At 43.4% G+C, this 257,753-nt stretch overlaps 1 protein-coding gene across 1 annotated transcript; it reads left to right on the forward strand.

Moving 5' to 3' along the window:
- Positions 1 to 41,752: 41,752 nt before the first annotated feature.
- Positions 41,753 to 167,563, forward strand: PLA2G4A (phospholipase A2 group IVA). Its single transcript, XM_006258681.4, has 18 exons — positions 41,753 to 41,857; positions 61,042 to 61,193; positions 71,940 to 72,021; positions 95,613 to 95,761; positions 98,592 to 98,705; positions 101,877 to 101,914; positions 106,392 to 106,533; positions 115,587 to 115,723; positions 121,397 to 121,619; positions 123,072 to 123,186; positions 131,308 to 131,445; positions 131,804 to 131,896; positions 135,967 to 136,038; positions 138,197 to 138,439; positions 150,581 to 150,765; positions 156,118 to 156,313; positions 157,309 to 157,466; positions 163,558 to 167,563. The coding sequence occupies exons 2-18, from the start codon at positions 61,161 to 61,163 to the stop codon at positions 163,687 to 163,689; spliced, it is 2,250 nt and encodes a 749-aa protein (XP_006258743.1). The 5' UTR covers positions 41,753 to 41,857; positions 61,042 to 61,160; the 3' UTR covers positions 163,690 to 167,563.
- The last annotated feature ends 90,190 nt before the right edge of the window (positions 167,564 to 257,753 follow it).

The raw sequence follows: 257,753 nt of genomic DNA on the forward strand, positions 1-257,753 counted from the left end.
GAAGCATCTATGGATGCAAGCCAGTGTTTTGATCACTTTACTAGCTGCAGCATCTCATTGAAGGGTCATGTTCGTTTTGTGGTCAATAATGACCCCCAAGTCTCTTTCTTCCATAGTGCTAGCCAGTGTAGCACTGCCAAGCTTATAAGGATACTACAGGTTCTCCTCCATGGAGAACCTTGCATTTTTCAGTGTTAAACACCATCAGGTTCTCGTCTGCCCATTTTCTGAGCCTGTCCAGGTCAGCCTGGATCACCCTCCTGTCTTTGGGTGTGGATGCTTTGCCCCAAAGTTTGGTGTCATCGGCGAGCTTGTCCAGTTCACTTCTGACTCCAGTATCCACATCATTAATGAAGATGTTGAACAATATGGGTCCAAGGACAGAGCCTTGGGGGAGCCCACTGGTCACAGGGCACCATGACGATTGACTTCCATCAATTACCACCATCTGGGTCCTACCATGGAGCCAATTTCCCAGCCAGAGGATCATGGTGGACCCAAGGCTACAATTGGCCAGTTTCACCAAGAGGTGATTGTGGGATACCAGATCAAAGGCTTTTTTGAAGTCAAGATACATGACATAAATCTCTTCTCCCTTCCCCAGGTGATAGGTCACCTGGTTGTAAAAGGAAATGAGATTGGTCAAGCAAGACCTACTCACAACAAACCCATGCTGGCTATCCCTCAGGATGTTGGCATTGGCCAGTCCATTAAGGATGGCCTCTTTAATAAACTTTTCTAAGACCTTCCCCGGGATAGAGGTCAGGCTGATGGGCCTATAGTTTGCTGGATCCACTTTCCTCCCTTTCTTGAAGATAGGCACCACATTGGCCTTCTTCCAGTCTTTGGGCACTACACCAGAGCACCAGGAGTTCTCAAAGATCTGTGCCAGAGGCTGGGCTATGATGCTCACCAGCTCCTTGAGTACCCTGGGGTGTAGATTGTCAGGGCCAGCTGACTTGAAGGTATCCAGACTCTTAAGTTGTTCCTTCATGAGGTCAGCATTGATGGAGAGCAGGGGATCTCCCTCACCCAGATCTCCCTGTCCCGTAGTGGGCATGGGTGTCCCATGGGACTGGTGAAAGACTGTCGCAAAATACCCATTTAATAGGTGGGTGGGCCAAAGGCAAATTGGCCCTGAGAAGGCTCACCTGTTGCAGGCATCTTCAACAATGTGAGTGCCAGCTGGGATGGTAGTGCTGATGATGCCCATCTGTTCCAGAACTCTGGTCTGCAGCCCTGGTAGAAAGTGGGCACTTTGTACTGGGGTGCTAGACATCCAGCTGGGTGACATGGTGGTCCCAACCCTCCCCATTGGGGATCCTGCCTCCCCACTCCTCCTCTGGCTCATGTGACCCTACACTGGATCCCCACCAGGCACATTTCAAGTGGTGCCTGGGTCAGAGCTGTATGCTTGTGGAGTGCACCTTTGGCTTCCTGAAGGGATGCTGGCACAGCCTCACCACCCACCTTGAGGTCACAGAGGCCAACATTCTCTGGGTCATTGACAAAGCTTGTATGCTTTATAACATTTGTGAGGCCTGAAGGAAGCTCTTTTGTTAGGTATGGGTGGAGGAGGCACAGTGGGTGGAGGATGTTGTGGGGGCCCATCACTGTCACTGCCATCACAGGAGCAGCAGCTGTGAGGAGGCCTCAGGTGAGCTGCACACCCAGTAGTGGGGGCCAGGGCACTGGGTGAGAGAGGCAGTGGTGGACCACCTGCTGCTGCACTCCCTACTGTAGGCCACCTGGCTGGCCAGTCATGGACCCCAGCCCCACTGTGCACTCTCAGCACCATGCTCACTGTAGAAAGTATTCTGGAAAACACTTTATTCCCCTTCACAAAAACAGACACTGTCCTCCCTTCCTCCCAAACAACAGTCTCCATCCCCCTGCCCAAACCACAGAGTCCCGCCCCCTTGAACTACAGAGCCCCACCACCAACCACTCTACCTACCAACAATAAAGTACCCTCTGCTCCATGCAGATTATGTATTTTGGTTTGTGTGCCCTCTTGGGATGGGGGGTGGGGTGGGCTGTAGGGTGGAGGTGCCTGTGGGGTGAAACCTGGGGTCATGCACCCAGCGCCCCAGCCTCTGGCTGCACCACCACAGGTGTGCATGGCATGGCAAGGCTGGCATGCGGGGAGCTTGCTTAGGGGTGAGAGCAGCCACACCTCAGCTGTTGTGGGTGGCTCCCCCTTCTGCAGCCTGAGGCCAGGGCCAGCAGGGCCTATGCATGGTGCTGGCTCAACTATGGGCTGCTTCTGCTCTGGGGCTGCATGGAGCCAGGGTGAGCAGTAGGAGGGAGACCCAGACAGGGGGGCTGGCTGGTGGGTGACCCTCAATAGGTACTGAGGCAGGAAGACCTGGACACTGGAGGCATGGCTGAATCTCAGGCCAAGCCCACTGGGGAGCTTTCAGCTGGGTGGCGGATGACTGCCAAGAGGAAGATGAGGCTAGGGTGATGGGCAGAGCAGTGGGTGGGACAAAAGTGACCCCCAGGGCCAAGATGGTGTCCAGCACCTGGTGGTCCTCCTACATGGCCTGCACTGCCCTGGCCACCATGGCAACCTGATGCTCCTGGGCCTCCAGCTCCTCTCGAGGAGGGTGATGTACTTCTCCTTGAGGTCCAGGAGGCTGTCCTGGAATGCCCAGTTCTTCTGGGCCCTTACTTGGTCCCTCTTCAGCTCACATGTGACCCTATCCCTCTTGCAAACAATGTCTTTTGCACACCAGGCCCATGAATTTCCCACCTACTCCTCTGTTATAGTGACCAACTGGTCCAGCAGCCAGGTCAGGTCCTGGGTCTGTCACTGCTGGAGCTGGCACATATGGAGGGCCAAGCCAAGACTGGTGGTGACTCTGAAGGTGCGTCCCTGGTGACAGCTGGTGCCTCTCCCTCATGTGCCATTGCTAGACCTGCAGAGCTAGGAGAAAGAGGCTGTTTGTAAGAAATAACATGCTAGGGAGAGGTGCACTTCCTGGCTTCAGATCAGGGGTTGTGCACATTGGTAAATCAGCTGGGCAGGTCCTGGCATAGGCAGCTGCTGGCTGAGCCCCACATTGTCTCTTGCTCTTCAGGGGCAGGTGGACTGCTGGGTGCTTGCTTCAGACAGCCTGCCTTCCCTGCCCCCTTTGCAGGCCAGGACACGCCTGGCTCCTGGGACCACCTGCTGTGGGTGCTTCAGACCAACTCCCCTTTTCTCTTCCTGTAGGTCTCACCATCTGCTCTGTTGCTGTCAGGCCCCAGTGCCCAGGCTTGGGTGGCAAGAAACTACCAGCCGGCCTACTGGGATGTGGAATGGAGAATCTTCTGAGCCTAGTCATTTCTGGCTTGCAAAGTACATGGATTAAAAAAGTATATCCAGTCAATTAATCATTGGGTACAAATATTTTGGAACATTTAAAGTCATGATTTAGTCCACAAACATTATCTCAACCTACAAGAATTCTGACTTAAAAATAATTGAAAAAAATGCAAAGAAAGAAAAAGCTGGAACTGTAATAGTAGCAAAACACTGAGTACATATCCATTTTTCTATACACATAAAAAAACTTAAAAAAATTAAGATAGACACTGTTTTCCCTGTAATACCCATTGAGATCTAGGCTTACAATATTGTGTACCCTTCACACTTGATACTTGCTTAAACTTTCTGATACCTATTATGTTTTAGAATAATAGAAAATGAGGGTTGGAAGAGACCTCAGGATGTCATCTAGTCCAGAGCAAGACCATCCCCAACTAGATCATCACAGCCAAGGCTTTGTCTAGTTGGGTCTTAAAAATCCCCAAGGATGAAGATTCTGAGTGATGTTCTGTAATTTGCTAATTGAATGTTTGATGCACAATATCTTTGACCAGCACTTAGAAATGAGTATTTTTAACTTCTATGTAGGATGTTCAGATGTGTAATTAGTGTACTGCTTGCTTTTCAACTGCACAGACACTAGGAATGTGGCTGACTTTATGATGTCACTTATTTCCGACTCATATGGGATATCTATTTTTTTTCTAATAGCATCACTAAATGTCAGGTCACTAGCTTCCCACATTTAAAAATGATGCTTAAATCTTGACTTCAGATCATAAATGAAAACTGAGTGTTGGTCCAACTTGCCTTTCATATCTGCTTACTATGAAACCACCTTATAGTTTGGAACAATTATTCTTTCTACACTCAAGAAAGGTTGAATCTGTTTTAGGTCAGGAGTGCAATATAATAGTAGACTTGCGGTTGATCCCTGTCTGAATTTCCATTCCTTTCACCTGCATAGTTAATTTCTTAATTCTTAAAATACTAAATTTATTCATGCAATGTAAAAGGAAAATAGCCTGCTTTAATTGGTCTATCTCCTGTTCAGAAAAAGCATCTCTTGAAGCAGAGGTTTAGGAAAAGATTAGAGGGCCTATCATATGGATTTAGAATTTTTTCTTTATAGTCCTATATCCTGGGAGGAGAGAGTTGTCCACATGAGTTCATTAAACTCTCCTTTGTAGCACTGGTGTGACCCAGGTGGAACCCTGCCTACACTGCTGGCCCAAGTAGCACTTCTGTTTTTACAGCTTATTTTCAGGTTCTCCTTATGTTCAGAACTGCATAGGTCCCTTCTCACACCCAACTATATTCCCACTTATAGCCCATTTGTGTGTGCAGAGAACCTGAGTTTGTAAGCTTCACTAATGATCTGGGTATGTATGAACTTGAGCTAAACCTTAACTTACCTCAGTACTTACCCACTTTCCAGTGAGACTATAGCAGGGTTGGGCAAAATCCAGCCTGCAGGCCAGATCCGGCCCACAAGGCTATTCTATCCAGCCCACGGGGCCCCTAATTTTTTTTTGAAAATTAAAATTTATTTGTCCTTGGTTCTTGTAAAAAATGACAGGAACTGGGGGGCAGTAGGACCCAGGGGAATCCTCAGTGGGCTCCTGCAACAGCATGGCCCTCCCAGCCCCACCCCCCCCAGCTGGAAGCCCCAGCAGGGGCTTTTGGCCTGGGACCACATAGCTGCCTTGGCACCGGAACCTCAGGTAGGGGGGGGGGAAGGGGATGAGCTGGTGCAGAGCATGGGAAAAAGTGGCCCTTTGCTTGCCCTGTGGCTGGCACTCCCTGCTGCAGCCACTTGCAGCCCATGCAGAGCTGTTCTGAGCAGGCACAGGCAGCCCCACATGGGCTATGAGCAGCTGCAGGATGAGACACCAGACATAGGGTGGGGGCGGGGGCACTTTTCCCCCCTGCACTCAGAACCAGCTTGTAACCCACCCCTGCTGCCAGCCTGGGCCCAGCACTGGCTCCGGGCTCACCTTGCTTGCTGCACCGGGCAGTGTTTGCTGCTGCTGCACACCTGAAGCTTGTGCCGTGGTAGGCTGCAGTGAGGCTGCTACTGCTGCTTCTGGGTTGCCCAGCTCATGTGCTCCAGGCAGGCAGGAGCAGCAGCAAACGCTGCCCAGCATGGCAAGTGTGGGGGCTGCAGCTGCTGCCGCTGTGCACAGCCCCGATGGCTGATCCCAGAGCTGGCGCGGGGCCCAGGCTGGCAGTGGGGGTGGGTTACAAGCTGGTACTAAGTGCAGGGGAGAAAAGCAGCCCATCCCCCACCCCGTGCCTGACGCCCCATGCTGCAGCCACTAGCAGCCCGTGTGGGGCTGCCAGTGCCTGCTCAGGACAGCCCCACATGGCCTGCAAATGAATGCAGCAGGAAGCACAGGCCATGGGGTTTGGGAGGGGCCACGTTCCCCTGTGCTCAGCACCAGCTCCTTCCCTACGGGTGAGCAGAGCATCAGGGCTGTGTGCTGCCTCCACCTGTACCATGGGGTGGGGGGAGCACTGGGAGTGAGCAGACGTGTGAGCACAGGGCTTGCACTGGAGTCCCAATGTGGTAAAAATATAGCATAATCTATACATCCTGCTTTTTGTAATTGTTTCTGCACTCAGCAGACATCCTGCTTTCGTAATCGCTTCCACACTTAACACTAAGGCACATAGGCTACTAATTGATTTACGAGCTGCACTAAATTCTGAAGACAGAACAAAGAACGGTTGCAATAAATAACTCCTTATGAGAGATAAGCGGAAGATGGACAGAGAAAAATGTTGATGTAAAGAAATTACACCCTGACCGAAGGATGACCGAGAGGGCCTTAGGGACTGCCCCAGGGAGGGGATCTAAGATGTAAATAAGACATGTATGTAAACCGTCATAGAACATGTAACTGCTAGATATACGATGCAAGACGTAATGCTTAGGCTGCCAATAATCAGGCGACACGTAGAAATCTATTGTTTATGTTAGCTATAAAAAGAAACCTCCAGACACTGTTCAAGGTTGACTCTGATTTGAGTGACTCAGCTCCCTTGTCAATCTGTTTGCAAACAATAAACTTGACATGGACCCAGCCTGAGTGTGTGTGACTCTCTCCTAGAGGTAAAATTGGACAAGCCTCCAGGGGCATGAAACTAGCAGTTTGTGCAACACCAAGGCCAGAGCCAGCAGGGCCCAGAGCAGGATGGCAGGGGTACAGGGTCCCAGCCAGCAGGGCCTCTGTGGAGCTGGGCCAGCTCCCCCCTCTACCTGCTGGTGCAGCCCAACCCAGCTCCACAGACTCCTTCCAGCCTGCACCCCATTCTGGGCCCCCCTGGTGTTGGCCCTGGGACATTGGTCCCCAGACATTGGGAAATTGGTCTCACGGTGGTGACCTGGGGGTGGAGTACCTGTCAAGGGGTGGTGCTAAAACTCAACAGCTTGCTAAAACTGGTTAAGCGGTCTTCCACCCAATATAATTGCCCGCCCCTGGGCTGTAGTATAGCCAAGAGAAACAGAGCTCTAGTACAGTTCATCACTGCCACTCCTACAATTCCTATCAGTATCTTCCAGCCCTTATACATGATACCCATACTACTCTTTTCCTTTAACCTTTGCTCCGTGGAACCTATATTGTACTTTTTTGCTCTGCTGGAAGTTTAATTCTGTATATTTTTTGAGGATTGCCCCATACTACCTATCAACCAGCATCCCCTGCTCTGTCAAACCAAAGATGATCTTGCAACATATACCTAACTAGCTAAAGAAGCACTATCAATATACAGAGAAGATATTATTAAGAACATGATTTTAATGTAAGTTCCAAGAATATACACCATTTCCAGCATATCTTGAGGCAGCTGCACATCAACTGAAGTGGTTTAAATTGCAAGGAGTCGATCAAGGAATTCAGCAGCAGACAGCAAAGCTAACTGAAAATCTAACTGAAATTCCAGGAGTGCATCTGCTATATGCCCCTGCTACACAGATCCCAAAAGGGTATCTAGCAATGTCCTGAGCCTAGGGCTCACTGCCTTCCATGACACGAATCATGGTTTATTTGTGGCTGGTGTTCTTGTTTCCCTCAGTTCTCCCTTCATCACCTGCGGCAAAAAGGGAGCAAAAAAACTTGAAAACAAAAATTGAGAAATTGGAGTATACTGCTTCCTTGTCTTCTCTCCCACTCTCAGCTGAAACACTTTAATTCATTTTTGAGGAAAACAAATGGAAATCCCTATGACAGAAGAATATGAGGTGTGTTTGATTAATTTTTTAAAGGAATTTTTGCTCCTAAATATATAGAAATGAGCCTAGTTGAATTTTGCAATGCAATATGTTTTTTGAAAATCCTACAAGGCACCTGTTTGTATTTTGAGATATTTAAATACTGTTAAAATGTGGCCTGTTCCTTTTAATATTGTGATAATATAACTTACCTAAGTAGCCATATGCTATGAAAGCTGGCATCAAAGAAAAAGCATGAAGCTTTGAATAGGACAAGAAGTTCTATACTAAGTGACAATGTAAACATGGGGATTTATTTCTAATGACTGTTTTCATTCCAGAATGCTTTCACCATGTTGTTAAATTTAAATAGCAAGCATCAATGTTATTTAATTGTGAGAGAAAAGGACTTCTGGATTTTAATGCCTGTTGAGTTAGTTAACAACTATGTTGTTTCAGGGATGCCTCTGAACATGCCCAAACATGGAAATATACTGATGAGGCCACATTAGGGACAGCCTGTGGTCCCTGTCCTTGGTCTCTTGTGTGGTTCACAGTGGCTATTGGAGATGACTTCAGAGGATCATTTGTAGGTTTGGAGTCTATGATCAAGAGGGAAGAGAAACAGGAAAATTCTTGCTGGGGCATGTGTCACTATAGTGTAGACATAACCAGTTGGTTAGAGATTTACTGAGACAACTGATGACATGTCTTTGACTCATTAAGTCTATTTTTACAGATGGATAAGCTACTTCTTAATGCATGTGCTTGCACACCATTGTATAATTTTCTGATACAGTGCATTCCAAGTTTGAAAGGAGAGCAGTATTTGCATTTCAAATACAAAATTCTCATAGGTTTCTGTATGTACTTGAATACAGGATGAGTAATATGGAAGAGATAAATCCCTCCATCTTTAATTTGAGTAGAAGGTACTTGGGGGACTGGAAGATGCTATGGCTCTGGCTCCAGATCCAGGTCCAACCCAGGGTTGGGGCCAGAGCCACAGCTGTGACCTTCCCCCCATCTATGCCCACTTTCCTTCTCCCCCCTTGCTGCTTGGTCTGGCTCTGACCCTGCTCCTGCCCATGGCACAGAGCAGCAGCAGCAGCAGCAGCATGGCAGCTCTGGCCTCAGCTCAGGGGCCTCGCTGGAGCTGCTTCCATTGCTGTTGCTACCAGGCCAAGCTGGAGGAAGCAAAAATGTGTTCCATGCTCTTGGCTGGAATGGGGCAAAATCCAGAGCAAAATAAGCAGTGGGGTGAAGGTGTAGGGAATGGGACAGGCAGAGGGAACAGAGGCTGTGGGGAGGGGGATTAAGGGGGAAGGAGAGAGAAAGGGGTTGGAGGAGTCATAGATTCATAGATGCTAGGGTCGGAAGGAACCTCAATAGATCATCGAGTCCGACCCCCTGCATAGGCAGGAAAGAGTGCTGGGTTCAGATGACCCCAGCTAGATGCTTATCTAACCTCCTCTTGAAGACCCCCAGGGTAGGGGAGAGCACCACCTCCCTTGGGAGCCCATTCCAGACCTTGGCCACTCTAACTGTGAAGAAGTTCTTCCTAATGTCTAGTCTAAATCTGCTCTCTGCTAGCTTGTGGCCATTATTTCTTGTAACCCCTGGGGGTGCCTTGGTGAATAAAACCTCACCAATTCCCTTCTGTGCCCCCATGATGAACTTATAGGCAGCCACAAGGTCGCCTCTCAACCTTCTCTTGAGGAGGCTGAAGAGGTCCAGGTGCCCCAGTCTCTCCTCACAGGGCTTGGCGTGTAAGCCCTTGACCATACGAGTGGCCCTTCTCTGTACCCTCTTCAGGTTATCCACATCCCTCTTGAAGTGTGGCACCCAAAACTGCACGCAGTATTCCAACTGCGGTCTGACCAGCACCCGATAGAGGGGAAGTATCACCTCCTTGGATCTGTTCGTCATGCATCTGCTGATGCACGATAAAGTGTCATTAGCTTTTCTGATGGCTTCATCACAGTGCTGACTCATGTTCATCTTGGAGTCCAGTAGGACTCCAAGATCCCTTTCCGCTTCCGTTCCACCAAGCAGGTCATTCCCTAGGCAGTAGGTATGCTGGACATTTTTCCTCCCCTAGGTGCAGCACTTTGCATTTCTCTTTGTTGAACTGCATTCTGTTGTTTTCCGCCCATATGTCCAACCTGTCCAGGTCTGCTTGTAGTTGTTCCCTGCCCTCTGGCGTGTCCACTTCTCCCCACAGTTTTGTGTTATCCGCAAACTTGGACAGAGTTCACTTCACTCCCTCATCCAAGTCGCTGATGAAGACATTGGAGAGTATCGGTCCAAGGACCGAGCTGTGTGGGACCCCACTGCCCACACCCTTCCAGGTCGAGACCGACCCATCCACTACGACTCTCTGGGTGTGACCCTCTAGCCAATTTGCCACCCACCGGACTGTGTAAGTCATCCAAATCACAGCCTCTTAACTTGTTTACCAAGGCTGTAGGGTTACAAACAGCAGGGGGGCAAGTGATCATGGGGACAGGAGACAAGGAAAAAGGTGTGGGGGGACAAGTAAGCAGAGGGAAGACTGTGGTGAGGAAAGGGGCACAGGTTAAGTTACTTGCTCCCCCAATGTCTGCCCCTCACCCCCTGCCCCTACTGTCTGCCTCCTTACTGCCTTCCTCACTGCCTGACTCCACACCTCCTCACTGACACTTTTACCACCCACCCTCTTACAGACTCCCCTTCTACCTGCCCTCAGGCAACTGCTTTCCTATCTGCAGCTGTAGGAGGGATGAATTTAAGATGACAATAATCAGGTTCTATACATGGAAAATTATAATCAACTTATACATTTTCCATGCCTAGAATCTAATTATTGGGGGATCATTTTACATGAATCTGGATTCAGATAAATATGGTAACTCTTCCCCATGATTTTTCCAGGTTTTAGCGGTCTCAGTAGGAAGAGTGAATTCACTTGTGTCAATCAGTATCATAATGACTATTTTAAATTTGAGAAGGTAAATGATGGGTAGAAAATGATAGTTAGAAATTTGCTTTTAGGAATTGGTTTGTATGTGGAGTAAATATTGCATTAAAACAATGGTCCAAGGAAACAGCAAAGATTAATTGATTTCTAAAAGTCTATTTTAGACAAAGTTTCATGTTCTCAGCTTTGGCAGGCAGTGTGTCACATACATTCTGGGAAATTGAAAACATGCAGACAATAGCCGTAACAAAGATAGGGACCTGCAGAATTGTCTTCAGGACACAGTGCCCAACTGTAAAGCCCCTGAGATTTCCAGTTTTTGGGAGGATGTCCAAATTAATACAACAGTAAATGAGCAAATTAAGATGTATGCATGAGATATACTTGAGAAACAAAGGGATATCCTTTGGGTGGAACTGGACAGTATGATGCCCACAGGGAAACCAATAAATGGTTTCAGGAAATGAAGAGTCATGAGGAGAAAAAGAATACAAAAGGAGGGATTTCAGAGCAGCAGGGGGATTCCAAGGCCATCATAGGTAGAGGGTGTACCACTGGCCCATCTCACTGACCCTGCTAGAGGGGTGGGCACCAGCCTTTGACTTCCAAGACTGCTGACATCCTTCAAGGAAAGAACCACAATGTGGCACTCAGGTACTGGCTAGAAACACTGTTCTTCTTGTGAATCCCTGGAACTGGTAGATAAGTAGGATCAGGGGGGTTATTTTACTTGCTTTGCCTGCATTACTCTTATCTGTTATCACAGTGTATCAATAAAATGTACTTATTGTCAAATGGAGATTTCATGGTCAGTCCAAAGCTTGGGTCTGCCTGGAACAAGGTATCAGAACTGGGTCATAAATCCATTGCCAACAGTAAACAGGACCATTAGCATCGATTTATAATTTTTGGTGTATATTATATTTAGTGATTGGAGATTTTCAGAAGTATTAGAGATTTCATTCAGTTCCAAGAAATTGCATATCTTAATTTGAAGTATGAATATTGCAAATCCTTTGTGGATTACAGGAATTCAGACTAGAAAACTATGCGGAAAACACCTTTTCATAGCTTGTTTGTGCATCTGTTAAAGCATTGAGAAAACTGAACTTTCAAAAAGGGTTCACATTAATTTGATCCAAGACTTGAGAAATTTTTGTTATGTGTTGTTTTAGAACCATGAATAATAATAATCAGCATGTGACTGTGAAAAAAGTTGTTCAAAATAATGAATTTGTCCAGGCAGTTTTATAAAATTAGTAGAGGAAAAATAGTCTACATGTTATAAGGATACATTTTTGGTAAAGCATTTCCAAAGGATGAGCAATGTCTTGTAAAATCTTAATTGCAAAGCTAATTGAAATTTCCCAGTGGATTGAAATGGCTGGAAGATAGTAGATCAGAAGTGATGATTAATGGACTCATTCACTGGAGTGCTTATGGTATTGTAAATGAAAACTAAACTGTGGTCACCGGCACTTCAATGAAAGAAGGCTAAGCTGCTGTGATTTAGCTTTCTCTTACTGTGGGGTAAGAGAATACTCATGGATAATTATCAGTCTAGCTTATTCCTTTTACATTTAGGGCAATACAATATAATGATATAAATACTAGCAGATTATTCCACTTAGTGTTGCAAAAAAAAAAATGTGTGGAGAGGCTCCAGATTTCACAGGGAGTTGTGAGAAATGTAATATGTACATGACCCTCCTGTAAAAAACATTAGAAATGTGGGCAGAAGTTTACTGAATGACATAGAAAGAGTTATTAAATACTAGAACAGTGAGAAGAGAGAGAAGGACAATATATTTCTGGCACAACTGCATCTGGACTCGGGTATTCTGTTCTGAACATTTACAAAGCAGAAGAAAATTGGAAGGAGTTGAGAAAAGAGCAACAAAAACTTAGTTCCTGGAGGTTTTGCTTTAAGAGAGAAGATCACAAGAGCTGAATGCACTGCAGAACGTGGAGAGATGACAGGGTTAACTATCTACAATTTTTTGAAGCGTGTAAATATCAGGGATGGCTGCTCAGTAGCTCGTTGCTATTGTGCAGTAGCCTTGACGTCATGGTTTGTGCCCACCGACGCTTGTCACTACCGTGACCTAGAGTCTCATGTAGATGTACCCATTGTGTCATATTAAGACTCATTTTTTCTTCTATTAGTTTTAGTCCTTTATTCTTAAATGACACCTAATGCAGTCATCCCTGCTGTTTAAACACTTCAAACATTTGTAGATGGTTAACACTTCAGCTGTCATCCAGGCAAGTTCTGCAGCACATTTATCCCTTTTGATCCCCTCTCTTAAATCATATCCTCCAGAAGCTAAGTTTTTGTTGCTCTTCTATCAACTCCTTCCAATTTTCTTCTGCTTTGTAGGTGTTCAGAACAGAATACCAATAATAATGGCAGTTACTGAGTGGTCATTAATGCTTGCTTAAGCAAGTATGAAATGATTGCACAGTAACAACTGTGCAGTCTGGTGCACGTGCAGATGTACTCAATGGGAAAGTGATGAGTGCGCATGTGCCTCTTGCCCCATCTCAAAACCCTCTGAGGTGGGACAAGAGGCACATGTGGGAACAAAGAAAGGTTCCCTGCACTTCAAACTTGCAGCGCAGGGAGAAAATTAGACCCCTGGATATCCAGGGGTCTAAACAAACCGCTCTGCAGAAGAGCAGAGCAAGGCACAGTCCCAGACCACGCCAGGGGGTCAGTCCTCCAAAAGAGATGCTTTGGTGTCAGCCAGAGTATCTCTTTCAATCTCCTGCTGCCTCAGCCCCTGGTGCTGTCCAAGGTAAGTGGGGGTGGGGGTTCATGAGTGTGGGTGGGTGAGGGGTGGCAGGGGGTTATGGGGAGGGTTGGGGAGTGGCAGGGGGGGATGTCCCCAGGGCTGCAGGGAGTATGGACCTAGCCCAGCCCTGTGCGGCTCACTAGTCTGGCTTTGCACCAGAGCAGGTTGCAGGGTTTGAGGTGGGGGGGGGGCACACACAGGACCTGTGGCTCCCAGAGCCAGGTGACCTGCTCTGGTGCAAAGCCAGATAGTGAGCCACATGGGGCTGGCCCAGGTCCTGCCACATACCACCCCCCCCCACAGGCACAGTGGGACAGAGGCAGGACCCAGAGCAGCATGCAGGGACCACATGCTGCACCCAGCCAGGTTGTGCCAGCCTTGGGGCCCCTCTGCCACCCGGCTGAGCTGGGCCCTTGGTGGCAGGACACGGCGTGGTATGTGGGGACCATATGCTGGGCCCAGCTGGGTCCTCCCACCCTTGGGGCCCCGCTGCCACCTGGCTGGGCCATTCCCAGCACATGGGCCCAACACGCAGTCCCTGCGTCTTGCTCCAGGTCCCCTGCATAGAGAAGCTTCCTCTTGTGCGTGGATGACCTCTATCTGACACAAGAAGTCTATGGGCCAATGAGAGGTAAAGCGCTGTTTGACCTGGTACTAGCAACCGGGGATGACCTAATCAGCAACCTAATGATCAAAGGGAAGCTGGGTGACAGCGACCATGAGCTGATCACCTTCACCATCCACTGTAAAGCTGGCAAGTCAGTCAGCAATACAGAAGTCCTCAGGAAAGCTGACTTTGATAAGCTCAGGATGCTTGTTGGTGAGGCCCTAAGGCCCTAAGACAGTGACCCCAAGGGGAGGGGAGTTCAGGAAGAGTGGTTGCTCCTCAAGGGAGCGATCCTAGATGCACAAGCTCAGGCTATTCTATCTCAGAGGAAAGGCAGCAAAAGGGCACAGCAGCCCCCTTGGCTCAGTGGAACTAGCGGACCTCCTGCATCTAAAAAGAAAGACCTACAAAGGACAGAGGATGGGATCCACCTCCAAGGAGGAATATTCCGCACTGGCCTGGACCTGCAGGGAGTGAACCAGGAAAGCCAAAGCTGCAACAGAACTTAAACTGGCTATTAGTATCAAGGATAATAAGAAGTCCTTTTTTAGATATGTGGGGAGCCAGAGGAAAAGCAAGGGCAACATTGGACCCCTGCTAAACCAGATGGAACAACTGACAACCGATGCCCAGGAAAAAGCCAACCTACTAAATGAGTACTTTGTGTTGGTCTTTCACCAGTCCCATGGGACGCCTCTTCCCATCATGGAGCAGGGAGGCCTGAGTGAGGGAGATTCCTTGCCTGCCATCAATGCTGACCTCGTGAAGGAACACCTTGAGAGACTGGAAACTGGTGAGGGGTCTGTGGGTGCTCGACCACCAGAGCAAGAGCAATCATCGCCTGCTGGAATTCACCATCCAGCGCAAGGTGTCAAAGGCCTGCAGCAAGACAGCAGCCCTGGACTTCAGGAGGGTGGATTTCAATGATGTAAGAGAGAAGAGTCGGGTGTCCAGGAAGAGTGGTTGTTCCTTAAGGAGATGATCCTCCAAGCCCAAAGGGAGGTAATCCCAATGTGGATCAAAGGGGGCAAGAGGGCGCAAAAGCCTCCATGGCTCAACAAAAGCATATGGGAACGTCTCCTAGCTAAAAAGAAGGTGTACACCCAATGGAAGGGAGGGGCCATCATCAGGGAGGACTATACCTTGGTTGCTCGGGGCTGTAGGGGGGTGGTCAGGAAGGCCATGGCGGAGATAGAACTGGGACTAGCTATCCAGATCAAGTACAGATCAATAGGGGGTAAAAAGAAGGTACCAGGTAATGTGGGGCCTCTGCAGGACATGCTAGGAAATCTGGTTGTCACAACAGACAGCAAAGCTAACCTATTTAACAATTCCTTTGCCTCCATTTTTCTGAGCAGGGACTGGGTCATGCCCCCCAACAGGACCCCTGTAGGTGCCAGGGGAGGTGCACCCAGGCCTAGGGTCAGTGAGGACCTAGTCAGGGAACTTTTGGAAGGACTGGACATATTTAAATCAGCAGGTCCTGATGATCTCCACCCCAGAGTGCTGAGGGAATTAGCAGAGGTCATTGTGGGACCCCTGGCATGGCTTTATGAGCGCTCATGGTGCTCTGGCAAGGTGCCAGAGGATTCAAAAAGGGCCAATGTGGTTCCAATTTTCCAAAAAGGGAGGAAGGAGGACCCAGGAAACGATAGGCCAGTTAGTCTTACCTCGGTCTGGGGTAAACTTTTTAAGAGATTTATCCTGGCGCATGTCCACGAGGGGCCAGCAGGGGAGATTATGCTTAGAGGCACCCAACATGGGTTCATTAGAGGCAGGTCCTGTCAGACCAACCTGGTGGCCTTCTATGACCAGGTCACAAAATCCTTAGATGCTGGTGTCGTGGAGGACGTAGTCTTTCTGGACTTTAGGAAAGCCTTCGACACTGTCTCTCACCCCATTCTCAATAAAAACCAGGGGACTGTGGCGTCAACACCTACACAGTCACATGGGTCATTAGTTGGCTGGAGGGCCACACCCAGAGAGTGTTGGTGGACAGGTCATTTTCGACCTGGAGGGATGTGGGCAGTGGGGTTCCGCAGGGCTCAGTCCTCGGGCCCGCACTGTTCAACATCTTTATCAGCTACTTGGACGGGGGTGCAAACAGCACCCTGTTCAAATTCACAGATGACACTAAAATGTGGGGAGAAATGAGCATGCTAGAAGGGAGGAATAGGCTGCAATCAGACCTAGACAGGTTACAGGGGTGGGGGGATGAGAATAGGATGGGTTTCAACACTGACAAGTGCAAGGTGCTGCACCTGGGGAGGAAGAACCAGCAGCATACCTACAGGCTGGGGAACTCCCTTCTCATCAGTGCAGAGGCAGAAAAGGATCTTGGAGTCATTATTGATGCCAAAATGAACATGGGCCAACAGTGTGGGGACGTGGTCAGGAAGGCCAACTGTACCTTGTCATGCATCCACAGATGCACCTCAAGCAGGTCCAAGGAGGTGATCCTCCCCCTCTATGCGACACTGATAAGGCTACAGTTGGAGTATTGCATCCAGTTCTGGGTGCCGCACTTCAGGAGGGATGTGGACAACATGGAGCGGGTCCAGAGGAGGGCCACCTGCATGATCAGGAGTCAGGAGGGCAGGCCCTATGAGGAGAGGTTAAGGGACCTGACCCTGTTCAGCCTCAACAAGAGAAGGCTGAGGGGGAACCTAGTGGCCATTTACAAACTAGTCAGGGGGGAAACAATAGGCATTGGGAGAGTCCCAGTTCAACCGAGCGCTACCAGGAGTGACAAGAAATAATGGTCACAAGCTGGCAGAGGGTAGATTCAGACTAGATATCAGGAGGCGCTACTTCACTGTCAGGGCAGCTAGGATCTGGAACCAGCATCCAGCATCCAAGAGAAGTGGCGCTGGCTTCTACCCTGGGGGGTCTTTAAGAGGAAGCTCGATGAACACCTTGCCAGGGTCATTTGACCCCAGTACTCTTTCCTGCCATGGCAGGGGGTAGGACTTGATGATCTGCTCAAGTCCCCTCTGTCCCTACCAACCATGAAGCTATGAAACTAAGTCAGCTGGCCCTGACAATCTGCACCCCAGGGTTCTAAAGGAGCTGGCTAGCATCATAGTTCAGCCCCTGGCATGGATCTTCAAAAATTCCTGGTGCTCTGGTGAAGTGTCCAAAGATTGGAAGAAGGCCAATGTGGTGCCTATCTTCAAGAAAGGTAGGAAAGTGAATCCAGCAAATTATAGGCCCATCAGCCTGCCCTCTATCCCAGAGAAGGTCTTAGAAAAGTTTATCAAAAAGGCCATTCTTAATAGACTGGCCAATGGCAACATCCTGAGGGATAGCCAGCATGGGTTTGTTGCAGGTAGGTCTTGCTTGACCAATCTTATGTCCTTTTACGACCAGGTGATCTATCACCTGGACAAGAGAGAGGAGATTGATGTTGTATATCTTTACTTTAAAAAAGCCTTAGATCTGGTATTCCATGATCACTTCTTGACAAAACTGCCCAACTGCTGCCTCAGGTCCACCACAATCCACTGGCTGGGGATTTGGCTCCATGGTTGGACCCAGAGGGTGGTGGTTGATGGAAGTCAATCATCATAGTGCCCTGTGACCAGTGGGGTCCCCCAAGGCTCTATCCTTGGACCTGTATTGTTTGACATCTTCATTAATGTTGTGGACATTGGAGTCAGAAATGGACTGGTGAAGTTTGCCAATGACACCAAACTTTGGGGTAAAGCATCCACACCTGAGGACAGGAGGGCAATCCAGGCTGATCTGGACAGGCTCAGGAAATGGGCAGACGAGAACTTGAAAAATGCAAGGTTCTCCACCTTGGGAGGAAAAACCTGCAGCATCCTTATAGGCTGGGCAGTGCTACGCCAGCTAGCACTATGGATGAAAGGGACTTGGGGATCATGATTGACCACAAGATGAACACGAGCCTTCAGTGTGATGCTGCAGCTAGTAAAGTGAGCAAAACACTGGATTGCATCCATAGATGCTTCTCAAGAAAATCCCAGGATGTCATTCTCCCATTGTACTCAGCCTTGGTGAGGCCACAGCTGGAGTTCTGCATCCAGTTTTGGGCTCCACAATTCAAAAAGGATGTGGAGAAGCTTGAGAGAGTCCAGAGAAGAGCCATGTGCATGATCAGAGATCAGGAAAACAGACCTTACGATGAGAAGCTGAGAGCTATGGGAGTCTTCAGCCTAGAAAAGCACAGGTTCAGGGGCAATCTGATGGCCACCTATAAGTTTATAAGGGGTGTTCACCAGGATCTGGGGGAACGCTTGTTCACTAGAGCGCCCCAAGGGACAACAAGGTCTAACAGTTATAAATTCCTGCAAGACCGTTTCAGGCTGGACATAAGGAAGAATTTATTTAGTGTCCAAGCCCCCAAGGTCTGGAATAGCCTGCCATCGGAGGTGGTTCAAGCGCCTACTTTGAACACCTTCAAGAGAAAATTGGATGCTTATCTTGTTGGGATCCTATGACCCCAGATGACTTCCTGCCCTTGGGGCAGGGGCCTGGACTTGATGATCTTCTGAGGTCCCTTCCAGCCCTAATGTCTATGAAATCTATGAAATTCTGTCACCATGGCCTGGCCCTGCTGGGCGGCAGACACCCCAGATCTGGCAGGACCCAGTTGGGCCTGTTGCGCAGTCCCTATGTGCTGCGCTGGGTCCTGCCACCATGGCTCAAGGTGCCTTACTCCCACTGCTGCTACTAAAGGTAAGTTATGGGCCCTGGGCAGGGGGGCTGTGGCCCTCCAGGGGGATCTGGGACCCTGGGCAGGGGAGCTGTGGCCCTGTGGGGGATGGCTTTCCATGTACGGTGGGGGGGGCTGCGCCCTGTGGGGGCCAGGATACCCACCCCTCCTGAGCAGGACCACAAGGTCCCCCACACCCACAGTCCCTCCAGCAATCACCCCACACCTACCCACACACCAGCCCACATCCCTCCACGCACACCCACACACCTTCCCCCACACCCTTTCCCACCCCTTTTCTGCAAACACCACATCCGCCCATCACACACCCATCATGCACGAAGAAAGCCACAAGTACACATCCACACATATAGGTTTTTAGAATTGATTTTATCATGGTGATAGAGACACTGGTAGGCTTCCACATTGCTTTAACATTGTAGATATACCAATAAAACATTGCCAAACTGATAGCTCTCTCTTTCTCTCTCTCTAGATATATGTGTGTGTGTGCGTGCATGGTCTTTTGTTTTAATTGTGGAAAAACATGGATTTTGGGGTATTTTTAAAAATGGATTTGGAATGCTGCTGCAGGAGTCCAGCTGGCACAAGGGGTAGTGTCACCAGGTACCAAGTGGCCGGGCCCCAGAAGCTCCTGAGAACAAGTAGCCTTGAGCTGCTTGCCAGCGCAGGTTTTGGTATGGATGGGGCCAGGACAGGGCAGCTTTTTATACTTCTGGGGACAGCACAGGTGCTGGTCCCAGGCTCTAGCTCCTCTTGGCTGCAGATCTGGGAGGAGCCAGGCAGGGTTATTTTGCCTCAAGTGGCTCAATTTGCTCCACAACAAAGTGCATGTCCAAGCACATGCACTGAGGCAAAAAGCCCTGGCTCAAATTTGCACCACTTCTATTTGAGCTGCTGCAAGTGCATGTGCTTGCATCTGTGGACACACCCAATGGGCGTGTCCAGATGAGCATGCACATGCCTCTTGTCCCATCTCAAACCCCTTTGAGGTAGGGCAAGAGGCACATGTGGGAATGAACAAAGGTTCCCCATGCTTCTAACTTGCAACTCGGGGATAAAATTAGACCCCTGGATATCCAGGGGTCTAAACAAACCGCTCCACAGAAGATGGGAACAAGGCATAGTCCCAGACCATGCCAGGAGCTCAGTCCTCCAAAAGAGATGCTCTAGTGTCAGCCGGAGTGTCTCTTTCAATCTCATGCTGCCTTGGCCCCTGGCGCTGTCCAAGGTAAGTGGGGATGGAGTTCATGAGTTTGGGTGGGTGAGGGGCAGCAGGGGGATGTGGAGAGGTTGAGGAGTTGCAGGGGGATATGTGCCCAGGGCTGTGGGGGGTATGGACCCAACCCAGCCCCGTGTGGCTTGCTAGTCTGGCTTTTCACCGGAGTGGGTTGCAGGGCTCTGGGAAGAATGCACAGAACACATGCCTCCCGGAGCCATGTGACATGCTTTGGTACAAAGCCAGACTAGTAAGCCAGATGGGGCTGGCCCAGGTCCCACTGTGTGCCACCCCACTGCAGGCACAGTGGGGCAGAGGCACATCTCAGCCAGGCACCAGGAGCAGCCCCAGGGCTGGCAGGACCCATCTGGGCATGACGCGTGGTCCCTGCACACCGTGCTGGGTCCTGTCGCCATGGGCCCAGCCCTGCTGGGTGGCAGAGGGACCCCAAGGGTGGCAGGACCTGGCTGGGCCTGGCATGCAGTCCCCATGTGCTGCACCAGGTCCTGCCACCAAGGGCCCTGCTTGGCCGGGCAGCAGAGGGGACTCAAGGATTTCAGGACCCAGCTGGGGGCGGTGCACAGCCCCCACAAACCACACCAGGTCCTGCTGCCATGGGCCCCACCTGGCCGGGCAGTAGACAATCCTCAGGGCCAGCAGGACCTGGATGGTTCTGGCACATGGTCCCTGCATGCCACGCCGGATCCGGCCACCATGACTCGGCCCGGCAGGGCAGCAGAGAGTCCCCAGGGCTGATAGGACCTATGGATTGACTTGGCCTCATGGAGGGATTCCTGGCCCCAGCAAATGCCCCACACCTATGGACACACCAACCCACAATTCTCCACACACACCCACCTGCCTTCCCCCACAGCCCTTCCCACCCGCTTCCTGCAAGCACCACATCCCCCCATCACACACCCAACATGTGCAAAGAAAACCCATATAGATACATTGAATCTATTGTATCATGATGATAGACACTGGTAGGCTTCCACCTTGCTTTAACATTGTAAATATACCAATAAAGCATTGCCAAACTGATTGCTATCTCTCTCCAATATAGATTTTGTGTGTGTGTGTGTGGTATTTTGTTTTAATTGTGGAAAAACATGGATTTGGGATGCTGCTGCAGCAGTGCAGCTGGCACAATGGGTAGTGTCCCCAGGTACGAATTGGCTGGGCCCGAGAAACTCCTGTCTATTTGTATCCTTCAAGTATTGTGATCACTAAAGCCCACATGGGTAACTAATAGCCCCTTCTGTGTGGGGCCAATGGGTGAAAGATGCAACAGATATCTTGGGACAAAAAAAGGCAAAAAACAGGATAGGAGTGTTGTGTGGGTCAAAGGGTCAAAATGTGAAAATAAGTGTACCTGAGGAGGACACTGAGCAGAGCCCCCTGGGCCATACCACTGGTCCTCAAAGGCATCCAAGGAGGCAGTGGATGCCGCCCACTGGTGCTCCACCCAGGGGTGTGCATGGACAAGTGAGAGGAAGTGACCCCACAGTCTCTAGGCACCTTCCCAGCCAGAGCCCCCTTCCTGGTCAAATACAGGGCCCACTTGGCCAGGGCCAGGAGGAAGATGACTAGAAGGTCCTGGGACTTGTTGGGGATGCAGATGTGGTGACCAAAAACAAAAAGGTGGGGGTCAAAATTCAACCAGAACCTCAAGAGGAGACTCTGGAGGTGGAGGGGCTGCAGCCTGGCACACTCAAAGTTCATGTGTGCCAGGGTCTGTCTCTGCCCGCAGAAGGGGCAGGAGACCGGGGTGTCTGTGAAGCTCACTACATACACACTTATGGCAATGGCTCCATGGGGGAGCCACCAGCTTAGGTCCCCAGTGGTTCATGGGATGAGGGTGGAGTACAGATTCAGCCACTGGGATGCCCCAGCCATGCCATCGCTGATCAGGTCCCACCACTTGTTGTCTGGGTAGGACGCAAGGTTGGCATGATGGACAGTGCAGCGCATGAGCTTGTAGAGGTGATAGCAATGGTTGGTGGAAAAGCGGACTGGTCTGTTGTCCACCAGCTAGCTCAGGTGGTGGAGCAGGGAGTGCCATGGAGCTGGGTGAGGCACCAACCCCACGACTAATTTTGGTGGGCTGGAGGACATGGGGGAGTAGGAAGCAGGGACTGCCATCACACAGGACCTGGTCAACAAAGGCAAGGGCATCAGGAGGTAGGGCAGATTTCACCTCCTGGACCAGACAGCAGGTTGCACGTGTTGTGGGTAGACCCATGTTCTGGGCCAGCCCAGAGAGGTCCACCCACTCCTGCCTATTGTAGTCCAGGAGGTATCCAAAATGGGTGACACCAGCCAGGATCAACCTCTGTTGCAACCGGGGTGCCTCTGCTGTCAGCACCTCCAGGTGGGGTTTCCAGAGGAGGGGCTCGACTAGCAGGTTGGCACCCTGGGTGATCATTGCAGGGGATCTGGAGGCAGAGACCAGCCTCTGGGCCCAGAGAAGGTCATGATAGAAATCGGGCAGTCCTCACAGGTTCTACAGGGAGAAGCCCCACAGACTGAGGAGCTGTCAGTCGTATTGGAGCCCTAGGAAGAGGAGGAAGAAAGCGCACCCCAGGTGGCCCCACGTTGCGTGGCTGCCAATGTCATACAGTAGTCACTACAGGGCCTGAAGGTGGAATGCCAAGACCTGGCTGTGCAGGCAAACCAGGCCCTGGCCACCCTCCCGCAAGGGGAGGCTCAGGACCTCTGCAGTGATCCAGTGCCATCTCAGCCAGAAAAACTCCAGCGCCCATCTCTGGAGTCCTGCCAGGGCTTCAGGGGGCACAGGCAGTGTGTGGCACCAGAGCATGGACAGGATCTGCTGGTTCAGCACTAGCACTCTCCCATGCAGGGAGAGACATCACAGGAGCCCTGCCCATGCCCAGAGCTGCTCCACCACCTTTGCCTCCAGCTGGTGCCAATTCTCTGCTGGGGAGGGGTCTGTGGGGGACAGGTAGACCTCCAAGTAGAGCAGTGAGTCCACATCCCAGCAGGTCCCACAGAGCATGGGTGGGAGTCAGCCCACTTGCCACCCGTCACCCACCACCAGGCCAAAGCTCTTGATTCAGTTGACCCAGGCAGAGGAGGCCACAGAGTACAATGCCTGGCAGGCCTCCACCCATACCAGGTTGCCGGAGTCCTGGACCATGAGGAGTACATCATCAGCATATGCTGACAGGACCAGCTGCACTGCCATCTCCCAGAGCATCAACCCTGCCACCCTCTTCCACAGGAAAACAAGGAAGGGCTCCATTACCAAGGCATACAGCTGGCCTGACAGTGGGCAGCCTCGATGCACCCCTCTCCTGAATAGGATGGGCTGTCAGGGTCCAATTGAGCTTGACCAAACATTCTGTAGAGGTGTACAGCACCTGGAGAGCTCACACGAAGTGGGGACCAAAGCCAAAGGCCAGCAGTATGCCTGTGAGGTACCCGTGACCCACTCTGTCAAATGCCTTCTCCTGATCCAGGGATAGGAGAGCAAAAGACAGGCCCTCCATGCTAGCTCCAGGAGGTCCCAAACCAGGTACAGGTCAACGAAGATGGAACATCCAGGCACCGCGTACATCTGGTCAGGATGGATCATGTCCATCAGCATGGACTGCAGGTGCAGTGAGATGGCCTTCGCTACCACCTTGTAGTCTGTGCAGAGGAGGGACACAGGACACCAATTCCTTAGGTTGCAGGGATCTCCCTTCTTTGGCAGGAGGGTCATCATGGCCCTCTAGCATGGCAGGGGGAGCTCCCCACTTCCCTTGGATTCAGCCTAGACTGCAGCAAGGTCTGGGCTGAGGATGTCCCAGAAACCCCACTAGAATTCTGAGGTCACCCCTTCGATGGCTGGAGCCTTGTTGCCAGGCATCAGGCTGAGGGTGGCTGAAAACTCAGCCAGAGAGAGAGGAGCTTCCAGCTGGTCCTCGTCGCCCATGCTGACCTGCAGGAGTCCCTCCCACAGGGTCTGACAGGCCTTAGCATTGGTCAGATCCAGGGAGAAGAGCTCTTCATAGAAGACCCGTGCACACTGGCAAATCTTGCCTGGATCCATGAGAGAGGTGCCATCAACCACCACAAGGCAGGTGATGCACTTCTTGACCCCCTGCCTCCTCTCCAGGGTTTAGAAGAAGAGGGAGCTGTGGCCTGTCTCCTGAAGGAGCTGGACACGCAAGCAGACAAATGCACTGTGCCCGTGGTGCTCATCCAGAGCACAAAGCTCTTCCTGACTCTCCCGACAATCTCTGCAGAAGGATGGGTTGATTGGGTCAGTGGCCAGGCACCTCTCCAGCTCTAGCACTTCCCTCTCAAGCTGCTCCCAGATTGCCTCCCTCTGCCATGTGTGCTCCCCGAGTGTAGCTGTGGCAAAAGCCAGATGCACACCTTCCCCACATCCCACCATCTCTGAATCAAGGGGAAAGTTGCCCATTGCTCCTGCCAGGCCAGCCAGAAATCCCAGAAAGCCTCCCTGAAGCCCACATCTTCCAGGAGGCTGGCATTGAAATGCCAGTAGGCCGACCCTGGACGCCCAGGCCCCAGCATGGCCTGGGCCCAGACAAAGTGGTGATCACTGAAAGGGGTCAGCTGGATGCCAGAGGAGCAGGCCCGGGCAAAATGCAGCAAAGAGATAAACATGTTCTAACTGGGAGTGGTATGCCTGTTCCTCCCCCACCCTCACATAAGTGAAGGCAGGGGGTTCAGTGGGGTGACAGGCATGCCAGATGTCCACTAGGGAGTAGTACATCAGGATCTCCCCAAGGATGTTCACAGCCTGACTGGTCTCATGCATCTAGGGTGATGTTGAAGTCCCTACCAAGGACCAGGCACTCACGCGGGTTGAGGGTGCTGATGTATGTGGCTGCCTGGCAGAAGAAATCCACTAACTCCAGGTCCTTTCCAGGGGCATACATGTAAAGAAGGTTCAGGACCAGCCCCAGCACCTGGACCTGGAGGTGCAGCAGGTGGCCTGGCACCACCTCAATGTCCTGGAGAAGTTCCAGCTGCAGGCCTGGGGAGAACAGGGTGGCCACCCCAGATAAGGTGGCTGAGAGGTGACTAAAAAAAGACCCTGCCTCCCCACTCCAGTTACCAATTTGGTTCCTCAGCTGGAGTCGTTAGGGTCTCCTGCAAGCATACCATGGGGTACCCCCCCTCCTGAAGGAAGGAGAGCACCCAGCACCTCCAGAGACCCTTCCTGCAGCTGTGGACACTCAGGGTCACGATTTTAAATGACCTCATGGCCAGGGGGGTGGGGTAGATGGTTTAGCAGGGGCCTCACACATCTCATCGTCTGGTGTGGGGCCCACTGGTTCATGTAGCGCCCTCCCATATGCTTAGAGGGCATCTATGAAACTACAGGCCTGCCTATTGATCTGGGCATTGCAGCTTTTGGACCCCAGAGGTTGCAGGCTTCACCACTGGAGGAGGCTGGTTGGACTCTGCCTCTGGGGTGGAGGCTGCAGGGGCATGCATCCCCTTGGGGGCTTGGCTGTGCTCCACCCCCATAGTGGGGACTGCAGGAAGCTCCGTGGGGGGCATCTGCCCTGCCCTGGCCTGCCATTGTTTCTTATGAGGGCAGGGAAGACAATCAAGAAAAACAAAATATCCCACAGGGCTGGTGAGTCTAGTAGGGGCAGGCTGGGGTTGTGGGGCAGAAGCAGGATAGGGAAGAAGGGGGCTGAAGTTCACTGAGCCACAGCCCCACAGGAAAAAAGTGGAGGCCTATGCTTTGCGAATGTGGGTGGGAGGGGGAAACGCACACAAGGGCTGGGGAAACTTGAGCTGGGTTACTCAGCCACACAAACACCAGTTCAGGGGGAGTGGACCTCAGGACTTACCACATAAGGGCAAAAAACAGACAGGGAAGGCCGCTGAGGCAGGTGTAAAAGATGGCTAGAGCAGTGGAGGGGCTTTGTTTGTGGAAGATCTGTCCAGAAGCCCCTCAGGCCTCCAGCCAGTCACTCAGCAAGTAGGCAGGAAGACAAATTAGGATCAGATGCAGTAAGGTAGCTGTGGGGGAGGATAGGAGCAGTCAGTCAATTAGGAAGTGATCCAGTGCAGGTGCGGTGCCAGGTGGTGCAGCAGGGAATATCCCTCTCTCCTGAGAGGGGGCAGCAGCAGCAATAATAATAATGGTAGTAGCCATCAAGTTTAGTCACTCAGGATGAGCTTCTGGTGAAAGTGGAGATGAAGGTGGGGGTGGCCTGTCAAGGTAGCTGTGGCAGGCAAGGTTCCTTTAGGCTCCAGCAGTGATAGTGGGGGAGGGGCCTACAGGCAGCACAGGCGCCCTCCCCAGGCTGTCCCCCAATTGTGGCTTGGCAGCAGGCCACAACAGGGGTGCAGAAGCTGGGGTGCAGTGCTGGGGTATAGTGTAGTGCAGTGGGCCCCTTGCTGAGGGGGGCAGCAGCATGCAGCAGAGGAGCCCTCCCCAGGGCAGGGCAGCAAATAGCAGCAGCAGCTGCCCAAGGTAGGAAGGGGTGCAGCCAACTTACTCCAAAAGCTCTGAGTCCATGCCAGCAGCTAATAGTACCCAGAGGCAGGAAAGGGCTGGCCATCTTCTCCCCAGAAGCTCCTGAGACCAAGCTTGCAGCAACCAGCCGCAGCCGCAGCCGCAGCCGCCGCAGCAGCAGCAGCAGCAGCAGCAGCAGCCTGGGGCAGGAAGGGGCATGGCCAACTTCCTCCCAGAAGCTCCTGAGAGCAAGTAGCCCTGAGCTGCTTGCCAGGGTAGCTTTTTGTATTTATGGGGCCAGGACAGGGCAGCTTTTTATACTGCTGGGGACAGCACAGGTGCTGTCCTCAGGCTCTAGCTCCCCATGGCTGCAGATATGGGAGGAGCCAGGCAGGGTTACTTTGCCCCAACTGGCACAATTTGCTCCACAACAAAGTGCATGTCCAAGCATGTGTGCCGGGGCAAAAAGCCCCGGCTCAGATTTGCATCACTTCTATTTGAGCTGCTGCAAGCGCACTTACTTGCATGTGTGGATGCACCCAATGAGTTCTTAGACAAAGAGAACTTTCAGCCACTGAGAAAGTTCCCCAGGGAACTGGTGAATGCTATCACATAGGAGATTTGAATTGGATTACAGAATGTTTTAGAATTTATAGGGAACATCTGCTATAAGAAGGGGTGCTGAATGGTTGGTGCAAGACAGAGGCAGAACCAGAAGCTGAAGGAAGGGTGATTTGATATTTTCTTTCTTTGCCTGATTTCAATTTAGGTCCTAGGAAGCCAAAAATGTTGTTCTTCCAACTGGTGTGGCATGACCTCATTTGGGTTGTACCCAACCACCTGAGCAGCTGTAGGTTTGATAATCTAAATAGGTCTTTTCCATCTCTAATTTGTTGTATTATCTTACCTTAGCAATTATTCACTCCTCTTTAAAACACAGAGTCCTTGGGAATGACAATGGATTTATAGTTAGTGGCACTGTGTAAGTGGGTAGGTAACAAACTATGTGTATGATACAATAGTGTTGAAGAGGACTTGAATTAAGATTAGAGCAGAGATTTGAGACTAAGTGCTAAATCCTATTTCTTCACCACCTTCTATATTTTACTTCTCACAGGTATGCACTAAGGACAAATCTAATGCATCACAGAGTTCAACAGAATCCAAACAGCATGCAAATTGCTGTTTCATGGCTATATAAGGGCCACTTAAACATGTTAGGATGAAATAGGATAATAGGAAAGTATGACTGGCAGGGACCTCATGAGGTCATGAGCTTCCTGTTCAATGCAGGATCGCCCCATACTAGAAACATCCCAGCCATGTGCCTGTCTAATTTGCTCCTGAAAACTTCCAAAGATGGAGATTTCACAGCTTCTCTGGGTAACCTGTTCTCTGGGTCAGAAGATCAGCAGCCTGGCAGCAGTGGCAGCTGGACAGGCAAGTTAACCCCTCCCTTCCTCCTCCCCTAAAGAGACAGTATGTGCATCCACATGTAAATAATTCCCCAGGGGCAGAGAGGCAGGAGGCATGGGGGGACCCCAAGGGGAAGCACGGGACAAAGGCAGGGTGGGGAGAACTGAGGAAGCCCTGAAGGTAGGGGCCAGGGGGGAAGCTGAGAATGGGAGGTGGGAAGGATTCTTGCCTTTCAGTCCTCTAGGTCCCTGCTGGCCTGAATGTGTGACTGATCCAAATGCAAGTGAGCGCTGATACCGATCAACATTAGTGTGGCTCACAGTGTAAGGTGCAACAAGGCTCTGAGTGTGATATACCCACCCAAATTTAGCCCTAAAAGTCTGAACATGATATACCCAACAAATTTGAGGGAGAAGTACTCAGCCAGCCTGTTGGCCCAACAAAGCTGAAAGGCCATGCTGGGTTGATGCTGCTAAAGTGTGTCCTTTGGCACTGCTCTTTGGCAGTGAATAAGTTGAGGACAAAGGGTCTTTCAGTTCCTTTTTTGTTAAGGATCTTTTTAATTTAATGTGCTTGTTGTGGAGGGGGGAGGAGTTAGGTGTGTTTTTGATAGGGAGATAAGGGTATGGGCTTGGAAGGTACATTGTGGGAAGGATGGAGGGATCTCCCCTAGGGGTTAGGTAGGGCAATGGAAGTGGATAGGAAGGGAGGGAAATAGGAAAACTTTTCTTTATATCTAGATGTGAATGGTGCCCTGGGAAGCATGGTTAGGATTGACTGGAGGGGTTGCTTGTATGGGGTTTAGATGGGGAAGCAGTAGTTATGGGGGAAGGAGCATGAGTTCTCACATCTTGGAGTGTTGTATGATGAATCCTATGTGTGGATTGTTTGTCTGTTTATTGTGAGCATTTGGAGCCTTTTGCATAGAATGGGATATCCATCAAATAAATAAATCTGCCAGAGCAAACTCTTCAGCACTGTTATTAGCCAATCAAGAAATGGTGATTTCAGAAGTGATATTTGTGGAGGCTGGGAGTGATCCGGGCCCTTTTGTGCACGCGGGCCGTGGCCAGCAGCCCGGGCACGCAGGGTCGGAGAAGACCGGAGGCGAGCTAGAATTAGTCACGGACGCGTAGTGGTTGATTTAAAGATTGTTTACTTACACCAAAGATGGTAGTGGTGTAGGCTGGACAGTTTTCTAGGCACAGCTCCGCTTAAATCCTCGTTAGAGGACTACGACAAATTTGTTCTTTCCCATGGAGTTGTTGAAGCTCCGTGGGTTCGGTAGTTTCTCGTGCAGGAAGGGATATGTCTAGGAATCTATCAGCGACGGGGAGAGGCCAGAGGCTGTTCAGGCCTCTGTTGCCTTTTAAGAAATGCGTTGGGTCCATAAGGATCCGCAGCGCTTAGAGATCTTCACACAAGGCAAAGGTTTTTCTCTCACTCCGATTTCTCTCCAACTTGGGTGGAAACCACCCAAGCTCTTTATACGGCTAGCAAGCCAATCACTAGCCGCCACGTGTGCATATGTTAGAACTAGCCAATAATGTGGCTCGAATTCTCATACAAATTGGCAGGAAATTCTCCATTGCACCGGGGTTCTTTTCTGCAGCAGAAAACTCCACTGTGCAAAGAAGCTGCAATTTAGCGGGAAAATAATTTAGCAGTGCTGAAGCACACACAAACAAAAAATCACAACTTTGGGTTGTGACAATATTATTTGTAGTGGCTTTTTATTCAGGGGGATGAGTAGCTAATAGATCAAGAGAAAGAAAAATCAGAAGCTGGGTGGGAAAGTACTAGAAGGTACAATATGTGTGAAAACTCATTGCTTAGTAAAGGCTATTACTGATGACTTTGCTTCTGCTGGGGGTGTTATAATAGAGTCAAAGGAAATATAGCTAGGAAATTGGTTGTTTGAAACAGTTAATGGCCTGAATGAACAGTTTATAGCCTGAGGCAAAGTTTAGGAAGCTTAGGAAGAAAGGCATACCAAACTAATCATTAACTGTAATAATAACTGGTTTTCAGAAGCTTTCTATGAGAAAAGCAAAGCTTTAATGCATGTTTGCAACCTAGTGCTCAAGCTTCCAAGTATTTCTTCCGGTTAGGCTTAATATATTTCTACAGACAGGATAGAGAAACTGCTTATTTAAAACCCTAATAGTAATCATTAGTGCAATAATTAATTTTCATGCAGTCAGTTCAGATGTAAAACCCACTATGATTTCTTTAAGATTGTAAAAGGAGCTTACTTATGCTCCTTTATAAAGACAGGTTTACAATTAAGCATGTGCTGAAACCCCATTAATGTCAATGGGACTTTAGAAACAACTTAAAATCTTGTGTTTGGGGCACATACTATGGCTAATTCTTTTGTGGGGATAGGGAGAAGCTTTTGCAATTCTCTCATAAGTACCATATCCTGCTTCAAGATGAGAGAAAAGGCAGCCAACACGGAAACAGAATTTAATTTTGATAAGGAGAACTGTGGAATAGGTTCTGTGTTCTTGGCATCAAATAAGAGAAAATACTGATAAAAATTTGCTGAGGCTGCTGTTGAGCCCTGCTTGCTATCTAAAACAAATGTTCTGCACAGTGTTTATGTATTGATGAAGCTTGCTGAAGAACTTAATGATTTATTACTTTATAATTGTTTAAATTTTTTTTGGCTAAGATGTGTTCTTTGTCTACAGAAAATGAAGCATACTTAATTCAGCCAGGGTCTTACGGATATGTATTCTAGAGATTTTCCTTAATAAAATAAAAACTATTACATGGGTGCTGTCAGTTGAAAGGTGAAACAAAGAAAGAAGTTTCACATGGGAAACTTCACTATCTTTACATTATAAAGATTGATCACTTATTCCTACCTAATGGGTTCTCCCACTTTACTTCTCACCTATCGCTTCCTTATTTCCTTAATAATCTTCAGCTGGGGAATTTATTAAAATATATTTGAAAGCCAAAATACATAGTATCTACCAGATTTCTTTCATGGGCTATTCTGTTGACTCTAACTAAGCATTCTAATAGGGTAGAAAGATACACTGTTCTTCTACAGATGTCATACTCTTCCATCCTCAACAAAGTGTTTTAAAACTTTCTCCTATTTTAAAAAAATTATTGGAATAAGTAAGGCCTATTTCACTTATGGTAAATATGGAGTTATGCTTTTCATGAAATATAGTGATACGTAGAATTGTAAAGGAGGTGCAATAATCTATAATTTTTAGCTGTTTTTATACCCATCTAGTATTAAGTATTTTCATCCTCACACTAGTTTGTCTGAAGGAACTCGCACCTTATTGGGCAATTTTTTATTTTTTTTTTGCCAAGTCTCTTCTCAAATGAGTGGGATACTATAATAGATGATTAGGGGGCTGCATTCGGGTTAAAGAATATTGAACACTATTGCTCTTCTGAAAATTCTTCTTGCATATGAGAAGTGGTAATCAGACTTAAAATGTATTTACTGGAACATAAGTTTACAACAAATTCTGGCAGGCAGGAAACTTCTGGTTTTTGTTTTTTCCCCTGAAGATTTGAAAGAGAACATAAATTGTTCCCTTAAATTGAAGTCTTACTAGCAGGCCCACCCATAAGACCAAGAAATTCCACTTGTCGGAGACAGAACAATCTCCAGGAGGAATTCCAGGGGAAGAATCTGTAAGTCATACAAATGTCTGATGAGTGAAAAAAACAATAAACTAGTGAGGTTGCTAGGCTCGTTGCTGTCATGATTTCCAGCACTTGAATGTACTTAATTATAAGCATTAAAAAAAAAGTTTAAATGTTATTAAAGTGATTAGAATTATTAATTAAAATGTATAGGCCTGAGTTGTATGTTTTGTTACTCCTCTGCTTCTCGTATTGTACAGTATCTGTAGGAGCACATAGCATATATTGAACAAGGATTCAAAATTAACCCAGCAAGAAGAGAGGTGAATGCAAATGACAATATATAGATCTGTATTTAAACAAAGCAAAACAGAACACCTAAACCTCGGGTCCTTTTCAAAACAGATGATTTTATGGTCTCAACACAGATGAGTATAAGACAATGTATCAGTGTGAGGAAATGAAGGAAAAGCAGAAGGCTTAAGTAGTCTTACATTTTTTTCCCCCATTTGTAATCATATGCAATGGCCAAAATATTTTCTTGTGATTCACTGTGTTCCATACTCTTTTGAAACATCAGCATTTGGAAAATGAAGCAACTATCATTTTCCTGGCTATTTCAGTTTTGTGACTAGTGGTTTGGGCATCAGACTGTGGGAGTCAGAGGACCTGGCTTTTATCCTTAGGTCTGCCACTAAACAGCTATGACATTAATAAAGACATGAAAAATGTATCTTAACCCTCCTATCCTTTGCTTGTTTTATTTATTGACATTATAAATTATTGCGGGGGGGAGGGCTGCCGCTCATTCTGTGTTTCTTAAAGCACCAATCACAACACCTCTGGGTGTTACTGTAATTTGAACGACAGCAACAGAAATGATTCTCTGTTAATTGAAACAATACAAAATGCAACTCCAAGGAAAATATGTTGCACTACTATGAATAATAAGAATGATATTACTAAGTCTAGTATTTTATTTTATTATTGACTTTAAATATTATTACATTCTTAAACTATCTTGACATTAAACTAGTAATATTGAAATATTATTATCAACATTATTAATATTATTAAATATAAGAGGTTTTGCAAAAAGGACAAAATCCATCACCATAGAATCACAGAATTTTCAGGACATTGATTTACTCTGCTTCAAAAATGAATAGCATGGGGTCAGAAGGTAACCTTTTGAATCAATTGTGGGAGTAATTTAGTAGTAGCAGATCAATGGTTTGCTTTGCAAATACTGAGAAGTCTGAATATTCAAGTTCATATCTTGAGTGGCCTTAGCTATTAAGATAGATGACATATATTATTAAAACATTTAGAAGTGAGGTAACAAGAACATTTTTTAAAATTCATATATTTTTTTGTTGGGCATCCTCTCACTATATGAGAGAGAGACTTCAGAACTGCTAGGTCACCTTTCCTTCTGAGTCTTGTGAACCTGAAGGAAATAAAGTTAATGTCAGTAGCTTTCAGTGGCAGATTTTTATCCTTCATAAAACAGCATCCACATTTAATTTGATTTACTGGAGTGTTTATTGGCCCATAAAAAACATGTATGTGGCCTGCAAAACTATTTCATAATAGGATCATACTAAAGTAGGGCTGGAAGGGATTGCATAAGGTCCTCTAGTCCAGCCTTGGCTCATGGCAGGATCATCCCTGAATAAATCACCCTGGTCAAATGTCTGTCTGTCTGTCTGTCTGTCTGTCTGTCCTGAAAAATTCCAGGGATGGAGATTTCACAGTTTCTCAGGGTAGCCTGTTCTAATGCTTGGCTATTAGTCAGAAAGTTTTTAACTCCTAACCTTAGAGCACTTATATATGAGCGTGGAATTCCAGCATGTTGGACCAGACTTGATTAATTGATTCTGCTGAAGCATGGCATCTTGTGTATCAGCATCCCAATGCTTAAAAATGGCAGCGAGGGGCACTTAAAACTAAAGCTCATCAAACAAGCTTTAGTTCAAGTGTCCCTGCTGCCATTTTTAAGTATGGGGATGCTGGTACATGAGATGTGGTGGCACTTTAATTAGAGTGACTCTCAGAGCCATTTTAATTAAAGTGCCAGCACCCCCCTTCCACCCCAGAGCATGTGTAAAAGTGCCCTAAATTTCCTCTGCTGAAGTTTTAGGCCATTGCTCCTCAGTTTTGTCCCCTACAGCTACAGAGAACAGTCTATCTCCATTGTCTTTATAATTGTCCTGCAAGTTTGATCTTTGATCTGCCTCTTACTTATGATATATTTGTAGAATCCCTTTTTATTGATTTATATATCCCTTGCCAGTTGCATCTCAAATCATGTCTTGAGCATCCTGATTTTTCTTGCTACATGTTTATGCGATACTCTCATACTCCTACCTAATAATATGAACATGTTTCCACTTTTTGTAGGGTTAGTAAGGATAATTTGTTTCTGTGCTAGCTTTTTCCCTGAGGTTTTTTTTTTTTTTTGAAGTCCAATGCTGCTTTCCTTCCTTCCTCCCTCCATCCCTTCCTCCAGATCTTGAACTCTATCATTTCATGATCATTGTTGGCCAAGTTACATTCCACCCTCACATTCTCAACCAATTCCTTCTGTTTGTGAGCAGCGAGTCAAGAAGATCTTCTACCATTCATACCAAAAAGTGGTCCCTGACACATTCCAAGAATTTGCTCAGCTGCCTGTGCACAGCTGGTGCTTCCTTTCCAGTAGATGATATGATCATCAAAATCCCCCACGAGAACCAGGTCTTTTAATTTAGAAACTTTTGCTAGCTGTTTAAATAAGGTCTCATCCACCTTTTTCCTCATGTTTCGTGGCTTATAACAGATGTACAGTGGGACATCTCCCCTGCTGTTCCCCCTATGATCTTTAAGCAGAAACTTTCAACTGGCCTATCTCTCACGTAGTACTACACCCCAAAACATGCATACATCTTCTTCAACATCTCCTCTTCTTTTTCTCCATCTGTCCTTTCTGGACAAGTTATACCCATCCAGTCCAGTATTGTCCAGTTTGTCCATTATTGGAAAAACACCTGGCTGGGGTCATCTGACCCCAGTACTCTTTCCTGCCCAGGGCAGGGGGTCGGACTCAATGATCTAATAGGTCCCTTCCGACCCTAAAATCTATTAAATCTATGAAATTCATGACATCGCTCCAGTCATTTAAATTATCCCACCAAGTCTCTGTAATCCCAATCCCAGTGAATAAGGTATACTTTAGATCAGGACACCATTTTCAGTGTCAAACTATAGCCTGTGGGTCAGATCCAATGACCCACAAGCAGCATGTGGGGAGTGCTGGATGATCACACATGCTGCATATGTTGCCGCTCTGCTGGCTCGGTATTGCAGTACTTCCAGGCTCAGTGCTTGTTCCCTCCTGGGAGAACAGCTGTTTGTCTTGTTAAAAGGTCCCAAAAACCAGAAAAGGTTTCTATCACCATGTTTGCTCAATGTGGACTATGTGTTTTATAGTCATTCTCAGTATTGGCTGCATTTAATCAATTTCATAGTTGGTTTTTATTACTAAGTAAGTATTGATTTTGGCAGCACTTTAATGATGGATAGTGTAAACAATGAGGTTTCTTTGCATGTGAATGTAAGATGAGGGACTTTTTTTTCTTCCAGGATGATGGGAAAATTATCTCATTTTGTATTTGAGTAAATATAGAAGATATAGCTTTTCTTCCAACAGAAACCTTTTGTTCTGGGATCTTAGTGCACTGTTCCACTTCAGGAACCTAGGATGTATACAACATAAAATGAGTTAAAACTTTTTCCAGGGACAATGCTGTGTACCTCTGTAAATTAATAGTGGCTAATTCAACTTAACTGGCAGCCATTCCAGGGAGAAACCTGTCTGCTGTATACTCTCCTTGGCCACTGAGCAGCAATACAGCTTGAAAGATCTTCTTATAAAGCATTTCCATTTTTAATATGTATGTGCCTATGCAAAAACTCACAATTTTTTAACAATCTAAAAACCAGAGAATTCTTTTAAAGTGAGTATTTAAATGCTGTCTTGAAACATAATTCATATCCATTAAGAGGTGATGCTTTAAAAAGCAATTTAAAACCAAGCTATGGGCATTTATACACATACTTTTTTCCCCTGTGATACGCCAAAGATCCACCACTTCAGAGCAGACTGATTAACTGAGTCTGCTCTGCATGGGAGCTTAGGTGAACTGCACTGTGCCGTGTTTATGTACAGTTGTATAAGTGATGAAATGCATGTTAGTGCACAGAAAATGGCGGCAGTGCGCTTTTGAAATGAAGGACCTTGAGGTGTTTTAGTTCAAAAACGCACCGCCACCATGACATGACTTTGCTACTTATATAACTACAAGCACCTCAGTGTTGGGCCCTTTACAAAGGGCCCAGTGCTGTGGCACTTACATGTGTAAAAATGCCCTGAATGCCAAAGAGTGTGTGGGCACTGCTTTGAAAAAGAGAATGAAATTCACTGCATTGAGTCGATCAATGCAGTGAAAAGACTTCATCCACTAAAAACTCATTCTAACTGAAATGCATCCAAGCAGGGGGAAAAATATGCAAATTTGTTACTCTTTAACTCTAGTAGCAGTTTTGAAGGAGTTAAGTGGAGTATGCAGAAAACCAGTGACCTGTGATGTAAATAAAAAGATGTCAAGAGAATATTTATTGTTCAATACTTTTCCAAAGGGCAAACAAAGTTGTTTACATATAGATTGTGTACCATATCTAACAGAAAAATCTTCAGAAAATTTTTTATCAAACTGAGCTCTTTCAGTCAAAATATCATAGGCACAGATTCTTTAAAATTTGCCAAATAATATTGTAAGATCCTTGAAAAGAAAGCATACTTTATCTTCTTCACTGTAATCTTCTGTAGCATTAGTACTCATCCTTTTTGGCCAGTGAGCTGGATGGCCAGTGCCCAGTCCCTCTGTGGGCTGGATCTGGATGGTGGACTTAATCCAGTTCTTGGGGTGGGTGCTACGGCCCCATTCTTACAGCATGGAGGAGAGTGGGGCACAGCTTGATCCTGATTCAACCATATGGAGGAAAGGGACTTGTCCTGGCCTCATGGTGGGGAAAAGGGAGAATGACCCTGCTCCAAACCAGCCTGGCAGGGGAGAGGGCATGGCTGGGCCGCAATGGGCAGAAGGGAGGGGGCGTAGCTGTGCAGGGGGAGGGGCATGGCCCCGCTCCAACCTGGCCAGGCAGAGGGAAGAAGACATGGCCTGTGGTGGTGGGAAGAAGGGTGTATGGCCCACACCCTAACTAGCTGCACAGAGGTAGAGGGCATGGGGTAGAGGTTCAGCTCTTCAGGGAGAAGGAGGCACAGCCTGGCCTCAAATCAACCTCATGGAGGGAAGTGGGCTTAGCTTGGACCAGATATGGCCTTGCAAGGGGAGGGGGTATGGCGCACTCTGACCTGCGACTTGAGGTTTTGGTAGCAGGGAATGGTGTCAGTATTAACTGCCACTGCTCCCTGCCACCATATTTACCGATGCATGGGGAGTCTCATGGGTCAGATTCCAAGGCTCCATACGCTGTATTTGGCTCATGGACTGGAGGTTGAGCACCCTAGTTATATTATGTGAGCTGAACCCTAAATATTTTGCACATGCCCCCCTCCCTGCTCCCCTGCTCAACTGAGGTGGCACCAGTTGCCTGTGGCAGGGAGCTTCAAGCCCCCTGCTTCAAGATGGTGATCAGGGAGCAGGGGCTGGGAGATCCTTATCCTTCCCAGCTTGTTCCCTGATAAGGATCTCCACTGTCATGACTGGGGAGCGGAGAGCTGGGAGACCCTTATCTCCCAGTGCCAGCTCCATGACTCTGGAGCCAATGCTGAGAGACCCTTATCTCCCAGCACCAGCCCCACAGTTGTGAAGCTGGTGCAGGTTGATAAGGGTCTCCCAGTACCAACCCTGTGGTCATGGAGCTGGTGCTGGGAGCTTCTTGCTGGCAGGGTCTGGGGACCCTGTTTCCCATCCAGCTTGGTGAGTGCAGAGCTGGGTGGGGAACAAACTGGGTAGGGCCTATTCATGGTCCTGGCCCCATTGCAGGCAATGGTCACATGGAGCCAAGGCAAGTAGCAGGTCAGGGGGATGGCTGGCAGGAGCTTTGGGGCAGGAGCCCCTGGCTGATGGAGCCACCACTGCACTTCAGCCCAGGCACCACTGTCCCTGCTGCTGGGTGGTGGGTGGCTGCCAGAGGGCAGGTGAGGCTAGGGCCAGAGGCAGGGCAGTGGGTCACATTAAGGTGGGTGGCACTGCTTGCCCTGGTGTCAGTGGGTGGCACAAAGGTGACAGCCAGGGCCAGAACAGTGTCCAGTACCCAGCAGAAGTGCTGCCAGTGCTTCTCCTGGTGCCTCCACATTCTTGGGGTGGGGAACGGGACCAGCCAATGCCCCCACTCCCCAGCTGGTGAGGGCCAGTCTCGGGGGGGGGGGGGAGACATGCCCCATGCCCCCCTATGCATCACCTATAACGTTCTCCATGTGCCAGGCTGCATGCACAGGTGCACAGACCTAGTAAGTCGGCTTCACAGGCCCTGGCACAGGTGGCCATCAGCCAAGCTCCCTGCCCCTACTGCTCTGCAGGGACAGGTGGGCCTTTGGGTGCTGGCTGTAGGCAGGCTGTCTTCCCTGCCCAATTTCCAAGCCAGAACAGGCCAAGCTTCTGGCAGCACCTGCTACCATGGTTCCACAGCCACTCTCCCACCCTTCTCCTGCAGGCCAGCCTCTCTCTGGTGCTGCAGCTCTTGTGTTTGGAGGGTGAGGGCTCCTGATTGACTGGGCCATGGAGTTGCTGGAACCCTCACCCTCCCCTCTCTGGAGAGGCCTCCTGGGGCCAGACCCCCCTGTACTGGCTCTGTGCCCTGAGTGTACCTCTGCTGAGAGTGTCCCAAGCATGTCACAAGGAGCTGTTTGCACTGACCAAGGGGTGCCTGACCCACGATACCCTGGTGCTGCTGATTGCCATGGTGTTCCAGGTATACCTGAGAACCTGGCATAGGACCCTGAGCTCTTATGGTACAGAAGGCAAGCCTGTGCTGCCCCACAACCTCTGCTGCCAATTGGAGGGATATCTGTGGCTGCACTACATGCCCTTGCTCCCCACAGCTGAGGATGAAATTGCTGCTGGTCTTGACTCATTCCTCCACATGAGAGGCCCATGCCTGCCTAGCTGAGGGGGCACAGGCTGCTCAATAAAGTTTTGCACTGTCTCCCACCTCCCTGTGTGCCGTGGGGAGGGACACACAGGGCCAGAGGAGTGTGTCTAGGCTGGGCAGGAAGGGGGCCCAGGGGCAGAGACAAGGGTGAGGGCAGGGTTGGGGAGGGTGGGGCTTACTAGGTGGGTGTGGCAGGCATGCCTGGCAGCCCAACTTGGTGTCTGCTAGCAGCAAGGATGTGCAGCTCCTGGCAGTGTCCTGGGGTGCAGGGGCACAGTGCCTAGCTGCCTAGGCAGAGGCCTCCTCCAGGGAGGAGCTGGAGCTGCTGAGGGCCAGCAGTGCCATGGCCAGCCTGGCCTCCTTGGTGGAGCTGCACACCCAGGACTGGCGGGGCAGGCACTGGCCTGCGCTCCCAGAGCTGCTGGATGAGGCATGGGATTGGGGAGCATGGAGGGACCAGCTCCTGGTGGCTTGAGGGGCCATACCCCAGTGATGCATAGCAAATTTGTTCCCGGTCAGGATCTGCATGTTTGTTACTGAGCAGTTACTACTTGGGAGTTCATTTGCTATTTGTCCCCTCTGTGTGGCATTGGTCAGGCTGTAGCTGGAGTACTGCATCCAGTTTTGGGTGCTGCACTTCAGGAGGGATGTAGATAACTTGGAAAGGGTTCAGAGGAGGGCCACCCGCTTGGTCAAAGGCCTACAGGAAAAACTCTACAAGGACCAATTAAGGGACCTGAATCTCTTCAGCCTCCACAAGAGACAGCTGAGAGGTGATCTTGTGGCCATCTACAAACTCAACCGGAGGGGACACCAGGAAATAGGGGATACGATGTTTACCAGTGCACCCATCAAAGTAACTAGAAACAATGGTCACAAACTGAAGAAAAGCAAATTTAGATTGAACATCAGGAAAAAATTCTTTATAGTGAGGTTTGCCAAAATATGGAATATGCTTCCAAGGGAGGTGGTGCTGTATCCTTCCTTGGAGGTATTTAAGAGGAGATTGGACAAACACCTGGCTGGGGTCATCTGACCCCAGCACTCTTTCCTGCCCCTGGCAGGAGGGGTCAGACTCGATGATCTAATAGGTCCCTTCCAACCCTAAAATCTATTAAATCTCTGAAACTCCTAAGTAGAGCAATTTACTGAGCAGTAAGCATCTGCAGATGTGGATGGTGGTGCTTACTGCTCAGTAATTTGCTGTACTGTGCAGCAAAGGATCTTGTGTAGGTGCACCTGAGGAATTTTTCAACGCATGAAAAATGCTTTTCATTGTCCTTATACAAGAGCTTCCCCCCATTATAAAGAAAAACTTTAAAAATGCCACAGTAGAAAGGAATCTTAAGACCATCTTTATATTTTCATAGATGAACAATAGAGGGCGCAATAGAAAGCAAACAAAACAAATAAATAAATAAAATAAACCCTAATGTTTTCCTATGCAGATTTCATTTAAAAATAGAACTGCCTTCTCTTCCCCCCCAAAGGCACAACTTTGAATGGAACTGTAAGTTATATAATTTAGACAGTAGGAGCTAGTGCAGTTGAATGATGATTGGGTATGTAACAACCTGCTAATTTTCCATAGGTTGGGACAAGGGTTGTTAAGGGGATGATTTGGAGGGTGACACTAGGAAGCTTACAGAAAGCTCCATTTGCTTGGGCAATTTTGCAGTACCTCTGAGGCCATGACATACCTTCTGGTTGCAAGCAGGTACGGTGCACTTAAAAATAGAAGGTCCTGCCCAAATGGAGTCCCTTTATTATTGCACAGAGCTCTGTGCACGCAACAACGCGTGGGTGCTGTGGTTTATATAATAAGATCTTACTGTAAACTATATATGCAAATCCTAAGCACGTACCTAACAATGGGAGGTTGAATGGGTTCAGAAGTCATGATATTCATATGTAAATTAGGGTAGGTGCTTTGTATTTGCTTGAAAACTTGAGCTTTAATAAGCAGAACTGCATTTTTAAAGTAATATTTCATGAAATATTTCAAAATATTTTAATGTAATATTTTAAAAACAGGCTTTGCTCTCTGCAGACTAAGTCTCCCAGGGCGGGTCTACACATTTATTAATGCACTTTAGGTAATGCATGTTAAATCTAATACCTCCATTGTGAGGTACTAGAAAAAATGTGCATTAGTCTATTTTAATGCTTAGCTAAAGAGTATGGTTTTTTGTCCTGTTTTAATGTGCATTAAAATAGGCTAATGTGCATTAAAATACACATGTAGATGTGCTCCCAAAGTCTCACATTTATTTCTCTCTCTAATTTGGCCACATGGAAAAGATATGCATACATTTCATTTTATAGTAAATGGAATAATAACATATGTCTGTCAAGTGAATGCGGATGATGAATCCAAGAGTTGTCTTTTTAATTGCAGTCATATTACAATAGCTTTTATATCCCGCTACAGAATTACATAGGTCAGAGGAGGGATTTTTTAAAATTTCATTAATCTTAGCAAAAGTATTTTTCTCTGACAAACTCCTAGGGGCAACAGGGTTGACTAAAAATATTATTTATATGGAGTTTTTGTTTTAGTCCTTAAGGTCTGTAGAGGACTTATTTTAATGGGGATGGGCCATGAACAGTAACCGTATTGTGATTAGGAATGTTCAGACATTATTGCTTATAAATTTTTCTTCTTAAGAGGTGGGGCAATATCAACACACTTCATTTAGAAAACACATTTTAAAAACCATCTTAAACATCCCTTCTTTCTATTCTGAAAGACTTCTCTTCCTGTGTTTGAGCTTCATTTATATACACACAATATATACTGTATGTATATGCATACACACACACACACTATGGCTGTGTCTATGCAAGACACTGTGCAGTAACTTGTTATTACTACGCAATAGCATCACAGGGCGCAAACAGTGATGCAACACTACTGCACAGTAAATGTCACCAGGCAACCATGACGTGACGCAACTGTGCAGTAACACCAGTTACTGGGCAGTCATTTAATACTTGGTTATGCAAATACTAAATGACTGTGCAGTAATAGCTGCGCAGTCAGCGTCTCATGATGCTGCGCCCTATACGTATGTAATTACAATACAAAAATAGGTAGGCCTGTTAATTACCAGGAAACTAAAGCCTTATTATTTACTGTTAGTATTTTTCCTGGTTGCTGAGATGTAGCTCTGAATTTTCACTTTAAACAGCTTTTCCTAGAACAAAGTTTCAAACCGTCCTATTCCAATTCAGCTAAACAGCACTAGGGGCTAATGCTACCACTTTAAGAGACAGCTATATCAGCTGACACTTAACTCCACCCATTCATGAAAGTCGAGCAATGGGGAAAAAAAAAAAAGATCCTGCTTAGAAAGCAAGAGGGATGCACAAGCCCAGAAGAATCTAATTTAGCACTGAAACTGTAAGCAATATAACTTGGACTTTGCTATTTTCTAACAGAGGCTGGTTTTAGCACTTAAAAAGTAAACTGGAAGCGGGGAGTGTGGGGGAAAGAGCTAGGACAGATCATTCTGTATTGTACTAAGGTAACGTTTGCTTACTCTGTTACTTGAAATAAGGAAGAGGAACAAGCTATCTTCTTTTTCTTGCTGCTAAAAAAAGACTTGTGCTGCTGCATTAAATAGAACTGAAATCCAGAAAGGAGTCTGCCAGATTGGGACCATGTGGGAAAAGTTTGAATCCTTCAGGTGATACTTTAATATGCCTTCACGTGATCATGCCCTGAGCCCTCTGGCTAGTAGGAGGGGAACTCTTGTCTGGGGTTTTTTCCCCTGCATTTTTGTGGCGGGATGGTTCTGCTTTTTCTTTCTTTGGAAATCATTGCTAGGGACCAACTCCCTAGCCATGGCAGACAAGAGGCTTAAGTCGCAGCTGTGCTGTAGTTACCTCTAACTGTTCCCCTGTGACTGTTACCCCTGTGCTGTTTACCACTGAATGTGTTTTGAGCCAGTAGGAACATTTTTAATGTGCCTAACTCTGGTAAGAAGAGGGATGGGGATCTCATAATTATTTGTAAAAGTGGATTTACTTCTGGTAATCACATCTCATCCTAAGTAAGTACGTATTATCCGAGTCACATACATACTGGACTGCCAAAGTGGTTGGGGAAACGGTGAAAACTGAGCTTTTTGGTCATGGGAAAGGTATCACAAGAATCAAACCAAATTAGGATGATGTGGAAACACTGGGAACTGTTCCTGATTGCCAAACATTTAGGAACAGTCTTTTTGTTCCTACATTTTATCTTCCATTTTTATTTTGTTTGCTGTGTTTTCTGTTCTGCACTGTTCATGTGTAACCAGGACAAGCTGCATGCCAAATTTAGGTCTTCTGCCTCTAGATAAAGCAACCTGTGACCCACAAAATGTATTATAAACAATAGGCTATTTTGACAGCCTGAGGTAATGGACTTTTTAATCACTTACCCAACTATTAATAAAATACTTAAAAGCATTTTAATTACAAAAGCAGACATCAGCGCTTAAGTAAAACAGTACGTTTGAACACGGTGAAGGAATCATGGGTTAATAGTTTTGGAACAATGTTTAGTCTTCTGTATGTTATCTGATAATATGTCCTGAAGGAGAAAGTGCTTGTGTGATGCATTTAACAAAAATGGCCTAAGTAGGCAACATTCCTAACAGTAAATCATAACAGAGAGGTATAAGAGTGTTAAATAAACTTTTGTCCATTATGAAATCTCATTCCTGGGGAAAAATCAACTTGCCTGTCTGTGTTGGGTACAGCCACTAGTGTCTGCTCCCTCAAAGGTTATTGTTAATTCCATTTCTAAGTGGCTTGCTTGTGCTTAGTAATTGTTTAAACTATCATTTATGAAGCAATCTATTGTGAAATGTATAGAAAAGTAAGATGTTAAAACTATTGAGCAACATACCTTCTGTAGTGGAAGTCTTTTGCCTCTGTGAAAGTGTCTACTCATTTAGTCACTGGTGATTTATGCTGGTCATCTAATAGTAAGTGCAGATTAGAATTGAGGTCAGAAAATTTTACGTAACAGTTTTTCACTCTGTTTTCTGTTGCTTGTGTGCTTGTATTGGTGATATATTACCTTTTCCAGGCTTCCTAGGACTGTTGGAAGTTGTTTTATTTGAAAAGTTTTAGACAAGTCATTTTGACTGTTTGAGCTCTGAAATGTGAATCCTTCTTCCTCACAGGCTTTTTGTGTGTGACAGCATAAAAAATTAGTGGAGTCTGAAAGTGGGTCTGGGCATAATTCAGTTCCAGATTATGACATGCTGAGACCTTAAACTATGTCCAGTTTAAGAGGCCCCATACGATAAAAATAAGCCACGAAATCCACGAAAATGGATTTTCATTAAATTTTAAGATGCATTATTGTTATTTTAGTACACATTTATGAACTCAATATGAATAACTGTGGAGCCATATCTGTGTATACTAGCCAATTGCCCATCATAAATGATGGATTTCACAGAAGTGTTTACATGGCCGGCCCTGAAGGGTGGCCCTGCCCCTGCCCATTCTGTAGCCCCTCACCGGCAAGCCACAGCCCCTCAACCCTGCTGGTGCCCCTCACTCCCAACCCACAGCCCCTTGGCACTGCCCGTACCCTGCATTCCCAACTCGCAGTCCCCCACCCCTGTGCCCCTCACTCCTGACCTGCAGCCCCTGAGCCCTGCCGGAGGGCCCCAGTTGTGCCTGCCTTACCCAGGCCAAAGTGTGGTGGCTCCAATTACTGTAGGTGGTGGCGGAGTGTGTCTGGCCCTGGCACGGGCTGAGAGAAGAGGAGGAGAGGCTTGTGGTACCCCTGCCCTTGGATAGGGCTGCAGTGCCCTGTGGGCAGCCTGGCCAGGGACCCTCTCTCCTTTCCCCCCCACTCCCCAGGCAGCGGCTGCTCAGCCCCTCGGAGCACAGGCACTGGCACCTATGCTGCCCCCGCTGTTCCCCTGCCCCTTTCCCCCACTGGAGAACAGGCAACCCTCCCCGCTTGCCCTGTCACAGCTGCAGCCCCCGCTCCCCCTGCCTGGACCAAATGTCCAGGATTTTGCTGTGCTCCAGGGGTAGGAGGGAGGAGGCGATCAGAGGCAGCAGGGCGCTCATGCAAATTTTTTTTTTCTGTCTCTGTGGAGGTGGGGTGAGGGGAGCACACACATCGGAGGCTGCAGGACAAGGTGGCACTGGCGGTAGAGCTCCCATTTTAATTCAGCTGGCCCTGCCTGGCCTGCATAGCCAATTGGCGCATACACAATTGGGCAAAAGTATTATGGACGGACAGACAGACAGCCTAAGGCTTTTACTATATGAGAATTTTTGTCATATTAGAATGAAAATGTCCAGTTTTTTTTCTTATTTAGAGACCACTTATATTGCAAGGCCCTAAGGATGTAACTTAAGTAGCTTAAGCCTAAATCTGGCACTGGCATAGTTTTTAGTAGAGAATAAGCTGGTTCAGACAAAACTGTAACACCTGAAATTTCAGGGAATATGTTATAGGGAAAGAGTGTCTGTCATACTGAAAGTTAATGGTTAATTAGGTGCTTGACAGTGTCTTTGAAATCTCCCTGATAAATTGTCTTTCATGTGGTATGGCAGAGCTATCTTTTTCTGCATGCTTGAAAGACCTTCCTTTTTATTCCCATCCTTCTTTCTTTAAGAGTTCCATTTAGTACTAACAATTTTCCATAGTAAAATTCAACCTGAACTTCCCTATTTTAGCTGAAAATACTGGCTCCTCTATACCTATTCTTCCAACTGCAGTGTCATTTTAGCTTTTTTACCAGGCATTCAACAGATGTTTGAACAGAGAAATGCAGTTAGGTTTTTTGTGGGTTTTTTTTTTAAATAACTTGCCTTTTGACTGACTGATATAATATTACATTGACAGCATCATGGTTTGCTTTTAACATCATATATATGTAATATTTCTATATTTTAGCATATTGTATCTTCAGTGTACATCAGCAAAAGTCAATTAGTTATGCATAATTGACTTCTTTGATGTGCGATGAAGATGCAACATTTTAAAATATAGGAGGTCAAATGCAAAAATTCCCTATGCTATTCCTATATTAAAGTTGTTATATAGTTAAACAACCCAATGTTAGTATTAAATGTTGTTCTCTTGGACATATGCCTGTACATACAAGCCCTGATTGTCAGCTGTATCTTCCGAAAACTGAACTCAACAGGAAAAGAGCAACACCATGGCATGTTCTACATTATGGTGGCTTGGAACAATCGCCTTCCTGGTCACCAGCTCAAAAATAGCTGGATTGTGAAGAGTCATCTGTTTCTACTCAGACCATACTTCTTTCTGCATATACATACTCTCAATAAGGGATTGTTTTGGGGGTGAAATAGGGCCCTACTACTGGCCTAAACTTCCTGGGGAACCCTTTATTCCCATAGTATTCCTTATGGGCCTAGGAGGAGGCTTTGTGGGTCTTTCTGGAGAGCATCGCCTTCTCTCTGCATGGTATCCCCAGAAGCACCAAAGAGTTGAAAGTCCAGTTGCAATGTAATAACAGCTTTCCAGCTGCACATAACCAGGTGGGTAGTTTCATGGCCAGTCAGGAATAAACTTGAATTGACTTCACAGTTTTTCCAATTTTGAGATGCGTGTGCAAATTGGAAAAGGATGGGGACAGATGGTTCGAGTGGTTGCAGTTCCTGTTGTCTTTGAAAATGTTTGAGAGTCCAAGTTAAATTCAATAGATAGTTGTGGCTGGGGAAAGAGGAAATGGGGACATCCCTCTTCTATCCAATAGCTCAGAGGTAAAAGAATTGATTTACGATTTGGAAGTTCATTTTTATCTTTTACACCAGGGGATTTGAACCTGTATATCTCACCTGCAAGGAGTATGCCCTAGCCATTGCATTCTAGGGAATTTGGGGCAAGGAGGCAGATCTCAGTCTCTCTTGTTCACTTATTCTTGCTTTATATGGAATGAATATGCATTCACTAGAATAGGGGCTGGAATCCAGGCGTTTCATCTTTTAGGTGAGTGCTCTACCCTTCAGGCCAGAGACCCTTCTCTTTTTCTGATTGTTTATTTTATACCAAGTAAAATAGCCAAAAAGGAGAAATTAAGTGAGATAGATCTCCAGCATCCTGTGGGTTGGGACACCGACTTTTGCATAAGGCAGCATAACCCACCTTCAAAGGAGGAGATGAACTCTACCTATTATGTATTTTCTGTCTCTTATTAATACAGTCTTACTATTTTTTACCAGCCCAGAAGACAAATTCCAAAACCTAGCTCAGTAACTGGAATGAGTTCACCATTGCCCAAGGTTATAATAATTTGCTGTGGTAACAGAGTGGTTTCAGTAAAACACTCATATATTCAGGGCAGTGGTATTCAAATTTTCCTGAAGGCTTGCATTTGCTATTTATCTCAGAGGAAGGATATGAATTTCCTGGCTGTACCAATCTCCAGTAATCTGTTGCAGTCTTGGAAATCAGTGACAGAAATAAAAAGGAGTGAAGCAGTTGCAACCTTTATCTCCCCGCCCCCCCCTCCCCCCCCCCCAACAATACTGTTCGGAGTAACACCATTTTTGCAGATTTTTGCAGTGATGGGGAGAAGAGTAATATTGATACACTTCTTTGTTCTACATTGTGACTTAGTGTCCTGCAGCACAGTACAGAATTTAACAATTTATTATTTGCTCCCCTATAATTAGGCAGGGCAGGATCCAATATTTTAATCAATAAATACTGATAAACATTGATTATAGCTGTATCTCACAGACCTTGAAATGAATAGATAAGGGACTTAAAAAAACCCAAACACCTGGGTTGGGGATGAGGAAATCTGGAGCTGGAGGTACTGCACACGTGCACACATGTGTGCACATGGTGCTCCCTGCAGGCAGGGTTGGGAGAGCCCTGACAGTGGCTCAGTCAGATGCTGAAGAAGCTGGGGCTGTACTGATAGGGTTATGTTGGGATGGAGAGATGGAGGGGCAGGGCTCTTGGCAGCCGAGAACCTGGTGCTGACAGCTGCTTGCGCAGCTCAGGTCCCAGCTGGGGACTGGGCACCAAACTCCTGGTAAGCCTGGGCTAGCCCATGCACGATCAGGGTTCACCAGGAATTTGGCCCCTGGCCTGATCATGCAGGGGCCAGGCTGGGCAGGAGCTCTGGGAACGTGGGGAGAGGCAGCGGTTGCTCATCCCAGGGAAGGAAGTGGCCAGAAACTGGTTTATAGCCATGACCAAACACAAATGCACAGCTGCATACTGCTCCAAAAATGGATGATTGGGTAAAAATCTGAACCCTTGTTGCATGAGGAGTCAGATGAAGACATTTCAATACAGAGCATCTTCTGTAACTTCTGTCTGTGCTGCCTCCCAGCCTTGAACTCTTTTCAGAATGGGAGGGGGGAAAGGGAGTGGAGGGAGTTTGGTTTGCGTTTTTTTCAGTCCCGGCTGGAGGGTGGGGTGAGTGTATTGGAGCCCCCTCCCCCCAGGTGGAGGTGTCTCTAATTAACGCATCCCACCCTCCAGCACTAGCTGGCAAACCCCTAGAACAAGCCCCCTCTCCTTTCTTTCCCTCCTCCCATTCTGAACCAGGGACAGACTGGGAGAGGGGCTGTTGCTAGGGGAAACTGGCTGCAGGCTGGCAGCCAGCCACTAGATTCCCCTCCTGCCTAGAGCTAACAGTGAACTTCTGTTTGATCCAGGGGATCATTGTAACTCAGAATGCTTCCTGCAAAGTGTTTTGAGTTACAGCGATGAGCTGCACATCTGTCTGAACCCATAGTGATCTAAGTGTAATGTCTGCACCTACACTCCAACTTTAAGCACTTTGGTTGTGGAAAACAAGCCACAAGAAGCACATTAGGTGAGCAAATTAGATGCAAAGACAAATAAGAACAGAGGACAGAAAGTACAGCAATTTTTAGGCAATGAAAACGTGCCATTTACATGGCTTGTGAAAACTGTCAAAACAGCTCTGTGAAATTGTAATGTATTTTTACGTTGTCTATTTAATAACCTGCAAAAGTAAAAAAGAATAGAAAAGAAACACCCCCCCAGAAAAATAAGAAAAAAAACAGTATGGCTTTGAGGCTTCATGTGAAGTCAATGAGGTCTTTCCATTGACTTAAGTGAGCACAGTAGCAGGCCCAGGACAGTTAGAAACATAACATTGTATGTCTATATTCTGCATCGATGAAACCAGGTCTTTGTACTTGGTAGGCAAATGTTTGTATTCATATGCAAAATCAGTAGCTGTTGCTAAGCAATTTACTTATATATGCTTCTAGCAGAACTGTAAATATTTTCTTAGGGAGGATACTTCTTGTTTAGAACTATTTAATTCAGGGGACTAATTCTGTATGTGGCAAGAGAAGATTTCAGATTTCATCTGACCCCAGCACTCTTTGCTGCCCAGGGCAAGGGTTTGGACTTAATGATCTATTGAGGTCCCTTCCGACTCTAAAAATCTATGAAGTATGATTCTCTGTAAGAGTAGTAGTTATGGAAGATGGTGGCTTTTGAGTAACTTTTGCTGTATGAATATCTGGAATAATTTGCTTTGATAATGGTTGTAAAACACCAACCCAACTCGGACTGCATATTTGGGTTTTATGTTCAGTATAGATCACTGTTAAATTATTTAAATGTACCCTTCCCCAGAGCCTTAATGAGATTTGACCTTCCAACTATCAGACCTGAATGAATGTAAAAGTCAAATTTTGAATATTTAACTTTTCTTTTGCACTAATTTGTTGAAACTTTACTAGAACAATCATGGATAACAGAATAGATTAGGACTGTTGTTTAATTTTACAATTATCTTTTGGTTTGAAAACTGAAGTACCATAATCATGAGCCAATAACAGCATTAGTAAAAAAAATGCAACAATATAAATGCAGGTAAGTAATAGCATGTAGCAACAAAGCTGTACAACAGCACTGCTGGTGAGTCCCATTTCAACTTGCATGGCAGTATATTTCTTATTTTTAACAGCTTTATATACACTGCAGCTCATTACGCCCATCATAATTTCAAAGCATCATTAAGTTTGTGAGATGTTAAAGTAAAGGTGCAATGGGATCTGAGCAGGATCCCAGCCATTGTGCTTCCTGCCTTGCCAAATGTATGGCAGGATGGGTGATTATGGGATCTGGCATCAGACCTCATATTGCTGGTGCAGGGGGAGCCTGAACCTGGGCTCCCACTACATCAACAAGTAACAAGCTTGGCTTCCAGATGAGGGAGTACATGGTCCCCTAGTCTGACTCAGAGCTCTGAACAGCTGGCCCAGGGCTCCCAGCAGCAGGAGTGTAGAGTGTGCTCTCCTTGTTGGGAGCCCTGATCAGCTGAGGGGCCTCCCAGCCCCTGGAGCACATGCTAATCTTAAAAGGTTCCCATGTGCTCCAGGGACTGGGCACTGGCCACACGTTCAGATCAAGGCATAATAGAAATGAGCCACAAAATTATGATACACATTTTGTGTCATAACTTTGTGTCTTATTCCTCATTGTATCATGCCATTAATTGATTGAACTTTTGGCCAGTCACTACTTAAGATGGGATTAACCAGTTAATCATGTCTGTCAGGGGCCTTAAACAATAGGGCCATTTATACATGTGCTCTGGGACTGCATTTTAATTAGCGTGGCTCTGATTGATGCTCTAACTAAAGCACCTTCAGCACCATATGTATCAGCATCCTTGTGCTGAAAAATGTCAGCAGGGACACTTTAGCTTTAGTTAAAGTACCCCCACCACCATTTTTCAGTGCAGAGACACTGATACATGTGGAGTCCGCTGGACCACAGTAATTACCATGTTCCAGCAGACTCAATTTAATAGAGTCCAGCAGACTTGATTAAGCAAGTCTGCTCCAATGCGCTGTAATTGCAGTGGGAATTTGCAAGGGAGCAGCCTTGCCGCATGTGTATAGATTCCCTGCGAAGCCAGTTTGAAGCAAATATTGATGGTAATGAAAAGTAGAGTAGAATAGTGACAAAGAAAAAATTAATTCCTGAAATAATTGGGCAGAATATTTTGTATTTCTGCAATCCTTATTCACTCTAAGTAGTACAAATTCCTACAAAGAATCTCACTGAAGTGAGCTACTTGACTTGATGTTGACATTTTCCAAAATGTTACTACTTAAGATTTTTTGTGGATGCCAAATGTTATAAAATTAATTCATTAAGTAGATTTCTCAATACTTCAATGAGTAAAATATGCATTATTTTCAGTTTACAATAATAGATTTAGGCCCAGGAAGTTTAAACAGTTTGTTCAAGGGCACATAGTGAATCCACTGACAAGCCATATATAAAATCCTGAAAGACACAGCTCCCAGCTTCCTTCTCCTTAGAGAACTTTCCTGCTCAAATCCAATGGCGCTATGCAAAATGGCCATTACAGTTTGGTGAATTAGAAGAATGGACTTCCCCAATTTAAATTCACAAAATATCAGGAGTACTTAATATATGGATATCTTTATATTTGTTAGGTTTTCTTTTACCTTAAGAGGCTTCTAAGTTTTCATGTGTTCTGATTTAAAAAAAAATCATTTTAGAATCATTTAAAAATGCAAGTGGAAAAAGAGAGAAGAAAAGCCAATTTTGATGGCAGCAAATCTAACTTTCATAACTGGATAGAAATAGGGCCTAAATTCAGCTTTTTTATCCATCCTCTGTTAAAATCTGTGTGTTGTAAACAGTCCTTATGTAAGTATGTAGATGTATGAATGGGGCATAAAAAGAGGCTTCAGAGACAGATATTAGTGATTAGAGATTGGGAGATAGTTTTCAGCCAGGGTACTTATCTGGGAGCCAGAAAGTAGAAGAGGCAGGTTCAAATCCCTGAGCAGCTATATTCATATTAGGAACTTGCTTCTAGATTTTTCATGTGCCAGGATGTACCATAACTGACTGCTGAGTGACTGTTATGAGATGGGCTTCTGCTTGTTGGAACTGTTCTGTTATACAGGTTTCTCTTGCTTTATACGGGTTCTATTCATGCAAATTTGCTCTTACGTGATAACACTTTTTATACCAAAAATTTGTTATATGCGAGGTAAATTCACTCTTATGCTATTGGTGTGGTGGAAGCCTGCAGTCAGCTGCTTTGTGCAGTGCATTGTAGGAGTGACATGCACCAAAATATAGACTCCTGTGTGGATCTGTGCTCCTTGCTCGTTGTTTGTGACACATGTTTTTGTAGTTGTCATCCCCTTTATGGTAACGTTCACCACCACCCTGTGCTTGTGTGTACTGTCTGCTGTTGGCGAGTATCAAAATTGTCTTGTAAAAGTGGTAGAAATGGGCCTAGGGGTCAGTATAGTCGAGGTCTTGGAACATACCCCTATTTGTTACATTGTAAAGTGGGTTCCCTTTATGTGAATTTGAGTTATGCACCGTTTTCCAGGAACTCATGTACAGCCTAAAATTGAGGGAAACCTGTATATTATATAATATATGTTATATTCTCTGACTCTTTGACAAAATAAAACACACACACACACACACACACACATATACATATACAGATCCAGACAAGCATGCGCACACATGTATATGTATAAATTGTGTGTGTGTATAAAATCAGAAATATTATCCTGATGTTGATACATTTTTTCCCCAACAAGTGTTTTGTCAAAAGTGGTCCATCCTGATGAAAAGGTTTTGTTTTGGCAGATCTTCTGTTCAAAAACAATTGCTATAAAAGGTCTCGACCAGTTTTACTATTGCATGTTGTAATATATGATGTAATTTCCTTCCTAGACCAAGTGACATGACAAACCTTTGTTTCTAAGTATAAGAAGAGCTAGTTTGAACTGGAAAGTGAACTAAGCGTTGATGTCCTATGGAGAGTTGAGAACATTGAACTCAACAGTAGATTGCACACATATGAAATTCTTTCAGTGAATAATTCAGTTGTTCATCTAATCGGCTGAACTTTCCCTGACAGTGACCAACACAGGATGTATCTGAAGAAAGCATAAAAATCCCTAATTGTGTAATCCCTTTGAAAAACTTTGTCAACTGTGTTCCTTAGAAATCCCAGATGGTTATCCAATCCTGCCACAAGTCACTGTGGTTCAATAGCCAGTTCTACTGGTTGTGCTGCATTCCTAAAAAACAATAGGGCTGCCTATAAAATATTGGTCTTTTTTGGGTTGATTTTTTGTTGTTCTCCACAGTATCAGCAGAAACCAGGTCTTGAAAAACCCTCTCATTAGGGTCTAGTAGGAATCATTATTGGTGCATACAGTGTTTTTTTTTATTTTTTTTTTATAGTAACTATTTTATTTAAGAAGGGGAATGCCTGGCCCTCAGTTAGTTTAACTGAGCACCAGTCAATGGTGCTCTGTTCATTTTTATCAACTCAGGAATAAGCTCTGTTGCTTATGCTGAAGTTATGAATATAATCTTTCAAACATAAACTAAGCATGACCTGATTCGGGGATGCTTTCCTAAATCTGCAGAGAAATTGTACAAAAGGGTTTGTTGTGTCTCAAGAGTTTTCACAGCTGTTATTCAGAACACTATAAACAATGATAGTACACAGAAAATTCAAGTCACCTTGTAGCTTCAGCAAGTTGGAGAGACCTGAAAGGACAGCAGAATTTGACACCTGGAAGCTCTTCACTGCTATATGGATTCAAGTAGAAGTTGTGGGAGCTAAAGGAGAACAGAGATATTTACTCCTGATTAGAGGAAAGCACTTGTGTATATCAAAGCAGTTGGGAAGCATAAGAAAGGGTAAATTACCGAAGTGGAAGACTTCCACCCCTTGCTTTTGTACTATGTAGTGAAAACATGGTAAAACAGGCTTATACTATCACAGATTTGACAAGGAAGAACTGTGTTTGTGTAATGTGTCTGAGCATCTAATTCATTGAATTAAAGAAGGTATTTAGCTAAAAGTTGAATGTATTAAAAAAAGTATTAGTAAAAGGTAGCTTGTATGTGATAACTTCATGACATCCTCATTCCATATACCTATAGCATCACCTGATTCTGAACTAAATATCCATAAAAAAGGGCTGGGTAAAATACAGTACAGGCACAGGGGACAGCCTGGGCTGTGGTGTGTGCAGGTAGTCCTGCCACCCCTAGGCATGCAGCAGGGCTGGGTCACTGTAATAGCTGGACTTTGCTTCCCAACAGCCCTGGTGGCAATAGTTCTGGATCTAACTGCTGCTACTAGTGCTGCTGCCACTGCTGAACCCAGCCCCACTGCCCATCTGCCCTGTAACCACCACTGAGGGCACCAGACAGAGCAGGTTGGCTGGTGGGGTCTCCATGGAGACTCTGTGGGCAGGGTGCACTTAGCTGGGTGGATGGGATGGTACCATATGGGGCAGGGAGTAGCATCTGGCAGAAGATTGTGGCTCTACCCTAGGCCCGAGCCCTGTGCTGTCACCACCCTGTTATCCCTGCCCTGGCCACCCATCCTGCTCCCTGATGCTGATCCTTGTCCACCTATGGCCCCCATTCCATTGTATCTACTCAGCTGAGCATGCCCCGTCTGCCAGGGTCCTGGGCTGGTCTCCATTGAGACCCAGACTACCTGCCTGCCCACCTGTTTGCCTGTCCACTCTGTTTAGAGCCCCAGACTGGTCCAGTAATATACCACTTAGCGAGTTTTGGTAATAGTGGGAGGGTGCTGACCTGGTTCACAACAGCTCACCCAAACTCTCTAAGTGGCTCTCCAGCCAAATAAATGCCTACCCTTCCATAAAATGAGTAAATTCAAATTATAGATGCACACCGAAACACATGTGCACGTGCAGTTAACACACTCCTTTTTCTCATCTTCCCAGAAGTTGGTCTTACATTGTGGGCATGTCTACATCTGACACTACTAGGTCGCTGTAGCAATGTGCTATGGCCACATAGCATCCATGGGCATTTATACATGACCAGCAGCTGTAGTGACATGCTTCCCTGTTATAGCATGCTGCTACGGCAAAGTAGTTGCTAATAACTGTGCGCCACAAGTATAGCATAGTACAGGCTGTTACTGCATCATAATTTAGTACTTCCAAAAGTTACTGTGGAAGTTACATGCCACACCATAGCGACACGTATAGACACATCCTGTAATTATGAATAACCACATGCTGTTTTTCAAAGCTCCTCTCTACCCATTCCAATGACAAACTTTTGTATGGTGAATAGTTCCTCTTGTTTAACCTCTCTGTGTAAATTTAATTAGAAGATAAATCATAATGAGATGCACCAACTTCTTGCTTCGGGCATGACCAGTCATCCCAATAAATGCAATCCATGGCAGAAAAAAGGAGGAAAAAAAAAAAAGTGTTGAAAATTATATTTTCATAGACAAAGAAATCTATGCATTATTTAGATCTGCTGCCTTAGGGTATAAGCTAATTCTTTGCAGAAGTCAGAAAGGAATATTTCCACCCCCCGCCCCGTATTCAGCACTGTGAAGATTCAGTTACTCTGGGTTCTAGAAAACCAGACTTTTTATTAAAAAAGAAACAAAACCACAAAAGAGTGAAACACCCCAGTCACTCTTTGTTCCTAAAACCCATAACAAAAAAAAAAGGTCCCAAACCTGAAGTCACTGAATTATTGAAAACAGTTTCATGTAAGATCACAAGGTATTCTAACCTTTCACCTGCCAGGTTTATATATAAAAAATAGCCCACGTGTGATCTGGGGCATCTGCTATTTACCAAGAACGTTAAACTGATTAAGTATTGATCAATTCCCCTGATGCATCCAGCGCTGTCAACCTTTCTATATAAGGGTATTATAGTAGAGTTCTGTAGAATGTGCTACATAACTGTACATGGACCATATATTTGATTGATGCCTCCGCATTTGCCTTCCTGCTTTCATTGATCTTTTCTCCAAACCTGGCCCTACCTCTTGGCCCTACGCAAAGCCCCCTTAGCAAGTCATACATTAGTTATCTCCCACCTTCTTCTGCTCTTCTCCATTAATCATGCAGAGCCAGCTGGCTTAATGAAGGTTTTTTTTCATTCACTTTTAACTTAAAACTATTAAAAACATCAAGTGCTTCAGAAACAGCAACTGTGACTATCTTGAGAGTCTTCCTTTTTGCTGGAAGTATGTATAATCTTTTATTTGACCTCTCCCTAAATGCCCTTAACGTTTCCAGAATACCAGTACTTTTTTTAAATTGTTCCATCCTTCTACTCGAAGTACTATCTCAGGTATTCCTAGTACCAAGTGGTGCTCAGTAAACACTTAGAGGCAAGGAGTTTAACTGTTATCTGCCAAAAAAGATTAGGGGTGTTTTCAGCAGCCATACTTTCCAGCCTAGGGCACTAACTGAAATATAATTTTCAATCAGACAATTTCTTTTACTTTGTCTCCCTTACTCTATCATCTGCCCTCACACATTTCATTCCATATCACCCCCAAAGAAATGTGACACAAGCAGCAAAGTTATCCTTTTTCACTTTAAAGTCTTCCCAGCTATTATTCCTCATCTGTCTGCAAGGCACCAGTTGTTATAATTAAGGAGAGAGCAGAGGAGAAATAAATATAAATATTTATTATAGAAATAAATAATAGTAATGTAAATCTTACATTTTTGCAGTTGAGATCAGCACTCCATTGTGGTAGGCTTAAAAAACATATAGTCTGTCTCTGTTGAAGAAATAATAAAAAAAGACATTCTTATCACTGTTATATAATCACATTATTAATGTATAACAAAATCAAATCTTAGTGTTAGATTTGTTAAAAGTACACTTCACCCTTTTGATGATATTCATACCAAAAGCCTGAATCAATCAGTAGCATGTACTTTTAGCTTATCAATTTGGACTTGTGTTGTACTACAGCCTTTTTAGTCACGTTTATTCTTTTTCTATTAATTGGTTCTGACTTTTATTGAAAAAAAAATCATGTTGGCATAGATGTGGTATGGGATAAATAGCCCAGTCTGACCCAGCTGACTCCCAGTCCTGTGTTTTAAGCCCTAAGTGTCTCTCCCCTTAGCCCTAAGTGGCTCTCCCCATCAGTGTCTTAAGGCACTTAGTTACCTTAAGAGCCGTTTGTGGCCGTCTGCCCTAACAGCCATGCCGATGCCTTGACGATGCCACTCAGCTGCTAGTTACTCCTTTGTATAGGCTTTGGCCTTCTTAGCTTCAGCCTACAGGTTGCTCTAGGTATATGCTGGTAGCCTAAGCCTAGTGGTCCACTGGCTCTGGCCTGGCCTTTTCAGTCTCAGCCTTTTGTCAGTTCTTGGTTGCTTCTGTCCCCTTCTAGGCTCAGGCTCGAGCCTTCTCAGCCGCAGGCCACCTCATTTACCCCCCTGTCTCCCTGTTACACAAGCATTTTCTCATTTTCGGGTACTTGACTTTGCTACTTTGAAAATAAAATTAATAATATTATATTTTTGTGTGCATTTTTCTAGATTTAAAAGGACACTGGAAAAGCCCAAACGAACAGATAATCCATCATGACATCATATTGAGTCAGTTGCAGAGTTGCATTCTTAGGGCCACCCTTTAGTGATTTACCATGTTAAAACATGATAATCTACTGCTACATTAAGTCCTAAGGAATTGTGATCTTTTGCCATACTGGAAATGGCTAAGTGGGACTGGGAGGAGAATGCAGTTGGATCAGATATTTGCTGATGACAAAAAATGTTCTGACTGAGGAACCTGGGTTCCATTCAGGGCTGTGCAAGAAAATACTGGACACATTCTTCCATCTTATCCTTTTTTTCTAGTCCTATATTTTTCATTATTCTTAGCTCCACTTCTAGCAGAATCTTTTTGGGAATTTGTGCACTAAAATCTTAAGATGTCTCTGCTGAGCATGTGTAGACTGTGATTTTTAAAAACAAATATTTTGGCCAGTTTGAATATTAGTTTTTCATGAGGATGATAAAAGGCACAACAGCTGACTTTTAAAATGTCAAGCCTGCGCTTTGTCTTTTCACGGGGATATTAAAGCTTTTCAAAGAAAATGTCCTCATAATTTTTTGGAGATGGGCAAATCAACAAGACTATTGTATACTTGGAAATAGATGATGGATTTGAACGAAGTTTTCCAGGGAAATTCAGTTTGAGGCAGAAAATTGGTATAGAAAATTGTAGAACAAATAGTCAAAGTTTATAACCAAGGGTCTTATAATAAGAAATGTCAGGCAACCTTACCAGTAGGCAGAGCCAACAGCCCTGCCTATAATAAAGCTTCCCTGTAGGAAAGAAGGCAAAGAACTATGGGGGAGTCTTATATCAGTCTATATGCTGTTATGGGTAGCTTTGATAAAGAGCAGAGCTAGGCATGTTTGGTCATGCACCCCAAGCTGACCACTTTTATTTTGCTGCTGGCTTGAGCTAAGGACCCACTGTTCAGGGTACTCACCTCTGCTGTAACTAAATTAAGTTGATAGGACCACCACCATACTGGGCTTGTAAGAGATGCAAAAGAAACAGAATTAAACATATAAACTGCCACTTAGCTCTTTGCTGTTTTCATGCCTCTGGCTTGCTAGGCTTTTGCCAGGTGTCACTTGTAAGTGGCCCTTATCTTTCTGAGGCTTTGAGAGCCTGCAGTGTGGGCCCTCACTGGGGCTGCTTGACATCAACTCACTCCAGGCAGCCTTGCTTTCTGCAGGTGCAGCTGCTCCTAGAGACTACTTTCAGCATCTTTTATTTTCCCCCAGGCTGGTTCACATGTCTGGCCCTCCCTCATTCCCCACACCTGGGTTAGCTCCCCTGCTGGGAGGGACTCGCTGCATCTCCGAACCTGTGTTTTCAGTGTTTGGTGAGTCCTTCCAGCTCTGGGGTGGGTGTGGAAAAATACTTGCAGGTTGTGGGGCCATTGAGGTTCCTGCGCACCTATCCCTGCACAGGCCAGGCCCTGTTACACAGTCTAAATATCCCCCTGAAGCTTTAGACTGTGTAGTAGAATAACTGTTTTGGTAAAATTCATAATACTAACTAAACTAGTTACAGCAGTACAACTCCTGAGTATTGAACTGATCTTTGAGTGAGTGATGGGAAAATTTTCAAAGGCATGAAGACACCCCCCCGGGCCTTATTGGAAGTTGCTTGTCATTGTTTTGTAACATCTATTGTCTCTTAAAAAAATTTCCCACGAGTTTCAAATGTCAAGCTGATTCCTGAGTTTAATGGACAGTTTCCTCAGTTTATTGCACTGCTTTATGTTGACTTATATTAGCTAACTGGAAGCTGGCTCCTGTCTTAAGAAGTTGTAAATTATTTTCATTATATAGTTCTTAGTTTTCCTCTTGATTCTAATTACTGAATATTCTTTGTCTTATGTTCTTCCTGGTGCTTTCATAACATTGCAACATTTCCTCAATAATGATTTTAGTAGGATTTATGTAAACACATAGTGGAGTACTTTACTAGTATTTTGTTCAGTAGAATGCATGAAAAATAAATTGGCTCCTAGAGACAGACAGCTGCCTATAAGTGTGCTTGGGGGTGGAGGGAGGGTGTTTTAATTGGAGTGTTTCCAGAAAGTCACTCTAATTGAAATGCTGCAGCATTATGTGTATTAAGCCCCTGTGCATTTAAAAATGGCCATAGGATACTTTAATTTTTGTGCCAGTGAAGAGTTTGACTAATGTGAAAAAGCAAACAGCTTTCTGCTACAGCTAATTTAGGCTACGATAAAAAAGTTTATGGAAGGATCTGTAATTATGCCTTGTGGCCCTTCCTCTAATCTAAGTCTGAAAAGCTACTTCCTCTCAAAAATGGAAAAAAAGATCATTCTTTTTTGTTTCCCTGGTATTAGACTGCTTTGGCATTTAAACATTGCAACTATATTAACCCCTGCTTTTTCGGGGGGTTAGGCCAAATGCTGTACATTGCAGATTTAGAAGAAAACTTTCTTGCAGAAATATTCCCGGCCATTTTGACTTTGTGCAGCTGTATGAAAAATACTTTAAGGTAGGGCTGTCCAACTGGTGGCCTATGAGCCACATATGTCCTATGAGGGTTTGACTTGTGGCCCCTGAGCTCCTGCTACACCCCTTCCTTGCTGTGATTGTAGCAGCAGCTGGGGATCTCTGGTGCTCCCGTCTCTTTCAGCTTCTGCTTTTTCACTGTGCTGCAGGGTGTGATGTGGCATATCAAAGCCTGTAGTGCTAAGGGAGCCCACTGCACAGTACAGTGAAGAATCCTGGGTCTAGGAAATGGAGCAGGGAGCCAGGGCACTGTGTGTGTGTGCTGCAACAGGGGGGTGGGTGGGGAGAAGAGGGGTCCATGTATGCAGTGCTGTGGAGGGCGGGGGTAGGACCCTGCAGTCCTCACTAGTGGGTCTGTGTGGCATGTGGCCCCTGATAGTCTAGCCTGAGCTCTTACTGGCACCTCAGGGCATTTGTAGATGACACTTTAAAGCGGGTTTAAAGTGGGTTAAATGCCTATTGCACTGCTTTAATGACACTGCTGTTTGCATATTTCGGCGGTGTATTGTGTGTTAATGCCAGCCGCTGTAGCACATCTGGGGTCGTAAGGTACCTTAAATGACTTTGGGATGCAGCAAATTACTTTGGAGTGCTGCAAACTAAAACACCTCCGAGGAGTTTTAGTTTCCTACCCTACAGCTGCAGAGGGAAGCTCTGGGCTCTGTGTGGCTCAGGGGCAGCCCATGCAGGCAGCCCGGGAAGGCAGGCTCCAGAGAAGGAAAAACAAAAAAAATCCAGTGAGCCTGACCTTTTTTTCCCTTCCCCTCAGAGCTTGTCTGAGCTGTGTGGGGGCCCAATGCTTCCCTCTGCAGCTGCGGTGCCCCCCGGGACTGCCCAAGCTGGGTGCCTGCGGATGGGTGCTGGCTGTGGGCTTGCTGCCACTGCCGTGGAGGGAAGCACCAGCCCGCCGCTGCAGCTCAGGGACTGCTCTGCCTGCCAGCAGTTCACTCTCCCCTTCCTGCCACTGAAGAGGCAGGTAAGGAGCGTGCAGACATGGGGGTTTACTAATTAACCTCCCGTATCATGTACAAATGCCCTCAGGTTTCAGTAAGGGACCTCTGTGGGTACTTGTGGTTTGAGGTGAAGCTTGCAAAAGCAAAAGTAACATTAGAAGGTACATTGAGATCTCCTAGGACAGTAGCTCTCCTTTAAAGAAAAATCTATTTTTAAAGTTTGTTCAGGATCCTTTCATATATTCTTGCAACTCACTTTTGTGTCACAACCCACAGGCTGGGAAACACTGTCCTAGGTCCCACTTATTACCACAAAAGTTCCAGAAGTGACAACATATTTCTGTTCTGCAGGCTACCTGTTCAGCTCCTCCTCCTGGCTGACCATTTCTACTTCAGAAGACATAATCTTTCATAATACGCAATGCCTGTGGTAGTCTGGTGATATTCTCTTCTGCTTAACTTCTCCTCTGTTGCTTTTAAGGTGATTTACATCTCTTCGAACAAGGACATACCATGTCCTTGCTCTTCCCTTATTCAGAGAGAGCAAGATGCATGGAAAGGTTATGTGGCCCCCATAACTTTGAAATCTTTACATTCTTAATGATCTTCATTTAAAATTTTAATTCTGGAAACATTGTTCAAAACTGGTGTCTCATTTACTTTAAAATACATTTCAGAAGGAAAATGTGATATTTAATTTCAAGTCTTTCTCCATTTTGCAGGAACACATAGAACTGACATACTAAAATCTACTTTGAAAACACATTGAAGTCTCTCCAGTGTGAAGTTGAACACATAAAGAACCTTTGTTGTGCATCCGAATATAAGATCTGAAGCAAAAATGTCCTGTATAGATCCTTATCAGCACATTATGGTAAGTCCATTTGACTTTCATATGTGAATTGTGTTATGCAGCAAGTTCTGTGAGCATGTAGTGTTAATTTCATCATAGAACTTGAGGGACACTGTCATGGCGGGGTCCTCGCGGAGGGCTGTGATCTCCTTGAGGTACCTCGCTCCGTGTACAGGCCGGCCCAAGGCACCCTCTAATTTTCGCCTGCCATGTCTTTGATGGTAAATATAATGATGGGAGGCTGCCTTGTGTTTTCCCTGGGCACGGCTACTCGGGACCTCTGTCCCCGTGGTTCTTCCGGACCCCCTGGGGGTCTCCCGATATGGTGGGTGTTCCCCAGACACCCTAGCCTTGTGGGCTATGCGTGGCTCCTACCAACCCCTAATACCACGCCCCAAGCCTCGCAGATGTAATGGACGTTGTCCGGTCTGTACGCCTGCTTCTCAGGCCTCCTCTCTAATGTGGCCCACTCTGAGCTCCCTCTCTCATGCCCAGCCTCTTGCTGGAACTTTTGTCTTGCCCACTCTGGGCCTCCCCTGCCGGTGTGGTTCCGCTCGGGGACTCTCTAGCGGGCCTCTGGTCCTATGGGCCAACTGCACGGGCACCCTCTCTGACCCTGGCTCACCGCGCTGCTACTCCCTGTCTTCTCGGGGCAACCGCAGCGCCCTGCCTCAGTCTGAGGGGTGTTACCGCACTAGCCTGCGGCCGGGCTCGCTATGCCCGTCTCGGGCTCCTCGATATGGCCCCGCTCTCTAGGGCTGCTCAGTATGGCGCTCCCCTTCTCTGGGGCTCGCCGTGCCCACACTGGGCTACTCAATAATACCGCCCCTTTCCTGGGGCCGGGGTCTATGTTCCCCCACACGCAATCCGGGGTCTAGGTCCCCGTCCGCAACGTACAGGTTGCGCCCACGACCCACTGGCTGCGCTCCTCGCCACCAGTTGCTCACGCACTGGCGTGCGAGCTGCGCCTTCCCTGGCGCTATGAAAATAATGCGCCCTGTTGGCGCTAGGGCACCCCACACTCTCTGGGGTCCCTGTGATTGAGGCCTCCTCCAACCCCTACAGCCTCACCCAAGCCTCCGGGTGTAATATACAGAGCCAAACGTAAACTAGAGCCTCCTGGCTATAACACAAACATAAAGCCCCCTGGCTAACCATAGTGCCCAATCCTCTCAGGGCTATCATGAGCTGTACTTGCCCGTCGGGCTTCTCCCCATATCTCAGCTGAGGGAGCTCCTGCCTCTCCAGCTGCTGGCAGAGAACTGCCAGCCTGGCCTCAGCCCTGGGCTTTATAAGGGCCAGGCCCTGCCACCTACAGGCAGCTGGTTCCCCTTGGTTGCTCCGGCAACCCGCAGCTGCGCTCATTACCTGAGCAAGCCTCAGCTGGGCTCGTTATGTCAGGCCAGGGCGCGCTCACTTGCTCCCTGGCAGTTTCTCCTTTCTAGGAGCAGGGGCACCGAGGTGCCCTGCGACAGACACAATATAAAAAAAGAAAATTAGATTTAAATAAAAATTGATTTGGAAACATTTTGTTTTTAATGAAATTTCATAGATATTATGAATGTTTCAAAATACCTAAGTAAGATGATTTGATCATTTATGAGAAGAGTCTTTGACAAATGTTACTCTTAGCTAGTAATAGTAAAATGATCATAACTTCAGTGACTATAGGAGCCAAGACTTAAAATACCATTTCATTATATTAATTTATCATAAATTGGTTCTCAAAGGCTGAGTACAGACATTCAAGGAGGTTAGGGGGAGGTTAGGTTGAGTTAAATGTGGTCACCTGATCTCAGATAAGTAGAGAGGGGTCTAGCGGGGGGGGTATTAGGGTGATTGGGGGGCAAACAATCTCTGCAGGGGAATGGGGGGGTCTGTGGGGGAATCAGAGGGGTAAGCAGCATCTATGGGAGGTTGGGGGAATTAGGGGGCTATCAGTGTCTGTGGGGGGGAGGGATCAGGGAATAGGGAGGGGGGGCAGCATCCATGGGGGGATCAGGGAGATTGGGGTTCTTCAGGAGGAATCAGGTTCACGGGGGGGGGGAGCAGAATCTGTGGGAGGGGTTAGGGGGACCAAAGGAGTCTGTGGGATGGATCAGGGGTCAGGCAACATCTGTGGGAGTGATTGGGGGGCAGGTGAGATTCAGGAGGGTTTGTTGGGATCGGGGGGTCCACAGGGTTCAGGGAGGGTTTGAGGGGATGTAGGTGCTTTCTCCCTCACCCCAGAGGAACCCTGAGCTCCTCATCCCCAGATGAATAACCACGTCCCTGGCGAACCTACCGTGACCATCCCTCCCACTAGGACTTACTTCCGGGCTCCCAGCATTGGTGAATGCTGATAAAACTGGCACCAGGTGTAGCTTGTGGGATGAATGGTTTGCTAGGTTTTGGGTGGGGAGGGGGAGGAAACCAGCTGGTCCATGGAAGGGGTTGTCTGGGGGTGGGAAAGAGGGGTAGGGGGCTAAAAGTAGCCCAATGTGTCAGGAGGGTGGGTAGGAAAAGTACAGCCCTGGGACTGGGCCCAGCAGCTGGGTTTTCCCAGCTGTGGGCTGCACTGGGAACTGTGTGGAAGTTCAGGACAGTTAGTTCGGTTTAAAAAGGGCCTACCCCATCTAAGTTAGACAGCCTCAGAAGTAGGGTTAACTTAGTTTGGCTAGGTCATTTTTAGACTGATCTAACCTTCCTGGAACTTCTGTACAGTTCACACTTAATTTGACCTAATTAGGGATCTAAATGTAAGGTCCACACCTCCATGGACAAAGTTAGATCGGGTAGCCATTTTTAACACATTTTAACCTCCCTGAACGTTTGTAAGTGCCCACATAGCACAGCAAGCAGAAGAGTTAGTCAGTTGTTTACAAAGACAACTTCTCATGTATTTAACTTTTCCTATACAGGTTTATTATTAACAAGTGTGTCAGCCTCCCCCCTTCCCCCCCATCATTAACTTTGAATAGAGGAAAAAGCAATGAAAAGTTAGAGTTGGTTGAAGTTATTTATTTAACCTTTCCAAGACATTAGCTTACAAACTTAGTGTATATAGGATCCTTTACATGCCATCTAAAACTTTCTGGTGTAAACAATGGGGTCACATTTCCCATCTGAATTGGAATCAAGGTATGTACATATCAAATACTTTCATAACTTTGTCTAGAAATCTATGTCAGCACAAAAAACGTGTGTACAGAAGTAATTACCAATACACTTGTCACATTGATGAATATTTAAACTTCTAAAAATACAGCATTGGCTTCCTTGAAGTGATCTCTTATCAACTGTGTGGCTTCCCACCCCCACATAGTCACATCCTTTAAATAAGCCTGCAACCAACAGATATCAAGTGTTTTACTCACCCTAGTTTTTAACTTTGTGCCAGCTCTTTTGAAGCCTGTCCTAGATTCTTTGGCAGCATTCTTTAACATACTGTTTAGAATGGCTATTTTAATTTCATAGTTTTATAGTTTCTAGGCTTTCTAATATGCAAATTCACTGTTGCCCTTTCTTGGATAGAATGGGAGACCTACTCACAACGGGAGACCTGGTCACAGCATAACACACCCAATTTTAAGCATGTAGAAATTCAGGGAGATTAAAAGAATTACTGAAACATCTAAAATTAGGCACAGACTTAAATATCTCATTGAATCAGAGCGTTAGATTATATTTCTTTTAGTCACTCAGAGATGTCTGATATGAAATGTTTCAAGGTACTGATTTGTAATGTAGGGGGAAACTGCAGACAGCAAAACATTATGTAGTTATAAACTTATTGTCAGTACTGAACTACAGTTAAAGGGATATTATGCAGATTCATGAACATTTTAAAATGTTTAGAGTTAAATTTTGAAAATGCATATGCTTTTTTTCTAATTTTTATTTTTTCTTGTTTTGTGGAAGGATTATGCAAATAAAGAGAGAAATTGATTGGAATAGTAAGTTTACAAACAGTGATGACATTGCTTATATTGAAAGTTCTGTTGAGTGCACAGCATAGATCAATATTTCCCCCCTATAATCTTCTACAATTATATTGATCTTAGGTGTTGCTTGTTCAGATAATAAGTACAATATTTTTATTCTGAAATATCAGTATTCTAAGGTTGACAATATCCCATGAAAAGGAGGCACTGTGCTTTACGAAAGTTGCTGTTGAAACAAAATACTTACTTCCACAAATCAATTGTCTGCTTAAGTTTATTTGGTGCCAGGAAGTGAAAATAATTATGCAGTTCATGCATGTTAGGGCTTCTTGATCTATGCTTTGGAGCATAGGCGACTGGTAGGGGGCGCACAGGGGTGCATGTGACTCCCTAACAGGGCTGGTGCCTCCCCTCATGGCTGACACTGATGCTGTTGGTGGGGCTGGTGCCCCACCTGACAGGGTCAGCGGCTTCTGCGCATGCCCTCCCAGATTCAGGAGACACCAGTCACTCATGCTTTGGACACAATTGAATCTTATGATCAATTTAAATGTTATGACTGTTTGAATAGTTTGCATAACTAGACTCCACTGTATGAATAGTTTTAGACTCTTTATAAAAACATGAGACCTTATTAGTTCCTCAACACACATAGAGAGTTTGTATTCAAAATCAGATCACTTTACAACATTTGAATTAAATTTGAGCATGATGGTCTGATCCTGAGTATAATGATAGGAAAAGGAAATATAATCAAATTAATTTTAAAAGTGGAATATCAGGCAGTTTTTCCTTGTTTGCCTTGTATCCAATAGAGGAAGTGAGGCAACTAGAGAATGTTTACTAAGGACGGGTATACATCAAGAGAAACACAGGGAAAGTGTAGCAGGTTTGTGGCCACTGAGGCTGCCCTGATGGCCCCTGGTGGCTGTGTGTTCCCTGCCTGGCTTAGGCTCTAATTCAGGCCTCCATGGTTCACTTACCTGACATGCCTTGTTCTTAGTACAGATAGTGTAATGGAGGCTAACTGTGGGCTGTTAGAGAGAGCCTGAATTCATGCAAGTCATTACCAGGCACCTCCTCTGGAACCCCTTCACCTCAACTTGGCCCTCAAGGCCCTTCTTGACTCACTTATTCCCTTGCAGGGCACCTGTAACCTTAAGGGCAGATCGTGTGGCTCCATTCCTCCCTTATACCACACACTAAATGTCGTGGATGTTACTGTACTATTATCCACTCTTTAGAGGTCTTGGCTTTAGTGGTCTCTATACTCTCACTGAGCCCTTTAGCCCTGACCCATGATACAGAACCTGGCTTCTAGGCTTCAGCCTCCCTGCCTGACTGTCCCTGTCATTCTCAGGTCCTGGTAGTGGTCTCCTTTCAGCCCCTGCTGAGCCCTGACCCCAATCCTGGGCCTGTTGGGAACACCTAGCTTCCCCAGCCCTGGCAATCTCTGTCTAAAGCCCCTGTTGGATTACCAGCTCCCTGAGTAGACCTTGAGCCTGATCCAGCATCTGGGTCCTAACCTTATGTGACTTAGAGTGTCCAGGAAGTGTTGCATCACAGAAGACAGGCTGCATGAGGCAGCTTGACACCACTAACTTCCTGATGCCACACTTCCTGGATGCTCTGGCTAAGTACAGACAATCAAAAATCTGGAGGTGGAATCAATTCAGTCTACACAGCTTTCTTCAAGCTGCATACAGGCAGTCCTCGGACTTGCGACATAATTAGTTCCTGAAAACCATGTCTTAAGTCTAAACGTTGTAACTCTGAACTGATTTTTCCATAGGAAACAATGTTATAATGGGGGAATGGTTCCTGAACCAAGGCCCTATACCCTATTTTCACTAAAAATAACCAGGAATTTTGTACTCAATCAATTATAGATGAGTCATATAGCTACATTAATATATTTATATTGTAAATAGCAATCATGCTGATTTGAAAGGACTTATTTGAGGTGACTTTGCTGGACTTCTTGAAGGGTTCTTGGTTGGACTTTTTGAAAGGTTCTTAGTTGGAGTCTTCTCAGGAGTCTTGGATGCAGATTTTTCTGGAGTCTTGTCTGCTTTCTTAAAGAAAGTGTCCAAGGAAGTTTGGACAGATGTTCTCCAGGGAGATGGGTGACACAGAGAACTTGTTTGCTGATGTGGTGTGGTGTCAGATCAAGTGTAGTAAAGTCGAAACTGACATCAGAAAATTGAAACAGGGTGTCAATTTATAAATGTTGTAAGTACGAAATGTTGTAACTCAAAATGTTGTAAGTCAAGGACTGCCTGTAGTTTGGACTATTGATGGACAGTGTGATAAAGGCATCTTCCAGGTCCAGTATTATTATGGCTCCACCTTTTGTCTCTGGGCAAACTGCCATGCCTTGTTGATAAATGATTAAGATGTCAAATAGGTGAGAGGCTGCCCTTCGTGTGCCCAAATAACTGTGTGCAATCAGTATACACTCCTACCATCCCTACACGTGTCCCATGCCTCGCTGATGTCACACTGTGTGATGATACTCTGGCTCAAGGCTGTGCAAAACTGGGCACATGGTTGGATCTTTACCATACTGCCCCCTTCGGGGCCACACACACACACACTTCCCCCATCTCACCGGGGTCTCTTGCACTTCACTGGCTCTTACCTGGTCTCTTGCATACCACCTATCCAGGCCACACTCACTCCACCCTACACAAAGAGTTTCTCAGGCTATGCTCTTCACCCCTTGGTTAGCCCTGGTGCAATCTTTTTGAACATCTCCTGTGGCCCTCACCCAAATGGGACTGAGCAACTGCTCAACTATGGGCCTGCTTCACCCCTGGTCCCTCCCTGGACCATTACGTCCCTTTCTCAGGCCACAGCCTTGCCCCTAACATACGGCCTCAGGTCTTCCACGCCTTAGGGTTCAGCCCCACAACTGGCCCCACAACTCTGTCCTGCAACTCTCAGGGTCCAGGGTCTTACACCCCTTTGGGCTCAGGTGCTCCTCTTTGAGCATGCCTGGCCCACCTCCAGGGTCCAACATCCCATGGGACTCAGGCACTTCTCAATAAACTTACCTGCACCCCCCCACCTCTCTCTGTAACCCACCCAAAGGTGGGGTTATGGGTTTAGGTGCCCCAACCAGCCTTACACCAGGGAGGTTCTCAGTCCTAGCATTTGGATGGTCCTACCCCACCACATGCAAGCCCACCAGTTCTCCCTATGCCAGGAGGGTGCAGTTTTAGGTCATGACCAGGACCAATGAGGCCTCTGCCTTCCCCATAGCCTCACCCTTACCTCCAAGATATTCTTGGAGCAGGAGCTCCACTGGGCAATGTTACTCCCCTCTGGCTGTTCTCAAAATGCTCTGCTCTTATAACAGAGTTCTCCCAAAGTGGCCACTCTCCAAAATGGCAGCTCTCACTAGCCACCTGTCAACTCCCTAAAGGGTGTTCTGTCACAGACAGACAGCATACATTTTCACTCATCAGTTGGCCAAAGCAGGCAGAGCCTACACTGGCCAAGGCCAGAAGGCAGGGGTCACTCATTCACACCTCCCACCTCTGCTAGGCTGCCCTGCCCCCTTTCCAGCCTCCTGCCTGTCAGTCATGGGGTGGCCAATGGGAGGAGAATGGATCCCCACTCTATCTCCCAAGCCAGGCTCTGCACACTATGAGAGGAAAAGCCCCCAAAGCTGGAAGGCAGGGGGATAGTGACAGGGTGGGGTGTTTGCAGTCAAGTGGAGCTGTGCTGTGAAGGAGGAATCACCCACTTTGGGAGCTTTCCCCTCCATCCACTGTGCAGACCCCAGCTGGAATGGCTAGGGCTGAAGCAAGGGCCCATTCCTCCCCCCTTCCTCCTTCTGTGACTGAGAGGTGGGAGGTGCTTAGGGGGCATGGCTGGGGTAGGAGAGCCACACTGCAGGGTGATGAAACCCCTGCCTTGGGGAGCTTCCCTCCACCTCTGCTGCTGTAAAGACCCTAGTCAGGGACAGCCAGGGATGGGACAGGAATCCATTCCCTCCTTCACCTGCCCCTCATGCTGCTGGTGATGGGGCTGGAAACATTGCTTCAAGTCTGTGACTACCAGGGCCAGGGCCACTGGGTTGGGCTGGTGCAGCCGGGGGCAGAGGCTATCCTGCTTGAATTGCAAGGGGGGCGGTAGTTAGCGGGAGCTGCAATGCATCCTGGGATGCAGGGGGATTGAAACGTAACTTGAGTTGAGACTGGATTTGGGACAGAACTTTTGATAGACCGGTTTAACCTAAATCAGTTAAGTGTGATACTGCATCCACCCAGGTCTAATTAAACCATTTTCAATCATTTTGAAGCCAGTCTATGTGCACTGAACTTCTCTTCTGTTGCAGGTTTAAATCGATTTCTGACCACTTATACCAGTTTATGTGTAATATCTGTCCCTAGCCTCTGTGTTCCCAAGAGGACTTACGCTATGCCACACAGGTGGCCATGACTAGAAAAAAAATCCTTTTTTCTATATTTTGCCTTCCAAAAACAAGGTGCATATGTTATTTATTTGGGGCCATTTTGTATGGAAGAATATATAGGTAATACGATTTCCACAGCAAATAGGATTTCCATGGAAGAGCTAACTCTTGAACCTAGGACACCTGAGTTCCAGTCTGGTAACTTAAAGACAAGCCTGCCCTCCCTCTTAGAGTATTCAGTTCTCTGACCGGGCCTCCCAAAAGCACAACATCTATTACTAAAGCTAAAGCCGAGTTGTTGTTGTTGTGTCTGTGTTTCATTTACACCATTATTTTAATTATAGATGACATAGATGACCAGTAAAAACCACAACATGATGAAACAGACACTGTTTAGTAATCTGTGATATGACCTGTGAAAGTGAGAAATTCTCATTAAACCCGTTTGAGCAGCATCAAGAAGCAAGCAAAGACTAAGAGGCAGCAGTGAAGGCAGTTCACTCCAGTTATGGTTTATCATACATTTTTACAACAGAACCCAAACTTGCTGTGCTCTTTAGGCACTACCACAATATAAATATAAAAATCACATTATGTTTTTGTTGTAACCCCTATCCCTCTTCTAAGGTAGTTATAGTAAACAATTGAGTTCCTTAATGGAACAAGGTAGTTGAAGCAGTAGCAGTCTTTACCACAAACACAGGCACATATCATCAAACCATATCAAAGGTGCAGGTAAGTCAGGTGGTGGAGTGGTTTTGTTGGTTATCCTTTTGTGACAGTCTGCTATGCTTTTGAAAGAGAAGTGCAAAAAAGTCCAGAGATACTAAGATAATGGTTAGCAAGGAAGCACTAAATATAAATTGAATAATTACTGGGAGTGTGATTTTTGAGAAAGGAATAAAAAGAACATTTTGGGCTGAGCAGTGACTTAAAGAGTCTTTGATCTATGAGAAAAGATAGTTTTTTGTTGCTCAATTGTGGTCAGGGAAATAGAACTTTATATATTGTTTGTAAATAAAGGTGATCACATTAAAGAAACATCTGACTCCTATCTGGAACAACATGCCATACCCTGCCAAAAAGGGTAATAATAAAACCACGATATACAGTTGTTTCATTTAGAAACTCAGTGCAGCTCACAGAAGGTAGATAAGTATAATTGCTTCAATTTTACAGGGTAAAAATGAGTGAATTACCTAATGCACAAAGAAATAGAGCCAGGAAGAGAGTGCAGGTCTCCTAACTTCCATACTTGTACTCTGTTCACTAGTTTATGCAGCTTCTCTGTTGAAGGGCTATGCATTCGGCTTTCTACTCTGTTATAGATGGTGATAATACTCACAATACTATAGAATGCCATATACCAGTGTATTAGAGTTTGGCAAACTGGAAAACTATGGAATAGATATATGGAATATATATATAAATATATATTTCTATATATCTATATATAGGTATATAGATAGATAGTGTAGAAACATGAGGAAACAGGAAACAAAAGTACACATCTTTACTAAATATCAGAAAATATTTGTTTGCAAAGATGCATCTATTTATAGATAGATCTATAGATCGGTAGATATAACTTTGCAGACAAATATTTTCTGATATTTAGTAAAGATGTGTACTTTTGTTTCCTGTTTTCTCATGTTTCTACACTTACTGGTTTCATTCAGGCTGTGGCATTGAGAGTACTGAAATACCGGTAGAGAGGCTGCTCTTGCAGTGTTCAGAGACTCTTAGGAAGCAGGGAGTACCTGAAAGTACACGAGAGTCTAACTTCTTGAAATGTAGTGGAATCAATAAGCTTCTGTGGTTCAACCTTCAAAGTTATTCGTCTAGGCTATGCCTATTTATACTGAGAATTTTTATATGTGCTGGCCTTATCCATGTTATATTTATCCCTCTTCTCCCACACTTCTGTGTGCAATATGCTTATACATGTATTGAATTTATTCAGTAACATACACTTAGATATAATTACATTATTTCTTTACTGTGGGACAACAGTAACAAACACAAACTGAAATAAAATACATTTTAATTCTTCCACGTTACCAATCTGTCAGTGACTACCAAATGCCTTCAAGCAGATGCCCAGCTTGGAAAGGAGGAGCATTATTTGTTGACATTAAAAAACAAAGAAAAGTCGTGTTTGAGGAAGAACCTGTTATGCAGGAGTGGCTGCAAGAACATCGGGCTAAATATAATGCAGTGTCTGACCTTTTAGTAAAGCTACAGGAAATTAAAGGGTGAAATACAGCTTAAAATGTTCTTTCCAGTAGGCATTTCATTTACATTTTGAATAAGGAATTATTTTTTTCTCATTCCTTGGACAAAATGAGGTTATCTTGACAACTTTTTAACTTTTCATGGGAGTTTTATTTCCTTTTTAACCGCAAACTGTTTGATTTCCAGGTGGAACACCAGTATTCCCACAAATTCAATGTGACAGTAAAGGAAGCCAGAAATGTCACAAAAGGGGCTTTTGGTGATATGCGTGAGTACTCATTTTTTTTGGTTTCACTTCTCTTTGTTTCTCACCTGAGGACCTGCATTTCTTTATGCAGAGTGGTAGTACCCTGAGCCTATATTAAAGTATCGTTAACAATTTCTCTCTAAATGTCATTAATGTTAAAGAGTTGTTGTTTTAAATACCATACTTGTTTTTGCATTGTTCGCTCACTTTAGTTGATGTGTTAGTTCTACCTCCATTCCCACACACGATCCAAAAGAGGATGAAGGAGTTGTAAACTGCCTACAGTACCTAGAATTAGTCAGTGACTTAGTCAGAAAGATGGTTCTCAGATTAATGAAACTGAAAATTGCAGTGTGTTTAGAAGTCTGTGGTCTGGTAGGAAGTACCATGACCATCCTAAGGACCTTATGAGTCAGCACAAAAAATAAAGCAGCTTGCACAGTTCACAACTACACACTTCAATTTACTCTGTGTCCTTAAAGTAGCTACAGACATGGCAAGAAACCACCAGGATGACTGAAAAGGATTGGTCATTTTAAGAAAAATATACAAAAAAGCATGTAAGCTTCTTGTGGTCTTGCATCTTTAATTATGACTGTGCTATTATTCGTTCATCTATCCCTCTTTCTTGCATGGTTCTTCTGCATCTGGCCTCTTTGTCAGGTACAACAGTGGTGACTCCTCTGTGTCTGGGGATTTGTGTAGTGTGGAGAAGAGTGCAAGTCACTGGCATGAAGGGAAAATGAGGGACCCTAACCATGTGGGGGATAAGAACACCCATTGAATCACAGTCATGGAAGGGCACAAAAAGCCCTGACCATGATAGGACTCCCCCTTGGAGGGGACATGTGGGAAGAGGGGATGGAGAATACACACAGCACTGAGCAGTGTGGAAGACACATGCATGGGAATGGAGGACAGTAAGAATCCCTGGTGTCTGAAATGAGTTCAGCCCACAGAATGGCAAAAAGTGTGTGATGTTGTAGTATACTCTCCTATTTTTAGTCAGCATAAAGAAGGTCCATCAAAAATGACAGTTTGTCAAAACCAAAAATGTTTTATGAAAATAGTTTGGCTTTGACAAAATTTGCTAAACACAGGCAGGTTTTTATTGAATTCAGCCGGGGAAATCTTTGGCCAGGGCTTCCAGGATCGGTAGCCTCAAGGCAAAACTGCCAAAGCATTTCAATTGTATATATATTTATGAAATCAAATGTACCACATGGTATTGGAACTTGAAAACTCTTGCATCATATTAGTAACAATGCATAGATGTTAGCCATCTGAGTATTGTACTGTAGCTCCTGTACTTTGTGCAGATACTTCATGGGCTGGTTGGGAATTTTCAGATTAAGTGCCCTTTCCTCTCTCTCTCCATCAGAAAAGGTTTATTGTCAAAGCTGAAACTTCTTTGAAGGAATGAGTCAGCTTCTCTGTCATTGGAGATGGTTTCTATCTTCTAGGTTGGAATTTCTGGTGAAAACCAAAGAGATCTGTTTCTTAATAAGTAATAGCCCAGTGTCTGGACACTTACACTTTGAATGTGGAAGACCAGCATTAAAGTCCCAACTCAGTTTGGTTTTAACCAAGGACTTGAACCTCTGCCTCTACAGATGAGCAGTTTAACTATAGTCTATGGAGTCTTTCTGACAGTAAACAGCAGTGGTCTTGACTATCCAGGATTTGAACCCAGATAAAAACACAAGTGGTACAGCCATTTATACGCATAGCTCTTCCAAGATGCATTGCTTCCCCTCTGACAGATGTGTCCATGAAATGACTGGCAATTAACTTGAATAAACTGCAGTTAATTTACGGATGTGCACATCATTCTCCTGGGAAAAAATCTTAACACATTAGTGGGCCAGAGAAAGACATTGTGAGTTTTGAGATGCTTTGATTTCCTCTTGGCAAGTAGCTAAAGGGTGGTACATAAATGCTTACAATACAATCCCTGGAAGGTAGAATCAAATTACTGCTGCTTGTCTGCTCTTTCTATTCCCAAGTACAGTGTAGCAATGACTAAAATGTTTTATTCCCCAAGTTCAATAACGTGTGTTGCTTAAATTTCCTTTTATTCATTTTAGCATGCTCCCCAGACTTTTGAAGTGATTTGACTGACAGAAGCCAGGGAATAGTGTAAAAAATCTGATTTCATTTCAGTTCACACATCTGTGTAGAAATACAGTAAAATATGAGGAGAGGTAATGTACACTATGTCTGTTTGTAGTCTGTGTCTTGTGGTCTAGGGTGCATTTACTAGCAGAGGGGTGCCTGCCCTTCTTTGTTTTCAGATGCTAAACCACATTAAGAGAAACTAAAAAAAAATGTATTTCAAATAGTTACTTCATGATTTTTCTATATAAGCAATTTTTGTCGTTGCTACAAGGAAGTTACTTGGTTTACTAAAGGAGCAGAGCCTGTGCCAAAGAACAACTTATTTTGAAAATATAGTGTGTTCAGGAAGAGTGGCATCTCTAATGGCTATCCGGGGGTTGATTTAGTCTGTACCTGCTGAGGCAGAATTGGAACAAATGCCAGGTTATCAGGCTCTTCTAGAACAATGTTAATGCATGTACCTCATCTCTGTTCATAGTCCTTTATTTGATCATAGTTTTTATGTAAATTTCCTGAACAGAACAATGAGCTTTCTTTACCACATGGCTCATATTTAAAGATATTGTATGGTATTAGGAGTGGCAGGTACAGTGTGTTGGATGACCAAGTGAGAGGTAATACAAAAATAGCTTGAACAGAGCCTGTAAGGTATAAAGTCAACCTGTCGCTGCCCCTGAGCATCAAAGGCAATTCTGAGTGTTCCTGTAAAAGGTTCATTTTGAGCTCTGTAAGAAAGCCACAAGGGTAGATACATTTCAGGAACAGAAAAAGATTGCTGTGTTCTTAAGTTGCCAACAATACATTAAATGGTTGTAGAGCCTTCCATGAAGGGAGAGAGAGAGAGAGAAAGAGAGAGAGAGAGGAAAAGGGAAATAGTTCAAATGTTTGAGGATCCTTGTGCCTTTTGAACACACATAACTAATAAGAGGTATATGTTCAGGATGAGAATACAAAAGAAATGAGAAGCAGCAGAGGAGTCTGTCATAGACCTGAAAATAAAACCTCAGTCTTGTGGAAATGAAAGACAAAGGGTGAGTCTACACAAGTATTTATGTTCACCTAAACTTAGTGTGTTTTTGCTTATGGCACAATAAGGCAATTTAAGAGCATGTCTACATGTGGATGTGCTAATGCACATTAAAGTGTATTAAATGTAGGTGCAAATAGGTAAGTCACATTAGCGTATTAATGCGCATTAGTGTGTCTACACGTGTGCTAATGAGACTTAGCTATTTGCACCTACATTTAATACCTGCTTTATGCAGGTATCAAATTTAGGCTCACATACCCTTAAATTGCTATTTTTAAAGGTACATTAAGGCTGTGCATGTATAGACACGCACTCTTAATGTACCTTAAAAAATGGCGATTTTAGGCTAAACCCACTTGAAAGAGGCACGTGTAGATGTGCCCAAAGAGACTCTTAGACCAGATTATTCTAGGATGTCAATAAAAGTCGGTGAGAGATTAGTAAGAGAGAAAAGTATGGCACTACAAAGCTTGTATATGTATATGCCCATCTGCAGAGAAAACTGAAATACAAAATATGTCTGAGTGCAGTTAAGAAAGCAGCAGCAGAAAAATTGACAGAAATTAAGTTGGGAAGCACAGGGACATGGCATGTTCAAAACAATGCCAGTGATGTAGTTATTGGAACGAGCATAGAAATGATCTTAGTTTGGGGCAGAAATGGTAGAAATTGCAGCAATTATATCAATAAATCCAGCCATTATGCTAAAACGTTCAGAGAAAGCAGGAAAGTGCATGCAGTAAGAGCAGAAAGAGAAACTTTAAGTGAGCAGGAGGAGTTGTCTTGAATACAGTTTGGGAGGACCACAGAAACTTGAAAGACTGGCTACTTAAAATACATGCGGATAGTACTTATGTAACCTACAAGTTAAATATTGCCACAGAAATGAATGTAGTAATAGAAAGTGAATAGAGTGGTGTGACGAACACAAAAAATTGAGAGAACCAAAGGTGTCTGTGAAAGACTATAATAGAAGGATAATCCCAGGATCAGGAGAGCATGTTCTGACACTTAAATACAAAAGGAAAATAACAGAACAAAAGTTTGTGGTAATATGAGTTTTCTTACTTTTATATAGCAAGTCCTAGGGATTAGGGTTACAAGCCAATGGGTCAGAAGGGAGGGACAAATACAGGTAAATAGACATTCATAGTGTAACAACATACACTCAAAGGGTAAGTAACAAGGAGTAGTCAGTACCACTAGAATACACAGATTCAGCAAATAAAGTTCCCTCCCCCACCTCCAGAAGTGCACCCAAGAACAAGCCTTTAGCCCAGACCAACTCTGTACAGGTCTCCATGTTGGGGGTTATGCTCACTCAGTCTGTAGCTCAGCTGTGCTATGGAGTTGCTTCCCATTAATTCCTTGCTCTCTGGCATGTAGCCAGACTGCAGCTATGTGGTCACTTGCTTTTCCTGCTTTCCCGAGGTCTGTGGGATTTGGAGTCCAGAAATATAGCCTGCAGGACCATGCAGGGTTGTTCATCACTCTTCATCACTTCCGCTTCCTACTTCTACCTGCCTCTGGGATTTTAGTCCAGAATCACAGCCAGCAGGACTCCTCAAGGTTGCTTCCTTTCTGTTACGCATTCATGTTATGTTTCCAATTCACACAATGCATTATATTACACAATACATACATTACATTACTCTCCACCACTTTTAGCTGGATGTACCCCCACACCTTACTCAGGTTATACCATTTAGTCACTAAGTCACCTGCCAGGTCTCCCTCTGTGGTTTACCTGAGAGTTTAGGGATGGAGGCCCCCATTGGTTCTAGTGGGTGTTGGGTACCCTTGGTTGAATCCAGTTCTGATTTTCCCCTTTTCACCCACTCTTCTTTGCTATCATCATTCCTGTCAGGCCATGGGTCCAACCTGACATTTCCTGGTCTAGAAGCATCCTCTGGCAGTGTAGTGTTGGGCTTATTTATGGCTGTATTGGTAGAGGTTCAGTTATTCATAGATTCATAGCTTTATAGAATGCAGGGCCAGAAGGGACCTTGAAAGATCATCAAGTCCAGCCCCCTGCACCAAGCAGGAAAGAGAACTGGGGTCAGGTGACCCCAGAAAGGTGACCGCCCAGTTTCCTCTTGAAGATTTCCAGGGTAGGCAATTGCACCACCTAGGGAGCTTATTCTACAGTCTGGACACCCTAGTTGTGAAGAAACTTTTCCTAATGTTAAGCCTGAAATGGTCTTCAAGGAGTTTGTGACCATTACTCCTAGTTTTCCCCAAGGGTGTCCTGGTGAACAGTTGCTCACCAACCCCTTGATGTATGCTCATAAGGTAGTAGTAAGCTGCTACCAAGTCCCTTCTCAGCCTTATCTTTTTCAGGCTGAAGAGTCCCAGGTCCCTCAGCCTTTCCTCATATGGCTTGCTGTGCAAGTCTCTGATCATATGGGTGGCCCTTCTCTGGACTCTCTCAAGCTGTACCACATCCTTGTTAAAGTGCGGCACCCAGAATTGGATGCAGTACTCCAGCTGCAGCCTCACTAATGCCAAGTACAGTGGAAGAATCACTTCCTTGGTTTTGCTGGAGATGCATCGATCGATGCGTGCCAGGATATTATTAGCCCTGCTGGCTACAGTGTCACACTGCTGGCTCGTGTTCATACTGTGGTCTATTATTACCCCTAGGTCCCTTTCATTAGTAGTGCTGGTCAGATTGGCATATCCAGGCCTGTAGGGGTGCAGGGGATCGTTCATCCCCAGGTGGAGCACTTTACATTTCTTGATATTGAAATTCATCTGGTTTTGGTCCACACAACTTCCCAGCCTATTTAGGTCCGCCTGTATCTGCAGCGTATCTTCAAGCATGACCACATTTCTCCATAACTTGGTATCGTCTGTGAACTTGGCCATTGAGCTCTTCACCCCCACATCCAAATGATTGGTGAAGTTGTTGAATAGTACTGGACCAAGCACCGACCCCTGTGGGACACCACTGGCCACTTCTCACCTAGATGACACAGAACCGTTCATTGGAATTCTCTGGGTCCTACCCCACAGCCAGCTTCCTACCCACCTAACTGTCTTGCAGTTAAGTTCATAATCCTCCAATTTTCTTGTGAGAACATCACAGGATACCAGATCAAAAGTTTTTTGGAAGTCAAGGTATACAAGATCAACCTCCTCTCTCTCATCCAGGTGGCAAGTTACCTGATCATAAAAGGAAATGAAGTTGGTATGACAAGACCTGCTAATGACGAAGCCATGCTGGCTGTCATTCAGAATCCTACCTGCTTCAAGCCTATTGCACATAGTCCTTAATAAATTTTTCCAGGATTTTCCCTGGGCTAGAAGTTAGGCTAACTGGCCTATAGTTACCCTGGTCTTCCCTTCCCTCCTTCTTGAAGATGGGCACAACATTGGACCTCTTCCAGACCTCAGGGACTTCTCTGGAGCACCACAAGTTTTGGAAGACCTTCGCTAGGGGTTCTGTAAAGTTGCCCATGACAACCATGTCCCATGCACACACGACCTCTGTCAGTTCTTGGGCAAACTCTAAATCAGGTTTCTCCCCCTGGTTTGGTGGTTTGTAGTATACACCTACAGTTAGGTCTCTCTTGCTGCCCCCCTGCCCCTGCAGGTTGACCCAGAGGGTTTCAAGCCATTTTTCTTTGGAGCCGATGTCAGCCTCCAAGGAGGAATACTGCTTCTTCACATAAAGAGCTACACCTCCACCTTTCTTCCCTACTTGGTCCCTTCTATGCAGGGCGTAGCCCTCTATCGCTACATTCCAATAGTGTGAAGAGTCTCACCAGGTCTCTGTTATCCCTACTAGGTTTAATGCCCACTGGAGAGCAGGAGAGCTTGCTTGTTCCCCTTGCTCCTGGCATTAGTGTACAGGCACCTGAGTCCTCCTGCTGGGGCCCTCGACTTCCTGTCACACTGAAGGAGAACTATTCCCTCAGCTCCCACAAGTGTGGCTCTCCCAGTGTCCCTGTCTATAGACCTTTCTTGTTTGTTGGTCCCAGGGCAAGCTCCAGTCAGTGTTTCCCTGTCCCCCTGCAATCTTATTTTAAAGCCCTATCTAGAAGATTGGCCATCCTGGCTGAGAACAGTGACTTACCTTTCCACGTGAGGTGGATGCTGTCTCTTCCTAGGAGTCATCTCTCACTAAAGTGCTTGCTGTATTTGAGAAAACTGAAGCCCTCTCGGTGGCAACACTGTTGGAGATGTTGGTTCACTTCCTCAATGCATCCTTCCCTCCTAGGACCATGGCCTGCAATAGGGAGCACAGAAGAAAAGATTACCTGAGCCCCTGACCCCTTGAGCCTAGCCCCCAGAGCCCTGTATTCACTCATGACCTGGTCTGGATTGCTCCTGGCCATGTCATTTGTTCCCAGATGGATGAGGTGCATGGGGTAGTAGTTGAAGGGCTGGATGAACCTGGGGATCCTCTCCACAACATCTTGGATGCAGGCCCCTGGCAAGCAGCGTACTTTATAGGCTAGGAGGTTGGGACAGCAGATGGGTCCCTCAGTGCCCCACAGGCTATGAAGCCTCTGGTAGAGTCTTGATTGTTGATGAAAAGGCCTCCCTAGCTCTCTTGTGGGGGCAGGGTCTCTGTCCTGTGAGCACACACAGGGCTTCATCTGATTATAGTGTACTACCAATGTTTGTCCACTGGGCTTGCTTGCCAGACAAAGATATAGAATCATAGAAAGTTAGGGTTGGAAGGGACCTCAGGAGGTCAACTAGTCCAACCCCCTGCTCAGCACAGGATCATCCCCAAATAGAACATTCCAGCCAAAGCTTTGTCTAGCTGGGTTTTGAAAACACCCAAGGATGGAGCTTCTACCACCTCTCTGCACAACCTGTTCCAGTGTTTTACTACCCTCCTTGTGAGAATATTCTTCCTAATATCTAACTTAAACTTCCCGTGCTGCAACATGAGAACATTGCTCCTTGTTCTGTCATCTGCCACCACTGAGAACAGTCCATCTCCATCCTCTTTTAAACCCCATTTCAGGTAGTTGAAGGCTGCTATTATATCCCCCCTCAGTCTTCTCTTGTCTAAACTAAATAAGCCCAGTTCCCTCCATCCTTCCTCATAAATCATGTTCCCCAGCCTCCTCACCATTTTTGTTGCCCATTTTTGATTAACATCATTTGAATGATGCTGTCTTCAAAGTTTCTATTTTGAAATTTGTTCAGCTTCAGAAGCTTTTCTCTATACAATTTAAATGTTGCCTAGCATATGTCAAGAAGTTCATACCTAATTATATAGCTTGCACAACACATCAAAAACAGCATAATGTAGACATATCAGTGTAGTTTTAAAACAGATAGCTGGGGGCCTGGTAGTCATTTAAAAAAAAATATATATATATATATACACACAGCACAGGAGCTCTACCAACCTGTCCTGTGACCACTATGGCTCACTTAACAGTCCAAAGCATGTCATTGCAATTACATCATACACATTCCTGTTAAAATATTCACATTGTGCATCCCATACTCCGACCTGTCTACATACTTGAATGTCCATCACCATCACCCTTGCCTTTCACAATGACACAATCTTGCCCCTAACCCCCACATATGGTAGGATGCCTTCATGGCAGTTATTGCTATGTCTATTTCTCAGTCCTTTCAGACATTGCTGTTGTTGTTGTTGTCATCTTCTTCTTGCTCCTTGGCTCTGCTGAAATTGTCATTATTGTCTTCATTGTTGCTTTCTGTAGGAGTCCCATACTTGGCAGACAGCGACAGATTAAGAATCATTGTGGCTCTAGGCAAACAGAAAATTGGAGGCCTCCCACCAAGTGAGGACAGATTTCCTTTGCACCCACCAGGGGGCTGTGGTTGGGTCTGTCTGGCCTCCTCGGTACATCTGGGGTGAGCCAGGGAGCATGAGTGCCACTGAGGTGAAGGCAGTCCTGGCCCTAAGCCGGCCCAGCCCCTCGGTCTGGTGAGTGTTGCACAGCTGGGGATATGGTTCCCCAGTGCAGTGGGATGGATCAGGGCTGGGGCTGATGGGGGGGGGGGAGAGAGGGGGAGTAGGGGCACAGGCTCTACACCACCCCCAGCTGCTTACCTGCTTTTCTGCCAGCCCTGTCAGGGTAGAGCTGTCCTATCCCGTCCTGTCCTAGTGGCACTGTTGCTGGTGGCTGCCTGCAGATGCTGGAGAGTGAGAGCAAGGCTGCCCATGAGGACTTCTGGTAGGAGGCAACTCTGGGAAGCCACTACCACCTGCTGGGAGCCCTGCGCCTGCCCCTGGTCTGGCCAGAGGGGAGGAGGTGCCTGTTGCCTACCTCAGATGCCCATAGCCAGGACACCCGTGTGGGCTGTGCAGCTCATAAACTTGGGCAGCTGAAGTGGTATTTTGCAATGGGGTCACTCTTATTTCACTGTAGCTCAAGTGGAATAAACTGATTTGAATGTTGCAGTGAAAACAATGAGGATAATATGCTCCTATTCTATGGGCCTCAAGCAGAACATGAATGTTGTAAGCAATTCAGATCAAGGACTATTTCCATGAAATAGCCTACATTTTTCCTTGAGATATTCTATAATATAAATAGCAAATTATACACTGACCAGAACAGCTCAGGAGATATTAAGTTCAACCATCTGATCACCAAACCTAACCATGGTTTGATTTCAAATTTGCTGCCTTGCCCCGTGTGTGTGTGTGTGTGTGTGTGTGTGTGTGTGTGTGTGTGTGTGTATTAGGGGTGTGTGAAGTGGGCCATATTCAATTTGGACTTGGATTCAGCCCAATTCAGGGGACAGTGATTCAGTTAACTGATTCGGGTCACTGTCCCGATTCAATTCAGCCAAATCCTAATTTGAAGATTCAATTCTGATTCAGAGAATCAGTGATTCGGCCATAAACATAGCTTTATATGATTTTTCTAGGAACCTGAAGGTTCCAGGTGCAGCACTTGAATGCTGAGATGGTGGGTAGATCAAGCATCCCACAAGAGCATGGGTCCCCCCCCCCCCCCCCCCCCGCCCGCATGCTCTGTGGCAGACCTGGAAGTGAAGTGGACCAGAAGTACTTCCAGTCCATCTCTGGGTCTGCTGCTGAGTGCGTAGGGGACCCCCCACCCCGCACCTCCCTGACTTGGTGATCGGCTGCATGGGGACCCTGGGTGTTCCCCCCCAGACCCAGGAGGCACCAGTCAGTGAGCCAGGGGGTAAGGGGGTTCCCCATGTCCTCTGTGGTGGCCCTGGAAGTGGACCAGAAGTGCTTCTGATCTACTTCCGGGTCCACTACTGAGCACACTGGGGCCCCCCCTGTGTTCCTGTGGGATGCTTCATCCACCCCACCATCTCAGCATTTATAAACCACCTTGAGGTACGTAGAAAAAACATATAAAGCTGTGTCTGTGCCCAAATCGTTGAATCTCTCCGAATCTATCCAGATTGAATTGGAGGCTTCTGATTTGATTTGGAGAGATTAACGGGTCTCCGGATTCAATTTGGTTTCAGAGATTCAGTCGCTGAATTGGGCCGACTCTCCTCTGAATTGAATCAGCAACCAAAGCTTCACACAGTCCTGTGTGTGTGTGTGTGTGTGTGTGTGTGTGTGTGTGTGAGAGAGAGAGAGAGAGAGAGATGGGTCATGATGGGTCATGCATATATACTTATTCATGATGGGGCAAGAGAGTGGAGATATATAATTTAAGACTGTAAATAAAAGTGTAAAATGAAAGCTGTAGTTTCTCATCACTTTACAGGTACCACCAGGTAGTATGAAACTAATCTAGCAAAATCTATTTTCTGCAAACACATTTTTTGATAGAAAAATGACTGCTTTCTTTCTGTTAGCACTTTTTTATTTTGAAAGAGTGAGAAAATTAGAAGAAACAATTTAGAAAAAATTGATGAAAACTTATTTTTTATCCCCTTTGAAAGTTCTTGTGCTTCTCCATTACTCTGTCATTCTGCAGTTTGTTGCATTACATAGAAAGAAGATCCGTTTACATAAGCGAGGAGCTTCTGCAAATGAATAGGATGTGAACTATTGTATACTTCTGTGTGATTGTTTCAATTTGATGGAAGAAAAGGTTCAATTCACCCACATCAGTATGTCTGTAAGGAAAAATTATTTTGAAAAGTCTGTTAGTAAAATCAACACCATGTCAGTAAAATCAACACTGTGTTTGTATTCTGCAAAGGTTGAATGCTGTAGCCTGTGTACTTCTGGTTGGACTGTGCAATGCTTATTTTAGACTCACACGCATAGCACTATTGAAATTTATGGAACCCTTCCTCTAAGAATTCTCTCTTTTGAGTAAGCATTTTACATCACTGTTCTTTGGTAATCTAAACTGCATGTTTACAATATCTAGGCTAAGAAGCACGTTTAGCACAGAAGCAATTCACGTGTCACTTTAAGATTATGTTTTCTGTAATCCTCTATAATAATTTGCTTCCATTTATGTCTTTGTCATTCTGTCTGTCATGCTCAAAAAACCGTGTTTGCGCTAACTTTTCTGGACTTTTAGTGATTGATTTCAATTAGTTATGGTGTACTCTTGGTATCCAAGCAAACATTGTCCCTTACTACCCTTACTTTAACTTTAACCCATAATACCCTTACCAAGGTGAAGCAGAGAATAGACAGCAATTGAATGCAGGAAGAATGGCAAGAGTAAGACAAAACACAACAACTGAGCAAAGAGGAGATCATAGAAGAGATGCAATGGAAAGGCAAAGGGTTCACAGAGACAATAGAAGACAGGCTGAAGAGTAGGCAACAATAGATTCACTGAAGATGAGATTGAGGAACATAGTTGTGGATTGATGAATGTGGTGTGCCATTTTGTAACTCTTTAAACTTCCAAGCTGAAAGACCATCAGATGGCCAATTCTGGAGTTATTGTCATGAGGTTAAAGTGAGTCTGCCTCCAAAAAAGACTGTATCCACAGTATTTGTGGGATTTCATGATGAATGGGAACAATGAGCGTTACCAGAACTTTAGAACAAACATTTGATCATACAACAGTGCATTGTCTGTTGAGCAACGATCATTTGGTGAGATGTATGCTTCATGGACCATGTGGAGGATTGAATCCAAATGCACCATGCATGGAAAATCATCAATATCCGGAAGATTTTACAGAGGAGACACTTGGAAATGTTGATGGATACCAATTGTATAGGAGACAACCAGGCAAAACAGCTCAAGTTGGCTATGACACAGTGGATAACAGAAACGTGGTACCCTATAACAAGTAGCCTATTTCTGCCTGTCATTTTTTATGGGCTTTTACAGTAGTTATTGCTAGAATGTAAACTAAGGTGCGGATTTAACAACATGTCAAGTCCGTAGCAGCTACCTGTGTGTGTACTCTTACAAGGTGGTGTGTGTAAAGTAACTTGCTGCTACACAAAACTGGAGTAAACCACCTTGTATTCACAATGGAATGTGTGTGTGACAAGGGCAATTGCCATGGAATAATAGACATAGACTAAGTTCATACCCCAGTTTACTTCATTCTTGTTGGCGCGCCTATATCCAATGCAAAGTAAGATGAACTGAATAAAGTGCAGTTTAATTCTGAATAAGCAGTGTTGTAATAATGGGTGGATGAGCAAAGCACAGACAATGGGTGCTGCCTAAGGATAAGTGTGATGCCAGAATGGAGCTAGGAGGTGCCTCACCCTTGTGTCCCTTTCCCCCAGAACCCTGCAACATCCCTGCAGTAGCTCTGGCCCTGGCAATAGCAGTAGGGATAACAGAGCAGAAGTGGTGCACAAATGTGTGTGTGGTGTGTGTATGAGACAGGCTTCAGTGAAGACCATTCTGCAAAACGTAGTTCTAAAATTGAGAAAATGACACTAGGTTTCTGTAAAAGAGACTCTGGAAGTACTGGCAATGCTTCCCAGAGTTTTATAGTGTGTGGGAGGGCACCATCTGCTACATCTTTTATAAAGGTTGCATCAGAATTTTTAACCTTGTTCACATTCTCACTGCCTGACCAGAGAGTTATTTTGATTGCTGTGTAGAGGAGTAGCAATTGCTGTATAGAGGTGTAAGGGAATGTACCCCATCTGTGAAAAAATATCTTCTACTTTGACACCTGAAAGATCTGTGTTAGGGTTTCTCTTGTTAAAATGAATGCCTGTACATTTGACTTCTCTGTGACCTGGAACAGTCCAGCTGCACCTTCCCACACACCCTTCCCAGACTCCCCAACCTCCCTCAGGACTGGGAAAGGTGAGGTGGAATTTCCCCCTAGCTTGACTTCTCCTGTGCTTGAGAAGAGTTGAGCTGCCACTGCTCTCCCAACCTTTTCCAGAAAGGGTTTTGGGGGAAGGAGGGACACAGGCATGTACAGCCTTTCCTCACCATTCCACTCCTCCTGGGGCAAGTAGAGGCATGGAGCAGCAGCTGCTTCCTGGCACCTTCACCAGACTTGGTTGACCCAGAGTACAGGAGGCATCTGGAGGCTAGAGTGCCTGTAGACTCCTCTCTTGGAAAGATTCATACTGCTGCAAATTTCCCAGAAATTTTAAGTGGTAGGAATGAATGACTGTCCAGGGCTACAATTTGCATTGCCCCCTTTACATTTCTAGAAAGAGCCTCTCTCATTTTTGAGGCAGGACCGGAGTCATATATTTCCTAGTTAAGAGGCAAAAGCTTCTTTCTATAGTATCTGCTTCTATTTAGTAGGTTTTCTATTTACCTGGAACTGTGTGAGGCTGGTTAAACTGTCCCCATATCCAGATGGTAACATCTTCTTAAGTATTCCCATGGAAGTGGGATATTTATACACCAATATATGATATTAGAGCACAAATTGCATTATAGATATGTTTGACATTAGGCTTTGGCTGAATGTATTAATAAAACTTGCTAGCTGATGTGTTGTTTTTAGTATCCATTAGGGATCCCAGGAAAAAGTTAAAAGCCCTTTGTAAATTATAAAGAGTTTAATATCAAGAGTGATTGTGGTGGGAGACTCTTTGTTGCGGGGAGCAGAAGGTGCCATTTGTTGTCCATACCCCTTCGCTTGAGAGGTCTGCTACCTTCCTGGAGCCAGGATCTGAGATGTAATGGCGAAGATCCTAGAGCTAGTCCATGCTACAGATCACTACCCCGTGGTCCTTGTCGACATGGGCACCAATGACTCAAGAGAGAAACAACCCCGGGAGAATCATGAGAGACTACAAGTCCATGGGGGTGAAGCTCGAAGAACTAGAGCACAAGGGATCTTTTCCTCAATCCTCCCAGTTAGAGGCCATGGTCATTGGAGGGAGGAGTGCATTGAAGAAGTCAACTGAAGGCTTCAGAGATGGTGCTGCCATGTTGGTTTTGGATTCCTCAACCTTGGTATGCAGTTTAATGGCACTGCATAGCATGGTCTGCATGCTAGAGATAGTATTCACCTCCTGGGCAGAGGCAAGAAGCTCTTCTCTATGAGAATCTCTGACTTGCTGAGGAGGGCTTTATACTAGGAATGTCTGGGGGAGGGAGGGTAGATTTTACTGTTGTACACAAATCCTCTGGCCAAGATGACGCAAGGGAGGACTTTCAAGTAAGGGACATCCAGAGGAGTACCAACACCCTGAGGCACTTGAAGTGGGACAGAAAAACTAACATGACTAGGGATGAACTCAGGTTTCTTTATGGGAATGCCAGAAGCATAGGCAACAAACAGGATGAACTGGCACTCCTGGCAGATGAGGAATTTGACCTCATTGGGCTGATGAAGACCTGGCGGGATGATACATATGACTGGGCAGTGGACATTGAGGGCTATAGGCTCGATAGCAGGGATGGGGAACCTTTGGTCTGCCAGTCGGCCAGGGACTCCATTTCCCAGTCGCCCCTGCCAGCATGGCATTTGCATGGGGGCCTCAGCTGTGCTAGCAGCGCACACAGCAGAGGAGTGCAGGGGGATGGTCTGGAGCTGCTGGGAATGTGGGACAGTTCCCACAATTAGCACAGGATAATTGAGGAAAGATGTAGGTTGGACATTAGGAAAAACTTCTTTTCTGTAAGGGTATTTAGACTCTGGAACACGCTCTCAGGAGGAGTGGTGCAGTCGTCATCCTTGGAGATGTTCAAAAGGAGGGTGGACAAGCACTTCATTGAGCTTGTTTGAGTCCAATAATCTCCTGCCCACCAGACTTGATGATCTTACAGGTCCCTTATGGTCCTTTGATTCTAGGATTCTAATGACACACATGTGCAGAAAGAAAAAAAATCTTATTATAAATTATTTACTTTCATAACAATTAAAAATAATTATGGTCATTTTTATTATTTTTTGGCAGGCAAATTAAAACACTCCTAAAGCTTGAGAGAGCTTACTTCAATCTTATTTTTTTAGGCATGAGTAACAGTTTCTGTAATTTCCATATCTCACTTACCAGTTAGAATATACTCAAAGAGATAACCACAGCGAGCAGGATATTTTTAACATTCTAACGGAAAAAACCTGTAAATTTATTTCATGAGCAGGTTAACCACAATGTTGCATATTAATTTTAACACAGGATTATTGACTTTTAAGTGATATTTTTAGGTGTGAAATTTAATTATTTTGAGAGTCACATTTGAATTTAAGAAACTGGATTATTAGTAATTTACCAGAAATAAATCAGAGGATGAAAACTCATTAAATTTCACCACCTAATATTTTTAAAAAGTGAAGATTAAAGAGTAAAGTGTTGATACTGATACTGAATATCTATATTGGCATTTTAAATTATATGTAGATGCTATTTGATATTGCATAAACTACATGTAGGTTCCCATGTACAGCTGTCATCTTCAGTTGTCAAATACCATTTTCTAATTAGAAGGAACATTATAATTTAAGATCCCAGCCTGATCCTGTTGAAAGTCAGTGCCACAACTCCTATTTATTTCACTGAGACCTATGAGTGCTTAATTACTTCTTAGTTTATATTCTCTTTAAATAAAATGTAATAGCTTTGGTGATGCATAGGGGGTGCACGCAGGTGCATGTGCACCCCCTGAGCATGGTGGTGCACCTCCTGTGAAAAGGTACCACCTTTCACCACTCACCACCCCTGCCCCACTGCCGATACTGCCGGTGGTATCTGTGGGTGGTCGCTGACTGCCGGTTGGTGCTTGCCACCCCCCTCCCCACTGCCAGCGGTGCCATGGCCACCTGTGGGAGCTTCCCACTTGCTGCTGCCATGCTCCCACCACTGACAGTGTCGCTGCCTGCGGGAGCTTGCCATGCCCCCCAGCCACTGGGGGCATGTGACATTCATGTGTAATAGAATTATATTCTTTTACTTCATGTTATATTAAATCTTCTAAAAACTCATCCATAGTGATGTCTATAGAAATCTTCTGCAGGTTGACTATATTCTAATAATATGCAAGAAACATAACTGTTCTTAACATAGTGTAGATCAGAGGTCTCTATGGATTGTGAAATTTGGCACCAGAGGCAGTAAATACAGCCACCCTTCCCTATTGCTAGCTTCCAAACCCTGAGCCTCACACAGGAGGTTGAGGCCAGGTCACACCCCCTCCCCCCATTCCTGCTGCTGGATGAGGCCAAGCCATACCCCTTCCCACCCCGGATCATGCCCCCTCCCTCCCCCTTGCAGGGCCAAGTTGAAGCCAGGATCACCCCTGCTTCTCTCTGCAGGGCCAGATGTGGCCCTGCCATGACTGCTCCATGCCCCATGTGGACCATCAACTGGATCCAGCCTGTGGATGGCCTGGGAACTGCCCATGCAGCCCACCAGCTAAAAAGGTTGAGCACCATCGGTGTAGATGATTAAGAATTTCATTTTACATAGGCAAATGGAAATATTGCACAGAGCTAGATCAGAGGGATTAAATGTTATACTGTACCATCATCAACCAATAACATTTTTCATGTCTATAGCTGTAAACATTCATAATGATACAAAGTGCATATCATGCATGAAGGAGTTAAGGCTTAGTAAAGTACTGTTAGCTTATGAGCTACAAAGACAGTAGCATTTCACAATATGAATTGAGTCGAATATTATTGTGATACTGACTGACTGTTTAGTTATTAGATAGTATTTTGTCTGCTGCCCCTACTAACTATAGTGTTAAGCTTTTTGATTATTATTGCATAATTTGTATGAGTATTTTAATCAGTACATAAACTCTTTCAAACCTCATAAGAAAGTCTTAAAAGATTAGTTTTTCATATTCTTAGTTGAAAAGACTGTGAAGTAGACTTTCAGATGTGAAAGAACAGGTGATAACATCTTGACCTGAGGTAAAAAGGAAAAAAAAAAAAGAAAGTGAAAGTTTTGTTTATTGATGCAAATTTCAGCTACTAAGCTATCTTTTCACAGTCATTCCCACATTACCTGCTTTTAAGTTAAACTGCAAACTGCCTTTGGCTTAGGTTTTGTTTCAACAGACTGACTAGAGGTGTTTTCATAGGCAAGATGATAATGGCATCTGTATGCAAGTAGGCTGTTTTGTGGAGTTTGATCTTCCTTGACATTTTGACAACAGAAAGCAATTTGTGCTTTGAGTTTAGAGGACTATGGAATATAAGGAAAGAATAAGGAGAGCTGGTCCACAAAGTTGAATAAAAATACTCAACTTTAAAACAGGGAATGAGGTTTTGAGCAATAAAATACTTGGCAAAAGTGTCATAATTCAAAACCAAGCTGTTTGTGTGGAAGTTCATCCTTTTGGTGCCAGTTGTCTGCTGTGCTTGATACCAAAGTATTGTCAGAATACCCAGGCTTGCCAGGTGCTATAGTCCTATTGAAGTCAATGAAAATTTTGCTAACTTCAGCTAGCTGTGATTCTATCCACATCCCAACTTGAAGAGACTGGGGAGTATGGGTATGAACAACCATTACATTTAAATTAACCTAACCAGAGTTAGGTCGATCTCAATGCCCACTTGTATGGGTGTTCTCAAGACTTAACCCAAAAAAATGGCACACCTGATCTATGTTACTTCACCTCAGAAGGTGGACTAACTTTAGATTGAGAATGGATTAATCTGATCTATGAAGGGCTGACCTGATCTTGTGAATGCCTGTATGCATTCATAGCACAGCCCAGCCACTTGCATCAGACCCAGGGCTACTACCCTGAAACCTGCCTGTTCCTAGTCTCCTGATTCCACCAATCTCTCCCCTCATCCCAGGTTACCTTGGGCTGTTCACAGCACTGCCAGCAGCAGCAAATGCCTGCTCAACCTGTTTCTGGTTTAGGTTTAGACAACTTAGAGTAAGCCTCCTAAACCTAGCTTGGGGCCCTGAACAATTATATGTACACAATGTTGCTTAATAATTCAAGCAGGTTTATTTTCCAGTAGAAGGAAACCATGGATTCTATCTTTCACCAAATTTAAATAGGGGCCTGTTACACATTATGTTTAGGTGGCTCCTGGAGCTCTTAGTCTTTGGACTGTCCGCACATTAACAGCTAAAATTAGTTTCAAATACATTTTAGGCAGGATAGTTACATCATTTCAAGGTAGGTTTATCTCTGATCCGCATTACCACCCTCATGTTCCATGAATATGTGGCCGCTCCTCACAGATGAGCCACCCAAGTTGTAGTCCTCCAGTATCCCAGGATGCAGTTTCTACTCCCCCACCCTCCTGTTCAGTGTGGACAAATTTTCCACCCCCTTAACTCTACTGCAGGGCGGGTGGGATGGGGAATTCTAGCACTAAGCCAACTCATCCTCCCATCTCAGGGGTGACCTTCCAGTGCACACTGGTGCAAACAGCCTGCAGAACACATGCAGCTAGCTAGGTTACAGGGTATGGATGGGTCCAGGAGTGGGGTCTAGTGAGGGTGGGGAGGGGAACAAGGTAAGGGGCCAGATTGGGTCCCCATGATCTGGGGCTTGCTTTCCAGGGCAGGGACAGTAGCTCCCACAAAAGTGCCTTTTCCCATTGCTTCCATCCTGGGAAGTATGAATAGCATCCCCCCACATCCCAATTCCAAATACAAAATTATTAGAACATGAGGCCTTCTCTAATTTTATTCCTTTTTATTTCTTTTTATTTTTTTACTTCCTTTTATTTTATTTTATCCTTCAGTGGTTGGCTGATTTCATTTCATCACCCTTCTTCCACCCCCACCCTCCATTTCCTTATTTGCTTTCCACCTCCCATCCCCCATCCCATTAACTCTGTGCCTCCCAGCTTCATGTTCCTGCCCCTCCTTGCCAATCCATCTCTTACATACAGAACAGGCCTAGAAGCCTGTCCTGGCTCACCAGCCCTGGAGTGGCAAATAGTAGGTGTAGCTCCTAGTCAGGTCCCTCTGCTTGCAAACCCTTTAGTGGCAAGTCCCAGGTATGCACGTTGGCCATGGTCAGAAGGTTTTTAGCCTTAAGGAAGGGGTGGGCAATTATTTAAACTGGACAGCCACTTAATGAGTTTTGGTGAGCTGTGGAGAGCCGCAAGGGTAGCCCCACCCATTGACAGGTGCCCCACGCCCTGGTCGCCACCTTGGGACTGGAAGTCCCACCCCTAGCCCTTGACCTTTGCCCCCAGAAGTTGTCCTTTGGGGGGGGAGGTTGCCATCTTTGAACCAGAAAAAACCCAAATTATACACTAAAAGTCAAATACCTACTATATTTTAATTTTATTAAAAAATATTTTTATCTTGAGTTGTGTTTGTGTAGCATATATAGAGGTAATTGCATAATAGTTCAAAAATAAAGTCTTACTCTTTTATATTGTTTGGGGTGTGGTTGGAGGTGTGTGTGTATGGTGGCGCGTGGGAAAGTGTGTGTAGGAGGGGTTGTGAGAGGGTGTGGTGGTGTGTTGGGGGTGTATATATTTGGGGGGTTGTGGGGACAGGGTGTGGGGTTTGTGGGGTATGAGAGAGGGTGGGGAAGTGTGAAGACCACCCCCCACACCCCCCCCACCATGGCACACAGCCCCCACTGCTAGCAGTAGCAGCAGCAGCAGGCAGGGGACTTTGGGGTGCTTGTGCCCTGTGCGGGCACTGCTGCCTGGTGGCATGCAGCTGCAGCTGGAGCTGCACATGGTGGCAAGCAGTACAGCCAGGCCAGCCTGCCCCTATTGTGCAGGGCTCCCCACAGTGTACATGCAGCTCTCAGCACTCATGCGCCACTGCAGGAAAGCCCCACACACTGGAACTGGCTGCCTTCCCTGCTGCCTGCTGCCATGTGCAGTTTCTGGGACTCTGCCAGAAGTGGTGGGGAGCCCTGCCTCCTGCTTCCATGGTGGCAGAGAGCAGGGAAGTCAGCCAGCTCCAATGCATGGGGCTTCCCCCTGGTGGTGCACAGGTGCTGGGAACTTCATGTGTGCTGCAGGGAGCCCCACACGATAGAGGTGGCCTGCCTGGCTTGCTGCCATGTGCAGCTCTGGCTAGAGCTGTGAGCCACTGGGCGGCAGCACCTGTGCAGGCAACGAGTGCCTTGAGGGTTAACGCCTGCTGCTGCTGCCAATGGCGTGGGCTGTCAGCCATGGGAAGGGTGGGGAGGAAGTATGAGCACACTCCCCACCCTCCCTCACACCCACACCCTGCCCTTTTGAGCTCCACGCTCCTGCTGCCACCCTGGGCACCCAGAGGCTCTGTGTTCCCACCAGCCCCATGCTCCATGCCCCCACCCTGCTGCAGATCCACCGCCCCCACTGCAGCTCCCCCTTCTTCTACCCCTGCTACTTCCCTACCTACTGCCTGGATCAAGCACTGCAGGAGGGAGATGAGGAGGAACTGCTGGATACTGGGAAAGCAGTGGCAGCAGCAGCTCCTCCTGGAAGCTGTGTGCTGACTGGGCTGGGGCCGTTCCACACATGCATGAGGGTGGGAGCGAGGCATGCAGGCTGGGTGGGTAACAATTAATTGGTGGGCACCCATGAGCCAGATGAAATTGCCTGGTGGGTCAGATCTGGCCCTCAGGCTGTATTTTGTCCACCTTCAAGGTATGACTACTCCAAACTTGAGTTAGCATTAACAACAATCAACATTTGAGCAGCTCAAAGTGCAGCATGTAACAGGGTCCAGATAGAGAGAGTTAACCTTCTGGAAGCTAAGAATTGTTTTTTCTGAAGAGCTTCCCAGCCTTTTATTGGTTCTTAAATAGTTTTATAAAATTGGGCAGAGTGGAATCTATGCTCTCAGATCTTAAGAATGAGCTAATATGCACAGACATTCTGCCACAGACTAAATGCAGAAATAAAGTGTTTTTTTGAATGCCAATTTGGACATTCATAAATAAAATATTTGAGGTTTGATTGTTTGGTACACAGCCTCATAGATTTGATGGTCTATAGCTGTTTCCAGTTATTTGTGTTTTGGCCCTGGTTGAAGGGCAACAGCTTCATTTCATGACAGCTTTCAAAGTTTCAGACTTCTTTTATTCTGTTCAAGAGTGCTGAAACATTTCCTGCTGAAAATTTGGTCAAATTGTGCCAAACTGTCTCCTTTTTATTTGCGTTTCTCTCTTTCTCTCTGTTTCATTCTCTCTTTGGTCTGGCTGGCTGGGTCCTTCCATTTTCCAGCTTCAGTGGTCATGTGGTTCTTGCAGGCACTCTTGACTTAGCTTCCAGAGCTGTGGATTGGGAGGAGGGGGGCAGCAGTGGCAGCAGCAGCTTGTTTAAACTTAACCTGAGGATTGTATAAAATGTTCTGTGTAATCGGAAATGTTCTGACCACCTATATTCAGCATTTTAAATGGTTCAACTAAGGGTATTGTTGTTTTCATCAAGATCTTCAAGAAAATGGTTGCTGTGCTGTCTACATGTTTAAGAGCCTGAAATAGTTTCAAGGACAAAAAGGAGAAAAGAACCTGTGATAAAGATGTGACTAGATGAACTGATTTTAGCTTGTGATCATCTCAGAAGATATGAAGAGGTTTCACTTTATTAGCCTGCAAGTGTGTTTCAGCAGTATTGCACTTGATGTTGCAAAGAGCTACAGTAGTTCAATTCCCAAGAAGAGCCCCTAGTGAAAGTAAAGGGACTGATAGTGTATCCATAACAGTTCCCTTTTGCAGGATCAGAGATTATGGCTGCACAAAACAAACAAAAACCCCCCAATCCTGCTTCTCCCCCCCCAAAAAACCCCAAAACAAGAGAAACCCAATTGAAGAAATTTGGCTGGCAAGAATAAAATTGAGACATGGAAAAATAAGTTATTCTCTGTACCATATGAAATTAATTAAATGTGCCATTGCTCTCACTTTGTTTTACTAACGTTGCATTTTCATATTGCAACAGTTCTGTAGTATGCCTGCTATCTTGATATCTGACATCCTCTTCTTTGAAACTGATATAAAAAAGTATACGTGGTCAAGCTGATATGTATCTTTTCAAAAAGAACTAAAGCACATACTCATTAAATATAAATAGATTGTGAGAAAAATATTGCAACCTTGCATTAGTTTTATGGCAGTTTTGGAGCAGTTGAAAAACTTTCTTTTTCACCCTCCTTCACCAGGATGTTGATGGTTAAACTAGATGGGTATTTCATGCATCTGTCAAAAAATATATACTTGCCTCCACTGGATAGGCAGGTAGGGTTCAGCAGCATTCAACTTTTTTTTAGTAATAGGCAAATACAACTCAATTACTAATTCTCCCAGCATCCTGTCTTCATCACTGATACTGTGCACTAGATACCAATGGAACAGTTATTAGATTTTGAGCTATACACCTACTATTTAAATATGTAAATAAGTCCCTGATTGTACAGTGACCCTTACACTGGAGCAAACCTCTATTAATTTCAGTGACTTCACTCATGGAGCTCCTCATGACATGGTCCAGGGCCTTAGAAGGTACATGAGCAGCACAATCTTGTGCCTCTTCCTGAAAAATGTCTGTTGATGGCATTAGGATTCCCTCATAAGGGCATAAAACTGAATCCAAAACATCTTTTCTTTCTAATTAAAAATCACTTAGGCAAGGAACTGACATTACACTTTTACCAGTATAAGTGATTGAAAAAACTGGTCTATACCCATAACGGAACAGGAGTTCAGTGCACACATTCTGGTGTAAAAATGGTGGAACCCAGTCTAAGATTTATGCCCCGCATCCCATCAAAGGATGAATGTGCGCTCTATTCGCTACTGATCCAAACTACACCACTTAAAGAAAACCTTTTAACTTGGATTGATTCTGCCTTGGGCTTTTTGAATGTCTGTCCTAACCTCACCAGGTATATTTGCTCCAATGTGGTAATAGTTTATGCTATCACAGGGTAGTTTGTGGAGGAAAAGGATCTGGAGCATTATGGAGCTACTAAGTTGTAGCATCAAATTATTTTTCCATTAATATCTGTGCTTCCCTGTAGGTTCACTTACTTTTTCAAGGCCAAGTCCTGCTCTTTTGAATGTTAATAGTGTAATTACTTTGACTTTTTTGGGGAACAAGATCAACTCATGTACCTTTGATTTATTACTGTATATAATACATCTATTTACAATTAAATCACATTTTCCTATTTTTTTATTTTGGTTAATTTTATCCAGACTTAGTCTTACTTCCACATTTGTTTGTTACTCTACAGTTGACACTCCAGATCCCTATGTGGAGCTGTTTATCCCATCAGCCCCTGATTGTAGAAAGAGGACAAGGCATATCAATAATGATATTAATCCTGTGTGGAATGAGTCATTTGAGTTTATTTTGGACCCAAATCAGGAAAATGTTCTGGAGGTAAGTTGTGCATTGAGATGCAACTGGACATGGAAAATGAGCAACATCTGGAGGGTTAAAATAACATTTTGCACTTATGCAGCATCTATCATCTGAGGATTTCAGTATGTTTGTTTAATGTTAAAGGATGGATTTTGCCTTTGGCCATGAGGCTGAGCAAGAGAAGTTATCTAAGTTGCACCATCCCAGAGGTAGCTCTAGAAGACATTGTGACTCTAAGGCATGCATCTGAGTCACAATTTCTTCCCTGCCTGCTCCAGAGGTTTAGTAATGTGCTGTTCTTCACAATAGCAGCAAATTATTACTTATTTCTACTGCCCCTTACCTGACTCAGCTACTTGACCAGAAAATAGGGTAGGTTGGAGCTAAATTTCTGCCCATTCTTCACTCCTCCCTGACCACAAAGTCTTCTGACCCATTTTTAGAGGTGTTCCCAACTGGAGTTATTTTTAGTCATCCTGGGGGTATAGGCTAAAGCCTAAATGGGATCCTTTGTGGGCTGCTAACCAGTTGACACTAAACCATTTGAGTTCCAATAGTCCTCCAGTGTCTTCCCATGTAGTTCCCTATTGGATCAGGAGAGAGTCCTTATAAGCAACTCAATTTACTCAAGCTTAGAGAATCATGGGATATGCTCTGAGAATTCCTAGTGACACATGGATGACTGCAACACTGTGAAGACAAAGTAACTGGTTTGCCAGACTTGAGTTCCAGTCACTTAAACTACATGGTTTTGCTAGGTGTGCACAACTTGTATTAGGGAATCCAAGAATAGGATTTAAAACCCTAGCTTGCGATTCCCTGTTTTACAAGCAAGCAGAAGAATATCTTGCTGAAGTTAGGAATTGGAAAGAAAAATGGGAATGTGTAATTTTCTTTCATTAGGCCATAAATTAGGCAATATTTAGAATACTTCCTAGTGCTCTTCTTAAAGCTGGCCTACTGGGGCTAGGAGGGAGAGACCAAGACAAAGGATTTGTAGCTCAGTGAATCAGTTTCCCTGGATAAGAGGCTCAGGGCCCTTCTCCCAAGGAGAAAAAATTCCCCATTGCTTTCCATCTACTTATCCAATGATTGTTAAGTGCAAGGTGCAGGGTCTTAGTTTCAAGAGGAGAGCAACATAGAATTCAAAGCTACATGTAAGTGCCAAAAATGGAACTTTCATGGTTGGCTAAATGCCCCATAGACATGTAAAGTAAAATAGGATTCTGCCTTCTGAATCAAGTCTTCACTACTTCCCTGACTCTATGTTGAATGTGTGTGTCTCTCTCTGTCAGCTTTCTTTATGCATGGCCCTTCTGAAGTTAGAACCTTCCTAAGAAAATTCTAATTTAGGTTTTAGAAACAAGCAGAAACTATGGTTGGATCCTCTAGTAAAGCCTTCAGTAGGTCCTGAAGTCTTGAAAAAATGAGCAGTGTAGAAAACTGGGGATGGGGAGCAGGGTAGAAAGTTTACTTTCTAATATTGACATAATTGAAAGAATCCTCAAGTGCAGGGATCCTGGTTTTCTCTGATTAAAAAAATCCCCAATTTTCAGATTTAAAAAAATAATCCCAAATCCACATTTTTCCATGATTAAAATGAAACACCACTATACACACACACACACACTATATATATATATATTAGTGGAATTTCATTTTAATTGTGGAAAAAATGTGGATTTGGGGTTACTTTTTATCAACTGAAAATTGGGGATTTTTTTTAAATCAGAGAAAACTAGGATCTCTGCTCATGTGTCATACTCTGTTGGTTATACTCTTGGACAACTTCTTTGGCTTCAAACTGGGGCCACAATTATGTAGTGAGTATAGAATTTAGGTCTACCAGAGTTAAAAATAAGACCTGTTAAAGAAATGATCATTAATGACTAATGACTTATCCAAACTCAGGACAAAACCATGTTTCTTCAAGACAAGACCATGTCTCTTTCTGTCATATATCTTTAAGTACCATGACATCAAAGAACAAATGCAAAGATAGACATGCATTTTGTACTATACTGTGGTCTTGGTCATTTTCTATTAAGATAAAGACTGTGTCACCTGCTCCCATTATGGTATGGTCTTAGGTCATCTCCTGGTATGCTAAGAACTGAGACAGTTTTTAAACACCTCTTGTACATTTTATGAGTGGTTTCTCAGCTTTTAGTAGGGGTTTATACAGTCATTAGAAAGTATAATATTTTATAAACTGGCACATAGTCAATTTCTAGTATAATACAGCTATATCCAGTTGCCAGAATCACATCACTATCCTTTTTCACAGCTACCTGGATACATTTTAAATTGGGATTTGGTTGTATTTGCTTACAATAATGAAAGATTTTCATGTGTCCCTGGAAAATATGCTATACAGTCCCTTGAAAATTGCCTCTCAAGAATGAGTGATATGATGTCATAATGGTAAATTGCATATCAGTTTACAGAAAAAATATACTTCTCCTAGCAAAGATTTGTTGTAACTTTGGCTTTCTACAATACTGTAGTAATAAACTTTGTTTAGTTTTTTAAGAAGTCTATACTCTGCAGGAGGCCTGTTTGATTTGGAGATTTGGCCTCTGAATCAGATTAGGCTGAATCAATTCGGGACAGTGATTTGAATCGCCAAATCAAATCACTGTCCCCCGAATATAAATCCGAAGCAAATACTAGCTGCTTTGCGCAGGCCTAATATTTGCCTGTGTCTGGGCTATGACTATAGATTACACGGCTTAGTCACATTCTTTTCTTTAACCTTGCCTTTTTTGTTTCAAATACTTTTTTTAAGTTATATGAATTTAAAAGGTGATAATCAAAGATGAACTAAAGGTTTGTGTATCTTTTCTAGATTACTTTAATGGATGCCAACTATGTCATGGATGAGACTCTTGGCACCTCAACATTTCCTATATTGTCTCTTAAAGTGGGAGAGAAGAAAGAAGTTGTATTTACTTTCAATAAAGTGAGTCACATGTTTCCATAACTTTGCCTCTTTTGAAGCAGCATTGAACAAAGTGATGAAGTTTATTGGAGTGGGATTGAGACATTTGGCAAGTTGTGTATTTGTAAACAGAATGCATTAGCTTCTCTTTGGAAAGTATTCTGTATGATTCAGAAATGTCAAGCTATTGCTCTGGAACAAATCTCCACATTTAGTTTAATTCCATGGGATCGTATGGGCATAAGAAATTACACAAATGTTGGCATGCAACTTGTTACTTTCACTACTGCTATTTATAGTTCCTTGAACATTAAAGGGATTCTTTTATAGATAGCACTGCTAAAAAGGCTAAGGACAGACAGCCTACAAACCCAAGGCTGAAATGATTCATACTTCACAGGTTAGTCTAAAATGCACAGATTGAACCAATAAGAAAGTGAATAGACATGCATTTTCAATTCCAGAAATGCAGGCACAGGCCTGCAGTGGTCCATGCCAGAAGCCCGGGGGTGCTAGAGCATGCCTCCCTGCTTGTCTGGGCCAGACAGCTTGGGCCAAGGCTTGCCTACCCACCCTGTGAGGGGGAGTTTGCAGGGGAGGTGCAAAACATTCTGGGATGCTGGGGTCTGTAAGTAAATTTGTATCTGGAAGGGATATGGAACCTAAAGTTCAATAAACTTGACTTATCCTCAGTCAGTTAAGTCTGATACTACATCCATCCAGGTTCATCTTAAACCAGTTTCAACCATTTTGATAGCTGTTTATGTGCACTGAACATCTGTTGTATTACAGATATGAACTGGTTTCTGATCACTTATACTTGTATATATGTAATTTCAGTCCCTAGCCTAAATGGTGAGCAGGAATATTTGATTAGCACATAATAAAGCACTATTGAATGTTGTAATATTAAGGCAAGTCACAATTTCTCTATTCTGTTTGGGTTTTGGGGAATATAATTTAGTTAATTTAGCAGCACCTTCAGCCTATACTATAAATCCTGAAAAGTGGTTGATTTGCAAAACATTTTTATATAAATGCTATTTACAGATACTATCTCAGCTGCTATTTACAGCTGAAATATTTTACAGTTCTGCTTTAGGAATCTATATGAACAGAAATCTTTATTGCACAACTTTTTTAAGCTTTATGACACATGGCATAATCATTTAAGCACATTCTGGAAAAGCAAATAGTTGGTTAAAGCCTGTTTATGTAAATCAGTTACAGTATGTACATTAGGACTGGGGACAGAAATTACACACAAACTGGTATAAGTGATCAGAAACTAGTTCAAATATGGAACATAACAGAAGTTCAGTGCACATAAACCGCTTTCAAAATGGCCAAAACAGATTTAGGTTAAATTGGTTTATTGAATTTCTGTCTCAGATCCCCTTCAGGGTCACTTGAAGTCTCAGTCTCCCTGGATCCTATGATGCTTTGCACCTTACCTGAGCCTCCCCTCATGCTCTCCCCTGGTAGGGTTTACAGGCTAGCCTTGGCCCAAGCTTTCTGCTCTAGCTGAGCAGTGAGGTGTGCTCTAGCACACCCTACCTTCTGGCCTGGGCCCCTGCAGGCATGTGGCTGCATTTCTGGAATCAAAAGTGAATGTTTATTCACTTGCTTATTAGTTCAATCTATGCAGCTAAGACTAACCTGTGAAGATTGAATTGACTCATCCTTGGGCTTTTTGACTGTCTGTACTTAACTTAGGTGTTGGCATGTAATTAAGTTGGTAGCCTGAGGGTTGATGTAATTTTAACACCTTGTTTTTAAGGTATTGCTTAACTTATTACTTTTTGGTCTCTTCCATTTTGCCTGGCTCTGCTCCACTGACATCTGGTTCTGCAATGACATGAGATAAGAATTCTCATTTAGTTAAAGCAATTATGTGGGGAAATGGGGTTAATGAGGAAAACATATTTCATATTTTGCATTAATGTAATGTAATATCTTGTCACATTGCAAATATTTTTTTCTTACCCATCCACTGATGCTATTGCACAGTAACTCTAGTTACTGTGCATTTAGTCCAGGGGTGGGCAATTATTTTGGGCAGAGGGCCAGTTACTGAGTTTTGGCAAGCCATCGAGGGCCACATGATAGGCAGCCCAGGGCAGATAAATATTAATTTTCTAAATTTTTTAGGGGCCCCACGGGCCAGATGGAATGGCCAGGTGGGCTGCATCTGGCCCCTGGGCCGCATTTTGCTCACCCCTGATTTAGTCAGTACTTTATTAAGCAAGTACTAAATTAAATGCACAGTAATTAGTAGGGGTGTGCGAAGCGGGCCCTATTTGATTTGGATTCAGATTTGGTCTGAATCAGGGACAGTAATTCAATTAATTGATTCAGATCACTGTCCCTGATTTGATTGGCTGATTCCGAATCTAAAGTTCGATGTTGATTTGGAGAATCAGTGATTCGAACGCAGACACAGCTTTAAATGTTTTTTCTACATACCTCAAGGTACCAGGCATGGTTTGTGAATGCTGCAATGCTGGGGTGGATGAAGCGTCTCCCAGGTCCCCCCTCCAGACCAAGGAGACACTAGTCACTGAGCCAGGGGACCATTGGGGAGGCCCCCAGCATGCTCCTCAGAAGACCCGGAAGTGGACAGGAAGTGCTTCTGTTCCGCTTCCAGGTCTGCTGCTGAGTGCACTGGGGAGCCCCCCGTGCTGCTGTGGAGGCCCCAGCATCCACGCACCCCAGCATCGCAGCATTCATGAGCCACCTGCTACCTAGAATTATGTAGAAAAAACATTTAAACCTGTGTCTGTGTCTGAATTGCTGAATCTTTCCAAATCTCTCTGAATCGATTCATGGGACTCTGATTCAATTTAGAGAGATTAAAGGGTCCTCTGATTAGATTTTGGTTTGGAGATTTAGCCACCGAAACAGGCTGAATCTCCGCCATATTGAATCAGGGACCGAAGCTTTGCACAGCCCTAGTAACTACTGTGCATTAATGAACGTGTAGACAGACCCAGTACTGAGTGAAATCTTTTGGAAGCAATATGTTTGCATTTCCCAAAAAGTATTCTTTTTAAAGGGACCTCTTTATATAGCTGACCAATATATTTTTTTTTAAGTGGCTCTATACACTTTTATGACAAGTTTATATTCAAAGTGCATATATTTTCCTTTCCCTATACATGATGTAACTGAATTTAAATATTTTTTGTTTAGGTCACAGAAATTACTTTGGAGATGTCTCTTGAGGTCTGGTAAGTATATGACTTTAAAAAAAATCTGTAGGGAATGACTGTATGATCTGTCAATATTTTTCCTGTTACTTGCAGGGCTTCCCCCCCCCCCCCCCCCAAAAAAAAAAAAAATCTTTGTGAAGTGAAATGCAAAAAATCCAGGTATTACAGTTCAAATATCAAACACTGAAAACACAAGAGAATCCAAAACTGAAGTTTACACCTGCAAAGTAACACAGTTATTGACTTAAAAGGAACCACTGATATGGGGAATATCATGCACATACATTCCTATGTATTCTATGTATTTGCAGGTTCAAGACTATAGTAGTAAGTTCCTTGATCCTTTTCAAAAGTTCTGTCTCTTGTTAAACTTTATAAGCTCACCAGGCTTCCAGCCACAGCAGGTATCTGTATGATTTTACTCTTTTTTAGGAATGTTGTACTCTGTTAGTCAACATGTATGCCCATTAACGGGAATATTCACTATACCCATTTCAAAGAATGGCCCTGCTGAAGTCCAGGGCATAGCTGAAGTCCAGGGCATAATTTATACTGAACCACTGGAACCAGGATTTAACTCCACCTGAAAACATATGCATACGTTTTCATAGGGTTAGGGACAATATAAGAAGCTAGTAGTGCTCTATTATGCATTCTCTAGCAGTCATATTCATAATTATTTTATATCCATCACAGACCCATAAATATTACAAAGGTAAAAATTAGTCTTCAGTTATATTTGTGTGTCTTGGTTAATAGGTCTGCCATTTTTTGAAAGATTCTCTCAGGATAACAATGGGTAGGCTTGTTTGTTTATTTTTTAAAGCTGGAAACTGTGTTATAATTGAAAAATGTCTTGGATGAAATTCTATCCCAGTCTAATCTTCATAGGCTTTTATATCACCCTCATTGTTGCAGTACAGATGGCTTCTGGTGTTGTCCTTTTTCTAGGTCTTGAAGGCACGCAGAAAGAGAGATAATTATAATAGGCCATTAAGTAGGGGTGCCTATACATGTGCAGGGATACTGCTCTGATGCAGTATAATTACAAGTGTAATTACAGTGCGTCAGAGTAGACTCGATTAATCGAGTCTGTTGGAGCATGGTAATTACTGTGTTCCAGCAGACTCCGGTGTCATGTGTATCAGTGTCCCTGTGCTGCAAAATGGTGCTAAACAAGCTTTAGTTAAAGCACCCCCACCACCATTTTTCAGTGCGGGAACGCGGATACATGTGACACTCCAGGTGCTTTAATTAGAGCAGTTCTCAGAGGTGCTTTAAGTAAAGTGCCTCCTACCTCCATGCCTCCTGGAGCATGTGTATAAATGCCCTAAGTGACTAACATCTGTCACTGCTTTTTTTTGTCCATCTCTTGTTCTCTTTCTAGGCAAGGAACAAAATGCACCTTAAGGGATAGTGAGGTATGAAGACTTTCAGTCCAAAAGTTATGAGCTCCTGAAAATGTAACTTTAAAAATATTTTAATTAAAGTAGTAATTAGGAATAGTGGCTATAGGCATTTTAGTAAATATAACTAGGGGCTGTGGAAAGCACCCTCCAGGGTTTAGTTCAGCTTGCTGTTTATATCAATATATATCTGTGTGTGGTCTACTAGACCACATGTAAAACTTTTTCATGCTTCAATATTTAAACACAATGGAGCATGAGTTGTGTTTGATTAATTTACACTTATGATGCAAAATCAAGATAAGCCTCAGAGGCATGTCTTGTTGCAACATATAGCATACTGCAGTGTATTTAAATGAAATGAGTAAAAGGGCCAATATCTGCTCACAGTTATACTCTTTCAACTCTTTCAAGGCCTGTCCAGTTACCCAGTCAGACTTCTGTGTTTTAATTATAAACTTCTGTTTATAATTTTCATTTAACTTATACAATTATTATTGCATGCATTTTTGTGGTTCATTGCTTCTAGGTTTATTCTGCTTATTGTAGTACATGATAACTTGACTTAGTGTCTCTTGAGGTATATTTCACTTTACATAAGTGGTCACATATTTACAGATACATATTTTTCTTCATAAGAGCCCCTTGATTAGGTGCCTCATATTTACACTGTCAAAATACCTCAGAGCTCAAAATGAGGAAATTTCAATGAAAGAGATCACAGCAAAGACCCTGAACCACCAAAAATACATTTAATTTAAATTAAATTAAATTAAATTAATTTTAAACATTTTATACTGTGATTGGTACCCACAGCGTTAGTGTTAGACAAATGCTTAACTGCTTGGCTGGACTGGGATGTTTATAATAAGTTATCCATGTTTATAAAGCGATCATTTTAGGAGTATTGGGGGTGACACTCTCAAAGTTGTGTACAGCAGGGTTCAGCATCCTTTTGCCTATCCCAGTAGTCCCATTCTCCTTGTCTGCCTTACACTCCCTCCTCCTACCTCACCTTCAGCTTTCTTCAGAGATGGTACTGCTGTGGGGAATTATCATTACAGCCAGTAGACCAGAGGTTAGAACTACTTACCTTCTCTTTACTATACGCGATGGAGAATGGGAGGCCAGTGTACAGAATAGCTAAGAAAACTCCAGCCCAAAACTTAGGTCCTGCTGGAGATTCATGCATACATTTTTGATATGTCAGTTTAGAGAAAAGCAGAGAAAGAGGTCCAGTTCTCCTTAAAGCTATGCCAGTTCAGCTCCTGCTAAATTCAATACCTAATTTAGCTATAGTTGTTAATCTCAGGAGAGACGGCAAGGACTAAATAGGTATCGATATTATCTTATCATTTCATGCCTTGCTATGGGATCTATAAGTCAACATTATCTATGTTGGTGGAAGCTTTGCTGCAATTCTTTCTGCTTTCCTCTGGGGATAAACAGAATTTGCCTTTTTTTGACTGCTACATAATTTTTTCTAATGGTTTTCAAAACATTTTGTAACAGTACAAAAAGCATATTTTATGTCCCACTACATGATTTTATGTATCAGTACTAGGGCTGTATGAAATTTCACCAGCTGTTTTGTTTCAACACTATTTTGGCTTGTTTCAAGCTCAAAACAATGAAATCAAAATGAAACGAAAGGCTTTGAAACAGCCTCAAAATGAAATGAGGGCAGTCGAAATGTTTCAAGTTTTCTAAATGTTTTGAGTTTTGAAGCTGAAGTTGGGCTTGCTTGCAGAGAAATAGAAAGTAAGGAGTGGGAGGGGGAGGAGGGAGAAAGGACTGCTCTGATATTGACTGTGTAGCTGGCCAGTGACTGTGATCTTTCCCTGAAGTCCCTTCCAATCCCAGTGCTCTGGGGGAGGGATAGAAAAACAGCACCAAAAGCAGCATTGTTTAAACTGAGCTGCTTTCTGCCTTGGGGTCAGTTACTGAGCTGTGTCTTCCAGCAGCTCAGCAGCATCAGACAACAAAGGCTATTATTTCCTACTTGCTAGCCTATCAAGTGGGATTCATCAATACCTTTTGCTTTCTATACCCTTTTATTTTATTATTATAGTAATTCATTCCTTTCATTTTATTCCTTCCCCAAAATCCTCTTTTTGTTTTTGTTAGTCTGTTTTGATTTTTTCCCCCAGAAATCAAATTTGTGCTTTCTCTCACAGTATGCATTCCATTCATGGTGCAGGGAAGCAAAGCACATATTACATATTATAATATAGAATTTATACAGGAACACATGCATACATTTAAATTTTTAAATTATTACATCAATAGATAAATACATCGATACATTACGTAAATACACATACATATACAATTATCTACATACATTACATAAACCAGATTACATTACAGAAGAACACACAGATTTTCCAGCACACCAAGGCAAAGACACTATGAAACACACCATGAAGTGTGCTGGAAAGGTAGGTAGCAAGCCTTCAGGGAGGGGTGGAAGAGGGGGAGAGGGAGAGCTGTAATTTCCCCCCCACCCCAAACTGAGACGCAGCCTCTTTGCTACAACTAGCAGGCATGAGGCTTCCAGTTCTACAGGCAGCAAGGAGAGGAGAGCAGTGCCATTGCCTGTGCCTGAGTCTGCATCCCCCCAAGAGCACCAGCCATAACCCCACCCTGTGCTCCTGAAAAAAAAAAAGGTCAATTATATAACCATAAGATACTGTATCTCCATGTTGTATTACTTAACGTGTACATCAAGGAATCAGGTTCTGACCCTGCAAGTCCATGGGATCTGAATGTTAACAATCATAACAGTCTCTTCAGTCTGATTCACTTGCTGATATGTCAGCTTGCGTACAGCTACACATTTCCTGATTGGCCCTGTTTAAGCCCACCTTTGACAACTAACTGCAGGCTGGTCAACAGTGATGTCTGATTACTCCAAGCTTCTGTCTAAACCCTCTGTCCTTGGATCAGCTTTCTCTTTCTTGCCTTGATTCTGAGCATTGGGCTGGACTGCTCACATCCCTGTCCCCTACTACACCAAGATGCCTTTGTTAATTTTGTCTCAGTGACTTATTAGCTTTGGAATTAAAGCCTGTCTGTTTTGTAAACAGCTCTTCAACTGACCTCCGGTTCAGCATGGCTTTATGTGATGAGGAGAAGAAGTTTCGACAGCAGCGGAAGGAGAAAATCATGCAAAATATAAGAAATCTCCTAGGAGCAGAAAAAAGCAAGGATTTGACCATTTCCCGTGATGTAGGTTTGGAATGTTTCTGTTAAAAAGCTAGAAATTAAGTGGCAGGACCATCATTGTCTATGGGAAGCCTACCACTTGCTTTTTGAAGAAATGAAAGACAGACTAGAATGGAAGGGTACTAGGAAAAGTCTACTATAAGGAAAAATAAACTTTCATTTTTTTAGTCTCAGCATGTGCATCTTGTGGGAGGGAAGCTGACTTTTCTATCTGCAGTATGTGGAACTTAGAGTTCTAGGCCCTGATCCTGACATAAGTTACATGCAGACACATCCATGTGCCTGAACTGAGCCCCATTGAAGACAGCAGAGCCCTACACTGGCTTCTGAGTCCACCTGAATGTGACAGCTACTGGAATCAGAACCTTGGCTTTTAATCCTTATTGACACTTCACTTGGCTGTTTCCTATTTTAATTTCTCAGAAATTATACCAAAATAGGAAAAAAAGAGGGGGGGGGGAGGGGGGATTCCTATCCTTTTTGTCCTGAAGCTGGATGGCCTGTGGACCTATTTTAAGCAGTTACTGGATTATTTTATCTCTGTATTTGTAAGTGGTTTTCCCCTTTCATAAAAAGTGTTCATTTTATAGTACATGGTATTTGAAACACTGTTTCTGTTTCTGTTCAGACCTACTTTTTCCTTTCACCTGGTGTATCCTTAGGACATCATGCTGCAAAGTGGGGGCAAATCTAGCAGTGTGTTTCCAGCATATAGCATTGTTGATGGCATCCCCCTCATAGAAGTTAGGGGTGAGCATCCACAGCTGTAGCTGTCTCAAGCAGCATTTCTGAAAACAAGCTTTTGGGGCTAGATTTATAAAAGGTACTTAAGTGCTTTTTTCAATTTATAAAGTATAGTTATTGCCTATTTAAAATTGGTGTGAATTAAGCAATTTAGGGTTTGTAAACTCCACTAGACACCTGTGGGTACATGCAGACATCTGAGGCAGCTGATCTATGATCATGTGGCTTACTTTAAACTGCATGATTGTAGATTGTAAGTGACATGAATAGACGCTTGCTGATGCTGAGAGCTGTGCCAGGAACCCTGTGTAAATTAGTTGGCGGAGGGCTGGGCTTGTGAGTCTGTTGTGGGACTGTCTGTCTGGGGGTAGCAGGGTCAGGGAGCTAAAAATAGCCTAGTAAGGTAAGTGGGTAGGAAGAACACAGCTCCAGGGCTGAGCTAAGCAGCTGGGCTTTCCCAGCCCTAGGGTTGTGCTCTGAACATGTCCAGGTGTTTGATAGTTTGGGCTAACTCTTTCCCAATTTAAGATAGTTCACCTACTCAAGTGAACTACTTTAAATCAGGGCCTGCCGTGTTTGCCCCCTGTACGTCTGCGCAGATGGGCATTTAAATCAACTTAATCTGGGTTAGGTCGATCTAAATGTAACGCCCGCATGTACCCTATATGTGCATCTTTAAGTACTTATTTATCTTTGCAAATCATGTCTCAGGTATTTAAAAGCCATCTTTTATTAACAAAATTAAGATTTCTGAAATTTTTTGATCTTTCAACATTTGCTATTTGATAATGCCCAAATGAAGTGTGGTGAGTTCTAATGAAGTATTTAATTAATACTTGCATTTGTATTACTTCATTTTGTGAGCTATATTTTTTTGTTTCATCATTATTTGGATGACACAGGGTGCAGCTACATGTGCTATTAAGGTGATGCAATAAGCTCTTGAGCAGTTCACGCTGGAGTCAATTGCTCCTAGACACAGCATATACACGTGTGCCCAGGACTGCAGTAATTAGAACTGGGGTGGAGTAGCCTTGGGCTGGCAGGGGATATGGGGGCTGAGCCCTGGGCTCTGGGTGGTGGCGTCGGGTGGCAGAAGGGTTGGCAGGAGCCAGGGTTCTGGCCCCCAGCGGACTAGGCTGACCAGGAGCAATATGCCTCTGGTGATCACTGTCCACATGAGCGTTTGATCGCAGTTAATTACTGTCCCCGACAGTGCTATCTTCTGGTAGAGTAAATTAATTTACTGTATCCTAGTCCTAGGGCATGTGTGGACAGTGATGCTTTACTGAGGAGCTAATTAGTCAAAATGTGCAGTAAAGTGCACATGTAGATGCACCCACAGTGTTTTGCAGAGACTGTTTAAAATTGAGGTTCAGTAACAGCATAGATGATTTGCTTTCCAAGCTTCAATACAGTTTAAAATATGCAGTGAACGTATTCATGGTAAGTACAACTTGGCTTACTTTTAGTTTGAAGACAACTTGCATGAACAATTTGGGCAAGACCAAAATGATTTGAAGAAGTTTCTGCATATTTTAGACATACTACTATAAGAGGAATATGGTTTCAGAAAACACTTTCAAATCATTTTATATTTCAGTACTCTTATTTCACTGTTGTTATACATAAATCTGCACAGACTAGATTAAAAAAAAAAAAATTACACTTCTACAAATAGCATCAGGTTAGTCCAATAGACATCCCATACCCAGCATCTTACTCAGAAAGGATGCAATGGTATTCTTCCCAGGGAATAATACAAATTACTGAACATTCTTCAGTGCCATGAGTGTTGATTCTATGTATTTTGTACGTGTATATGCAGTGCTGCTCTACTATAGCTGCATTCCCCTTTCTGCTAACCTATTGACATTTTTTCAACCAGGATGTGTCTTCTCTGGTTAGCTAGTAATTACAAACTTATAGGGCGCATCCAGACGAGTGTGCACACGCCTCTTGCCCCATCTCAAACCCCTTTGAGGCAGGGCAAGAGGCACGTGTGGGAACAAAAAAAGGTTCCCCGCACTGCAAGTTTGCAGTGCAGGAAGAAAATTAGACCCCTGGATATCCAGGGGTCTAAACAAACCACTCTACAGAAAAGCAGAGCAAGGCATGGTCCCAGACCGTGCCAGGGAGTCAGTCCTCCAAAAGAGATGCTCTGGTGTCAGTCAGAGTGTCTGTTTTGTTCTCCTGCTGCCTCCGGCCCCTGGCGCTGTCCAAGGTAAGTATGTGGGGGGGTTCATTGGTGTGGGTGGGTGAGGGGTGGCAGTGGGATGTGGGGGGGTTTGGGGAGTGGTAGGGGGGATGTCCCCAGGGCTGCAGGGGGTATGGACCTGGCCCAGCCCCGTGCAGCTCACTAGTCAGGCTTTGCACTGGAGTGGGTCGCCGGGCTCTGGGAGGCGTGCACAGGACCTGTGCCTCCCAGAGCCGTGTGACCCACTCTGGTGCAAAGCCAGACAAGTGAGCCACACTGGGCTGGGCCAGTACTGGTGCAGTGTGTGGGGACTGCACGCCATGCCTATCTGGGTTCTGCCACCCTTGGGACCCCTCTACTGCCCAGCCGGGCCAGGCCCATGGCAGCAGGACCCGGCCCGGTGAGCGGGGACCACGCACTGTGCCCAGATGGGACCTGAGGGCCCTGGGGCTGCTCCTGCCATGCCACCACACTGCGTCGTGTCCTGCTGCCATCACAATGGCCGGCTGGATGGCAGAGGGGCCCCAAGGGCAGCAGTACCCGACTGGGCCCAGCACACAGTCTCCTCGTGCCGTGCCAGGTCCTGCCACCATGGGCCCAGCCTGGCCAGGATGCAGACAGTCCCCAGGCCGGCAGGACCTAGCTGGGCCCAGCGCACACTCCCCGCATGCTGTGCCGGGTCCTGCCACCATGGGTCAGAGAGCCCCACTCCCACTGCTGCTGCTAAAGGTAAGTTATGGGCCCTGGGCAGGGGAGTTGGGGCCCTCCAGGGTGCCTGAGACCCTGGACGGGGGGGCTGGGGCCCTCCAGCGTGCCTGGGACCCTGGGCGGGGGGGAACTGTGGCCCTCCAGGAAGGAGCTGGGGACCTGTGGAGGGAGGCATTCCATGTGCTGTGTGGTGGGGGCTGCACCCTGTGGGGGCCAGGGAGCCCACCCCTCCTGAGCTGCCCCCCCCACAAGGTCCCCCACATCCACAGTGCCCCCCCAGCAATTGTCCCACACCTACCCACACACCAGCCCACATCCCTCTACACACACCCACCCGCCTTCCCCCACACCCCTTCCCACCCCCTTCCTGCAAACACCACATCCCCCATCACACACCCATCATGTGCGAAGAAAACCAAAAGTACACATCAACACATATAGGTATTTAGAATTTATTTTATCATGATGATAGAGACACTGGTAGGCTTCCACATTGCTACCACATTCACTGGTAGGCGTAACATTGTAAATATACCAATAAAGCATTGCCCAACTGATTGCTGTTTCTCTCTCTCTCGATGAGTGTGTGTGTGTGTGTGTGTGTGTGTAGAGTGGTCTTTTGTTTTAATTGTGGAAAAACATGGATTTGGGGGTATTTTTAAAGATGGATTTGGGATGTTGCTGCAGCAGTCCAGCTGGCACAAGGGGTAGTGTCCCCAGGTACCAGTTGGTTGGTCCCCAGAAGCTCCTGAGAGCAAATAGCTCTGAGCTACTTGCCAGGGCAGCTTTTTGTATGGATGGGGCCAGGACAGGGTAGCTTTTTATACTGCTGGGGACAGCACAGGTGCTGGCCCCAGGCTCTAGCTCCCCCTGGCTGCAGATCCAGGAGGAGCCAGGCAGGGTTATTTTGCCCCAAGTGGCACAATTTGCTCCACAACGAAGTGCATGTCTGAGCATGTGCGCTGAGGCAAAAAGTCCCTGCTCAAATTTGCACCGCTTCTATTTGAGCTGCTGCAAGTGCACGTGCTTGCATGTGTGGATGCACCTATAGACTCATGAACTTCATATGGAAGTTATATAATGGGATCCTGCCCTTTTTGTTTATTGCAAGGGTGTGGTATTAAGTTAACCTTGGTAACAAAATTATCAGTACCTTTCAGTTGCCAGTGGTTATGAGAGAAGACAGTTTAGATTCAAATGCACATTTTATTCCTCCGATAACCTTCCATCTTCAATTTATTGCTGCAGATTATTTATATCAGGAGGTGGATTTGTAATCTGTTGATGTGAACATGGTGCTAGTAGTAAAGTAATGTAGCTTGTACTGCCAGTTCTATAATGGATTTGTGACATGAGGCATATCACTTACTCACAGTTTATCTAGGTATCTTCATCTGTAAATGCTAGCATGTCTGCCTTGTAGGCATGGTGTGCCCTTAATTAATGTTTGTGAAAGAATTTAACATCATCTGATAGAAGATAACTCTTTCATTATTTATTTATTTTATATTAAGGCATGCTTTGACAGATGCGGGGAAGGATTTCTGGAACATGTCCAAACCTTAGTACAGTTTCCTGACCTTGTTTTTTTTTAAACATTATCAATTAAAGCAAGCATACACTTCATTTCTAGGATTAGCTTGGTAAAATGTTTAGTTTTTGCTTATCAAAATAGCTGCCCATGGAGCCTATGTTTCGAGTTGGACAAAACCATCTTCTGCACCACCCATTCCCATCACAGGATTTAAGTAGTTTTTCTGCCACGTCACTGGAAAATGTGGTCTAGATGATCTTTTTCAATGCTGATAAGGTTATCTTTGCCTAAAACATTCCAAATCCTTCTCTAGTTCATATGCAGTTAAGAGATGAATGAAGCAAATCATCTGGAAATCTGGGATTTCCATGGAAATAAATAGGAGTTTACCTTGCCTATATCTTTTACATTCCTTCTATTTTCCAATGCTGAGGGAATGGAGAGAAAAGTTTGGCAATTTGTCTATTTTTTATGTCTATAGTGCTAGTATAAAGTTACTTTTGAGGCATATATGATATTGTTTGAATGCGCTGAAACCTATTCAGTCATAGATGTCTTTTCCTGCCCATTCTTTAATACGCAGACTACCCAAGTATTCTTCACAATGGACAAGTTAAATGTGGGGCGAAAATGCATATCAATTTGCTTATTGTCTCCTTCCTCCTACGTTGTTGCTGTCTTTGAAGATTTGTGTTGCTTTTCACTTTGCTTATGTGACAGTGTTTTACCCTTCTCTACTGTTAGTGTTGTCTTTTAATTATACCATGCAATCAGCTAAGAACCGGAGAGAAGAGAATTCTTGTAAATAAGTCAAATCCACATCTCCACAAGGGAAGAAAAGTCACGTCTAGGGTTACTCTGAACTCTTTTTTTTCTCATACACGGAGGTATTAGCCATTCAAATAAATTACTTTAGAAGTCATGGTGACTGTAGAAATCATAAATTCTATGAGTCCCACTGTGGATCTGGATTAAAAACCATGAAAATGTACATGGTTGAGATTCAGGTGACTCAATCACCCTTCAGTCACTCTTTGAGCTCCTGTCTGGAGTATACTACATTCTGAAGGAGTCTCCCTTTTTTCCTCCTGCTCCTGCCTTTTTACTAATTAAAAGACTTGTTAAATAATGATGATTTGGAAGTATTCTTACACACTTCTCTTCCAGGCTTGCACCTGCAAGTGTCTTCTGCTCATCCTGTTGGGATTTGCCTTAATAGATTAATTAACTAATGTTTGTAAAGAGCTCTCAGCATTTAAAGTGCTTTATAAATGCTGAGCATGATTGCTAACATGAGTTGACTCTTCAAAGCATCCCACTCCATCACTGGGGTGTTGGCTGAACAAAACAGGCATGCCTTAATCCCTCACCTATATTTTGTCATTCTTTGACAGGTATTTATCTGTGGAATTGCGTGACAAAGAATCATGATGCAGATAAATACCTGTGGTTGGAATTACTAATTCCCACTTATACATCTGAAATGTGCTATATAAATATTAATCTTGTTACTGAACAAAAATGCATTTGAATAATCTGTATAATTTCAAATCTTATTCAGTTATTATGTACAGACATTTCCATGTTGCTATAATTTTTGATCTATTAAGGCATGGGTGGCCAACCTGCAGCTCTGGAGCCACATGCAGTTCTTCAGAAGTTAATATGCATCTCCTTGAATCTTTGCACAAGTACGCAGTGACCAGCATCCAAATGGAAGCTGATCCCCATGTGCTTGTGCAAAGATTCAAGGAGATGCATATTACCTTCTGAAGAGCTGCATGTGGCTCCAGAGCCACAGGTTGGCCACCCCCATATTAAGGTTTTTCATTGTTTCAAGAACCAGATCTGCAGAATAACAGGAGAATTCTGTACTCCTGAGATCCCTCCTTTCATAAACAAACCCTCCCAATGGCATCTTATGATTTCAGCTCTTACCGGATGGCACTGGGATTGATACAGATCAGATATCTTGCAAGAGGACGTTTGGCGGCAAATTGATTAGATAAAGAATTGGCTTCATCCACAATTGCGTTGTTTCCCCCTTATAAACAAAAAAGGGAGTAAACTCTTTTATTTGGAGTTCTTTCATTGCTAGTGAACAGTGCCAAAACATGCTTGACTTACTATGATTAGGAACAAGATTGAGCCCTCTGCATATAAAACACTACCCAAGATAAGTTCTGTGTTTATTTTTTCCCATCAACCAGCTAGGCCCATGCCAGATATTAGTTCAATCGCAGCATGGCTTTTCTCTCCTGATGAAAACAGTATGTCGTGTACATAGCTAAATATGCATACAGCAAGCTGGCAGGAGGAAAGAGTGGTGACAACTTATTCTGCTACTGCTGCTGCTGATCAGTTGGGAGAGTTTTTTCTGGCCAGCAGCACCACTGAAGGAATTAGATGCTTCCACTAAAGAGTCATTCCCCAGGACCCCAGCCAGGCAGTGGAGGTGGTTTGTGGGGGGGAAATCCCTTACCCTGTCCTGCACTGACCCAGGTGCATATAGCCAGTCTAAACTTATTATACAATTAACCAGTTAGTTGTGTAATATATGTAGTGTGTGGCAGGGGGCCTAGAATAGTATTTACTTTTTTACTAGAATCTGTTTAAATTCCAGATTTTGTTGATTGGGGGGGGTGTTTAAAATATGAAAGCTGAGGTCAAGGTTAAGTAGTCTAGGAAGACTCCGAAACACAATAGAGGGATAGCCGATATGACAACAAAGCTCCTGTAGCTGCACTGACAGAATTGCAGCATCTTCAATCTGCTCCATTATTATTAGTATATGTGTCTGTGGGCATGTCTACACGTAGCCCTGACTATGCAGTTGGTACTGCGCAGTCATTTAGTACTTAGCAAGTACTAAATGACTGCACAGTACCCGCTGATATTGTGCAGTCCTGGTGGTGCACAGCTTGTTTTTGACCCTACTACGCAGCTGCTACTGCGCAGTAGCAGCAATGTCATGGTCAGCGTCTGCCAGTGCTATGCTGCCGTACTGATGAGCTACACTGCTGTAGCTCATTGCTATGGCAATGTAGCATCTCATGTAGACGTGCCCTGTGAGGAGTTGTTGGGTGACTATATGTGTGCGCCTTCTCTCTTCCTTTCTTGATAGTGGAATAGTGAGTGTGTCTATTTCTCCTGTAATACATGTGTATAGATTTTTTTAAATGCACATTTCTTAGGCTTTGCAGTTAATAGATCACTTAGTTTAATATCTTTTCCTTTTTTTTTTTTTTTTTTTATTTCCTGGGCTCTTGTTGGTCAGGATAAGCACAGGGGAAAAATATGAATAATTCTTTGTTTAGAAATACTTCAAGGACATTTTGATAGTTTGAATAGAATTTTTTTATTTTAATGTTCACAGACTAGTCACTAATAAGACTTTCTGTTCCATGCTTGTACAGCACTTAGAACAACAAAGTCTTAGTCAATATAGACAGCTCCCAGGTATTTCAGTACTACTGCTACTGTATGAGGTTGCTGATGATAGAATACAGCTACTTCTGTCATGATGAGGTTATCAACTAGATGACATTCAGGGCTGTATGCACTAGTGATGGAGAATTTGGATAGGAAAACTATGAAAAATTTACTTTCATGACTAGTGCCATGATACTTTCAATCTATGGAGAATAGATATGCATTTTTAAGGTCTCATTTTAGAATTCCTTATTAGTCTATTTGTTTCTAAAGTGTGCATTTGAATTCAGGTCTGTGTTCTGGCAACAAATGAATGTTGAATCAAATAATTACACATGTCTGATGTCTTTTAGTCACTTCTTAATGATCATGATGTATTTAGTTTTTTAAATGCATCCTGTAGCTTGCCCTTATTGTGTATTGTTCTTTCCATTTGCCCAGGTACCAGTAATAGCCATACTGGGTTCAGGAGGTGGATTTCGTGCCATGGTGGGGTTTTCTGGAGTTATGAAAGCACTTTACGAATCAGGAGTTTTAGATTGTGCAACATATGTTGCTGGCCTCTCTGGATCTACTTGGTAAGGTTTTTGTTCATTTCTTCTCTCCTTTCTCCCTTTGGTGAGCTGAAGATGTTTTAATTCATTTTGACAGCTGAAGATATTTCTGTATGGCCCTGATCAGTGCTGTACTGAAATGCCTAAACACAGACTTTGTCCATGTGAGCTCCAGAACTGAAAGCAGTATAGCTGCTTTTAGCATAATGCTGAAAGGGAGGGTGTTTTAGCCTGAGAGCACCTGACATGAATGCTGGTTCAGGAGCTAGTGAGCACAGAACTAGTAGTGCCGAGCACCTCCCACATCCCCTGGGAGGTGGATTGAGGCTTTATGAATTTCATAAGTTAGAGTAAGACATGGACTTTGTGCTGAAGATCACCCAGAGGAAGGAATCCTCCAGTCAAGTGCAGAAGAACGGCAATGGAGCTGATTCTTAGCTGCTGGTATATTGGGATTTCTGGTAAGGTGTAGCCAGTTCTAATTCCAGTTTTGCTGTGCAAGATTTTTGTCAGCAGGAGCTGGCCCAAAATCAATGCAGTTCCCATTTTATCCACAACACCAGCCAACACTATGCTCAGAAGGGATGTAATGAATAACTGATTTTTGCTTTAGCAGCTGGACAAAAAATGAAGTAAAAATATAAAAATTATGTGGGTTAAACCTACATAACATATTTTTTCTTACTAAAATGAGAAAAAAAATGAGTTTGGATTAAAACATCTCACATCCTGGATATGTGCCCTCACCATTGGGGTAATAGGTAGAATTTAGTAAGGTTGAGGGAGGCAGAGAGGAGGGAGGACCTCTTGCAATTTTGGAAGATTTGTGATGGTAGCCTTTCATGTACTTAATTTTTATTGAAAAGATGCCAAAATTGAATATATTTAAAAGTCAAAATAGCTTGCCTTTGGTATTTCCTAAAAGAGGTGTTTTGTAGTTTCCAAAATGTTCTATCATTTTCACTTGGCTAAAGCTGGTGAGAAAATTCAACCCAAACTTATGAATGGTTTTGGCTTCCCTGAGACATATTTTTGCTGAAAAAATGGCCTCTGATTTTTATTTCTAATGTTTTCATGTCACCTTGCATAGGGAAAGTAACTGCTAGGCTTGTTGGGAATCTTCAAACAAAACACTTTTCTGTGAAATAATGTCAGTTTGTTAAAATGATATTTTCCCTTGGTAATACACACAATACTTTCAATCAGGATAGAATTTCTGACCAAAGTCAAAGAGAGACTTCCTCGCCTACTACGGTAACTAGTGGTTATTAGAACCACGGTCCTCTGATATGTGGAAGACTGCTATCTACCAAGCAGAGCTGGAACTTTAAACTTTGGTTTCTCCCTCTCTTTAGTGAATAAATGAATTATTGGGCTACTGGTTGCTCTGGGGTGGGCATAAGTTCATTTTTTCTCTTAGTTTTACTTTAGGAAATCTAGGTTGCTTTTTAATGTGGAATAAGACATTTTTTGAAATCTCACAAACCTTCATGAGACATGCATACCATGTCCTACACAGTATCCTAGTTGATAACTTGGCATCTCTGTATTTTTGTTTACTTGTGATCTTTCTGTCACTAGGGACCTTGACTGGGGACCTAAGACCCTTAAAAACAAACTTGCACAAAAAAATCTTAAAACTCCATCTTTGATTCAGAAAAGAGAGACCTTTTCTGAGGAGATTTGGGTATGCATGTTTCAAATTTGCAGCAGAAGAAAAACCTCTTATTCAGTTGGGTTGAGACCATTATGATGTTGCAGTAGAGTAAAAGTATACACAGTACATTAATAGCAATCTAACTCCATCCTCTATGGAACCACCCTTCAAGTAGTTAAAGACTGTTATCAAATCCCTCTTAGTCCAGACTAAATAATACCTGTTCCCTCATCATCTCCTCAGAAGTCACGTGCTCCAGGCCCTTAACCATTTTTGTTGCCTTCTGCTGGACTCTCTCCGACTTGTCCACATCCTTTCTATAGTGGTCACTCCAAAACTGGAAACAGTACTCCAGATGTGGCCTCACCAGTGCAGAATAGAAGGGAATTACTACTTCCCTGGGTCTGCTGGCAACATTCCTACTAATGCAGCCCAGTTTGCTATTAGCCTTCTTGGCAACAGGGGCACACTGTTGATGTTTAACTCTAAGTTGATAAAATATAAGGAGATAAAATTCATATCAAAATACGAAAATTCTTTGAACCAGTGAGGTTGGAGAATAACCTTTAAAAAACTGTGTTTAAACAAATATTCACCTTGTGCTGACTGGATGATAACACCTGCCCAGCATTCAGAATATTTAAAATATATACATTTTATTTTTTATACTTGGCTAGTATTGCCGCCTGTTTTCTTTTTGCATGCATTATCCTTTGGAAATAGGGTTGTGCGTTTTTTCGGAAGGGTGTGGAATACTATGAGTTCATCTCCTTAAGGGAAAGGGCATGTTTCTGCCTGTTTTTGTGAGGTGCAGTCTATAAGACTGATTGATTTAGTCATCTTCAGTGGACCATGCAATGAACTTCTGCATCATGATTTCTCTTCCTACACATAGAGCCTTGCCCATGCATTTATTCCATCCATATTTTGATATACCTGTTAAATAATATTTTAAATTTGTGTAGGCTCTGAAGCGATTTCCAGGTACTACTTAGTGAATCCTTGCATTATGCCTGGGATAATGAAATGTCAGATTTCATTATTATCTGGTTAGATAAATAGACGCACAGTGAGGATAAGTTGCTTATGAAAAAATATTCTCAGTCAAAACAATAATACAATGTTAAAAAGGGAGGAGAAGGAACATGTGTTGGCAAAACCATGATAACTCTTCTGTACATCTGTTCTATCTTATGGTAAATAGAAGCTAAGCCCAGGGCAGTTTATGCCAAATGAAACTACTGTTAACTGTACTACAGTTTAGCTTTCTAGAGCTCTATTTGGGATAAGCATACTTTTAACCCTGTTACATCTGTTGAAACCCAAACGAAATGCCTACACTGCAGTCAGGAGGTATACCTGAGCTAGCTTTAATTTAAATAACTTTGGTAATAAAAGTGGTGAATAAGTGGTGGTTTGGGCTTTCATGCTGGCTAACAACCCAGGGTTGCCAAGTTTAATGTTAAATTGTGCTGCTTTGCCTTCATTTTTGTTACCAGAGTTAGCTGGTATTTTTAAAAAAATGTGGCTTGGGTATACCTGCCCATTCTGCAGTCACACGTACAGTAAAGATATACCCTAAGATTTCAGAGCTACTCAGCGATGGAGCCTTTTAGCCCAGTATCCCAAAAACCAAAAACTGGGTGAAACCAGTGCATAATGCTCTTCCAGTCATGAACTGTGAAAAGCATCTAGCTCTTGCTGAATCTATTCATGGTCCAGTATCAGAACTGGAATATGAGAGAGAATTGATGTTACTGTATCAGGACTATAGGTAAATCATTTCTACTGATTCAGAGAAATAGCAAGTAAGGTCCCATGGATAGACAGATTGAAAGATAAAAGGGTCCAGCAGTCCTGCTAGATCCTAAAGAACAGAGTATTAGAGGACCAACAAGGAAACTATTCTAACAAAGGTGGATAAAACCCCAGAAGAGCCTAAGGTTATTACACAAGTAGGTTCTTAGCTACCTCAACATCAAAAGAGAAAACATACATGCAGTGGAAATAAGGGCAAGCCACTAAACCAGGTTAGCAAAGAATAACAAGCAATTTCAGGGACTGTATCAGAATGAGATATAGCCAGTAAGGGATTCTAAAAATATGTCAGATATAAAAGAAAGACCAAGGAAACCCTGGGGTCTTTTCAATAGCGAGGAGTGAATTATTACCAAAAGATTCAGAAACCAAGCTGCTCAGCGAGCATTTTGCTTCACTTTTAACAAAACAAGCAAACAAAACAAAGCAAAACCAAAAACCTGAGACAAGATGGTTAAAAAAGATTAATGTTATCAAAGAACGGAACAGGCTGCAAAGCATGATAAGTGACGAGAGTATTAGAGAGCTCCTGATGCATTTGAATAAATTTAAGTTGGCAGGGCCTGGCAAAATTCATTCCAGATGTGGAAGGAAGTAGCTGAAGAAATCCTAGAGCCTATGGCAATAATTGCCATTGCCATTGGCAATTGTAGATGATAGGTAAGTTCTCAGGGAACTGGGCAAGGGCAAACATAGTGTCCACATTTTAAAAGGGGAAAATGGAGGACCCAGAGAATTATAGATGTAGGTAAATCCAATATGTGGAAGTTACTCAAGCAGCTTATAAAGTAAGCAATTTATAAGACCCTGGAGCAGAATGGGTGATCACCAGCAACTAGCATAGATTTATTAAGAACAGTGATGCCAGACCAGCTTGATCTCCTCCTTTGACAAGGCAACTAGTTGGGTGCATGAAGAGAATACAGTGGACATGTGATGAACCTCACATGTCATTCTCATAAATTAATTGGAGAAATGTAGTGTTCATAACTGGCTGAATAACCACAAGCAAAGTCTGAATTAATGGTAGGTTCTACAGGACTGAACAACCACCACGATCCCTCTGGCTGTAGAGCAAGCTGCTGAATGCCATTGTAGCAATTTTGAAGATTTCTGGGTGGGAGGATGGGAGCGGAAGGGACTGGCAGGGAGCTGTACATCTGCCCATGGTTTAAAGTGATCCAAATCTAAAGCAATCCAGATCTGAGTGAAATTTGGAATTCTCCTGTATGTGTGTCCATAGCCTTAGTCAAAGGCTTCTTTATGTTGAAAGATTTTTGTCCCAAGTAAGGTTTGGGTTCATTTGTTTTTTTTTTAACAGGTTGGTATCTGTTGTGGCTTGGTAAAGATCTGCTTCTGAAAAATAAGCTTCAGGACCATAATGCAGTTAGCACAAGCAATTCCATTCCTGTTTCTTTCCTTAATTGTACAGTTTAAATCATTATTTCAAGTGTCCAGTTATAGTCTTGTATACGTTTGGAGAACTGACTCCACCAAGCTTTATAGAGTTTGAAGTGAACTAATGTATTTAGAGTATGAAAAATGATAACATTTGTAAATAAACATAGTGCACTCTGTGTATGTAAACAGTTCCTTTAAAACAGGGATATACCACAAAGAAAATTGTATTTATTATACTCTGTGTGAAAAAAGTATATATATTTTTAAGTTTAACCTTAAGATTTGGTCTTTCTAAAATTTGATCTTTGGGTTTTGATGGAGGTTTGTGCATGCTTATATGTATGTGTGTTAATAAAACTTTCTCTTTCATTGTTTCTCTTTGAATTACCAAGCCTTTAGTCTTAAATCCATCTGGGGGACAGATGAAATGCATGACACAGGAATGTTTCCAAGAATGTCTATGCGTCTTGGAGGACTAAATCCCATGTTAAAATGTGCCTAAGGTACATTTAAACATCTTTGAACTTTGTACCACTGTTATAGTCCTATTTTTTTTCAAGGGAAAAGGCTAAATGAGTCATAAAGGACAAATTCTGAAGTCTGAAGGCCATAAGAGCTTTCCTTGGGTAAAAGCTCCAAAGTTTGGCCAAAAGTGAAAAACATATAGGAAAAGATTTTACAATATCCAGATTCACATTAGCCATCATATCTGTTTGTTAATTTAGCTCATTTGGACCATGATCCTTCTAACTGAAGACTCCAGGCTTGAGGACCCAGTCATGTTTATTGAGAGAATTCCTATCAAATTATTTTCATTGCAGGTACATGTCAGCTTTATATTCACACCCTGATTTCCCAGAAAAGGGACCAAAGGAGATTAATCAAGAAGTGATGAACAATGTCAGTCACAATCCACTTAAGCTGCTGACTCCCCAGAAAATCAAACGCTATATTGAAGCATTATGGAATAAGAAAAGTTCTGGGCAGCCAGTCACATTCACTGATATCTTTGGAATGCTGATTGGGGAAACACTTATTCAAAATGTAAGTGCATTTTTATGGTTATTAAAGCTGTGAGTCTGTTGCAGACTAAACTGGAGATACTGGAACTGATCCTTTTGAAATCTCACTGCCATTTTCTCAAACACGTTTAGCAGCAGGAATATTTAAGAAAATATTGTGCAATAAGCTTTGAAAGCGCATCAATCCTGGAGCCTATTATTTGAACTGGAACCTGAGTCGTAAGATTTGTATTGATACCAGAAGGATACTATGTGCCTCAAAAACCAAACAAACAAAAAATGAGCATTTGATGTTGTTTAAAGACTACTTGTAGATGATCTTGACCAAATAGTATTCATGGGATTTATTAATGAATTAATTTAAAATAACAGAAGCATTCAAGCACTCATTCTGTCCATGCACATTCTGGGAACAAATTATTCATTTAGGATACCAGCCAATACCCATTTATCTATATTTTCATTATATGAACATTTTATCACCATTTTTTCTGAAAGTGGAACAAAGAACACTGTAATATAGTATGAAGGATAAGCCTTGTTTGATTAAATCAGGTTAAATAGACTTGTTCAAGTGAGTAAATTCTGCTAACAATTTATGTAGAGAAAGATTGCTTAATTGCACTTTTCAGCTCAGTGCATGTAATACATCTTTGCATGTATGAATCTATTAATAGATTTTTTGGCTGTCTTATACTTTCTGATGGGTATGTGCATACATGATGCAGGAAATGATCTGTTCCAAGATAAAACGCTGTAGAATATTAACAATGAAACAAAACAACTCTGGAGAAGGTGGTATATTGGCTGTATTCCCAAGGATGAGGAGATGTGCTTATATACTGTGCTGTAAGGTTGACAAGAATTATGTCGTATTCCTATTTACAGAAGTATAAACTAGACCTATAGCTGAATATAGAGGTTTACACAAGTCACTGAGAGCTGAATATATGACCTAGGATTCCTGGTGCTCAGCCCTTTGCCTTAAGCAGCAGACAACATTTCTTACATATTGACATATGGTAAATGATATTAATGAAATGGCATGAGACTAAGAAAAAAATGTGTAAAGTATTAAGACTTTGACAATCTTCCTAGCTCCCTAATGAGTTTTCCAAATGTTAATTCTTGTTTTAAATAAAATGGAAAACAGGAACCACCAGCATCCTTGAACACTGCTGTCCTGTCCACCATTATGTGACACACTGACTTTATATTATCAGGCTCAAGTTAAATTCTCAAAATACTCCCAATGATGGCACTAAAGTCCTTCTGAATCTCAGGTAGAGCAAATAATTAAATGAGCACATGAGCTAGACTCTCCAGGTTTTAGGCAGCTACAATTTTTATTATTAGCAAGGTAGCTGCTGTGCGGATTTGTAACATTGGTACAGGTTATCTCTGTTCTCACTGTTATGCATCTGCGGATTAGTTTAATTTTTCCTTTTGATGTGCCCTATCTTTCTTTATGCAGCGAATGGATACCACCTTGAGCAAAATGAAAGAGAAGGTCAATAATGCTCAGTGTGCTCTGCCCCTCTTTACATGTCTTCATGTCAAACCAGATGTTTCAGAGCTCATGTTTGCAGGTATTTTTTTCATTCATTTTGTTAAATTGTTTTGTTTGTGGGGTAAGTGTTTCTTTTTTTCTATTAAAAAAGTGTCTTTTTTTTCATAGTGCTTTTTGAGAACATTTATACCCTAAGGATTTAGGTCTGGAATTACTGGCCTCATTACAATGATTACAAAGCAGATTGTTTTAATAATAAGCAGCAATTATATTTTAATTATGTTAACTTTATACAAGTTGGACTTAATGTGATCAGATTTTCAGTCAAAAACAGGGAGTTGTCCTATGTGTGGAAGGGAGACAAGAGAAACCCAGTATAAGATATAGTTTAAATCTGGTACCCAGATCCCTCTGCAGCTCTCCTCTTGAAACTTGCTCACTGCACTGGACCTTGCATGTAATATTTGTTGGCTAGACAGCACTAGGGAAGTTCCTGCCTTGCACAGCTTGAGTGTAACCCTACTGACCTTGTAGTAGACTAAGAAAACAAGATTGAATTACAAGCTTTGTTGTGGAAGTGCCAAAACCTGCTATTATATACATGTCATTTAGGCATGTAAAGAGAAATAGAATTTAGCCTGTAGTTTCTTTGTGTTCTGTCATCTTGCTGAAGACTAACAAGCCATACTTTAAGTTAATCAAGGTTAGTTTTAGTTTTAGTGTGCACTAAGATCATTTGCTGTAAATTTTAAATTGAATTTTGTCTGCTTTTTGCTTGGTAGAGTTTGTTAGGATTTTTGAGTTTCTCTTTTCAATGGAATGATAATTGAAAGCTTTATCATGCTGTTTTTTTCTGTGGAAAATATATTTCTTATGTGATAAAAAAATTCCAGGTTTTCAAAGAATGGAATGTGAATGCAGAGCCACTCTAATTAAAGCGCTTCCCCCCCCCACTCAACTCCTGGAGCATGTGTATAAACGTCAATAAAGATTAAATAGCAGAAACTCTGGCAGAGTCAGGTATTGAACCCAGATCTTATGAGTAGGGATGGCTGAATGGTTTTCTGTCAATAATTTGATAGAAAACTAGTGTTTCAGCTAAATGAAAATGAAATAACTGCTTTCCTCAACATGTTTGACTTCTTGAAAACCTGAAAAGTTTCAGTAGACAAATGAAAATATTTTGTTTCTCAGGTAACAAACTGAAATTTTCAGACAAAAAATATCTCATTTTTTGACAATTTCTAATCAGGAATTCATATCAAGTATTTTACAAGCAAGTTCATCACTCCTCCTAAGTATTTTTTTTTAATTAACAGTGATCTATTTAGGATTTCTGTCTTTATCAACAAAGATCTTAATATGGTCTTAATTCTTTTAATTTGAGTAAGCTTTTTTCTCCCTGTTAGAGTACTAAGATTTTTTTCTCTGTTAAAATTTAGCAACTTGTCTTGACTTGAGGTACAGTAGATGTTGAACAAAAATACTTCCACTTGCTTACTTACTAGGATAAGGATAAATCCTGTCATGTTGCTTCTTGTTGAAGTGCATTAATCGGATAACATTCCTCTCAAAAGTGATGGTGCAAGATTTCATACGACTGCTAATAGTTTTGATGCTTAAGGCTCTTTATGTTCATTCTATTCATAGCATATCTGACCCTGATTGCGCTGGTCATGCCCAGAACTGTAGTAATCATTACTAACTAAACATAATTAATATGATTTATTTCAAGAAGCATTTCGTAGAGGCAGTGTCTTTCTTTTATTTGTGAGGTAAATACCTTAATATTTACTGAAGTGAAACTTGATAGGCATACCTACTGTGGGAAGGGAGAAGTAGAACTTGGCATCTCAGGGGTTTTAATTGCAGTCTTTGCAAAATGCTTTATGTAAGACAGACTCATTCAGTGATCTTTCCTCCCTTTACAATAGCAAACTAATTAAAAAGTGGTAGTTAACTGTGTTAGTTTGAAGTCAGGAAGAAGGCAGGGTGAAATTGCACTTTATACACTAACTGAATCAGAGCTGTATAAGCTTCCATAAGCAACAGCTCACTTCATACAGCTATGAAAGGATATCCAAAGATCAGGATCTCAACTGGGAGTGATTTAAATACAAAAACAGGGAAAGTGGGGAAGGGAGGAGAGAGGGCAGTGCTGGGAGAGGCAGAGGGCTTAAGAGAACAACTAGTTTATAAAGTGCCACACTGCCCTGCCTTTTTTAGTATAATTCTGTAATCAAGCTATGAATTCTTACATTAGAGTTGTTATTCTTAACTAGGGTGCTATAGCATCCTGGGATGCCATGACAGTCTTTGAAGTTTGCCAAGGGGAGAGGGCAGATAAATGAGATAAGAGCAGGCTCAGGTAAGGAGATAAGTGCAGGCTCTTCCTTTCCAGCTGCTCCTTTCCTCCCTTACCGCTCTTCAAGCAGGCACATACTATGATAAAGAAATAGTTTTTGAAATAAAGCCCTGCTCAGAAGTTACAGAGGGGTGCCTTGAGTCAAAAGAGGTTGAGAACCACTGCATTAGGGCCTCCTCCCCAAAAACACTGAAGTCAGCTGGTAATATTTCCATTGACTTCATAAGGACTTGAATCAAGCCTCTGCTGAGCTTCTGACCCAACTTATTTTGATAAAAGTGTCTGAAAATCAGTGCTTCTACAAACAGACATCAACCATTATTTTATAATAGACACATCACTCTATTTCCAGCCATTGTTTACTTAAACAAGATTTATTCTATGTGATAACACAACAGAATGGAATGTTTTTTGACAATAACCACAGATTTAAGCTTAATTTCCTTGTGAGCATTTTGTTCAGTACAATAAAGAGTACTGCACCAAGCGCATACAATTCGCCATTACAGCTAGGGACAGATATTCAAAAAGCCAGATCCTGAATTGATTCAACCTTTGCAGGTTAGTCTAACCTGCCTAGTTTGAATTGGTTTATAACAGAACAGACATTCCCTCTGGACTGAGGCAATGTGGGCACATACCTACAGTTGCTCAGGCTAGTATCCGGAGGGCACTAGAGCATGCCCTTGCCTTCAGGGAAGCTGTGCTGGGAGGAGAAGGGGAGGCATGGCCAGTCTAGGCTGAACTGGCCAGAGAGGGGTTTTATTCCCACCTCCCTGTCCCACCAGCGGGGACCCGAGCCAGTTCTGCTGGGTGTTCATCCCTCGCTCCTGCAGCATTTGGCCACCATGACCCCTGAGGCAGTGGGGGCAGGGAGGAGGTTACTTTCCTCTCTACCCTTGCAGCCCCCGGGGGATGGCAGGTGGGTCTGCCCGCCCAGACCACCATATTTCCTCCCTGTTTGGGGCAAGTGGTGGAATAAGCCCCCTGCTGCCCTCTCTGTCAGATGCTGGTGGGAGGGGGAATAACCCCCATTATTGCCCCCCCGGGTGCTGCCAGCTGGTGTCTGGCTGCGCCCCCACCTGGCTGCTACACCTGGAGGGTACAGGGTCCTGGATATACTGTCAGGGAGCACGAGCCCCTTCTCAGCGGGGGGGGGGGGGCACACTGTGGCAGGCAGAGCTGTGATGGATTGCAAGTGGCAGTACCAAGGCTTGAAGGGGGCCAGAGCCCTCGAAGCCCCCCCCCCCCCGAGTGCCATGGTCCATAGCAGCTTTCCCCACCCTGCAGTGCATGCCTTCCCACCAGGAAGGGGCTCATGATCCAGGAAACCATGACAGGGGCTACTGCCCCTGTCACTGTCAGGTCTTCCTTGCCCCTCCAGTGGCTGTGCTGGGGCAGGGCCACATGCCAAGGGCAGGGCCCCTTGAGGGTGCAGAGAGTGGGGTTATTACCCCCTCTGCTTCTGACACACTTCAGTGGGGTCTGCCCTCCTTGGCTTCCACCTCTGCTCACTCTGTGCCCGGGGCAAATGGCAGAGTAACCCCCTCTGCTGGATGCTGGAGGAAGGGAGGCAGGAGGGGACTTATTCTGCTGCTTTCCCAGGGCACAGAGGGAGTGGTGGCAGCAGCCATGGTGGGCAGACCCCACCACAGTGCCCTGGGGGCAGAGGGGGGAATAACTCCGCTCCCTTCCCCCCACCTAAGGGGCCCTGGTTGCAGCATCTGTCCTCCCCGCTTCCCCTGTCAGGCTGCTGGAGTGGCGAGGGGGAAGCAACTGTAATGGGGCAGCACCCCCTGTCATGGTTTCCTGGAGTACAAGCTCCTTTCTGGTGGGGGGGGGACTTCTATGGATTGCGGCGCTGGGGGATGCTTTGAGGGCTCTGGCCCCCTCCAGGCCCTGGTGCTGCTGTGTGCAGTCTGCTGCAGCAGACTCTTCTCACCCCACACCAGGCCCTTCTGCTGAGAAGGGGCTCGTGCTCGCTGACACTATGATAGGGGCTGCTGCCCCCATCAAGGGCCCTGCCCCCTCCTGCTGCAGTGGTGGAGCAGGGGTGTGGCCAGATGCCGGCTGATAGGGCCTCTGGTGGGACATGGATAGGGGTTATTCTCCCTCCCTCCAGCATCCATCTGAGGGACAGGAGGGGGGCTTATTCTGCTGCTTGCCCAAGGTGGGCAGACCTGACTGTGGTCCCCCAGGGCAGTTGGGGTAGAGGGTAGAATAATCCTCTGCCTCAGGGGTCATGGCAGTCACAGCTGTAGCAGCAGGGGTGGGGGGCCCCCAGAAACCCTGGCTTGGGTCCCTGCCGGTGGGACAGGGAGGGGGGAATTAAACCCCTCTCTGGCCAAACCCCTGTCCCTGCCTGTCCCTGCTTGGCTGGGGAGCAGAGGGGTGGGGCCAGCCCTGGAGTTGGAGCAGAGAGCTAAGCCCAGAAAGCATGCTGGGATGCTGCGGGATTCTGGTTTAAGTTAAACCAGGAAGTGGTCTGGGACAAACATTGCACAAACTAGTTTGAGCCAAATCAATTAAGTCTGATACCACATTCAACCAGGTTTATCTCAGACTGGTTTCAGCCCATTTGAAACTGGTTTACGTGCACTGAATGTCTGTTCTGTTACAGGTTTAAATCACTTTTTGATCACTTAAAGTGGTTTATGTGTAATGTCTGTCCCTAGCCTAAAGCTTTGGTCCCTCAGGTCAAAGCTTGTCTCATGTCAGTCTGAGTCCTATCCTGCTAGTCAGACAGCACCTGTCTCCCACTAGGCAGTTGACTAAACCAGAGGTCAGAGTCCCTTAATTACAGGTTAATTTCCCCAGGCTGTGCTTATGAATAAGTAAATTATTTTCTTTGAAGATGCCACATATGACTATATCAGATGGATGTAATTACTTGGTGTTCTGGATGTTCTGCTCCTAAAGCTAGGTTCACCATTAAGATCAAAGTACTAAAATGCATTACCCAGCAACAAGTATCTTTTCTCCTATCCCAATACATATAAAAAAAACTTCTTGGGTAACCCCCCCCCCCCCCCCGCCTTTCCTCTTGCTTGCCATGCCTAATGGAATTATTTTCTGTTATAGAAGAAAGGCTGCTCCCTGGGTCCCTGAGTGAGCCCTAGCTTCTTTGGCCAGTGGGTCTCTCATGAACCCAGCTGATCCCCAGTTCTGTTTTTCAAACCCTAAGCAGGGACCCCCTTGGCCTTATCAATGTCTCAGGGCACTGGTGATCTTAAGGGCTATTTGTGGCCGCCTCCTGCCCCTACAGACACATCCATGCTTCGCAGATGTCATTCTCACCAGTTACTTCCTTATATAGGCTTAGCCTTCTTAACCTTAGCCTACATGTTACTCTGGCTGTCTACTGGTAACCCAGGCCCACTGACACTGGCATTGCCTTTCAGTCCTAGCCTCTTGTCAGCCTCAGGCTGCCTGTGTTGCCCCTTCTGGGATCAGGCCCCAGCCCTCTCAGTCGCAAGCCACCTGCACTGCTGCCTACTCTCAAGTTCAGGCCCTGGCCTTCTTGGCCTTAGCCTGCTTCTGTCTTGCATCCTTCCCCTGGCAGAGGTCAAAACATAGTGTACCACTCAGGCACCCCTGCATCTGTTTTCTCTCTCCAGCCTCCAGTATAAACTAGTACAAGAATCCAAGCAACTACTTCAAAATCAAACACTTCCCATCTGGTCAAGTCTGGGCAGAGGGGGGTCCCCACTACTGTCAAGTCACCTTTGATAGCTCTACAATAGGCACGTGCAGGCATTATGGGCCCCTGGCTGCCTAGTCCCCTGCAGCTAGCCCATAATGTGTGGTTTTCCACCACCTGTGCACACCTCTGCTGCAGCTTCTCCTTTAAAGTAACAGGAGCCCCTTGCTCTGTTACAGGTATCATTTTCATTTTCATTTTAACCAGACTCTTGAATTTTACCAGCAACTGATATTAAGCTTGATATCTTATAACTCCCTGGAATATTCCAAGCAGCTTTTTCTTTTAGTTTCTCATCTGTCCTTTTTAGTTTTATAAAACACCTCAAGTCAATTATTGTTAAAAAGAATAGGTAGGAACTAAGACATCATAATTTTGTTTGTGTTGTTATTGTTATAGTTTCTTTTTCTAATCATTGTTGTAGAATTAGCATCTAGGATAAGAGGGCTTTCTGGTGGCTATGAAGTAGTATTTCCAAAAGTGTCTTCATTTAATATTTAAACAAACTCTGCCTTATTTCTAGAATTACAAAGAGTCTGACAAGAACAATTACTATAATAAGAGTTGTATTCCTAATAGGAAAATTATATCCCCTTTGATTCTATGTTCAGTGATGCCCATTCCTTGATACATGGCTGCTGCTGAATCTAATTAAATTTAGGAACTAGTTTGTCTAATCATCCCATTGTTTATTGAAAGTCAATTGAATTTAGGAGAATCAGTGCACAAGATGCTTTTGAAAATAGGGATTAGATGCTTAAGTAATTTAGTTGCTTCTGAAAATGTAGTTGCTTTTGAAAATTTTACTCTGTACCTTAACTGTGTTGTATACAATCCATAATATTTTTTTTTAGATGTAAACTTTAGAAAGACAAACAAAATTGTACATACATTTAAGATATCTGCATCACTTGATATTATCTTGCCTGTTTATCCTATAGTTTATTCCATGCCTTAGTTTTTTGGGGGGGATTCAGATTTCATTACCTGGGATTTCTTCAGAGCTTTAGGGAATGTTAAACAATTTCACTGATAGTCATTTGTCACCATACACCCATTTTTAGGGAAATTATAAAAGAGATTCATAGATTCATAGATTGTAGATTCAGAAGGGACCAGGAAGGATCATTGTGTCCGACCCCCTGCCCCTGGCAGGAAAGAGCACTGAAGTCATATGACCCCAGCCAGCTGTCTATCTAGCCTCCTCTTGAAAACTTCCAAGTTAGGTGAGAGTACCACCTCCCTTGGCAGCCCGTTCCAGATTCTGGCCACCCTTACTGTGAAAAAATTGTTCCTGATGTCTAACCTGAATCTACTGTCCACTAGTTTGTACCCATTATTCCTAGTTACTCCTAGGGGTGCCCTGGTAAATAGCACCTCTCCAATTCTCTATTGTCCTCCCTTGATAAATTGATAGGTGGCTACAAGGTCACCCCTTAGCCGTCTCTCGTGAAGGCTGAAGAGCTCCAGATCTCTCAACCTGTCCTCGTAGGGTCTTTCACGGAGACCACTAATCATATGAGTGGCCCTCCTCTGAACCCTTTCCAGATTCTCCTCATCCCTCTTGAAGTGCGGCACCCAAAACTGGACACAGTACTCCAACTGTGGCCTGACCAATGCCGCAAAGAGGAAAATAACTTACAATTTAAAATACAGTGGTCACGTGTTGGTGCCTCAACATATTGGTGATTCATGCTGACAAATCCAGATGTAATGCATCCTGTTTCTAATCCATGTTTGCTACAGTTTTATTCCTTGGTTTGTTTGCTTTTTTCTGCCTCAATTTGTTTTCACCAAGCTTTTGTTGTGGCAGAGGGGGCTTTTTTCCTTAACTGTGGTATTGAGTCATCTCCCATTGAAGTCAAAGGAAGTTTTGACCTTTGTCAAGTTACCCTCTTTGTAACTTGAATGACTTCCACAGTTTTTGGGGATACTTGCAGTAAATGACTCCTGGAGACATTCTTTTAATAATCACTCCATCACTTTTTCCCATCTGAAAAAGTGACTGTCTTCCAAAATATTTCCTTTCAGAGAATTGTTCCAATTGTTTTTGTTTCCATATTAATTTCTTTATTCATTCTGTATTTCTTTTTAGGGGGCAAACTTTAACTTATTGTCTTCTTTACCATGTACAGATTGGGTGGAATTCAGTCCTTATGAGATTGGTATGGCAAAGTATGGCACATTTATGCCTCCTGATACATTTGGAAGTAAATTTTTTATGGGGACAGTGGTGAAAAAATATAAAGAAAATCCTTTGCATTTCTTAATGGGTGAGTGATGGAAAACAAATGATTAAATACTAAATGAAATCTTGGTGTCCTATAACTCTGCTGTCTAGTGCTTTTAGATGTTGGTATTTCTAGAACTACAAAGTCTGACAAAAAACATTTCTACAATAAAGGTTGTATTCCTAATAGGAAAATGGCACCCCCCCTTGATTCTGTTTTCAGTGATTCCCAATACCTGATACATGGCCACTGCTGAACCTACTTAAATTTAGACATTAGTCTGTCTAATAATCCCATTGTTTATGCTATTCAGAGAAATGTTATGAAAATAATTATTTATATAATTGTAGATCTGTGTTGGTCTCCAATTTCTTAATTTCTTTATTTTCCTCCTTTTCAGGTGTCTGGGGCAGTGCATTTTCCATATTATTTAACAGGGTACTTGGAGTTTCCAATTCTCAAAATACAGGCCCCACCATGGAGGAAGAATTAGGTAATGTGAAAAAAACAATTAAAATATGTCGACAAGCAAAACAATTGATATTATGATTCTAACGAACTGATAACTCCAACATTGCTATTGCTGTTACTGTTTGTGGGAATATGTTACTGTGCAATTAACTTTCTCTTGCATATGAAAAAAGCAGGGAAATGTATTGCTATGAAAGGACTTGGAGAACCGGGGAAGAGAATTAGCAAAAGTCCATTTTACTATTTTAGCCTGAATTGTACCCCAATACCTACTTCTAACCAATGTCAAGACTATTGGGAAAGGGATAAAGTGTGTGTACTTTAAACGAACAAACACACAAAGCCATATGACTATAAATACACATCTAAAAAATTTAACATGCTCAACTTATGAAATCAAAGGCTGACAGGCTAGCCTTATGTTAACAAATCTCTTGTGTTAGGAGGGACTTGTATAGTTAAAAATTTAAAGTACAAAAAACTCTGTTTTATTTGATAGTAAGGTTTAATTCTACTTTGTTTTGATTCTCCACATGCCTCCTTCTTTTCCACTATCACCTACTGCTAGATAATGTGCCATTATTTGCATTTGCATTTGAGTGGTGAAATAACCAGAGTTTACTATAAACTTTTTCATTACTTGGTTGCCAGTTCCATTCCATGTCAGGTTCACCTGGATGATGGCATATATGAAATAAGTTTAGCTGTTCAGTTCTTAATGAGAATGTGGAAACTTGGTTGCAACTGTGTACATTTTTCCCAAATTTTAGGATTTTTATTTTAGTACTTTTGATAATGGAATGAGTTTTACTTTGCATCCAAAAATTTGGATTAAGTGCACACACAAAAGTATTTAAACAAATAAATAAATTGGACTAATGAATGGTCCTTGTAATAATTTGAGAAGAAATGAGGGCTGAATGGGAGTAAAAGCTCGACTGTCCCCTTTCCCTGAAGTCATACATATTGCTTATACAACATAGGGAAATTAGCTCTTCTGCATTCCTCCAGGTCTGTGGATATACTAAAGAAATCAGTCTCTATGGTTCTATGGTGTATATTATGTGAGCAATAATACCTGCTTTTGGGGGAGGGGATTCATCCTACACTTAATACAGAAATCTGTCTATTGGAGGATTTTTAAGTTATTGAACCTTAGGAATTTAGGCTCTGTCCAGCAAAATACTTCAGGGCAGGCTTATTTTTACGTACAAGAGTCTCTACTGAAATCAATAGGATTGCAAATGAATTTACAATTATATGTGTTCTTCTTAAGGACTTTGTTGGAACAGGACTTATTTGCGCTCTTCTTTAAAATATGTTTCCTGAATTATGGTAGTAAGAGGACAAACTATCTCAGTTTAATTTTTTTGTATATGAAAATGTCTCTCCCTTCACTTTTTATTAGAAAGCAAAATTATTTTTGGTTTAAGGTGTTTCATTTTCATTAGAATTTTACAGAAATACAGAATCCCTCAAAGGGACAGTTTATCCTGGAAGGACTGACAAACTACCATATGCTTGCACAAGCATAAAAGTAACTGGTGAAGTCCTGGTCCTATAGATTTTTAATGGACTGTAACGTAAACAGGTCTTTGTCTGAAAATTATAAACTATCTTTAAAAGTTAAATATTCTGTTTCTTGTGGGTGGTTCTTTAAAACAAAAATAGGGAACATCCAACATCACATTTTTGGAATCTAATAGTTGCCTTTTTAGGTCGTTAATTTTTATTCTGACTTATATTCTTTGTCATCCCCCAGGAATTTGTACGCGTTTGTCTTTATTGCATACTTGTGCATTGACGATAGATTGGGTAGTGTCTTGAGGATCTATTGAATTAAAATATCTAAGGGAAACTATGCAAAGATAAAAGTTTTTGTAGCTGTACTCTTTTTTTGTAGTCTAATTGGCCTATACCTATAAGTCTGTATGGATATAGCCCCTATAAATATCATATTAGAAGCATAATTATTGGCTTCCACTTATAATACATTGAGGCAAAAATTCATCATATTAACTTGTACCTCAATAATATTGTCTGTTTTGAGCTAGCAGATTTATCAGCAGAGACAGTAATACTTGTCTACGGCTAATTTATGTTTGGTTGGATGGTAGCTTGATAGAAAAAAAACCCTTCTAAAATAAGAATTCACTGTCTAGGATTAATTCTTGCATTGCCTTTCTGTGTTAAAAGGGTGTTTTGTGATGAATTTGTAGATTTTTTTTAAAGATAAAACCAGTGTTCATGATATCTATTCTATTTTATGCGAAACTGGTTTGAAAAGATCCTTATTCATCTTCAATAACTTAATGCTTGTCTTCAAATACCTAGTGGAGGCCATTAGCAATGTAAATTATCTCAGGGAGACATGGGATAGTATAATGGTGGCATTTGCAAAAGACCCTGGAGGAGTTGGACACTAGTTCCTATTCACTAAACTGCAATAGTATTTTGTATCTAATTTCCTTAGGCTGCTTTCAAAATCCCAGCTGAACTCCTAACGTCTAAACTGAGGATATGAAAAGACTGTGAACTTAGTGAGTTTGTTTCTTGCAACACATTGACCACGTTTTTAATTGAGAATGAGCTTCCAATATTGGGTTGCTTTTAAAACTAGTTTCTTTTAATTCAGCTAAAGCAAAATAAAAGACAATGAAAAAAGGAGAAGCCATGTTGTTGCACGAGCAACTTCTCTTGATTATTTTAAATATATTTGAATACTTTAAATGTAGAAGCAGGAAGACTTAAAGAAAACAATGTTGCCTAGCTAAGCTACACTGTGGTTTCAGACACATGGATTATCTTTACTATATATACCAACAGTGGAGCTTTTTAATGTTTTTTTTTAACGCACTGGAAATCTTCCAATTAGCCATATATTTAACTATTTCAACCTGAATTTTATCTAAAATCATCACAAAGATGCTATTGTAATAGAGGGTAGATTTTGGGTAAATAATTCTCTTGACATTTGCTTCTCTCTCTCTCTCTCTCTCTCTCTATGAATGGAACAAAATATAAAATGGCTGCATTTCAACCAATGTTAAGTATTTTGGCCTTACTGCTTTCTTTTTTTCTCTAAAAATACTTGCATAAAGTTGCCCTTAGGTGGACCACAACGTAATTTATTTTATTATTTTGCTAGCTGCCATAAGGAAATCAACTCTGGTACATGCAGGTGTAACTTACAATGAATGTTGGGTAAAGTTACATGTTACACTTAGATCACACTAGTTTTGTGGAGTATTAAGTGATGTTAAAGTTAGAATGCACTGTGAGCAGTTGCACATAACTTCACCATTGGTGAGAAATACACATGCTTGTATCAGAGCTACTTAAAATCAAACCCATTATTTCAGAGAATTTTCTGTCTTGAAAGGGGAGCCTACTGGTTAAAGCATAAATATTGTTAAAAAGGACAAAACATTCTATATCTAAAAGTGGTGAATTTAATAAAAATGGGGGGAGCGTTAAATCAAAGGCTTCATCCTGCACCATTGAAGTCAATGGGACTTCTGCTTTTGGCCTGAGAGGAGCATAAACTGCCAGAGGAATTCTAAGTCCAATTTACTAGTCATATTGGCAAAAAATATAATGGGTCATCATTTTTAGATGTTTTCCATTTGAAATGAATGAATAGATCCCAAACACAGTTCTATCAACTATGTCCAATAATACATTAAGACAGTGGGGACCAACCTTTTTGGTAAGTGTGCTACAAATTAACTCCGCACCCTTCCCAATTGCCACCCCAATCCCCTTCTGTTGCCTGATCTGCTGCAATTTTTTCTGCCCTCTGCTCCCTGCCCCATCTTCTGCTTTGCTTTATGCTTTTTTTCCATATCTGCCACTGTGCTGCTTGTTTCTTTTCTGATCTCCCATGTGTGATGCACAGAGGCCGGCTGTACCACTTGTGGTATAGGTGTTGCAGGTTGGCCACCCCTGCATTAAGATATTTTAAGTGCCTTGTTAATTTTCCCGTCCTATCACAAGCACTGTATGATGATACACCTTGAATTATTTTGAAATGTTAGGTAATTTTTAATGACAATTCAACAGTTGAAGATAATGTGGGTTTTCTTTCAACAGAAAATATTAGGCTAAAACATCTTGTGGGCAGTGATAGTTCAGACAGTGAAGATGAATCACAGAAACCAAAGGGTAAGGAAAAACAGATCCTAGTGCATACTTTCCTTACTATGCATGCTTGTCTTACCCTATGCATAGTGTAAGCTTTCCTTTCTAAAGAAAGATGATTGTTATGACAAGAATAAGTGTTCAGAGCATGTGTTCCTATCATATTATGTATATACCCCCAAATGGGCTAAATCTTGCTTGTCTTGCTTACATGTCCCTTTATAGTTGTGCTCCACCTGTAGCCAGTGATAAAATTACTGCTTGAGGCAACAGTCCTCAAAAAGCCTATCCCTTGACTTTAGCTCTATGTGATAGAGACACTGAATGAGAAATTTCACAGAGGCCTTTTATTTGTCATCAGCCTTGATAAATAAATGACCATCTCTTAAAAACTCATGCCTTGCTTAATATCAGCCCTGGAAGCAAGAGGTATTGTTTCAATGCTCTTCATAGAGGTCTGTACTATGATATATACCTGGAAAATAAGAGTTCTTGAGCTAGTAATATCATAGGCTATGTCCGGTTGAGTGTGGACATTTGTTTTATTGGGGACAACTAGCAGTGGAACATCTTATGCCACTGCTAGTTGCCCCTGGGGAATGCCCGTGTCATGAGCCCTCTGTCATGCAGCAGGTTACCCTGGGTTGGGTATGGGAGGTTGGGGCAAATAACTGTGCAGGCCCCAGGAGCCTAACCTGGGGTCCTGAGGGCCGAAGAAGCTGCAGCCACATTGGTCCTGTAGCTGGAAGCCTGGCCAGCAGCTGGAGTGCAGCTTTGGCTAGCCAGGCTCCAGTTTTGGGTGGCATGTGCTGCCACCAGGTGCACTGCCCTGCTTTTATTCTGTATGGGGTTTTTGACCCCAAGAGATCCCAACTTAATGGTCATATTCAGGTGAGCATGGTCATGTGGTATGTGATTCTGCAGACCTATCTGCAGTGCCACACACTGCACATCGAGGTGCAGAAATCCCAGGGTCAAAAAAACCTCTCATGTTGCAAGGTAGCAGTGTGGGATATGCCTGAATGCGTAGTGTATGGCACTGCAGACTGGTGTGCGGCATCGCATACTGCACAGCTGCGCTCATCTTGATGCGGCGATAAAGTCCTTTGCCAGCAAGCTAAATTTGATGAACCAATTTGTTCACAGGCACCTTTAATTTATTGGCAGCACAACCAGGAATCAGTGCCCATTGTTTTGAGTACTGCAGTGTAGTTCCTTTCTTTTGGTTGAAGGAGAAAAAATCCCCTTTAAAATGATGCCTATCAAATAACTCTTTATTTCCCTTCATAACACGAGAGGGAGAAAGAGCAATTTGTTCTTGTTATTGTTAATTTGAGTATTTCCTCTGTATGAGGAAAGCGTTATGATGACCACTAGAAACCCATTTTCCTGCACAGTTTGCAGTTGTTCATCCAGTGAAAAATACCTCATTATTTGTAATGACCTAGGTAGCTTAAATAGTTTGATTTGTGATATTGAGCACTGAGGCCCCTTCCAACCCTAACTTTCTATGATTCTATGGTGCTATAGTACCATCAGGGAAGCATACAGTTGCTCCGGAGCAGGGATTCCTTCAGTTCTTCATAAATGTTTTACATCAAGGGTATCACAGAGCTAGTCTGTGGGCCAGACATGGCCTGCAGAGCCCTATCATCTGACCTGTGCCTGTGAGTCTCAGACTGGCCCACTGGATGCAGCATGCACTGGCCCTGGCCCCATGTGCTGCACGCAGTGTACAGAGCCCATCTGGCATGTGCTACACATGGAGTTGGGGCTGGAGCTTCCATGTGCTGTGTGCAGGGCATGGGCTCAGTCTGGAGCACAAGATGCATGAGATGCCTTCGCATCACTAGCCCTACACACTGGATCCTAGGCTGGTTTGAATCAGGCCCACAGACCAGCCTTGAATGCCAGATCTAGTGCATAGGGCTGGGCTAGTACAGGGGCCACGTACAGCATGCACCCTGGACCAGCCCATAGAAACTGCATGCAGAATGCAGCAGCCCCAGCCCAATCCAGCTCTGTGGGGCAAAATGAGTTTGACATCCCTGCTTTTCATAGACCCTATTTTCAGTTTAGGCATTGGACCCCAGAGAGGCTTTTTTCAGTTTTACTAGAGTGTGGTCTCTGTGACTTCATTTGATAGCTTTGCATGTTAATGGTGGTCCTTCTTAACATACAGGTACTGAAAATCCTGATGCTAACAAAGAACATGAAAATAGCTGTCAAGACAGCTGGAAGCAGCGCATGTTCAGGGCCTTGGTGGGAGATAGTACCCTTTTCAACACCAGGGAAGGGCGTGCTGGGAAAGTGCACAACTTCATGCTGGGCTTGAACCTCAATTCCAGCTACCCACTATCCCCTCTGGCAGACTTTATGACTCAGGAATCTGTGGATGAAGATGAAGTAGACATGGCTGTTGCAGGTTAGTTCATTAGATGTCCATACACTACGTATCAATTCATGAAAGTATAAACTATGAGCTGCTATGAACTGAACAGTCTCTTTTCTTTAATTAGAAGAAGGAGGTTATATTCATTTATCACTATAGAACTGTAAATGCTAGATGTCACTTAAACTCAAGTAGCAGGGGGATTCTAATGTGTATTTGTTAAAGTAACTATCCTTTTGAGTGATGATATAGTGATTATTGTATGCATTCCACTTTCTAAATATTTCTATCAGTCTAGAGGTGTTTATAACACTGTAATCTTAATATTTACACTGGTTCTAAAACAGACAGGAAGATGGATAATAGATTTGTGGAAGGAAATAACATTGGATGAAGGAACATAGGCAGTTTTTTAAATGAGCCATCAAAACCCTAGATTTTTATTTTGACTGGGAATAGAAATCCAGGGTTGCAGAGGGAGCCTGTTTTGTTTCAGACAGCAACTTCTGAGGGTAGATTACCTGGAAATTCTCTAGCTAAATGTTTGTTACCTTTGACATGTTTTTGCACTATTTATTCATGCCTTCTCCTGGTAACACTACAGAGCATAGTGCTTACAACTGTGGAAAGTTCTAGCATTGTGTCCAACAGCATTAACAGAGCATGGCTTTAATGGCGTTTATAGATAGACATGCTCTGGGAGGTGGGGATGGGTGCTTTAATTAGTAAGCCACTTTAATTAGAAGTGCCTGAGCATCATGTGTATCAGCATCCCCACCCTGAAAAAGGGCGGTCAGGTGCTTTGAACTAAAGCTCATCGAACCAGCTTTAGTTCAGTGCTCCCCACCACCTTTTTTTCAGCACAGGGACACTGATACATGTGACACTCAAGGCTGCTAAAGCATGTTAATTTTAGTGCTTCAGCAGACTTGATTAATCAAATCCGTTCTGACACGCTGAATTTACAGCATGTTGGAGTAGTTTCCCTGCATGTCTATAGGAGACCAACATTATTTTAAGCACTTGATGGATTAATTATTCAGCTCTGATCCCCACTAGCTAGAAGCTGCCCTCACACCCTAGCCAGGGAGCAGGAAGGGGGCTGGGAGAAATGGCAGCAGCACCTGGCCCCAATGAGGATGCCACCAAACCCCTTTGCTGTGAAGGCACCTAGCCCATGCTGAGCTGGGCTGGGGCTGTTCTGGCCTGTTGCTTATAAGGGTTGCCAGCTCCTGATCTATTCTCATTTATGCCAGCATCCTTCCTACTTGGGAATCTTATAGTTTGCTTGTCCCAGTTAAGAGCAGCCCTTGTTAAGGTGTGGACCTGGAGCTGCTTTCAGTCTAGAGGAACAACCTGTAATATTCTCTCTCAGTATCTGACTGCTTTCCAGAGCTCACCAGGGCTGCCCAGAGCATGTGCTCTCAGCTTTCTTTTTTCTTTTGCAACTGGTCAATGTGTTATAGGATCAAAGCCATGGCCCAGCCTTTTCCTCTGTCCCTTTTGATTCTTGTAAGTTAGTGTGCACTCCCAAAGTGAGGGAATGATCCTATAATTTCCTCCAGTGCAGCAGCTGCTATTTGGTTTGGCTTTTTGTGGGTTAAACAACGAGGTCAAAAAACACACAATTCTCCCTCATCTTTATCTCAGTCCCCATGCATAGATGGAAAAAAAAAAATCAGGTGTTTTTTACCAAGTTATTTGCTTTAGTAAATCACATGGCTTCTTACAGTGCATGTTCTAGTGATCAGTTTTAAACATCTTGCCATTTAATGCCAGCAGATATGCTCTCTATCCTTGGGGTATTGCATGATCTACAAGCAGATTCTCAGTACATCTCACCTAGTTAGACAAGTGATACTGCTTACCCTGTGATCAAGTGTATGAGTTAGCTCCTGCCAGATCCTGATATATATATTTTTAATTTCCATTATTTTAGCTATATTGGCTCTTTTTTATTTGCTTTGTTTTCTGAGCTTTAAAGATGAACATAGGCTACAGTTTCAAACTTCTCTCTTGAAACAGAAGTGCTGCCATTTAAAAAAAAAAAAATAGCTGGGTTGTTTTTTTTTGTCCTTTTTAAAAATCTAAGATTGAGATCATCATATTATCACAGGAACTGGGCCTTCAAAATACAAACAAACAAAACAAACAAACAAACAACCCCCACATTATCGCAAGATTAGTGATAGTACTCAGAACTGGAAATACTGGAGCCAAAATACTCATTTGGTTCGTTCACTTCCTGCCTTCTTAGTTTACATTGGGCAATAGTGTTTAACTTTATCAGCTATTCCTCTTAATGATATCACACACTATATTGCAGATTGTATAAATGGTGACATCATTGATTTATCATCTTGTGATATCAAGGAATTGTTCTCCTTTAGTAGTTTAGAATTTTGAAATATATATTTTTTTTCCTTCACCTTTTATTCTATCTTAAGTAATTTCCTGACAAACTACTTTTTCCACCATCTAGCAAAAAACTTTTTTAAAGGATTTTTATCAATTTTATTGTGAAAACAAGTTTACATTTTAAAAAATAAATAAAGAAAAAGGCTCCTAAACCCTGGTGAGAAGATTTATTTTCACATTTTCAAACATTCCAGTGAAAACACAGAGATGTCAGGGGGTGGGGTGGGGAGGGGGTATGTACCCCACAGTATTGAAATCAGAGTGATTACATAAAAGAACCAGACTGAAATAGAAAGAAAATAAAAACAAATCGAGTTTCATTTTCCACCCTATAAGAAACATATATAAAACGTGTAGGTGTTTTTTGAATTTCTTTCACTTCTAACAGTCAAAGTGCTAATAAAATATAGTGTTACCCAGTTTCTTTGATTTTAAAATGATATTAAACCCTTTACTAGAGTTTAGGGAATATTGTTTTGGTCTCGTTTAATTATAAATAGTAGATTTTCAAAACCTTAAATCAAGAATAAATTAATTGGAGTGACAGAAGTTCTGTATCAGCCATGCATATTGCTTTGAAAGCTGGTTTTCCTTCTTGAAATCAGTGTAAGAAATTGTAAATTTAATGCATCATTCACTAGAGTCTGTTAGAACATTCTTAGGTAAATAAAGAGAGTAAAATAAAATACTTGATTTGGGGATTACTGCGCAAAATTTTCCTTATGAAACGTGAAGTGCAAGAGGAAATCTATTTTAGGAACTATGAATCCATTTTAATGAGTTTCCATTACATAAAAACACTTTTCTCTCTGACCACTTACCCTGTCATCTGTATATAATAAGGATTGTGTAACTGGAGTTGAATTGGTGCATGTTGTAATTGAAACAAATAGCCCGAGTGCTTTGAGTGATAACGTTCAGTATTCCTTGGATTATACTGCCCTCTGCAGACAAAAGTGACAGTTTTAAATCGTCATATCAAATTACTTAATTTTGGGAGCAAGCTAAGACATTTGGCTGGAGGTTAGTTGTTGCAACAGCCTACACTTCAAAGAAAAGGAAGCATTCACGCCATCTTTGGAAATATCTTTAAGATGTGAGGGGGAAAGTTCTTTCTCTAGTGGGATGGTTTAACAGTACTCAGAGAATCTGCTGGAGATGAAAGGACGTAGAGAAATTGTTCAGGCACACACAAGCTGAACAGTAAGCAGAGACCAGTGGCTCTGGAATAAGCAGTTCAGGTGTGGGACTGACTTGAAGAGGGCTTTTTTTCTATGCTAGTGACTTGGGGTGGCTGATTGGTGTTTGCCTCACGCAGGGGTGGGCAATTATTTGGGTTGGAGAGCCACTTAGGAACTTTTGATGAGCTGTCACAAGCCGGGTCAGCATCCCCGTCCCCCCCCTATGTCCTCCTCCTGCACTGTGTGATGCTGGAAAGGGAGTCCAGCTGGCACTTTGCCCCAGCCCTGCTGTGTCCAGGGACAGTGGGATCAACTGCACATGCCCCAGCCTGGAATGCCCCTTGCACCTTATCTAGGTGGGGAAGAAGGACTATGGGGAGTAAACAAGATGAGTTGGAAGCTGCATACTATGAAAAAAAATACTATCTGATTGGCATTACAGAGACCTGGTGGGGCAGCTCTCATGACTGGAATGTCAACATGGAGGGTTACGCTCTGTTTTGGAAGGACAGGGTTGGGAGAAAAGGTGGTGGAGTTGCCTTGTATGTCAGAAACACATACACCTGTTGCCTGGTTCAGGAGGAAGAAGACAGCAAAGCCGATTGCATTTGGATTAAGATGAAAAGTGAAAGTTGTGGCACTTACATAATGGTGGGAGCTTTTAATAGGTCACCTGATCAGAAAGAGGAGGTGGAGGAGATAGATTTGTCAACTGCTTGAAGAGTATCTGAAAGCTATGGGATGGTACTGATGGGAGACTTCAATTTTCCAGATAGCTGCTGGAGGAACAATACAGCTACATATAAAATGCCAAGCCTGTTCCTAACTTGTGTGGAGGACAACTTTCTGTTCCAGGAAATGGAGGATACAGCTAGAGAATCATGCATCTTGGACCTTGTTCTGACCAACATGAAACAAATGGTGGAGGATGTGAAGGCGATGGGTAACTTTGGAGGAAGTGATCGTGGTACAATAGATTTTCAGATCCTGAGACAGGGAAAGCATGAGGACAGCAAAAATAGAACACTAGATTTCAACGAAGTGGATTTCATCTGACTCAAAGAGCTAATGGGTATTGTGTTATGGGAAGAGAAAATGAAAGGTAAAGGTGCCCAGGAGGGCTGGGAGCTTCTAAGGGGCATAGTGTTGGAAGCCTGACAAGAAATGGTCCAAACATGATGGAAGCACAAGAAGACTGGCAAGAGACCTATGTGGCTGCACAAGGATCTTCTAAAATGTCTCAAATGCAAGAGGAAAGCACACATGCAATGGAAGAATGAGCAGATCACTAAGGAAGCATACCAGAAAATATCCAGAACCTGCAGGGACAAAATCAGGAAGGCAAAGATAAAGAACAAGCTGCACCTAGCAAAGGAGGTTAAAGGCAACAAATAAGTAGGTTGCCCAGAAAAAAGGACTGAGGAAGCTGTAGGTCCTCTGTTACCAGATTTGCCCATCCCTTTGGGATTCACTCATTTATTAGAGTTACATTTCTGAGGTCTCTGTAATTCTATTAATGTACTGCTTATGTCACTTGGGTTTCTATACGGAGCTCCATCTGCAAGTCCTCACCCCCAGTGGAGCTACCTTACAGGGGTTAGTTTCAATGAAGCTGGGTTCCTCCAGCTCCCGAATCAGTTGAACTGACACACACACACACACACACACACACACACACACACACACACACACACACACACACACACACACACACACACACAGAGCAGGCAGGGTTACTCAGTATTTCCAGGCTGATACCCTCATGGGCCCTAGACTCAACGCAGAACAGAGCACGTCTGAGCTGGCAGGGTCAATCAGCAGTTCTAAGCTGACACCCTCATGAGCCATGGACTCAGCACAGAACTTAGTTCAGCAGGGCAACAATAAAATTAATTCAGACACATGCACCCAGGTTAACAGAGCACGTCTGAGTGGACAGGGTTATTCAGCATTTCCAGGCTGACACCCTCATGTGCCCTGAACTCAGCACAGGAACAGAGTACGTCTGAGCCAGGCCGGATCAATCAGCATTAACAGGCTGACACCCTCATATGCTCTGGCTCAGCACTTTCCAATCTTTTGTCCCAATTGTCCTGGTAGTAACTCCCTTGATGAGCAAATCACACAGGACTTTTGGGCTTTACAGTGATCTTTGGCTTAGGTAAAAGAAGTGTTGCTGCAGAGCAAATTGGGAGGTTGAAGACAAGGAAGAGTAAATGAGGTTCAGAGACAGTATGGCAACCAGCTGGACCATAAAAGTTATTTTATTGCCAGGTATATGAAATTTATAATGGCGCTAGTAGTAATAGCCATACAAGGAGAGACAAACATACAAAGCAGTTACAGTAGTACACAGTTTCAGTAGGGTATTTGGGGAAGTCTAGCTCAAGTTTGATCAGCAAAAGTCAGGTTTAGAAAGCTGTGCCTGGAGTAAGGGAGAGAGGGATTAAACCAAGCCTGAGGTTTAGAAAGTGGCCTTAAGCAGAGAGACAGAGTTGGGGTCTTACCAAGCTTGAACCGGTCGAGGTTCCCAGGTGTTTCTTGGAGCTTGCAGACAGGCAGAGCCCTCAGCATGATCAGTGAAGGTGTTCCAGACAGGAAAGTGGAACTGTTGCAGCATTTTGAATCCAAGCACCAGAACAGAGACTTGAGCTTGGGTAGGGTTTTTTGTAGGGAAACAGCAATGGCTCAAGGGAGAACACTAGATTTGTTTATGGGTAAACGATGACTTATTTTCTGGATAATAGGATCTGATCACTCCTGGCAATGGGTGGCATTACTCTGAGGGAGCTCACAATGCAAACAGGCAGATTCAGTGTTTTGGGTACCAATAAAGGAGTCATTACTAGAACTGGTCTGATAAATGCTGAGCTGGATATGTGCAGATATGGGTTGATTAGCATTTGGAGTAGAGATCCCCCATCATGCAGTGCTCCCTTGCTTCTCTGGTCCCAGAGTTCAGTGTGGTCCTTGCCTTGGAAACTCTGTTCTCCATTCTGAATACTAATGAAGTTTCTCCCTTTTCCATCTCTGATATAAATGGGACTAGGGAAGTTACCTTAATCCTGTCCCCCTTATCTGGAGAGGTTTAGGTGTGTCTCTCACTGCATCTTCATTGTCTTTTGTAAGTCCTTCTTCTGATCATTTCTGGTTCAGGCAGAGGTGGGGGGGGAGGGCAAAGTTCTTTGTGAGCCAGACAGGCTGGGTACTGCGCCAGGGTTCCCCAGAACACAGAGCTGTCTGGTAACAAGTCCCCCCACTGATCGGGTGCTTGGGTTGAGTGAGTATCCCCATCACATCCTTACTCCATGGTACAGGGTTTGATCTTCAATCCATTGCAGCCACTGCATCAGTCACTTGATCCAGCAAACTAACAAAACCAGGCCCATGGGTGACTGGTGCCACCTTAGTTGGGGGGCACATACCCCCCCCCAGCAACCAGTCAGTGACTGGCAGGGGGGGTTCCCCACGGCCGATCTGGCTGGCTAGGGGGAGTCCCCCCATGGCCAATCCCACCGACTGGGGGTTATCCCTGCGGCCAGTCTCACTGATGGGGGGGGTGGTCTTCCCACGACCAATCGCGAGGTGGCCAATCACTACGGCTGCTTCTGGAAGTGGCTGCGGGATCTCCCACTCCCTGGCCAGCACTTGCAAGGGGGGCACCAATGCTTCTGCCTGCCCCCCCTGCCCATCTCCTAAGCAGCAAGTGCAGCTGGTCACACCCGGTCATCCCCTATGCATTGCTACTGACCAGACCAATTGCTAGTATAATTTGGAAGCCAGTGATCACCACAATGGAGTGAAGCATGATATTCAAAAGACCTGTTGCATTGGGGCTCCACCCAAGTGAAGACTCCCACCAGGAGTGATGGCCTGTGTTTTTAACTGTAGCTGGAAGCCTAGAGATCTCCTGGTTGTTGTGTTGAATCTCAAGTTTGCCATTCTCTCCCAAAGTCCTGAGCCTTTGCAGTTCAGCTTGTAAAGAGGGATGAGTTAATAGTCTGTTGATGGCAGAGAGACCCATTCCCAGTGAAATGGGGGAAGTCTCTTTGTAGAGCTCAGGGTAACCATTCAAATGTTGCATGGTCCATATAGGCATGTAAACTTAAGATCACAACTAACAATGGTGGTTACATTACGGAAACAGTGATTAATGCAAGGCACCATAGGTTGAATCCAGTGTCCATTAATCAGTACAATATCACATCTTGTTCTCACGCACACACATGCTTTACCAACATGGGCGATAACAGATTCCCTTTCCTGGATAACATCAAAGGACCAGTGAGACTGATTTCCAAATGGTGGGAAGCATTCATCACGTTTCTCCAATGCTTGGTCTTCACAGACGTAACCCAAACCATCTTTTCTCCTACACCCTCTTACAATTCACTGTGTTCCACATGTTAACAAACCAGGAAACTGCTAACTGAAGATGTAAAGAAAGCAAATATGCTTAACAGATACTTTGCCTCAGTCTTCACAAAAAAATTAAGCTGCAGCCTGACACCTAATAAGGATTATCTGGATAAGGAATGGGGCAAACGAGGGAGGAGAAAACAAAAGAGATGGTTATAGAGCTTTTGTTGGGTCTGAATGAATTCAAGTCAGCAGGGCCAGAAGAGCTTTATCCCCAGGTCCTGAAGGAACTGGCAGAGGAAATCTTACTGCCCTTGGCAATGATGTTCATGAAGTCATGGGAGACAGGCCAGATACCATAGGACTGGAAAAATGAACAGTATACTACCCCTCTTAAATGAAGCCAAGAGGGATGACTCGGAGAATAACAAATCAGTTAGACTAACCTTAGGAAGTTACTGGAGTATATCTTAAGGAAGGCCATTTACAAGCATATGGAAGAGAAAAGCAGCCAAGTTGGATTTATGAAAACCAAATATGTCAAATAAATCTGATCTCCTCCTTTGACAAAGTAACTACTTGGGTAGGTAAAGGGAATGCTGTAGATATAGTGTCATGGAAAGATAGATTGAATCATGACTTTGTATCAGTATCAGGACTTTATTAAGGCTTTTGACAAGGTCCCTTATGACCATCTCATAAACAACTTGGAGAAATGTGGACTCAATAAAACTACTACAAAATGGAGCCATTGATAGATTTTAAGGGGATGGAAGGGACCTCGCAAGATCATTGGGTCCAGGCCCCCCGCACTAGGCAGGAAAGACAACTGGGGTCAAGTGACCCAGTGAGGTGATTGTCCAGTCTCCTCTTGAAGATTTCCAGGGTAGGTGATTGCACCACTTCTGGAGGGAATTTATTCCACAATCTGGATATCCTAATTGGGAAGAAGTTTTTCCTAGTGTTAAGCCTGCAATGGTCTTCCAGGAGTTTCTAGCCATTACTCCTGGTTTTCCCCAAGGGTGCCGTGGTGAACAGTTGTTCGCCAAACCCTTGATATAGTCCCCTGATACAGCAGTAAGCTGCCACCAAGTTCCCTCTCAGCCTTTTCTTTTTTATGCTGAAGAGACCCAAGTCCCTCAGCCTTTCCTTGTATGGCTTGCCTTGCAAGTCTCTGATCATATGGGTGGTTCTTCTCTGGACTCTCTCAAGCTTTTCCACATCCTTGTTGAAGTGTGGCACCCAGAACTGGATGCAATAGCTGCAAGCAAAGGGTAATTATTGATAGGTGCATGTCAGAATGGCAGGAGTTTCAAGTGACGTCCCACAGGGGTCTGTTCTGGGCCCAGTGATGTTGAACATGTTTATTAACTATTTGGATGATGGCATAGAAGGCTTCTTCAGCAAGTTTGCAGGTGACATGAAACTGGGAAGGATTGTGAACACTTGGAGAATGCAAGCACAATTCCGAAGGATCTTGACAGAATGGAAAGTTTCATAGTTGGTAGGGTCAGAAGGAATCTAAGTAGATCATCAAGTCCGGCCCCCTGCCATGGGCAGGAAAGAATGCTGGGGTCAAACGACCCCGACTAGGTGATTTATCCACCCTCCTTTTGAAGACCCCCAAGGTAGGAGCGAGCACCACTTCCCTTGGACGTTGGTTCCAGATCCTAGCCGCCCTGACTGTGAAGTAGTGACTCCTAATATCTAGCCTGAATCTAGTCTCAGTCAACTTATGGCCGTTATTCCTTGTTACTCTCCGTAGGGCTTGGGGGAACAGGGACTCTCCCATAGCCTGCTGGTCCCCCTTGGCTAGTTTGGAGATGGCCACCAGATCCCCCCTCAGCCTTCTCTTGTGGAGGCTGAACAGGTTCAGGTCCCATAGCCTCTGCTTGTAGGGCCTGCCCTGCTGCCCCCTGATCATGCGAGTGGCCCTCCTCTGGACCCTCTCAATGCTGTCCACATCCCCCCTTAAGTGCAGCACCCAGAACTGAACATAGTACTCCAACTCTGGCCTGATCAGTATCGCATAGAGGTGGAGGATTACCTCCTTGGACCTGCTCGTGATGCATCTGTGGATGCACGACAAGGTGCGGTTAGCCTTCCTGACCACGTCCTCACATTGGCAGCTATAACAGATCACCCTTCCCAGCACCATCTTCCCTGTTAATCTGTGCCTTACGTGGGGCACCCTTGGAGTCTGCTTTGGCGCTCTTATGTCCTGCCCTCTACTTTCCTGCCACATCTTGATGGAAATTATTGTTGATGTTCTTGAGAGCGGGAGACTGCCTATTGTATTTTGTATGTTGGGATCTTTCACCTACACGGGCCTGACTCCAGTATTTCTCTAGCTAGGCCTCCCCATCCAAAACCCACCAACAGGGTTTGACTCTGAGGCTCTAGCCTTTTCCGGTGTCAGGCCTTGTTACAATTTGGCCCCCTGGTCCTCGGGCTCTCCTCAGCCCTGTCTTGCATTGTGCCTCCACTGTCGTTTGGGCTCTCTATGGCCCTGACTCGCACTGCGCCTCACTGGCGCTTGGGCTCTCCACGGCCCTGTCTCGCACAGTGCCGTACTGGCATTTGGGCTTTCCATGGCCCTGTCTTGCATGGTGCCCTCTCTAGCTCTTGGGCTCTCCGCAGCCCTGTCTTGCTCTGTGCTCTCTCTGGTGCTCAGGCTCTCCACAGCCCTGTCTCGCTGTGCCCTCTCTGGCGCCAGGGTCAGTGCACCCCAAATGCTGCACCCTCTCTGGCACCGGGGTTCCTATGCTGCCATATGTCCCCTATGAGGCCTCCTCCATCCCCTAATAGCCTCACCCAAGCCACCGGTATTAGTCAATAATCAAAAAGGAAAAAATAATAACTGCCACCAGTCACTATGATCAAGCAAAGCAGCAGGTCAGCTTACATTTGCAGGCTTTGTGCTTCAGCTCCCGACCATCGGCTACAGTGCTTGTTGTAGTGCAGCTGCCATCTCTCCACAGCTTCATAGTTCCCACCTTTGGACCACTTACCCAGCTTCTCTGTGGAGCTCTCAGAAGCACTCCATCCCCTTCAACTGTTGTCCTCCTTACTGCCGCTTTGCCCAGGGTTTTTATAGTCCTGCCCCTTCTGGTCAGCTGACTAGCTGGCCAGGTTCAGCATTTAACCCATTCCTTACCAGCACTCTGTGTCCAGAAAGTTCTGGCCTTAAAGGGGTGGGCCTGCTTTCTGGTGACAGGGTTAGGGTTCCCTGTTACAGTGGCCCATGTTCATCTTGGAATTAGTAGCAACTCCAAGATCCTTTTCTGCCTCTGTGCTGAAGAGAAGGGAGTTCCCCAGCCTGTAGGTATGCTGCTGGTTCTTCCTCCCCAGGGGCAGTACCTTATACTTGTCAGTGTTGAAACCCATCCTGTTCTCATCCGCCCACCCCTGTAACCTGTCCAGATCTAGTTGTAGCCTGTCCCTCTCCTTCAGTGTACCCACTTCTCCTCACATCTTAGTGTCATTTGTCTTCTACTGTGTTAGGGGTTGTGGCCCCTTGAATGTATATTGACAACATTTTATAGAAGCAAGACATTTACTGCTGTGGTTCCCCTGTTTTACCTGTCTCAGGTTCAGGTGTTAGGACTGTGTTATGTCAGGGTTGACAGCAGTCTTATGTACAGTTCACATTATGTATTGTATAGGATGGTTTGGATACAGATGATCCTGCCTCAGACAAGGGGTTGGACTAGATGACCTCTGGAGGTTCCTTCCAGCCTTATTTCTCTGTGATTCTATGAATCTATGACATGCAGACACACACATGTATACATATACAAACATAGGAGCTTAGGCATCACAGAGGGAATACTGTATTCTTTGAGGCTTGCAAACTATACTACGTGTTCTGTAAAACACAGTGATGCCCCAGGACTATACAAAAGGTAGTATAACACCATGTGGCTTGTGTTAAATTAAGCCTAAATTCTAATTTCAGATGCTGAAGCCTTGAAATAATGTTTGAGCCAGTCTTAAAATGAGTAGTTAGAGGATTCAGACAACTCTTTGCTTTGTTTCTTAAGTGTTTTGTTAAAGTTGTCTTTACTATATTTTGTAGACATAAGCATGTTTTTAAAACTGGTAATTTAATCACAATATGCTGAACTAAATTACCCATGCTTCGGAAATAGTTGAAAGGACTTATCTTGAGTTCTGTTCTTAACTGGCATTGGGTTTCTGCATTTGTTTTCCTTAGATCCTGATGAGTTTGAAAGGATATATGAGCCGCTGGATGTGAAGAGCAAAAAGATTCACATAGTAGATAGTGGGCTTACATTTAACTTACCGTATCCTCTTATTTTACGACCTCAGCGAGGAGTTGATCTCATCATCTCCTTTGATTTTTCTGCAAGGCCAAGTGACTCCAGTCCTCCTTTTAAGGTAAGTAAACTAACCATTTTTCAGTCTGTGATACTAAATTTAAGGCATTTTAAATTTTTTTTCTTAATTATATTGGCAAACCTACATCTTGGTCTTCCAAGGCCTTTGGAACCTTTCAGCCCAGAAATACTTGACAATTTTGTCAAATCTGGGTTTCCTCTTAACCCAATATCCTGTTCACATGACTCAAAACTGATTGTATTGGAACTAATACAATCCTGTTCATGTTCACGTTCTCAAAACTGATTGTATTGGAACTAATTAGACAGCTGACATAAGGAATTCAAGTGGGATTTGCCTTTTGGGAGAGAAAAAAAAACTTGCTTTCAGAAATCCCTAACCTGCCTTTTATAGAAGGCTTTCCTAGACACCACAAATTCGGATCCTAAACTCCATGTTCTGTTGCCTCTGACTGTGTAAATTAAAAAACGTTTATTATCCATTAAACAAATTATAGTTATGCTATAAACTATATATAGTAATAACAAAAACAAAGTGTCAGAAATATATAAAAAATACTGTACCTAAGTTCCATGTTATACAATAAAAAAAATGTCAATAAGCAAACATACAGACATATGGACTGCTACTCTAATTCCGACTTTCACTCGGAAACTTTCCTGTTTGTAAGTACACCCTGGACATGTTTAGACAAGACTCTTTACTGTGCAGTAGGCTAATCTACTGCACATTAAGGTGTCACCATGTAACTGTGTGCAGCAGCTTGCTTGCGAGTGGGTCTACATGAGATGCTATTGCACAGTCATTACTGCACATGTATTTAGTACTTGCTAATACATGTTTATTTTGCAAGTACTAAATAAATACACAGTAACTCAAGTTACTGTGCAGTATTGCCTGCAAACATCTTTTAAGTGATGCTACCATGCAGTAACCTAATAATACTGTGCAGTAGCATATTAGTACTGTCCATGCTGTGACGCACTACTGCACAGTATTTTTTGGCTCCCATGCAGTTAGCATCTCATGTAGATGCTCCCACTTTGCAGTAAATTAAGCTAATGCACCATTTTCTACTACCTATAGGTAGTAGATTAATTGCACATTAGCTATTGCAATACTGCTCACGTGGATGCTGGCCAGGAGTAAATTTGCTCCTAGTCAGCCACACCAGCAGGGAGCCATATGGAAAGGGGGCCCCGGCCCTAGTGTTGTTCAGTTCTCTGTCCCCATTCCTGGTGTTGTTCAGCTCTGGGCTCCACCAGGGGATAGGAGCTGATCAGTTCTGGGACCAGGATTACTCTCTGTACCCCTAACACGGCATTGGTTCCAGGAGCCAGGAACCAATAAGTGCCAGGGCACTCCTCTCTGTCCCAGCATTTCATGGCTCCTGGCTCTCCCTTGGAATCCCTACCCAGCTGGGGGCCCACTGGCAGCTGCTCCATAAGTGAGAAAGCTCCCAGCAAGCCCCAGATGATTCCCTGTGCAGCTGGGGGCTCACTGGCTGGCAGCTGCCGCACAAGTGGGACAGCTCCCAGACAGCCCCCTGCTGGGCAGGGAAACCCCACTGGGCACCAGGCTTACTGGCAGTTATGTACCCCCGACGTGCAGGTGACTGGGAGAGCTCTGCCAGCTGCAGCAGCAACTGTCTCCCTAACTACAAAAAAGTGATTACTGATCAACAATGCCTGATAAACATTTCAGGGGTTAAATGTTTGGAAATTTAAGGAGTATAATTGTCTTGACTTAGCAGGTTTTCTTTAGAGCGATTCCATCTTTGTTTTTTAATATCCAGTTCCAGTTAGATTTTCTTTTCCCTTTGCCATACTTACTACTTTAAGACAATGAGATTTCAGAAACAAATACATTTCTATGGTATGAGAACAGATATTGAGGACTTGATCTAACTTTTTTTGAAGTCAGTGCAAAGGCTGAGAATTAAACAAGACTTTTTTAGAACAGTCCTCAAAAATATGTTTTTATTTTATCTTCCAGCTCTCAGAGGAAGTTTTTTTTTCCATTAATAAGTAATAATGTTGATATTTATGATGTAACAAACACCTAGTTCATGCTTGACATTTTATAATATAAAATTTAGCATGATAGACTTGCATGGATTTAGTTGGGTTTAAAAATAAAGGCTACATGCCTGTAGGATAAATGGGATATCTTGCAAAAACAGACAACAGCAGCAATGGTGATGATAATGATGATCATGATTAGGTAACAGGAAGTCCACAAAATGGATTAAGTGGAACTTTTCAAAAGTGGATCATATATTGTGTTACAAAGGAATATCAAAAAAGTGACCCAGCCCAATTAAGGTGAGGTTTAGGGTAAGAGTTATGGAGGTTTGTGAACCAGTGGGTATAATTCCCTTTTACTTTAAGCCCCTTTTTATTTTTCAGTACTACTGTAGCTTTGCATACATATTCAGATTCCTTTTCCTATTACTATAATGAAGTAATTTGGCCCCAATATAAATAAAAATGAGGCCCTGTATGTACACTCATATAAACAGGCACTTAGTGGACTAGCTGTAATTCACAGCTTTGTTTGGGGAAATGAAAATAGAAATGACCATTAATCTTATACACAGCAGTTTCCCAATCATGCCAGATACAGTGTGAGAAAGTTCCAAGTTTATTATAGTTGCGTGTTGTAATTACGTAAAAGGTGGTTGATGTTTAGTTGACTTTAAGAATGTTGAAGATTAATGCACGTTCACATTACTAGCTAGAAGGAAGGTCATACTTGGGATATGAACCAGAAGTTCCTCTGGTTTTGGTCTAGCTTTATTCCTCTAGGGGTGGGGAAGTAAGGGGGCTAAAAATAGCCCCTGGTCCCCCAGTCCACCCCCTTGTGGAGCCCTCTTGTCTCATCAATCCTCCCCACCCCCCCACACACAGACCCCATTGGCCTCCCAATCCCTTTGTGGACCCTGGCTGCCCCAGATTCCCTGATCTCCCTCACAAATGCTGTTTGCCCACCTCTCCCCGATTCTGCCCACAGACCCCACTTACAATCTCAATTCCCTGCAGACATTTCCTGTCCTCATGATCCTATCCACAGGCCCCACTCCCCGCCCCCTCCCCCCGCAATTTCTGACTTGCCCCACCTGCTCCCAAATCCCCTGACCCCCCCAGTGGACCCTGCTTGCCTCCCAGACCTCAGACTCAGCCAGCCCCCTGATCCCCTCAACCCCTCCCATGACCCCACCTGCCCCCCCAATCCTCATAAACCCTCCCCCACTAGCTCCCACATTCCAATTTGCCTTAGATTGGGTGGCCAGTTTTAACTCAATCTAACCTCCCCATAAACTCCCTGAATGTCTGTACACAGCCTACATACTGGATGTGTCTGTATGGTGCATGCCAGTGCTTTGATGAGACATGCCTCCATGCACATTAGCTCCTGAACTGCATGCAATGTAGCTGCCTTTATGCACTGATGTACACATTCTAGAGAACTCTACCAAGTGGTAACATTATTGCTGTGTGAGTGGCACCACATGAACGTGGCTATATTACAGATATGGAAGATATTGAATTCAGCCATCTGAAATGGAAACTGTACAACATGAAAAAAAGTTGGTCTAATAAAAGATATCAAATTCACCCAAGGAACCATCAAATTCACCCAAGGAACCTTGTCTGGCTATATTACAGTTTAATCTAAGGGTAATCTTAGGTGCTATTTTATCACTAGTAGGTTAAACAAATTCAGGACATCCCTAAATTTAGCATGGGCCTCCCCTATCTCAATACCATACTTCCATTTAATTGATTACATCCAGCAAGGATCTTTTATGGTAGAAATACTGACACCACTCTAGCCAGTGTGAAACTATAATGTATAGACAGTAATTTCATGTTGATTTTTTCAGCCTGCCTAACAGAACACAAACCAAAATCTTCACTGACATTTACACACTGTATTACTCCATTTACTTTACTGGCAAGGCATAGAGTGTACGTCAATACAAGTACTTGGCCTGTGTCTGCAAAAAACAGAAATGGTTTTCTGTCTCCAAAAATAGTGAAAGCTGCTGGCTGATGACCATGACTGTACTCATGTTTTGTTATTTTATATCCACTGCCATTTTTATTCTCTTGTGCGTCCGAAGAGTGTAGTATGCTTAAATATAGACTATCTTCCTCACACACCCTTATTACATGCTTTTTAGTCATTCTTGGAAAATAATCTAATTTATTAAGTTGTCACAAGAGAAAAGTATTGGTTTTCAGGTTTACATCCTTTGTTGAATCAGGATTTTAAATATTATTCTGTTTTGTGACGTGATTCTGTAGACATAACAACCTATGGATCAGTGTTTACTAAATCTCGGTGGTTTCCATAGTAGTTTGCCCTGTTGCAAGAAAAATTGTGGATGTTTTGTTGCTGCTGCTGCTATTTTTGTTGCTGTCAGGCCTGCAAATTCATCCTAAAATTTGAGACTCAAGCTGAAATTACTCCTTCCTCTGAATCTTCACCAGTAAAAAAAAAAAAAAAAAAGATAATGCAGGCAAAATTAGGCACATAGTTACAACTGATTAGCCTTGCCATTTTCAAGTAATGCCTTTTGTGTCATCTCTTGAACCTCATGATCTTCACCAGGTTTACTCAAGTGTAACTGATTATACAAACTATTCTGTTGGGCTAAGTACAGACAGTCAAAAAATCAGAGGCTGAAGCAATTCAGTCTTCACAGGTTAGTCCAAGCTGATAACCAACTGAACAGACATTCATTTTGATTCCAGAAATGCAGCCACATTCCTGCCATGGCTTGGACCAAAAGTTGCAGGGAGCAGTAGAGAACACGTCTCTGCTTTACTGGAGCAGACAGTTTGGGCCAAAGGTAGCCCACCCACCCTTTGAGGGTGTGGCTTGAAGGGGAGGTGCAAAGCATCCTGGGATGCTGGGGGACTGTGAGTTAACTGGAATCTGGAGGGGATCTGGGACAAAAGTTCAATAAACTGATTTAACCTAAATCAATTAAATCTAATACTACATTCATCTGGATTTATCTTAAACTGGTTTCTGCTATTTTGAAAATGATTTATGGGTACTGAACTTCTATTGTGTTACAGATCTGAACTGGTTTCCAATCACTTATACAGGTTTATGTGTAACTTCTGCCCTTAGCCTTGATGATACCCATAAGAAAGTAAAATTTTGTTCTCTATCTTTGTAAATTGTATGAGGTTTGCAGGAATAACAGGAATACAGTGTATTTTAAAATGTACTTCTATTGGTATAGTCAACAGATATGACTCCCATCCCACCCAAGGAACAGTTTTGAGCAAGAAAATTTTATATAGCTATTTACTGTAGACTGTCCCCTGTTATAGTACCTGTCTGTAAACATCTGAACCTGTTCTTCCTTCTTAGGAAATTTTGCTTGCTGAAAAATGGGCCAAAATGAACAAGCTTCCTTTTCCAAAAATAGATCCAAATGTGTTTGATCGAGAGGGCTTGAAGGAGTGCTATGTTTTTAAACCCAAGAACAGTTCTTCAGAGAAAGACTGTCCAACCATCATCCACTTTGTTCTGGCAAACATCAACTTCCGCAAATACAAAGTTCCAGGTAAACTAATAATACCTGGCAATAAAGCCAGTGTCCCAGGAAATCCATTGGTATATTTATTTTTATATATGCTTGGAATGTATCAAAACTACCAGGAAATCACTTCACAGTGGCCATTAATTTCCAAAGCCCCATAGGGAAAGAAGCTGATATTTTCCTTTACCTCTTAGAACTGATCATAAATAAAGATAAATGTAAGGTACTCCACCTGGGAAGGGGGAACTCCCCAGCACACCTATAGGTTGGGGAGTGTCCTTCCCAGCAACTCGGAGGCAGAGAGGGATCTTGGAGTCATAATTGACTCCAAGATGAACAGGAGCCGGCAGTGTAACGAGGTCATCAACATGGCGAATCGCACCTTGTCGTGCATTAGCAGGTGCATGACTAATAAAACAAAGGAGGTGATGCTCCCACTGGTCAGGCCACAGTTGGAGTCCTGTGTCCAGTTCTGGGTGCCGCATTTCAAGAGGGACATGGGGAATCTCGAGAGGGTCCAGAGGAGGGCCATTCACATGATTAGTGGCCTTTGTGATAGACCCTACGGGGGGAGGTTGAGAGAGCTGAATCTCTTCAACCTTCACAAGAGACAGCTGAGGGAAGATCTTGTGGCTGCCTATAAATTTATTAGGGGAGGTCAACGGGGAATAGGCGAAGCGCTTTTTACTAAGGCGCCCCAGGGAATGACTAGGAATAATGGGTGTAAACTTGTTGAGAGTGGATTTAGGTTAGATATTAGGGAGAAATTTTTACAGTAAGGGTGGCCAGGATCTGGAATGGGCTTCCAAGAGAGGTGATGCTATCACCTAGCTTGGAGGTCTTCAAGAGGAGGCTAGATAGTCACCTGGCTGGGGTCATCTGACCTCGGTCCTCTTTCCTGCCAGGTGCAGGGGGTCAGACACGATGATCCATTGTGCTCCCTTCCAACTCTACAATCTATGAATCTATGGCTCAAATATTGTTTCAGTATTTTTTTCCTTTTTTTGTTATCCTTGTAGGTCTTCTAAGAGAAACTGAAGAAGAGAAGGATTTTGCTGATTTTGATATTTTTGATGATCCTGATACTCCATTCTCAACTTTCAACTTCCAGTATTCCAATGAAGCCTTCAAAAGACTTCATGATCTAATGGAATTCAACACTCTGAATAACTTAGATGTATGTATAGTGTAAAAACGTCTGACTTAAACCATTTCAAATATGATTTCTGGCATCCAGTTAGTGACCAGGAGATAGGTAGAAACCTCTAGATCCACAAGTTGAAAGTCTTTTAGGCATTTCCCCCCTGTGTGCAGGGATATACACAATCGCACACAGGGAGTTAGCTCTATTAATTTACCTTCTCTTTTCTGTATACCTCAGTGATGGGCATATGCTGGAAAAAGAGAGAAAGGGATGAGTTATACAGTGGGAATCAGAGAGATTCTTTTGGCTTCTGATTTTTAAAGTACAGGCAGTCCTCAACTTACAATGTTTCGAGTTACAGTGTTTCACACTTGCAACATTTATAAATTGACAGCCTGTTTCAACTTGATGATGTCAGTTTCAACTTTACAACGCTTGATCCAAAGCAACGTGATGCCAGCGAACAAGTTCGTTGCATCACTCATCTCCCTGGAGAACATCTGTCCAAACTTCCTTAGACACTTTTTTAAGAAAGCAGACAAGACTCCAGAAAAACCTGCAGCCAAGACTCCTGAGAAGACTCCAGCCAGGAATCCTTCAAAAAGTCCAGCAAAGTCACCTCAAAGAAGTCTTTCCAAATCAATATGATTTCTATTTATAATATAAATACATTAATGTAGCTATAGGGGTGTAGGTTGTAGCCGTGTTGGTCTAAGGGCATAGGCAGACAAGGTTCTTTGGCTGAATCTGATATCTTTTATTAGACCAACTTCAATAGTTGGAAAACAATTATTAAGCAAGCTTTTGGGTTCAAAAACCCTTCATCAGGCTAAGGAAGTTTCAGCAGTTAGTGTGTGCTTTTCCTGGCTGGAATGAAAAGTAAAGAAGCCAGAGGCTGGGCTCGTATGCATACAAGACAGGTAGTCAGTGAAAATGTAGATTGAAGAGTCAATGGGTGAGAGACAGGCTGGGGGTGGGTGGGGGGAAGAGAGAAGGGGGGTGAATAGTGGAGAGATACCTGGGGAGTCAGATGTCAGGCAGGTTATAATGTGTCATAAATCCAATGTCTATATTTAGTCCATGATTTTTAGTATCCAGGAGGTTGATGAAGTGGAGTTCATAGACTCATCTTTGGGAAGTGTTTTGTAAGTTTCCTTTGAGGATCAGGACTGAGAGGTTGGAGAGAGCGTGGTTTTCTTGTGATAAATGTGCCTCCACTGGTAATTGGGTATTCCTGTCTTTGATAGATTTCCGGTGTGCATTCATTCTGGTGTGCAGTTGTTGTTTGGTCTCTCCTATGTATTTTCCATCAGGGCATTTGGTGCATTGGATCTCTGTTCCCCCCCAGCCTGTCTCTCAACCATTGACTCTTCAATCTACATTTTCACTGACTTACCTGTCTTGTATGCATACGAGCCCAGCCTCTGGCTTCTTTACTTTTCATTCCATCCAGGAAGAGCACACACCAATGGCTGAAACTTCCTTAGCCTGAGGAAGGGTTTTTGAACCCGAAAGCTTGCTTAATAATTGTTTTCCAACTATTTAAGTTGGTCTAATAAAAGATATCAGATTCACCCAAAGAACCTTGTCTCTCTTAATGTAGCTATATTACTCATCTATAATTGATTGAGTACAAAATTCTGGGGTATTTTTGGTGAAAATAAGGTATCGGGCCTTGGTTCAGGAGCCAACCCCCATTTTATAACATTGCTTCTTATGAGAAAATTGGTTCTAAGTTACAACGTTTTGACTTAAGACGCAGTTTTCAGGAACCAATTGTGTTGTAAGTCCGAGGACTGCCTTTACTGGAATGTCCATTCTACTATAAATATTATCATACACAGACCTCTTATAAATGTCAAATTTCCGAAGTCAGTACACCACTCAAATAATTAGAGAGATTTTGCATTGAAAGGGAAACGCTAAAGAATACTTCAGAAAATTAATGTTGATAGTCTCCTGCCAGAACAGAACTGGGTAGAATACGAGTAGATCTAAATATGTTTCCATGTATAGTATCTTTTACTTCATTCTAGGATTCTTTCTAGGTTGAATTTTTATACTGCCTCCATCACTTTAACATCTGAGCTCCTTCCTTGTAACTGAATGAAGCTGTATTAATAGCACCCTGAGTACTATGGATGGAAATTCCTACATAAGCTACATAGTTATATCACATACAACTTCACTCCACCCTGCACTGTCTAAACAGCAGAGTGACTGCTCATACTCATTAGAAGAAATAAGATTTGTCTCCTAGAAATTAATTTACTCTGTTGAAGATATACTCAATAAATCTTGTTTAGTCTGTAGAAAGGGAAAAACTGTAAAATGTTAAGCTCTCTTAATCCATAATGACTGATCACTTTAAAATCTGAATACACTTCCAGTGTTTGATTTATTCCTTAGTATCATATATAGAACCAGCTCTGATTTCATATAATCTGATATAACTGCTTTGACATCAATAGCTTTGCCACCTGATTTGTCTCTCAAACTATATGAAAATCAGATCTGATTTTTGTGTTCTAAATATTTTTTGCTAAAAAATTCCCATCTATATAATTAGTACATTATCAAAACATGCTAGGTCTAGTGGCTATGTTGCATTCTGGTTTAAATATACAAGAGCTAACATTTCTGACGGGCAAGTTTGAAGTTGTCTGCTGTTCCAGGCTGCATTATTTTCTTTAGAAGATGTACAACATTATTCCAGAACAAGAGTTGTCTGTGTAGCAGAATTTAGGAGGCAGGAGCACCAGTCTGCAAACATCTGATTAAACATGTTTGCATGAGTAATTCATTATGTGTTTGAGCTAACTAAAATATATAATTTTTGTAAGATGATGATCCAAGCAATATTAAGGTAAAGCCAGTTAGACATCTTTAGCTTTCAGTCATTTATAGCTGTTGGAATTTTCCTGTCTCTTTTGGGAGGAGTGAATAATTTCATTTAAAAAGGTAATAAAAATGAAATTTTAACCTTCACAAACTCTTGAATATCATAGCATGGTTTCAGCTATGCATGATGTTTAGTCCTCCAGCCTCTTCACTTTTGTTGTTCTTTAGAAAGGCTGAAGACACTCACAAATCAAAGATGAGAATGGAGGTGAGATAAACTAACAACAAACCTGGCCAAATAGTTCATCTTAATAAATGTGTCCTCACCATTTTCTCCATGCAATAGCTTGCTTCAGTTTGTTATTAGGATATAGCTCCATAAGCTTTCTTGACGTCTGCCAAGGCTTTATGAAGATGTTGTTTAATGCTATCATGCTAAATTGCTGGTGTTTTATTAGGACAAATACCTTAGTTAGGACAACATAGTAATTCATAATATCATGCCATCATATATATATATAGTCCTTATATTTTAGATTCTACATTTTCACCTTTTCAAGATACTATTTTTCCACATATAGTTTATTAGAAGTTGCTGGTTTTTTATTCTAGGTGTAGCCAGAATTCTTTTGTGGGTAGAATGGGGGAGGAGATGGAGGACAACAGAAAATGTAGGTGTCTTCCTCCCCCTCACTCCCATTTTTCTTCTTCATTTGTGAGCCTGGATTAACAGATTGCCTTCTTTTTGCAGTTTACAAAAATATCATATGCTGATGACTGTACAGCTTTCATATGGAACAATATATTTTTGTTAGCTTTTAGCCACTGTGACAATGACAAAAATTACAATAATAGAATTAAGTTTTCTGGATGTAAACATCAAACAACTCAAATTTAGAAGACAGGTACAGGATGTCAAATATTTAGTACTTTATTTAATAAAACAAATTCTTTGTTGGCACCACTAAAAAAAGTGAAGGTGGTGGGTCACTGTAAAGGTGATGGGTAGTTTGGAATGAAGGGATCATGATACAATAGACTTCCAGATGGTGGGACAGGGAAAGCCTGAGGTCAGCAAAATTAAAATGCTAGATTTAAAAAAGTTACATTTTGTCTGTCTCAAACAGTTAATAGGCATGGTGCCATGGGAGGGAGGAGGGCTGTGAGCTTCTAGGGGAATACACTATTGGAAGCCTAACAAAAAACTGTCCTGACATGATGAAAGCACAAGAAGAATTGGAAGAGACCAATGTGGCTGCACAAGGAGCTTCTAAAATGCTTCAAATGCAAGAGAAGAATGGATAGGTCACCAAGGAAGTATACCAGGAAATATCCAGAACCTGCAGGGGCAAAATCAGGAAGGCAAAGATAAAGAATGAACTGCACCTGGCAAAGGAGATTAGAAACAAGTATGTTAGCCAGAAAAGAAGGACCAAGGAACCCATGGTCCTCTGTTAAACTAGGGGATACTCCTAACTGAAGAAGCATAGAAGACAGAGCTACTCAAGAGCTACTCTGCCTCAGTCTTCACAAGAAAATTAAGCTTCAGTCAGAAACCTAATAAGGATCATCTGGATAAGGAAGAGGGAGCAAGTTGAGGGAGGAAATAACAAAAAGATGGTCAGAGAGCTTTGGTTGAGTCTGAATTAATTCAAGTCAGCAGGGCCAGATGAACTTCATCCCAGGGTCCTGAAGGAATTGGCAGAGGACATCCCAGAGCCCTTGCCAATGATCTTCATGAAGTTGTGGGAGATGGGCAAGGTACCAGAGGACTGGAAAGGGGCCAGTGTCTGAAGGAGGAAGGGCTGATTGCAAGCAGCCAGTATGGATTTATGAAAAACAAATTGTGTCAAACAAACCTGATCTCCTTTGACAAAGTTACTACATGGATGGATGAAGGGAATGCTGTAGATATAGGGTATTTGGATTTCAGCAAGGGTTTTGACAAGGTCCTGCATGACCTTATTGTAAAAAAAATGGAGAAATGTAGGCTAGATAGAAGTACTACAAGGTGCATAGATAACTGGCTCAATAGCTGCAAGCAAAGGGTAATTATTGATAGGTCCATATCAGATTGGCAGGAGGTTTCGAGTAGAGTCCCACAGGGTCTGTCCTGGGCTTGCTGCTGTTCAATGTGTTTATTAACAATTTGAATGCTGCCAAAGAAAACTTCATGAGCAAGTTTGCAGATGACATGAAAATGGGGAGGATTGCAAACATGTTGGTGGATGTGAGTTCAATTCAGAAAGATCTCAATAGATTGGAAAGTTGGCTTAGAGATAACAGGATGAAGTTCAGTGTGGACAAATACAAAGTGCTACACCTCAGGAGAAATAATCAAAAGCACAAATATAAAATGGTTGACACCTGGTTGGATAGCAGCCTATGGAAAAGGAGCTGGGAGTCTTGGTAGACCATAGACTCAATATGAGTCTGCAGTCTGATGCAGCTACTTAAAAGGCAAATGTATTTTGGGATGCATATTTTGAGAAGCACTAGGTGCAAGATGTAGGAAGTGATGGTACCTCTCTACTCAGCCTTGGTTAGGCCTGGATCAGGGTCAGGGTCATACTGATAGCCATATTTGGGCTCAGGAAGGAATTTTACCCCATGGTTAGATTGGTATGGGGGGGGGGGGGGTTGTGTTCTTCTGTAGCGGAATTGTGACTCTCTACTCAGGATCTCTTGAGCATATATTGACAACATTTCATAGAAGCAGGACATTGGCTGCTGTGGTTCCCCTGCTTTATTTGTGGAAGGTTCCAGGATTAGGTCTGTGTTGTGTCAGGTTTGACAATAGTTTTGTGTAGTTTAGGTTATGGAATGTACAGAACGGTGTAGATAGAGATGATCATGGCTCAGGCTGGATGTTGGACTAGATGACCTCTGGAGGTCCCTTCCAGCCCTATTTCTCTATGATTCTATGAAGTTATACAGTATCAGCATTGCACTGAAGGATGCTTTATGAAAACCTTCCTCAACTTTTTGTTTATACATTCCTATCATAGAGAGGATAAAAATGACTTCAGCTTGAAATCTTCGACATGAATTATTATATCCATTCTTACATTGTGCTCCCCACCATAGAAGTTCACAGTTTTATAAATTTCAGAAAAAGGTATTCGCACTATAATCACCATTCGTTTAATCTATTGGTGAGATAAAACCAAGAACAAGATTAGGAATGGACATTGTTCAATCTTATATGGTTTTCCATCAATTGATGAACTCAGTTAAATGCCAGGACTTCCACTTAATACTGTATTGTTTGACTTGTTTACAGGTGATAAAGCAAGCAATGGTGGAAAGCATTGAATACAGGAGACAGAATCCTTCTCGCTGCTCTGTGTCCCTCAGTAACATTGAGGCGAGGAAATTCTTTAATAGGAACTCTCCAAGCAACGACCATACATAGAACTGCAGGTGTAAGTTCTTCAAGAAACTAGATTTGAGCAAGTGCTAAAAAGGACTTCATTGCTCAAGTGAAAATCCATATGTGAAATGTTGTGTCTCAGCATAATTCACGCTTTTTTACATGTATATTTACAAATTTGGCTATTTTCTTAGTTTACAAAATGTGGAATCATATAATGTTTTTGATGCAAAATCATTTAGGTCAAAATGATCCTAGTTGCAACAAATCTATGAATATTTTCTTTCAAGAAAGGTCTATTTTCCATTTTTAATTTATTTAATTGGGACCATTTTCAAATATATAATAAAAGAATTGGAATGCCAAGTTTTGTATCAATTACAATAAAGTGTTAATGATGTTAGGTCGATCTACACTTACACTATAAACTAAGACAAAATGCCACTCTACTTTATATCAAGAGTAAAACTTCCATTGACTTCAATGTGAACAGTCAACAGTAATCAACATCAACTTGAAATCTCTCAGTAGTTTGTTCTTATCAGCACTATTAATGTTGATGTCTTTTGTTGATGAACCTTTAATGGAAAGGTTTTTGAGTAATTGATCACTAATAGTTGTTGATCAGAGTGACCCCACCTTAAATCTAGTGTCATAAATCCATAATCAAATGTTCTGTTTCCTCAAAAAAAAATGCTGATGGTTAGCATGGAGAAATAATACAAATATGCTTGTGCATTTTTATCAAATGTATGGGTCAAATTCTCACCTAGTCATTCACTTTATTAATCTTCTCATAATTTATAGCAATTGGGGTTTTGTCAAAATTTTTTTTTTCATTTTAATTTTAAATATTTTCACAAAAATTAAAGGTGATGTTTCACTACTATCTTCTGATACAGTCCATCTTCATTATAAGTGATTTAACATGTCAATCAATATGTTGGGAAGTTTCAGCTCTTGTGAAAACATTATAAAGAGGCATATATCTATTCAGAAGTAAAAAAATTACTGTATATGTTTGTATCTGCATAATGAAGAATTTTAAAAGGATTTTAAATACAATTTTGTTTGATTGTGGTGAGAAAAAAGGATATTTAATTGCACAGCAAAAATGGTTTCTGGAGGGTAATAATACGTAGGTAAGAATGAAACATGATTCACTTGCATATTTTTTCAATTAATTTTAACTATATATATGTTTATGTGTTTGCGTGTATATTTTTAACACTTTCCAGTGTGGTAGTCCCCAAACATCCAAGTAGACTAACACTATGGAAACACATAGGGTGACACAACCAGTGTTTCAAACACCTCCGAGTCTAATTTGGGACAGTAAAGTGAATAAGTGTAATAAGCAATAAATGAAAGAAGTTGGACAAGGAAGGTGAAGATAAAGATAATAAACCATGGTGGTTACATAGGTTAACTATGTGAATGACTTGATGGTTGTGAATTATATGAAATATTGCCTGTTTTGTTTTATTTTAACAAACAAATAGTAGCAACACTCCCCAACTATCAATCAGTAGTCATTAGTTGGCTGATGTCTTATAGATGTCATTGCAAAAATGGTTTTAAAGAAGAAGATGGTAGCAGATTTATGGCTTAGTTCAAGACATTAATTGCTGTGTGTAAGGTAGCAGAAGAAAATGAAAAAAATGTGTGGTGTGAAGCAGAGTAAAGACATTCCAGGTTGGTGTTTTAGTAGTACTTTTTTTACTCAAATCTAAGACAACCTTGAATTTAAGATGACCTCCTCAATAATTAAATTCCGTAGAAGGAAAAATTTTAAATTGGTATTACTTTTATAAATAGACCTACTGACAAAATTGTAGCAATACCAGTAAGTCATAAATTCAACAATAACTTCAATGCAGTGCAAACATTAATAACTTATATTAGGTTCTGAACTTGAGGAGTGCTCTGCACACTGGATCCCTCCCTACTGCTGCCCAGAGCCTTGCTGCATGTTGGGTCCCTTTCTGAGTGCTGAGTCCCTTGTCACTGCAGCTAGATCCTTCCCTGCAACATTCAGGGTGCCGGAATGGCCCTTAGGGGCCCCTTCCTGCTGTATACCTTGCTGACCCCTGCTGGGTCTGTCCTCCCTGAATACTGGCTGGCCCCTGCGGAGTCCCTCTATAAGCATGATCAGCCCCTCCCTGCAGTGTGTTGGGTGCCTGGTTTGCAGGTGCCCAGTCACTCCCAGATACTGCCTGGTCAGTTCAGAGTTTCTTCTTGCAGCTTGTAGTGTTTCTGGCTGGAATATTCTTGGGCAGCTCTGAGCTGCTGCTATGCCTGCAGATGCCAAGATGACTCAGGATATGCTGGTTAGAAACTTTGTGAGCAGGGATGTTGCCTGGCCAGTGCTTGCCGGGTCATTCCCAGCTGTGTGCAAGGAGCCTGGCCAGCACATGCTTAGGTGCCTCAGCACCCAACAGCTGGGCAGCAACTTGGAGCAACTTGGCACACACTGGTTAGAAACTCTGCAGGCTGTGGAGAAGATGCCTGGCTGGCGCCTGCTGGGTCATAGCCAGCTACATGCAAAAGCAGCCTGGCCAGCATGTGCTATGAGTCACTGACAGCATAGGCTGGTAAGGCTCCTTGCTCACAGCTGAGCAATAACCGAGCAGGCAAAGCATGGGGGATTTCTAGTGTGTGTGTGCTGAGTCCCTCCAACACCCACCAGCCAGGCAGCAGCTTGGAGTGACCAGGTACCAGTTGTCTAGGGACCCTGCATACTGAGGGGATGTGCCTGGCCTACATGAGCCCTGTCACCCTCTGCTGCATGGCCACATGCTAGGTGCCTTCCACGCTGCCTCCTCACTTACCTCACCATCCCCTGCATATCTTCTGATTTCAGGTAAGTCATACTCAATTCTAAGATGAGGATTGATTTTTCTCCATGTTGAATGGAGCGGGGTGAGAAGGGCTCATCGCAGAATCAAGTAAATATGGTACTTTATCCAATCTGTTCCATGAGATGAAGAAGAGAGACAGATTTAAATAAGATTACTCATTCTGGGCAAGATTAGGCACATATGTCTTTGGAAGATTGGGTCCTTAAATCATAAGCTTCCCATTGTAAAGACCTTATATAAAAACTTGACCGCAAGTTAATGACAAAACTTCTGTTGACTTTAATGGGACCAGAATTTTACTTGTTATCTTTTAATTATTTGTTAATTAAATAGCCTACCAGCAAACTCAGCACTCCATAAATAATAATAAATCACAGTTGAAAACATTACTTTGTGGGAGCACCATTGGAAGCACATACAATTTTTTATTTGATAATTTCATCAATAGACAAATTTACAGCAACTACTTATTTATAAAAGAGATCATTCTTAATTCACTGACTCATCCTTTTATTGTGAATTATAGCAATGTTTTTAATTGTCTAAAATCTGCAAAACCATGAGGGAAGTAAGCAATTACAATGAATTCCCCTTAATAGCTACTTCCACATTCTTCCTTAAATCTATATAAAATATAATGTGATCAATACACTCTTCCTTTATTGATAAATAGGTTTTATTTGGGTTTGATTTAGTACATGTTTAAAATCAACAGAGAAAATAAAGGTAATTTATCTTAGTGCTGCATAATTTAAACATTTTCAGAAAATGTTTAAAGAGAATGAAACTTGTACTACCTATGTATTGTAATATTTTTCTTTTTAAAATATATTTTATTGACTTTTCTTGTGGTTAAGATGATATTTTTATTTTATATTTTATAATGTGTATCTTCTTTAATATGTTTGTTTTATGGAAACAAGATAATATTTTTATTTTATATTTTATAATTTGTATCTTCTTTAATATGTTTGTTTTATTTTCATATTTTAAGATTTATATCTTCATGTTGCTATGGCATTAGATAATAAAATAAAAACTGTGTGTGACTTTCATTACTTTTAGGAGATATTTACTTATTTTCAAACACAGTTTGAAGTCCTTTTCTTTCTGTTGTGATAGATGCTTACATATCCAGGCTAGTTTCAGCCACTTGGGAAGGTTAAGGGAATCATAGAAAATTAGGGTTGGAGGGGACCTCAGGAGGTCATCTAGTCCAACCCCCTGCTCAAAGCAGGACCATGCCCAACTAGAGCATCCCACCCAAGGCTTTGTTGAGCTGGGTCTTAAATGAAGGATTCTACAACCTCTCTGGTAACCTGTTCTGATGCTTTCCTATACTCCTAGTGAGAGAGTTCTTCCTAATACCTAACCTAAAATTCCCTTGCTGCAAGTAAGCCCATTGCTCCTTGTTCTGTCATCTGCCACCACTGAGAACTGTCTAGGTCCATCCTCTTTGGAACTACTCTTCAGGTGGTTGAAGGCTGCTATTCAGTACCTCTTCAGTCTTCTCTTCTGCAGCCCAGTTGCCTCAGTCTTTCCTCAGAAGTCATGTGCCCCAGCCACCTAACCATTTTCATTGCCTTCCGCTGGAATCTCTCCAGTTTGTCTACATCTTTTCAGTAGTGGGGGAAGGAGGGAGAAAACCTGATGGGCTCACTCATGCCAAATAGAGGGGAAGAATCACTTCCCTTGACCTACTGGCAGTGCTCCTACTAATGCAGCCCACTGTGCTGTTAGCCTTTTGGCAACAATAGTACACATCTGTCTCACACACAGCTTATTGTACATTATCCTGACTGGTTCTTTTCTGCAGAGCTGCTGCCTAGCAAGTCAGTCCCAAGCCTGTAGTGGTATACAGGATTCTTCCATCCTAATTGTAGGACTTTGTACTTGTCCTTGTTGAACCTTTTGAAACTTCTTTTGGCCCAATCCTCCAATTTGTCTAGGTCCCTCTGATTCCTAGTCCTACGCTCCAGCATATCTGCTACTTCCCCCAGCTTGGTGTCATCTGTGAACTTGCTGAAGTTGCACTCCATCCCACCGTTCAGGTTGTTGCTGAAGATATTGAACAAAACTGGCCCAGGGACCAACCCCTGCGGCACTCTATTTGATACTGGCTGCCAACTAGATAACAAGCCATGGATCATTACCCATTGAGCCTGGAGATCCAGCTAGATTTCTATTCACCTTACAGTCCATTCATACAACTGTTGCTTTCTTATCTTGCTTGTAAGAATGCTGTGAGGGGCCATATCAAAAGCCTTACTAAAGTCAAGGTATATCACATCCACTCCTTTCCCTGCATCCAGAGCCAGTCACCTCATCATAGAAATAAGGTTGGTCAGGCATGACTTGCCCTTGGTAATCCATGCTGAGTTCCTGACCACTTTCTTCTCCTTTAAGTGCTTAAAAATGGATTCCTTGAGGACATGCTTCATGATTTTTCTGGAGACTGACATGAGGCTGGTTGGTCTGTAGTTCCCAGGATCTTCCTTCTATTTCTTAAAGATTACTACCCTATTTGACATTTTCTAATCATCCAGGAACTCCCCCCGATTGCCACAAGTTTTCAAAGATAATGGCCAGTGGCTCTGCAATCACATCCGCTGACTTCCTCAGCACTCTCGCATTGTATCCAGCACCACAGACTTGTACACATTCAGCTTTTCTAAATAGTCCCAAACTTGTTCCTTCACTGCTGAGGGCTGATTACCTTCTCCATAAACTATGCTGCCCATTACAGTAGCCTGGGAGCTGACCTTGCCTGTGAAAACCGAGGTAAAAAAGGCATTGGGTGAGTCTCTTCCTCATCATCTGTCACTAAGTTGTCTCCCCCAAACAGCAAGGGACCCACATTTTCCCTGACCATCCTCATGTTGCTAACATAATTGTAGAAACCTTTGTGTTGCCCTTCACATCCATTGTTAGCAGGAACTTCGGTTGTGCTTTGGCCTTCCTGATCTCATCCTGCATTCCTGAGCAATATTCTTGTACTCCACCCAAGTCATTTGTCCAAGCTTCCACTTCTTGTAAGCTTCCTTTTTGTGTTTAGGCTCACCAAAAAATTCAGTCTGCATTTCTGAAGTTTAGGATCCTTACTCTGCTGCTCTCCTTTCCTCCTTTTGTCAGAATCCTGAACTTAATCATCTTGTGGTCACTGATGCTCACTTATACACCCCCACCAATTCTTTCTTGTTTGTGAGCAGCAGGTCAAGAAGAGCCCAGCCCCTAGTTGGTCTCTTCAATATTTGCACCAGGTGGTTGTCTCCAATGCTCTCTAAAAACTTCCTAGATTGCCTGTGCACTGCCGTATTGCCCTCCCAGTAGATGTCAGGGTGATTGAACTCACCCGTGAGAACCAGGGCCTGTAATCTGGAAACTTCTGCTCGTTTGATGAGCTTTAGTTAAAGCATCCTTGCTGCCATTTTCAAGTGCAAGGATGCTGAATATGTGAGATGCCGAGGCTGCTGGAGCATGCTAATAAGCACGCTGCAGCAGATTCGATTAATCGAGTCTGCTCTGATGCACTGTAATTACAGTGGATGCCAAGCTTCCAGTTTCCACCTTCCTGGGAGTCTATACCTTCTTTCTTTTCTACCTCTGGCAGTCCTTCCTCCAGCATGGAATTGATCAAGTCCTTGTGGCAGAGGATGCTTCAGAGCCTTGTTACCTCCATTAAATCACAGTAAAAATGGCCGCCTGATCTTAGTTTGCCAATTCTTACCCCCCCCCCCCCCGGTCCACTCACCCCTCTCCTATCCCAACTTACTTCCATCAGGCTCCTGGGGCTAATAAACACCAGTAAACTGGCCCCAGGAGTGGTATGCAGGAGTGGGGGCAGTTCTGCAGTACTGGGGTGGTGAGGTGCTGCGTTGTCTGGGTGGTACATCAGTGGGATCAGAGAGGCTCACCAATTCTGTCAAACCCCACCCCAATCTCCCCAAGCCCTTCTGCAGACCCTGCCAGCATCTCCTATCCCACCAAGCCCTCTCAGACTCCAGAAACACTCCCATGGACCCTGATAGCCCCCCTGATCACTCCAATGACCTCACTGAAGGCCCTGCTTACCCCTGGTTCCCCTCAGCCTTCCCATGGATGCTGTCAGCCTCTTTGATCCCAACTCCCCTGCAGACCCTGCCAAGTCTCCTGCTCCCCCCAACCCTCCCAAAACCCACTTTCCCACTGAATCCCCCCAAACCCCTCCCAATGCCCTCCAAATCTGATTTCCCTTAGATCAGGTGGCCATTTTTAACTTGATCTAACTTTCCCCTAATGTCCCCAAATGTCTGGACATACCTCCAGTTGTATTGTGGTTGAAAACCAATGATGGGACTGTGTATAAGAGTAAACTATGGAGATAAAGCTGGTCAGTAATGGAGCCTAACACAATTTAAGTTATTTTTGTTAAAATTCAATTTTCTGGGGTAAATTCAGTCAGATCAATTTTGGGGAAATTCCAACCACCTGTAAGTACAGGGATGGGTCAAATTAGCCATCAGTTTAAGTTTACTTGTTTTAGAGGTGCTTGAACTGTTTAAAATTTCAAAATGTATGGGTATTTTTGTGTAATATCATCTGTGGGGAATGGAAGTGTGATAAAGATGCACCCACAGATGCCCCCGTGCCACCCCTACACATCGCCTATGTCCCTCAGTGTCAACTATTGGTGCTTTTGGCCAGCTTACGTCACAAAGACAGTTTCCTATGGGAAGGCTTTTGGGAACTATAAAAATGTACTTTGGTTGTCAAGGGTATTTTCCTGCTAATATTTACTAAATGAGAACCAGAAAAGAAGAAGTAAATCCTGATATGAAATTCCTTAAAAATGCAAAGATACTTACCTTTCTCATGGGAAGGCAACATTTAAATGTTGTAAATCAGAGCTGTCTAACTTTTTTAAGCAGCTGAAAGCTGCACACCCTACCAGCTATATCAGCAGGACAAAACTGACCAGTGTGTCACAGGCTCCGTGGATTGCACACTGTTTGGGAGCCTTCCCCACTCTTTCCCACACTTCCCTCCTTCCCCACACTGCATCTTGCATAGGCTAGATGCACTCTCCACTATCCCCCTTCACTGTACTGTACTGCTACCTACACCATGTGCTCCATAGTACCCTAGGCTGCAGCGTGCTGCGCCATACATCCTTTTGGAGCATGGTAGGAAGTAGAAGCCAGAAGAGGAAGTGGGAGCGTGGAGCTCCCCAACTGCTGCTGCAGCTACAGCAAAGGGAGCAGCGGTGGCTGGGCAGGAGCCCAGGGGCCTCATGTTAACCTCTTGCTGGCTGCTAGTTGGATAGCCCTAAAATATTAGAGACATCAAAATGCTCAGTGATATTCTAATGTATGAGTGAGTGCAGAGCACATTTTCAACATACTTAGTGTAACTAATTGGCTTCAGTTGGCATTACTAATACTGTGAATAAATAAAATACAGGCTACCAAGATGAGTTTTAAAGACTACTTTCTATTCTGAATTAGAATGTCTGCTCATTTCCTCCCATGAGGACAAAAATCTGTTATTCATATGCAAGAAAGTGAACAGACTGCTTTGTTTTATTTTGTTTTTGCCAAGTAAAATGTCTCAGATGCCTTCATTTCCCCAACCAGTTTATTGATGAAGCCATTATTTTCATTCCAGTTGACAACAGCATTCCAACAATAACCATTTAAAATCCAACATCCGTTAATGTAAAACCACAAATCCAGTACAACAAAACGCTACAATAAAAAAATGACAAACTCAAAATTAATTCAGTTCAGCTGTCAAAAAGTACACTAAATGAACTAGTTGTACAGCATTCAAAAGGGGTAATGATAGTTCCAAAAAAGAAACCATTGTTCCTCTTCCTCACAAATGACACAAAAACAACAATAATTGTTTTCTGCTCAAAACATCTATTCGGTTCTTTGATTCACAATTCTCCCCCTCCTCCCCCCTCCAAGCTCAAGTTCTTTTACTGTGATCCTCTTTCAAGTAAGGCAGAAGGTAGGGTAGAGTGGCACCTTAGTGACTAACTGGTTTAGAGACACAGTAGGTTATTGTCTCTGAAAGTTCATGATTCTCTGAACCAGTTAGTCTTTAAAGGCATTTATATGCATACCTTTTCATCCCACAAGACGCTGGAGATCCGCTGCTTCGGAACAGGCTCGATTAATTGCTGACACACACTGCGCTGCACTGTGTGCAGTTGTATAAGTGGCAAAATGGGCCCCAGCATGCAGAAAATGGTGGTGGTGTGCTTTTGAACTAAAACACTTTTGATGTGTTGTAATTCAAAAGTGCACCGCCACCGTTTTCTCAGCATTGATATGCATTTCAACAGTTATACAACTGCAAGCAACACAGCGCCAGGTGCTTTTCAAGGTGCCCAGCACTGTGCTGCTTGTGTGTGTAAAAATTCCCTAAGGTGCCACCCTGTTCTACCTTCTGCCTGACTTGAGACTGACATGGTAAAGTTCCAAGCAGCTTTTAAGTTTACCGAGGTTTAGAGATACTTATCATATTTAATATTTCAAAATTCGATGGCCAGTTTTGTATAACAACATCTGTGGGGAATGGAAATACGATAAAAAGCAACTGCCTGATGTCACTTTAGGACTTCTTGAATAGAAGAAGAAAGTCTTTCTATGTCAGCTATCTGTGCTTTTGGACAGCTTTTTGCTAATATCACTCAGCGATTCCTTGTCTTCACATGTTGACAACTTTGGGGCAGTTTCCAACTTTGAAGTCAGGTGTGTTAAATCTCTGTTTGTTATTTGTTTTGGAAAGTAAACATTTGCGTTGAAATCTGAGTAACATGGAAAGCATGAGAGATGGATTTACATGTGTGATGTTAGTAATGCAACTAAAAAGCAGGTTATGCAACCAAAGAGATTTACATAACACATGCTTTCTCTGCTGCTCACTCATGTAAAAAGTACGTAGGCATTTACTGATGCAGTATATTCCACCTCTGCTCTTACTTTTTTACTTACACAAGAGTTAGATTTGTGTAGTAATCCTCTGATTCATCAAATGAAGTTATATATATACCAGTCCTTCTCACGCTAGGTAAACAATAAACAATAGCACGCTTTCCTCCACTTCTGACACAGCTGAATGGGTCTAAACTCCACGGCTGCCTTAGTTTTAACTTTGTAGTTAAGGTACCTGAAGTTCTGCTTGTAGATCCAAAAATATCTGAGGGAGGCAAAGCAGTCAGGTGCCTAGCTCAAGCTGAAGTTCCAGGACAGTCCAAAAAACTAGCCATGGCTATTTCACTTGAAGAGCCAAATCCTATAAGTTGTTCTCAAAGCACACCTAAAACAATATCTGCCAGTCCCTAGGTGCGTGACATATAGGCTTCTGATAGGTGAAAGGCATTGCAGCACCCTCCCCGCCACAAAATAGATAGTCCTTGATGTTCTCATGTAACTGCACAGTATGGATCAAATTCTGTGAGAGAGATCAAATCCTGGAGGTTTTTATAAGAAGTCAGTAACAAGGCGCACGTTGAAGACAGCAACAGTGTCCCACCTTCAGTGTCGTAGGATCATATAGTGTCAGATCTTCTGTGTGGCAGGATCATATAAAAACTATTTAAAAGCACATGCTTGATTCTGGAATAGTTTTGGGGACTTCAAATGAGATAGAGGGTTCGGAGATCTTGTTGTACTGGTAGGCTAGAGTTAGCCATGATGCAAGTGCAGATGTGGCATCTTTATGGGTGAGTTGTACTGTTCTATTTAGGGCACAGTTGGCAGCCCATTGACAGGTACAAGATATGGTTATGATGCACATTATGGTATTGAGTTGCCCATAAAAGCCCTTGGTCTGGGGGCTACTGGATGAAAAGGAGTGCAATATTCCTTGAACAACTATAGCAGAGCTAATGTTGATGTCTGACGTGCACTTGTATTCGTACCCATGACATCCCTGCTAATTTTTGTAGGAGGCTTTCCTAGCTGCTTAAAGAGACTCCCCAGTATGTGAACATTTATATTTCTACTGAATGGATATATGGTGAGGATTCACACAGGAAAGAGGATGATATAAACATACATAAATACTTCAAGTAAGATACTCCTAGCAGCAGACTATATAAAAGCAAGGCAAGCTTCATTTAAAGTTGAAAGAACACGCAGTATCCAGGGGTGACTTTAAAATAAATGATGGTGTATAATACCATAGTGACAGGATGGCTATCAGGGGGTCATGAGTTGGAAAGCAAGGCAATCATATGGGACGTAAGCAAAGCCTACTGCCCTTCGATATTTCCTTTTTTCAGGGAGACGGTGACTGGTGAATCTTTACCAGTGATGGCTCTTCTAGGGCATGCCACATACTCCGCTTTTGTCTGGGGCCATCTTAGAGACACACGATGGTACCAGGCACTCTTTGCTGCCAAAAGCATACATATGCATGAGATAAATGACAGGTCAATGTGGCATTGTGAAGAGCCCAGCCCAAGCCTCATACATTTAAAAGTGGGGAGGCATCAAGTGAGAATGTGCCGGTGCTTGTTGGGGGATGTGTGCCCAAGGAAAGCAACAGAGTGATTATGTGACCAACTAGCACCTATACATGTACAGGTGTGCACGAACAAAGGTAGAAATGTCTATGGGAGATAGGTGATGGTGCAGGGTGATGAGGAAAAGCAGGGAAAAAAAAGTGGAAGGAAAGCTGTTCTAGACATTAAGAAATGCCAGAACTGGGAGGCAGGTACAGACACATGGGCCCTGTTAGGAGGGGAGGGAAGGGCTACAGAAAGGGAAGAGTGGGTTATGGGAGGAAGGCTACAGAAAGGGTAAAGGAAACATGGACCTGTATGGCTGACAAAGACCTGGGGAGGTAAGTGCAGCACATTGGATAATGGTGATGGCTCTGCTGATGGATACTTCTTGGCTGTGGGTTATCCTCAAGCCTCACTTAGTAATAATATTGGTAGTTGATGACTTTGGTGTGCTGGAGTAGAGCCTAGGAGAAGATGGGATCGTGTCAGTACTTCCAGGAGAAATAACTGAATACACTTTATACGGGCTTCCTTTCAGTGGTGGTGACCATAATTAGACAATGTGTAGTGCACTGTCTGAGGTGAGAACCTGGCCAAAATAACAGGAAGTAATCTAGATTGTTTATGGACACTGAAGCAAGCATATTATTGGTTATGGTGCTGTGATTTATATATGAGCAATGAGATGTGTTAGTTATCTCTAAGGCCTGGAAATGTGAATACCGTGGCAGCACAATAAAGTGTTCAGGACTATCCACAAATGGTGTCCTGAACGCAGATGGTTAGGGGCTGTTCATAATATATACTACTTAAAATGCTGTTTATACATATTCTGGAGCCTAACCATCTCTCATATTCTGGCTTACTCCAAGTAGCACCATGCTGAGTGCTGACATCAGACAGCTCCCCACTTTCCTCAGAGGGGAGGTTGTTTCGTGTCTGATTCAGAAGTACACCACATAGAGGTGTTTAGAACACAGATCTGGATTCTTCTTTGGAGACCAAGTGCCTAGAACAGGGATCGCCAAATCGAATCACTGTCCCCTGAACTGGCCAAATCCAAATCTGAAGCGAATACTAGTTGCTTCGCGCAGGCCTCATGTTCAGTTGTTCTGAAAGTCTGTCCAGAATTGCCCAAATATGAATTGGTTAATATGAGATTCAAGTTCATACTGCATAATAGTTTTGCAAACTGTTGTTTAGGGTGAATTCTGGGAAACAAGAAAAGGGGATAATGTAATAGCATTAACTGAAACTGAGGAAAATATTTTTCTTGATTTAATATGAACCAGAGATACGATACATTTTTACAGCTGTATATTTAAAATGAATGTTTGTTTCTTTCCACAATTTCTTTTAATCCAGATGATTAGTGAAAGGAAGTTATTTGTTAGTTCTGCCAAATGATGTTATGACAATGATTTAACCCTGCTAGCAGACAGCAAAATGAATATGCCTTGAATTACTAACGTAATATCTGCTTCTTGGCAGATATGAGTATGAGAGTCTGTTCAGCTATGCTAAGGAGAGAACGTGGTCTGGTAGAATTAATATTTTGAGGTTTATATTATGGTGACTCTTTGAAAATGGCAGCTCAAAAATTTGCCATGTGAATCCACATGAATCCTTCCATCTCAGAATATGTTTAAACAATAAGGGTAATTTCTTCTGCATTATGTACTGCCAAATGCCATTTTTCTAGCCACACAGGGCTGGCCCCAGCAGCTTAACTTCGGGTCCTGGGGGTCTTGCAGGACTGCAGCTGCGGCGATCCAGGTATGTGGAGCCTAGCAGACAATTGGAGCATGCTGGCCAGAATCTGGTTTCAGGTGGCGCACGCTGCTGCCACATGCATAGCACAGCTTTTATTCAGCATGCTTTTTGTGATCCCTGGAGTTCCTGGTACAGTATCTAAATTTGGCTCTGTGCTGCAAATATACAGTGTGGAGAACCAAGTTACATGTAAAGGATGTCTTTTGCATCCTGTTAAGAACAGAGTGCATGTGCACACTCATGTGGATGCACCCATAAGTGGCAGTTTGTCACTTATGCACAGTGAGATTCTTTTCCTTGTGCAGTATATACACACTGAACATGCACAATAGGCTGTGTACTGGCCAAGCAGGTATGCAGCTATGTACACATATATGTGTGCAAATTACAAAATTCTACCCAGCAGAAACTTATGACTAGTGGAGCAGGGCAGTGACATGGGCCAGGACCCTCCTTTCTTTTAGTTTTAGTGGCTAGGGAATTAACTCAGGAAACAGGAGATCAAGGTTTTGGGTATCACTCCCTTACTGTCCCGTACTACTCCTTGTCCTCCTTGTGAAGCTGGGTCCCTCAGTGGGCAATCAAGGCAAAGGGATACATGGAAAAGTTTATTCTGGCCATTATGTGTGCTATTCAAGTTATTTACCTTCTTTTGGGGTATTTTTGTTCTGTGTTTAAGAAATCCTAGATATGCTGGGCATTCTGAAGGAAATATGAATTGATTGCTAAAAATACAAAATGGTTACACTGTCCTTCAACCTCTCCTAAAAATGTATTTTCTCACTCTTTAAAAAAATTGAATACTGATCAATAAGTACACAAAGCAATTAAGCATCCTGGAGTTTACCTTTTGTCATGGGCATACCATATTTACTTGTATAACATTTTCAACTTTTCCTAAAATATTAGCCATCCAAGTTGGAGTGTGTTTTTTTAAGTAAGAAAGTCTATTTCTGTGCTAGAGTTCCTGCAATGGCTGCCAGTGACTGTGCTGCTTCCTCCTTTTCCAGCCAAATGGCGGAGAGGCTAAGTCTGCTGCTCAGTCACACTTGAAAACTCCAGTTAAGTTTTAACTGCATCGCTGCTGCTGCCCAACTGGCTGCTTTGCCAAAAGCTGCTGCCAGTTCTGCAGCAACTGTGACAGGATTTAAACTGGAGCTGAGGAGTTTGGAAGGAGAGTGAGTGAGGTTAAAGAGCAGACTGTTTAGCTGGTTCTATGCAGGCTCTGCAATAATCTTTTTTTTTCTTCATTTTGCCCTCCCAGAACAGCTCCATGTCTTATTTGGGAGTGCGTGGTATGTGATAAAATAACTGGCCAATGCTTTGTTAGGTTTATGGCTCATTCTGAGCTCTAATTCCATCAGCTTCAAGTCTTCTCTATTTTTCTATTCAATGCCTCTTTCTCTCTTTAGATCAGTCACTTCATTCTTCAGAAACTTCCTTGTATACAGACTCTCAGCTTGTAACCTCTTTCTTTCTACAGGCAGTAAAAGTACCATGATGTATCACTCCTCCAGTTAGAAAACAGAGGGGCACAGAATGTAAGACTTGGGGCATTTTTGTAGAAGACCTCCTCACATGCTTCCAACCTCAGTTAGTTTGCCATTGAAATTTGTGCTCATTCTTCCTGCTCTACTCCTTCCTCCTCTTGTCTGCTGTTTCTTTTTCTCTTCTCTCTTGTCTGTCTATGAAGGAAAAAGAGGGAGAAATTGGGGAAGACTTTATCAATGGAACGCATGGGACATGTCTACATGAGATGCTACTGTTCAATGGCAACAACCTACTGTGCACTATGTTGTTGCTACTATGCATTAGTATTGGCAGGCACTAACCGTGATCCAATGCTACTGCGTGGTGGCATCTGAAAAAAACCCATGTAGTGACGGTACTGCGCAGTAACACCACTTACTGCACAGTCATTTAGTACTTGCATAAGCTTGCATATGCAAGTACTAAATGACTGCAGTACTTGCATAAGCTTGCTTATGACTGCAGTAACAACTGCATAGTCACACTGCTTGTGAAGACGCAGTCATGGACAGCAGGGTTGTAAACTGTGCCAAAAGCTTTCTGTTTAAAACAGAAAATTTCCCTTATGTGCTCAGAACTTTGATCTCTATTATTCATGAACTCTCCTTTCTGACACATTTCTGAGGTCTTTCCACCTCAAAGAACATGTGAGTTCCTTGTCTGCCTGATCTAGATAACTCTATCATCACTTACCAATTTTAGCCCTGCCTGTCTGTTCCTACCACTTTCTTACTTTCAAACTCTCTACTTTTTTTTTTTTTTTCATCCAGAAAAAGGATGGATACAACTTAATAGCTGTGAAATTTTGGTTCACAAAGAGCATCTAAGAGCCTCCCAGGTTTATCTATACCTTATAACAAATCTCAATTTATAGAAATCTTCCATATAGTGCCCTTGAGAAATTTTCCATCTTTGGCTTCTGGTTTGAACAGAACTAATGCAAGAAAAAAAAATGTCATGGTGAAAATACCTTCATATACCCAAAGGATAATTCTGTGTTTGATCTAAGCATTGTAGGACTTGGACTGTTTCTTTCTTTTTATTTCATACAGAGCCAACAAACTGTTGTTTACTAAAACTATTAAATGTGTATGTGTGATAGGTGGGCTCATTGCTAAAACCCATGGAATCTACTGTAATTCAGTCATCATGACCAGGCACCTTCTTAGGTATTATATTTTGTATGCCTGGTTATATTTTACATATAATACCTAAAAAGGTGCCTGGTCATGATGACTGAATTGCAGTAGGTTCCATGGGTTTTAGCAATGAGCACACCCATCACATCTACCTCATCTGTTGATGACTAAACATTCTTAACATGGTGGTCATTGAAGGTCTGTGCAATCAGAAACTGCGCACAGTCCATTTCTAAAATGATTCATGGCAATAACACTCTGGCTGATAGTCTCTGGTAAAGATCCAAGAAATGAATGTGAACAGGAAGCAAAACTGCAATCATGAGGGGCTTCTGTTGGTCAAAGCTGAAGATAAGGGTACCTTCAGGGCCACTATCCATGCTGTACATGGGAAGAAGAGTACCTCTGGTCCCCTGGTTTCTCAGTTTTTATTAGCATGATAATTAAATATGATTATTTTTATATTTTTGAAGATACATTTTTATGTTAAATTAATCTAGGAAAAAAAGTTGTGTTATGCTATACCCAAGGTAATGAAACAAAGGCCATATTACATGTGAACATGGTTAAGTTGTAGACTTCACCAGTTCACTAAGGATGAGAAATCCTGTATCCGCAGTGAGGAATTCTTCATACAAATTGTGGGTGGCATACGCAAGTCTGATTAACTAAAAGAGGAGGAGGCTGCATCACAATTTTTTCACACAAGAAAACCTCCAATTTCATTATGCTTATCTGCTAGTGCCGAAACCAAATGATTCATGTTCCGGGTGCAATTATCTGTTAAGACTTTCTGAATGAAATCAAAGTTACAATTAATGTCCGTCTAGAAATTATTCTTGATATCAGTATGAGGGACCAGATGCATTATTTTATTACTTAGTTCATTACATTAAGCTCTTGATGTGCCTTTACACCCAAGTCAAGCAAAGACTTTCAAATAATGAATTGCTGTTCTGAACTATACAGTCCAATGTTGATATTACTTTGCTAAAATGCTCCAGAATTAGAGAAGGCTGAAAACCAGAATTTCTGGCTCATAGAAAATTTCTTTCTTTTTTTTAAAGTCATATGAAGTTTCTAGTAAACAAGCAGATCATTAAACCTTCCTGTGGTTCTGGGAGATTAAGGATATTGTCAGTATCATTGCTAATGCCTCCAGTGAAATTGAAAATAAATATGAATTTCATCAAACAGCTTCAGAAGCACCCTGGGTCCCTGGTCTTGGATCAGATTTACCAAGTGTGTCTGTGGTGGGGCTGAGTACTGTACAGAATCCTTGGATCCCAGTCAAGTCTGCCAGGTATTCACATAGGATGGCCTTGTAACTTTTCCTTGGCTTCAGTAAAAGTTTGTTGAACTGAGGATGTTTCAGAGTCTTGAGCCTATGAATGTTAACATCAGGGAACCTATCCTCAGGCTTTGTTTCCTGACTGTATCAACTGCAGATTGAGGTTAAGCAAAGCATTTGAGCTTGCGTTTAATTCCAAGCTTATTCAGCAAAAGCATTGAAGGGTCTCTGTTACATCCTGTGCAGATATCCTGCAAAGCTAAAGGAAAACTTTAGCTGGCCTTCTCTACCCTGTGGTTTTGCTTGCTTGAAATTCCCCAAGTGAAACTACAGGAGGATTTTTCTGCATTTCTCCTAACTCTTAACCCCTCAGAAATAATCTTTTTTTCTTTTAGCACCACCACAGTAATAGAAACTTTCCTCCACAACAGCATGACTCTCTCTTATGAAGGAGCAGAAAAGAGCAAGACAGCCATAATTTGACATTTAAATGCCTGTCTGCAGGGACAGATAATGCCAGAGAAATGCTTTTCTGTTTGGTTATTTGGGGTCATCTTCCATGCTGCCTGTCTAAGGAACTTTATCTACCAGCTTTAGGCATGTATGCTTTGTTTCACATTCATGCCCACTTTATTGAGCTCTTGTTTAGAAGCAAGTGAAGCATGAGTTGGTTCTTTCAGTTATGAAATATAGCATGCTAGATGGCAGTCTAATACCACAAGATTTGAAACCCATATATATATATATGTATATGTGTGTGTATATGTGTGTGTGTGTATGTATATGTGTATACACACACACACACACACCCATATTCTAGACAAAACTAAAAATAAACAGGGGAGAGGTATATTCTCCGCATCCTAATCCAATTCAGAAACACAGGCCTCTAGGTAAAGGAAATACTGGAAGCTAAATGACTACTTCATTGCCATTTTATCAGTATTTCAGTAAGCACAGAACAGTAAAGAATAGAGTAGAACATCAGGACTAAGATTTTTTTTTTTTTTAATTATTACTGGGTAGTACAGATCACTCAGGATTCTTGAAAAACAGCATAGGATTTTTTAGCGGCATGTGTATAATTTTTTTTCCCCATCTGGCCTAAAAACCAGATGAAAAGTTTTGAGCCTTAATGGAACCAGAACTGGTTAAGGGTGCTACCCTAAAATGTTCAACATCTAATTTGTAACCCCTGTGTTATATTCATTGTATATGTTTGATCTTATAATTTGTTTTCCTGGGAAGTCTATTTAACACCAAATAATCTTAGTAGGGGGCCTTGCAGGCCCACCACCCTCTGAGTACAACCCTTCAGGCAAATCGCTGGATGATGAATTCCAGCAAGCGATGATCGCTATCACCCAGGTGGTCAAGGACCTGGAGGCCCCTTACCAGAGCATCGCCTGTGGCCAGGACCAGGTCCAACAGGGCATTTCCTACTACTATGAGTATAAAATGTGGCATGACAAAGCTGACAGTATTTGAGGCTGGGTGCTCAGCAAGGAGTATGGGCCGCAAATAAGAGACCAGTATCACTATGGGCTGGACAAAGTTGTAGAGAGTAACACTGTAAAACTGTTGGGAAATTGTTTCAATTATTATTGTTCATGAAATATCTGCTAGAACAGGACTGTCCAGTTGCTAAGTGGCCAGGGGCTGCGTGCCCTGTGGGTTGCACTAGCAGGGACCATAAGCCTCTGGGTCTGCTCTCTGCATTAGACCCATTACACAGCACACCATGCACCATGCATCCTGCTTCACCACATTCCCTTGTGCTTCCTATGTCCCTGCTGTATTCTGCATCTTGGTGCCCCCACCCTCATGCACTGCATACCCTGGTGCCCCCACTCCCACTGCACCGTGTACCTGGGCTGTCCGACTCACCCTTAGCTTATATGTACTGGAGTCCATGGACTTCTCTGCTGCACCATGTCTCTCAGGCATGCCAGGGTGCAGGCTCCCTCAGCACTGTAGGCTGTGCCACACTGCACTCTCTACCCCATGGAGCATGGAAGGGGAAGCTGGAGGGAGAGAGAGCCTTGGCTGTTTCTGCAGCCAGAGTAATGCGGGGTGCATAAACTGGGTGGGAGCTCAAAATAGCTGCAGTTTAATCCCATGTGGACTACATGTTGCCTCTGAAGTACCAGTTGGACAGCCCTGTGCTAGAAAATTGCTATGGTTATAAAAAGCCACAACAAGGAGTTTATACTGAACTACATACGTAAGGAAGTTCTTACTCCATATTCTTTTCTATACAGCTACAAACTGTTACTGCAGAGGAAGCATCAAGGCAAGGTCATGCTTATTTGTGGTAGCAGAGGTAGATTTTAGGACATGGTAAGTTAATAAATGAATTATTGAACTTTTTCTCTTGGAATTCACAGTTCTATTTAAGGAAAAACATTAAAAATGCAGTGGTATCAATGTCTGTGTGTGTTCTATCTGTTACTGCACATCACAGAGGTCGCTTAGAATTGTTCACAGCTGTAGGCTGCTGCTCAAGAAGCCGTCAGCACTGATATGTGGTTATTTGCAAAAGCAAAGCAGAGAAATTTACATTTCAAGCTGCCTGTGTGGTAGCAGCCTGTAGCTAAATAGAGAAACTTGCCATTTCTTAACTTTTATGAGCAAGGATATCCGCATGCAAGGAAATGCTGTCAAGGGTAGAGGCTTTCAAATTTCTGACAGTTTTATAGGCCTGGCAAAAACACAGAGCTGCTAGCACCATCTTTCAAGGTGAATCAATTACAATGAAATCAGTGTTTACACAGGACAGTGGCCTTGGCTGGGTTTATTACAGATAACCATTCTGTGCACCCTAGTCATAGTACTTTGACCATCATGATTCCCACTCCATACACATGATTTGAGTTTCTTCATATCCTCCTCGTGTCACTTACTGAAGGGCAGTTTTATCTTGTGCTTTTGATGAATTAGAATTTGCTATAGACTAATGAAAGATATATACCTCCTACCTCAACCTTACACGTTGATTTCCAGTTGTGCAAGATGACATTTACTACTACGCGGAGAAACAGCAAAGGACATATGACCTACCTAAGTTTAACGCTGATTAGAATGTAAAAGCCGCTTGCACTGGGGGCATATATAGACTAAAGGTTAAAACATTTATATATATATATATATATATATACACGTTAACAAACAGCTTAAAATTATCGTTCAAGTCCATTAAAATTCCTAGGTAAATTGAAGGGCTGTTGCTCCCTGGTGTGTATATATTTATTTACTACTGTACTTCTGTGAAGGATGAAGGCCAGATCTTTGGCTGCCATAAATTGGTGTGGAAATGGCATAGGTCCATTAACTTCAGGGGAACTATTCCAGTTTATGCCAGCTAAAGATTTGACTGTACAGTTTAGGAATTAATGGAAGATGCAAATCCCTTGAGAACAGCATAATGCTTTTAAGGCATCCTCTTTCTTGTTGTTTCAATTGCCCTTAGGCATTTGCAGTTGTAAACAGTAAATGAAGAGATTGCTAACATATTATTATTATTATTTATTACTTTTGTCTGAATGGATGAAGATGGTTCTGGCTATAATTTCTTTGATTTGATCATTTGTGTGGATGAAGCTTTTCTGTTAGCATTTGAAACAAATTAGAGTGATGCTGAGTTTTCTGTTTGTTTAGCACATTTTTCCTTCTAAAGGGTAAAGTGTGACATAACATTCATACACGGGTGTAGATTGTAGCCATGTTGGTCTAAGGACATAGGCAGACAAGGTTCTTTGGGTGAATCTGATATCTTTTATTAGACCAACTTAAGTAGTTATTTAAAAGCTTGCTAAGAATTTTTCCCCCCAACTTTTTAAGTTGGTCTAATAAAAGTTATCAGATTCACCCAAAGAACCTTGTCTACGTAACATTCATGACATCTATCAGGCTAAGGATCAGAAAGCTGAAAAACCTCTTAATTTTGGTGGGCTTTGCGTCTCAATATCAGTAAAATCTTGTAGACTCTTTTCTAGCTCATGTTGTGCTACAGTTAATTTCACCCTTAATTAATATTACAGTGCATAGTGAAGGCTAGTTCCTCTCATTGTTCACAAACAGGAGACTATCCTGGACTGCAGATGCAAACAAATTCAGGCTAAAAATGGAAGGAGATGGATGCACACAAGTGGGTCTTGGAGACAAGTATCAAAGGTAAATAAAGCCAAAAGCAGATTAATGGAAGAAGCTTACTAATGCTGGAAATAATGTGGTTAAGATTCAACATGGGTTAGAATCTTTAAAGAATGTGGTTACTACATACCTCAGCTCAAAGGTCTGCAGGGATACTATTTCTCTATAGACTTCCTCAATTTTATATTTACATATTGAGGTTTATGCCAATTATTTCAGATTCCTTATGGAATCATTTTGTGATGAGTTATGACAAAGATGCACAGGGATACTTTCCATTTCATCTTATGTATGTAAATGGCTTGTATGTAGGCACATAACTGCAGTTTTCAGCACTTATGCACAGTTTGTGCTTCAGCATTACCTACTCTAGCCCAATGAGCATGATCAGTAGGGCTGCACTCTGGCCAGTCAGCTGTATGGGGAAGTAACATTTCATAGGTGTGTCAATAAATCTGGGCAAGTCTGGCAAAAAATGCAACGTGAGAAAGAGAGGGGTAGGAATAAGGTGAAGGGAATGGCCCTCCCACCTGTTAGCACAGTATCATAGGGATTAGGACACTTGCTCACGGAATGGGAGAAACACTTGGCAGCGAAGAAAGGAAAGTATGTGGATCCAGAAGGAAGAGTACAAGCCTGGAGGTATCTGGCTCACTGAAATTTTCCTTTGGAAGAGAGGGGACTGTAGGCTGTAGTTTGAGCCCCTGCTCCTATGGGGCAGGAACTTTTTCAGTGCATTTTATCTAATGGGTGCTAAATACAAGGTGCAATGGGCCAACTTCAAGAGAGAGGCTGGACAGCTGTTCAGGTATTGCCTAACCCATGGCCCAATGATTGCAGCACTTTGCAAGGAGTCAAAGCCCTTATGGGAGAGGGAAGCCTAGAACCTGGGTATCCTGTTTCCTGGGCAAGTGCCCCTAACTACTAGACTGGTGGGCTAAAGAGGTGTAGCCTCCTCCTTCTCCTTTTTACTTCTGGTAGGTAGGTATGTGGACAGGGCAATTCTATTTTGCTGAAGAGGGAAACAGAATTCCAGACTGGAAGGAAAATTGCAATTATGTGGCTAGCCAGGACTGTAAAAAGGGCATATCACACAATGTGCGTGGAGAAAGGAGATGGCAAGCTAACGGCCAAAGGCAGCTCCTAAAGTAAGTACCTTTCAAAGTACACATGTACACTAACTCTGTCAGAGATTGCTGTCTGCAGAGTAGATGCATAGATGAGTACGGTCACTGACCTTAAGATAGCTCAGTGGTATAAGAAGCATTGCACCTCTTGAACTAAATATAGGATTAAAAAAAAGAGATTATTTCCTTCTAATCAAGGCTGTTAGATTGATTTTCTTCCGTAGCTACATAGGGTATGTGCAAGTGATACACTGACCCAGGTTAGGTCAATCTAAAAGTCATAGTGTGCAGGCATTCACCGGGCTTAGGTCACCCTAACAATAGGGCACCTGATCTAAAGTTAATTCATCCCAGAGGAAAACTAATTTCAGATTGATAAAGGGTTAACCAAATTTAGGCAGAGTTTACCTGACCTAATGAATGCCTGCACACACATACAGTATAGCTTCGGAGCTGGGAAAGCCCAGCTATTTACCTGTACCCTGGGATTACTTATCTCTAGCTGCCCGCACTACTCCAAGCAACCAGTGAATACTTGCATGCACCTCTCCTGGCTTAGATTTAGATGGCTACCTAAACTTAAGCCTGGTCCCATGGTTGCTTGTTCACACCCATACAGAGTTGCTGAGACCAGTAAAGTGTAAGACCACAGAAGTTCCAGCATTTCAGCCTCTTTAAAGATTGACTTACAAATAGAAGAAACAATGATTTTATTTTTGGTGGGTGCTGTCTTTAAATTCAAATGTTATATTCTGTAAGTGCTTTGAAAAAAATGTGTTTATCTGCTACACTGCTCAAGTGTCTGTGAGAGAAAATATTAAGCACATTACATTGGATCATAGGTTAATTTTTACAAGCTCAAAAATCCCATGGCAGAGTTGGGAAGTGCTCTTTTGAAGTAATTTATGCTTACAAAAGGAAAGGGTGGAAAGGATTCCCACTGATTGCTTACAAGTGAGAAAATCAAGTAAATGATGATGGCAGCTTGAGGTGACTTTAGACATCAGTTCAAAAAAGCATGCAGTCAGAAATGGAACAACATAATAAGCATTTGCCCTATTAATCTATGCATGAAAGATTTTTTTTAAGCTAAATAATTCAATTGTGAAGCTTCACAGGAAGGATGAATTTATTCTTTGGCTTGCAGAATTTCAAGTTAAATCAAAATCTTGCTGACAAATAGCTCAATCTACTCTCAGAAGTTCCAGACTATTTGTATCTGTGTACAATGTTGAACAGAAGGTATGCATTTTTGCCATATTCACATGAAGACTGCCTCCAGTGATAGTTTCTTCAAGTTTGTTGTAGTCCCACTGTTAGCTGGAGTCCAGTGAAAGAAAAATGCTGCTTTCTTCCATTTCTTCTGAAAATAAGTTCAGATTCATAAAGGAGAAAAAGCCATCTATGAATCCATTTGCAGAGGCAGAGGAGGAAGTAGGAATACATTGACTGTTTTTGCTGTACTGTCTGGTCATAATAACATAACTAAAACAGAAATAAGAGTCATTCTAATATAATAAAAGCCATAGCACTTCTGGCAGTGTGTCTGTCTGTACGTAATGCTCTAGGCCAACTGCACATGTGTAGCTCTGGGCCTTACTGACAGATAGACAGGCGGATGTGGTGGGGGCCAGGCTGTGCTCCGCTGCATGGGGGAGATGGGAGGCAAGGGGAGAGGGAAAGTGGCTTGTGGCCCTGCAGGGGGTGTAGCGGGGGGGCCACTGGGGGCTTGGCATGGAGCAGGGGGTGCACGGACAGAGCCTGCTGGCTGCAGCATATAACCATGGGGCAGGGCATGCCTGCCGCGCCAGCTTCCTGCACAGCACCCTACGCAACCCCACCTTACCCTACCACACCATGTGGGGAACTGCCTGCTGGCTGTGGCTGTGGGGTGTGGGATGTGCAGATTGCAATGCAGGGTGGGGTACGTGGGGGCGGGCATGGGCAGCATCTGCCAGCTGCAGCACACAGCGGGGGGCACAGTGCACCCCCCCATGCCTGCTCTCCATGTGGCTGCAAGCCATGTCCCCCATGTGAAGAATGCTCACTGGCTGGCTGTAGCCGCATTCCGCTTGGGGGCGTGAATGCCGCATGGGGAGCTGGAATGGGGGCATGCAGGCAGCACCCACCAGCTGCAGCATGTGGCCACAGGGTGGGGTGCATGGGGGGGCGCTCGTTTGGCACCCTGTGGCTGTGTGCCATGCCCCCCACTGTGCGGCTGCAAGCCACACCCGTCACACAGGGAGCACCCTCTGGCTGTGGCCACAGGGTGCTCAGGGCACAGTGGGGAGGCATGGCACATAGGCGTGTGGGGAGCCGGAATGGGGCCACATGGGTAGTCCCCACTGGTTGCATCATGTGGCTGCAGGGCACATTGTGGGGGAGGGGCAGGCGTGTGGCTGCAAAGTGGTGAGAGGGAAGCTGGTATGGGGGGTGAGGGAGTGCCTGCTAGCTGCAGCATATGGCCATGGGGTGGGGCATGCCCCCCGTGCCTGCTCCCCATGCTTTACCCTGCACCACAAGTCAGAGTCATTCCCCATGCCACGCTGCTGGCAAGTGCTCCCCCTGCTGTGTCCGTTCCCCACACCATACCCCTTGGGTGCATGCCACCCCATCCTGTGCACCCTGAGCCACACCCTGGGGCCACTCCCCATGCCACATGGCTGCAACTAGTAGGTGCTTACCACATCATGGTCGCTTCCTGTGCCACAGCCTGCAGCCACGCATCACCCCCTCTGTATGTTTACGTGGCATGCCCCACCACGTACTGACATAGACAGACAGGCAGAGGCAGAGGCAGTGAGGGCCAGGCTGTGCTCTGTTGCACAGGGCCACACACCCCCTCATACCCCATGCCCCCCTATGTGCCCCTCACCACACACTGGGGCTACTCCCTGTGCCATGCCCTGCAGCCCCATGCCACCCCACACCCTGGGGCCACTCCCTGCACCACACAGCTGATGAGTGTTCTGTGTGCTGTGGCCATTCCACGTGCCATGCCCCTCGACCATGCACCACCTCCCACCATGCACCACACCCCCCACACACAGGGCGGGTGGAGCGGGGCTGGATCCAGAGTGACAGGGAGAGTGGGACATGACCCAGAATGGTGGTGGAAGTTGGGGGGATGCAGGGAAGGACCCAGAATGGCAGTGGGTGGGGGGAGCAGGGCAGGAACTTATGGCAGTGGGTGGTGGGGCAGGGATGGACCTGGAGTGGCAGAGGGAGGGCACAGGGCTGGATGCAGGCCTTCATCCCCACTCCGCCCCAACCCCCATCATTCATGATGGGCATTTTGCTAGTATAGTATATAAAATGCTATAAATCCTGATTCTCTTTTATACTAAAGCTCTTTAAAAGGGCTTTGACAACATAATATAGATTTAAAAAGTATTAATTTACATATCCCTAAAATTGCTGTCCAACTAGTTTTAAAGGCCTGTTACAGAATAAAAACTACAGCGATACACAGGTGCTGAAAGTCCAGGCTGTGGACTCTACCCACTCTGCCCACCCAACGAGGCCCTTATTGTGCCAGGTAGGCAGAGTGGGTGGAAGACAGCAAGGAGCTGGAGCTCTGTACCCACTCCCGCTCCTCCACCTTGACTGGACCTGTGGTGCCTAGTATGTGTCCCCACAGCTGCCATCTCTTCCCCATGCTACCTGCTGCCTGGAGTGATACATCAGGGGCAGGAGGAGGAGGAGCTGCTGGATGTCTGAGCAGTATTTGTGCAGCTGCACCTGCACCAGGAGCAGCCCTGCCAGGAACCTATGTATGCTGGCCAAGGTAGGGGTCATTGGTGGGCATGGGCAGAGTGTGGCATGGGCTGTCGCAGGTGGGAGCAGGCAGGGCTCTGCTCCATGGGGAGCACAGTGGGGGCAGCTGCAGGCTGGATCCAATCAGTTGAAAGATGAATCCAGCCTGCGGGCCATATTTTTTCCACCCCCTGCTTTAGAGGAAAGTACAAAATAGGTACAAATAAGTACAAAATGAAGTAACCTAGTCATATTTTTCCTGTCCTCAGTTGGAGATTGGTTTCCCTGAAACATCAGCATTTAAATTCCTTTTCTAACTTTTAAAGATATCCTGTTGGTATTTTTATTGCCCACATAAATATCCAATCCTTCTTTAATCCTTAATCAGTTTGACTGTTTTCTTTTGCCTCTGAATTTTACTGGAAATCCTTTTATGCTAGTAATAGGAAGTCACCCATCTTCCTTCCCAGAAGTATTCACTATTTTTTACTTTTATTCAGCTCCTTTATATGTGTATATATAAAAACCCTTAATCTTTTCAGTCTGTCTTCACATGGAAGTCTCTCAGGGCTGCTAATTAACCTTGTTGCCTTTTTCTGGTCCCCTTCTGCTTTTATATCCTTCATGAGAAGGGTAACTGTAAACAATATTTCAGATAAGCACCCCTCATTGATTACCATAATAATAGCTCTTCTTTGGTGCTTTTCATCAGTAAATCCCACAGCACTTAACAAAGACGGTTAGTGTCTTTTACTCCCATGTTACAGAGGTAGGTACATTTTACAGGTTGACAGTGGCAGGAGCAGATTGAGATTCTGCTCCTAGCCCATAGCTCTGGCAATAATCCACAATATAATATTTCTAGTGCTCTTTTCTACCTGATTCCTGGGGATGAGCTGTTTTGGAGTGCCACCATATACATAAAATGGCCTTTAGGTTTTTTGTAGCAAATTAATTTGCACCTCATAGTTCCTTTATTTACACAGTTACCAGACAACAAGGGCAACACTGAGCTAGGTGTTGCCTTTGTTGACTAGATGTTTCCCTTGTTGTTTGGTGGTGTGGGTTGGGGGTTGGTTCTGGGCCAGCAGGTTGTGAGTTTTAGGCTGGGTGTGTTTCCTGTACCTGCCCCTGGCCTGGAGTGTGCAAGAATTTTACTCCCCTACCTTGGGGGTCTTCAAGAGGAGGTTGGACAGATATCTGGCTGGGGTATTATGATCCCAGCACTCATTTCTGCCCAGGGCTGGGGGTCAGACTTGATGATCTGTTCAGGTCACTTCCGACCCTAGAAACTATGAAACTGGAAAAAAAACCCATCCAAATTGCTTCTCAAATTTGAACACTACTACAAACTTATTTTTTGCCCCTGCATCAGGATGTTATGCAACCAAGTCCCACACAATCCTCACAGCCGTATATATACTATGCCACATTCTATGAATGCAGTAACCTAAATAGAAGAGTAAAGAGTAATTTAAACTACATGATGTATACCTGATTATATAATTGGCTTCATGCTCTTTATATTCCAGGCAGTATATGCTTATACTATTAATATGGACTATTAATTTTAATTTATGGCCCAAGCAATTTACACTAAGCTATGGCTAGTACAGAAAATACAAAAAGTGCAGAAAATCTGCAATAGTAGTGTTATTACAGAATTTATTTTGTATTCTGTCCAAACATTAATCTTGCTGAGTGCATAAAAGTAAGCCAGAGGTCAGAAAGAAGTAAAGATAAAGTTATAGCATACACAGAATAAAACAATAAATGAATGTCTGGCCAATGGTGTAAATTATTAATGCTTTGGAGTCTTTAAATAAATAAAGATGAAGATAAGAACTATAAGGTCAAGTCCAGTTTGCTGACTCTTTCCATTTAATGTGTCCTCAGTAACCAAGGGAGGATTTCTTTCAGTAGAAAGAAAAATTTACTGCATAGGAAAATCTTTTGCTGGCCCTAACCTGCCTTCTTGCCCTATCTCCCTTGGCTTGTAAGAAACAATGTGCCAGTCACTTCTAGGTTGCCAAGAGCCTCTTGTGAGCCACAGACAGCAAAACACAGCTTAAAGCAGCACTAACGTTTAACTATCCCAATTACCCAAAGCCTTAGGGCAGAGAGAGGGAGAAAGGTGACAAAGATCTGCTGATGAACAGTGTCCATCAAAAAGATAAAGCATATGCAACCTTCTAGGCTTAATCTGTAGCCAATTTCTGTATATCTTCTGCTATCTGCCATAGGATCTTCATTGATAGCAATATGCTCTTAGCCAGGATTATATTTCACTTCATGAAATACAATCATGCAAACCATTGACTAGTTTCTGAGTGCCCTCTTTTGGACAGATATAGTTAATGAAATGTGTATTACACTCTCTTCCCCTGTATTTATTTGCACTGTGCTTGTTCCCGCCACTTTTCAGAACAGAATGAATGGAAATTAAAAAAACAAAACAAAACAAAAACTAGAACAAATCAAACCCAAATGAGAAAAACCCAGTCTGATGATCTTGGATAAAGGCAGTAATGAGAATAATACTGCAGAGCATAGTCAGAAAACAGAACAAATGACTGTTGTCTGTAAAGTCTGCTCCTGCTCCTATTTAACACTCTGGCAGGATTCTGACCTCCCTGAGAACAGCCAGTGCTTTATAGCTGTGTTGTTTTCAAATATATACTGTGGCTGCATATAAAGTTATGCTTTAGCGCTGTGACAATGCCTGAGGTCACATCACATTAGGCACTGTACAGACAATTAAAGTACAGACCCTGCCCCACAGAGCTCATAACCTAATATATGCTAATCATACACTATAAAAGCTATCACCATCACTAGCAGTAGTTTATAAAAAATGTTGCATCAGCACCAACTGAGAGTTTCATAGCAATATCACCCTGCCCAGGAAGGATGTTTTCTGATTAATGAGAATAATTAATGTAAACAGTCAAGAGCAATCTCAGAAATTCTTCATATTTATTAGCAGGGATCCTGTTTTTTACTGATTTCAAAAAATCCCCAATTTTAGATGAAAAAGTAACCCCAAATCCACATTTTTTCATGATTAAAATGTAGCATCACTATATATATAGTGGTCCTCTATAATGATAGATATCTATCTAGAGATATATATCTCTAGATAGATACAGATATAGATTTATAGAGAGATCTATCTATCGAGATATATAGAGAGATATATCTAGACATATATAAATATAATTGGTGTTTCATGTAAATCACAGAAAAATGTGGATTTGGAGCTACTTTTTTAACCGAAAATTGGGGATTTTTTAAAATCAGAGAAAACCAGGATTGTTGTTTATTAGTGATAGGAACAGTAGAATAGCTATTTTAAGTCAGATCAATTGTCCAGTCAGTCCAGTATCCTGTCTGCTGTTTAATACCAGCTGTTTCAGAGGGACATACTGTGTCCCTTAATATGTTGCCCATAGCAAACATTTTCTTCTACCCCAAGTATGCCCGTTAATACATTACACCATTACACTGTAAAGTATGAATACGTATATGTCCCTTGGATTTTTATGTAACTGGATGTAGTTATTAAAGTTTCTGCCTAATCCCTGCTTTATCCTACTATCTCTTAAATTCAGTGAAATCCTATAGCAATGAGTTCCATCAGCTAATTATATGTTATGTTAAAATAATATAATTCCCTTTTATCAATTTTAAATGTAACCAAGGGGACATTGGATGACAAGATGAGAAATAAGCTTTCTCTGTTCATCAGCTATATTCCCAGTACTACTCAAATGGTGCTCTATGACCCATTTGGTGATTTGCTGAGAGTTTACTGGCTACATGGTTTTCAGTTGTGACATTTTAATAACAGATTAATAAAAATCATATTAAGTATTTCACTACATGACTTTTCCATGTAAACAACTGCAGTTTTAATCACTGGGATGGTACATGGAAAATGAAAAGGGAGAGGTAGAAAACCAAAACATTTTTATTTAAGATGGGAGCCATGCTATGAAAAAAATAATGAGAGAACTCCTTTCTAATTGAACAGTCCTAACTGTCCCTCATCTCTCCACATATGGCACTCTCTGCACACCTGTGATCACAATATATGCACACCTGTGCCTATACATGTTCTTGGGGATGGGGAGGGGCCATTTTAATTAGGATCTCTGACAGCTGCGCTAATTAAAATGGCTCGTTGTCATGTGTATTAAGCCAGGCTCCAACACACATTTTAAAATGGCTGTGGGGGTGCTTTAACTAAAGTTCATTCAACAAGCTTTAGTTAAAGTGCCCCTATGGCCATTTTAAAATATGGGGGGAGGGGTATGCTTAATACACATGACGGTGGGGTGACTTATTCATGTTCTAATTAGAATGCGAAGCAGACTCAATTAATGCAAACGAGCACGTCCATAGGCAGCCAAGGTACTTGAGTGCAGATCTTTCCTGTTTCTGTGTAGATATGTCTAACCAAGAAATAAAACAGTATCTCAGATGAGGCAGTACCACTGGCTTATGTAGTTGCATTATAATACGTTCCATATAGGTTTCTATTTCATTCTATATATAGAAATCCTAATATGTAAGATGCATTGTGTTGATGTTGGCAAGCAAGGTTCTTTAGGTATATGTGATATCTTTCCAACTAAATAGTTGGAAAAAGTTATTTGCAAACTTTTGGGCACAAACACCCTTCCTCCCTTATCTGTCTACTTTTCATCTATTTATCAAAACGTGTTACATTCCTCAGCAATTTGCGTAACACCTTGTATATGCTAATAGTAAAACAATTAGAAGGCTCTTATATTTCATTCATTCCATTTCATCCCTACAAGATAGGATTACAGGAATGCCAGTTTCCTGTTAAGGGATCACCATATTAACACTATTTAATAACTGTTTTCTATTCCACATGATTGGAGAATCAGAAAAAAGAAAGGATTAAGTATTTTTGCCATTTTTTCCATCCTACAATAGGGATTCATGAGCTTTTTTAAATAAACTAAAAAGCACTTACTTTTTATGGCCATAAAGCCCTAGAAATGACTTGCTGACTTATGGCCTGGTTCTGTTGGTGAAGTTTATGATGCCATCCAGGATTAACTGATTTTGCCAGTAAAGGAAAAGAGGATAAAACTGAAGAGCAGTGTATAAATTCCAGCAACAAGAGGTGCCAACCTCTGCATTTCATAACAGATGGGAATTTGACATTTTTATGTTCATCTTTATTTCCAGTTTGTCTCTAGCTAGAGGAGACAAAGTTAATTACTAGGATATGAAAGAGAATAGTATTATCAGTAACAACATGAGTTTCATGACACAGGTGATGATTTGGGAAATATGTGTTTGTTTTCTCAGGTTTGCTATTTTTTTTCAAGTATTAAAGAACTACAGTATTAATCATAATAGACAAAGCTAAACATGACATTGGTTGAGAAGACTGAAGGGAGGCATAAATATATAAAGGAATGTTGTAAAGAGGACAGGAATCCTTTATTTTTGTTGGAACATGAAGACTGAGCAAGAAATACCCAGCTTAAGATGCACCACTAGAAATCTAGGTTAAGTGTTAGGGGAAAAAACTTTGCTGTTGCACAATCTATGTTCTCATGAAAGATAACGCCTGACAGTCCTGCAAATGTAAAATCTTTGATCTAGCCACAGAATAGAAGTGATTCTAATATAATAAAGGGTTTAGTCCATCTGTCTGTCTTTCTGTAGCACTCTTGGAGCACTCTGACTGGTTACTAGAACAACCAATCAGAGTGCTTCAAGAGTGCTGCCATAACGATGGGGACAGAGGCGATGGGGCGGAGTGGGCCAAACCAGTGCCACTGTTCTGTCCCCCCCAACCCTGGCCCTGCTCCCTGGAGGCGGTGGCAGCGACGGAGGGGACTGAACAGGGGGACCAGGCCAGCACCGGTGGTCTCGCCCCCCTTGAGCCCTGCTTCCTGGAGGTGGCAGTGGTGTGGGGTGCTGGCCGAGGGGAGCGGAGGGGACAGAGGGGCAAGCTTCATCTGCCTCTGCTCCTGGGAGGCGGTGGCGCGGGAAGGTGGGTGGCAGCACTACATCCTTGCCCTCCCCTCCTTCCTATCATTCCTGATGGGCAATTGGCTAGTAATTCTATAAGTGCTCTAGACAAGTGGGGTGCATCTACAAGATGCTTACTGCTCTGTAGCTTGTTACTACTGTGCAGCAGCAACCCCGGGCATGAACCATGTCGTGATGCTACTGCACAGTAGTAATGAGCTGCTGTGCAGTAGTAACAAGCTACCGAGCAGTAAGTATTACTAGGCAACCTTCCTCAGCAGCCCCTCTACCCCAGCCCCACCTACTGCATCAGTTGGCAACTGTCAGCAGCAGATGGGGGGTGGGGAACAGAGCCTCCCCCACCATGAGGGCCCTCCCACAGGTTTCCAGTTACTGTGCAGTCATTTAGTAATTGGTTATCATTTAGTACTTGGAGGCTCATGTAGATACTCCCATGGTTAACTTTAACCATGGAAGTAATCCCACTGGAATCAACAGGTTTAAACATCATTCATTGCACTGACTGAAGAAATCTTGGATGCAGAGTAAACTATAACATTCTGCATGCCTAACTAAACAGATGACCAATATTTTTCGGGAAGTAACAAATGAGCCATGCTATTTATGAGCAGAAGGTCATCATTTGTGTACTCCTAACTAGACAGGACAAATTGCTACTTTTATCTTTGTATATTGTTAATGTTGGTTTTTGCAGCATTTTCTATTTAAGAGCATTTCATCAAAATTCTCTTCCAAATAGCTTAGTCCTCAATGTGAACATTCAGGTGCAAAAAAAAAATCAGACCTTGTTGTACGAATTTGAATATTCATTCATTTGTTCTCATCACAACATAATTTAACTGGAATAGTAATAACAATCATGACAAGAACAGAACTTTGGGGAGTAATAGCAAAAATGTTTCATCTTTAAATGGAAAGGAAGAAAAAACAAAATGGAAGGTTTGTTTTAAATTTATAATGATGACAAATGATTGTTAACTGTATAAAGTATTCTTATATTCAATATTCTTCATAGCTCAGTCATAACTCAAAAGAACTACATTCATTCTAATAGCTGATGTTAAAAGAAAAGTCCTTCTGGATGAATAAAAATAATTTCTTGTGGACATCAATTTAAGCTGAAATTTTCTTAGCAGCGATTAGAACTGTGAAGGGAACATCGATCATTTTATATAATGTCTCATTTATTTACTGTTCTAATTGAAACAAAGCACTGTAGATGGAAATATTCAAATTTTATGTGAATTAGCCTAGAATAACTTATTGGGAAAACATACTGTGTTCCAGAATGATCCACTGGTACAGATCCATGTTGGGTGCTGTTCAGCCATATCTGCCATGGAGGAACTCCAAGATGCATGGTAGCAGAAGGCAAGGAGCATATTTTCTACATAGTCTATCATTATAATTAATTTAATAGCTATGTTACAGTTATGTCAAGAGGTCTCCACGAGGACCAGAGCCATATTGTGCGAGGCAATGCACAACTCATATTAGAGACAGTCTTTCTTCTGAAGGCAATCTAAAAGCAAAATCATGCCATGAGCTGGGAATGGTGCCGAATCTATACTCCCAGGAACAGCCTTGGGATGAGGTGTACCTAAAAGGCAAACATGCTTCCTTTTTAATGCTGTTAGTATTTTGAAGCTGGCTTGAGCTGCTTGGCACAAGAGGTGCTACAATCTCAGTTACAGCAATAGATGTTTCTGTAGTATAAATAATAAATAAGAAAAAAAACCCTGATTACCAAAGGAGAAATTGTAGCATTGAATAGGTCACACCAAGAAGTAAAAATCATACTGGATTTTGTCTTAATGAAGGATACTCTTCAATCAGCCAGCAATTCTTTAATTTTATATTATGCTCAGAATATCATCTTGTTTGCTTGTTAGTGTTGCTAATGTCTCTTTTTTGTAGTCTATCAGATTCAGATCCTGAACTGAAAACTGTGTGTTTGACTTAGATTTCTTGAGTTCCAGTAACACAAAGGTCCCTTTACCCTGCTATATAGACCTGAGGGTAAAAGATAATGCATCTCTTAGTATGTATCACACATGTTTTTATAGCTAAAGGGCATCAAAAAAATGTTACATTCTTGTTCTTTGGGACTTGACAAATGCATTCTATTGAAAGATCCCTGAACCGTACTTGGATGATCCCAAAATGTTTTGGACTTTGCTTTCAAAGCTGTAATATTATTAAAGCCCAGGTGCCAAACAAGGATGTGAAGATTCTTCCCAAGATAATATTAATCTATTCACTTTTCCAATGGGTGGAAAAGCAGAAAGCTTTTTCTCTAGTAAGGCAGACAAGGTTCCTTGGGTGAATTTGATATCTTTTATTAGACCAACCCAAATAGTTGGAGAATAGTTATTAAGCAAGCTTTCGGGTTCAAAAACCCTTCGTCAGGCTAAGGAAGTTTCAGCAGTTGGTGTAGAAATACATTTATTTGGAAGTAGCTTGGTCAGCAGCATACTGTGGCATGCTATGATGTATTATGTGGAGTCTAAAGAAGTGATGCCTTTACAGCTACTCTCATTCAATAGTTTTTGCCTTTTTTAACTTCAGTATTGTTATTGACCTGTTTCTTCAGGTAACTCAGTCCTCAAGTGTTCCAGAGGCCAAGTACATTTGTGCTGTTTATTCCCAGATAGCTGTGGTAAACAAGTACATTATATCAAAATGACAGTACACTTGTCTCTTGGGCCCAGCTTACTGGCATAGTTGATTTCTATTTCTGAAAGCCATTTCTAGTTTGTTCCCAATGGTAAAATCTTTACAGCAAATTTAATGAGGTTATTCTTATCTTTAGGAAAAGGGCTTTAAAAAAATAATAAAATAGTTAAACTTAATTATGAATAAGTGATAATATGTTTTGAGGTACAAGCCTTCTACTAAATTACAGACCACCAAGGCAAGGGTAGAAGCTGAGACAGGCATTCTGAAGGGGGACCTCCCAGGACCTGAATGTGCAGTACTCTTTGGTGCAGCTCTGTGAGTATCTGAAAGAAATAAGAAGACAAATAGCAAGTGACAAAGCCATCAAAAAGCAAGTGGAAAGCCAGGACACAAGAAGTGAAACTTTGGGTAGCATAGCCTGAGAGAAAGCTGTTGGAGAGCACTGCTTGGAAAAAAAAAGTTTGGCATTGTGAGGAAGAAGACTCTTTCTGCTTGGTTCTTACATTTTTCAGAGAAACAGGACACTATGGCCAGGTACAGACATTCAAACAGCTCAGGGCAGAATCAAGCTAAGTTACACAGTTTTCTATAACTGGCATAGTTTAGATTGGTAGCGAACAGAGCATTATTTGCCCTTTGGTTGCAGGGGCAAATCTTATGTTGGGTAATGCCATTTTTAAACCAGTCTTTGTGTGCCAAACGTCTGTTCTGGGTATAGACCGGTTTTGTGTGCCAAACTTCTGCAATGGGTATAAACTGGTTTCTGATCACTTATTCTGGTAAGAGTGTAATGTCTGTACCTGGCCTATATATGTACTTACATTCTTTTGTAAATAAAAGAATGTCCCAGAGAGAGACTTAACCCCGTTATCAGTTTCTTCTCCTAACAAAAATGAAGTGTGTCAGGAGCAAACTCTAGTTTTCAGTGTGGGTAATTGTGAGCTGGTATTTTTTGGAACCAAAATAGAATAAGTAATGGAGGGGTTGTTATATATATTGATGGCCAGAGGGATGAAAGGCATTAAATTGGAACATATAACAAAATCTAAAACAAGATTTGGAGATGTTGCAAGAGAAATTAAAGCAACATCTAAAAGTTTCTCAGAAAGTACTGAGGGGAGACTTGTAGGCAGAGATAAAACGATATTGGGACAGCAATTATAAAGTGTCTGAACAGATTGGGAGGGCCAGCTGCAATACTGTGAGTCTTAAACGGCAGCATGCAATTATGAGATGACAAAGAATCTTGATTCTCAGGAAACAGGGGAGGCCAGGAAAGCTTTGGCCAGCTTGAAACTTGATAATTGAGATGAGTACTAAAAAGTGAAGGAGCTGAAAAATCACCTTGAGAAAGAGATCGAGGGGTCATAGGTCAGTTCCTTGATCAGTAGCTTGCGTATAATTAGGTAGCCTGCTTGGGTATAATTTGTTTGCAAAACCCATTTTCTTTCTTGTGTAATGCCCAGAGTCTTAGCAAAGAGAAATCTGATTGTCCCTGCTAAAGAAATGAGGAGAATATTTTCTGTAAGGCTCATTTCACTCACAGAATATCATAGCTCAAATGAATGGCTTAGAAGATGAACAGAAAGGATGGTATCTAGTAGCCCAGCTTTGATATTACTACAGAACTCATTCCCAGAAAAAGAACTGAGTTTTAAAACCTGCTACAGGTCCTTGATATGCAATTTGAGGCCAGCCAGGGCACAGCTACATGCTAAAAAAAGAAGGAAAGAAGAGACCGCACCTGAAGTAGCAGAGGACTTAAGAAGACTCTCATTCATAGCAGATCAGGATACTAATGAGGACCTCCAGGATAGACTAGCAATGGACCAATTTAAAGATGTGCATCTGGAGTTGAACTTGAAGATTAATATAATTGAAAGGAGGCCACGGACAACTTGAGGACCTGTAGAATTTTCCACAAAACCTGAATCTTAACTTATAGTGCTGCACCAAAAGAAGCAAGAAGAAGTAAGGAGGCTGGAGGCTGGTTGCCATGAGCCCTGTTAGTATAGCTGTATATCTAATATATGCAAGGGCATTCAAATATATCACAAGCCAGATTAGAGCAGTTAGAAATTTGCTTTGTAAAACAAGAGAAAATGAAACGCTACAAAAGTCAAGAGAAGCAGTTAAGATGAATGCTGGTAGTGTGAAGAAATTAGCCAAAAGGAGGACTGGGCTTAACATGAAGCTGGTTAGGGTACAGTGCACAAAGTGAATTCCCTCACTAGATCACGAGAAAGTAGGGACAACAAGCTCTATGGGCAAAGTTTGGAAGTTCTAGAATCAGTCCCACAGCTCTTGTTTTGGTCCAGGCATCTAAGCCACAATACTGGATGTTTGACTATTACCAACCAGACTGCTTCTGTTGCAAAGAGAGAAGAGGCTGTTGTTGAAGGAAAAGTGATATATAAAGAAAAAGAAAGTCTCCAAAAAATTTCATGAAAAATGTTTTCAGTTCTCAGGAGAAAGTGTTGGTTTTCAGATTTCTAAAACTAAACTTTAACTGAAAACCAATTTTTGACAGCAATGAAAAACATGTAATATTTTTTCCTTCCTTCCTGCCTTCCCAAAATCTTCTGCTTCAAGACTGGCATTCTTCAAGCTGTTATCATAAAAAGTTGTAACTGTCAAAGCAACGGAGGGGAAATCACATCTCCCATTGAAAATAACTGTCTGGAGAGATGTTTTTCCATAAGCGTCTGAAGGTTCAGGCTTCACTATAATGGGCCTGCTATTTGTAGGGGAGCAATTAGTGAGACTGAATTCTTCTTTAGGGACTTTGGGAAGATGAAGTTCAAACAAGCAGCCTGAGAATTTGGAGAAGTAGCCAGGTTGGGAAAGAACACTTCCTAGAGCGCTTTCCCAAATTGCTTGTTTTAAGGGATGACACGCTATTTAGATCCAAATCTACCTGTATTCCATAAAAGTTTAGTGTTTGAGGGGAGGGGAGAAGAGGATGTCATTGTGGCTAGGGCATAACCTGAAAAGGTCTGGTGCAGTTCCTAGCTATCCCACAGATCTCCTGTGTGACCTTGGGCAAATCACATACGGTTCTACCTCACTATTCCTTTTCTTCTACCCCTTGTCTATTTGTAGTGCAGACTTTTATGAGAGGGACTTTGTATTTGCTCAGATGAATAATTATCCTACTTTTATGCTCATGAATTAGGTACATTAGAAATAGCTATAAAAGTGCAGCACTGAAGTCATAGAAGATGTTACAGCTGTCGGAGTAATGAATCACACATCCTTAAGTTCTAGGTATGTGTCATGTATGATGTGCTTGGGAACACCATCTTTCTAAAACTAAGCTGGTTCTTTATGAGGAAAAGTATTTAAAACTAGCCAATGGCTTATCAGGAATGATCATGATAATGGCTTATCAGGGGGGATGGAGTGCTGCCACCAACTACCTCATGCTGCCAGTGTCTCCCAAGAATGGGGGGCGAGGGGGAAGAAGCTTGCCCTGCTGTCCCCTCTGTCCCCCTTGGCCAGCGCCATGTGCCACCACTGCCTCCAGGAAGCAGGGCCAGGGTGGGCTTCATCCCCTTGCTCTGTCCCCTCCATGCTCGCCATCATGGCAATGCTCCACTGCGCCTCCACTGCTGCCTCCTGTCTGGAATGCTCTTGGAGCATTCTGATTGGTTGTTAGAGTCAGCATTGTGATTGGCTGCTGAGACAACCAATCAGAGTGCAAATAAAGCATTATGGACAGACAGACAGACTAAAGCTTTTATTATATTCAAATACTCTCATTCCAGCTCACAAAGAAGTCATGCACACACAGACCAACTTCTTGGTGCATTCTCTAAGCTCTTCTGTTTTGCAGCCTGCACTCCTCCTTCCAAATTCCAGGCTGTCTGACACATTATATAAATAATTTGCATATGTGTGTGTCTCACTTTGTGTCTTGGTTAAACTGTGGGTTTACCTAAATTGACTAAGTGTACAGTTGCACTGCTGAGGAAATAACCCTGCCTAGTCAGTCCTGTCCCACTCATGTCAATCCCAGAAAAGAGACAGCAAGGATGCCTTTGGCATGTCTTGAGAGTCAGGTCATGAGGATGGTGCTAGGGATTCCCCTCAGTGAATCTTCACTACTCCTTTTTTGGCATTGATGGATGCTTAGTGGGAGGAAGGGAGCAGAGCTTATTTCTTTGGAAGTATTGGTGAACATTTTTTGCCAGGGTTTAGACATCCTTTCTGGTTTAGGCACCACTATATTGAGGAGTACATTTCCTAGGTCTCAGAAAGAGCAATTGTTGTACCTGGTGGGAAAACTTATAACTATCGGCAATGAAAAAAAAATAATTTGGTTAAATGCAAATTAAATGTATGCATATATATTCAAACACATAACAAAACCACTGATTCCCCTTAAAGCTATACTCCCATCTTTAAAAATGAATCAGGGCTTGCAATATTTATATGACTTAACTTTTTGTCTATATATCCACTAGATGTCAATAGTGTTCTTTCAACCCACATTAAACATGACAGACATATTGAGGAAAGCACTTCAATTTTGTCTGAAGATAGTTTCTCTCTGTAACAAATTTCCTACCCTTCCTGCCACCAACAAAAGCCCCATAATTTCCCTTTAGATCAAATCTAAAATGTACAAAATTGTTGCTCAGGGTAGAAGTGATAATTTCCCTTTAAGTCCCTTACTTCTAGAAAACCTCTGTACCTTCCTTGCCCTATGCTTAGGAGCACTTCCAGAGATAAAATAGCTTGGGGATAAGGGTGTTTTTTTCCAAACTTGTCTTTGGGGTTATGGACAATGGTCTGTTTACATAAGGCTTGATCTTGAAAAACCTTACTCATGCCCTTAACGTTGAGCATGTTGAGTAGTTAGTAGTAGAATTAAGAGGATATTATTATTCTCAGGGTGAAACTCTGATGCCACTGAAGTTGCATGTGATGTTAATGCTAATTTATAGCCATCACCATTTTTATTTGTTACATCACCTTCAGCATTGTTTGGTGGGAAAACATACATTTAGGAACTGCTATGTCTGCTGTTTGTGTCTCTCTTCATTCATCCTCCTCCTTCCTCTGTTACACTTATCCTTCCCTGTTGATTTCTTTTTCTTCCTTTTCCTTCTGTCTTTCAGCAGCAGTTCTGGACTCCTACCTCATGGATTTCACTGTTACTCTGTTCACTTCTCATCTAATTTAAGGAAGTAGTTAATGATAGCATGACTAGGCTTTAGAGTGAATTCCCAAGTGAGATTAATACATTGTAAGGGGAGTTTACATCTTCCAAAGACATTTTTTTCAGATTATCTGCAGATTTAGGAAGATAATACTGCAATAGGTGGCTCACATGGGGAAGGATATTTTGCAACCCAAAGGGCTAGAGAATTTTTTTAATGGTACTTTGGATTCTACAGAGGGCCTGGGCATTTGACCCTTTGTGACTTTAATGGAGTTTAATCCTGTAATTAGCTGAAGAAGAAAAAGCAGATGTCCAGGGGTAAATGTACATCAGTTCAGAAGGGTTTGTTTTTAAATGCCTAACTGATTCATCTTTACAAGATTTTTCTGATTTAGATTTGAAATCAGTTGAGTAGGAGTCAGGTATGTCTCTGTCATTAGCTCACCTATGATTCTGGGGGTCACTTTACCTACACAGTTTTCTTCCTCACAAGGCTGATAAGGCATAATTATATTTTGCAGTCTCTTAGAAATGTGCAGAAGAAAGATGGTGTACAACTGCAGGGTTTTAAAGGGAGATATTGAATATAAAAATCACACTTTTCTCTGAAATGTTTATGTCTACTCTCTTTACAAGTGGTACCTAAAAAGCTACTCCTAAAAGGTGGCAAAAAGTAAATCCCCATTCTGCCCCTTCCGCCCCCCATTCAAACATTAGGTTCCTCCCTCAGGAGAGTGATCCTATCCCAACTCTAAGATGCCTAGGTCTCACATTATCTTATGTGGCATTTACTGTTATGTGCCTTGAGAGGGTAAACACATTGCATACAGTGAGATGCACCTTGCATATTCTTTATGCAGTGTGCAGAGTTATATACAGCCTTGTGTGCTTCTGTCTTGTAGGGATCCAGTTTAATCTGACCTGCTTGGAGAGGGGAGCAACATAGTTGAGATCCAGGTATAAGAAGATATCTACTAGAGCACCCAGCTCTAAAAGAGAAGACTTATGATAAGTCTGCCTTCTGCTCAATAACCTGATATTTAGAGCACTTGCCAGGAAGTGAAAGATCTTTGTCTGAATCCATATCTACTTCCTAGGGGAGTGAGCTTATCATCAGATCACAGGCTAGCTGGGTCATTGGGCACCAAAGTGTGAAAGAGTCATGGAGCTAGAAGAAGAGCAACCAAGAGGAAGCCAGGTACTGAGGTATAGTAAAGTAGACATTGCCCTAGGAGGGAGAAAGCCCTGACCCCTGTTCTTAGTGCTAGTCATCCATTTTATCCAGTGACTATTTACTGCAAATATATATATTTATATGAACAGTCTGGCTGCTATGACTAAGAACTCTTGATCCCAGCTCTGTACCCTAACCAGTAGACTAGAGAGTACAATAGCTCTTGCTGTTTCCTGGACAGGGTGTTCATTTTACATATTAATTGGTTTAAAAGAGAACTAATCCTGGTAGCAGAGAACTCAGGACTCTTCCCTTGCATGAAAGTGATTTGTCTTACTGGCAGAGCCAGCCTTAAGGATAGGCAGCATGGGTGACTGCCCAGGGCACTATGGTCAGGGGGTGCCATGCGCGCGCGCACACACACACACACACACACACACACCCCTGTGTGTGCCCTGTTCTGTCTTACCATATGTGCCAGCCAGGATTTATTGGGGTACTTTGGTGGCAACTCATCACAGTGGCCCACCCCCAGCTGCTCCCAGAGCTGATTGGAGCCAGCCAGCTGGGGCAGCAGGATAAAAAACCCCAGGTGGTAGTGGTGGCATGCATTCTTAGGCAGCATGATTGGCCAGGAGGAGGGCAGAACAAGGGTAAGGCAACAGTGACCAGCAAGAAAGCAGCATGGCTGGGCAGCCCTGATTTGCACACCAAAGGCTTTGCCATCACTGAAATGCTGGGGTTGGAGGCCAAGCTGCAGCAGCTCCCAGGTATCACCACTACTGTTAAGGGTGAGGATGCTGGACAGAGGTGCACTGCTGCGGAGACTGTGTTTCCTGTGTGGACAGCCCTGACTGCTGACTGCCCACCTGCTCTTTCTGCCACCCCACCCTGAGTTCCCGCTACCCCCTGGCTCTGTCTTCCAGCATCAGGCCAGCATCTTGGGTAAGCAGAAATGTGCTGTCCCATGCTGCTACATCGGGGTGGGCAATTAATTTGGGCAGAGGGCCACTTACTGAGTTTTGGCAAGTCATCCAGGGCCACATGACAGGCAGCCAGGGGCAGATAAATATTAATTTTCTAAATTTTTTAGGGGCCCATGGGCTAGATAGAATGGCCTGGTGGGCTGTATTCAGCCTGCAAGCCATATTTTGCCCACCCCTGGCCTACAGGGTTCCCTGCCACCTGCAGCCTCTGGGGCATGTGTGCCCCTCGCACCCTCCCCCCCACATACCCTCCCATACCCTCCCCCTTACACACCATGCACACAGCCCACACACACACTGGTGACTGGTAGTGAACAGATCTGTGTCATCCTGCTGAGAAGTGTGTAGCGGTGTCCCACAGGAGTCAGTGCTTGGTCCAGTACTTTTCAACATCTTTATTAACGATTTGGATGTGGGGGTGAAGAAATCACTGGCCAAGTTCACGGACAACACCAAGTTATGGGGAATGTGGTCATGCTTGAAGGTGGGCTACAGATACAGGCGGACCTCGATAGGCTAGCAAGTTGGGTGGATCAGAGCCTGATGAAATTCAAAGTCAAGAAATGTAAAGTAACCTTGGGACGAGCAACCCCCAACACACCTACAGGCTTGGAGTCACCAAACTGACTAGCACCATGAGTGAAAGGGACCTGGGGGTAATAACAAACCACAGTATGAATATGAGCCATAAGTGTGATGCTGTAGTCAGTAGGGCAAATAATACTCTGGCATGAATCAATTGTTGCATCTCCAGCAAAACCAAGGAGGTGATTCTTCCGCTCTCCTCAGCACTGGTGAGACCACAGCTGGAGTACTGCATCCAGTTCTAGGCACCACACTTTAACATGGATGTGGACAAGGTTGAGAGAGTCCAAAGAAGAGCCACCAATATGATCAGAGTCTTAAAAAGCAAGCCATACAAGGAAAGGCTGAGGGATCTGGGACTCTTCAGTCTGAGGAAAAGAAGGCTGAGAGGGGAGCTGGTAGCAGCTTACCACTACACTAGGGGAGTATACCCAGGGCTCGTTGAGCAAGTGTTCACCTGGGCACCCAAGGGAAAATCCAGGAGTAACAGCCACAAACTCCTGCAAGATCAATTTATGCTCAACGTTAGGAAAAACTTCTTCACAGTCAGGGTGTCCAGACTATGGAATAAGCTCCCTCCAGAGGTGGTGCAATCACCTACTTATGGTGCTGTGGCAATGTGCTGGAGGACAGGAAAAGGGCCAATGTGGTTCCCATTTTTAAAAAAGGGGAGGAAGGAGGACCCAGGAAACTATAGGCCCGTTAGTCTTACCTCAGTCCTGGGGAAGCTTTTTGAGAAAATTATCCTGGCACATGTCCACGAGGGGCCAGCAGGGGAGACTATGCTTAGGGGCAACAAACATGAGTTCATTAGAGGCAGGTCCTGTCAGACCAATCTGGTGGCCTTCTGGGACTATGTCACCAAATCCCTGGATGCAGATGTCGTGGTGGATGTAGTCTTTCTGGACTTTAGGAAGGCCTTTGACAGAGTCTCTCACCCCACTCTCATTAAAAAACTAGGAGACTGCGGTGTCGATGCCTACACAGTCAGATGGGTCACTAACTGGCTGGAGGGCCACACCCAGGGAGTGGTGGTGGACGGGTCTTATTCGACCTGGAGGGATGTGGGCAGTGGGGTCCCCCAGGGCTTGGTCCTCGGACCCGCACTGTTCAACATCTTCATCAGTGACTTTGGACAAAGGGGTAAAATGCACCCTATTTAAATTTGCAGATAGCACTAAGATGTGGGGGAAATGGGCACGCTAGAAGGAAGGAATAGGCTGCAATTGGATCTGGACAGGCTACAGGGGTGGGCAGATGAGAACAGGATGGGTTTCAACACTGACAAGTGCAGGGTACTACACCTGGGGAGGAAGAACCAGCAGCATACCTATACGCTGGGGAACTCCCTTCTCATCAGTGCAGAGGCAGAGAAGGATCTTGGAGTCATTATTGAGGCCAATATGAACATGGGCCAGCAGTGTGGGGATGCGGTCAGGAAGGCCAACCATACCTTGTCATGCATCCGCAGATGCATCTCAAACAGGTCCAAGGAAGTGATCCTTCCCCTCATTGTGACATTGGTCAGGCCGCAGTTGGAGTACTGAGTCCAGTTCTGGGCGCCGCACTATACAAGGGATATGGACAGCATGGAGAAGGTCCAGAGGAGGGCCACCTACATGATCAGGGATCAGCAGGGCAGGCCCTACAAGGAGAGGCTAAGGGACCTGAACCTGTTCAGCTTCCACAAGAGAAGGCTGAGGGGGGATCTAGTGGCTATTTACAAACTGTTCAGGGGGGGACCAGCAGGCACTGGGGGAGTCCCTGTTACCCCAAGCACTCCCAAGAGTGATAAGAAATAATGGTCACAAGCTGGCAGAGGGTAGATTTAGACTAGATATCAGGAGGCGCTACTTCACTGTCAGGGCAGCTAGGATCTGGAATCAACTTCCAAGAGAAGTGGTGCTGACTCCTACCCTGGGGGTCTTTAAGAGGAGGTTAGATGAACACCTGGATGGGGTCATTTGACCCCAGTACTCTTTCCTGCCCATGGCAGGGGGTCGGACTTGATGATATGCTCAGGTCCCTTCCGACCCTACAAACTATGAAACTATGACTTGGGGGGTGAAGCAATGGGGGAGGGAGGGGGGGGTAAAATACAAGTTCACCCAGGGTGCCATTTTCCCTAAGGCCAGCTCTGCCAGAAGCCCTCTTGTTTGCTTTCCTTCTGGCCCTCCATTTTTACCCATCAGATTAGCTTCAGTGGAGGAACTGAGAATACTTTCAGCCCTGTCTAGCCCATGCCCTGCTGGTCAGGGCAACTCACTCTGCTGGTCAGGACAATCATCTGGGGAGTGGGGAAAAGTTGTGCTCCAGTCTCTCACTTCCTTGACAAGTCTTAAAAAGTAGGCTATTAAGCTAAAGGTGGGCACCATCTGTGCATATTTTTTTTCTTCAGCCAAAGGTATGGGGACTGACATTGCAAACCATTTCTTCCTAGGATTGAACTGAGCATTGGTCATGTTAGGTGCTTAGGTGACTTTAGTAGTGGCTTCTGAGCATGTACCATAGGAAAAGCCTAATCACCTAAGGATCTTTACAAACCAAGGTGGAGGCACATAAGGAATCTAGGGGTCTTAGTGGAATTTGGCTGTGGCATGGGTTTTCTGAAAGCTGACACTTCATATCCTTTTCTCTACTAAAATGCCCTTTTAAAATTACTTGGCCAGAATTTAGTGAACATTGCAACAGGATCCAATATGTTAAATGTAAGCAACTCAGCCCAAGCTACAACTATGAGTAGCATTCATCTGTAGAAAAGTGACAAATATCTACTACAAAGTAAAATGTCTGACATAAATGGACAAAGGCAATTAAGTGAAAGGGGAGGCACAGTGCCAATGAAGGAGAGAAGTATAGAGAAATTTCTATTCATTCCATGCATCTGAGAATGAAACTCAGGGAGTTACATGTGAGGCACATCACACAAAGGGATATGTGTAATGTACACAGGATGGCACTGTGGTTCTGTGGAGTTTAGCCCTGGGGTCTAGCTTTTGGGATATATGCTCTGTTCTGGTGCCACTGGCTTGCTGTGTGACTTTGTACAAATTACCTTCTCTTCTGCTGAACCCCTCATTTAGATTTTAACTGCTCTGGGTCAGATTGTCTTTTGCGAAGTACCTGTATAACACCCAGGAAAATGGTGTAAACTTTTTGGCAGTGCCATAGTACAAACAATAATTAATAATAATACATGGAATAGCAGACTCAAATACACACATTTTTAATATTCTTCTGACAGGTGAAAATATATTCACACTAAATGATGCTATTGGGATTCACATAGTGCTATTTTTTAAAGAATGTTTGTTGTTTTAAAATTGTCCAATAGCTTTATATGAATCCCACAAAAATAAGCCCCAGGTAGCAATAATTATACTTAGATGGTATAAAAACTATGGTTTAACACACATACTTGCAGAGGAAAATTGCAGATTGCCCACACGGATCCTGGTGGCTGTCAATGCTTGTCCCCAGTTATTTTTGTATCCATAATTTTGACCAAGTACATTCAATCAGGCCCAGTCAATCCAAACCATTCATAAATCCCTAACACTATGTTTGTCTTTTTGACAGCTGCTGAGCACTGAGCTGATGTTTTTAACAAAAAGTCCACAATGACTCCCAGAACTTTCCTGTGTGGTAACAGCTAATGTAGAGCCCATCATAGTGCAGGTATAGTTTGGGTTATTTTTGCCAAGGTGCATCATTTTACATTTATCTACATTGAATTTCATCTGTCATTTAGTTGCTCATTCACTCAATCATGCCAGATCCTTCTGTAGCTCTTTACAGTTGGCCTTGGTCTTTACCACTTTGAATAATTTTGTGTCATCAGCAAATCTGTCCACCTTGCTACTCACACATTTTTCAAGATAATTTTTTAATATAAAACAGCACTAGTCTCAACACAGATCCTTGAGGGACCCCTGTACTTCTTTCCTTCCTGAAAACTGACCATTTATACTCACTCTTTGCTTTGTATCTTGGACCTAATTCTTAATCCATGACTGGATGTTCCCTATAATCCAGTGACTATCTAATTTAATTAAGAGTCTCTGATTGGGGACCTTATCAAGGCTTTTTCAAAGTCTATATTTAGACTTTGTCAACTGTATTGCCCCGATCCACCTGCTTATGGACATACATAAAAAAACTCTACTAAGCTGAGGCACAACTTTCTTTTGATAAAACCATATTAATTCCTCCTTAGCAAGTCATGTTCATCCATGTACCGAATAATTATTATTATTATTATTATTTCTACCAGTTTTTCAGGAACAAAAGTTAGGCCTGTAGTTCCCTGCAGCCCCTCTAGACCCTTTTATAAATTTGGGAGTCACTTTGGCAGCCTTCCAGTCTTCTGGTACTATGGCTATTTTCAGTGATAGATTTCATACTACAGTTAGGAATTGCTCAGCAATTTCTGATCTGAACTCCTTCAGGATTCTAGGGTGAATGCCATCAGGTCCTGGTGATATGTCACTGTCTAGTTTATCAATGTCCTTTACAACCTCATCTATTGAAACCTCAGTTTGGGTCAGCTGCACTGACTTGTCCCTAGAGAGGAGTGGATCTGGTTATGGACTTTCTCTAACATCTTCCACAGTGAAGACAGATGCAAAGAATGCATTTAGTTTCTCAGTAATGGCCCTGTCATCTTTTAATGCCCCTTTTACACCCTGATCATTTAAAGGCCCAACAGTCTCCTTGGCAGGTCTTCAGCTTATAATGTACTTAAAGAAATGTTGATTGCTATCTTTTGAGTCCCTAACAAGTTTGCCCTCAAATTCTCTTAGCTTGTCTTATTACATGTTTACATTTGCTTTGCCAGTGTTTATGCTCTTTTTATTTTCTTTATTATGATTTTACTTCAACTTTTTGAAAGAAGTCTTTTTTCTGCTTATTGTCTCTGCAATTCTGCCATGAAACCATGGTGGCTTCTCTTCTGGTCTGCGTTCCTTTTTTTTTTTTTTTTGATTTGCAGTATGTGTTGGCTCCAGTTTCTTCGCCTTGACTTCCCCAGTGGTCTTGGTGATTGAAAAGTTGCTTGTGGATATAATGCTGGCTTTGACTAGGAGACAGGAGGGAAGGTTCTGGACTTAGTGAAGTCTTTACTTTGTTGATGTCATGACCAGGTATCCTGGTTTTCTCTGATTAAAAAACATCCCCAATTTTCGGTTAAAAAAATAGCCCCAAATCCACAGTTTTCTGTGATTGAAATGAAACACCACTAATATATATATCTATATAGATGATGCTTCATTTTAAACATGGAAAAACGTGGATTTGGGGTTACTTTTTTAATTGAAAACTGGGGATTTTTTTTAAATCAGAAAACCAGGACCCATAGATATCAGTGAGCAAGTGCCTGCTATCTCGTGGAGTATAGGTCAGAGAGTCATTCTGCTCTCTATGTATTTGTGTTAACTCAGACTGCTTGCATTGTAGTGTCCATAGACTGTACATATGTTAATAACCCATTAACCTGTCAAGTTCATGTGTTCGTTTTTGTCATTTGTATTACAATATATTCTTGTTATCTAACTTTACTTAAGTCTCTGGTATATGTGTATATACAATTTTCAAGCTCTTAGTGGAGTCAGGCTGTAGACTAATACTAGGTGTTATAGGTCCACAAGGCCACCATTCTCTGGCTGGGATTCTTAGACTGGCTTATTAAATTAAGAGTATCTTGGCCCTCTTCAGTATGCAGTTGTTTTGTACCTCCAGTATGGTGTTATTAAGCAGTTTCCCTGCTGCCTGCAAGTTCCTCACCTTAGGCCCCTTTTAACTTCTAACTAGCTTCCTCATTTTAGTGTGGTCTCACTTTTTCCAAGATAAAGGCTACTATGGTAGACTTTCTTGTCTCCCTTCCTTGCATTGTGATCACTATTGCGAGCAGCTCAGTAAAACAAAATCCTTTGCACTACTTACAACTAGTCAAAAATGGCCTTTCCTTTTGTAGATTCCAGGCTTACTAATTGTTTCAGGAAGCAGTCTTTTATAATATCAAGGAATTTTGGACTCTGCATCCTGGCCTAATGTCAGATTGACCAAGTCTATTCGTAGATAATTGAAGTCTCCCATTATTATTATGTTTTCTGTTGTTGCAGCCTCTCTCAACTTCTAGCTCTAGAGAAACCAAAAACTGATTTGACATCATCTGAATTGACTCATGTTCTAATGGTCATAGTGCTCTTTGAAAATAGAGAGTCTATTGTCACAGTCCATGTTGTATATGCTCTATGGTGATGGTGTGCAGAATGCTTCAACTTGACACCTCTCGTGACCAGGGATCCTGGTTTTCTCTGATTAAAAAAAAAAAAATCCCCAATTTTCATTAGATGAAAGGCTAGATTCCCAAAGACCTAAGTATTGACCACTGCAGCACCTTATAGGTACCTTGCCACCTCCTGGATTCCAAAATAGTAATTTTGGTGCCTAAAAATAGAATCCAATAAACCTAATACTCTGCTTTTTAAGGCAGCTAGTAGAAAGCACTGAAAAGAGGGGCATATTATAAAACTTGTGGTTTAAGCAAGATGTATCTCTGATTTGGAGCCATAACTTTGAACCTTTTTTCTTGGAACTAAGCACCTATGACGGCCCTTTTAAGCAAAACATAGCAGAAGATATAATGATGGTGATTTTAGAGAAGTCATCCAAGATTAAGGTGACATGTTCAATTCCCTGATCAATCTAAGGAGATTTGAATTGACACCTCCTAAGACAGGGGTAGGCAATGTTTTTTCGCTGGAGTGCTGAAAACCCGCCTACCTTGGAAGGTGCCGGAGTGCCGGCATGCCAGAAAAACAAAATGAGGGCAGGGAGTACATGGCAGGATGCCCTGCTTGTGCCCTTTGTCCCCCCCCCCCAAACCCGCTGCCCCCCAGCCCTACTCATGACCCTTGTCTCCCACCCAAAGCCCTTACCCCCACCCCTGCTGCCCCTTGCTTCCCAGCCCAGGCTCTGTGGCTGTCAGCAGCTACCCAGAAACTAGGTCAGCTGCAAACATCTGCTGCCCCTCTGCCCCAGCTGTGGCCCCAGCTGCCTCCCAGCCCCAAACCCAGCCCCACGCTCTGGGGAGGCAGCACATACTGGTAATGCTTCCTGTTGTCCTGCCCTTACCGCTTCTGCAAAGCAGCATTGGGACCCGGCGCGGCAGGGCATAGTAGGGGGCACAGAAAGCTGCATAGTGGGGAGGCAGCAGATGTTTGCAGCTGGCCCAGGTTCAGGGCTTCCATGGGAGCAGCCCAGGCTCCATGGCTATCAGCAGCTACCCAGAGCCAGGGCTGGCTGCAGCTGGGGGGCTACAAACAGCTGCTGCCCTCCCGGCCCCAGCCCTGACCCCGGCCCAGCTGTCTCCCAGCCCTGGGCTCTGGGAAGGCAGCAGGTGCCAGCACTGTTCCCCTTGGGGGCTGGGGGCAGGGAGGCAGCAGCTGTTTGTAGCCTCCTGGCTGCAGCTGGCCCTAGCTCTGGGTAGCTACTGATAGCCATGGAGCCTGGGCTGCTCCCAGCAGGGCTTGCAGCATCCCAGCTGCCCGCTGCGACCAGCCCGGTCTCCTGGCTGGCAGCAGTTACACAGAGCTGGGGCTGGCTGCAGCTGGGAGGCTGCAAACAGCTGTTGCCTCCCCGGCCCCAACACGTGCTAAGGAAAATGGCTTTACGTGCCATACTTAGCACACATGCCGGGGGTTGCCAACCTCTGTCCTAAGAGATTACCATGGGGTGTTCAGGCTCTTTCCTGTTGAAACTGTTCTACTTTTCATATTATAATTAAATGTGCATTTGGCCAAGGGAAAAGACAGGATTCTGTAGTGAATGGCTAGGGGGGAAGGAGAAGGTCTGGGTCCCCTCCTTTTCTCCAATGAGGTGTTTAGACCCAATGTTACTGAGCAGTTTTACAGGAAACTTAGGTAAGATCTTCTAAATCCCAAGGGGTCCAATTACCACAAAATCTTTTCTTCCTCTTTCCCAAAACTCAGAAGGAAAATGAATTAAATCTTTTCCTGAATTTTGGAATAGGAAACTTAAGCATTTTTGTTTCTATTAGTGTTCATGTTCAAATACTTCTGAATGTTCCTGCTTCCAGCTGAATTTTTGAATAGCAGTGTTAAAAACTTACATCAGAAGCATTTTTGTATGTGTTTAATCCCAGTTTCAAAGGAGTTATAGATAAGAATGACAAAGTTCTGAATTTTCATATTCAGAATCTTACCAAGACCTTTCTAGTCCACCCATCACTCATTTTCTTCAGATTAAAACAAATTAAACAAAAATTAAACTTCATAGATACGTACAATTATAATAGATATGACTCCACTCACTATTTTATTCAGAAATCAGTTGAGTATAACCTGATTGTCTAACCTGTGTCTGACTGGATAATACACAAGCACACTCATGTGTCCTGGAAATAGCATGCCCGTTGATGCTCAGCTAACCCCTGCAGACCAAATTGCCCACAAAAAAAAGGTTCAATCATTTTGAAAAATGCAGTTCAGTGGAGTTTACTCAGATAATTTTTCTTTTGCTTTTGCTGAGGTTTATGCTGAAAACGACTGTGCCAAATCATCCCAATAGGCATTTCATTGGGAAAAAGAATGGGCTCTGAAGAGTTAATGTTTTTCTACTTGACTGTTGGAGAGGTTTTGATATTTTGGAGTGGCAGACTTCTCTCTGACTCTTTCCCAGGTGTAATTTTCTATATATATTTAGATAGATCTCTGTTATAGGTATCTATAATAGAGATCAATTGATCAGTCTATCTATTGATCTATCTAAATATAAAAATATCTATTTATATATATATATATATATATATATATATATATATATTGGTTTGGGTCAGGAAAGGGAAAGGAGGGCACAGTCTTTCTAGGGTTGGAAGGAACCTGGCAGATCATTGGGTCTGACCCCCTGCTCCAGGCAGAAAAGAGTGTGAGGGTTAAGTAATCCCAGCCAGATGCCTATCCAGTCTCTTCTTGAACACCTCCAAGGTAGGGGAAAGCACCACCTCCCTTGAAAGCCCATTCCATATTTTGGCAACCCTTACCATAAAGAATTTCTTCCTTATGTCCAATCTAAATCTATTCTCCTTCAGTTTGTGGCCATTATTTCTGGTAACCCTGAGGGGCGCCCTGGTGAACAAAGTGCCTCCTATTCCCTTGTGGCCCCCCCGATGAGTTTGTAGGGAGGCACAAGATCACCTCTCGGCATTCTCTTGAGGAGGGTGAAGAGATTCAGGTCCCTTAGTTTGTCTTTGTCGCAGAGCACTTAGGTGCACTGCTCCTAAGAAGGAAAAAAAAACATGATGAGCCCAGCTGCGGGTTGCCAGGGCAACCAGAGGAGGTCAGCTGACCAGAAGGGGTAGGGCCTGGCTCCCTTATAAACCCTAGGGGCTGAGGCCAGAGAGGAGTTTCCTGCCAGCAGCCAGAGAGGAAGGAGGTCTCCCTGAGCAAAGATGCAAGGAGAGGCCTCACCACAGGTACAGCCCAAGCTGGGTAAAGGATGGCACATCCCTGGTGTTTGAGTAACATGGTTTTAGCCGGGCTGCTTTAAGTTCTGTTATAGCCGAGGGGGCTTGTGTTTGTGTTGCTGTTTAAAGACCGGTGGTTTGGGTGAGGTGATTAGGGGTTGAAGGAGGCCTCATAGGGAACCCACAGCAGTGTGGGGACCCCAGCGCCAGTGAGGGCACAGCAGTCGGGGTGCACTGACACCAGCCCCAGAAAGGGGCAGTTGAGAAGCCCCAGAGGAGAGGGCAGCACATTGTGAGAAGCCCCCAGAGAAGGGGGGCAGCTTTGGTGAGAAGACTCCAGAGAAAGGGGAAAAGCAAGACAGGGCCACGCAGGGCCCAGAGAGGACAAGGGGGCCAAATTATAATAGGGCCCGGACAGAACAACGTCTATTTCAGCTGTGAGGCTTGGGGCGTGGTAAAGGGGTGGTTGGAGCCATGCATAACCCATAAGGCTAGGGTGCCCCTGAAGCACCCATTGCAGAGTGGGACCCATGAGGGGTCCGGGAAACCATGGGGTCCGAGTGTCCAGCAAGAAGTGACCAAGAGGGCGTAAAAGGCAGCCTCCCAAATATAGTGGTCATCAAAGACGTGGCGGGCGAGAATTTGAGGGTGCCCTTGGGCCAACTTGGCTCGGGAAGGTGGCCTTGAGGAGATCACGGCCCTCCTGCAGGACCCAGCGCCATGACAGTCTTCATAGGGTCTTACCTGCAGGCCCTCAACCATACAAGTAGTCCTCCTCTGGACCCTCTCATCCACATCCCTCTTGAGGTGCGGTACCCAAAACTAGATGCAGTACTCCAACTGTGACCTGATCAATGCTGCATAGAGGGGAATTATCACTTCCCTAGACCTGCTCATGATGCAGCTGCTGATGCAAGAAAAAGTGCGGTTAGCCTTGCTTCTTACCTTGTCACACTGGTGACTCATGTTCGTTTTTTGCATCTACCAGGACTCTGAGATCTCTTTCCACTCTTGTGGTACTCAGAATGGTACCTCCAGTCTATAGGTGTGTTGGAGATTCTTTCTCCCCAGATGCAGCACCTTGCATTTATCCTTGTTAAATTTCATCCCATTCTGATCCACCCACTTCCCCAGTCTGTCCAAATCTGCTTGAATTTGCTCCCTGCCCTCCAGTGTGTTAACTGTACCCCATAGTTTAGTGTCATCTGCAAATTTGTACAAGTTGCTTTCAACACTTTTTATCCAAATCACTGATGAAGATATTAAACAGCACTGGTCCAAGGACAGAGCCTTGGGGGACACCACTGCCCACATCCCTCCAGGGAGAAACTGACCCATCCACAACCACTCTCTGGGTGCGTCCCATGAGCGAGCTTTTCACCCCCCTTACTGTGAAAAAATCCACATCACAGATACTCAGTTTGCTCATAAGACTTGGGTGCAACACTGTGTCAGCCTTTTTAAAATCCAGGTAAATAATATCTACTTCCACTCCTGCATCTAAGCACTTTGTGACCTGGTCATAAAAAGAGACCAGATTAGTTAGGCAGGATCTCCCTGATATAAACCCATGCTGGTTGCCCCTTACTATAGTGTGACTTGCTGGCCCCCTGCAAATGTGATCTTTTATGATTTTTTTTCTAAGGTCTTGCTGAGAATATAGGTGAGGCCAACTGTCCTATAATTACCCGGGTCCTCCTTCCTCCCCTTCTTGAAAATAGGAACCACGTTGGCCTTTTTCCAATCCTCTGGGATCCAGTCCTGAGTGTCATGAGCGCTCGAACAGTTGTGCCAGTGGTTTTGCTATGACTTCAGCCAATTCCTTTAGTACCCTTGGGTGAAGATCGTAGGGGCCCATTGACTTAAATATGTCCAGCCCTTCCAAGTGCCCCTTCACTAGGTCAGTGCTAACTGTTGGTGTATTGCTATTACTCATACTCATTGGGAGGTGTATTTGTATCCATGTCCAGGAAAATGGAAGCAAAGAAATTATTTCTTCTGTATCTCAATATCAGTTTCTATATGAAGCAATCATAATATTGATCAATGATAATTATGGACTAACATGTTGTACTTTACATATTCATAGATTTTAAGGTCAGAAGGTCATTTTCATCATGTAATCTAATTTTTATCACATGGGCAAAGGTTGTCTCTGAATTAATACTAGTTTGAACCAGAATGCATCTTTTAAAAACAATATCTAAACTTCTTTTTAAAAATGCAAGTGATGGAGAATCCTCCAAGTGATTCAAAGATCATTTTACTTTCACTGTTAAATGTATACCTTATTTTTAATCTGAAAAATGTCTTACTTCAGCTTCCATTGGATCTTGTTATATCTCTGTCTGCTAACATGAACAGCCCATTATCAAGTTTTTATTCTTTTGTCTGGGATCAAGTAATTCTTAACTTTCTCTCCTTACTTCTGGTCTCATTTTTTAACCAAAAGGCAATCCTGCCTAGTAGAAAATTGCTAACATTTCTCATTTCCTTCTTTAATTCCTTCTCTGTTCTATCAAAATATATTCAGATTTTACTCATGTTTTAAAAATCTCTGCTTAGCAATTAGGGGAATAAAAGCTAATAAGCATGGATAAGAGGCCACCTGTCACTCAGAGCAATATGACATGAAGAAGAGCGTATATTCATATACCTAACAGATCTCATAGGTAATAGTTTGTGACAATGATGGAAAGTAACTGGTTTCTCTGTATAATCTTCATAAAATACTGTTTTTAAAATGTTTCCATAGTTATAGTGCTATAGTAAGGTTTAACTAGTAATATTTTTTTCTGGTGTAAAGATTAAAGATACAGGGTGAAATTCTTTTATCTTAGACAGTTTCTATAAACTCATAGGTCTAGGATTTTACTTTTATGTCAGGACAAAATAATTTAAAATCTGTCTTCACACATGATGAAATGTCTTCCTGATATCTCTTGTCTACAACATGCTTAGTTTTGCAAAGTGCTGAGCATAATGGCTTCATCAACCAATCATAAATGTGTGACCAATGTAAGTCAGCAGGGCCACATGCACAAATATAAGGATGCACATACATGCTTGTGGGATTGAGGTCTTGATCTTTCTCATCCTGATAGAGAATCAAATACTCTTCCAGACTATGTTGTCTGCATATTTTGTTTATATTTTATATAACAGCTATATTGGTATGCTACCCAGTTCATCTAGCTCAGTATTTTGTATCTCATGGTGGCAGAATAGGGTAAAGGGAAGAGTATTCATGCAGGGCCTGTCCAGATGGAGCTGTTCTGCCACTTTGTTCCAGCTTCTAGGATGTAAAGGCCTAGGAAATCCTGATTTAGAGGTTGCAAACCCTACTATCATGTTTAATACTCACTGATGTCCCTAACCTGCATGAATTTGTATAATCCTTTTGTACACCTGGTTAAACTGTCATTCTTAACTGCATTGTTGATGTGTAGCTGGAAGGTGTTAGAGAACTAATTATTTTTGTGTTGCATCTAGAGGATATTGTAATTCCCCTAGAAGACCAATAGAGGGTGATGTGAATGCAATTTCCCTGGCTAGCATGGACAGGATGTTTTACAAAGAAATGCCTGTTGGTCATCACTAGGGACCCTAGAAATCTATTTACCACAGAAAAACACAGAATTTTCACTTTTACAAACAATCATTAAAATCACTGGGTAAAAAACAAAAACAAACTTACTGAAAATAAAATGCTGGCTCCCCGGTGGAAAATCAGTTTTTGTGGCCACTGTGGCAGCCCAATGAAGGTGGATAGAACTCACTGGCACACAGGGAAGCAACCAAGATGGTGACCACCCCCTTCTCCCTCTTTCACTGATTGGCTGAGAGGGCTGCCCATTGTGTGGCCCCACCTCTTGGCCAATCAGTGATAAGAGGTGAGGATGCCTGAAGGGCATCCCTCTGCCAATCAAAGGTGAGGGGAAAGGCTGCCACCAGGCAAATCTAGAAAAAGTAGTTGAGCCGTTCTCCAGCTCTATAAGCTATTGTAGAAGCAACATTTTGGCAACTACTGTGCATCTAATAATGGCTTGTGGTAGTTTTGTGGTTGCATACTTAACCACTCCTCTCATAAAGTGTGGTGTACACAGTGTAGGGTGAGGGGCTTTACTTTACTTGCTTTACTCTCTACTCCCACCATCTTGAAATCTTTGACTCCCAAGGTAGCCTCAGAATGATGGCACAGAACCAGCTAAGAAGATGTGTGCTCCATATATTATGTCATCGGTCGATGCTTTCAAACCAGATGAACTGAAGATACAGCTGAACTTAAAATAAAGAAAAATTAATACCAGTTTAGATGATGAAGCAGGAGTGTTGGTTCAACTCAGTGCATTTTCCCAGAGACAAGTCTGAGATTGAGTTGGTATTTTGTACTGGGATACATTATTACTGGCAAAAGTATATACAAGGTAGCATGAAAGAAAGCAAAGCATGTAGGAATGCAAAGCATTTGATCTTAGCCAAAAAAGCCCAAGAAGCAAACAGCATAGTGTATTGCAGTTTTTTTAATACAATACATGGAAGAAACCAGTTAGTCACCTATTTTCCCAACTTTTCTTATGATGAATCTTCCGGGAGAAAATTAAAAAAGATGACTTTGTTAATATTTTTCATTACTGCCTACTGCAGTAGAATTTTTCTCTGACACTAAAACTCCAGCCACAAGGAAATATGTTTACCTTCAGGTTAAGATTTATATTGGCATAATTTAAACAAAGAAATAGTGTATCTAATTCATACACTATATATAACTACTCTATAATACAAAAATGAATGAAACCAACCCCTCCCCCCCAAAAAATGCTATGATGGCTTGAACTGATGTTCTTGTCACACAATATTCTGTCTCCAACTGGTTTCTAATCCCAGTGTTCACAAAAATTAAAACACCTTTGCCCATCTCCATGCACTTTTGCATTATCCTGAAGTAGAGAACATTCCTTTGTGATGTCAGCTGGGGATGATTTTATATTGGATGTCATTAAGATGGACAACCTTTGTGAATAATTAGAGATTCACTTCCTTCTCTTCTCATCCTTTGCTTCATTTTAATACCTTTTGAACTCTTGAGCTTTGTTTCATAAGGAACACTCTGCACATATAGAAAGGAAAGTGCCAGAATGTGAGTGAGAATAAAATTATGGAATAAAGCATAATGTACCTAAGGAGGAAAGTATTCTTATAAGTGATTAATGGAATTAATATTAATTTAATGCAACTTGATGTCAGCAAAAGCCTGATATGCATACAGATATTATTGAGTTCAATAAATGGTTTCTAGGGCCATGTCTATCACTACACTTGTGCTGTTTTAACTATCTGATATGAATTAAGTGAAGTGTTACACTGCCTTTGTTGATACAGATATTAAAGATTTATTAAGAAAATGTAAAAATTAAAATTTTACAATGGTATAGTGGAGTTATGAGAGAAATGGGACCCTGCACATGGTATCCACATAGGCACATAGTTGTGAGATGTTAAAATAGTCTTAATCATTTAGTTTATCATGCAGTGTACATTTGCCCAGGGCAGAGGAAGATGGAAATGTGTATTATATGTGATGCTTATATAGTATGAATGTGCTTCTACTAGTATAGCTTATACCCACACTGGAAGGAGAATAAACCATACTGGTATGTCATCCACATGAAGGATTTTAAAAATGCACTTAACTAATATAGTAGCTGCATCTACATAAGCAATTAATGTGAAGCAATAAACTCTAGAACACTTTGAGCCAGAGTACAGTGCTCCATGGTAAGATTCTGTAATACCTTTTTATTTCTTCTAGACCCTTTTATTTTATTATTATATTCATTGATTTATTCTTTTCAATTTTATATAATGTTGGGCTTAGGGAGTGGCGCAAGATGCACAGGTGAAAGCCCGTCATGCCCCTGCACCCCCCAGTGACCCCGAACAGCCGCGGAGCACCCCCGCCAACCCCCAGCACTGCCAGAGGTAAACAGGGCCCATGGTGGGAGGGGACTAGCCCAGCTCAGCTTCAAGGAGGTGGTGGATATGGGGCCGAGGAGGATCTCACCCCGCCCCAGCTCCTACTTGACCCAGCCCCCCAGGGGAAGAGTAGAGGAGGGGGAGGGGGTACTCACCAACCCCTCTTCAGGGAGCCAGGCCCCCCTCTTGACCCAGGAGTAGCACAGGTGCTGGCGGCAGGCCCAGTGCACATGTGCATAGTTTACAAGGGCCTGCCAAAGGAAAAAAGCCTCAGCTGGGCTTAGGGAGTGGTGTGAGATGCACAGGTGAAAGCCCACCATGCCCCCATACCCCAAAGCCCCCCAGTGACACCCAACAGCTGTGGGGCACCCCTGCTGACCTCCAGCACTGCCAGAGGTAAGCAGGGCTCATGGTGGGAGGGGATTAGCCCAGCTCAGCTGCAGGGAGGCAGCTGATTAGGGGCCAAGGAGGGTCTCACCCCACCCCGGCTCCTACTTTGTCCAGCACCCCAGGGAGACATGTGACTGGAGCCTTGAAAACAGGCCACACAAACTAGTGCACTTGTCTGCCTAGTGCGTGAGTTAGCACAGAGTTCATGCAGGAGGGCAAGTGGGAGGGCCTGAGGCAGCAGGGAAGGCAGCTGGGAAGGCAGTCCCAGCTGCAGCTGGCCTCACAGCGGCATGCCACAGATGGGCATACACCACAGCTCAAAGGTCTGTGAGGGGCCTATGGCCCCACCTTCTGGCTCCTCAGAGGCCGCCACCCAGATGGAGCCCATGGTTCTGGGCTCCACACAGACAGAGCCCCTGGCCCTTGGCTGTGGGGGCTTCCTGTCACTTTTTCAGGCTTTGGGGTCTGGGAGCATGGCCACCTCCCCTTGTGAGGTCTGCTCCCTTTTGGGGTCTCTGGCGCTCCAGCTGGAGGAACTCCAGGCCACAGTCCAGAGACTGCATGCTATCAGGGATGGTGAATAGGAGATAGACTCCTACTGCCAGGCCCTTCTCCCCTGGGAGGTGAAGGGTAGACCCCGGTCACCCTCCAGGACAAGGGAGGACGCTGGGACCTCCCATCCTGTCCATCCAAGAGGATGGACCAAGGTGGTCAAGGTTTGCATCCCGCTGGAGCTTTGCAACAAGTACAAACCTCTTGTAGCCCCATCAGAGCCTGCTAAGCTGCCAGCTCCCGCAGGCAACACAGGCTCAACTGTAGTTACCATCCCCACTCTCCCTAGGACAAAACACAAAGTGTTTGTCCTGGGAGACTCCATCCTGAGGGGGACTGAGAGGGCAATCTGCCGCTCTGACCCCATAGCCTGGGAAGTCTGCTGCTTCCCGGGAGCCCATATCTGAGACATTGTGGAGAAGATCCCTAAGTTCCTCCAGCCCACTGACCACTACCCTATGCTCCTTATCCATGTGGGCACAAATGACATGGCTCAGAGCCCTCCCAACTGGGTCATGAAATGCTACAGGGATTTGGGAGTGGGGCTTAAGGGGTTGGGGGTGCAGGTGGTGTTTTCCTTGATCCTTCCAGTGTCAGGCTATGGGCTGAGGAGGGAGAGGAGGATCCAGGTAGTGAACCAAAGACTGTGGCACTGATGTCATTGGGAAGGCTTTGGCTTCCATGACCACAGTCCACTTTTGGTGAGAGAGGCAGTTTGCTCCTGGGCATGGATGGCCTCCACCTCTCTCTGCTGGGGAGGAGGCTCTTCTCAGACAGACTGGCTGACCTGCTCCACTGGGCTTTAAACTAAGCCCACTGGGGGATGGGGGGACCACCACCACTGCTGGCCTGTTGAACAACCCTTGCAAAGCCAGCAGGCCAAGGCACTTAAGGGAGCCCACCCCTGCCCCAGCCCTGGAACAATCTGTAGACAAGGCAAGGGCCCCAAGTGGACACTTACATGCTTGTACATGAATGCCAGGAGCTTGGGGAATAAGCAGGAGGAACTTGTCCTCCTGCTTTACACAAATAACTATGATGTCATAGGGATAATGGAGACCTGTTGGGACTCCACCCATGACTGGATCACAGGTATAGATGGCTATACCCTGTACAGGAGGGATCGAGTGGACAAAAGGGGCGGGGGTGTAGCTCTCTGTCAAGGAGAGCTATACGTCCCTGCAAGCTGACATTGGCACCCAGGGTGGATGATTGGAGACCCTCTGGGTTAAAATCCATGGGGAAGACGGCACAGGGGATACAATGGTAGGAGTCTACTACAGACCTCCCTCCCAGAATCAAGAGCTTGACCAGGAGTTCACCAGGGAATTGGCTAAGGCTGCATGCTCCCAGTCCATGGTTGTCATGCGAGACTTCAACTACCCAGACATCTCGTGGGAAGAGTGCTTGGCGAAATCCAAGCGGTTGCAAAGCTTCCTCACATGTGTGGATGAGCTCTATCTGATGCAAGAAGTTTATGGGCCAACAAGAGGTAAAGCACTGCTCGACCTGGTACTGGCAACTGGGGTGTCCTAATTAGTGACCTAACAATCGAACGGAAGCTGGGTGACAGCAACCAAGAGTTGATCACCTTCAGCATCTGCTGAGAAGCTGGCAAGTCAGTCAGCAATACAGGAAAGTCAGTTGACTTCAGGAAAGCTAACTTTGACAAGTTCAGGAGGCTTGTCGGTGAGGCCCTAAGGGACCACGACCCCAAGGGGAGGAGAGTCCAGGAAGAGTGGTTGCTCCTCAAGGGAGCGATCCTACATGCACAAGCTAAATGTATTCCATCTCGGAGGAAAAGCAGCAAAAGGGCACAGCAGTCCCCTTGGCTCAAAAAGGAACTAGCGGACCTCCTGCATCTAAAAAGAACTACAAAGGATGGAGGACTGGTTCCACCTCCAAGAAGGAATATTCTGTGCTGGTCCAGACCTGCAGGGAGCAAACCAGGATAGCCAAGGCTGTGATGGAACTCCCAATTGGCTACAAGTATGAAGGACAATATAAAGTTCTTTTTTAGATATGTGGGGAGCCGGAAGAAAAGCAAGGGTAGCACTGGACCCCTGCTAAACCAGATGGGACAACTGACAACTGATGCCCAGGAAAAAGCCAACTTATTAAATGGGTTCTTTGCATTGGTATTTCACAAAACCTATGGGACGCCCCTGCCCATCACGGGACAGGGAGGCCTGGGTGACGGAGATTCCTTGCCTTCCATCAATGGTGACCTCGTGAAGGAACACCTTGAGTGGCTGGACACCTTCAAGTCAGCCGGCCTTGACAATGTACACCCCAGGGTACTCAAGGAGCTGGCTAACATCATAGCTCAGCCCCTGGCATGGATCTTTGAGAACTCCTGGTGCTCTGGTGTAGTGCATGAAGACTGGAAGAAGGCCAATGCAGTGCCTATCTTCAAGAAAGGGAGAAAAATGGATCCGGCGAACTACAGGCCCATCAGCCTGACCTCTATCCATTCTTAATGGACTGGCCAATGGCAACATCCTGAGGGATAACCAGACTGGTTTGTTGGAGGTAGGTCTTGCTTGACCAATCTTATTTCATTTTATGACCAGGTGACCTATCACCTGGACAAGGCAGAGGAGATTGTCATGTATCTGGACTTTAAAAAAGCCTTCGATCTCATATCCTGTGATCACCTCTTGGCTAAACTGGCCAACTGTGGCCTCGGGTCCACGATGATCCACTGGCTGGGGAATTGGCTGTGTGGTCAGATCCAGAGGGTGGTGGTTGATGGAAGTCAATTGTCATGGTGCTCTGTGACCAGTGGGGTCCCTTGAGGCTCTGTCCCTGGACCTATTTTGTTCAACCTCTTAATTAATGATATGGACCTTGGAGTCGGAAGTGGACTGGCCAAATTCGCTGATGATACCAAACTTTGGGGCAAAGCATCCACACCTGAGGACAGGAGTGCAATCCAGGGTGACCTTGACAGACTCAGGAAATAGGTGGATGAGAACCTGATGGTGTTTAACACCAAAAAAATGCAAGGTTCTCCACCTTGGGAGGAAAAACCTGCAGCATGCTTATAGGCTCGGCAGTGACATGCTGGCTAGCACTATGAATGAAAGGGACTTGGGCGTCATGATTGACAACAAGATGGACATGAGCCTTCAATGTGATGCTGCAGCTAGTAAAGTGAACAAAATGCTGGATTAGATGCTTAGTCTATAGATGCTTCTCGAGCAAATCGCAGGACGTCATTCTCCCATTGTACTCAGCCTTGGTGAGGCTGCAGCTGGAGTACTGCATCCAGTTTTGGACTCCACAATTCAAAAAGGATGTGGAGAAGCTTGAGAGAGTGCAGAGAATAGCCACACGCATGATTAGAGGTCAGGAAAGCAGACCTTATGACAAGAGGCTGAGAGCTATGGGACTGTTCAGGCTGGAAAAGCGGAGGCTCAGGGGCGATCCGATGACCACCTATAAGTTTACAAGGGGTGCTCACCAGGATCTGGGGGAATGTTTGTTCAACAGAGCACCCCAAGGGATGACAAGGTCAAACGGTTATAAACTCCTGCAAGACCGTTTCAGGCTGGACATAAGGAAGAACTTCTTTACTGTCTGAGCCCCCAAGGTCTGGAATAGCCTGCCATTCGAGGTGGTTCAAGCACCTACTTTGAAAACCTTCAAGAGAAATTTGGATGTTTATCTTGCTGGGATCCTATGACCCCAGCTGACTTCCTGCCCCTGGGGCAGGGGGCTGGACTCAATGATCTTCTGAGGTCTCTTCCAGCTCTAATGTCTATGAAATTATATTGGATATTACACTATAGAATTTATATAGGAATGCAGATACATTTATATATTTGTATAAAAACAAGACACTATGAAGTGTGGTGGAAAGGCAGCTGGCAAACCTTCAGGGAGGGGCAGAAAAGGGCATAGAGGGAGAGGTGTAAGTTCCTTCTCCCCCTTCCCCCCAGCTGAGATGCAGCATCTTTCCTAAAGTTAGCAGGCATGAGGCTTCCAGAAGCAGCAAGGACAGGGGAGCAGTGCCACTGCCTGTGGCCTGAGACTGCATTCTCTCCAAAAGCACCAGCCATAACCCCACCCCCAACATGACAACAAGCAGAAGCACCAGCATAACAGTCTCCTCCACCCCCATTTCACTTCCCATGCCGAGTCCATCCAGTGCCAGAAAGGGATGCATGAGTGCTTGTATGAGGCATGAGTACTGTATGAGGCATTCAGGGAGTACTTGAGGGACAACCTGTGTAAGGCAGGTCCACAGGTGGTGCACACTTCACCTTGGACATCTGGGGCAGCTGGGATGGAGATCATGCCTATCTCTCCCTCACAGGGCACTGGTGCGACCAGTCAAGCCATTAGTGGGTTCTCTTTCAAGCTGAGGTGATGGATGAGTCCCACACAGCAGCAGAGATCATGGGGGCCATGTACTGCTTGATGCAGGGGTGGCTCGTTGGGCAGGGCAAATTCACCTGCAGGTTTATGGTTCCTGACAATGGGGCCAATATGGTCAAGGCAGTTCATGATGCCAACTTTGTTGGCATCTGCTGTATGCCACACAAGTTCCATTCATAGTCAGGGATGCCTTGGAGGGAGAAAGGGCTACTGGTGATGGTGCCAGCACCACTAGCAAGCTCATTTCCAAATGCAGAAAGGTGGCAGGCTACTTCCACCGGAGCATAAAGTGGGCCAAGATGCTGCAGGACAAACAAGCAGAGCTGAACATCCTGCAGCACAAAATCATGCAGGATGTGAAGACTCAGTGGAACTCCATGTACCTGATGCTCAAGAGGCTGGTGGAGCAACAGAAGGCCATCTATGAGACGGCCTTGCTTGGAGAGATTGGGATCAGAGGCCCCCCGAACAGAGCTGAGTGGAATACCATCTCCCAGATCTTGGTGGTCCTCAAGCCCTTCTTTGAGGCCACCGAGACCCTCAGCATTGGTGATGCCCTCCTTACCCAGGTGATCCCTGTAGTGAGGGAACTTCATAGTCAAATGGAGAGCTTCTAGGGGATCAATGTTTCTGGCTGGGGCAAGCTGCTATCACCAGATGTCCAAACACTGGTGAGGCGACTGAAGGAGGGCATCAGGAAATGGCATGATCCCTTGTGGTCCAGTGTAGTTCATGTGCTGGCCACCATGTGTGACCCAAGGGCAGCATATGCAGCAGCCAAAGCCTGAATCAGTGGACAGAGGTGCTGATGAAGAGAGTCAGGGAGGCAGAATGGTGGAGGTGGGGGGACGAGGAAGAGGAGGATCCACTCTCCCATGTTAGCACACCATCCACCAGCCAGTCTCCTCCTCCACCACAGGCCCTGCCAATGTGGGCCAAGGTCATGGCTTCCATGGTGGGATCCAGAGGCATCAGAACCCACCATCAGGCAGGTAGCACCCAGGCCTTCATGGCTGCCTATCTTGCTGAGGATGTGGAGGCACTGCTGTGCGAGCCCTGGGCCTACTCAGCAAACCACAACCAGATGTGGCCAGATCTGGCCATGGTTGCCCACAAACACCTGTCCTGTCCACCGACTAGTGTTCCAAGTGAGAGGGTGTTCATCATTGCTGGGGATGTAGTGATACCCCAACACACCTGCTTGGATCCTGGTTTGGTGGAGCAGCTGCCATTCCTCAAGGTAAACTTTCTGCTGCTGGGGTTCTGTAAGCTCCAGGTGCAGATGGAGTGAATGCCACCCTCTTGTAAATTCCGTTTTAGGATCAGGCCTGAGAGACTGGAGACAGAGTAGTTTTTTTGTAAGAAATGTGCCCCTATAGGGTATTTTTGACTTTGATAGATTCTGGTCTGCAATTTGTGGGGGTACTGGAGATCGTTGGCAGGTTTTGTGTTTTGAGCTGTAGGAAGTTAGCTTCAGTTCCGGTGATGAGGTTAGGTTTCATAGTTGGTAGGGTCAGAAGGGACCTGAGCAGATCATTAAGTCTGACCCCCTGCCATGGCCGGAAGGAGTACTGGGGTCAAATGACTCAAGCAAGGTGTTCATCCAGCCTCCTCTTAAAAACCCCCAGGGTAGAGTCAGCACCACTTCTCTTGGAAGTTGGTTCCAGATCCTAGTCGCCCTGACAGTGAAGTAGAGCCTCCTGATATCTAGCCTGAATCTACCCTCTGCCAGATTGTGACAGTTATTCCTCATCACTCCTGGTAGTGCTCGGGGGAACAGGGACTCTCCCAATGCCTGCTGGTCTCCCCTGACTAATTTGTAAACAGCCACTAGATCCCCCTCCCAGCCTTCTCTTGTGGAGGTTGAACAGGTTCAGATCCCTTAGCCTCTCCTTGTACAGCCTGCCCTGCTGACTGCTGATCATGCAGGTGGCCCTCCTTTGGACCTTCTCCATGCTGTCCACATCCCTCCTGAAGTGCGGTGTCCAGAACTGGATGCAGTACTCCAACTGTGGCCTGACCAGTGTCGCTGTCATGGCGGGGTCCTTCAGGAGGGCCGTGATCTCCTCGAGGTCCCTCATTCTGTGTCAAGGCTGGCCCAAGGCACCCTCTTATTCTCGCCCGCCACGTCTTTGATGATTGCATATATAGTTGGGAGGCTGCCTATGACTCCCTGGGCACGGCTACTCGGGACCTCTGTCCCCGTGTGTTCCTGGACCTCCTGGGGGTCTCCCGATACGGTGGGTGTTCCCCGGACACCCTAGCCTTATGGGCTATGCGTGGCTCCTACCACCCCTAATACCACGCCCCAAGCCTCGCATATGTGAAGGACGTTGTTAGGTCAAACTACACGCCTGCTCTCCCGGGCCTTCTCTACGATACACTAGTCCCCTCTGGGACGTCCCCTCGAGCCGCTGGTCTTTTAGGCCCACCGCACCACTACCCTCTCTAGTACAGGCTCACCCCGCTGCTACTCCCTGTCCTCTTGGGGGGGCAACCGCAGCACCTTGCCCTTCTCTGGGACGCTGTACCGCTAACCCTTTCTGTCTGGGTCCACTGCAGCACCCTTCCCCTGTCCTGGGTTTTCCGCGGTGCTAGCCTGTTACTGGGCTCCTCAATATTGCCCCTCTCGGGCTCCTCAATATCGCCCCGCTTTAGGGCTCCTCAGCATGGCCCCTCTCGGGCTCTTCAGTAATCACCCCTCCCTGGGGCTGGGGTCTATGCACCCCGCAAGTGACGCCCTTGCCTGGTGTCTGCTGTGCCCGTCCTGGGCTCCCTAATATGACGCTCCCCCTCTTTGGGGCTCGTTGTGCCCACCTTGGGCTCCTCGATAGACCAATATGGCGCTCCCCCTCTTTGGGGCTCGCCGTGCCCACCTTGGGCTCCTCGATAGACCAATATGGCGCTCCCCCGCTTTGGGGCTCGCCGTGCCCTCCTCGGGCTCCTCGATAGACCAATATGGTGCTCCCCCTCTTTGGGGCTCGCCGTGCCCTCCTCGGGCTCCTCGATAGACCAATATGGCGCTCCCCCTCTTTGGGGCTCTCCGTGCCCACCTCGGGCTCCCTAATAAAATCACCCCTCTCTCTGGGACTGGGGTCTACGTACCCCGCACACACCCGGGGTCTGTGTTCCCTGTCCGCAACCCACTGGCTGCGCTCCTCACTGTGAGCTGCGCCTGCCCTGGTGCTGCACCCTCACTGGCACTGAGGTCCCCATACCACTGGGGTACCTATAAAGATCATACACACTCTTGGCGCTAGACTGTGCCTTCACTGGTGCTAAGGCACCCCACCCCTATGGGGTCCTTATGAGGTCAATGCGCCCTCTTGGCGCTAGACTGCACCCTCACTGGTGCCGGGGCCTCCTCCAACCCCTACAGCCTCACCCAAGCCTCCGGTTGTAATACCAACACTAACCGAACAAAACACAAGCCTCCTGGCTGTAACTTAACTTAAGGCTGCCTGGATGCAATAACATAGCTCCTGCACCACAAAGCCACCATCCTTCAGCCTGCTCGAGCAGTCCTCGCATCTTAGCCCCTTGAGCTCCTGCCTCTCTGGGTGCTGGCAGGGAACTGCTAGTCTGGCCTCAGCCCTGGGCTTTATAAAGGCCAGGCCCTGCCCCCTTCTGGCCAGCTGATTCTTATCAGTTGCCCTGGCAACCTGCAGCTGTGCTCGTTATCTCCGCTGGGGCTCCTTATGCACTGTCAGAGCTTCGCCTCTGGCAGCTTTCCCCTCTCTAGGAGCAGGAGCACTGAGGTGCCCTGCGACAGTCGCATAGAGAGGGAGGATCACCTCCTTGGACCTGCTTGAGATGTATCTGTGGATGCATGACAAGGTACGGTTGGCCTTCCTGACTGTGTCCTCACACTGTCGGCCCATGTTCATTTTGGCATCAATAATGACTCCAAGATCCTTTTCTGCCTCTGTGCTGATGAGGAGGGAGTTCCGAGCCTGTAAGTATGCTGCTGGTTCTTCCTCTCCAGGTGCAGTACCTTGCACTTGTCAGTGTTGAAACCCATCCTGTTCTCATCTGCCCACCCCTGTAGCCTGTCTAGGTCTAATTGCAGTCTATTCCTCCCTTCTAGCATGCCCACTTCTCTCCATATCTTAGTGTCATCTGCGAATTTGAACAGGGTGCTTTTTATACCCCCATCCAAGTCACTGATGAAGATGTTGAACAGTATGGGCCCGAGGACCAAGCCCTGGGGGACCCCACTGCCCACATCCCTCTAGGTTGAATAAGACTCGTCCACCACCACTTTCTGGGTGCGGCCCTCCAGCCAACTAGTGACCCATTTGACTGTGTAGGTGTTGACGCCACAGTCTCCTAGTTTTTTAATGAGAATGGGGTAAGAGACCGTGTCGAAGGCCTTCCTAAAGTCCAGAAAGACTATGTCCACTGCTACACCTGCATCTAAGGATTTTGTGACCTAGAAGGCCACCAGATTGGTCTGACAAGACCTGCCTCTAATAAACCCATGTTGGTTGCCCCTAAGCATAACCTCCCCTGCTGGCCCCTCGCAGACATACGCCAGGATAAGTCTCTCAAAAAGCTTACCCAGGATCGAGGTAAGACTGACTGGCTTATAGTTTTCTGTTAGCAAGGTTTGGTACTTGTTTAAATTTACAAACCACTTTTCATAGCTGGGCCTATGACCTTCACTTCATCAGCCTCCTAGGTATGGAAACTTATAGTCTCAATATAGACATTGGATTTATGACACAATACAACCTGCCAGACATCTAACTCCCCAGGTTCCTCTCCACTTTTACCTGTGCTGCTACATCCCCCTTCTCACCCCCACCCCAGCCTGTCCCTCACCCCCTGATGCCTCCATTTCCATTTTCACTGACTAGCTTTCTGGCCTGCATTGCAAGCCATCCTCTGCCTTCTTTACTATTCCTTCCATCCAGGAACAGCACACGCACCAACTTCAGGTGCTTCCTCAGCCTGATCAAGAGTTTTTCAACCCAAAAGCTTGCTACGATATATTTTGGTAACTATTCAGTTGGTCTGCTAAAAGGTACCAGATTAGATTGACCCAAAGGACCTTGTCTGTGAGTGCCATGTCCTTAGACCAATACCCCTAGCACCTGACCGGAAGGACACAGGGCCCTGGGCACAGCTAAGCCCCAGGGCTGCAGCTGGCTGGAAGAGTTCTCTGGCAGCTGCTGGAGCAGAAGCTCCTGCAGGAGAGGAAAAAAAGGCTCTGTCACAGTTTGGCTGTCTGAGATGCTGCTGCTGCTACTGTGCTACTGCTCACTAAGTTATTATTGAGTGATGGATTGGGATAAATCTGTAGGGGAGGAAGAGGTCTTATTGGGGCACACTGCCATGTTGTGTGGCCCCAGCACCAGAGAGGGTGCACCTTACACACACACACAGACATAGTGAGGGTGCATCTTAACACACACACAGAGTCACAGAGTGAGGACATGCCTTAGCGCACACACTAGAGAAGAAGCTAATGCAGGATAGGAAAGAAAGGCTCTGATGCAGTTTGCCTGCCTGAGATGCTGCTGGTGCTACTGTACTAGTGCTCACTAACTTATTTTATTACCTGCTGTCATTTAAGGTGGTGGACTGAGATGAGGCTGTAGAGGAGAAGGAGATCTCATTGGGGGACACTACCATGTTGTACAGAGACCCTAGTGCTAGTGAGGGGGAGCCTTAACACACACACAATGGTACCCATGTCATAAGTTTTTCTTGTCAGCAGCCTGAGGTTCAGTTTCCCAGAATCCCCCACACCTATCTCCTTGAAACATGGCAGACCTCATAGCCTCAGAAGGGCTACCATCCCGGCAAGTTTCATCCAAATCAGACAAGAAATGACAAAGTTATAAACAGTTTGTGCTTCCCCAGTATAACCTATGGGCAAAATGTTGAAACAGCAAACTAGTTGTGATGAAACAAAATGGAACAGTGGTTTCAAAATTAAATGAAACTCAAAACAAAAGACTATCCTGTTGAAACATCAAAACGGATGTCAAAATGGAACGGTGCTGTTTCGCACAGCCCTAATGTTTACACAAGCAAGTAATTCAAAGCAATAAAGTGTTTGTTAAGTTTTTATTATCAATAAAGAGTTTATTGGTCCTTGGTGTACCATTTGCATGTGTGCCCGGAACAACAGCATGTCGTGCCAGGTCAGAGCAGCTGCAGCTGGCAGGGGGCCCAGGGAGTCAGCCTGCCAGCCAGGGGTTCCTCTGACCCACCTCAGTGTGCTGCAGAGGGGCTGGCTGGGGCATGAGGTTGGTCCAGTGTGGGGCTAGCTGGCAGGCAGCCCCCACACTGAAGTACCCTCATGCCCTTGCCAGTCCAGTCCCATAAGCATCTACGCTATAAATTACTATGCACTAAATACTGCTGCTGTAGGATAGTACTTGTGTTGACACGTACTATCCTATGGCAGCATTTATTAGTTTACTGGGCCTTAATAGGTGTAAATACATAGATGCTGGGACTTTACTGCAGAGCTAACTAGGCAACTCCACAGTAAATGCCTTGTGTAGATGCACTCAATGGGATCCATTTGATAATCCTTAAATATCTTGGGATATGAGAAACAGAATTCTCCTCTGAGTGCAGAACACTGCATTGCAAGGAGACACTAGGAGGATGCCTGCACAAAGTAATCTTTTTTCAGCATTGGTGATGTGAATGAAGAAAGGGAGGGAAAAACCACTTCTTTGCATATCTCTGAGATTGAGTAGGCAAAGTAGCTGTTTAGATAAGCCTGAATAAAGCTGCTTTACTCTACTAGAATGTTGTTTTTGATTTCTTGATGTTTTAAGACAAAACCTTATTTTTGCCTCTGTTGTTAATTTTAGGTTGCCAAGGTAACAAAGAAATGATGGCTTCAGTGATGTATTCTTGGTGGTATGGAAGTAACTCAATCTTCTGGAAAACAAATGCAGTACAAGGAAAAACAATCTTTCATTATGTGGTTATATTTATTTTCTGAGCATTCACATCTACAGAGCAGCAAAACAAAGAGAAAAAAAAAGAATATGATATCTACCTTACTCATACTGGTCTTGCTTTTATCTCACTCCAGGCACGACAGTCTTAAGTCTCGTCTTTCTTTGTTTTCTTTTATAGTTTCTTTCCAGTTTTTGAACTCTTGATTAACTTGCCTTTTGTCATGCTGAGGAGGAAAATCAGTGCAAAAATATAGTAGCAAAATCCAATCTTACTAAACACCCTTATAAAATTCATTCAAAAAAATTATATGCTGAGTTATAATTGGCATGATTGCTGATGAAGGTGAGGTGAACATGACTGCATACTACCTTCACATTCCTTGATCACTGGAAATATCTTGAGCCTGTCTGTATTTCCACCCAAATTAGAACATCCCCAGAACTGTTCAAACTTTTGTAAAGCTTCCAAAGGACAAATGCAAACCAGTCATATTCCTTTCACCAGCCTCTTCACCCAACTCAAGGCTGCATGGTAGGTGTGGAGTAGAGCTATGCTGGCTCTATGCTATGGAGAGATTCCCTTATGTTGGAGACTCTTTGAATGATTAATTAGGGTAGTTTTGTGGTCCCTTTGAAAATCTGATGAAAGAGACTTTCACCTGCAAAAGGTTATGTCTCTTTGAACTAGGTAATGTCTAAAAGTGCCACTCTTTGCTGCCTTTTGTTTTGCCTCTAGAGTTGAACAAAGAGATCGGGGAATAAGTGGACCCTATTTACCTAACCCAATGTTATACTGGGAAGAAACATCCCCCAACTCTCCCTCACCCCATACAGTGAGCTGTTGATTATTAGTTTGGTTCTTCTAGGGCTGTAATGTCAAATCTTGCTTAAATAAATTTGAAAGATTCACTTCACCCTAAATCCACCCTACAAAACACTATTAAGTTCAGGGACCCTAATGAATATTTTGCTACCTTCATTTTACTAATTTAAATATTCAGTGACTTTACCTCCATAATGCTTTGTTTTTTCTGATTTAGAATAAAATGTAAAAGATATGCATCTGATCAAAGGAAGTCATCCAATGTTTTATGCAATATGTCTTTTTTTGTCTGGAACAAAAAAATCGAGATCTAAGAGGACTTTAAACACTAATCTATGGAAAGCAGAGCTGTACTTACAGAAGGTATCAGATCTCATTTTTTTGATGCGGCTTAGAGAGATGTTTTTCTCATCTGAGTTGACTTTGTTTTACTCCAAAGTAAAGGTATTTAACATTTCCCAAAATATTATTAATGTTTTCAAGGCCATGTAAAATGGCATTCATGATCAGCACTAAGTATTTGTAGTGCACTTTATCTATTTTCTGGAAGATTATTGATTTTTTAAAAATTATTTATTTAGTTAAATCTCCTGCCCTATCCAGATTTACTTTTTACATTTTATTTTTCATTGATGTGATCTCTTTAAATAGATATGAGCAGATTGCTTGTTACATAACAGCACCGAACAGCCACCCTGCAGTTAGGGAGAGCTGAACCTCAAAAAGTTGAGACAAGCATGGCAGAATGATATGAAACTTATCTAGGTTTTCTTTTAGGTCTGCAAAATTGCTTCTGCTTTAACTACCATGATAAGGACAGGAAACACAGGGTGTAAGAAAGTTCTCTGTGATAGACAGACAATGTATCTGTGGTCTCTCTACCCCTTTGTTGCCTCTGTTCCCAGCAGAAGTGGAATTTGTGTGGGCCAGTTTAGCATCTGGAACCGAACTCAGTGAACCTCTGCTGTGTAATAGCAGGGAACCTGGTTTTCTCTGATTTAAAAAAAATCCCCAATTTTCAGATTAAAAAAGTAACCCAGATTCCACATTTTCCCATGATTAAAAGGAAACACCACTATATAGTAACCCAGAATCCACATTTTCCCATGATTAAACCCACTATATAGTAACCCAGAATCCACATTTTCCCATAATTAAAAGGAAACACCGCTATATAGTGGTGTTTCCTTTTAATCATGGGAAAATGTGGAATCTGGGTTACTTTTTTAATCCAAATATTGTTGTTGTTTTTTTTTTTTATCAGAGAAAACCAGGATCCCTTGTAATAGACTTACACACAAAGGTACAGAAGTCTTATTTTCTGAAGAATGGAAGATAACAAAGGCTACTGCCATCCCCTCTTTGGCAGACACATTGGAACCAGTGCCTGTGTCCTGCTTTGGTGTCTCTCTCTCCCAGGGACTTGCACAGTTTTTGGTTTGTGGGTCTATCTACTTCATCTGCTTCTTAGCTCACTGGGAATCATTTTAGCTACATAAACACACATGGGAGCATTTTATGTGGGTAGCCAAGAGACCTTGGGCCACTACTTCACAATACACAGTAACTTGAACCTAAGCCTCCCACATCCTATCATATCCTTGATTACTGTGGCTATTTTCTGTTCTGTGGGCAATGCTCTCTCTTGTTCAATCCTCGTTTAGCCTGCAACCAGGAAACCTTTCCCAAACTATCTTTTGTTTAAAGAGGTATTTCCCACAACACGTTTAGGTTTCTGAGAGTCAGTATTTTTTAATGAAAAAGCATTTTGTCAATGCAATTACTAACAGCTGTACATAGTTTCAGTCATTGTATACAGGTCACTGCAAGTCTACATGCAAAAATGTAAGATATAACAGATAATAGAGTCCAAAAGAGCACTAAAACACTTTTGACTGTATAAGTGTCATTTTGATTCAGTGGTAGTTACAGCTGATGCTGTGGTCCATCTAGCTGAAAGCAGAGCGAGATCTCCCTTTTTTCCATTCTGGCTTAGATGCTTTGAGAACTCCCACTCCTGTTTTAATCTGATTTCATGAGCCTTTCAAAGCCTTTCCTGATTTTCCCTATTTCATGAGCCGTTTGAAGTGGAAAAAATTCTTCCCAGTCAGAAAGCAATTTTAATTTCCAATTTAAAACTTTTAAATAGACAACTATGATAATATTTTTGATGGGCAAAGGTATGTGTTTCTCTTGGATTCTGAAAGATTTCACTGCATCCCCTTCAGTCACAAAATAGAATTAGCTGTGACATTCCAGTCTAATAATGCTGTGATATTATATGTATCTGAGCCCCAACCTAAATATATCTTTGTTTGAAGTTCTTATTCAGAGTTTCCGGATGGTGTGATTCTGTCTACACCTCTTGGTATTTTAAAAGCAGAGAATAGCACCAGTTTTCCTGGAGGGTTGTCACCTCCTCTCTCTCCACTGTCTTGTAATGAAAAGATTTATTAGGTAGGAGAATGTTTTAAATTAGACCAGGAGAGGGAGCCTGGTTTAAAGAGATTCAAATCTCCTTGCCTGTGGGAGTATAGTATCAGCATTTGATGGAAGAAAATAGGTTGTCCAAGCTAGGAGCTCCTATCTACCTCATCTCTCAAAGAATACTCTATGCTGCAGCTCAGGGCTGAGCAACAGGTGGCCCATGAAGGGTTAAATTACAGCTGCCAACCTCTTGTCTGGCTGCTATTTCCCTTATAGCTCAAGCTGCAACAGCAGCTGGAGTCTCCTTCTCTCTCCTCTGACTTCTGCTTCTTGCTTTCACCCCCAAAGGGGCAGGGCAGTGCGGCAGCACAGGGAGCTGAGGGTTAGTCCAGGCTGCACTATGGGAATGGCATAAGGGTCTCACGGGGAGGAGATTTTGCCCCCAGAAGGCAGCAGTAAGAGGGTGCCCTTGAAGGTGCACATTGCAGCAAGGAAGGGGGGAGGGAGAAATTGCACCCATGCATTACAGCAATGGGTGGGTCAGCTGGTGCTGCGGGTAGTTGGGGTGTCCATGTGACTGCAAGAAGCAGCTGGGAGGAGCATCTGCCTTGTGCAAGGCTCACTGCATACCTGATGTGGCCTATACCACATGGTCCCTTCTGGTGTGGCTCCTGGGACACGTGGCTTCCAGGAGCTTAGAAGCTGGACAGCCCTACCATAGTTGGTTCACTCTTCCTTTTACTTTTCCATCCTTGCAGAAAGGAAGAGTTAGCCATTGATAATTTCCTATTCCTGTGGGAGATAAGCCATGCCACTGGCTTCCCCTTATTCAAAGTCACCCAGGGGGTCAGAATGTCTCTTGTCTGCTTTGTCACCTCCTGGCTCTTTAGTCAGTTTGGGGGTAGTGAGTGTAATAAAGATGATGGACATTTGCCTACACAATTTCAAACAGTTGAAATGCTGTCTAGCTTTGTCAGCACTGGATCTGTTTAGAGACATCACTAGCTTGTGGATACATTTATTGCTTTACTCCCATTGTCTTTCTATGCCATGTCCTATCATATAAGATAATGCAGCATCAGTACTCCATATGATACCAACACCCATGATAATGGCATATAATTTTTCAAATTGATGAGACTCTGTAAATAATAGTAATATTTATACAGGAGTATTTAAATGTACAGGAGTAGATAATATAACGTTGCTCATGCACTGGTACCTAAACTACCCAAACACTATTGGATTATTATAGTGACTATCTTTTAAATTGTTTATCATCAGGGTTTGTTGCTTACTGAAAGCAAGTTGTTAATAAACAACTAATTCACAATGATGATGACATACCAGAAAAATGCTGTGCTCTTTGCTAAATGACTATTAAAAAGCACAAGTCAGCCATCAAACTTATCATTTGTCATCCAAGTATCAATGCTACTTTTAATCAGTTATATATCCACTGAATCTCAGTTTGGGTGGATTTCTCTTCAAGTTAACGCTTGCATAACCAATAGACAAAATATAGAGTTGGTAAGGGGACAAGGAAATCCCACTTCAGTAGATTCATTATCCAAATTTCAAATCATCAAAACTTTAACAAAATATATAAATTTAGAACCCCTACTTAATTTAAGTTAATTGGTTACTGAGGCCTTATCAACATGGAGAAGTAGGCTGGTTTCACTTTAGTATTTTAATGCTTTGGGTTAAAGCAATGTCATCCTCTAGTGCGATGCACTTATTTCAGCTTATTAATGTTTTATTTCAGTTTAGTTTAAATCTATTCTTGATCAATGCAGTATAACATAAAATACATGCCCGTCCACTTTCGGCATTTCATTATATCAGTTCAAGCTGAACCTTAAACTAAAGCTTTTCCCAAGGAAATATGTACATGCATTAGCTTTATAACTATTTTCTCCCTGTCATCCAACAGATAGGAACAGATCTATCTTTACATTCTGGAATTTCAAGCTGTTGGGACTACCTCAGAATATTTTTACTCTGGTATTAGATTACACTTAAAATACGGTATACTGTATTTTTTGTTTTATATCTTCAGGATTAATAATGGCTTAGCTATGAGCAACACAGCAAAGGGTAATGCAGTGTTTTGTTACCTCACTAGCTCATAGAGTCATAATCTGCCTTTAGATTCATGCTTGGTTAGAGAAAGAACTATTTTATAGAGGAAGGACAGTATACTCTATATACCCTGTATATAGGTCTATATACCCAGCATAACATATACCCTGTGTAGTGTAGAGAACAAGCAATCTGCTCATATTTATTTAAGGAGCTTACATCAATGACAAATAAAATGTAAAAAGTAAATCTGGATAGGGCAGGAGATTTAACTAAATAAATATATTTTTAAAAATCAATAATCTTCCAGAAAACAAAGTGCACTGCAAATACTTAATGCTGATCATGAATGCCATTTTACATGGCCTTGAAAACATTAACAATATTTGGGGAAATGTTAAATACCTTGGAGTATTTACCTTGGAGTAAAACAAAGGTCTATATACCCAGCATATAGGTCTGTATACCCAGCATAACATATACCCTGTGGATCCCAGCACAGCTGCATTGGCTGATATATTTGGAAATGGAGGTAATGCTTCATCTTGCACTATATAGTAGCTACTACAAGAAGCTTAAGAGAGGTGTCTTGTGCTCCCCAGCTTCTATACATGGTTTCACAGGTGGGTCATGATTTGTCCTGTTATTATTTAATTTGATTGTTCTATTATTTCTAAATGCCAGCAAAGGCAGGTCCAATGAAGAAAATGAAAAGACCTTGAGTTTATTAAGGGTCAGATTCTGCCTGTGTTACCCTAAATTGCATCTAACTGAACTTGCAGTCCCATTGTTGCAGTCACTAGTCACATGAAAGACCAGATTTATGATACCCTTTCCCTCAATGAATGGTACAAGCTATGCCACTGAAGCCAATGGAAGTACTTGTAGCATTAAGCAATTTTTATTATGAATAAGAGTATCACAATCTGACTTAGAGTAAGGTTCAACTAAAAAAGATTCTGGCTGGCAGAATTTAGCCCTACAACAGTAATTGTTACAATCAAGTCTATATACCTAATATGTTCATAGTATCTAAATACACAGCACATATTTCTCTGTAAATGTTATTGCTTCTCTTTTATATTAAGTTTTACATTGGTATTGCCACTGTCATGTAATAAATTATTTTCCTAGTATAGATTAACTAAGCTACAACATTCAATGCCACAGGCAAATCATGATACATCTACCTTCATAGATTAGGACTGCAATGAATGATGATGACATTTCTATGCAAAGCAGAACACCAAATTGATTACATATTTCAGTAGCTGAATTCTAAAGTATTGCACTGAAAAGACATACTTCATATTGTTTTGCCCTAAAAGCTATTTTTGCAAGTGAATTAAAGAGGATTCTGAAAGGATTGCTAGCTCCACAGCCTGATAAAGCTGTTACCAACACAATAAGACAAATTCTAGTGTTATTCATAAAAATAGAGATCCTCCATTTTTGCAAGCTGTTGTTTTGTCTTCTGCTGGTTAGAAAGTTCCTTGGCAGAAAAAAAAAATGTATTCATTTGGGCATATGCTTTGTGATAGCTAATGGCCAGATAGAGGGAAGGCAACATTTTGAAAAGCCAAATGATGCAGTCATCTTATAACTTGTCATCTTATTCTATTAAACTATACTTTCAGGACCCACTGATGTCAATGACTGTAATAGACTCAGAATATGATATCTAATGACCTTAATGAAGCCCAAGACTGGTTCAGCAAGTTTCTCTGCAGTCCAGAAAACATGAACCATTCTGGGTTCCAACATCATCTGCACCCTTTGTACCATTTTACGCCATACAATTTCAATTTTTAAACTAACTAAAATAAATGTATATAGGGTTACTCCAAGTCTCTTAATGTATTCTATTTGGAGAGAAATAGAAAGAAAGAAAATGAATGCATACCATAAAATATTTTACCTCTTAGATCTTTCTGAAAATGTTACAGATCCTTTAATCTTAAAGCCTTTTAAAGTTTTACCATCTTTTTGCAGGATCCTAGTGTGGGTCACACTGTGGGAAACAATTTCTGACCTCACTTCAACAAATTTTGCTTTTCGTCTGGCTGACTAACACCATCCTGCTGAGAAACTGTTGATGATGTATCCCTTTGATGATGCAATCCACTGGCCCAAGAATTATGCCAATAATGGATTGAGTGCAATTGTCTATATACCAAAAAGGTAGTTTCTTCATTCCTTTTATTTATATAATTTCATAAGGGAGAACATTTTAAAATACACAGGAGAACTATAAAAGCAGAAACATACTTCTAAGAGGTTGTAGAAAGCCAGTATTTAGAAGTGTTCAGTAAAGAAGACATAAACAGAGACTTAACAGAGAATATAGTATAATGATAAATGAAAATAAATGGAGTATAACTATCAAAACACTGAGGCTAACATTTTACACTTCTTTTAAGAAAATGATATGATGTCAGCTTTTATAGCCAAGTAAGCACTGAAAGGCCTCATTCTGATTATACAAAGTCCTTTTTACTCTCCTCTACAGAGAAACAGACTTAAATTACATTTATATTGCTCTGGCATTTCAAGAAGCCAATAGTATAAATAATATTCAGTGTACACCAGCCTTCTGTTCAGGTTATCATCAGGGATTGAATCCTACAATTGAAATTGTAGTTTCAAAACCTAGATTTCTGATACTTGAGTTGATAGACTAAGGACTTGTCTATACACACAACATTAAGGCATCTTGAGCTTGCACTCAGATCTGGCACACATTCAGACTTCCTCCTATTGTGTCTAAAGCACAGTTACTAGTATGAGTACTGATAACTGTTGCACAGGCCTATTACATTTTCACTGTGCGTGGTGAAGCATGTGGCTCACTGCTGAAAATGCCACAGCTGTCCCCTCTGCAATGAAGCCCTTCTAGGAACTAGTGTGAAGATCACTTGTTTCTGATTACAGGCTGGAAATAGTTGAAGCATTCTTGTAGGCATTCGGGAACAGCTATCTATACATGAATGAGCTGGTTAATGCTTTGCTATTTGACTTGTTTGGGTAATTTCTGTGACCTTTTTATTCTAGGACTTCCTAGTGTGTTTGGGGGAAATTTGGGGATGTTCCATGATGCAGATTATGTGAGTAGAGATTGGTGTGATGAGACAGAAGACCTCTTGATAGAACAGCATGAGGGAGACCAAATTAGCATTAAAAAGATTGATCTGTTCCTGGAAAATCTGGGAAACTTTTTTTCCCTGGGAATTGCATGGAGCCTTGGAGCCATCTCCAGGTCCTGTTTCCCATTGAGGGAGGGAGGAGAGGGGCATAAGGGACTGTATAGAAAGGGATGTGGAGGGCAGGGTTTTGGAAGAAATTGCCATGATGCTGAGCATGAACCATCCTGTGATCCAGGGCAAGGAGATTGGAGCTAAGGGGAGAGGGAAAGTCTCTGCGAGTGTGGTACCCATATGAATGGGTGGTATGTGTATCTATATACATCCTACTCTTGATAACCTTTCTTCCTTTCCAGCAGACCATGAGGAGGACCACAGGTAGGGTGGGAAAGGAGAGAGAGACTTGGCAACATCCTCAGAAAGAGGGGTAGAGGACCAGGAGGTGAGTGGAAGGGAACCTAAGCTGTTTTGAGACCCTCTTGGCAATTGCCATGAGAATCTGTACAGTTTAATAAGAGATACTGATATTATAAAGAGCTAACAGCCTTCTGAATTTCACTATTTCTGCATTCATTTTCTTCAGTAGAAAGATTGGAGAAAATCTTTTTCTCCAAGCTGCAGGTACTTCCGGTCACAGAAGTGAATGGTGACCTACTGCATGATCTCGTATTTCCAAAGCTTTTACCTCTCTTCTTATGTAATTATAGTGTACCATATGAAGTTTGCATGGATGGTTTTTTCTATCCTCCCATATAATGGATTGTGTAATGTAATGAAATTGATAAATGTAGGTCAGGATATAGTTTAACCAAAAGATGGTGCTAATGTATCTGCAGAAGCTGTTTAGCCAAACATTAAAAAGGAAACCACCCTTTTCACAATGATATATATGTAGTGCAGTGAGACATACTCTTTAAAGTAATGAATATTTGTATTTGCTATATAGCATTATAAATGTAAACAATTTAATTTTAATAGATACACACAGCTTCTATAAATGGATTATAAGATGTTAGCGTCTCAGTGGTAGCTCAGCATTAAATAGGATAAATGAATGTACCATCATAGAATAGCCTTTAAATTTAGCAATTACATTAACATCTCTTGTTCAGACCTCCTTTCCGAAAAAATGATGAATCCAAAATAGCAGAAAATACTAGAAACAGTTAACTAGGATAGGCCTACTTTACATCTTGCATGACTGTGTGGGCATGCTTAACATCAATCTGAGTCAGGTTAGATTCTTTATGAGATGTCTTTATGACACTTTCTAAGGTGCAAATCTACCTTGCCTTCTGTTTGACTTCAGACTGACATAGATATCTATGCCTGCTTGGTTTCTAAATTTCTAGTCAAATGATTGAATGCACATCTAGATTTTTTCAAAGGATGAGATGCTAGTGAGAATTCTGAAAATACTTAAATATGTAGTAATATTCAGGTTTCCCAGTTAAAATACAAAGTCAGAACTTGCAAAATGCAAAGGCCTAATCCTACTCCTATTTAATCTTTCCATCTCCCACTCTTCAAAGGAGTACAATACTCACAGCTGCTAACTCAGACTCAGGCTGCTCAGTACTTTGATTAAAATGCCTTACTCATTCACTGCCTCATATCAAATCCTAACCAAGTATTGGCTTGAAATATTGACATAGCAAGCCAAGTGTTGGCTCAGTTTATCCTCCCTTTGGCCTACTTCTTGTACAACTTTCCTTAAACACACAAAATCCATGAAAAATGTAAGGGTAGGGGAGAGTGGAGGGGTTAATAGCCTTTTTTGATACCTGTCCAACCTCAGACAGAAGAATCAATGGTAAAATGAAAACAATTAAAAGTATCCATATAATCTGAGAGTCAATAGATGGAAACATTTTAGAAAGTCTACAATGCACAAGCTTTCAGATAGTGAAAGATTTCTAGAAAAATGAGAGATCCTTCCTATCCTTGCCAGAGGACTTAATTTCCTTAAAAATCAAGATTTCCTCTTTATGGACCAATACAGCTTTGGAACTATGTGCGTTTTATATCATTTCCTGTCTCCTAACAGATCCTGCCTCATCATCTTAAAGTTTAAGGCAGTTTTTGCCTGATTTGGAGTTCTAAAATGAGTGGAAAAGTAAAAATGGATCACAATTTGCTGATTGACACTTGAAGACTCTCACAGATTAATGTGGACTTGAACATATGACCTTCGAGATCGTAAAGTCCATTTCCTAAAATTTTGCTGTCAAGACTGAAGAGAATATTGAAGCAATTTCTGTGTCTCTGGTGGAGTTTATTTCCTCTCTCTACACTGCTAAATTATCCCTGCCAAAGAGGAAGTCCCTGGAGCTCAGAAAAGTACATTTCAAGAGCAAGTATTTTTTTCTTTGGAATGAACCAGAAACAACCAGATTTTAAATAATTAAAATAAACCCATGGAGAAAATATCCTCAGACTCTCTCCACTATCACAGAAAGTTCCTCACTCCTCCATTTACTTTCTAATTATGTATGTTAATTAACATTATCAGAAATAGAAGTAAAAAAACAGGGGAAAATATTTTGTGGGGAAAAAATGAAAAAAAATCCCCCGATTCATCCCTTGCCCTGAATATCCTTTTTTTAGGGGTAGAGCCTTCTCCTTGACTGCAAGGAGGGTCCATTCAGTTCCTTGAAGATATAAGATCTGTATTTTGCACTAAGTAGTATTTAACTTCCAGTTAAAATTTTTGTTTAAATTGTTGGGGTCCTGACTATAAATCATCTTTTACCTTGTGTGAAAGCCTGGCAGTTACAATAATCTAATATGGCTAAGCTAATAAGCTCTCAGTGAGTGTGTTTGCAGGTGTTTCTCCTTCAGGGATGTTTTGGTCTTGAATTGGTGTCTCCTTTGATTTCTCAGGGTGCATCTAGATGTACAGGCATGTGTGATTTGTGGCACCACACGCCTCTGTGGCACCACAAACCGCATGCATTGCACGTTAAGCCATTTGAGGCATTGCTATTTGCAGCATGAGGACACAGTTTGCCACCAGGATTTCCCAGTAGCAAAGAAAACAATCCCAGAAAAAAAAGTGGCACAAAACTAGCACATGCTGGGACAAATGCGGAGATGAGGGAGCTAGCAGCCCTGGGCAGCCTGCTCTCCCATCTCCACGTGCCACCCCCCAGCTGGCTGGAGTGCAGGGTGCTTCCTGCCAGCTAGCCCTGCACAGAGGCAGCGTTTGCCTCTGCCAGCCTCCATGCCCCACAGCACATGGAGTCCAGCTGGGAGCTGGGAGCTGGGCACAACCCGCAACAAAGGGCATGTGCAGGGCCGGGCACTGAGGCACAAAGTAATGGCACAAATTTGTGCTGCTACTATATGTGCCACTGCAAGCACATGCCCCTACTCATCTGGACACAGCCCCAGAGTCTAGATTTGCTGATTTTTTTTTTTCAGAACATCTAGCAAAACTCATTACCTCTGCCATTCTTTTCCTTCAATGTTGATTTTGAATTGGGTGGGGGGAGACAGACATAGGGGAGGGGTATTTTGAGAATGCAATTCTGATTTGGGAAGATTGTTAGAAGATCTTTCTTTTTGAGGCTGGATTTAGTTTTGGTAATGGGGTTAGAGAATTCAATCGAGTAGAAAAATAAACCTCAAAATGCAAGAATAAAATTGGCTTGTGAAATGGTGTCACTAGCTTTTATGGACACATTTTTTTTTTGGTATAAAAACCTAATAACAAAGGGTCTTGTTACATCTTAGGCTGTGAGCTGCACACATGTCGACCCGTGTGAGTGTTAGCTTGAGTTTGGAGCAGTCACGGTTCAGGCTAGCAGGGGCTTGGAGGACTGAAAGATAAGAATGCCCCCTCCCCCGCCCTTGCCCTCCCATTTTGGGCTTCTTCCTGCCTCTTGCTTCCCAGGGCTCCCCTGGTTCCACCCCTGTCTCCCTGCCCTCACCTGTTTGTAACTGCCTGACTGTCTGTCCCAGGGAAGCAGGTGGGGAACATGTAATAGGGAGACAGGGGTTCTTGTTACTTACAGGGAGAAAGTGGCACCTGGATGGGTCCAGGTGGGGAAAAAACAGTGCTGGCTGCAAGGGAGTAGGCAGCCAGGGACCCATAGACTGTGAGCGCCTCTTGTGGGGCTGGCTGCCCAGAAATAGGATGATAGGGCAGAGCCCTGGATAGGCAGCAAGGGCACTGCTATCGTAGCCAGAGCAGCAGCAATTAGCTGCCCTGGAGGCTGCAGGGGCACACCTGCAGCCAGACAGGAGAGCACCTGACTAGAAGGGGACGACCCTGGGGATATAAGTCAAGGGTCCCTAAAGCAGAAGGTAATGCAGCCCTGAAACTCAGCAGGGAGAGGAGCTCCTGCCAGCTCAGGCTGGTGGGGAGTGAGAGCAGCAAGCTATGATAGGTAGTCCCAAGACTGAGAGAGCAAGAAGGTGGCTTGATAGTAGTCTGATCTAGAAGGGACAGTGGTTGAGTTTGAAGCAGCTTCTTGTATTTTTGTCCTAGGTTTTAAACCAGAGGATTGGGTGTGGCTGTGAAGAGGAGGCCACAAAGGTTCTTGAGGAGCACACTTGGTTTTGAGCCCCGCCTGGGTGCAAGACGGAAGCAGGCTAAAACCTACAAGGCTAGAACCTGAGCTTGTGGGTAGAGGGCCAGAGGTGGCTTGAGGCTGAGAGGCCAGAGCTTGAGCCCAGACGGCCAACAGAGGTGGCCTGAGGATGAGAGGGCCAGAGAATGTAGGGGAGGAAGGAGGCTACAAATAGCTCTTAAGGTGACTGGTGCCCTGAGGCACTGATGGGGCCAAGTGGGCCCCACATAAGGATTGAAGAACAGTAATGGTGGTCAGCTGGGTACAGGAGGAACCTACTGGCCAAAGCAGGCTAGGATTCACTCAGGGACACTAGAACGGCCTCACTTCTACAACAGAAAATAATCCCATAAAGGTGTGGGAGGTGAGAGAAAAAGGGAGGCTAACACGGAGACTGGGGCAAGAGCTGTGTAGCCACTAAAGGGCACCACAGCTGCCTCAAGGGCCTGGTCCTGCTACAGAAGAGTTTACCTGCCTGCCCAGCTAAGCTGTGGCTCTCCTTGGGGCTGAGCCTGTCCAGAAAGCAGGAGCAGTGACAGCTGGGCAGTCAGGTCAACCCTTCCCTCCCTGTTCCCCGACAGCCACAAGTTAGAGGGGGGCAGTGAATAGGGATCTGGGGTAGTGGAGAGGGTGCAGGGCATAATGGTCCCAATTCAGGCCAGCAGGGGAGTGGTAGGTGGGGTGTTTACACTAAAGTGTAGCCTAGAGTGGCTGTGCCTTAATGTAACACAAACTGGGCACATCTACAGGTGCACCAGACTGTGCAGTTATTACTACACCATCCTGATGCCCCCCAGGTTTTTTCCCATGCTGCTATGGAGTAGTGTCAGTGGCACAGTTTGTGCCCATGGTTACGTGTCTCATGTAGATGCGCCCAGTGGGTAACAAGGAACAATGGTCTCAAGTTGCAGCAAGGGAAGTTTATGTTAGATCTTAGGAATTCTTTCTCACTAGGAGGGTAGTAAAGTGCTGGAGCAGGCTACCCCAGGAAAGTTTGTGGAATCGCCATCCTTGGAGATTTTTAAGACCTAGCTAGATAAAGTCTTGGCTGGAATGATATAGCTGGAGATGGTCCTGCTTTGAACAGGAGGTTAGACTAGATGACTTTTTGAGGTTCCTTCCAATCCTAGTTATCTATGATTCTGTGATCAAAGATTTCCCAGCTTCATGGGCTAGATGGGATTGGTTGATATGGTAATCCAGCGCATCAGAGCAGACTCGATTAATCTAGTCCACAGAGCACATGAGCTGATGTGCCTCAGATTGCATTGTATGCATTTGTATAAATGGCGAAATGTGCATCAGCGTACAGAAAATGGTGGTGGTGCACTTTTGAACTAAAACACCTTTGATGTGGCTTATTTCAAAAGCGCACTGTCTCCATTTTCTCAATGCTGATGCACATTTTGCTTTTTATACAAATGCACCACTGTGATGGGTGCTTTTAAAATTGCCTGGTGCTGCAGCTCACACATGTATACAAATGTCTGTGGATAGTAGGTTGCTGACCATTAATTGAGCCATTTTCTGCTAATACTGCAGACCTCTTTCAGATTTCTGGTGTAGTGCAATGGCAGGAACTATTTAGTACTCTAAATTCAACTGTATATCATATGCCTATATTATCATGAACATCTGTTTTAAATCAGAAAGCTTTTCATTCTGGTTCATCAGACAATTGTTTTTCATTTTGCTTCTCATTTTATTTGTCTAGACATAACCACAAGACTGTTATTTCTATTTTGTCTACTGTGCAAATATGTTGATTTAAAAATGGAACACTTGTTGAGAAATGTATGTAAAAACGTCTACAGTTCCACATCAGGTTATTGGTGAAAGATAGAAATTGTCTACAGCTTTTGTAAATAAGTCAGTATTATTAGTGAAGGAAAGAATTTACATGAGGTGATTTTATGCTTTCCTTGTTATCACTAAAGGGAAATGTTTTCATAAATACAGAGGAAAAAAAGATTGACTGAGGGTCCAATCCTGTTAAGTGTTGCAGCCAAAGCTGCACCATTGGAGGCATTTAGCCCTTGATAAGAAGCATTCATGCAGGATTGGGTTTTAATTGTCCAAAGATTTTATTATTTTTAGGAAAATCTGCCCGTGACAGTTGACAGCAGGGCTGCTTCAATTTCCCGATAAAATAACTTATTAAAGGACATAACTGTCAATAGTAGGTCACATCTTTTATCTTGGGTTAATAGTCTTAGGGTCTTAAAACTTGTACTTTGCAAGATCTAAGTATATCCAAGAAGCAAATATTTTCCTGTCTTAAAAGATAAGAAGTTTTCCATCTGCATATTCATAGACTTGGGCACATGCATATAATGGAAAATGAACATATTTTTTTAAAAAACAGTTTGAAAATTGAAAGCATAGAGTTTTCTTCTTTCTATTTGCATGTAAAAGCATAATAGGCAATTTGGGGAGCTACCAGGCAATAACCAAATCCTGTATTATTAGAAATAACATATTTTCTTCTGGTTTTTTGGAAGCTGTAAAGTAAAAATAGAACAATATGTAAATTATCAAATAAAACAGTGTTGTTCTCCATTCAGATGATCTTTTCATTCAAATGACTGCTGTATACTAATATCCTAAAGTGCCACGTATTTTTAATATGTTTGGATGATTAAATATACTTATGAAGTTTAAGAAACCTAATGCTGTTGCATATGCTCATTATTTTTAGATTAACGTGCATTTCTGAGAATTACTATGATCTCCTTAAGGCCTGTTTCAGAAATTTTAGAGGTTCTATGAATTTATTTTGCTTTACACCTACCAAGATTCTTCATGATACATGAAACAAGAGGGAACTCTTTGTCTGTATGCTGGATCCCCTCTTATTGCATATGACTCCATACTAGACTGCTACTGAACATTAAAGACATGTCTGGTCCTCTGTCCATATGGGAAATGTGGTTCAGAGTTCATACAACCTTTAAAATGAGCATATCACAAGAATATGAAATACAGAAGCAAAGAACTGCCTAGCGGAAAGCATTATATCTGGAATATGAAGGTCATACCTATATTGGCTTTAGGATATGGCTCATATTTTAAAATTTTTACCCAGAAATTAAAGAAAAACAAGTATAGAGCTAGAAAAAAATCTTTTTTTCTCTAATGCTTGCACATTCACAGAAGTTGTACACATTTACTTGACTTTTTTTTTTTTTTGTAGGCAGGAACAAAATAACACATTACCAGAAAGTTACAAACATTAAATTTGGAAAATTTTGCCTAATTGTCAGAATTCAATGTTTACAATTCTTCACATGAATATCTCCCATTGTTTCATCTTTTGATGTTATATACCTGAAACCCCTCCCAGCTATTATCAATATTAGACAAATGTTTCTCCTCATCGTATGATACTTCTGGTCTTTTGGAAATAGATTTGAGTAGACTTTTGATTGCCTACATTTAGGAAGATGCAGTATTTTAGAATTTAGCAAGTTTAAATTTCAGAGTAAATCCTACAAGCAAAATATAACCATCGTAGTATTGGCCACTGTCTTAATGTCAGAGGTCAAGTGGAAAAATAACAGAGAAACTACTTAAGCAAAAATAATGTTGGTCCCATCAAGACACAAAGCACTGCACAGCAAATAGAAAAAAAAAAGAAGTTTTCCAACAGCTGTTTGAGAAATTACAACACAGAAATTGCAAGAGCTGTAGTGACAGAACAATTAAATCCTGTTGCTAAAGCTTAGGACACAAGGATGCAAGCCTTGGTTTGGACTCATACCAAAGTTGATTGGTTGGTCTTTGATTGTTCCAGATGGTGGTCATTCAACCAGAAGAGTTAAAGGTGACTGGATGAGATGCTAACCACATCACTCCCTTGTTTGCTGCTGACTACAGAAAATGGGTACCTAAAGCATGCTTACCCACAAAGCTTGCCAGTTTGATGGACCTCTGACATTTTATTGATGGATTTTTGTTCAAAGAACTGCAAAAGCAGGGTAAAGAAGTAAAGTATTGTTGCTGAAGTGTATGATAAAAGTGTACATAGTTTAAACATCATATGCAGGTAAACAAAAATTAGTTTGTTATGGTCATCTATAAGAGTGGCCTTATCTAAACGAGGCTTAGGAATAGATGTAACACTGTTGCGTTCTTTCAATTTTTTTTAATATTGCTTTTGTGTTTAATTTATCATCAGCAACAAAGTATTAGGATACTACTGCCACTCTTGATAGACTGTGTGGTGCTTTCTGTTTCCTGTTGAGATTACTACTGCTAATGGCTGTCAGCATCTCTGTCACTCTTCCCATTGTGGTCCCATTTTGTAAGTGAAACATATACAGTACTATAGGCCACCCTGGGGTGTACCTGCAAGGTTGGCACGTTGTCAGATGTGTGTCTTGCCAGGCACCTCTGCTCCTGGCCACTGTTGTTCCAGCTGCCCAGGGCCCCACTCCAGGTGCATGGTATGGGAACCTGAGCTGCTCTTGCAGCATAATGGTGAAGCTGCTCAGACTTTAGGCACCCTGCTCCCAGATGCTCCCCACTGTGTTACAACTTAAATCCCCAGCTGGCACTGGAAGCCCTGCCCAGGCTGCCCCTGGGGCTTGTTCAGAGCCCAGAGGAAATGTAAACTAAAAGAAGACCTTATCTCATAACTTGGTCAGTTGTCAGGGGGTGGCCATCCCTCTGGCTCCCCCTTCTTCCTCACGGGTTTGCCTAAGGACTCCTCAAGGTCCCTTTCCCAGGGAAAGCCACAGCAACTCTGGCTTTCTCCCTCTGGCCACCCTGCTACTCTTCTTCCCCTGCCTCTTATTCTCTCCAGTGTTTCTGGTCACCTGATCTAATGGCCAGCTGACCCATTCCCATACCCATTAGGTAAGCTGTGTCCTGGGGGGGGAGGGGCGGGGGGGGAGCTGGCTCCAAGGTAGGGCTGGCACCATGGTCACCAAAGAAGGGCCATGGGTGAGGGGAGGGAGGGATAAGGGACAAGAAACTCTTGGGGGGGGGGGGCATCTGGGGATGCGTGAGTTGTCCCCACTGAAGCCCTCCTAAGTCATGGGGGTTTGGGCCCTGTTACAGGTATATGACTAGCTTCAGTGATAAAGATACCATCAAAGTAATCACTTGAATTTTGGAGACCTTTGAATAGTCTAACAAACTGGAAATGCTTGTCCTTGACTCTTGGAACTCCCATATCTGTAGTTAGTTGAGAAATAGGTATACAAATAAAGGCCCTTGCTGGTGATGTAATATACACAAGGATAAAGAGATGTTATCTCTTGTAGTGAAACATATATCTAACTTGACTTTACTTGAAGAAGAAGTAACACTAACTATTGTATAGGTAAGGCAAGAAATCATTTCAGAGTAGCCGATCACCGCAGTGTATGGTCATAATGTCACGATAATGTTCATGAAAACTAATGTGCAAATACAATGACACTAGAAAACTAGCATGAGTTTTAAATTACAATGCTCAGTGGATCCTGATACAACAAAATCATCACAAAATTACTTAAACTTTCTTCCATATTTAAGAAGGTAAAGCAAGGGCTAGTTCATCACCAACTTTGAAAATAGCCTCTTTAGCATGTAAGGTGAGTTTCTAAACCTTTTGATTTCAAAATCAGGGACTGGATTTCATGAGAGAGAGAGGAGTAATATTATGAGACTTCTACCCACCTACATCTAATTGACAAAGACCCTCTCAATATGATCCCCTATTCTGTATTTTTTGCCTAATGGCATGTGAGATGAAGGAACCAGTTTTGTGATGCACCGCATTTGCTAAATACGATGATTATTATTATGGCTTCTACTTTCCAATATACCTTTTTAAAGAATAATCTATAACATGTAGTGGCACCACATAAAGTTAAATTCCATGTTGCAGTGCACAGATTTGTTTGTATGCCTCTTCAAAAGAAGGGCTTTATGCTGTTACATATCTGTTAGCCATACTGTTATGGCAAAAGCTGTTGGAAAATGAAGCATGAACGGGAAATCTTTTGTTGGGGTGGGGAGGGGAGAACCTTCATTAAAAAGGAGCAACAGCAAAAACAACTTGAAGAAAAATAATTGCTTAGCATTGTGACGTTAATTTAACTGTAGGTAAAATGATTGTTGTTGGGGTGAAGATGTAAAGTTGTAACATATGTTATATTTTTACTGAGTACCAAAAATGATTTTTTTTTTTACATGCCTGACTCTCTAATCAGAGGCTGTCAGTTGTTATTTGAATGTAGATTCATTTGCAAATGCAGAGCATATTTGGTATGTCAAAGTTGATAATACAGGATTAAAGGACACTTGCTGCCCTACTCAAACTTTCTTATTCGAGTGAAATACTGACTCAGACAATTTTTGCTTCTCCATTGTTAGGTTAGTCCATGCATGACTGGGCAATTTTCAATTACAGAATTCTCAAAGCTTTGAATTTTTGAATCCTTGCACAGAACTCGTTATTAACATTGGGCTCATGCTGAGATAAAACCACATTTTTAATCTTACAGTACTTAAGGTACATAAAGCACCACTGCTTTTAGAGATTTACTGGTCTCCTACTGTTCAAGTTCACTTTGTCAGCAATAGAGAGAATTCTGCTTTGAGTTCACAGAGAGGGGGAAAAATGGAAGAAGTGATTGTTATTCAAAGGTCTTCTGTTGGTGGAAAAAATGTTTGAAAACTTTGCTACTTTTGTAACAAAATGTATCTCAAATCACATCACCTGGGAAATACATAAATGCAAATTCATGAAGCTTGTAATGTTTTATGTTTTTAAAAATAAGACTCCCTCTCTAGGTGCCTAACTATAATCTTAGAAGCATAATTGTAAGCATCTGCAATTTATAGGCAAGAAGTGTAAGGGGAAAAGGAATGGTCAAAGTAAAGAAAGGTGATACCGTTTCACAGCAAGAAAGCAAATGAAAGCTGAATTAAGGAAGAGGACGGAGGTGATGCAGATAACACTGAACTGCCTTGGGCATCTGAGCAATCTTTTGTTTTGTATTACCTAAATTGTTCTTTGGCAGTCAGAACTTTCTTTGCCAGTTGAAAGTCTTCTGGTCAACAAATCCCTCCCACAGCATACTCTGCTTAATCTTTTTGGGGGTATTTTCACTGCAGAACACATGATCTTAACCTTCATAGCAAATTAAAACATTAAGTCATCTGCTGGAACCAGCTAATTTAACATTTTGATAGGGGCGGAGAGGACATTTCATTGCACTGAATGCACTGCTTCCATTGAACACTTTGGCATGTGTGAGGAAAGAGGTTAATATACCGATGGGTAATTGGATGTTTCTGCGCCAGTACCTCACTATTTATTAATAGCTTTTTATGAAATTACATGATTTTGGAACCTCCGCCTTTCCTTTTGACAGCTGGCTTTAGCTTTTCTGAGAGGAGTCTCAGCAGGGGTAAATTGGCATAGCTCCACTGAAGCCATTTTAGCTACTCTGATTTGCACCAGTGGAGAATGGGATGCTCTGACTTCTGCAGCTTCTCTTGAATGCAATGTACTGTAATGCAATTACATTTACGCTGGTGGCAACATATTTAGGGTTCACATGGTGCTATGGAGGAATAATCTATGACCAAAACATTCCCCCAAGACTTCCAGTTTTGTAAATAATTTTATAATTATATAATATAAATGGACTTTATCTGAGCTCTCTCTCTGGCACTTATTTCTCTCTTGTTGTATATTTTAGCAGAAAGGTGAGACTCCTGAAACCTTGAGACCAGCCCTTTGTGACAGTGCTTGCCTGCCTTGAAGTATCTGTTGAAGAATACAAAGTTCCAGGTCTAAAAATATGCAAACTAGTTGCAAGGCAGGAAGGATTTCCAGGCTTCAAAACTACAGGTGACTCAGCCTTTAAACATGCCGGCCAGATTTTTTTTTTCTTCTGTGATGGTACATTTGCATGCTATTTTATGACACTGAATGCAAATTCCCTTCCATTTCACAGCAATTTATGACCTGTTGATGTTTTCAGGTCTTCTTTTCAGTTGAGAGCTATTATTACTGCCATTAAATGGGTAACATTTTACTGGGGGGGTCTTATGATCTGATGCAGCATTCTCAAGCAAGCCTTTCAAAATGCCCCAGAGGATTTAAACACAAACCTGTCATTGAAATTAATGGAAAATATATATCCAAATCCACCAGATGGCTTTGAAGTTCTAAATTCTGCATCTTATTTTAGTCTTGAAGGGAATAATGTCATCCATTTCGTTTTGTTTGTTTTGCTAAAGTGCTTTTTCATCAATTTTTTTTTTTCCAGATAATGAGCTTACCTTCCCTTAGGAGCACATCCTTTTGTTTTTACTTTGGAGGGTGTGTGGGTGGGCAGCCATGTCCTTCCTCATCACCAAATATTATTTCAGGCATACCTTGAGTATGTCACCAAGTGACATGTTTGCCAATTACCCATGAGGAATCCACTGCTATTTTCAGCTGCATCAAAAGGCACAATTATGGAATCATTTATCTGGCAGCATATTTCTAAAAAACATAGCTAGCAGGCTAGAAATGTCATTAACACCTCTCTATGGTAAAAGTTAGATAAACAAAAACACGGGAACTGGAAAGGGATTCAGAGAAAGAAAACAAGCTGTTAGAAATTTTTTGGTTGAAAACTACAAAGAAATGTCAGACAACAAAACCTGATTGCTGGAATCACACAGTGGTCAAAAATTTAAACTTTTTTTTTTTTCATTGCAAAGAGATGAAATTTGTGGTATTGCATTGGATTTACATTGAATGCAATTTTAAAAAGTGTTTAACCAGAATTAGGAGGCAAGGGGGTGCACAGGTCCTAGCAACTGTGGGCTCCAGATGTGCAGAATATGGAGTTAAGTGGTGGGGCCAGGACAGCTCAAGGTGCCCCCAGCACCCCCCTTAATCATCACCTGGGTGCATGCCCCCTTCACCCACCCCTAGTTACACTACTGATTGACTCTAATCTTAACACCATTTGGGTACTTAATGGCATGATGTAAGTCAAGTATATGCACTTTAAAATTCAATTATGTGTTGTTCAGCCCAAGCAAACTTTTGAGGGTTCAGTGTGCTAGGCACCACACACTCAGCAAGAATTTAATTTTAAAATGGCAAGACAGGAAAAAGGTAAGGAAAAGAAATAATCATACCTACTTACAGATGCAGAACTGAAGCACAGAAGGATTAATAATTTGACCAACATCAATAGGAAATCTGTGTGATAACAGGAAACTACATCCAGATCCTCTGAACCACCTTTTCTGAACCACAGAAAAATACTCCTTCACTAACAGTGTTGCAATAGCATGAGAGTATTAACTACTTACAAAGAAATTTGCAAAGACTTTAATTGCAACCACTGTACTGTATATTATGTGTGTATGTACGTACACACACACACACAGAGAAGTTGATGTGTTGAATAATTCCTTTAATTACACCAAACTGGTCTTCAAATTTTTGTAGGTATAAGTTTAACAGTTCTAAGAAATATAAGTTTACAAGTATAGAAATATATTTTATGTAAAGTGCATTATGTTTAATCTAATGCAATTATTTGGTATATGTTAGATTTCTAAAGGGGATATCTATAGCGGGAGATGACAACGTTTAGCATCTTCGATAGTCACAGTTTACGTAACAGCGTTAGGTATTATCTCTGCCAGGTATTTAGTCATTGGTGTACCTACACTGATACAGCTCTACCATGATAAAATCTTATTATAGATAGATGTTCTCCAGTGATGTGAATGATAAATTGCATCACTGACTCATTCTTATTTGAAACTATACTACAATCTTCACTGCTGCAGTACACTGACATAGGTTTGCTTCAGTGCACCTACATTTAGTATTGCTGCTTGCCTAAAGACCTAAGCTAGACAAAGACCTAATATAGACACAGTGTTAGCTCTAACCAAGTATTTCCTTGCTCCCAATAATATCTTACACTTTTGATAAGTCCAAAAGCTTTCAGCTAGGGTTTCAAATAATGGCTAGACCGGACATGAAGCATTAACAGAGGCAGTTGATGGTAATCTCAGTTCATCTAGTTTTCATGCACCATTGGCACTAGCATTCAATACCCCCCTGAAGATCTGCTAGTAGCTAGTATAAAATAGGATCTTATTGAATAAAGATGCTTAGTAGACCATTCAGGGATCAAGCTTCTTTTCTACTGTGATTACTCTGAGACGAAGCCTGTAGCAAAACAAATATTTCCCTTCTGTCTGATGAGAAAGCTGCAGTAAGAAAAATTAAATATCCCTAAAGTGTTATATCCCAATTTTCTTTCTGTCTTTACGTCTGTCTGTCTCTCTTTACAGAGGGGTGGGGGTGGGTTTCAATCAGATAATAATGGGCCTGTTAAAGACAGCCAGAATTTCATATCAATTCTCTTTCCTGAGCTCCATCTGAAATAATAGTCGTGATAAAAATAGAACTACTCTTTTTTTTGCTTCTGTGAGAAAAGTAACATTACTTCTGTTATTTTTCTGAAACTTTAGCAATGCCAGGTTACTTTTATTGGTGCTGGAGCAAGAAGCAATAATACCAGTAAAAGGTAGCACTATACTGAGAAGCAGTACAGAAAGCAGGAG

The sequence above is a fragment of the Alligator mississippiensis genome, chromosome 5 (assembly GCF_030867095.1).
Source record: "Alligator mississippiensis isolate rAllMis1 chromosome 5, rAllMis1, whole genome shotgun sequence".
Classification (NCBI taxonomy): domain Eukaryota; kingdom Metazoa; phylum Chordata; order Crocodylia; family Alligatoridae; genus Alligator; species Alligator mississippiensis.

Excerpts from the sequence above, each read along its gene's own strand:
- PLA2G4A (XM_006258681.4), top strand. The coding sequence starts at position 61,161 with ATGTCCTGTATAGATCCTTATCAGCACATTATG. Across the intron at positions 72,022-95,612 it reads AGGGGCTTTTGGTGATATGC|TTGACACTCCAGATCCCTAT; the intron begins GTGAGTACTCAT and ends GTTACTCTACAG. Across the intron at positions 157,467-163,557 it reads ACACTCTGAATAACTTAGAT|GTGATAAAGCAAGCAATGGT; the intron begins GTATGTATAGTG and ends ACTTGTTTACAG.